General features: G+C 47.2%; 18 protein-coding genes and 1 long non-coding RNA gene across 34 annotated transcripts; 10 read left to right on the top strand and 9 right to left on the bottom strand.

Annotated features, from left to right (window-relative positions):
* Positions 1 to 16,676: 16,676 nt before the first annotated feature.
* LOC111860926 (SAM domain-containing protein SAMSN-1-like) lies at positions 16,677 to 25,055 on the top strand. Of its 2 annotated transcripts, none has more exons than XM_023845106.2 (8): positions 16,677 to 16,850; positions 18,198 to 18,275; positions 18,383 to 18,517; positions 20,224 to 20,341; positions 20,862 to 21,004; positions 21,389 to 21,589; positions 21,809 to 21,959; positions 24,721 to 25,055. In XM_023845106.2, the coding sequence occupies exons 1-8, from the start codon at positions 16,791 to 16,793 to the stop codon at positions 24,876 to 24,878; spliced, it is 1,044 nt and encodes a 347-aa protein (XP_023700874.2). In that variant the 5' UTR covers positions 16,677 to 16,790; the 3' UTR covers positions 24,879 to 25,055. The 2 variants fall into 2 exon arrangements, with proteins under 2 accessions (XP_023700874.2, XP_023700875.2); XM_023845107.2 differs by having other exon boundaries at positions 16,693 to 17,768.
* A 511-nt stretch (positions 25,056 to 25,566) lies between these two features.
* Positions 25,567 to 45,679, bottom strand: LOC111860925 (glycerophosphodiester phosphodiesterase domain-containing protein 5-like). 3 transcript variants are annotated; one of them, XM_023845103.2, is made up of 16 exons: positions 45,086 to 45,679; positions 37,499 to 37,672; positions 33,040 to 33,143; positions 31,634 to 31,727; positions 31,427 to 31,486; positions 31,056 to 31,154; positions 30,868 to 30,961; positions 30,318 to 30,463; positions 30,064 to 30,146; positions 29,789 to 29,939; positions 29,393 to 29,614; positions 29,098 to 29,255; positions 28,798 to 28,945; positions 28,532 to 28,614; positions 26,760 to 26,872; positions 25,567 to 26,308 (listed from the first exon to the last, which is right to left on the bottom strand). In XM_023845103.2, the coding sequence occupies exons 2-16, from the start codon at positions 37,613 to 37,615 to the stop codon at positions 26,217 to 26,219; spliced, it is 1,764 nt and encodes a 587-aa protein (XP_023700871.2). In that variant the 5' UTR covers positions 37,616 to 37,672; positions 45,086 to 45,679; the 3' UTR covers positions 25,567 to 26,216. The 3 variants fall into 3 exon arrangements, with proteins under 3 accessions (XP_023700871.2, XP_023700872.2, XP_023700873.2); XM_023845104.2 differs by lacking the exon at positions 45,086 to 45,679 and adding an exon at positions 37,840 to 39,378; XM_023845105.2 differs by lacking the exon at positions 26,760 to 26,872.
* Positions 45,680 to 49,929: 4,250 nt separating this feature from the next.
* On the top strand, positions 49,930 to 55,789 carry LOC111860773 (serpin H1-like). Its single transcript, XM_023844773.2, has 5 exons — positions 49,930 to 50,133; positions 51,707 to 52,307; positions 52,462 to 52,560; positions 54,236 to 54,468; positions 54,920 to 55,789. Exons 2-5 carry the CDS (start codon positions 51,725 to 51,727, stop codon positions 55,220 to 55,222), a joined length of 1,218 nt encoding a protein of 405 aa, XP_023700541.2. The 5' UTR covers positions 49,930 to 50,133; positions 51,707 to 51,724; the 3' UTR covers positions 55,223 to 55,789.
* Positions 55,790 to 57,900: 2,111 nt separating this feature from the next.
* LOC111860832 (tsukushi-like) lies at positions 57,901 to 62,952 on the top strand. 2 transcript variants are annotated; one of them, XM_023844884.2, is made up of 4 exons: positions 57,907 to 57,956; positions 58,067 to 58,203; positions 59,555 to 59,616; positions 60,764 to 62,952. In XM_023844884.2, the coding sequence occupies exon 4, from the start codon at positions 60,770 to 60,772 to the stop codon at positions 61,808 to 61,810; it is 1,041 nt and encodes a 346-aa protein (XP_023700652.2). In that variant the 5' UTR covers positions 57,907 to 57,956; positions 58,067 to 58,203; positions 59,555 to 59,616; positions 60,764 to 60,769; the 3' UTR covers positions 61,811 to 62,952. The 2 variants fall into 2 exon arrangements, with proteins under 2 accessions (XP_023700650.2, XP_023700652.2); XM_023844882.2 differs by lacking the exon at positions 59,555 to 59,616 and having other exon boundaries at positions 57,901 to 57,956.
* Positions 62,953 to 63,865: 913 nt separating this feature from the next.
* Positions 63,866 to 67,269, bottom strand: LOC140582291 (uncharacterized). The gene is made up of 2 exons (XR_011985222.1): positions 66,761 to 67,269; positions 63,866 to 66,353 (listed from the first exon to the last, which is right to left on the bottom strand). It is a non-coding gene; the product is annotated as an uncharacterized lncRNA (long non-coding RNA).
* On the top strand, positions 65,993 to 73,014 carry acer3 (alkaline ceramidase 3). Its single transcript, XM_023844767.2, has 11 exons — positions 65,993 to 66,291; positions 67,667 to 67,777; positions 68,862 to 68,914; positions 69,356 to 69,408; positions 69,871 to 69,952; positions 70,226 to 70,261; positions 71,195 to 71,253; positions 71,408 to 71,509; positions 71,842 to 71,946; positions 72,096 to 72,141; positions 72,262 to 73,014. Exons 1-11 carry the CDS (start codon positions 66,189 to 66,191, stop codon positions 72,313 to 72,315), a joined length of 804 nt encoding a protein of 267 aa, XP_023700535.1. The 5' UTR covers positions 65,993 to 66,188; the 3' UTR covers positions 72,316 to 73,014.
* Positions 73,015 to 83,025: 10,011 nt separating this feature from the next.
* LOC111860877 (collagenase 3-like) lies at positions 83,026 to 87,430 on the top strand. The gene is made up of 10 exons (XM_023844978.2): positions 83,026 to 83,185; positions 83,305 to 83,549; positions 83,645 to 83,793; positions 83,880 to 84,008; positions 84,105 to 84,266; positions 84,362 to 84,476; positions 84,547 to 84,680; positions 84,777 to 84,936; positions 85,072 to 85,175; positions 86,394 to 87,430. The coding sequence occupies exons 1-10, from the start codon at positions 83,093 to 83,095 to the stop codon at positions 86,498 to 86,500; spliced, it is 1,398 nt and encodes a 465-aa protein (XP_023700746.2). The 5' UTR covers positions 83,026 to 83,092; the 3' UTR covers positions 86,501 to 87,430.
* A 902-nt stretch (positions 87,431 to 88,332) lies between these two features.
* LOC111860878 (collagenase 3-like) lies at positions 88,333 to 92,304 on the bottom strand. Its single transcript, XM_072706316.1, has 10 exons — positions 92,083 to 92,304; positions 91,034 to 91,272; positions 90,581 to 90,729; positions 90,114 to 90,242; positions 89,857 to 90,018; positions 89,633 to 89,762; positions 89,305 to 89,438; positions 89,035 to 89,194; positions 88,750 to 88,853; positions 88,333 to 88,649 (listed from the first exon to the last, which is right to left on the bottom strand). Exons 1-10 carry the CDS (start codon positions 92,185 to 92,187, stop codon positions 88,549 to 88,551), a joined length of 1,413 nt encoding a protein of 470 aa, XP_072562417.1. The 5' UTR covers positions 92,188 to 92,304; the 3' UTR covers positions 88,333 to 88,548.
* mmp30 (matrix metallopeptidase 30) lies at positions 91,194 to 106,785 on the top strand. The gene is made up of 11 exons (XM_023844976.2): positions 91,194 to 91,266; positions 100,639 to 100,867; positions 102,319 to 102,551; positions 103,420 to 103,568; positions 103,660 to 103,785; positions 103,856 to 104,017; positions 104,110 to 104,251; positions 104,408 to 104,538; positions 104,817 to 104,976; positions 105,067 to 105,170; positions 106,496 to 106,785. The coding sequence occupies exons 2-11, from the start codon at positions 100,670 to 100,672 to the stop codon at positions 106,597 to 106,599; spliced, it is 1,509 nt and encodes a 502-aa protein (XP_023700744.2). The 5' UTR covers positions 91,194 to 91,266; positions 100,639 to 100,669; the 3' UTR covers positions 106,600 to 106,785.
* A 2,905-nt stretch (positions 106,786 to 109,690) lies between these two features.
* Positions 109,691 to 114,856, top strand: acat1 (acetyl-CoA acetyltransferase 1). Its single transcript, XM_023844781.2, has 12 exons — positions 109,691 to 109,846; positions 110,061 to 110,108; positions 110,606 to 110,723; positions 110,911 to 111,006; positions 111,250 to 111,350; positions 111,434 to 111,577; positions 111,666 to 111,816; positions 111,907 to 112,002; positions 112,151 to 112,264; positions 112,366 to 112,430; positions 113,148 to 113,305; positions 113,478 to 114,856. Exons 1-12 carry the CDS (start codon positions 109,793 to 109,795, stop codon positions 113,596 to 113,598), a joined length of 1,266 nt encoding a protein of 421 aa, XP_023700549.1. The 5' UTR covers positions 109,691 to 109,792; the 3' UTR covers positions 113,599 to 114,856.
* Positions 114,857 to 115,058: 202 nt separating this feature from the next.
* LOC111860770 (transmembrane protease serine 2-like) lies at positions 115,059 to 124,231 on the top strand. The gene is made up of 14 exons (XM_023844768.2): positions 115,059 to 115,796; positions 116,092 to 116,150; positions 116,785 to 116,947; positions 117,222 to 117,308; positions 117,680 to 117,757; positions 118,413 to 118,542; positions 119,276 to 119,392; positions 120,606 to 120,649; positions 121,235 to 121,403; positions 121,479 to 121,645; positions 121,839 to 121,934; positions 122,148 to 122,290; positions 122,954 to 123,106; positions 123,747 to 124,231. Exons 2-14 carry the CDS (start codon positions 116,136 to 116,138, stop codon positions 123,753 to 123,755), a joined length of 1,371 nt encoding a protein of 456 aa, XP_023700536.2. The 5' UTR covers positions 115,059 to 115,796; positions 116,092 to 116,135; the 3' UTR covers positions 123,756 to 124,231.
* LOC111860771 (protein FAM3B-like) lies at positions 122,285 to 128,808 on the bottom strand. 4 transcript variants are annotated; one of them, XM_072706645.1, is made up of 6 exons: positions 128,282 to 128,808; positions 127,676 to 127,782; positions 125,837 to 125,911; positions 124,993 to 125,119; positions 124,801 to 124,915; positions 124,318 to 124,558 (listed from the first exon to the last, which is right to left on the bottom strand). In XM_072706645.1, the coding sequence occupies exons 3-5, from the start codon at positions 125,863 to 125,865 to the stop codon at positions 124,811 to 124,813; spliced, it is 261 nt and encodes an 86-aa protein (XP_072562746.1). In that variant the 5' UTR covers positions 125,866 to 125,911; positions 127,676 to 127,782; positions 128,282 to 128,808; the 3' UTR covers positions 124,318 to 124,558; positions 124,801 to 124,810. The 4 variants fall into 4 exon arrangements, 1 of the variants encoding a protein (XP_072562746.1); XR_011985244.1 differs by adding an exon at positions 122,285 to 122,477 and having other exon boundaries at positions 122,564 to 125,119; XR_011985245.1 differs by having other exon boundaries at positions 124,318 to 125,119; positions 125,664 to 125,911.
* A 13,912-nt stretch (positions 128,809 to 142,720) lies between these two features.
* LOC111860794 (cell adhesion molecule DSCAM-like) lies at positions 142,721 to 207,164 on the top strand. Of its 2 annotated transcripts, XM_023844805.2 has the most exons (33): positions 142,721 to 143,037; positions 157,332 to 157,652; positions 157,859 to 158,005; positions 184,365 to 184,511; positions 184,595 to 184,873; positions 185,030 to 185,305; positions 185,475 to 185,771; positions 187,025 to 187,300; positions 188,166 to 188,444; positions 188,566 to 188,685; positions 189,523 to 189,702; positions 191,158 to 191,354; positions 191,767 to 191,863; positions 192,026 to 192,154; positions 192,276 to 192,443; positions 192,539 to 192,609; positions 193,046 to 193,286; positions 193,792 to 193,938; positions 195,233 to 195,388; positions 195,836 to 195,969; positions 196,068 to 196,221; positions 196,443 to 196,560; positions 197,812 to 197,975; positions 198,873 to 198,971; positions 200,009 to 200,197; positions 200,729 to 201,019; positions 202,594 to 202,770; positions 202,882 to 202,912; positions 203,029 to 203,144; positions 203,463 to 203,612; positions 203,734 to 203,916; positions 204,094 to 204,396; positions 205,913 to 207,164. In XM_023844805.2, the coding sequence occupies exons 1-33, from the start codon at positions 142,995 to 142,997 to the stop codon at positions 206,227 to 206,229; spliced, it is 5,997 nt and encodes a 1,998-aa protein (XP_023700573.1). In that variant the 5' UTR covers positions 142,721 to 142,994; the 3' UTR covers positions 206,230 to 207,164. The 2 variants fall into 2 exon arrangements, with proteins under 2 accessions (XP_023700573.1, XP_072562750.1); XM_072706649.1 differs by lacking the exons at positions 188,166 to 188,444; positions 188,566 to 188,685; positions 189,523 to 189,702; ... (20 more) ...; positions 204,094 to 204,396; positions 205,913 to 207,164 and having other exon boundaries at positions 185,475 to 185,764; positions 187,025 to 187,176.
* Positions 207,165 to 214,521: 7,357 nt separating this feature from the next.
* Positions 214,522 to 227,512, bottom strand: LOC111860795 (calmodulin regulator protein PCP4). 2 transcript variants are annotated; one of them, XM_023844808.2, is made up of 3 exons: positions 227,339 to 227,512; positions 217,618 to 217,669; positions 214,522 to 215,375 (listed from the first exon to the last, which is right to left on the bottom strand). In XM_023844808.2, the coding sequence occupies exons 1-3, from the start codon at positions 227,345 to 227,347 to the stop codon at positions 215,245 to 215,247; spliced, it is 192 nt and encodes a 63-aa protein (XP_023700576.1). In that variant the 5' UTR covers positions 227,348 to 227,512; the 3' UTR covers positions 214,522 to 215,244. The 2 variants fall into 2 exon arrangements, with proteins under 2 accessions (XP_023700576.1, XP_023700577.1); XM_023844809.2 differs by lacking the exon at positions 227,339 to 227,512 and adding an exon at positions 221,535 to 221,650.
* A 14,815-nt stretch (positions 227,513 to 242,327) lies between these two features.
* igsf5a (immunoglobulin superfamily, member 5a) lies at positions 242,328 to 251,676 on the bottom strand. 3 transcript variants are annotated; one of them, XM_072706696.1, is made up of 10 exons: positions 250,759 to 250,863; positions 250,244 to 250,382; positions 249,870 to 249,964; positions 249,400 to 249,711; positions 246,449 to 246,742; positions 245,163 to 245,291; positions 243,649 to 243,673; positions 243,421 to 243,485; positions 243,134 to 243,198; positions 242,328 to 242,719 (listed from the first exon to the last, which is right to left on the bottom strand). In XM_072706696.1, the coding sequence occupies exons 3-10, from the start codon at positions 249,910 to 249,912 to the stop codon at positions 242,621 to 242,623; spliced, it is 1,032 nt and encodes a 343-aa protein (XP_072562797.1). In that variant the 5' UTR covers positions 249,913 to 249,964; positions 250,244 to 250,382; positions 250,759 to 250,863; the 3' UTR covers positions 242,328 to 242,620. The 3 variants fall into 3 exon arrangements, with proteins under 3 accessions (XP_072562797.1, XP_023700578.2, XP_023700579.2); XM_023844810.2 differs by lacking the exon at positions 250,244 to 250,382 and having other exon boundaries at positions 250,759 to 251,676; XM_023844811.2 differs by having other exon boundaries at positions 249,870 to 250,382.
* Positions 251,677 to 253,783: 2,107 nt separating this feature from the next.
* get1 (guided entry of tail-anchored proteins factor 1) lies at positions 253,784 to 259,394 on the bottom strand. The gene is made up of 5 exons (XM_023845042.2): positions 258,867 to 259,394; positions 256,734 to 256,899; positions 255,033 to 255,100; positions 254,803 to 254,917; positions 253,784 to 254,404 (listed from the first exon to the last, which is right to left on the bottom strand). The coding sequence occupies exons 1-5, from the start codon at positions 258,954 to 258,956 to the stop codon at positions 254,331 to 254,333; spliced, it is 513 nt and encodes a 170-aa protein (XP_023700810.2). The 5' UTR covers positions 258,957 to 259,394; the 3' UTR covers positions 253,784 to 254,330.
* Positions 259,395 to 259,443: 49 nt separating this feature from the next.
* On the top strand, positions 259,444 to 262,977 carry hmgn1b (high mobility group nucleosome binding domain 1b). Of its 2 annotated transcripts, XM_023845044.2 has the most exons (6): positions 259,447 to 259,687; positions 260,995 to 261,021; positions 261,150 to 261,179; positions 261,271 to 261,306; positions 261,524 to 261,631; positions 261,992 to 262,977. In XM_023845044.2, exons 1-6 carry the CDS (start codon positions 259,670 to 259,672, stop codon positions 262,037 to 262,039), a joined length of 267 nt encoding a protein of 88 aa, XP_023700812.1. In that variant the 5' UTR covers positions 259,447 to 259,669; the 3' UTR covers positions 262,040 to 262,977. The 2 variants fall into 2 exon arrangements, with proteins under 2 accessions (XP_023700813.1, XP_023700812.1); XM_023845045.2 differs by lacking the exon at positions 261,271 to 261,306 and having other exon boundaries at positions 259,444 to 259,687.
* Positions 262,978 to 266,836: 3,859 nt separating this feature from the next.
* Positions 266,837 to 269,641, bottom strand: rps25 (ribosomal protein S25). The gene is made up of 5 exons (XM_023844765.2): positions 269,538 to 269,641; positions 268,475 to 268,567; positions 267,745 to 267,928; positions 267,189 to 267,286; positions 266,837 to 266,895 (listed from the first exon to the last, which is right to left on the bottom strand). The coding sequence occupies exons 1-4, from the start codon at positions 269,538 to 269,540 to the stop codon at positions 267,192 to 267,194; spliced, it is 375 nt and encodes a 124-aa protein (XP_023700533.1). The 5' UTR covers positions 269,541 to 269,641; the 3' UTR covers positions 266,837 to 266,895; positions 267,189 to 267,191.
* Positions 269,642 to 269,957: 316 nt separating this feature from the next.
* Positions 269,958 to 278,999, bottom strand: LOC111860764 (glucose-6-phosphate exchanger SLC37A4-like). Of its 4 annotated transcripts, none has more exons than XM_023844764.2 (10): positions 278,981 to 278,999; positions 276,783 to 277,296; positions 275,441 to 275,673; positions 273,956 to 274,199; positions 272,887 to 273,045; positions 272,484 to 272,569; positions 271,803 to 271,910; positions 271,604 to 271,669; positions 271,010 to 271,148; positions 269,958 to 270,851 (listed from the first exon to the last, which is right to left on the bottom strand). In XM_023844764.2, exons 2-10 carry the CDS (start codon positions 276,922 to 276,924, stop codon positions 270,685 to 270,687), a joined length of 1,344 nt encoding a protein of 447 aa, XP_023700532.2. In that variant the 5' UTR covers positions 276,925 to 277,296; positions 278,981 to 278,999; the 3' UTR covers positions 269,958 to 270,684. The 4 variants fall into 4 exon arrangements, with proteins under 4 accessions (XP_023700532.2, XP_023700530.2, XP_023700529.2 ...); XM_023844762.2 differs by lacking the exon at positions 278,981 to 278,999 and adding an exon at positions 278,502 to 278,734; XM_023844761.2 differs by lacking the exon at positions 278,981 to 278,999 and adding an exon at positions 278,566 to 278,734.
* Between the last annotated feature and the right edge of the window lie 610 nt (positions 279,000 to 279,609).

Here is a 279,609-nt window from a genome sequence, read left to right as displayed (position 1 = left end):
TTCCAGTTGTGACTGGTGATGACCAGCCTGAAGACACTTCATCTAATATTCATGCTGGTATGGCTTTAAGACAAAGGAAGGCGAAACACTGCTTCAGCTTGTCGCCAAATTCAAACATGATGCCTAAAATAACGTATGGCTGTACGACCGGGTCCAGTGGCCGTGACTGTCCACCTTGATTAAGTCCTTTGAGACACTCCCGATTACAATACCAATGTGTTTAAAGCTGGGACGATTCTAGGATTTTAATTAAAGTTGGGGGGGGGGGGAGTGTAAGAGAGGCCATAATTCATACGGAGGGGCCAACCTTATTATTAGCCAATGAAATCTTTTGAATTGGTGAGTGACAGGGGAGAGGCACTCCAGGGGCCAATCAGATTTTGGCAGGGATCAGTGTGGCTCCACCCATGCATACACCCCTGGTTAGCCGTTCTGTCTGCCTGTCTTCTGTGATAGTCACATGTGCATTCAAATAACCTGGCTCCCTGAGTGCCTATAGCGCCCCCCTCTGGTTAAATTATCTGTCTCCCATGGTTACATGGCGCCCAGCAGCAGCCATTGAAGGCTGGTGTTCTCCTGGCAAAAATGTCATGTCAGCTTGGCGGGGGCCGTCGGATTTTCACACCCCCGACGCGAAGACAGGTGTGTTTCTGCAGGAAGTAGTGAGCACAGAATGCCGGACACGAGAGCGCCGGGACTGGCCGCCTTTCCGGGCTTTTCCGTCAGACAGCCAGCCGACCTTGCGGCTGGCCCATGTGACACCGCTGCATGCCGGATGCCTGTCAAACCCCCTGACAGGGCACCAGAACCAACACAGCAAGTCCAGACTCACGCCGGGGTTAGACTGGACTATGCTGGCTTTCTCGCACTCAATCCCTGGATAGAATTTGTTTGGGGCTCGATCGATACTTAGAGGCGGTCTGTGTCACTGGCAGCGCAGGCCGTGGGCAGCTGTCACTGCGTTTACTCATCAGATCTCGGCGGCGTGGATTTCAGGCTGAAGCCAAAGGGTTTTCTTGTGGTGCAGAAAGCTTTTTATCAAAAGTTACTGTCTCACAAACTGGCCATCAGCCTGGACTTGCTGTCGTTCCATGATTTGAGACACAAATCTTCACTGAGTAGGAATGACACAGCTGGGACTGACAACATTGGACACGGGACATGGGGCATAGGGACACGGACAGCCCCCCCACTCCGCCTACCCTATCTGCCCCTACCCCAAACACCCACCCAAGAATAACTATATAAATCAACCTCACAATCGGACCATTGGCCCCACGCGCCAGATACTGGGAACATGTGCTGAATTCCCCAGAATTCCCTGGGATGTATTGATAGTTAATTCTGGAAACAGCTGGAGGACACAACCTGGAGCTCTGATCCCAGTTATTATAGACATTCTCCTGCATTTACAGCCCCCCCGTGTGCAAAGTGTCACCACCAGGCAAAGCCCTTTCTGGGGGTTTAATGTCACTGTGGACAGTATCTGTGTGTAATGCCTCAACCCGACCTTAGGGGGCGCCTGGAAAAACTGCCCCAGTGAAGGAGCCCACTTTAATACACCATGTGTGTTTTAAAGAAATGTTTGATAGGTAAACATAGCGATGAGCTGTAGAAGGTGGAGAGGGGGTGCATTCGGGTGGGGTTTGGTTGGAGGGGGTGTAGAGAAGGGGGTTGGGTGCATGAGGGCAGTGTGTGAAGGGTTACAGGAGGCCGTGGTGTGTTTTTTTATTTTGGGTTTCAGAGCAAAGCGAATGACCTTAGTGAATTATTTAGTTTATTGACCTCGACCAGGATTTAACAGGAAGGCTGCTTCCTGCCCTGGGGTCCTCAGGTGACACGGCCAAGGCGGTGCGTCCACCCCCACCCACGTCTGGGGAGGGGGGACGCTGACCAAGCCTTCCTCAACCCGGTCCTCCAGAACCCCCAGACGGGCCATGTTTTTACTCCCTCCCAACTCCCAGCGTACCTGCACTTAGGAATTCGGTGTTCCTGATTGGCTGGGAGCAAAAACGTGGACCGTCATGGGGTCCCCAAGGACGGGGTTGAGAAGCACTGTTGGAGGATCTGGAACTAAGGTCAAAGAGAAGTTGCAGAAATAAGTGGGGGCTTGCTGTTCCTCGATACACTGGCATTGAGCCACAAGCTGACTTTGGGGGGGGGGGGGTTCTAGGTGTGGCAGATAACACGGGTTTAAATCTTTTTATGACCTCGCCATAATGTCATTATGTTAAAGGCATTGATAACAGGCAATTACTTAATGGGGTGGGGGCAGGGGACATGGAAACGGGGGAGCCTCACCCAGCCACCACGCCCCCCCCCCCCCCTGTGAGGTCACGGGGGGGCGGGGGGGTGACGGCGTGCAAGAAGCTAGGTGTGACTCAGCGGACTAACTCAAGTCACTGCTGACGACATTTAGTGACATGAGCTCATTGCCCCACACTGCCTGCGCGTTTTATGGAGCAGAAACAGCATAGGGGTACGGGGGGGGGACTGAGGGAGGCAGGGTTTAACTGGGGGGGGTTGATCTGAGGAAGCTTGTATGACCCGCAGCTGGGAGTGTCCTGAAGCGGCCAGTAAACTGAAGGAGCTGCATCTGGACATGGACCGTCCCAGATGACCCTAGATGACCCCCATCACCCACCAGGCCGTCCCAAAAACCAGCCACCCTATTTGGCACCGCGGGGTGTCCGACACAGTCACATGTCAAAATCCTAAAATGCTCGCGTCCACACAAAGGGCTAACGACCCGATCCCCAGTGCCTTTGCGACTTACGTAACTTTCAATAAACCTTTTATTGAGAGCCGGTTATTTTTAAACATTTACTAACACACATAGAAGGTGAAAGACCTCCTTCCCTGAAAGCTTCTCTGGGCACGGACGGGATATCTTTGGATCCAGTGCCAGCTGACCTTCGTCCCCCAGTCCGGTGCCTGACAGCAGCATCATCGCGGATTCACGCACACGTTGACTCCTGGGACGACTCCGGCTCTGGCAGGGTGTCTGTTTCCTTTGTGGAGGGGCAGTAACTGTACTGGACTGCCTCCTTGAAAGTCTCCTTGCATCTCGTTGGACTTCAGACCAACACAAACACTGCTAAGCCAACCCCTTCGTCGTCTGCCTGCTAGAGCGTACCACGGGCCGCGCTCGACGCTCTGAAGGGACGAGGCTGGCGATGAATCAGGAGCCCAGCTGCTCGGAGCTTCACGGCTTTTCACTCCTGAGGTGATATGACAGGCCGATTAGCCCAAAAAAAAAAATCCCCGGGTTCAAGGGCTCCGCTTTATTCATAACTCCATGGGGCTGATCTCACTCCCAGTTCCGCCGGATCAACGGTCAGCTGGATTTCTTCAGGTCCGCTGGCGCTAAACTCAGCTGAGAGTCCCGTGCTCGGCGGGGCAACGGTCAGGGTCCGGGTGGCTCTGCTGGCGCTGAGTCATGCCTGTCTGCTGTAAATCTCACAGCGTCTTTTATTGGGCTTCAGGAAAGGGGGCAGAGACTCAGCCTATACTGTGCGCTCCGCTGTTATTACCGTGTTAGCATAAACGGCTAAGCGCCAGCGTCGCCCACTTGTTTCTCTCACAGTCCTTCCCGCCTTGTGACTGATGAGCCGCTCGATTGTAGCACATCAGCCCTCGGTAATTACCTACCGGAACCCACCTGCTTAACATTCACTGCGATACATATGCTTGAAGACCCCCCCCCCCACCCCACTCTGAGAAGCTTGCACGGGTCTATAGCGCCCCCACCTTCCCCGGTCTGTGATGTGTACACTGTCGTCGATGCGGTAAATTAGAGCCTAATGATCCAATCAGAGGATCTGATCAGATTCGTACCAATCCCACGGTGAGCCATTTGGCTGTTTGCAAGCCTTGGGCCCCGGGCCTCGGGCCCCGTGTCGTACCCAGTGCGGGGGCCATTACAGACAATGCAGGTCCAGAAAGTATAAATCCAGACCAAGGTTTTGTTTCAACCAACCAGTTGAGTACTCTGTGACTGTGATTCTTTATAGTCAACTGGGTGGTTGAAATAAAACTTTGGTCCCGATTTGTACTCTCTGGACCTGAACCGTCTGTAGTGAATTACTTTTGTGAGTAACTTCCCCAACACTGGTCGTGCCCCCCTCCCCCCTGAAGTGACATGAGAATCTTCACATTTCCTGCCATATGGATATACCGTCCCCTGTTGCCAACTCCTCAGCAAGGAAAGTCGCCATTGGCTGTCCCAAAAGTCGCTATTCACTGTCCCAAAAGTCGCTATTGGCTGTCCCAAAAGTCGCTATTCACTGTCCCAAAAGTCGCTATTGGCTGTCCCAAAAGTCGCTATTGGCTGTCCCAAAAGTCGCTATTCACTGTCCCAAAAGTCGCTATTGGCTGTCCCAAAAGTCGCTATTGGCTGTCCCAAAAGTCGCTATTCACTGTCCCAAAAGTCGCTATTCACTGTCCCAAAAGTCGCTATTGGCTGTCCCAAAAGTCGCTATTCGCTGTCCCAAAAGTCGCTATTCGCTGTCCCAAAAGTCGCTATTCACTGTCCCAAAAGTCGCTATTGGCTGTCCCAAAAGTCGCTATTGGCTGTCCCAAAAGTCGCTATTGGCTGTCCCAAAAGTCGCTATTCACTGTCCCAAAAGTCGCTATTGGCTGTCCCAAAAGTCGCTATTCGCTGTCCCAAAAGTCGCTATTGGCTGTCCCAAAAGTCGCTATTGGCTGTCCCAAAAGTCGCTATTCGCTGTCCCAAAAGTCGCTATTGGCTGTCCCAAAAGTAGCTAGAAGTCGCTAAATGACGTCATCGCCTCATTTGCATAATGTGTAATGTGCATATAATTGTTATGGACGCTGTAGGAGAGAAGAATAATGTCGTGGGAGAGACAAAAAGTGGTTAAAACATTATGTTTTAGAACTACAAATGAACTTTATTTGTTTTTTTTTTTATATATCACAATTCAACTCTCCTCCTTCTTCTGGGCTTGGGACCGACGAGAGTCACCCCAAAGAGACACACTGGCGGAGTTACTTATTTTAGTCGCTAGAGGGGTCTAAAAACTCGCTAAATATAGTGACAAAGTCGCTAAGTTGGCAACACTGATACCACCCTTGTCCAAGCTCCACCTTACTGACCAGCCTCTGGGACCAGCCTCTGGGACCAGCCTCCGGGACCAGCCTCCGGGACCAGCCTCCGGGACCAGCCTCTGTCCACCACCATGGTGCGTGTTTACCAATGACGCGCTTCAGAGTGACATCACAGATTCCCCCATGTTTATATAACATGTATACATACAGTACATAAAAAAAAACGTGTCGGACTACATCAGAAACTCCCGCTATTTCCTAGTAGTACAACGTGACTTGAGAGTATAGATTCTGTTTTTTTTTTCCATAAATTACCCAAATTAGGAGACTTTTTTTTTTTTTAAAGGAGGCAGTGACTGTGAAAACCTGTGAGGCTCCTCACATATATCAAGGCAGCACCTGATCAAGGCACTGATGATGCAGCCATTGGGGGTGATGCCTTAACCACTGCGCCACCTATAGGTCGGCTTCAGCAGGAGGCATGCCCTTACTTTCTTCACCCCTGCAGATTCATGGCTGGGGTTCAGAGGACACAGACAGCGCTCCCCTCCTCAAAAGCCAATCAGACTCTCTGCTTTTTCCACGGATACTCTGAATCACTCTGTCGCATCCCTGTTCTCCCCCATTGGCAGGATTTGCTTATGCCAGGCACAGGGGGGGGCGGGTCACTGCCACCCCCTCCTGCGTGCCTCCACTCCACCATGGCATTACCTGGATGACCCCCCGCCCTGACACTCAGGACGTGCCCCCTCAGCCACCACCGGGAAGTGGAACGTCAGCTGATTTTCAGGAAGGAGGACGAGGCTTATAGGACAGGCAGGGGCATCATTTTCCAACCCGCTTATCCTTCTGGGTCACGGGGGCCTATCCCGGAAGCTATGGGCACGAGGTGGGGAACAACTCCGGAAGGGGGGGGGGGCAGCCCATCGCAAGGCACAATCAGACAGTATTCACTGACATGCACACACCTATGGGCAATTTAGTAACTCCAATTAGCCTCAGCATGTCTTCTGGGGGGAAACCGGAGGACCTGGAGGAAGCCCCACGACGACACGGGGAGAACATGCAAACTCCACACACATGCAAACTACGGCGGAGACTTGAACCCGGGTCCCAGAGGTGTGAGGCAACAGTGCAAACCACCATACCGCCCCCTCTGAGGAAAACATATAAATACAATATAGACACGGAACCCATCTGCTCGCATTAGAAACATTTATTGCCAATTAACCACCGTTCATCGTGATTCCTTTCATCTTTAGATTTCTCCGCTTAGCAAAGTGAGAAACTGTGATTATTTTCGTCACACAGACGCTACTTTGGAAGTCAGTCCGAATTCCTCCTCCGCGCCTCCCTTCCAGCGCGGCCCCTTTGAAATGCTGACCGCACTGACGCCATAATGTGTTTTTCCAGCCAAAGCCCCACCCCCAAAGGGCTGCTACGGACCTCACTGGGCTCTTTATTATGCCAGCCCAACAGGACGGCCGTCCGCGGGAGCCGGTGGGATCTTCCGGAAAACCGGCTGGAGGCCAAAAGCAAGGAGGCTAGTTAGCTAGTCATGACCTGGGCTTCACCTGGTAAAACCCGCCCATGTGAGTCGCTAACCTGTGGCGGATCCTCAAACTCGGACCCTGACCTAACCGCGCGTATTTTATCTGGACGGAATGAGCAGAGAACGCGTATCCCATCATGCACTGCGCAATTAAGAATTGGAAGGAACCCAATGAGGGGGTGGTAAGGATCTCGCTGGCTCCCCTTCCTGGAGGCGGGGCACTTTGGAAGGGATTACATTTTCCCAAAAGCCCCGCCCCCCTCCCCCGCCTACAGGAAGGGGGGCCAGCGAGACCCTTTATCTAATACATGCCAGGAATAATTAGGTTACCCTGAGCAAGGCGTCGCTGGGCTGTAATGAGCTCTGTCCCAGCAGATCCTCATTAGAGTCTGCTGACCTTCAGGAGGAACACGCTCCACTGACATCTCAACTAAGCAGCAGAGCACCTTCCTGCAGGGGGGGTTCACCTCAAGCTGGCCAGCAAGCAGAGCCCCCCCCCCCCCCCCTAATCCAGCCCCCGCATGACCGCTGACCTCCCACTACAGCTTAAGCAAGCAGGCCAGTTTCGTGAGGTGTGTACTTTCTCTCAGAGCGTTCCAGGTGTGTCCGCATTGGCAGGCTGCATGCTCCGCTTGGCCGAATGGGAAATACGGAAGAGGAATGTCAGGATCTTGAACATGGCGGCTCTACCGGGGGCCAATTACTCCCGCTGGGAGAAGCGTGAGGTAGAGGGGTGGATGGGTGACGAATCCCTGATCCCAAACCCTCGGAAGTCAGCTGAGTCTGATCAGACACACAGCATCCCATTCAGGCATCTGGCGAGTTAAACAGCCGACGGAAGAGGGCGACTCGAACCCTGGGCCGAGCAGCTCAGATCCGGAACTGGACCGTTCGCTTTAAAATGGAAGCCTGGATTCAGACCTTCATGCTGCTTTCCATGATCCACACCGGACCAGAGGAACGGGTCCACCGGTGGCCAGATGAACGCCAGCATCTTCCCCGCCTGTTTGGACCTTCGCTGCTGGGGAATCGTAGTTCTCATCCGGAGCCAATGATCCCGGCTTAAAAATTCACCAACGGATGGCCAGGCGGCCCCCACAGAAATCACAGGTGCCAGCTCGTTTTCCCGGGAATTCAATACCTGGCAGGCGGGCTCAACTGGGATATTCCAGTAGTCCTAGAGTAGTAACCGCCCCCCCACCGAAGGTATACAATCAAAGCAGAACCAACATCCCAACATTTAAACATTCCAATTGCTGAACTTCCAGCTGAGAATTTAATGGGTCATGACAGAATCGTTATTTTTTAACACCTGAAAAAACATCATTCGGAGGTTTATCTATTTATCTATTTATGTCGTTATTTAAATATTGTTATTCAGGAGAATAACGAGATTTACAGTTCTTTGCTGTGAAACGAGTGTTAATTCAAACCTGGATAATTAGATATTCTGTGCTTGGGTTTAATTAGTAATTAATTGCTGTTTGTATTCACCTTTATCAACAGTGGTAATGGAATACGGCGCTCTGCGGTGTCGGGAGTGACATCATCCAGGACAGCGGATACACACAGAACCAGATTTCAGGCGGCATAAAATCGACCGCGGGCCAGTGGAACGGCGGCAGCGCAGAGCTCGTCGGGTAAAGCAGCTCGACTCAAGGTGTCCCTGAATCGAGACTGCTCGAGTAAATAATGCTGTTCCGGCAACTTCTAAACACTATGGGGCGACTGACTGCCTGGTGGTTAAGGACGTGCTCAGGACTGGATAATCTTCCGGGGGGGGGGCATCTGTCACGCCCTTGAGGTGGGGGGGGGGGGGGGAGAGTTTACCCAGAGCTGCTCTGCTTGTGCGAAGAAGCAGTATAAACGGTGACTTTAAAGTCACTTTGAAGAAAGTGGCACTTAGGCAGTGCTGTAAAAACACAGCGTAGAGATGAGCCTGTCATTCTGCCTGTGAGACAGAATGACCTTGATGTCAGGGGTGATTCTAAGATTTTTTAAGATGGGGTGCATTAGGGGCCATAATTCATACAGAGGGGCGGACCTTATAATTAGGCAATGAAATGTTTTGAATCGGTGATTGACAAGGGAGGGGCACTCCGGAGACCAATCAGCTTTCTGCTGGGGCCATTGCCCCTGTGGCCCCGCCCCTGTATACGCCCCCAGCTTGACGTGACTGCATTGTACTAAATGCAGTCACGTACCCTAACCAAATGTACCAGTTTCCTATGCCCAATGCTTCTACAAGGTGATCACCTGCAGTGCAAGCATCTCGCAAGTAAAACACAAAATAGACATAGTCAAACTGAAACGGTCTACTCCCACGTTCAGACCCACGTCACCACAGTGATCATTACGGATGATAACCGAGAGCTCCGTAGGTAGAGCCGTTCAATCCGGAGGATGGTCAGGGGGTCAGGCAAAGGTCACCACAGTTAGCCAGGCAGCTTGAAGGTACATCCAGTCCATGGGGCATTCAAAGGTCAGAGGTCAGAGGTCATCCGGAGGCTGATTAAGAGAAAATTAACACACACAGGCCTGATGACTGGTGTGAGGGTGCGTGGGGCATTCGCTTACAGGGCGGCGGTGAGCATTCGCATAGATCTGTCCATGCGATCATTTTCTGCTCATGTGGAAGGTTAGGCAAACAGTGGGAGAGTATTTCTAGGTAATGCGAAGTGCCTCTGTAGCAATTAGAAAGGAGAGCCAGCTTAAACGCCTCCGCAGAAACGCCTCCGCAGAAATATCTCCGCAGAAACTTTTTTTGGGAATCCGCAGCCTAGTCGAACACTAGGAGGAGGACTTCACGACCGGTCGCCATCTTCTCATTCTCCGTCTCGTAAATGGCGCTTTTCTCCTTGAGTGCCCGCAGAAATGTCCTACCAGATCGGGCCCAGGCGATCGCGGGGGATTACGAGGGATTAGGATCCTTTTACATCTGGGTAGGCAGGAAGGTGTACAGCTCACATAAAAAATTCAGCGTTTCCTGGTAAAAAAAAACAAAAAAAAACAGACCATCTCCAGTGTGTTTAAGATCATAAGAGGATGTAGAGGGACGGAAATGTCCACGGGAGGCAGGAGGGGGACCTCGTAGTGCTTTGGGGGTGGAGTCAGGACTCCCTACAGACCGAAGGCACGCGGCTAGGCTAATTAGCGCCTCTAAGTCGCCGGCAGTGTGCGTATTTGCTCTTCGACGGTTCGAAGGTGGACGGATTATTATGTTTAAGGTAACATATTCTCAGACCACATTGAAATATACCACTAAGATGTTACGAGCTTCAGGTTTCCTGCAGATGATGATGAACTTGTCTAGGGGGCGCTGTAATGCACGCAGATCAGGGTCCAATGCTGGTACTGGGCCACACTGTCTGATTTACTGTAAAGATCAGACTCTGTGCTCATTAAGGGGTGAAACACCAGGACTGCAAATGGAAGCTCATCTGTTTGAGAGAATCCACAGAGCTGCAGAGCCTCTCTGCCTCGCTTTCTCCCTGATCCCAAGCCTGGCATCGGCACCCAGCCTCACGGCCCCCTGCCGTCCCAGAAGCAGCCGGGTCCGCAGGTTTTCTTGCGGACCTCTCAGGCAGAGATTGATTTGTTCACCTGGAGCCACTGCGTGGGGTCACATCCGCTCCAAATAATGACTTAATTAACCAAACGGCGCCCTGCACCCCCCGCCCCATGTGGGACTGCTTCCGCACCCCCTCCCCCCACACACACACCTCAAACAAAGCCCCCCCCCCTATTATCTGGAGATCTTTAGGTGTCTAGAGACCACTGAGCATCAAGACTATACACTAATGCTGGCATGGCGACAGGGTCACCGGGAGGGGGCACAGGGGATGAGGGGGGGGGGGGGGGGGCAGAGGAAATGAGGGGAAGCGCCCTGGAACATTAATCGGGCCGAACGCAGCACTCCCTTGTACCTCTGATTACAGGGGTCACGGAGGGTCAACTCCTGTGGGGGGGGGGGGGGGGGGAGTTGAAGACGGAAGCATAACTCAAAGACAAGGCTTCCAATCCTGAGCAGTATGAAGAAGATCAGAGGTCAGAGGTCATCTGAGGTATGCAGGGGAGGGGGGCGGGGCCCAGTTGGGGCAGGTCCATAGATACCATCAAGAGGTGCCCTTTTCACTAGGATGTGACAGGTTTCCTCATGGGGCTCATAGGCTGGGGGGGGGGGGGGGGTTGGGTCACATTATGGGACCCATTGCTAGTGGATTTACGATTCATTGTACTACTTGGCTGCTCAAACTTAGTTGTGAAATGACGGCCTGAACAAGCCCTCCCCCCCACGCCACCTGCCTTGATCCTGAAATAAACCAGGTTTGAGAAACACCTGATCTCATTTGGGCCAAAATACTACATGCAGCAATTCACTTCTGTGACAATTTAATTAGCGCACATGTAGTTTGCCTGACAGTCTGACTCACCGCAGTGTGACTCACCGCCGAGCTTTCCGCGCGTTCAGCCAAAGCTCCTTACAGCTTTAAGATGATCTCAGTGCTCCTGCGTTTTTGAGCAGACCAGCTTTCATGATCTGGTAACACAGAATCCTGTTTTGATCACTTACACTCTCAGAGCCAGCCCCGAGAGGCACAATGGCGACATAAACTAGAAATATGTTTTACAAAGTCTGCTACTGACCTCAGATAACCTCAGATAACACATGTTGCTTTTCTGCGTAGCGATAACAGCTTAGATACTGGGAAATTCTGTTGATGTGTTAGTGTTTATAGTTACCTATGACGCAACGTTGACGCCGCCGCACTGTTTAGGCTGATGGATCTTAAAAAATATGCGTGAGTGTGGCGCCATCTGGTGGAACATCTGGGTAACGTGACCCATGTTTATATAACGGATACTTCGCAACTAGAGAAATACAACTACAAGAAAAAGTACAACTACGAGAACCGTGGTTTCGGTATAGAAAATGACTGTAAACGGCTCTTTCCTGTGTGATTCGGAAGGTGTCAGAAACGCCCACGACCTGTAAATACGAGTCACCATGAGTGGACAATTAAGTTAAATAGATTGCTTCTCACGACAATTTTCGCTGTAATTAATGTTTTGGCGAATGATTAAATCTTTGGTCAAGCTTGCAATTTTTTGTTTCTAAAGTAGACACGCAGATGATGTTTAATTCACATGATACCGCCTAGGGCTTCAGCAAACGTCAGGAGCCCTGCCCTGCCTTCAAAACGAAATGATTAAACTTCCTAAATTTGGCCATTAGATTCCCCCCCAAAAAAACATCGATAATCCGCCCGCTGGTTGGCGGATTATTGACGTCATACCGTGGTTTATTTGTTGATTCTCTCTCGTTTCTCTTTCGGCTCAAAAATAGCTCAGGTGGCCCACTTGGGAGAACACCTCCTACTCATGTCTGCCTACGGACCCTAGATATATAAATCAGCCCCTATCGGCGAGACACCGGTTTGCCGAATACACCAAATCGGTCATAAGTATCGAATATTCCCCCAGAGAGGGCGCCACTTCCTTTATTTCTCGGGATCGCAATCTTTTCTCAGACATGTGAATGAAGGTCAAAACGCTGATCCCTTGGATGTCGCCCAAGCATTTAGATGGGAGTCTGTAGATGGGAGATATTTATCTCAAGCTCTGGACCACTCTCCCGCACCTCTCACCCGTGAAGGACGTTCCGGTTGCCCGGTCTGGTTACCTTCACAGCTGGGACGGGTTTAGCTCCTGTAATGCCCGTGAGCAAGGCACCTCACCCCCATTACTACACATGTAAAAATGGGTCAAACTCTAAGTCACCCTTAACAAAGAGCTAGTTTTGCAAGGTAAAGTACCTCTAAAGGCACCAGTGTGATTTTGAAAACTAATTTGGTTACACACACACACACACACACACACACACACAATGGGGACTCTCCATTCATTTCTATGGGGAAAATTCTAATCCCGACCTGAGGACCTGAACCCCTACCCAGCCCTAACCTTAACCATAAGTAGCCAAACAAAATACGAGACTTTTGGCATTTTTAGTTTTTTGATTGCAGTCGCATATCTTTGTGGGGACCTGAAAAATGGTCCTCACAATGTAATATAAACATAATACAAACAGACACACACATAAAGCAAGGAACAATGAGAGCAAATAGATTTGAAAAAAGGTCTGTTCAAGCTGGGCAGTAATGCCATTGACTGGTTGTTAGCATGTGGACAGTTCTGCCATTTCTGAGCTTGTGAGCAGATCCCAAGACATGGTGATCCGCTGACCAGCTCACAGTGTGGCGGTGTTTCCCAGCTGGGTCTGAGCGAAATGAAGATGTGCACACACACCCCAGTCCACAAGGGGGCAGCATACATGTTCGGTTGGATAAGGTCAACTCACTAGCAGAGCGGTTAGGAGGCTGCAGGTGGCTGAATGGCCGAATCCCAAACCAGACAAATTTAAAACCCAGTGAATCACCACCAAATATGTCGTCTCAAATGCAAGCGAGGAGCAGCATGGTATTTTGGTGCAAGAGGACTCTGTGGATGACTTCTACAAGCCGCGGAGGACCCACGATGGTGCCCAGAACTGCAACCTTCCCAGCATTCCATGTGGCTGTAAGGGTGCTCAAATGAGAAGTCTAAGAAAAAAATCTGAGGAAGTAGGACTATGTAAAAATAAATTAAATTAATTTAAAGTGTAAAACAAAAAGTATCTGATTAACTTTGCTTGTCCTCTCCTGGTAAGCTCCTCTGTTGTGCTGTAATCCCTGCAGGACAGAACGACACGGTTAAACTCACAGATAAACCGCTGCCCCTCACTCAGCCGTGGGCAGCTCCGCTCTGGGTTTTCCTTCCGACTTCTTCCTTATTCCAAAATTACTCCCCCACCGTGCAGTGGAATTAGGTGGCGACCTAACATAAAGATGAAGGTAAACAACCTGGAACAGCATGGTGACAAGACAAGACGTCGGATGCAGACGTGTAAACAAGCAAATCAGCAGTGGTGGAAAAAAAATCACCAAATTCAGGCCAGTTTGTACCATTTGATGACAAAAAAGTGTCACAGAATGTGTTTCTGTACCCGGCTGACATGAATGTTTATGGTTTTTAAGGCATCAATAATGAGTGGGATCAGGTGACCTTTCAGAAAGCGGGGGACAGGCTGCAGCAGCAGGACTCAGAGGGGCCGGAAATGGACCAGACAGCCGAGCGCACAGTCATGTGATCAAGCATTCGGGCTGTCATGGACTGCAGGGGGCGCCGATGAGTCACAATAACAGCGATCACAGGAGCTCTGAGAGAAAGTGTCTGAAAGGAAGTGACCAGACCAAAGAGAGAAACATCTCACGTTAAGATGGGAGCATAATGACTGGGGCCATTAAAAGTCTACTATGTCATTATCGCCCCTGTTACACTGAGGGATGCAGGATTTGAATTTACATGCATGTATGGTTTTCCATCCCCTTGATCATCTATCTTATGAGCTACATGCCCTGGATGACCAGAGAGCTGTGGTGGGAGCTGCAGGAGACGGTGAGGTCACTCTTAGGGGCCCATCGCCCAAGCTCAGGACCAGGACACGCACACCCAAGCAGTTTTGGGGAAGTTACTCACAGAAGTAATCCATTACAGACAAAGGTGGAATGTCCAGGTCCAGAAAGTACAAATCTAGACCAAGGTTTTGTTTCAACCAACCAGCTGAGTATAAAGAGTTGCAGAGTGCTCAACTTGTTGTTTGATAGGCAGGTGATTGGATTGGTCTGAACAGGCATGAGCTTTTGTTCCATTTTAATTCTTGCATCAATTGCTTTGGGCTGTATTACTGAGGACACCTGGGAAATGGAGTTTTTTCCCCCCAGATCCAGTCATGGAATCCGCAAAGGATGCCAATGGCCACTTGATGTCCTGCATCGGTCTGGACAAGATAATAAAATTCTGGGAAAGAGGCACCACCTTAGGCACTAGGGCAGGAGGTATTCAGAGGTGGGGGTGCGGTCAGAACGAACAGGGCGCTTTATGCCACCTGGGACCCCAGTTTTCATATGGGCCGCCAGCACTCGGATATTTGGACTGAGCTCCCAGCACCTTGGATGCACCATTCACACCAGAACTACCAGCAGGCATCCACAGACCTCTTGGCATGCAGAAACAACTCCAGCCCCTGGGCCATCACTGGAAACCTGATGTCTCAGATCCTCTTGGCCAGCCTTAACCCCCTCCCCCCATCATCTCCTCCATCACTAACCTTGACCCGTATGAAGACCTGCTGAGTAAATCCCCATCAGGCTGTGTTCAGCAGGAGGGATAGTGATTAAGGTACTGAACACCACAGTGCATGTTAACTGATTAAATATAAGCCTGTGAAATAACTGTGACTGGCTCCAGATAAGGGGCCAGTCACCATGGTATGTTTGGGTGGGTCGTAGTGGTGGTGGTAGGGGCTTTTGAAACACGGACTTCAAGTGAGAGTCTTTTTGGTTCAAGGCTGATATCTCCCAGCAGTCTGCATCCTTAATAGTTATTTCCTGGTACAAAGGTGCATAACTACACGTTGCAGCCCCGACGTTCAATTAAGTGGGTATCAACATTGGATAAACGTGTGACAGTAGTTTCAAGAATGTTACCGTAGAATGCACGTCTGTCTCGGGAGCGCGCACAATGAAAACAGCGAAGGCAAAGCTGCTTTTTAAATTGGAAAACGATCGTTTCATTTTATGTAAACTCATAATGACGTATGTAACATATCTTACGACATTATATTTTGTTAAAAATACAGATATATGCAATACACCATGGGTGTCGGTAGGTCTTATCACCCCGAGTATTTTAGCTCCGATGCCAATCTTCCCTCAAAATAAATAAATAAATAAAGTTGAGCCTCAAGTTAACTTGACTTAGCTCCTGATCTTTTCGATAGCAAGAAACAGATTACACTTAGCCTGTTTGTCTCTGCATTAAAAACGTGCTTGATGCTGTAGTCAGTACAAACATAAAAAAGAGGATGTGGGGATATATTTAAGTTACTTGCCAGGAATCGAATCCCCTGTTTACACCTTTGAAACTTGGAGAAGTAACTCATGAAACTCTCAGGTACAAATTACGAAAAACACTTGCTGATTGGAGAAACAGAATTGCAAAATTAAGTCGGAATTTGCATCGGTCGGAAACTGTCGCAGCGATTTTTTCTGCCAATGCCGACCTGCGGGTTTTACCCAGGGGACGGCACGAAAAAAAATCCCTTCCTAACATTATCGTCGTCAAGCAGGGTAATAATAACAATAGCAGTGTGCTGAATATAAAAGCATCTTCCTTCCTGTACAAAACCGACGAAAATGCACACAAGATTTAAATTTAGGCATATTAACGGGAGTAACATACGGCCACCCAGGTCCTGATTAACCTTTTATTACCCGGACGACAATCACTGGTTAGTAGGCCTAGTTTGGATAGTTCAGGTACCGAAATTAAAAATCCAGACCAAGATTTTAATTCAACTAACCAGTTGAGCATAAAGAGTCACATACACAGAGGACTCAACTGGTTGGTAGAAACAAAATCTTGGTCTATACTTTTACTATATCCTCGTCTGAATATTGTGACTGTGTGTTTCGAGTAGGATGCGTCTAACCTTTGATTTATTTATTTATTGGTATAATAATCAGGACTTCTGATTATTTTCTCATTTGTTTATTGGATTCTTACATCTGTATATAGGCTATAACGTCTACATCTCCTAGCCTGCCTACCATTAGGTCTACCAACCATCATTATCAAAACCCGCGTTCATTAATTTAACGACATCGGTCTAAATAAAAATGCCCTAAATAAAAAACATACTCTTTAAATGTGAATAAGCGCAAAAAAAAATATTCATCGGGCTGTCTAAAGTTCCGGCGTGACAGATGTGGTTTGACTAAAGCATGATCAACATCGACCGTCCAAGCAACAAGAAGCACATTAAACTCCGATCCCCGTTTGTATGAGTAAGATTATTATACGTAATTACGTGAATGGCGGCGACATGTTATGTGTAGCTGTTTGTCACTCCCCGGCCTCTTCTGAGCTGTAAGATGCAGGATATGAGCAGCTACGCTTTGAGGAAGTCAAACCGCCGACCTGCCCCTGCGTGACAGCTCACCGTCAGTCCCACGTTAATGTCGCGGCGCGATGGCTTTCTAACGATAGACCACCGATCACAATCCGCGCGATGCTTCAGAGGAAACACTCCAATGTTTCGGATAAACCAAAACCCAGCCATAAACCTAAGGTAGGAGATAAACAATAAGTTATGGACTCTGAGTGGATTCTGAGGATGGATAAAGTTGACGAGACCAACAAGGGAAACCTGTTTGTGTAAACAAACAAGTACAAGAGTAATTAGGGTAGAGGAGTAGAGCAAAGTAGCCTATATGACAAAAGATGCCAAGTTCTATGCAACGCACATCCAGAATATCTTAATTTTTATTGCAAGTGTGTGCAGATAAAAATGTGTTGTGCAAAACGTCCGAGTGTTGCTCTCGCTTTTGCGCTCCGGCTCGGGGGGAGCTGTTACCTCTCTGCCCGTCACTGGTGTGGTTTTCACCCCTGCCTTGCGTGGTTTTAAATAGCACAGCATTGTTCTACAGCTGACGTTTATTATGTCTTTCGGTGCGCGGCGATGCGAGCAGGGCTGCCGACGTGGGTCAGCTAGTTTTCAATTCGAGACAAGTCTGCGCACCCATCTACTGTACATGAATGTATAACAGTTTTATTACCCTGTAAATAGTCTGTAGGGTTTGCAAACTGCCCCAATGCTCTTGATGTACTGTAGCTAATTTTAGGTTTGTAATGGAGTGATATAGATTTGCCGTAAGATTTCTTGCAGGAAACCCCGTATGACTGTATTTACGCAGTTTAATACCTGTATTAATACCTATGGGGCTTTCCTTTAGGCGTGCCACACTTCTGCTAAGTGACTCAGAGCAAGCCGCAGACAGGCAGTAAATGGCAGAGACACGCACCGCTGGCCGCAGCTGTTCCCACTACACTTTTCTTTCCTTTTAACCGTTTAATTAAATAATTCTCTCCTTGAAACGTGTCGTCCGCACGGGAGAACATTTGCTCGATTCATTGCGATTGCTCACTGCTTTTGACAAATCTATACCATATGCTATCTTGGGTGAGGGAAATAGACGATCGTATAAAGGTAAACCATCACCGAGAAGAGTTTTTTTTCCCCAAATTAAAAAAAATATGTGTCACATGTACAGTTATGCTGGAAGAACTTGCAGTGAGATGGGTGGCATATTGTAAGTGTCACAAATGAGTTATTTGAGTATCCAAGGTGCAAGGAGGGACTTTTACTCATAACAAAAACAGCTGTATACTGTCACTACCCTCCTTCAGTAAAGCGTTTCGGTAAAAGCCTTCGTATTATTTAATGAATGTGTACACGTACAGTGTCGGATTAGCTAAATTTGTGCCACAGCTACAGCCACAGGCGTTAACTGAAAAGGGGTCACTGATATGTGTTTTGAATAAAGCATGGATCAATGAGAAAATCTCAGCCCATCAGCGTACTTTTGCAAAAAAAAAGCTTTGAGGCAAATGGGTACTAACAGTTTATTTCAAACAGCGGTCGGCAAGTTTCGGCCGATTCGACGCGCTTCGGTTTTCGAGCCCCGCCAGGCTCGAAGAGTTCAGGACCGATCGCGTAAGTCCTTACAGCCCGTTCACCTATTCCTGTGCGTTAAACACATGGACAGTGGCGTCACGTTAGATGGAAAGGTTATATAAAACCTTCTCGAAATCACCACACAGCGCCTGGACGGCCATTCGGTGCCCAAGGGGGAGCAGGACAAGGCAAGTACCCTGGGGAAGAAGATGCGAGCCATCTCCATGACCGTACGCAAGCGGATGGGCAAGAGCTACATCAAAGCTCTCTCGGAGGAAACGGTGAGAGTCAGAGGCGAGAGGACCGCACCTGCAAGCCCCCGACCACAAAAGCGTGTAGGAGGGTGGGGTTGTGCCAGTCAGTTTAGGTAGGCACGTGCATGCATACCCGATATTTTGTTCAAGTGTGAGGTATAACTCAATTATTCAGTCAACCAATCACGTGCTTAAATGGCTGTCAAACTTATAAATCACCGTAATCTGGCCATTAGTGAGCTCCCACCGTCAGATGCCCATCATTCTTGTTTACCAATAACTGACTAAATTAAATTATGGTACTTCATTGATCCCTGTGAAGAAATTCTACTTTCACCTGCCCCACCATGACACACATGTAAGTGAGTACAAACATGGCAGCACAGAGCAGCCACCTGCCGCTGGGCCCCCGGACCTGGGGGCTAAGGGCTGTGAACAAGGGTCCACAGGCAAGTGATTATTCGCCTGAGGCCAGGACCGAATTGGCAGCTTTCTGATCACGAACACTGAGGCTTAGCCAACCGAGCCACATGCTTCCTACCCATCCGTCAGCGGTCACATCACGCCATTCACATCCCAGCAGCAGTAAACAAGCTTAACTGTCTAGCTGATTACAATTTAACTAGCTAAGTAGATGTGCTACTGTAAGGATGAGAAGGCAACTGAATTGTTTCTGTGTTATTGTCCCACAGTTATGTGCTGCATTAGCTTATAACTGTCAAAATATATCATGCAAATGTCTGCTTTGGTAGCTGTGTAATCAGTGTGCTAGTCAGAGGAGCAGTGGCAGGACAGTCAGGGCAGGCAATGGCTTGGGGCCCCATGAGCTGGCAGGGGGCCCCCGAGGGCGGCCGATTACAGGCTACATTTCAACGACCAATCTGCTTTATTTGTCTATTCTGATTTTCATAGTGTAAATAAAGGAATTGTGTTTAATAAATTCTCTTTGTTGATATTATTAGTTTTACCATGTCAGGCGGGGTGCGTTGGAGGGCCCTCAGTGTCCAGCTGTGGACATTATGAATTTAAGCTTATGTCATTTAGCGAACCTTAGCCAGCCAGGTAGATGGGAGACCAACCCAGGCTGTAGTTTTTCAGTATTTGCTACAAAGCCACAAACCCCACAACAACTCAGGCTTTTCCATCTCATGTCACGTGTCATCTAGCTAAATGTATATGCGCATATTTCTATATGCGTAGGTGTATTTTTTATGTCTTGTGCGTGGCTTTGAAGTGGTGTTACATTTGGTCTGCACAACATACCCCTGCACGGAAGGGTGGGGGCTTTGGCGAAATGTGGACCAGACGGTATAATGCTGTAAAGATGCAGGAGCCGAATAGCCCGGAGATTTTTGGCGAGAAAACGAGATTTTGAGAGTTTGCGTGCTCTGAAAAACATTCAACTCATCGTTAGATGGAAATGCTAGATGTTAGAAAATGCATGTTCACGGTTTCCTGGGGTGACGCCATCTGCTCTAGCCGCACCATCATGAGAAGGTGGAGATGGAGAGAAACAGGTGGATTCTGAGACCCGTAAGTACGCTACGCGTTAGGCTTTGCCCAGTTAAAGGGTTTTGCCGAGGGTCAGACCAGTCGCGCAGAGACTAGATTAATGTACAAGGGATTGAGGTTGTGCGATGTATCAGCCTCGGATGTGTGACACAGACGAAATGACTTTATTTCAAAAGTGAGGAGCGTCCACTGTCTTCAGTGACGTATCGCTGTTGCCCCAGGTCGAGGACACGGGACAGGGGCATGAGGGCCAGGCCGAGGGTAATGTCCAGTGCCTGAGGAGGGGCAACAACTCACTGGAGACCCTCTACAGCCTCAGCTGCAACTCGAGCTCCTCCAGTAAGTAACCCACCCAGCCTCCCCGACACACTTCCCCTAATTTAATTTTTTAGTTTTACTTCATTTTTTAGCAGAGGTGGAATTTTCAGGTCCAGGGACTCAAAAATCCAGGCCAAGATTTCATTTCAACCAACCAGTTGAGTATAAAGTCTCATTCACAAAGTACTCAACTGGTTGGTTGAAATGAAATCTTGGCCTGGATTTTTAGTTCCTGGACCTGAACTTTCCGCCTCTGGTTTTTAGCTTCCTGTCAAACACCTTCATGTCACCATGCTTGTATGTTGCTTGTTTATCCCGTTGGATGCATTTGTCCTTAACCTACAGCAGTAGGTCCTTTCCTGCAAATGAAACTGATTTCTGTGGGTTTATGATCATCCTGTCCGTCCCCAAAGAGACTTGCGGCCCTGTATTAATGCCACGGGACCTCTGACATTTTAACTGGGCTGGTTCAACCTTTATTGGGGTCATTAAATCCCAGATCCCAGCAGTGATCCAGACCGTTCGTTTACCTTCTCTTCAGGCGGAGTCGGAAGCAGATCCAAGAACCGGCACAGTCTGTGGCTGGACGTGGAGCTGCCGTACACCGGGCCGTTCTGCGGCCGGGCCCGGGTCCACACGGACTTCGTCCCAAGCCCCTACGACACAGACTCCCTCAGACTCAAGGTTGTCTGCCAACGGCTGATTCGAGCGTTAATATCGTTTAGTCAGATGGATTTGGACATCATAATAGAGCAATTTACATTTTCTCTATTTAGCAGATGCCTGAGTTCAAAGTGGCAAACTAAAAGACAGGCAAATAGCTCATTGCAGCTAGGCTGAGCTTCAAATGAATGCCCAGGTTCGAGTCTAAGCAGTATTGAAGTAGGAGCTACAGAACACATTTTTTAACAAAGCAAGAACCTTGTAAGATGAAATTAGGTTGTAGTAAGAACATTTAGGGAACATGGAGCTATTCAGGTTAAGTCTCCACCAGACAAATTCTAACGGACCTTAAACTTACACTAGCTTAGTGAACGCTTGCCGTCTCTGTCGTCTTCCATCGTCCAGGTGGGTGACGTGATCGACGTCATCAGCAAGACCCCCGTGGGTATTTGGACGGGCATCCTCCATGACAAGGTGGGGACCTTCAAGTTCATCTACGTTGACCTCCTGGAGGAGGTGCGTCGGGAGAAAGTCCGGCCGTACCGGCGGAGAAAGCTGCCCATGCTGGCCACCCTGCAGGAGTTCCTTGAGAAGCTCCACTTGGAGGTGAGGCCTCTCTCACTTGAGAAGATCACACCCCACCATCGACCACTAGGTGGCTGCACCACCCATTTTAACTCATGTCTGACCTACGCCTGAATGGCCGTATTTCCACCCATCTTCCATAACCACCTAACTAGTACTGGATTAGGCTTTCAGTTTGGCTTATCTAGTTAACAGACGCATCACTCCCTATAGTTTGGGATTTTCTTGCTCTCGTTTCAGGAGCACGCCTCCACCCTGCTTCTTAATGGCTACCAGACCGTGGAGGACCTGCGTGAGCTGACGGAGCAGCACCTGTGCGAGCTGAACATGACCGATCCGGAGCAGCGGCGCCTCCTGCTGGCTACTGCGCACAGCCTCTCCGACGCGGAAGGTGAGTTCACCGTCGGCTTCCGTGGCACTGCAAACTAACGATGGCGATATCCCCGACTAAAGTCGACAATAAGTCCTAAAGCACGATGCGAGTTTCACAGCCTGTCATCGTACAGCTGCAAGAATCGTCAGTGTTTGACTTTATTAAACCCCTAAATCCTGTTCCAGCATCCTGTGCCTACTCCGCTTTTGCTATCCAACTTCGGGCACGTTCACACGGCTGTGTATTTTTAGCGCGACCCTTTCGCTGAGGTCTGGGACAGGCATAACGAAACCGGGACACCTGTCCCATCAGGAACCAGGACTGAGACCTGCCTGGTCACTCTGTGGTCACAAGGACCTGATCGCGGTGGCCTCCCTGTCCAGCTGTTCTCAGAGTTAGGATCACATAGCGAGAGAGAGAGAATTAACAGTGACAGGTATGACAGCGATCCACGTTCAGAGGGAGCGGCCCGGTCCTGATTGTGAGAGCCCAGAGGTACCTCCTGGAAGCCTGAAGCGGAATCAGGAAGCCCACGGCTCTTGGTTCTGGGCACCATGGCCCGGATGGTGTGGCATGCATCTCCAGCAGGGCAAACGTGCAAAGGAATTAAAGGGGGCTTATTATGTTTTTCTGGTTTTCCCCCTTCCTTTAGTGTGTTACATAGCTTTATGTGCATATAAACGGTCTTAAAGCCCAAAGTACACACCAAAGACAGCAAGTCTCACCACAGAAACCACTCTTCTCTGATATGCCTGAAATGCCTTGTTGGAAATCCAGCCTTTACTTCCGTAACATGGTGAGGTCACCTTGTAACACAATCCTTATTGGCTACCTACAAGGATCTGTCTGCAGTAAGACAGGTGTGGAACATGTAGGGCAAGCTGACCAATCAGAGCACACCGGGCTCATCAGGAGTGGAGCTTAAAGCTCTAATCGAGCGTTTCATACAGTTATAGACAGAGAGAATAGAGATGTATAGTACAAGAAAAATGTGATTTTGGAACACTGAAGCATGTAAATCTATTCTAGTACACCCCAAAAATAAAATTATGTACAGTGAAGATGAGCATAATTGGGCCCTTTTACAACAGCCCAGTAGAGTGTAAGGAACCTGGGTCTCCATCATGAAGACCAAGAAGATTTAGTGGTTCCAGGGAGCGATGGAGAGATTAACATATGACAGGCGGACCCAAAGACCAAGAGTCTCAGTAAAAGGCTAGGCCGTGTGAAGCACAAGCCACACTTTATAATCACCTTCTAATGAAACACTGCACAGTGTCCAGCTGCTCACAGGGCCGTTCTCAGACCAAACCACTCTCAGGCCCAGCTGCTCTCAGGCCCAGCTGCTCACAGGGCCGTTCTCAGACCAAACCACTCTCGGGCCCTGCCACTCAGACCAAACCACTCTCGGGCCCGGCTCCTCTCACGCTTCTCTCAAACTTGCCGCTCCATGTCCCCGTCGCTCTCAGGCCCCTTCCGGTTGGGTTGAAGCAAAGAACAAAGTACTGTACTTCATCGGTTTCATGAGTTTCCAAACTGTACTTTATCTGTTTAATGTGTTTGACAATTATGAAACACAGATTGTGCACAAATATATGTGTAGGACATTTTTTGCCATCTGTTTAAAATCTACACATTTTATATATTCAATTTTGTTTTTACTGATTAAAGTTTTACGGTTTATGTGTAAAAATTCACAACAAAAACACAAATAGCATTTTTATTGATATCAGCATTTATCGTTACAGTATCTACGATTATTTGTCAAAGACCTGCCTAGATATCACTATATTGACATTCTCAATAGTATAATGTTTTGGGAACATCTATCACATTACCTATTGCGTTACTCATTCTCAATCCATGAAATACATTTACATCTGGAATGAAATAGTACTGAAGCGATATCATTACATGATGATCATTTTATTGTTTTATTTTGTTCCCTTTGGTGCATTCTGGGGTCCTGAGAGTAGTGAGGCTTGACAGTGGTGAATTGTTTTGTGCCAAAATTGGGCCTGAAAGTGGCAACTGCACCCCGACACTATTCAGAAGAATCTGCAACGCCGGCAGGAAGCGATGGTCACAGAGACAGGAAGTCATGCTTTTCAGTAGCGAAGCTACTGTGGCTTGAATGGTATCGGTGTGTCCACAACTACTACCGGTTAACTTTAAAACGCTTCAGAGCCTTTTAATCATCTTTCACTGTTGGCTTTCTTTTGATCTGCTTTGCTTCATGTAAATTTTACAGAAAGTCACAGAGGTCTAGAAGCAGAAACAGACGATCTTTCTGCCATACAGCCAGCGATTCTGTGGCATGAACAGGGACATACATGATCACACATGATCACTGAATTCATTAGAATGAACCAGAATGAGGTTTTCACAGTGAGCGATGCAGTACGATAAAAATGATCGTCTCTGAGAGGTATGCGGGCGCGTGATTCGATCAACTGGACGAAAAATCTATTTCCCTCTCAGCAGCACTTTTCTTTCGCTTTGTTCATTTGGTCTTAGTGATGCCATTTAAAAACTGATAAATATACACTGTATGTATATATGTAGTCGAGTCTGTAGTGTGATTCTGTCACCATGTGAATGTCACCTGATTTTCTGCCGGCCCGTAACCCGCAGCACAGACACCTCTCAGTGTGTAATGCTGCCCTCTGAAGATCCATGACCACTCCTCTGTTTCTGGGCCTGCTCTGTGCCGTGCCTTAGTGCGTGGCACCCCGCTGTTTAAATGGTACCTCCCTCAGCCCTTCTGTTCCTTTGGCAGATGCTGAAGATGAAGGTGCGGGCGACCCGGAGAAAGGGGCCGGCGCCGGTTCTCCCCGTGACTCCGGCTGCTACGTCGCGCCGGGGTGCTCTGAAAAAGCAGCAGACACTACCCCGACGGCACCCCCCTGTCAGAACGCGGTCGTAGTACAGACCTGAATTTCCCCCGTCCCGCCTCAGCACTTGGAATGACCCACTCACTGAGAGTCTGGGCAGTCTCCCAGGCCATAGGGGTGCGGTAAACAAAGACCGTATGACTGACCTGTGGGGTTTCTGGCTGATGAATCAGATCTGACTGATACTTGTTGCAGTAAGAGTTGCGTAGGCGGGGGGGGGGGGGGGGGGGGGGTTTAGGGAGTCCTCTGCACATGTATTCTGTTCTTCCTCTATAACTTGTTTCCTATTGTGACTTTAAATCACTCTACAGTTTGTTGATGCCCCTACTAAAAGAAGTGCTTTAAGAATAGGACATGCTAGTTATGTGCATTTGGGGACGTCTGATCCATCTGTCCGCCCCCCAACTCACCTGGCTCACGCGAAGGTCGCCGTCACAGCACACTGACGCCGTTCCCATAAGCCAACGGACCTCCGGTCCCAACCCACATCTGTGGGATCCGCTGTTGTAGATTCATCTTCCAGAGTTACGTACTTCCTGGATAACTGACACAAGCAGCCTGATAGGGCACAGCCCATCTGCTCTGTTTCACCTGCCTGAAGCAGACTCCCTTTAGGAGGCACTCTGCCGCCATCTGCTGGTGGGACTCTGCATCAGCCTGGACAGGCTCATTCAGAACACACATTACATCATCACAGAGTGGTACTCAGATGGACACCTTAAACCACCGGATTTCATGTCACATTTAATAAAATTTGCAATAAATACAACACCTCTTAAAAACCCAAAAAAGCACGCCGTTATTCAGGAGTTCATGCTGGGAAAATGTGTATAAAAACAGGACAAAAGTCGTTCTCACAATTTTCGCATTGAAATGGGAAGTGTACAGAATAAAGTTTACACAGAATGGCACACGTGTGTGTGTGTGTGTGTGTGTGGGGGGGGGAGTTACCTATTAACACATCACAAACACACACACCCACTGATCCTGCCCATCAGGGGACGACACTGGCTGTACATGGGTACCCAGATCCACATTCTGCATCTGCTGGGTCCATTAACAACAGTGACAGTATATCCAGCATAGACCGGACTCGATTCAAACGGTCAGCTGACAGAGGCCTCATACTCGAAGAGTCTCATGGTTTCGGTCGGGGACCACGGCGGGGAGGGGGGGTGGGTGAGCTACAACAGAGAAAGGGCCAGACCAGTCGTTTCACCACGGAGTCCCAGAAGGAAAACTTAGTCCACAAGCTGAGCGGCGCCGACCCGTTGCACATGGTCCGCACCGCCTGGAAAGGCTCTGCATGCGTCCAAGGGGGACGCTTGAAAAAGTGCGCCTCCCTGTCAGTTCCAGATGCTGCCACTAGGTGACACCACAGTCAACGGGAAACACCTTCGTTTGTGTAGCAGTCGTACCCATTCTCTGTGTACAGGGACAGTCCCTCGGTGGCCCCCATGCCATTGTCGATTTCTGTGGAGACCGGAGTGGCACATGCACACTGTTAGTGATAAAGCATATGAGAAAAGTGATAAAGGACACATATCAAACCACTCCCATGCTTGAGAGGGCCAGAGAGCACAGGTCCTGAATGAGCAGTTCAATCTGATTCTGAACATACACATCAGGACACACCTTCATCCAGAACCATTAGCATGAGTGCATGCAGGACACCAGTACCCAACCATACTCATCCAGCAGGAGGATTATGAAGAGGTGTGGGGGATTGGGGGGGCTGTATCTGGACTCTGGGACAAATGGAGGATAGTACAAGAGTCATAGGACAGGCAGCCAGTGACCATCAATATTCAAACACTCTCAGCAAGGAAGCAAGGGGTATATATGGCTGGAGCAGCTCCCCCTGGTGGTGAGTAAGATGAAGCACAGTGAGAAGCTCCAAGCCCCGCCTGCCCATTTTCTGTACCTGCGAAGATGAGCTTCTCTTTCATGAGGCTGACCTCCCGGCTGGACCTCCGAACCGCCGCACTCAGCATGATTTGCTCAGGGTTATAACGGTGCATGCCGCTCATTCGCCACCTGTGGTAAGATACAGTTGTACCACAAGGGGGCAACAGACTGCACCACCACCCACAGCCCTCACACCAATCTGCTGTTAGAGGGCCAGCAGGGATGGGAACAAGTCAATCCTTGACGAGTCGAGTCAAAACATTCAACAAGTTCAATTCAAGTCTCAAGTCATGTGCCCTCAAGTCCAAGTCGAGTCAAAGTCTTTCCCTCAGTCGAGATACAAGTCAGTGTAGAGTTGTGAGTCAGTGACTCGAGTCCCCATCACTGAGGGCTAGAGCTGCAACCCAGAGAGCAGAATTTTCAGGTTTACTTAGCAGGATCAAGGACATTCTCTTCCACCACCATGCAAGCGTACTGGTAACTGGTCAAGGTGTCACAACCACAAACAAGTCACTAGTTATAAGTTAAGGTTAAGCCTGGAGAGAGGCTGGAAAAAGCTTTTCCTGAACCTGTGGCCACAAGCAGCTCCAAACCTAAGCATAATATTACTCCTACCAATTTACCAAATAATAGCCACTGTGTTGTAAAGGTAGTGACGGCCAAATGAGGCTTCATGAACCATGTGCTGTATTTTCTGTCCCCACTAGATGGCGCTCTCTGTTCAAAAAAGGGCTCAAAGCAAACCGAGATTGCCATCTACTGTCAAAAAATGGTTCATGAAGCTTAATTTCGCCATCACTACGTAAAGGCATAATGGCTTGTACAGAGGCACGAAAATGTGATTCTGTCACTCTAAAGTTTCTTACCAATGCATGAAGCTAAGAGAGCAGGTATACCCTCCCAGATCATCTCTGGACTCTGTCCATGTGCCCTCAACTGCCTGACCATGTCTGGGCACCAGCTACAGGTCAGAGCATCATGCAGCAGACATTTGATTTGATTAAATGTGAGATTTTTCCTTCCAAAAATCCTCTGACGTCTTATATCCCCAGAAATAAATCTGCTCTATCTACTCAGGTCTCTAAAAGCAGAGACAGAAAGTGGATGCTAAAGGGTTAAAGCTTCGGAAGCGTCTGAAGGGCGTTTAAGGGTGTGTGGGCAGCCGGGAGCACAGACTGGAAGGACTGGGATGCTGAGAGAAGGCATTGCGGGACTCTTTACCTGGTTATGTGACAGCTGAGAGCCATGTGTGCCACACAAGAGAGAAAGACCAAGACAGGTTGGGAAATAACAGAGCAGTGAGTATAGATGCTGATACAGCAGACGCCATGAGTGCAGAGCCTGGTGGGGCCCATAAACGCAATTCAGTCCACCCACCTAAAGGGGGTGCTGCCTGCAAGATGTCTTGTAGGGATATACTGGTAAAGCTTCAGGAGGGTGTGATTTTAGTCACTGCAAAGATTCTGCAGGACCAGGTCGGGAGTTCAGAGTTTAATGTACGTATGTGACAGACCAGGCAAGAGCAGAAACACATAGCCGCTGCCAGGCAAACCACCTCCACACAGGGGCGGCCGGATCATGAGAGGAAAACGGTCACAGATGGGATCAGTCCATTACTGGCCCCAAAAGCAATGCATAGACATGGGGGAGCATCACAGGAAGCTGACGGCAAAGGAGTGTTATTCACCATGACGACGATGACATCGCTCAAGAAGGCACAGCCTGACTGCCGGCTCAAAGAGAGCCACACGAGGTTAATAAAGCACACTTCACTGTGGTGTTACTTACCTCTGGAACGTAAACACTGTGATAACGATGGCAAATGAGATGAGATCCGATGTTATCCAGACCAAGCAGTATTTATCAGGGCTCTGAAATAAGAGGGAAAAAAACACCCACTTACACCGTTCCACCACTAGATGTCAATAAAGTTCAGCACCTTACCGATAATAGGTCGCCAATGAACCATAACAAAATGTAAATCAGTAACAGCATAACAGAGAAACAGAGACACTGTAGATATAGACCTGCGTACACACAGAATGGGATCTCACCACGAGCCAGATGGGTGAAGGCACGTTTTTTAGGATGTGGGGGGCGTCGGAAGAGACCGAGGAGACCCCACTGCACCAGAGCGCTGAGTAGAGCCACGGCACGTTGACTGTGAAGAGAGTGACGCTCACGTTGTGCGAGGAAAGCTCCCTAGAACACAAAGGCAAGCAAAACACACAGGTAAGTCTGGAGAGGCCTGCCACGTTTCCTAAGCTCACCAGAAGGGGGCGCCAGTGCGGGCCTCTCTCTGCGAAGCTCTCATTCTCAAACGTCCAAGCGTCTTTGCGGCGGGAAAGCCGTACCGGATCTCGGTTGCAGAAAGCCGATCGTAGCGCAGATAGACGCGGAGGAGGCCTCGTTCGTGCAGAGCATCCACGGGAAGTTTCTCCTCGGAGGTCTGTTGTAGCCCAGATGCCACACGCCGGACCATATCCCGCTCCCAATCAGGGGTCCACAGCACCTGAGGTCCCGTAGCAAAAATCGGGAGAAGACAAGTTTAGCCCTGATGTCTCCTTTTAGGAGGATTAGGGCTGTCAGCAATAAGGCGCCGAATTCTCCTCATTTCAATGGCAAACCGGAAGTCCCCCCCCCCCTTACCTGCTTCTGCAGGACACCAGAGCGCAAGACCGTCTGCAGGGTGTCATTCAGCCAGGTCAGGTGACGCGGGTGCCCTGGGGGCGGACGCTGCAGGCGGAGCAGCACAGAGGTGTTGGACTGCACCACCGAAGCCAGCAGCTCCGCCAGGCTGCACACTGTCTGGTTGGCCGCCCAGCTGATCTCCTGGGGGGTCATAGACCTCACTGTCCAGAAGGGGTCGTCCTGCCAGAGAGAAACATTTTTTTTAATTAAGCATAACCTCATATTTGACAGAAAATCTGTTAAAAATCAGCAGCGAAGGTTTGTGACAGCTACCCAAGGCCAAGGACCAATCAGCACGGCACCCTGGCGTGACATCATAGCCAGCAATTTGCATAAATAAATAACGAGCCATACCCTGACAAACCAGCGGCCCGCATTGAGGGCTGACAGCTCCGCCCATCTAAATGAGGAGGGATCCTCCCACTGGCGCTTGGGGAACACCTTCTGCACGTCCGTGGTCCTCCTCAGCGAGCCGGCCCGCATCAGGAAGGGCACGCCGTCCAGGCTGTCAATCACACCCGGGACATGCCCACGTGAGCAGTCACTAGCGAGATGCGGGGCAGTGACCCTGCCTTTCAGCACAGGGTCCCTGCTCCCCCCACCCCCCAAAAAAAAGATGGCACAGTCACCTGATTGCCACATCTGCCTCCAGCCCGCTGACCTTCTGTTCCAAGGCCTTGCGGAAAGACATGAGCGTGTTCTCAGGTGCCAGCTGCAGGGGGCGACAATGAGCAGGCAGCGGCCATGAGGAGCGGCCACACGAAACAAGCATTCAGGCTCATTTTAGACAGACGGTCAAATGTGAGCGCGAGTCCAGGTAACGGAAGCTGGAACAGGCTGTAGAGGGCACCCTGTTCAACCCCCCCCCAGCCAACCGACTCACCATGGGGGCACCCCGGCGACCAAGCACAGCAGGCCGTGTAGTGAAGTTCCCCCGGCCCTTCAGACAGGGGGAAGAGATGGAGAGTGGGGCCAGGTAGATGGCCAGCAGAACGGCCAGATAGGTGAGTGCCAGCGCCACCTGGCTGTCTGGGAAGGTAGGACATCAGTGTCAGATTAGATATACTGTAGACCCTGCTATCTATATTCATTATTGCAATTTTATTCTTATGTTAATATCATTTATTCTTATTTTTTATATAATTCCATTTTGCTTTTGATTGCATACTTCCGTAGCACACGATCCAGGAAGCAGGTGGATAGGTGTTTCACTATGCGGAAGTACGGTGTACGTTTCTGTATGTGAAAAACAAAACTTGAAACTCCTCAGTCACCTGATCAATGAGGAAATGGCAAGAAAAAAAAAGGTGGGTTTTGACCGAGTCGTCTTATTTGGAAATCCAGAACAGGCACTGAATTATACTTCTGACACCTCCCCCCCCCCACATAGGGAGGCCTGACCTTTAATCAGGGCCCCCCCCCACATGACTCACTCATGCTCTCGGCACGGGCGACCTGTCCCGCCACCACCCAGGCCAGCAGTGTGATGACAGTGAGGGCTCCCAGCTGCAGGACGGGGCCCATGACCTGTAAACAAACTGCCGTGTCAGCGTCAGCCACAACACGCCTGAAGCGTGCAGGGGCCCACATGAAGCTGGGGTGGGGCCGAACCCCCTCTCACCTGCAGGGATATGAGCACAGTCTTCCATTCGTCACCCCAAACGCCGCTGATGTAAACAAACCCAACGACTGTGGTCAGGAACACTGCAGTAAGCATGACCTTCATGGGCAGATGAAAGAGACCCCGCCCACTTCAGACAGAACTCATCATGTCATTTGCATATTACCTCCAGATTGGCCAGTTACAATTGCCTGAGAGATCTGATTGGATGCTCACTGGTCATGTGGTAACTGCATGCTATATTAAAGAATGGCAGCTCATGCTAACAGTGGCACATAACACTAAAGGCGCAGTAGCTTATGGTAACGGAGCAGTGTTTGCTGCCAGCAGCATGTCGACCAAGAGAGGCAGCTCGTTTTAAGGGGGGGTACCTTGTGCAGCCAGTAGAGGTGCAGCTGCTGTCCCACCGGCATGTGACATACTGCCAAAATCTGGGAGGGAGGGAGAAAACGCCCCAGGAAACTTCAGCTTCCACACACATGTCCGTGTGACATAAACGACGCTTGCCAACGCCCAGTGAAAGGAAATTGCAGGGACTGCCGGGCACGCTTGTGTGAATACCGGCGATGACAACTCACCATTAAAAATGTAACATAGGTGAAGCCGGTGGCCGTGGCAGCAACTATGGTGACTGTCCCATCTGTCCACTCCCCCGATCGGTTATACAGCAGCCTGAAAGGCAAGATGGGTGAAACGTGGACTATGGCAGTACCTTACCCACTGTGGTACTGGGAAGGACCCTGAAGCAACCGGGTTTGATGACGGAAATGCTCAAAAGCGGTTAGCGACTGGGCTACCAGATAGAGCCGGATGAATTGAGAAGGCTGTAGAGTGGACTCACAGGCAGGACTACATTTCCCAGCAGACCTCTTTCCACAGGGGTTTGTAGAAAAAGCCCCCCCACCTCATTAGAGACATGCAGGTCTGGCCTACATGATCGAGCAATGCCTGTGTGGTCAGGGGATAACCCTTAGATGAACTCCATCAAGCTCCTACAGGCAATAACAGCCTCTGCAAGTCCAGAAAGTTCAGATTGGCTAAGATGGGCAGGAGGGCTGAAGCGAGGCCCCCTGCTGGTCACTTAAAGCGTGTCACCTGAATTTCATGTGCAAAAATATTCAGTCCCATTATACGCAATTTAGATACGTATCAAGCGCTTACATATATCCATCTTCTATCCACGTAATCGCTTGCAGAGTGCTTACATATAATGAATTAACGTGCAGGGCAATTTACCTCAGAATACATCTGACGCCAAAGCTTAAAGATCCCTGGCTAGAAAGCATGTTAGCTCGTGTGATTTCATTAGCTGCCCTCAGAAGATGTGGGAGGAGAATGGCAAATGCGAGCAGCCGTTACTCAGATCCCATAACGGGACATTTCAGAGCCACAAAGGATCCTGATGGTTGAAGATGTGAATGTTTCCAAGAGGGAGACGAGTAGGGGGTGGGTGGGCGGCGGAACAGTAACCTAGTTAAAAGAGTGGAACTGGTAACTACCTAACAGTACGATCTAATGCAGGAGGTAATGACGCCTTAAATGTCCTGGGGAACACCACAGACGCCCCGAGGTCGTCCCGGAGCAGACGGAAACCCAACCCAGGAGGACTGCCGTCCAAGTGGAGACGGTCGATGGCGAGAGGGGATGAAGATGAGCCTGGAAAGTGGCCAGTGTCTCCCCAACGCCACGAGCCTTCGATCTGGATACTCAGGACACGCTTCAGCCATGAAACACTCCTGACCTCAGCTTACGTTATTATTTTGCTTAACAGATGTCTTTAAATAATGGAATGCTTGTTTTTGTGTCCATGAATATTTAATCACCTGAAGTATTTAATTACTAAGTGTATTTTGAGGAAGTTGCCAGTTCTACATCTAAACCATGTGATGTTTTGGGGCAAGTGCTAAAGGGTTCTACGTATGCCGAGGGTACGAGAACCCAAAAGGGTTTAAGGGTCTAAGGATCTAATCCCACCCAAACTTACCAGTTCAGTTCGCTGTAGTCATTCTGAGTGGCCCACCAGAAGTAGGTCCAGACGAGGAGCAGGAGGAAGATGGCACAGAGAATGAAGAACCAGAGTCGCTCCCACTGTGACAGAAGAAGAGAGAGAGGATCAGGAACCAGGGGAACATCCACTGCGACAGAGAACGGATCAGGAACCAGGGGAACATCCACTGCGACAGAGAACGGATCAGGAACCAGGGGAACATCCACTGCGACAGAGAACGGCTCGAGAACCAGGGAAACACCCACAGACACTGATGAAAACACTGGTGTGCAGCAGATGTGAGAATCCAGCACGCTAGAACTTGTCTGACGTAGGAAAACGGCTCACACCATGAAATGCCCATAAACTGCCTTGTAAAAAGCAAATATGCATGACTTCAGGGAACATGTTCCAATTACCCTTCTCGCAATATAACAAAATTGGCGTCTGAACATTTTCAGCAGAGGATTACTAACGTTGCCCAGAAAGAAATCCTTACCCCAGCCCCCCAGAAAGGGATCCTCACACACATGTACTTCTCAAGCCTCCCTCTCCATGAAAATGGCCTTTCCATTAACCAGAATGTAGTCATTGCATGCGTGTGATTTGACATGGACCATCTGGGATGCAGAATAAGGCGTGCTACTGCCAAGAGGAGCAGAGCGATGATTGGAAAGGCCATGTGACCATGGCAACAGGCCCCGCCCCTCACCCGGCCAGAGAGGGAGATGCCGGCAGGGTCAGGATTGAAGGGACCAGCAAATTGATGCTTCCCATGCATGTGCAGCTAATGAAGCTAATTATGCACAGGAGGGGGTCTCGGATCTGTGTGGATGGTCACCACGCTCCAGGGTGGGGTGGGGGGGTTTGCAGATTTGGGGTGCAGAGCATAGGGAACGTCAACAAATTTGAGAAAGCTTACTTTTCACTTTTCAAGGAGGCAAAAAGCCAACAACACACTTGACCGGTATCATAACTGGGGGGGGGGGGGCTGGTACACAGCTTACAGTGGCTCCACGATCCAATGGTCAGAGGTCAGAATCGCGAGGGCTGCTCTTTCCACAGAGGCGATGGGGGGAACCACAGCCTCACAGAAGGGGGGAGCGACAGAGACGCAGCAGAGGGTGAAAGCAGGAAGCAGGGGTGCAGGGAACGAGTCAGGGCAGCGTTTCCCAACCCGGTCCCCATGGGAACCCCCAGATGGGAACCCCCAGATGGGAACCCCCAGATGGGAACCCCCAGACAGTCCACGTTTTCGCTCCCTCCCAGCACACTTGCGCCAGGTATTCAGTGTTCCTGATTGGCTGGGATTGGTAGGTGTGCAGGAAGCTGGCAGGTGTTCCTGATTGGCTGGGATTGGTAGGTGTGCAGGAAGCTGGCAGGTGTTCCTGATTGGCTGGGATTGGTAGGTGTGCAGGAAGCTGGCAGGTGTTCCTGATTGGTAGGTGTGCAGGAAGCTGGCAGGTGTTCCTGATTGGCTGGGATTGGTAGGTGTGCAGGAAGCTGGCAGGTGTTCCTGATTGGCTGGGATTGGTAGGTGTGCTGGACACTGGCATGACCAGATTCTGAAACCAGGAGTTGCCTTCAGGGAAGGGACGCCGTTTATCTTAACCAGGGAGCTTCAAAGCACCTGTTGCGGGTCCCTAAAACAAATCTTTAGTTTGTTTATTCCACCGTAAATAGGAATTACACAGCAACTTATAAAAAGTGATGCTTTTCCTGCCTTTTGCCAGTATGAGTACAGGGACACTGGAATTAGTCAGTAATCGCATATAGCAAGCGCACAGCTTGGGGTTGGAGTTCAAGGTTAGCCATTTACCCGCCGTCCCTGGAGCATTTCGGGGGGGGGGGTTAAGAGCCATACTCAAGGGCCTAATGAAGATGTGACTATTCAGGAGAGAATGGGATTCGAACCGACAACCTTCCGATCACAGGCACCACCTGCTGAACCACATGCAAAAGTCAAAAAAGCGGCCATTCTTTGGCTGAATCCAGTGCATTACAGGCTGGGAGGCCCCAGGGCAGAGATTCGAGGTTCTGTGCGGGTCTTTAAGGCAGCAGGAATGAAAACCACACTCAGTCCTGAATTATTAATCGAGGATTTGGGGACACTCCTGCGGCGTCTCCGTTTCCGATACGACTCAGCGGGGGAGACGGGGGCCCTGCAGAGGATGGCCGGCTCTCAAGGTCATGGACTGGCAAATGTGCCTCAACACCTTGCGAGGAGCGACCACAGACGATTGGGAGCATGTTAGTGCGTACTCACGCTTGGCCTTGTACCGTGCCCGAGCATGACTGTCCCCCCTCCTCGCTCCCCCGCTGGTCTGCACTCACGTTGCACTTAACGTTCTGAGCCTGAGCACGCTTTTGTGATCAATGTGCGACTTTATGTCTTGAAGTAAACAGGAAGAAAAGCATCGTCGCACAGTACAATGGAGTTCATGATTAATTTCCTTATTTTGTGGTTTATTTGGAGTCGTTTTTGGGGGCGAAGACACAGCACTCCAACAGATTAATCGAGTATGCAATACAGTGATTTTCATTTAATCGTGCTGCACATAGAAGAATATATTTGGGAAAATACTGTCCCTGAGTGTTTTTCTGTTGTTTCTCGATCCTCTAACCAGCCCACATTTCCAGCAAACACTGCATCTCTGCCATAGACCAAAGTGATACATTTGCCACAATGTCTGTTGAAAGTTTGTCACTGCCCAATCTGTACAGCCTACCCCATCCGTTCCTTCCAGGTCCGGTTCATGTACAGTGTACAGTGTTTCAGTCGCAACATTGGTGCCACGTCCATGTTCCGCGGTTGGGCACGGATGCATAGTGTGGCCGGGTCCAACTGAACCGTGCTCGCTTACGGTAATGGATCGATCACGTGTCAGATGAACTAGACTTTGGGGGTGAAAGGTGCTTGGGCATGGTGTGGATCGCCTAATGCGAGTACACCCTAAAAAGCACCGTGATCAAAGGCGTTGCCGTTAAAGGGGCCACCTGCTGACCACGGCCTGCTACTGCAGACAACTGCAAGACGATTAAAAATCAGCAAAACGGCAACAGAGGCTGACACATTAAAGGTAACACCTCAATTTAACCCAGCGATACTTCTGGATCTGCACCCCTACCAGCTATCCTTCTCATGGATGGAGGTGCACAGCTCTTCAAGGTGTACACCCCTTTGAGTACCCAGATGGTCTCTACAGTATTTGAGTACAGAACACGAGTAATGGTTGAGTACTCATTTTAATGATCAGAGACCCACAATCAGAGAAAACTCGTGAAAAAGGGCAGGATTTCACCGCCTACTGAACCTCAGCACCTTGGTGTTCTGGGTGGGTGGGGGGGGGGGCACCTCGTCGCCATGGTGAACTCTCAACATCGTGCTTTATCAGCTGTCCGTGTGTTTAACAAATAGATTTTGAAGTCATTCCTATTTACTTACGTGCAGAGCTCAGGGATAGCAGAGATAATTGTTTTTAAACAACTTGCTGGTAACACAAAAAACACAGTGGACCAATATATGAACTGGTATTTGCCTAAAAAACATTCCTATTATAAAGCAAACTTAAAAAAAAAAAAAAACCCCAGTGACCAGGACTACGAACCAGACAATGTTTTCGCACATGATATATTTAAAGTAACAGCCATCACTTTGACCAGCAGCACGGATTGCCTGTACTCTGAACTAAAACAAGCTTTTCTGTGCTAATTAAGACAAATCACTCCTTAGAGAACCACGTCGACCAGACTTCAATAAGCATGGGGGTGTTTTGCCCCCCCCCCCCATTATGGATGAGTCTATCAATACCAGTTACCAGAAGCAATACAATCTGACCGCAAAATACCACGTTTGCGAGTTGTGATCATGAGTGCACTCTGAACTCATGACCACGGTCAGATATGTAATCCACAAAACTGACTAGATCATGCCCTTCAAGATCTGAGGACCCTGATCACAGATCTAGCTCTTGCTCACAGACAGATTTACCAGGCGGTGGATTAGTGCAGTACAAATAAAGTCAGTGTTCCTCATCCCGGCCCCCAAGGGCCCCGAGGAGGTGTGCTGGGAGTTGGGAGGGAGCAAAAATGTGGACTGTCTGGGGGGGTCCCAGTGCTCTAACGTAACAGTGGGAGCTTCTCCTGAATATTTAGCTTCATGGCAGACATCATATGACTGAGTGGGCGAGTGGAAGATCACAGCACCAGCAGCGGGTCTCAGACAGAACTGCATAAATATTTAAGACAGCAATTAGGAAGCGTTAACGAAGACTCAGCTATGAGCTGGTGTTTGGACTGTGAGAGACCAAGATCCAATCAGCAAGCAAGTTCTGGCCTTTTAAAGCAGCCCTAATTAACCACGACATTCTGCCCCCTAGCAAAAAAAAAACATCCAGTTGCAGCCTTCAGCGATTTCCTTATGGAAGCACGAAATTGCCCACAAGGTGGCGCTCACCTTTGTGCTGTCGTCATGTGACCGCTGGTACCGCTGCCAGCGACACCCGTAGATCCCAGTCAGGCATGACAAGCACAGCTGCCTCTCGTACACCTGCAAGGGTTGGTGTTTGACCATGTCTCCACGGTCCCCAGGCTCTGCGGTGCCACTAGCTTTCCATCGGGGGGGTCGATCCTGGAGCAGACAAAAAAAAAAAAAACAAAGAGGTGTGTCAACAGACTTTCAGCCCTTCAGACATTTATCCTCCACCTCCCACAAGCACTGATCCAGTTACAACAAGTTTGAAGCCGACCCCAGGAAGCACAGGGCGTGGTATGGCTCAGTGGCTTCGGCTGCTGTACCTAAGATCAGAAGGTCACTGGTTCGGATCCCACGGTAAGCTGAGTGACTTCGCTGCCGGGTCTCTGAGCAACCCCTGTAATCCCCAATTGCTGACCCTGCTTCGTGAAACGTACGGCACTTTTATTGAATCTATGTGCTAAATACATAAAGTGTGAAAAAACTAGACAGAAACCGTTCACTAACTGAATCCAGCTGCACTGTAACACACAGAGCAAAAAGCGGAACCTGAATGAAAACCGACAGTAATTACAGTGCGGATTCTTAACCCTGGAGTTATTACAATGATCATATTTCACTGCGATTCCCTTTTAATGACACTGTATTCATTTAATCTGTAGTATAATCGCAACGCTGTACTTTGTCCAATCCGTTTGTCACTCACAATGTCAACACAGATAATATACGCATTTCGATTTATCCCTCAGATCAGTTTTTTTTGCCCCAGTGGTTCAAACTGTACAATTCCTCACCCAGTCAGTACTTCATTCACACCAGTCAGCTGAAGGCTCGACATTTTCCTGCAGGCCCTACACTGCAGACAGCCCCTCCCACAGCAGACAGGAGATGCCCGTGTGCCACACAGAACAGCAGTCATTAATAGGCACGTGTATGACGAACATTAACACGTGATGTGGAAGGAAAATTAGAGGTTAATAGGGCAGGGGGAATTATTGGATTGTCATTCAGTCTTAGGCCAGAGGTAAAAAGATACTGTTGCATTATGGAATTGTTGTTCCATCTTAGGCCATAGGCAAGAAGATGCTGTTGCATTATGGGGCTGCTGTTCTGTCTTAGGTCATAGTCAAGAAGGTGCTGTTGCATTATGGGATTGTTGTTCTCTCTTGGCCTTGGGCACGAAGATGTTGTTATATTTTGGGACTTTTGCTTTGTCCTGGGCTTTAGGCCAGAAGATGATGTTCACCTATGAGAACACTGCATTCCTGGCTGCTAAAACCACTCCTGGATCTCCAACTAACCTGGAGAAGAGCACGTGGCAGCGGGGAATGAAACGAAGGTATGTGAAGCGTGCTACAGGAGAGCCAGGAGACAGGAAGAGACAGAGAGCAGCACCCACGCCCCAACAACGCCCCCAAATGGAATCACGTGCATCAAAATTCCTGGCGCCTTGGCACTAGAAACCATCTTGGCGCGGACACTCTGTTTCTGTTCCCACCATTAAAAACTCACAGTTTTAATTTACAACCTAACAAAGTATCAGGATATAAAACATCAGATGATCCACTCTTACCTTCATTTTGCGGTCTACAGTCGTGTTAAAGCCCACGTATGATTTGGCCAACCCGAAACAGCAGAAGGAGGTTGGCAAAGCACAAGTTTAAAACTATTAATTCGGACCAAAAACAAAGGATTTCATTTCACGAAGTGTCCATCTGCTGACACACAGCAACCCCAGCGAGAATCCCCCCCACCCCCTGCCGAGGGGAGGGGGCCTTATTAGAGCTGACTCAGGCAACGCAATCCTGGACAGTGTCAGAGGGCTTGTTTGCTTAAGAGCACTTGGGATCCGAACCCAGGATGTTCTGGGAATGTCAAAAGCCTTGAGCTTGAACTCAACAGTAATACTCAGAGCTCGTGACAGGCTCGGGGGCCCAGTTATTTCAGATGGGGGGGGGCAGTGGTCACTGGGGGGGGGCTGCCACCCCCACCTCAGATTCAGTTTCAGGCTTGCTAGTCTTTTGCGCCCCCCCATCAACAAAACACTGGTTATTATCTCATCTCCCTCAGCATGTTCTCCTCCAAAGATAATGTTTTCCTTTCAACCCGCCAGCATCTCCTCCTCTTGGTCCAACAGGCCGTGTGAGTCGTGTTCAGCAGATACCCGCATCTGGCACCATATGCGCTCTCTAGTCGTCCCCCCCCGCCCCCCACCCCCCACCCCCGAACAGCTGAACACTTCACTGGAGTGCTTCCTGTTAAGCACCTTACTGAAGGGCCCTACGGCAGCGACCCTCAAACAGGCATTCGGCAGTGATGATTACAGCCCATGAGGGCTCCGATTGGAGGATTCAGAAACCACCTGAGAAGCCCAGCCAATCAGATGCCACCCCCCTGAAAGATTCCCCCAGATCTTTAAACCCTCATGTTCCTACATTTATAAGCCGCCACAGACGCCAGTAACGGGTTGTGTGGGGGGAGGGATTCCGCACTCTGCTACAGAGGACGAGACATTACGAAGCAGGTCCCACCCTAACGAGCTCTTGTGACCATTTTTAATGAACCACTGATGCGCCGCACAGAAACACAATTTTAAGCGGCTCAGCTAATTGTCACTTGGCACACTCCTCATCCTCGGGGGGGGGGAGGGGGGGGCACAGGCACTAATGCAGGTACTAGCGTCATTCAGAAGTATAATTAGGTTGCAGCTCTAATCAACATTTAGTTGGGATTTCACCAATTCTACCTTGAGAAGATGGAGTTCCTAACCTGACCATATTAATCAGGATTTAAGCTACAGGCCAGAATAGGTACCCAAAAGCCATTGCTTCCCAGTCAGGGAGGCAATGGAGGAGCTCTGGGACCAGGCACGGGCTTCCTGAGAGTTCAGCAGTCCGCCATCATCTCCAGATCCATCCCGTGACTCCACCTACGGCAGGTTCGCCGATCACATTTCGGCTAAAAATACCACAGGGAGATCCATCTTTGCGTCGCGCTTATTTTTAGCCCTGCAGACACTGACGGGAAATTAAATACAAAGGAAAGTTGCTGAAAGCGCCCAGATTGGCTCAGTTTTCAGAAACGCCGCTCAGAACGCCATAAAGTCCTTGCCTCCATTAACAGGCAATATCAACAGTATTAAAAATGTTTAAACATCTGGGCTTTGAAGGTAACAGGAAGCGTAAATTAAAGTACTAAACCCCAAGGGCAATAAGGCCGGCAATGTTAATTAGCCCCGACAGAAGGACGTGAGATTAATCCACTGTTTGTTTCATATCCATAACAGCAAGACTGGTTAAGCAGCTCAATCCACTCGTAATCCTTATGGCAACTAGTTACCTGGAATGTTACACGGGACGGACCATGAGCCAAACCTTCGGTAGTACTGCTCACCCAAGAAAAGCCCCCAACACATCCTGTACCCTCATCGGCTGGGAGGACTGGTGGAACTGGGAGCCAGGTTCTCCCACTGGACGCCTACCTCAGCAAACTGGTCTCAAAACCCTTCACAGAAACCACAATCACAGACTGTGGGCTACGTGCCAGCACTTGTACAATCCTGAGGAAGCCAGAGTGACGCGGCTGTCTCTGTGAGAGGTTTGCAAACACTCAGCCATCGAGGGGAGCTCATCATAAACTGTCTCCCGCCCTAGCAACCCCGGTAAGGGTCTTTGCAGCCACCCCCAGCAGCTCTCCGCTTCCACGGAGACGGTTTCCGTGCTGCGACACCGGCTCGCAGATATGCAGCCGGCTGTCCTGATCAGCCATGATTAGTGTATGGCTCTGTGTGGTGGTTTCCATGACGCCGAGGCCCCCATCGTTTCAGGATTAGTGTGGCGATAGATGTGGGGGGGGTGGCCAAGGAGGACCGCTTGCTATTAAGCTAGCAGCACCATCCATCCAAGGTAACCATGGAGGTACCCTGCAAACAAGAGGACAGGGCCCGGGGGGGGGACCCTGCAAACAAGGGGGCGGGGGTCACGTCCTCGATAAGGCCAAATTTTCAAAATGGCTAACAGTAAATCTAAAACATATAAAGGACTAGATTAATCCCTGCTAAACAACAACATGTTCAAGCTATGCATAACTCAAGCAATACGTCATCTGTACAAAGACCTATCCCGCCTTCAGAACAAGTCCTGCCCCAAAAGGAAGATTCCAGAACTGTGGATCATACACAATGTATGGTAATGTATAGCTACTTGCATACCTGCTTTCATCTTGTTCTATGTCTGAGAATAATGACTGACTCAATGTGGCATTAGCAGCGGGCTAAGGTAGTGCTGTAGTTCTCGAGAGCGGTCTTGGATCCGTGGAAACGGATCCTCAAACCACACTGTCGTTTAGCGGAATACGGGACTGCAGCAGCAGCACGCCTAAAAACGCGGTCCATCGCCAGCAAGGAGGCAACGGGAATAATTGCGACCCCATTAGCAGACAGATAGAACAGCAGGGTAATTACGACAGGTTATTTCAGAGGCGGTAGGGACACTCTGAAGACCAGACAGAACAGAATGATCTGAACCAGAACCGCGTATCCGGCGTAACAACCTGAGAACGAGAGAAGCTCTTGATAGGCTATTAAAACCGAGAGATAAACACCTCCGTGGAGATCGGTGCGGACCCAAAATTTATAGAGAAAAACAAACTAATTAGACTGGACATGAAAAATGGAGGTCGCTCCAGTCGATATTCTGGAAGCACACATTTTCACGCAAAACAAAAGATGACATTTCCCCATGACGGTCTCAAGCACCGCTATCTGTAAATGTCAAAAACCAATCAATCCTCGCAGGGCTAAACCCAATGCAGCCGAACAAAGCCAAAGAGTACTTAGGCCTATAGCCTATGCCAATTTGTGCGAAAACTGCGGTGAAATCTGTTTTTTTTTTCTCCCTCAAACAAGCACTGGCTTTAACCCATTTAGCAGATGCACCTAAGAGCCGGTAGTGTTAATTTAGAGAGCGAGAAACATATAATTAATTAAAGGGGCAGAACGCATCTCCGACACCCCGCAACCCCCGCACTCAGCCGTACGGACAGCAGGGGGCGTGCACTGACGCAGATACACGAGAGTCAGCTCAAATCACACCGAAAGCTACCTTGGGGCCACAGGGCCAGAACGGTTCACTTCTACCACACTGTAACAGGGTTGCCAACTTTGGTCAGCTGGCTGGCGTAAGATTTTCAGTTCTAGACAAGTCTGCACACGAATTTACATAAATGTAAGTGTTTTATTGCCTTATAAATAGTTGAAACAGTAGCCTGTAGAGTTTGCAGACTACCCCAACGCCTTTGACGTAGCTAATTTTGGGTTTATAATGGAATAATATAGAGTTGCCGTATTATTTTTTTGAGTGGAAGTATGAAAGCGTGAGTGTCACGCCAGATGGGTGAGAACTGGCAACCCGGCCGTAAATTTCCAGGATTCATTGCACCGGCTAATAAATACCTACCCACACAGAGACCCCCCCCCCCCCCAAAACCCAGAGCCAGGACACACATATGTTCCAGAATTAGCACTCAGGGCTTCAAAACTTTATCTTCTTTTCCGTTTTTGCTTATTGACTCGATTAGTAGTATATTACTGCAAGTCAGGTGAGACCCGTCATATGTCCTGATGGGACACGTAAGAAGGCTGCTCAATTGCGCATCAGCCATATCCTTGTAACGTGCATGTTGGTTATTCAGTTTATATATTGTTGTTCAGTAAAGAAACACGGCTTGGTGCGCTTAATTCCTTAGTTAGATACTATAGAGCGACGACTAAATTATATGACATGACCCAGGCTGGCAGGGAATCCTATGAGGATCTGACGAGAATCATTTTCAAAAACGTCCTTACACTCAATCCAAGAACCGCTTTTGTTACTCAGGCACTTATCTAAAGGATCTATAAAATGTGACTGATCTATGGAAGGCTTCCCCAGAGTCATCTGCCATGGCAATAAAAATGAGCCTTCAATCCAAGTGTTAAAAATTCAGCGATCAATGGCGCTATCTTTTCCCGGGCGAAGCCGCAATCTGCGTGCGGATCCCGGCGCGGTAACCGCACACGCCGAGCTGCGGAACCTTCATCGCCGGCTCGTGTTACGCAGCTTGTATTTCCAGAGATGACACCGAGCAATCAGATTAGGCTCAAGCCCATCGGAGCATCTGCAAAGGAAAGTCTCGCATTTAGACATTTTATTCGGGGGGGCGGGGGTGTAGATGGAGGACCTGGGGGTTGGGATTTCGGAGATTTACAACAGCCTAGTTTTCGGCTTAATCAATATGTTGCAACAAAGAGCCCAGCCGCACCGCGTACGAGCCAGTATCGATTTTAAACGGAGTTTCATGTTCAGCTTTGACTCGCCACATCGACAAGACCCTAACGAACCGCGCCTTATATCCATTAGAAAAGTACATATAGACAGAAAATCGGATAAATGACACCGTAATCTGCTATCATTTTGAGTTTCAACTGAGATTTAATCACCACGTTTTATTTTATTGGACGACATGAATTTGTCATTTATTTTATTTTTTTTGGGGGGGGGGGGATTCCTGTTGTACAACTGCCACATCTGTGAAAAGCAGAGAGAAAAAAACAAGTGGATCCTATGTTTAGGCTGTTCACCTGCAGTATCTATTGCCATGTATAAAACAAGTAAACCGTGATTCTTAAATAGCCTATATACAGCCTTTACTATGACGATCAAGATACGAAATACTTCTGAAAACCGCTCTCTGCCGAACAGTTTTGGACGCGCCTACTGTTTTTGCGATGCCTCATACACCACTAAACTATTATTCATAGGTGAAAGAAACTGAATCACTCTCTGTTATACACGCAGACACAATTCTATATATTTAAGTACAATAAAAGGTCCGATCGAAGCACTTACACGTGGCTAATGACACATTTATGCATGACAGACGGAATTTAAAGGAATGAGTAATCAAGCTTGGTCTCGTCATATGACGTTTAATATGTTTTAACAATTAAGATGTAAATGTGCGTGGAGATGGCGGCACTTAGTTGCAAACGAACTCGCGTTTACTCCACAAGTATACGGCACATTGGGGTTAACAGCATGCATTACACGAACTAGACCAAAAAGCTCAAGAAAGGTCCAACGCTCGCATGGGGAAAACCCAAAAACTTCTTTTAAAATAACTCAGCTTTGTAATTAGTGGAGGTAGGCTACTGTAGTTTTCAGCAGCCACATTCATTTCGCTCAGGATCTTAATACCCCGTCAAATTAATCTTTAGGATTTGAGCGCTTAGTCGTCCAGGAAACAAACCACAAGCTTAAGAGAATTTCTCAGGAACAGGAAGAGTAACGCAAACCATCCGCATTAAGCGACTATTTACCACTAAACACGATTGACCGCAACACCCGAACACCGTGTTTTAACTGGGCGAACTTCAGATAAAGGCAGATTCGCTGTTCCCCACACAGGCGCCGTACACGCCGCTTTAAGCCGGATTACCAGAAACGAGATGCCTACTGGAACTCAGTAAACTCACAAGATTATCATGTTTGCTAAAGACAAAAGCGTTTGTAGAGTCCCGAAAATACTCACCTGCTATTTCAACTCTTTCCCACCGGTACGCTACGCCAACCGGGTTGGAACCAATTCGACCGGAGTGTCTTGGTTTCCCACTGGATATAGATGCCAAAACCTGAGAAATTAATCCCCGCAATAATTAAAAAAAAAAAAAAAACTATCTGGACTGCTGTGTGATTATAGCTGAGCGGGCTCGTATCCACCAGCCTTTTCGCTTCTGATCTTTTTCACAAATTCAGCTGACAGCCCCAGAACCTGCAGTTTAATAACTACGAGGAGCAAGCAGCAATTTAAAGGGCGCTCGATCCGCCCGGGAGCCGGCTGTCCTTATTCCCCGCCCTGCCTGCGCTGCGGGGTGCGCTGCCCGTCAGTCTGAGCGCCGCTCTCAGTCGGAACCGGACCTGTTCGGCTGGAACGGTCTTGTCCGTCCGAATTTAAGAGGATTAATATGAGAGGCGGCTGTAAAGTACCTGGCGTACAAATCAGAACATAAGCATTCGTATTAACGTACTCGATGCGTGTCTTTAAGACCTTTAAATTGGCGCTGGCTACTTTAAATAAATAAAAAGCCGGGTGTCCGCCCAGTTAAGGAGGAAGCTTCAGTATTAATATTTCAGGGTCCTTGTGTGTGGTAAATGAGAGAGCAGCAGCTTTCATTTCCATTAGCCTGAATCTGCAGTTTCTGTTAAGGGCCGTGTGATGGTCTATGTAAAGTCTAAAACTGGTCATATTCCCAAAAAGTGCGTCGACATTGTACTTTCCATTTCTTGTTGCGTACATATTTATGCATGTTCCCTTACATCACGTTTCTTGTACCCTATAATGCCCCAGAAAGAAGGGGCGTTTCGAAAAGGGCGGCTGTGAAATCTGTAAGCTACGTGAAGCGGAAGTTTTAAAAACGCCTTTATTATAACATATGAGGTTTTTACAAAGGCACGAATCATTGCAAGTCCCTAAGGAACCGAAGTGTCTCTAGATTAAAATAAAAACTTCTTACTTTTAGGGGGTGCGCTGCTGTTTGTGGCGTTACCATAGCGACGTATAAAAAGACAGAGCCGCTACTTCAAAAATAATATCTGCTTTAAGATAAACCGTTTATGATCAGATAAAAAAGAGATTTTGTATATTTAAACGAAAAATGTGTCAGTGTGGGCAGGATGCTCTAACGGGCACGCTGTTTTATTCCGTTTTGAGCGAAACGAGTCCGCTGGGATTCACGCAGAAGCCTTGTCACTGCATCTGCACGGTAATCGTTCATGTTCGCCCTCACGCATCCCCCTTGTGTGTTATTAATTACATTAACCTGCTCATTATCGTTGCATTTTCGTCCACTTCGTCAGATCAAGACGCCTGTACGGAAAGGAAATATCCTGGACTTACAGTCAGCAATGACAGCTTTGAAAAGTTATGAGACACGGGCTTAAGAACTGCAAAGACCTGTTTCAGTGGGCTGCCGTCACTGACAGTTAGGGCCAGTAGGTGGCGCAGTGGTCAAAGACAAACCCTTGTAGCCCAACGGTAGCTGGTATTTAAGCCGAATCATTTCGGTAAAATACCCAGCTGTATAAATGGATGGCAGCTGCAGGCTGCGGAATGCAGAAGAGACACCATCTTAAAGCATCACCCAATTAAATAAACAGGAAATGACATCCGCCGCATAAACCTAGTAGGAAACCGATGGTGTCATGTCACTCCAGTGTAAATTAACCGGTCTATTCGCAGCATGACTACCAGAGATACGGTGGGGGCTGGAGCATCATCTGCGTCAGCTTCCATTAAAACTGGAAGGATTTACTGGAGTCCTATTTGTTAATTTGAGTACACCCAGTATAGAACTCTCCATATAAACTTTACTGAAAATAGCCATCATACATATATGACGTGCCCTCGTATATACACAGTAATCGTTTATATTGCTATTAGTATGTGTAAGATGGCACAAAGTCTTTTTATTTTGGCCACCAGAGGGCGATTTAGAGCGCTTCTGTCAAAGCACTTTGTTCACTAAAGGACATTGATTGGTTTGATCATTGGTTTTAATTAATTCACATTATGCTATTGCTGTATTTAGGTATTAGTCACCCTGCGCGGTGAATGTGAATTCCAGGTGGTAGCCACGATGGTCAGACATACAATTCAGTCGATAAAAGGTATAGTTAGCAACACTAAGGAAAAATAGATTTTTAAAAATACATCAATTAAGCTTGGCGGTGACTCACAATAACTCTGCCTCTCTTTCGAAGTCTTGTTTCTCCTGTCGGTAACCAGAGACATTCTTTTCAAGATATTTTCCCTATTAAAACTTTCTGGAACCATTGACATTTCCAGATGGATTAATACTTTAGGCCCTTTGTCATAATCAGGGATGTAAAAATAGATCCATAGATCAGCCAAAGGGAAGGATACCGGGTGTAGTGTGTTCATTAAGGGGGGGCCCGTTGAGCCAGTGTTCATAATGCATTTCAAAGTCTTACATCATGGGAAGCAAGGCCTTCCTTGGAATGCTGGGGGAGGGGGCTCTGTCCCTCTCCTACATCCCCTGACTGTGGGAATTAACAGTCCTTAATTCCATTCTAATAGTCCAGTGAAAAGTCTGCTGCTCCCAGATTGGGCCTAATCCATGATGTGAACTTCAGCATAGCTCACAGACCTAACCAATGACCTGACAAACCTTATCAAGAAGGAAAACACCTGTTCTCCAAAAAAAAAAAAGAAAAAAGTCGATTATTAATGTCTGGGTTAATGTTCCCCAAAAAAGGGTTGATTATTAATGTCTGGGTCAATATGAGAGGCTTTTAAGGTGCAAGGATCTGTCTTCGGGCTGCTTTGGCAGCACGTCAAAAGATTGCCATTGGACGTTAGTCTCAAAATTGGACAAAGCTTCTTGAGCAACTGCAGAGGACACAAGCCCCAGTGTCCGCAGGATAACTATTCCATGTGATTGACATCCTGGGTCCCCTCTGCAGGTGCGTTCATGAAGGCTATTGCCGCATGGTTCCACTCTCTGGAATGGAGCTGCTGTTGTACCTCAGCGCGAAACCCTTCTTCTGCTCTGCTGTGTAGCCTGTGCTAACCATGCCAAATAGCCTGATTGGCTAGCAGAGGCCGGGCTGACCAATCAGAAGACGTCCCCATGGAAACCAGATGTTCTGCGTGGGTGTCCATTCCCGCCCGTGGCTACTGTTCCGTGTAAGGGAGGCAGGATGTGTCTCTACAGGAAATGCTTCCTGTCCCATAACCCCCCCCCCCCCCCCCCCCCCCCCCGACAGCACACTCATGGCCCAGCTCCTCCCAGTTGCCCCGATGACCCACATAACCCACAGGCTTGGGAGACATTATGGAAAAGCATGAATTCACTTTGTTTGCCTACATCTACATTCATCTGCAGCTCCATCGGTCATGTGTGCCACATGTTTTGGATTCCGCAGATTCAATGCGCATTACAGTGTAATGCGACCGCAGCACCCGGTGCATTCCGCCACAGTACAAGCTCCTGCCTCAGTGCCACTTGTGGGGCTGCATATGAGCCTCCTTGTCTCCCGGTTCCGTTTATTTGCTGCTATACGGTTCGCTGACCATGTGGCTGATTTTTCGCCAAAAACACAATCGCCTGACAGCCCCTGTCGAAAGGGGGGTAACTGCTTAAACGTAATGGTTTAACTGGTTATGAAATGCTTCTAAAATGGTGTCCGGTGCTGCCAGGTCTCAAGCCTCATTTTCCAGAAATACAAACATACACTGTACATCTGGACAGTGACATGACATGTGTTTGCACCTGCTTCCACGATTATATTTGAAATGAATTATGTAATGCAAACAAAACAAAACGGCATAAAAAGATAATAAGTATAAACAATAACAATAAGTATAAACTAAAATAACAATAAAAAATAAAGTGACCGCGAAATGGACAATAAAAATTGAGATTAAGGATATGAGTATATAACAGCTGTAAAATGATGTGCATCGAACGCGGGGGATTGTGTCTTACATGGTGTCATATTCCTTTGAGCATCACCTGGTTATTCGATTTCTCTCTACGGATCGAAGACTTGTGCACGTGCGTGTGCACTACTACCTCGTGGAGCAGTGATGTTCAACCCAAGGTGTGGCTATCTCTGGTTCCATACTTAGTGTAACATTTGTCTTTTACTCACTGACATGTACCGAGATTATTTATCATAGGCCTAGTTCATCGACACCTGCGCATAGCAACAAATCTAACCGTGTTTCAGGTTGGCAGTTTATCAGTCTGTAACTCCTTAACAAAGTAGTACCAGGCTGTGAGCAATGTGTGGATGTCAACAGCGTCTCGGGTAATGCAGTAAATATGTTTTAGATTTATCAGATGTGTCTTTAAACTATTTACGACTTTTCGTTACGATTGTGTTCCCTGATGCTGCTGGATTTCCTGATAACATTTTAAAATGGATTTGAAGAAGCACTTGCGCTAATTACACAGCGTGTCATTAGATTATGGAATAGTCTTCCTGTTAGTGTAGTGCAAGATAAAACCCTGGGTTCCTTTAAATCAGAGCTAGATAATATTTTAACAACTCTGAGCTATTGGTTAAGTTCTACCCAAACGAGCTTGATGGGCCGAATGGCCTATTCTCGTTTGTAAATTTCTTATGTTCTTATGATGTATCCAGGATCCTGCCACTTTAACGAGTGTGCGAAAAATTATTTTAAAAGGGAAATGATAGCATTTACTAGTAATAAAGTTTTCCTAACTTTTTGTTCACCAGGTGCAAGGAAAATAAGACAGATCCGCGTCTCCCTTTTGATTACACACTTCCTGCAGTGAGGCGCTGGGGTCTGGTTAGTCCCGCTTGGGAGCTGGGGGCGGGGATTTGGGACGTGGAGGACTACGCAGCCGGACCGGCACTGGCAATTGGATACCGTGGGAGGTCTCAGGTCCCAACGGGGCTTCTCGTTGCTTTAACTCGTTCCCAACTTCTAGAAGTTTCTTTTGTTGGGTATAAAGGACTCGCTGAAAGGTCTGCCAGTCTGCAAGAGGTCCCGAAGGGAAGCCGGAGGAAGCGACGCAGAAGCCGGGGAAGGTAAGAACTTTTAGGGTGTGATATGCGCGCGGCTTGTCCCCCCAATACGGCACCTCTACCTTTCAATGTCATGAAGGGCCAGCTGAAGTGGCGAAAAAACAACATATTTGTTAATAATGCGGGGATTTGATGCTAGGATTAAAAAAACGAAACTGTTAACTGGGCGCAAACCCTGAATATGGTAAGTAGTGGGAGGTGACTGGGGAAATGAAACTGAACTGTTTAACGGTAATATTAAATAACGGTCCCCCTCATTAATTGCATAGTGCCTAATGGTAAGTCTGCGTGTCGCCTTCAGTCTTCAACTTCAAACTAACCTTCGGTATATACAAAACACAAAAAATTCAGAATACCAACTTTTTCCTTCCTGGGGAGTGGCGAATGAATCCTTGTTTGTACCCCATGTCAAAAATTTGTACTGGACTCTGGCAAAATATACGGTTAGTTGGGCAAAAGGATATTTAAAGCTATCTGAACGTTTAAATTAGTCTTTTTTCCATATGATTATTGTAGTACGTGCGTGCTTTTATTTTGAATTACCCTGATCTATCAAGATGGCTGAATGAATGCATGAAATCGGTTATAGTTACACATACATTAATAAATGCTTTCCTCATTCATTCACTTGTAGCTGCATTAGATAAAACTTGAAATGCTCTGTGCACCACCTTCACAAATAGTTTTGGGAATGTAGATTAAAATCTTCTAAGGCTTCCTTTGAATCTCAGGACCAGGAATGCGTATTTTGGCTGGGTGTTTGAGGAGATATTTGTTCGTGATGCTGAGTACCGTAAACATGTTCAAGGCCTGTGTTCTTGTTTAGTCTGGCGGCTGAGCGGCACAGGAGCGCGGCTTGTCCTTACACGCCTTATACCTGCGCAGAATCATGCGGGTCTGCGGAGCCACGGTTGCAGGCGCCTCTCGGGGTTAAATATCACGCCTTTGATATAAACCTGTAACGGGAAGATCGGGTCAATCTTTGACTGCGGTCGTAATATTCGAGGATCGCGACTTGCCAGCTAAAATCAAAACCTTCAACCTCTCCACCTTACAATGAGACCGAAGCCGGATTACGGGCGCCCTTCCTGGCGCTGTTCTGGGGGCGGTGGGCTGTCCTACCTCACCAACTGACGTGGCTGTTACATAAAACGTCCGGGTTTATCTTTCAGGATGCTTTCCCACAGCTGCCAGACCACAGCGCTGCTACATTACATTGCTTTCTATAGACACTCCATACAGTATATCATTGCTAATGTGTGTCTCCTCCCTGCCCAAAATGATTGCATTTATTTGCAGTAGATGTACCAGATTCCCCAGTTCATAACCACACCTACAGTTTAATTATGCATCAGACTAAGCTGCTCACAGCACCTTAATACCTGCCAGGGTGACATAAGGTCAGAACTTAAGATATTTAACAGGAGGTTGTTGGGTCAAGTCCCAGCTAGGGCCACATGATATACTACAGACACTTTCTCTGGTTCAGGGGGGAACTAAATCTGTGAAACTGGTAGCTATATGGAGGTAAGCAGCTCAGACAGAAGATATAATTGTCACACTTGTTTCATTCCAGGTAGCACTTCTTGAGACCATGCTGTTGCTGACCATGGTGACTCTATGCCTCCTGGTCATGGCTGCCTCCAGCGAGGACAAGGCTCTCAGCAGCCACGCTGCCACCATGGCTGACAACAGCGCCAGCCTGGCCTTCAACCTCTACCACACCATGGCCAAGGAGAAGGACCTGGAGAACATCCTTATCTCACCTGTGGTGGTGGCCTCCACCTTGGGTCTGGTAGCTCTGGCTGGCAAGGAGTCCACCCCCTCCCAGGTCAAAGCGGTGCTGGGGGCCGACAAGGTGCTGGATGAGCATCTGCATGCAGGTCTGGCCGAGCTCCTCACCGACGTCAGCAATTCCACAGCCCGCAACGTCACCTGGAAGCTGGGCAGCCGCCTCTACGGTCCCTCCTCCATCAGCTTCGCCGACGGCTTCGTCCAGAGCAGCAAGAAGTTCTACAACGTCGAGCACTCCAAGATTAACTTCCGCGACAAGAAGACCGCCATGAAGTCCATCAACACGTGGATGTCCAAATCCACCGGCGGGAAGCTGCCCGAGGTCATCAAGGACATGGAGAGGACGGACGGAGCCATGATCATCAACGCCATGTTTTTCAAACGTGAGTCTATCTCCTACTACAGCGCCACATGGAATCTGTCATTCCTCAACACAGAGGGCTGCAACGTTAGGCAACTGAAAGACAACACGGTCGACCAGACTATGCCCAGCACCAGCTATTAACTGTCACCTTTAACACTGATCCCTTTGCACAGCCCACTGGCACGAGCAGTTCCACCACAAGATGGTTGACGACCGGACCTTCCTGGTGCATCACTCTTTAACTATTTCCCTTCCCATGATGCACCGCACAGGTGAGTTCCTCATCGACATGGATTCATATTTGCGCTTCCGGGACATCCATAGAGATGGCAAATTTAGAATGCTCATGGCAATTGGAATGCAGAGGAGGTGGGACCAAAACATCTGATTGGCTGGTCCCACTTCTTCTAGTTGCTTGGACTCACCTACAAATTTGATTTGTAATTTCCTTGAACCAGTCATTTTTCCTTCTGCCCTCCAGAATATTTTTGTGTAAGTAAAACTCCCATGAGCAATATAGATCCTTGGGTGAACCTCCCTTGGCAAGGTTGGTAGGTGATTCTCATTATCACCGCAAACAAGGACTCATCTAAAGACCAACACATAATTATGAGTACAGTTGTTAGCAATATATACTAGACTTGTAGTCAAGACCGCATAAACCAAGACCAAGACACTACCAAGACCAGAGGGTATCGAGACCAAGACGAGATCAAGACTAAGACCAAGACAGACCGAGTCAAGACCAAGACCGAGACTGAGACTGGAAAAAAGACTCCCTTAACTTTTGTGTAGTGTTGAGGACTGACATGACGGGTACTGACTGGTCCCAAAGTCATCTGACAAAACAGCTAACACCTCCAACAACTGTCTAAAGCAGGGGTGTCAAACTCCAGTCCTGGGGGGGCGGAGCCCTGTGTAGCTTAGTTCTTTCCCTGTTCCACCCCAAATGATTCAGCTCAAGAGCTATGTGGTAATTAGCACAAGGAGGTGCAAGGACCTGAATCAGGTGTGTTAAATGAGGGAAATTCCAAAAATGTGCAGGTCTCCGGCCCTCCAGAACTGGAGTTTGACATCTGTGGTCTAAAGGATGGGAAAAATATGTAACTGATTTCAATTATACTTAATTTGTAGATGAAATTGTAACATCAAATTGAAGATACACAATTATAGACTTGAAATTGCATCATGTCCCATTGTAGTAGTACTAGCCAAATGACACTGTATGATATCAACGTCCCTGAAATGGATTAGGCCTGTTAAGTCAACACAACGTGATATGCAGATGTTATTTAAAAGTCAATGGTCAGATTTATTTAGTCAAACAACACCATTTTAAGTAAAATACTGTAATCAAACAATATAAAGACGTGCACACGTCACATTAATCAAATGCAAACTACAAATACTATATACCAATACAAACTGCACATCAAATTGTGCATTCATAAGAATAAGGACAAGTGCTTAAAAGATTCTGACATCTTGATGTCTGCAGTGGCATGTGATTACACATTTAACTAACGTTTAACTAGCGCTACACTTATTTTGCGCATATAACGTGTATTTTGATTGGATGAGCGCCAACATCTGAATCACAACAAAATGCATGTATGTCATTGATTGGTTGCATTTGAAGGGCGCGAAAGGCGAAATAATAATAATAATGTTGCATTATCGAACGTTACGTTGTGTGTCATGGATACTTTTCGCTCCAAATCTCCCACCAACTTTGTCGATCTGAGACAACAAGACCAAGACAGCGAGACCAAGACAAGACCGAGGGATCCGAGACCAAGACACGACCAAGACCATAGACCATCGAGACTGACAAGACCAAGACAGCGTAAAAGTGGTCTCGAGACCAAGACCGGTCTCGAGACATCCAACTCTAGTATATACAGATTAGAGCCTATTTACACTATAAATATCCTAATTTCTTGTCAGGTCTCTATCCTTTCTTTGAGGATAAGGACAACAAGCTCTGTGTGCTGAGCATGCCCCTGGCCCACAATATGTCCACCCTAATCATCATCATGCCGTACCACATGGAGCCCTTGGAGAGGCTGGAGAAGCTGCTGACTCGCAAGCAACTGGACGACTGGCTGAGCAAACAGGAGGAGAAGGCAATGGCCGTGTCTCTGCCCAAAGTCAGCCTGGAAGTCGGCCACGACCTACAGGTACGCCTGTCCCCTCTGCCTGCCATCACGTGTCATGAAGGGTTGCTTTCTGGGTGAGTCCAAGGTCAGTACTCAACAAAAATGAATGGGTGTTGAGCCTTACACAAGACACTTGGGTTACTGTTTCTCAACCCAGTCCATGTGGACACCCAGTCCATGTTTTTGCTCCCTCCAGGCTCCCGGCCAATTAAGAACACAGAATACCTGATACAGGTGCATTGGGAGCTGGGAAGGAACAAAAATGTGGGCTGTCTGGGGACCCCGGGGAATTGGGTTGAGAAAAACTGACTTGTCTGCAATGTGACTATCGACCATCTTCTCCGTGTGTGAATCCTACACTTATAGATAAAAGGGGTTTCTCCTAATGTAGTTGACTGTGCAGGAAATGTCCAACACTTTTTGTTGTTGAGAGTCTCAGTTAGGACAATGACTCAGTCCCTGCTTCATCCAGAAATACCTCGGAGAGCTCGGCCTGACAGAAGCTGTGGACAAAGCTAAGGCTGACCTGTCCAATATCTCGGGCAAGAAGGACCTGTATCTGTCCAACGTTCTACATGTCTCCGCCTTGGAGTGGGACACGCCGGGGAACACGTTCAACACCAGCATCTACAGCTCGGAGAGGATGAAGAACCCCAAGCTGTTCTACGCCGATCACCCATTCATCTTCCTCGTGAAGGACAACCGGAGCAAGTCCATCCTCTTCATTGGGAGGATGGTACACCCCAATGGCAAGAAGATGAAAGATGAGCTTTAATTGTGTGTGTGTTTAGACGGAGAGGGATGGAAAAACAGCTGACAATATTTCTGTTACCTCATGAACATTCTGGCACCTGTGTCCATCCATCTTGTAGGAACACTGTTGTTTCTAGAGGTCTGTTCAAACTATACCAAAAGGATTTCTAAGTATTACTGACCCAGAAGTCCATCAGGTCTTCCTCTGACCACTGAATCTGATGCTGTTTAGAGGCAGATTGTCCAACGGACTGCTCGTCTATATTAAGTACAACCTCAGATCTCGATCAGCATCCTCTCAGGGTCCTTGTAGATATGACTGAAGTCTTTAGCAGCAGTTGTTCACCTGGTGTGCCTGTTACAGTCTGTGGTTTATTTTGTGTGGGGTGGTATCAAGCGGAAGACATTCCTGTTTGGGTTATGGTGGCTGCACATGCACCCTTTCCAGTAGCTAGTGATTAGTGATGTAGGACAGGGGAAGACTGGTTTAAAATGGGGAAAAAATAACTGCCTTTTTTCTACACATTCAAGAACCAAGTCTGTGATGATTTGTTTTTTCACCTTTTTCACAATAAAGTGATGAATAATCCCCATGTGTTTCTGGTTTATTGTATCCTGCGCCAATCACTGCAGGGTAATTGGATTTCAAGAAATCCTTAATGAAATGGTAAAAACCATGAATATGACTTCAATGTCGTATAAAATCTTACCAGAATATGACGAAACTATTTTAATGAGTTAATTACGTTCGGCACTTACTTCCAAACCTGTGTATTACTATTTTACACTTAATATGTAGTCTTAGCGCCATCTAATGTTCACTTATTGCAAGATCTCGGACTTAATTCCTAGCACAGGGCTATTTATTATAAAAGTAAATAGAAACAAATGAGGTAAGAACTGCCATTATTTAAAAAATATCCTTCCCATTTCCCCTCTTTAATTCCCTGGCAGGGTCGTTTTTATAGTGAAATTGTACTGTAACACGGTCCAACCTCTTTGTTGGTAAGGGCCAGTGGATCCCAGGGCACTATGGGAAATGTAGTGCTTGTGGATGCCTTCGTGCGGTCGTTAACTTTGTGTGATACCGAAGTATTTATTAGTCGGTTGGTATTTACTGCGACGAAACAATGCAATAAGTGATTTTACAGTTTACCAACAATGGTGATGGAGACACATTGAGATCAATGCGAACTGGCCTGGGCTGTAGTTATACCACACTATCAAAAGCTTCCCGGGGAAAATAACACCTGCAAAAGAGGTTTTGCGGAGGACGCACCTGTTCCTCCACGGTTTCTAAATTCCCGCCTCAGTTTCATCTCAATTGTTTTCATTGGCTTCTTCTCTGAGGACCGGATGTGACATTTTATTCTATTACAAGAATAAAATATAACAAATGAGCAAAGCTCTTCTAAACATTCTTGTGTCTTTTGGCTGTCAAACCCGTAATATAAAATGCATACAATGCATTGTCTAGGAAGTATGTGGAGTGGTAACCTATTTAGGCATATTTGTTTTAAACTGTGTTGTCAAGTCGTTATATCGCAATTGCAGCTTGCTTTCCTCTGGATCAAAAGTGTGGTCATTTTTTCCCCGTGTTTTGCGCCTGTTTGAAGAATTTATGGTTTTAACCTATCAGTGGGAACTATCAGATAAACTGAGTTTCTTCCGTGGTTCTTCATAAAAAAAAAACAGAAGTGCTCACTCCTATCTATACTATGTCTTATCTCCAGCCTGTCTGTATGCCCTCAAATGGAAAGTTTAAAAACAAGACTGGTTTGATAGCTCCGGAGGTGAATATAATAACATTCTTGCATAGGTGCACAGTTTGATGTCCCATCGCACCCTGGACTACTTTTAGCTGACCTAGGCGAGAAGAAGCGGTTAACGCTGTCGGGGACACATGGACCAAGTCTTCGCTGGTGTGCAGCTCATGCAGAATTCGGCACAACACCTGGACCCCTGAAAGCGTGGATTGCAGTGTTTCGCTCCACAAAAGAAAATTAAACAAAGCAGTCTGCTGCTGGCCACACTTAACCAACCTACCTTATTTCTTCTGTGACTATTTAACACTGATAACTAAGTGCTAAAAGTTTGTGCCTAAAAGTGTCAGGTTTATTTATGTTTGCATTTTTACCAGCACAAACGCAACTGTAGAGGTTCCTGTAAGTCTAATGGGGAATGATGAAAACTTAAGACCACTGTGTATAGGAGCATATGTTATGGTCCAGAGAGCAGAAATCCAGACCGAGATTTTGGTTCAACCAACCAGTTGAGTACTCTGTGACTATGACTCTTTATACTCAACTGGTTGGTTGAACTAAAATCTTGGTCTGGATTTCTACTCTGTGGACCTGAAATCTCCACCCCTGGTTATAGTCTCATGGGCGTCCTTAGGTCCGACCACTCTGAGATAAATCCCCGAATATTCTAGCCCCGATGCCAATAATCTTCCTTCCCTCCTCCAAAAAAAGGTCAACTTGATTTAGCCCCTGAACTTTTCAATAGCTAGAAACTCTCCTGGTTATACTCCTAATATGTTTTTTTTTTTCGTTTGTCACCGACTGTAAACCACCGGCCCCAGGAGTCCATGTTTCTACATAGAAGCGCAGGAGTAGCCTACCGTTTATTCTTCGAGTAGGCGTCAAGGAAATTAAATTTCATAAATCCGGAGAGGCTGGGCGGGGTCCTTTAGAAATGCTGGAGGTGGCTTCAGAGAGGAAGGGGGCGATCCGGCAACAGGGGAGCAGCTTTCGGTGAGTTAAGAAAGCCGGCGCCACGCATGTATAGTGCAGTTACAGGTTATCTCAGTTTTGCGAGATTTTTAAAAAAAAAAAAAAGTAAGTAACCCACGTGGCCTGTTAAGATCGCCGCTGATAGTCAGCGCTGGAGAAGCGGATCGCACCAATGCCGAAGTGCTGCACCGCGTTGCCTGCTCAAGGCAAAAGGGACTCAGTGTTTGCGTCAGTCTCCATCTGAAGCACCATCATCCCGCTTTAGCAGGTGAGTGTACAGCCAGCATCCTGTCCGGAGTCCCAGCGCCGTGCATGGATGTTTCGAAGTCATGCGTAAACGCACTTAGCATGCATGCGTGATGAGGTGCAGGCTAACTAAGTTTTGGCGTAAGCGGCATGGTTTGTAATCTACTGCACTAGTTTAGGAAAGTAGTCTCCGTATTGGTCGTTCATTGTGCATGTACAGCGTGTCCCTTGCTCTTATTATACATGTTGGTAATTATCAGTGTTGTTTGGAGCATGCCTGTATCGATATGTAGGGACAGTCCATTCTCGCAGCTTATCGCTTCATTGATGTCGGGACCCTTCTCTGAGAGACCAGACGAGCGTCAAACGGCCAGAGACAAATGTGGAGGTGTGAGCCTCTGGGGCTGAATCGGGAGAGGTGTGGTGAATGAGTGAATGACTTAAAAGAAGTCTGTAGTTAATTGATCTGCATCTATACATAGACAATGTGTCGGAGCACGCCGTGTTTACGCCGGATACGGGGACACGCCCGTATAAACACAAGAAGATTGTAACAGCATAGGATCTCATTTCACTTTGAAGTTGGATCGTCTCATTCCGTTTCTTTTGTCTCGGCTTGCCATGGATTCATTAAATGCTTATAAAAAAGAAAAACATTTTACGCCGCACATGATTTATGCTGTCTTCATCGAATATGCATTTACAGTTCGGGGATAGAAGTCGCCAAACGGGACAAGGGTTGTATAAAGATATTAAAGTTTCGCACTGACAAGGCCTATCATAAACAGCGTTTTATTAAGGGGTCAAGCAAAAGCAGCTTGTTCAATCGGACTGTGTCTGGCAAATTCAGCAAAGTTTAGAAGTTTCGGATTTACTGGAACTTTTTTTGGGAAATAAGCTGGGTTTTTTTGGTTTTTTTTATTTATTTATCCTGTCCGGTATTTCAGGGGCTGCTGCTAAATCATATTTATCGGAGTGGGGGCAATTAGGATGCAATGGTGACTGGTGGGTAGTCTCACGGCTCTGTGAGGGGGGGTGACCCTCACGTGCATCTGTGGAGCCCCTCTATGCCAGTTCAATTAGGATCTATAATATCACCGCAGATTCATGGTTGTCATACGCAGTGCGGGAGAGATCGTTACGTAAACGACCATAAAACGCGGGTAACACGAGCTGTGTAATTACCACACTTTCACCTACTGCTCGTGTAGATTAACTTTATGATCCGGTTTATGCTCAGTCATGCCCGCATGCAGCCTGAACCATTTGTCCCCGAAACGCGGAACATCCCACGGCTTGCGCTCCCTCCCCTCCACTCTTTGTTTGTCTTTTTTTGCGGTATAAATGCTCTGGCTACTTGCTGCTTGGTTCAGACGCCGGGGGAGGCTGTACTGCGAAGAACCGTCCTGCAGGTGGAATAGCGGCGCCCTCCTCTGTAAGTCGCATTCACGGGGTCTGAACCTAACTTTGCTTAGAATGGGTTACTGTGCACTGTGTAATTTATGACCCCTAATGCATTGAAAATACACTTACCGATTGCGAAATAATAAAACGGTCATTTGTTGAATTTTATTGTAGAAGTTACAGCAGTTTGTTATAGTGTAAAATATGGGACTTCGGTTATGTTCTACCTTTCATTTGAATTATTTTGCATGAATTGTGCTGTTTAGATTGTGATACAGGCTCCAGGACTTTGATTTCTTAATTTTAATGACAAATCATATGTTAAAAAAACTTCCCTGCATGCAGTTAACCATGTGTAATTTTAGGAGAGAGATTTAGACTACGCTGTGAATTAAATATGTTGTCAGATATAGTTTTTGCTCTGACCTATGAAATAATTTTTCAAAAGTCCGACTACTGGAATGTTGATTCGAGTGGCTCCATCCGGTGGTGCTGATCTGGGGCACACATGTGCCTGGTGCTCGTTTGTGTATGTTCTTCGCTGCTCTTGGCTCTTAGATGTTTCATGTGGTCTCTGGGTTGTGGATGGTCCAGCAGGTTTCAGAAAACGCTTCCATTAATAGTCGAAGGAAACCTGAGATGCTCAATTGCTTTATATTCCGATAATTAATACCAGCACGCTCTGTGGGTATCAAAGTGCAGGCGTTTCCTCCACCAGAGACGGTCCTCTGGTCTCCTGTGGGGCTGAAATTCATGCCCAGTTAAGCTATTGCCACAGTATCCGCCCCCCCCAAGCAGAATAGCATACTGCCCAGAGTATTTGTCCTTTACTCCACTGACCACCCTGAGCTGGGACAGACCGTGCTACAAATGGTTACTGTTTGTGTCTGTGTCAAACAAGATTTGTGTTGTGAGGCACATCACCCCCAAGTGGTGGGGAGCAGCAGGTCAGAAATTGTGTGGCGATTGTTCTTTGGTAAGATAGTTGATGCAGAATCTCTGCTTGCCACCTTGTCCTTGGGGAACTACACTGACCTCATATAGACGTTATGCAACGTGATTGTGTGACAGCATGCAATTGGTCCCTGTTTTATCAGTCAGCTCATGTGTTGGTTCTTGATAAGCGTGTCGGTGTGATGTAATTTTTGTGTGTGTGTATATTTATTTTCTTTGCCCAGAGTACCATGGCTGCTTTTCCAAGTCTCAACCTTATTCTGTCGCTGCTCCCCCTTGTGGCAGCAGTGAAGAACTGCCACCCCGGGTGTCATTGTGTGGTGGAGAGCTATGGCCTATTCAGCAGCTTCAGCCTGACCAAGGTGGACTGCAGTGGTGTGAAGCTAGGTACTGGCCCTCTTCCTATCCCCCTGGACACGGCTTACCTGGACCTGTCCTCGGGCTCCCTGCGTACCGTCCACGGCTCCATGCTGAGAGGACCTGGCTATACCACCCTGGTGGGTCTGGACCTGAGCCACAATCGCATCTCAGAGGTGGACTATGGGGCCTTCGCCCAGCTGCGGTACCTGGAGAGCCTAGACCTGAGCCACAACGGGCTGGAGGAGCTGGAGGAGGGCTGGCTCACCAGGCTCCCCTTGGCCGACGTGGACCTGAGCCACAACCGCCTTCGGAAGCTGCAGCTCGGCGCCTTGGCCACTGGCGCCCACGGCCGGCCCGTCAACGTGGACATCTCGGACAACCTACTGACCACCGTCACCCGGGATCCGCGGGCTGCCCCTCCCAACCTGCAGACCCTGAGCCTGGCGAGGAACCACCTGACGTCTGTGCCCAGTCTCCATGGCGTCCCGCTCCGATACTTGAACCTGGATGGCAACCCGATCTCCGCCATCTCCCGGGGCTCCTTCAGCGGGCTCACAGACCTGGTCCACCTGTCCCTCGCTGGACTCCCTGCATTGTTCGTCTTGCATCCCCACAGCTTCGAGGACCTCAGAAGCCTGCAGGTCCTTGACCTGTCCAACAACACCAGGCTCGGGTCTCTGGACCCCGAGGTTCTTGTAGACCTGGTCTCTTTGCAGGAGCTCAACCTGTCCAACTCTGGAGTGACCACTTTGCCTGAGGACATCTTGAAGCACTTGCCAAGCCTCAGGAGCTTAATGCTAAGTGGAATTCGGTGCCAGAGGACTCACAGGCTGGGCTCGTTTCACCAGCACATAGGAACCATGAGTGGGGGGGAGATGCTAACCTGTGACAACATGGGTGTGGTTCTGTGAACCACCTTCATCTGGATGTCCTCCCCTTGTGGAGAAAAAAGTGGTCCAGTCCAACCGGAAGCGATAGCAGAATATTTATCGTTGTTCTATTTTTCCTAGACCACGTTACTGATTCTGTGACACACAGTTCCAGGATGATGAACGTTTGAAAAACAAAGTGATTCCATTTTAGGAAACTATCATCACTTAAACACGTGAGACATATTTATGCATTTGTAGAAAATAATTAAAATTTGTAGATGTTTGTATTCATTGTGTAAAAGGCATTTAAAAGTAAAAATAGCATAGCCACACAAGGTCTTTGTTTCACACAGTGCCTCATCTGTTGAACAATGGAAACGGTTATTATAATTTAAAACCGGTTGACAACATGCAATCATTCCACTTGGTTTCACTTAATTTTCATCTAAGAGTTTTAATTTGATCTGCCTACAGGGGGCAGTCTCTATGCTGATTGTAAGATGAGGAAGTACACCAGGATGATCTGTACCTTTTGGCTTTACAGATTCATCTATCCTGCGGACTGGATACCAGTCTTCTGCTTGCGTTCCATGCAATAAGCGCAATGCTGTTGTTTGTTTATCCAGTTGGTAATTCAACATTATTTGAGCTGTAGGTGTAGTCAAGGCCATCAACTTCAAGGACCATCCGTTATCAATTGCAACTTGACACGTACTGCGGCTTCTAGACGTTGCACATTTCCAAATGGATGTAAAGTTGCCAGCAGTCTTTGCCGGCTTGGTAGAAAATGTAGTTTTGAATATGTTCAGATGCTTCGCTTTGTCTAGCTGAGAAGAGGACAGCGTGGGGCGTCAGTCACCCTGCGAGCTCGTCGCATTCTGATCCAAATGCATCAGTCTGTGATAACTGGCACGTCCATATCCGAGAAATTCAAATGAGACTTAACAAGGCTGTGACATCATTTAGATACAGGATGATGTAATGTTTACAGATGTAACTTTGCAAAATGGATTCTAATATCTGTCCCCTAAGCATGAGCAGTAATAAGACATCTCACCGTTTGAACAAAGCAGCGCATCTGTGCATTTTGTATCAAATAATCCAAGAAGTATGTTGTTAACGTTTTAATGATGTGGATATTTAAGGTGACTTTTCTCAATAAAGCAGGTAAAATTCTTTAAGTGCGTCTTTATCATTTCTCCAAGACATCCTTTTGAGCTGAATTCCCCCCACCCCCAACCTTCACAAGATTCTAGGATTTTTTTTTTAGGTTGGGGGCATAAGAGGGACCATCATTCATACAGCTGGGCTGACCTTATTATTAACGAATGGTATGTTTTGAATTGGTGAGTGACAGAGGACTGGGCACTCCAGGGGCCAATAAGCTTTCAACTCCGGCCTGTGGCCCCGCCCCTGGACCTCAGTGCCTGCTGCTCCAATATGTGTATCATGATAACACTGATAATCAAGACGCCATTTAGAGAAGTATGCTTGCTGCCAGTTTATTTCCGCTATATAGTGCTGTGGTGCCCCCCCCCCCCCGTGTACCAAAGGGCAGGCGTGTACCAGAGCCTGTCCCACCAGTAACAGGCATCTCCTGAATGTGAGCATTCAGGTATGACCAGCCTGAGTCAGAGAAGTGGATTTGACTGACTGTACTGGAAAGGGTAGCCAACAATTCCCTTTAAAGGGCTGGACATGGATTTTCGGTTCATGGTCAACCAGCACTTACAGTAAAGCAGTATAGACCAGCAGTTAAGGAAGACTGGGTGGAGTCCGGTGGAGTCCGATGGGCGTGGTGCTGTGGGTGAGAGGAACGTTGCTCTCCTTAGAACCCCTGTCATTGTATATCGCCCCATTCTGGTCATGACAATATTTGATTGATAGTTTGAATTTTACCCATTATACTTCAATCTTGAATAAGTACATTAAAGTTCAATGCTACAGCCCGCCAGGCACCTTAAGTGGTAACCCTTCTCTCTCTGCTCTCAGTTCCTCTCAGAACTTCCCACCCATTAAAAAAAACAGTTTACCTCTGTACTTCAGAGAAGATAAATACATAATACCCCAAGATAATACGTCAAATAACGATGGTTCAAATTCAAAACATTTTATTACAGTTGCTTCTATACCACTCATAATTACTGAACGTCTTCAGTTCATCATCCATTGCACTGCTGGTTTGTCGTACGTCCCGATTCCCCTACCCTGCAACTTAAGCATGAGAATTTTAGGATGTTTCTCTGGAACTATTGAAACTTTAACCATTATTTTTACAGCATTTTTTTTCACGTTCCGTATGGTGTTGGGTTTGTAGTGGCCTCTAGTGACAATTTTGTGGCATTGCACCATGACTTGTATTCTTCCTCAGGACAGCGTCACTAACACGTGTAAAAAAACACGTGTTTTCCAATGACAAATTGTTCAATATTTCATGTTGAATTAGTCAAGGATTGCCATGCCGGAAATACTGGAAAATGGCTATTTTCCCCCTTCACATTAAGGCAAATGTCAATATTAAACACGACAACTAGGTCCTGTATAACGGAGCAGGATTTCTTGCCTAGCTGGATAACTTGTCGGATTTAGCTATTAAAATGACGTAATCTTCGTTCACTTACATAATCCTACAAGTTATCACAGAATGTTGGGTTATATCTCTAGGTGTGTGGAGTTTAAGTCAAGGGAGGTGATGTTACACTTATATAATTCCTTGGTAATACCCCGCCTAGAATACTGTGTGCAGGTTTGGTCACCATACCTCAAGAAGGACATTGCTGCCTTAGAAAAGCTGCAACGAAGAGCTACGAGAATGATTCCTGGTCTTAGAGGAATGTCTTATGAGGAGAGGTTAGCGGAACTGAATCTGTTTAGCCTTGAGCAAAGGAGACTAAGGGAGGATATGATTCAGGTCTATAAGATTCTAACGGGTCTGGATGCTGTTCAGCCAAATGACTATTTCAATATTAGTCTAAATACTAGAACTCGTGGCCATAAGTGGAAATTAGCGGGAGAACATTTTAAAACAAATTTGAGGAAGCACTTCTTTACACAGCGTGTAGTTAGAGTATGGAATAGTCTTCCTGCTAGTGTAGTGGAAGCTAAAACCATGGGTTCCTTTAAATCAGAGCTAGATAAGATTTTAACAACTCTGAGCTATTAGTTAAGTTCTCCCCAAACGAGCTTGATGGGCCGAATGACCTCCTCTCGTTTGTAAATTTCTTATGTTCTTATGTTCTTATCTGGGTTCCCAGCGGTACAATTCATACACAGTGAAACAACTGACAAGGACCTGCTGTTCCTAATCGCAAAGGGAAAAGAAGGACACGCGTAACTATTTTATCGTTAGCTGATAGTATTTTGTTTTCCACGCGATATAAACGCCATCACTCATTTAAGGAGTTACAGTGGGCGTGTTATGTCATTACCCGTGATAATGGGCTCTTTAATGTCTCCAGAGCTCTGCCGTTCATAGAGTTTGCCTTAAGTGTTTTAATGCCTAAAAAGGTTTGTGCCAACCTTGATGTTTTTATCTATACGCCTACATCTCGGAGGACTGTCAGTTGGCAATAAACAATACGGTTCTTTTGGTTTTGGACAGAACAACACAGACGGTAACAAAATGACGACAGCTGCGTTAGTTTGGATTGCTGTCGACATAGAAACTGCTGCAACTACTCGCAAACCTATTCACAAACAGATCACACCTAATCGCGAAAGTATTTTTTAATTACTTACGCAATAAGCCTATTCAGTTCCAGAATCACTTCATCTCTTTGCTTTTCAGAGATTAAGCAGAAAATAAAGTCTATATAAATACACAACCACAAGGAAGTCCGATTAGTGATTTAGTGTTTTTTTATCAACATTTTTTTTCTCAAGGGAAAACGGTAACGTGATCAATTCAGTGCAAAACATACAGACGTAGGCATTAAATAAATAGCCGATATAAATAAAGTAACGAAGGCAGTAAATAAATGGATAATATAAATAAACGAATGCAGTAAATAGATAATATATAAAGAGACGAAGGCAATAAATAGATTAGGTTATATATATATATATATGTGTGTGTGTGTGTGTGTGTGTGTGTGTGTGTGTGTGTAAAGAGACGAAGGCAATAAATAAATAGGTGACATAAACAGACTAAATAAATGTCACATAAATAAAGAGACGAATGCATTAAATAAATAGATAACAAGTGTAAAGCGACAGAGACAGTAAAAAAGGTTGCATATATAATGAGGAAGGCGGTGCGTTTGACAGTAGTAATTACCCGGAGCATGCCGGCGCCCTAAAGGCGGAAGCTTACCTGGGCGCAGGTGATGCCCCCCAGCGCTGCCCTCTGTGCCCGTCGCCATAGTGACGGGATTTACCCCCCTCCCGCAGACACTCGCCCGGCTGCTGACTTTCCATCATGGCTCCCTCCGTAGACAGGCAGGGATACTGGGGCCGCCCGACCTCCACGTTGGACTGGTGCGAAGAGAACTACGCCGTGTCTTTCTACATCGCCGAGTTCTGTGAGTAAAACCGGGGCGGGGGAAATGCAGGAGCGCTCGGTCCTTTGGGGTTTTAATGGTTTCTACACAGAGGGAAAATGCAATGTTACGCCTGGACGGGGCCCTGCCTCCGGATCGCTCCGGCGGAGTGAGGCTTTGGCTCGGCTGCGCCAGCACAGCGCACGGTGCCCGGGCTGTGTTACGATGAGCCGGGGAGGCATGCAAAAGAGGGGCGCGGCATTTGCGGATCAGAGCCGTACGAGCCGTACGGTGCATTAGGGTATGTCGCTCCCTCATCATCATCATCATCAACACTATCGTCATAATTATAAGAATCAACATCATCATCTGTACCTTCCAGGGCTGCTGCAATCGCCAGATTTCAGTACCCCCTCCCCCTTCCCCTCAGATGTGACCTAATCATTCATTGAGGACCAGCACCCGTACATATCACAAATCGATTAACGTTTAATCGAGTGAAAATGCTCACTTTTTCATTTCGGCGCCTGCTGGCCCGACCGCGATTCGTCACCTTCCGATTTTGAAACAAAGTAAACTGCGTCTACGTGAGACCGCCGCTTTGCTGTGACGCCGTGCTTTTAAAGTTACATACTCGGCGCTTTTCCTCGGACCTACATCCCTGGCGCCCGTTAGCGATCGCAAACGCCGGCGCGATCGGTATCTTGAGTCCGGAGAAACCTGCTTCTTTTTCTCGGATCTTTTAAGGTTTTTGCACACGCGATATTATCCCAGCTTATCTCGCTGCATACCTGCCCGCACCCTGAGCCCACACGTCCGCCCGAAAAGGAAGCCGATCTTATGAGTTTAGCTTAACTCTCCCAAGTGCTGTACGGGTTAAAACGACTGCGCGGCTTTTACTTCACCAGATATCCAAAAAACTGCAGGAAGTTTCTCAGGAGTGTAAGCTGGCAACTGTGCAAAAAGACTCCCGCCTCCCAACGCTCTAAACTGGAACTTTAATTATGGAATACAAGGCGATGACTGTCTTCGGGAAATACAGTGCGCCTTGGAAGCTGGCACGAATTTATTGGCTGTAATGTGGCTGTTTTCCCTCGAGGAATCAATAAACACTTTGCTTGAAGCTGTTACGTTAGTGTGGAATATGCTTTCGAACCGAAGTGAGGTTCCGTTGTCTTTGAGAACCACGCCCCCTGCTGGCCTACACTTTAGTAGGTGGTTTAATACAGCTAATGACCCAGTGTAGTGGGCAGTCTTTATGTGTTAGAGCAGTATTTTTCAACCCAGTCCTCTGGGTCCCGCAGAAGGTACACATTTTTGCTCCTTTTTGGGAGCAAAATGTGGACTGTCAGGATGTTTGTGGGAATTGGGTTGAGAAACACTTTGTTAAAGGATCTCCCCACCTTGTGGTCCGTAGGGAACACCATGAGCAACCTCATCATGATCGTACCTCCCCTTTACGGCGCCCTGCAAACCCTGAAGGATGGCTTGGAGACTCGCTACGTCTTCGCCTTCCTGGGCCTCGCAGGTGAGTTTGAGTCTCTCTGAAGCTCGCCTGACGTTCACCTCCACGCTGAGCCGGTTATCAGCCGCCGCGGTGCCATCCTGGTTTATTGTCATTTAGCACTCATATTGTCACTTAACTTCATTCTTAGGGATTTCCTTGTCAGAAGGATCCCAGTAGCTCTTTGAAATGAACAACTAGACTTGGTGTAGTGGCATTGAAAAGAAAATGCTTACACACACAAACACCCACGATAGTGGATTAATATTCATTATAAGAAATTTGAGACATATCTGACAATCACCATAACAACCCCGGTTTAAAGAACTTTGCCCCATGGGTGAACTTGTGTTACATCTGCTTGCTTTTCGTTTGTGAAGAAGTTGATGAGAAAGATTAGATACCGACCGTGTCTACATTACAGCTGATCCGTCTCATACACACAGTGAAAGTGGGTTGTTGGTCACACGGATCAGATATTTATAAGTGACCACTGGTCACTGATTTCCAACTTTGACCTAAATAATCCTGGAGCCTTACCCAACCCGGCTCGGCTGCTGGAATGCGGTACCGGAACGCGGGTTTGTGTCGGGAGTGCGTGGGCTTTGTTGAGTGGGAGCGTCGTGGAGGCCAGCCAGCGCGGACACACCCAGAAGGTGCTCCTGAAAGCGGGAGGAGCTCGACAGGGGCTTGTTAATCTCTCTCAGATGGTGTTCAAAGCTGACGAGGGTTACTGCCGCTGTTCAGCTTGTTGGAGCTTGCATGCGGGAAGAAGGCTTGGCGATGCCAGGCCCAGACTTGGGTTTCCCGCCAAATCGGGTCGCCTGCAGGTGCGTTTGTCATTGGACAGGGGTGTGGCTACCAGTGGCCAATGGCTGGGCAGTGCCCATCCAGTCAGATCATCTGCCCGCACCAGTTTAACCAGTCATTTAGCGATTTAATAGAATTGCTAAAAAGTTAAACTTCTATTATCGCAACCCCCCCCCTCCAATTTGAACCTTAGTGCCCACTGAGATGCCCACCCCAGGTTGGCATCCTGGTAATGCCCCTGCCATTGGCACACGATGAGTGGGAGATAAACACTGTATTGGTCTCTCCTGTCTTGCAGCTGTGGGTATCGGCTCCTGGTGCTTCCACATGACGCTGCAGTACGAGATGCAGGTGAGCTGCTCCTGCATGAAGGACGTCCGTCAAAGAGGCCGTCGGAATTTAAGGGAGGGAAGAACAGTCTAAGCCTCAATTTCAGAAACTATCTGCCATAAGTGGGTTAGGTTTTAAAAATGTGGGGGGGGGGTGTTATGTTTTATTTATTTAGCAGATGCTCTAATCCAAAGAAATGTACCATTGAGAAATCAGGGTCATTCATTCCCTGGAGCCATTAGGGGCCCAGTGGTGACATCACTCTGCTGACCCTGGGATTTGAACCTGCAGCCTTTTTATCACAGGCGCAGGGTCCTAACTCACTGGGGGGGGGGACCACTCTGGCCTCCAGGGGAAGATGTTGCTGCCTCTGCTTTTTCTGGCCGATTTGCCTCCGTGCGATTGGCTGGCTGTGTGCGTGTTCCTTTCTCTGTGTTCCCTCTCGCTCCCTCCGTCCTGCAGTTACTCGACGAGCTGCCGATGATTTACAGCTGCTGCGTCTTCGTCTACTGCCTGTGAGTGTGCACATCTGGCTGCCCACGCACCCGCCGACCTGCAGAGACGCCCCCCCCCCCCCAAAAGGAGGCGGAAAGGCTGACTGTCACAGGCACATTCAGATCTGATCATCCTTGTGTTAGGTCCCTGTGTTACGGCCTGACTAGCAGTTACCCCACTGTGGAACTTAAAAACAACCACTGGCAAATGCTTCCGACTGCGCCCACGGAAACTTACCATAACCTGCCGGAGGTTCCCTATTGCTGAGGTGATTTGACGAGTTAGTTCTGTGAAACGTGTGCGGCGTCAGATGGCATATTACAGCCGTCAGTGGCGAACCGACCATATGTGTTTGAAGTACGACAGGTTTGTTTACATGCTTTGACTGCCATCTAGTGGCGAGACGTTGTCAGCTTTTTCACACTCAACATTGCGTCCAACTACGGTGGCTGTTCCGGGGTAAGATTTTGTCTGTATTGCAGATACGAATGTTTCAAGCAGGAGAACTCTATAAATTACATTCCAATCGTAGTTTTGGCAGGATTCAGCATTGCAGTTACTGTGGTGAGTGTGCCAACTTCAACGCCATTTCAATTGAGTACATTTTATTTTGTATTGTTCTCATAGATATGACTGATATATGTAATATATGTAACTGCCCTTTGACAGCTCCTTTTACCTGAGTGTTTGTGATAATTAACTCTGCTGTTACGTTTGCAGATAACCCCACACACTTAATGCCTTGTGATTTAACGTCTGTCCGATCCTCAGTCCGCAGCCGTGACTGTCCCGTTGTGCGTGTATTAAGGTAACTAACGTGCATCCCTTTCCTCTTAGGTGTACTTGCAGTGGAAAGAGCCGGTGTTTCATCAGGTCAGTGAGCAGCGATCTTGAGGAAACTGAGCCCTTTTGTTTGCTAGGAATCTGACAGAGATTTGGGCAGAGATCCAAGTCCGTTTTTAACACTTGTCTGATACTGAAGGAGGTGGGTCACCCCCCCCCGGTAATATAGTAACACATTCACAAGGGTGAAGATTTGCTGATGATCACTCCCTAGCCTCAATATATATCAGTCTGCTAGCCAGAATGATAAGATCAGAAGTCTCTTACCAATTTCTAAACAGTACTGTACAGTACACTTTGCATGTCAAATTTCTTTGTCATTTCCTGTTAAGACCTTTTTATAATATACAAACCATCTAAATTATGCCCCTGTATGTACAAAGTTACTATTGTACACACTGGGAGCACTATGTTTTGGTTTGGACAAATGCAAAATTAACGGCACTGGAAAGTTTAAAAGTTATTGTGCGAAACACGGGATTTCACGGTCACAGAGATTTCCAAAAAAAATCATATGGGTAATGGGGGGTGGAGGGGGGCTGTGCCCCAGTAGAGCTGTGTCTAGCAACGCACCTGGAACAGTGTCTGCCCCGTCATGACAGTCCCGGCCGTCGAGACGTTGCACCCCAGGGCAGATTGTTTTGAGTGCTGCTGGGTAATTTTAGAGGGTTACGAGCTCCGACAGGTGTGGCCTAGGAGCCGCTGCTTCACACAGGCCTGCGTGGGGGTTTGTTTGCTGATGGACTCTGAGTTTACGCCCTACTTCTATGATGTTAGAAAGCCAGTCGACCTTGGAGGTCTCTTCTCAGGAGGCTTTTCTTCCTCTCCTCCGTTGTCGTCTGGCATTTTCTTCCCCGTTTCCCTGGATTTATGCACCATTCTGAAGCGAGGTGTTTGCGTCTGAGGACAGAGCGTTTGGTAAACGGCTTTGTGTAATGGAGACCTCCCCCCCCCCCTCCCCAGGTCATGTATGGAATACTGGTGGGCTGTTTGGTCCTGCGGTCTGTCTACATAGTCACATGGTAAGTGGCTGAGCGGTATTTCCAGTGCTGATCAGCAGGGGGCGCAGTGGTGCCTCCCGGCCCCAGGAGGGCTATTTTTATTTTATTTTTTTACGTGCAGCTGCTGGATGACAGAGGTGTAAATAAATGCTTGTCCTCATCCCGGCTCTGGCAGGGTGTACCCGTGGCATAGGTCCCTGTGTTACGCCTCACTGGCCATCTTCTTCCTGGGCTTCGTCTTCTGGAACGTGGACAACCTGCTGTGTGACACACTGAGGTAGAGGCCTGAGGTGCTTGTGGGGGTTTTACTTACGTGAGGGCAGAACGAAAAATGATTGGTTGAGAGAGATAACCAATCAGATCGCAGAGGAGGTGGGTCCAAGCAACTAGAGGACCCACTTCTGCAATCTGATTGGTTATCCATCTGAGCTAATCATTTTTCGTAGGGCCGATCGGCCTCAGAGAGACCTTGTAACGGCAGGGTCAAGGTGTCTCCCTGGCAACTCGCAGCTGGTCATTTTCTTTATATGGAGTCTTTGCTAAATCTCGGGGACGGAGTAGTTTATTTTGGTCTCATGCTTGGTTTTCGATCATCTGCCCCTTCTACAGGGCGAGCCGCCAGAACCTGCCCCCATTGATCGGGGCAGTTACCCAGTTCCATGCCTGGTGGCACATCCTGACAGGCCTGGGCTCACACCTGCACATCCTCCTGAGGTAAAACATGACAACGGCAAACCTTCATTGATACCATTGCTCCTCCGCAAATGGTTGACGCGTCATGGTGAAACAAGGGTGTCTGAACGGTCAGAGTTCACCCGAAACGACTCTTCCCCGCCTGACAAAAACCCTCTGCCCTTCCTTAGCCTCCAGACGAGGGCCACATACCTCAGACGAAGACCCCAAGTGAAGGTTGGTATTATCCGGCTGCAGTTCACGATGCAAACAGCAGATGGCAGCATGATCAAAGCCTAGTGGTAGCCTGTTCTCTGTTAATGATAATAATGAGAGACGAGGATGCCCCCTGTCCAGTTCCTGTGCAGCGTGTGGCCCATGGTGCACACCGAGCCCAGGAGGAGAAGCTGAGCCGTCGAGCCGGGACCTGCCAGCGCTAGCTAGCCGCCGCTCGTAGCGACGCCGACAGACAGCTGGACGCCGGGAGGGCGACGCCCACCTGCACGGTCCCCGGGGCCTTGCCGGCACAGAGGAGCTCAGTTAGGCTGGAGCCCAGCGGGGTCTCCTCTTTCGTGGTTCATTAACATTAGATCTGGTTTATTTTCCCCCCGTGGTCTAGCTGTGAACAGTGACACTGGTGCAAATGCACAGGCGCGTACAACCACGTGGGAGATTTTGTAAGATAATATCGGTTCGATTCAATAACAGAAGGAAACTATGTTTACGGATTTTGTATTTTACTTTCATTGTTGCTGAGTAGTGGATTTTAGTCTTCCGATGCAGATGTCTGGACTGATTTTTATTTGGCACCTGCTTGTATTTACTGAAGAAATTTTCTGGGCCAATCTCAGGTATGCTGGCTGTCATTTCATGGTAGTCCTGCCTTCCACACCCCGCACACTATGTGTATGGCGTGATCCTATCAGAACTCTGCCTCAAGAAACAAATTGCACAATGCTGGGATCTGAACCAATTGTACTGGCTGGTCACTGAACTGCGGCCTTAGCTGTAATGAGGCGTGTTTTCAAATGGGACAGCCTATAAGTTAAGCCAACACCCTGTAGCTGGTTTCATGTACGTCACGTCTTTAAATAATATTGTTTACCTTCATTAATCACATGAATTTCTACCTTTGCGCGTGAAATTACCGAGGAATCAACCGGGACTGTTCGCCAGTATGCCTATAACTACTGAAAGTTACAATGTGCAATGCAGACAAGGCGAAAGAATCAACGACACAACATCTGAAGCTAAAATTAGAATGCCAGCCTGATCTGAACAGGAGCAGCATATCCTGTCCTACTGCACTGTCTGAATGATCTTGGTCCACTTTAAAAGTCGATACCCGTTGATACTGGTCATCAGATTTCGGGTTTTGTAAAGACGCGCTCTAATCACGCAAATAATTACACTTAGTCGCTAGTTTCATATTCAGCAACATAACCTAATGTGCTCATATGATTCTAAAAATACATATCGGTTCCGGATTTTCAGTATGAATTGGCCTTGAGTCATAAACCCGCGTAGGCGGACGGGGAAGCCCAGCTCGACAGACGGCTTCCCCCGCGTTCAAGAGCGGTCATGTTTTTTTTTAACGAGTGAGTCACACTTGTAGTAGAAATAACACGGCTTATGTTGTCTAAACAAAACGCAGGTACCTACAGCTGGATTTTCTGCCCCCTAAAAGGGAAATTGCCATTTTGAGTTAATCGGCTGAAATCTGGCCGCTGGTGGTTTAATTTGTCCTGATAACGACACAAATTGTTCTGCTTTGAAGAGGTAAAGTTTTATTCCTGGAAACGCACAAGTCGCACAGAAGCCATATGTACCGTTATACACATGCTGTTTTGTCTGACCACTGTCGGATAAAATTAACACACGATAAATATTAAATTAAGATTAAAATGTGCGAATTTCAAGGGTTTTCACACTCCCCGTGTTGCTACCAATGAAAGATCATCTGGGGTTAGAGGGCTAAGGTTAAGAGCCTTGCTCAAGAGCTCAGCAATAAGAAGGATACTCCAATAGCCTACAGACCATAGGATGTGAACCCACAGCCTTCCGGACGCGTGGAGAGATGCCGATACAGTGCTACACACTGCTCAGTCAGCTGCTATTCAAATGTATACCTTTGTCTAGTTTACAGCACTTTGCTCCGTTTCTACCGGTTACACCTACGATTAATTTTAATCTCAATCGGATTGAAGCATTAAGAGTTGGATAAAACTGCCGGTTTTATTCACCGTGTTTGGGGTTCAAAGCAGCGTTAGCGTTTAATTGGTTTCTAAATATGGAGTAGCCCAATTATGCCTAACGAATTCAACCAATGATAACGAGAACATGTTACCCGCAATTTCATCGAGTCGTCGCATACATGGCTGGTAATTAAGGTCACCTTGAATTTTAAACGGTGCATATTGATAATGCGTGCAAGACTATATATAGCAAGGGGCACTACTTGGAATCCTAGATTGCATGTGTATTTCCGCCGCAGAGAGGCTTAGAACAGTCGTATTAGAACATTCTGACTATTCAATAACCGCCCGGAAATACTGGAAACCAACACTGTTTGCCTTCTTAATTTAACGACTTCCATTCAGATACCTATACGTCCACTCAGCGACGAGGGCTTCGGCTGGTACGTAAATCTATGGAAGTAAATCTGTCATCACAATTTGAATTTTATATGCCACTGAAATTCTAACATTGAATATTTATGCATTGGAAATATGCATGGGAAATTCGATGGTCCGAATTCACATGCAAAAATATATAAATCTAATAATTCGCCACGAATGGGTGGCCGCGGAGAGAATAAACACAGAACTGAGTTAATTAGTGGAGACAGATGTTCGGAGAATGTAATGTAATGAACGAATAAATGCGCAGCATTTGTCACGTGCATACTATTTTCTTTTGGGAACCATAAAATAAAATATAACCTATAACACAAAAGTGCACAGTTTCTTAGAGCCCCCCCCCCCCAAACGTCTCAGGGGAGGCTTTTAAGGGAGCCTGTGTCCGTGATTCGAACCATGTGTACTTCAGTGTTTCTTGACTGGTTTATCCTCGGGACCTGCTGAACTGCCTCTCCACTTGTTCCCCGTTTAAAACCCCCCACCCTATTAGGCATCAGGTATGTAGGCGGCCTTCTGGGAATGTTTGGCTTGACCCCTGCTCCTTGTCTGTCTTCCTCGCTCCTGCTGTTTTTCTGTCTTCACTCCTCCCACAAGTCTATGTGTCTTTTTTTCTTTTTCCAGAGGGTCCTTGTGTGCTTTGGGAATACACCTTTTCCGTTAAAGTACTTAATCATGCAGATGCCTGTTGCACACTTGCCCATAGCAGACTGGGTGTGTGCCCACCAGCTCTTAAGGAAATGACTCAGGGTATTTTTAGCCACAACCTAGTTAAAAGAGACTGTTTTATGGAATTGAGGACTGAGTAACAACTCTATCGGTGTATTTGAGATTCAGGGCACCTTTTTCTTGTGCTAATATTTCCGTTTCCATCTAGAGCAACAGGACGGTGAAGGACTCCAGACACTCAGTAAAGTGACAGGCAATTTAGAGATCCCAGTCATTGCTGCATAGATGCATGCAGTTGAGCACTAGTTCAGTTCTGGGGGCTTAAGTACCTTTTTCAGTAAGTCGAGATCCAAATGTGAGTTTTGGAAGGATGATCACAGAGGTCTATGAGCCCTGCAACACCTGGGCAGACGTTCTACACCAGAAGTGCGCTGTGATTTATCCATTATTAAGATCTTACCGTAAAATCTTCAAACAAACACTGACTGGAAATGTATAGAAATCCCCTTATCCCTCGAGCAGGGGCAATTCTAGGAAATTTTGGGTGGCGTAAGAGGGGCTGTCATTCATACAGAGAGGCCAGCCATATCATTAGCCAATGCTATCTTTTGAATTGGTGAGTGACAGGGGAGGGGCCACTCCACGGGCCAATCAGCTTTTAGCTGAGGCCAATGCCCCAATGGCCCCGCCCCTGTATCCCTTCCTGCATTTGGGGTTCGCGGAGGCTGGTGTCTCAGCTAGCAGCTGTCTGGAGGTATCTTTTATGTGCCGTGCAAGGACTCATAACATCCTGTGGATTTTCTGAGTCTTCATAACTCGGAACGTTAGACCCACAAGATGTAGTGGTCTTCTGGGTAAGCTAGAAACGCGCCAGCTGATGTAATCTGGGTGAATTATAGACACGGTACAGCTGGCAGGTCTTAGTTGCCAAATACCACATGGCATAGACCATTCCTCATGTGTTCAGGGATGTCAATTGCCTAAATGAATTAGCCTGCTCACTGCTCCCCCTAGAGGAGGACACAGCTACTGCGAGATGTAGGACCACAAAGAAGCCAAGGATGCCAAGCAAGGCTGATGTCATGGAATGAGAAAGAGAGGGATGGAGAGACACAATTGCTTTAAAAGAGAAGGATAGACATGATTACTTTAAAAGAGATGGATAGAGAGACACCTATTGCTTTAAAAGAGAAAGATGAAGAGACACTGATTGCTTTAAAAGAGAAGGACGGAGAGACTCTGATTGCATTCAAGGCTCACAAACCTGGCTTCACATTTGATGCCCCCCAGTGCTCTGATATTGTGCAGTCAGAGCCACAGGAAGCAGCCACAGGCAGCAATGTGTCGACCACAGTGATTCTTGGCCCCATTGCGACAGGCTTCTTGTAAAATGGAGGGATATTGAGCAACCATCTAGATTGAACAACGTGTGTCATCACATGTGGCAGGGGGGCTGTCATGAAGCTGCAGGTAAACAGCCTCAGCAGGCCTGATCCATTCACCCCCCCCCCCCCCCCCCCCCCCAACCAGTCATCATCTCAAGTGTCTGCTCTAATTCATCCCAAAGATGTTCTATCGGGTTGAGGTCAGGGCTCTGTGCAGGCCAGTCAAGTTCCTCCACATCAGACTCTCTCATCCATTATGGACCTTGCTTTGTGCACTGGTGTGCAGTCATGTTGGAACAGGAAGGGGCCATCCCCTAACTGTTCCCACAAAGTTGGGAGCATGAAATTGTCCAAAATGGCTTTGAATGCTGCAGCATTAAAAATTCCTCTCACTGGAACTAAGGGTCCAAGCCCAACCCCTGACAAAGAACCCCCCACCATAATCCCCCCTCCTCCAAACTTTACACTTGGCACAATGCAGTCAGGCAAGTACCGTTCTCCTGGCAACCGCCAAACCCAGACTCATCCACCGGACAGAGAAGCATGATTCGTTACTCCAGAGAACACGTATTCACTGCTCTAGAGTCCAGTGGCAGTGTGCTTTACAGCACTGCATCCGACGCTTTGCATTGCACTTGGTGATGTAAGGCTTGGATGCAGCTGCTCGGCCATGGAAACCCATTCCATGAAGTTCTCTACACACTGTTCTTCAGCTAATCTGAAGGCCACACAAAGTTTGGAGGTCTGTAGCTATTGACCCTGCAGACAGTTGGCGACTTCTGCACACTGTGCGCCTCAAATGTACGCCTCATTCACTTAGTGGCCGAGTTGCTGTTGTTCCTAATTGCTTCCACATTGTTGTAATACCACTAACAGTTGACCGTGGAATATTTAGTAGCGAGGAAATTTCATGAATGGCCTTATTACACAGGTGGCATCCTATCACGGTACCATGCTTGAATTCACTGAGCTCCTGAGAGCGACCCATTCTTCACAAATATCTGTAGAAGCAGTTTGCATGTCTAGGTGTTTGATTTTATACACCTGTGGCTGTGGAAGTGATTGGAACACCTGAATTCAATGATTTGGAGGGGTGTCTCGATACTTTTGTCAATATGGTACATCTCCTAATATGTTTTTTAAATGTATCATTATGGTAAATCTTCAGTGCTTGAATAGCTTGTATCTACCATGCCTTCTCAGTAATAAAGATTTACATATGATTGGCTGACTTTTGCCAGAGTCTTGGGGTGGCCCAGTCTTGTAATTGGCTGGCATTTGTCAAGCCTGAGGGGTGGCCCAGCCTTGTGATTGGCTGGCATTTGCCGAACCCTAGGGGTGGCCCAGTCTCACGATTGGCTGGCTTTTGTGCAGCCTTGGGGTGGCCCAGTCTCGTGATTGGCTGGCATTTTTTAATCCCTAGTAGTAGCCCAGTCTCGTGATTGGATGTCCCATGTGTCCTTAGATGCTGAATCAGCATGTTAAAGCAGCCACAACCCTGCAATCCTGCTCTGTGCTCCCTGGGAGGATAAAACCCCGCCCCAAAGCCATCTGTTCAGTCTAATTTCACTCCCCTACAAAAAGGCAGTTGCCCTTTTGTGTTGCCTCAAGATTTGCCATCAGTCCTGTTCCTACCTCAGAAAAGGACGCCATTTATTCCATCCCTGTCTCATGTCACCGTATCTCTTCCCAGGTTCGAACCCCAATGTTCCCTTCCTCATTCCAACCTCGATGAGCCTGTCTATGTCCTGTGTCATTGTCCTTGAGTTTGTCCTTTCTACCTGCTCGTTCTCATTGAAACATCACATTCCTTCACCGAATTGGGGATCTTGGAAATACCAGCATCATATAACGACGGGAGTTTTGCGTAGTTGGAGTTGTCCTTCCTCCCCAGAGACTCGTACCCGTTTCCACACTATTGTGGACACCAATGGGAGGAGCTTCCATTGTATCTTCATACAAGAGATGCTGTGAGTCGCAGTGACGGCGTTTCTGCAGCCCGAGCATCGGAATCTGCTGGGTTTTTACCCACACATCCTGTTTAAATGATTACAAACTTGTGCTTTTGAATCATTTGGATGAGGCTGTAAACTCTGTTCTGTAAACTCTGGTCTGTAAACATAAGCCATCTGAGAATTGCGCAAGCGTGTTGCTGGTCACACAGCACAGCAGCACGTGGTGTGGCATGCTCAAACGGCGGGGGCCACCGTGCCTCTTTCCACACATCAGACACGTTGAAGTGCTGGTGCTCAGCAATTCCTCCTGCCTGTGATTCCCCCCCATCTCTCTTACCTAGTTAAGCTGCCGTAGTTAATTAGACCTGCCGGAGTCTCCTTATCTCCACACTGCACTACAAAATAAACTCACAATTTCATCTATTAGTCACACAGTTCTCTTGATGCACTGTTCAGTTCTCTATCCTGACGGCGGGCAGTTTCCTGTCTGCCCACCCAGCCTGACTACACATCTGCCATCCTCACCTGCCGGCTGCCGGACCGTACCACCCCTCAATCCCGCCGAAGGAAGCAGCTTCCTCACCTTCCTGTCCTGACATCAGCTGGACCTTCCGCATTTACACCTGGACAATGCACAATTTCCCTTCCCTTTTCCATTTTCGGGTTATGGGGGGGCCCGGGTCTTATTACACAAATTTAACTTTATAAATTGTGACTTTGCTATTTTGGACTTACTCTACCTCCCACTGCAGGATGGGCTCCCCCTCTGAGTCTGGTTCCTCCCAAGGATTCTTCCTTCTTGGGAGTTTGGGAGCTTTGGGCTGGGATAATGCAAAAAGCCTTGAGACAATGTAATGTTGTGAAAATGCACTATACAAATAAAATTGAATTGAATTGAATATTTTGAAGAGTCTAAAATATAAGAAAAATTTTTGATATTCAATACTACTCTTGGCCAATGCAATATTTAATATGTCTTACTTCATTTCCTTGAGGCCTTGGTGAATAACAGAGCAAAAACAGAGACATGTGTCCAGATTTTTAACTGTTACTATCTAAAACTGCGCGTAATTCTTTTTAAATTGTTATTTTTCACTGGCCGTGAGTCAGTTTAACGTGTGCTGGCCGAGCCTGTTCGGCATGACAGAGAAACACTGCCGTCTGATGGCATCTCCTATGGGAAGCTGCTGGTTTTTAAGGGTGCTGAGGGATGCTGGGCACGCCTCTGCTCTCAGTGGGGACAAGAGAGGCGGAAACTGTAGTGATGATGGTTTCATCTCAGATTCATATCGGCAAGCTGCCTCTGCCTGTGGGCGCCTCGCGCCCTCAATGCAGAACAAAAGGACTAACTTTTTGTGGAGAAGTATTACTCCAAGATACCTCCGAAGGCCCAGGCTGCATTCACTGATTGAAACTGCAGAACATGAGTCATGTAATTTTGGTGATCTGCTAATGTTGTTTATTCCAGAATCCTGGTACCAGCACCTGTGCCCCACAGAACTCTGGGATAGATTCCTTAGATTCAACCCTGGACAACGAGAAGGATCCAACAGGGATGCTGCGTGATCTTTCGCTTCATCCATCAGGTAAGACGCCAACCCCAACCTCACCCCTGAATTTAACCTTGAACGTGGATGCTCTTTCTTACTCCACCTGTACACCTTGTGACTAAGAGCACGGGGGAATTTACCCAGGGCAATCCCACTCTAAAGGACATTCAACACCCTGGAATTATCTGCACTTGACTATGTCATCAATGGGTTACTCATACAGTGTTGGAATGGTTTGCATAAATGGGCCTGAGATAATTAACCATTAGACCTGCTGGGTGTGGAAATGAAGGAAGGAGCTTGAAGCATTTCAGTACTTTAAGTGGGGAGCGACGTTGGGTGTTGGAAGAGGGTCTACGACGGACGTGGCCTCACGTCTTCTGGCCTAAGAGCCGTGATACCCTGAGTGACTCATTCGGGGGCAGAGTCTCTGCAGCGTGTCATAAACACACTGACAGCATTGTTCAGTCAACACGACCGCACTGCACACGGAGAGTTGGGGTAACTGGCCAGAGATGTTCAGCTAGGTGTTCAGTCACGTGCGTGTGAGACATTCTATAGGTATCTTCAAGTGGGAGCGTAATCCAATGTGACAGCATTCTTCTAAGGAAACATTATAGATAATTAAATCTTCCATACTTGGGAGAAAAAATTCCCACCATCGTAAACAGGATAAGGTGTTAAAGCATGTATGGCTGGTTTGATGGATGAATACAAAGTAAGAATACAAGACTCTGTACATAGACGTTCACAGTTCTGCTTCTCTAACATTCCACCTTCTGGTTTTTCAGATGATTAAATATCATCTTTTCTTAACTTGCTGGCCAGAGGTGACTTCTGGTCACTATTTGTCTGATAGTGCTGGTGCAGATTAATGCTGGACATTCAATTTAACACACTTGTGTGAGATCAAACATTGTAGTTCTTGCTTTACGTTTGCTATATAAAACTAGAATCATTTTGACTGATTGTTTTGCTGCACAGTTTTAACAGCAGTTTGTTGATGGATCAAGCAGTATCCTGCATTAATATTGGGTAAGATTTTTGATTTCACATTCTTTCACAACGTTCCAGTGCAGCATATTTCTTAAATAATTTCTTCAACAAAACTGAGAGATCTGCTGTGTTGGCAAATATGTTGCTTGCCTTTGCTGGACGCGACGTTCTCTGAAACGGTGTGTTTACTTAATCATGATGTGAGTTCGATAACAGCTGAGAACCAAATGCAATGTGAGGAAATTGCGGGTGACCACCAGAACAATTACATATCTGCAGCAAAACACGGCAGCGGCCTGCCTGTGTGGAAACGATATGTCCAAACCCTGCAGTGGTGTGATCCTTCCTCTCATGTCTGAGAACCAAAAACAACAGAAGCTGCATCGTGCTTCGTTCTGGTTCTTCACTTTTCAGGCCTCCTCCATCCAACCTGCTTCCCATCTTCATGTAAATAATAGAAACATCCTGAAAATTTTGCTCCTGGTGCCAAAGGTCCTTGGTAAACTGTTTCAGTTTTAATGAATGATGAATGAATGAAATTAGGCTTGATATGTGATTGAATGCAAAGACAGCGTCACAGAAATTGGTCTAATACTGCTGTTGATTCGCAGAGCAAAATCAAATAACATGCAAGTAATAAGGGCAATAATTTTGGACAGACTTTTTATATCGAAAATGCTGTCATTAATGTACTTTAGGGTGGATTGTGACACATGGTAGAAATGGGAACTTTTTTAAATGCTTAAAAATCCTCACAGCTGCTGTTGCAACAAAAAACACACACACATTCAAGAGGACATGAGTGAACAGGCTTTCTGGTTTTGGAAACAGAAATGGAAGATCATTACAACACAAAAAGATCCCAAGCCCTATATTTTGACTGGATGAGCAAATGATGGTAACAACAGACACATGGTTGTTCTGTCCCACATGAAAACAAAAGCTGCAATAATAGAGGAAGATCCCATCATACTCTGGGTGAATCCTTAATGACGAATCCACGACTCATCACGTTCATAATACTCCGAGCCTGGCAGAAACTTATGGACTCTTCATTAAAACTGTTATTATAACCTAAATTATATTACATAACAGGCAAACCAAGAGACATCACAGAGCAATCGCTGATTACAGTTTGTTTCATACAGAGAATTAATTTTAATCGGAGATGACATTAACTTTTTCCTGCATACCACTTTAACTTATTGTTATTTTTATTCTGTTATTATTTAGATAATCTTTATCAATTAATTGTTCATTTCTAGCCACTGGATTTATTCCACCTTGTTATGCAGCTGTCTTACTTTTTGTTTATATCCACATTTCTTTAGGTATATAAACCCTTGTGTCCAGCCCCCCTGTTTTGCTCTGTCCTGTGTTTCGCACTTTAAGTCCTATGAAAACCCTCCCCCTGTCACTGCCGTTTGTATGTCACACCGCGGTCCTGGGGGATGCGCTATTACGTGCTGCTGTGTACCTGTATTTGGATAGTATGACAATAAAGTCCACTGGACTTGCCTTGTTTTGAATCCAGGGGGACGTTCACAAAGCATGCAGGCAGGGCGCGAGTTTGTGAGCCCAGATTGACTTTGTTAAGTAGCCAGTGTCAGCCGGTTTGGCCAAAAGTTGCAAATCTGCCGGCAGTGGGCAGTAAACTGCAGTTTAAGGGTTTGATATCGCCTCGAAACAGACAAATTTATAATCAAAAGTGAAACTGAACTAGTGAAACAAGAAACATATACACCAAAAGAACATATCTGTGGCCAGCTACTGTGATTTGCCCCGAGTCCCATTGAATAAATAATGCAGCGAATGAGTAAGAGGGAAATAAAATCATGTCAATAACATCTTTCTTCACAGAAGCCCCTTCCGGTGCTTTCGTAAAGTCACTTACAGACAGGTGACTCAACAGGTTGCTCAACGCGACGTGTGTTGTATTTAAGAGGGAACAGAGTCCTAGGGATGGCACAGTGGCGCTCCAGCACCTGCCAGGTAACATGAGGGCCGGCACACTGTACGTCTTCGCCTGTCTGGCAATTGCGGCACGCTCTGCCCCCCTGCCACCGGGGTCCAATGCCAGCTTCGCTGAGGTAAGCCCCCCCATCTCAACCGTTTCTCTACCTCAGTGTTTCCATGGAGGCACATATATATATAATTACCTGAAACGCATTTTCATCTCGCTTCTAACATGCTTTTATTGCTCTTGTAGGATTATCTGGAGAAGTTCTTCGACCTGAAAAACACAAATACGTCCTCCTCAAACAATCGACGCGTGAGTCCATTCAACCTGAAGTTGAGGGAGATGCAGCAGTTCTTCAGGCTCGAGGAGACAGGCGTGCTGGATGAGAAAACGCTAGAGGTGATGAATAAACCGCGTTGTGGGATCCCGGATATGGCCGAGTACTCCACCTTTCCAGGGAATCTAAAGTGGCCCAACAACAATGTGACCTACAGGTGAGTGAGACCCCAGTGTCAGTGTGAGAGGAGCTTTGAGGAGGACCAGGTGTGATCTGAGCTGCTTACACATGAGTTTGTTTCCCATCTTCCAGAATCGAGAACTACACACCTGACTTGCCCAGGTCGGAGGTGGACCAGGTCATAAAGGACGCCCTTGATGTCTGGGCCAAGGTCTCTCCCCTGCGTTTCATACGCATCAACTCCGGTGTGGCCGACATCATGATCTCCTTTGGCCGCAGTGGTATGAATGTCAACAGCTGCCGGCCGCCCCTGTGCATTAACGTCCCAGTGAAAAGGCATTGAGACAATTCGCATTTGTGCCAATAGAGCATGGAGATGCTTACCCGTTCGACGGACCCGATGGCACCCTGGCTCACGCTTTTGCACCTTCCGCGGGCCTTGGGGGCGACACTCATTTCGACGAGGATGAGACTTTTACCTCTCACACTACAGCAGGTGAGCCTTCCTGGTCCCTTGATGGTTGGGAACACGGGAAATTCCGATGAGGTCTCAGGAGGGAAAGTTTCTTCACCGAGACTCATTTTCTTTCAGGGTACAATCTGTTCAATGTGGCAGCCCATGAATTTGGCCACGCCCTTGGGCTGTCTCACTCCACGGACCCTGGGGCTCTTATGTACCCAATATACAGCTACAGAGATCCAAGCACCTTTGTTCTTCCCTTTGATGACATGAAGGGAATACAGTCACTTTACGGTGAGTCATGTAACACGAACCCACAATACATCAGTTGTGTTGAACTGTTCTGGATATAAAGTGCTACAGGCTCACTGATTGTTTCTGGTCACCAGGTGTGAAAAACACAGGAGATCCAGGACCACCTAAAACACCCAATGGTTGTGACCCCAACCTGGTGCTGGATGCTGTCACATCTCTGCGTGGAGAGATGATGTTCTTTAAAGACAAGTATGTATGATTAAGTCTGAGACTGTCTCAGTTGTTAGAACATCTCCTTGAAGAGAAACCTCCTCTTCAGGTACTTCTGGCGTAGTTTGCCCCAGAGCAACCAGCAAGAATTGCACCTCATCTCAAGCTTCTGGCCAGAACTTCCCAACAACATTGATGCCGCCTACGAGAATCCCAGCCTGGACAGGGTGTTCCTCTTCAAAGGTGAACTGCAGGAGAAGCAAAAGGCTTCAGTAACCCGTGCTGATATTACGTGTGCTGTTAAGGAAATCTTATAGTTTTCCTTCTCCTGATTCGCAGATGATAAGGTCTGGGCTCTGTCCGGCTACGACGTTGCTGCAGGCTACCCGAAAAGCCTCAGCCAGATTGGTCTGCAAGCCAGGATTAAGAAAATCACCGCTGCTGTGCACAACACAAAAACCAAAAAGACGCTGATCTTCGTCAATGACCAATACTACAGGTCTGTCCGAAAAACTTATTTATGCTCACCAGCAGAAAGTTCCTGCACTGTGGACAGAACTGGCATCAGCAAGCTTTGATCTCAGGCTTGTATCACCTGTGTTGACCTCAGTTTCCTTTCTTGCTGATCCTGCAGCTACAGTGGTGACCTTAAATCAATGGACAACGGTTACCCCAGACCTGTAGCCAGTGATTTCAAAGGCATGCAAGGGGAAGTCATGGCTGCTTTTCAAGTCAAAGGTGAGTAACAACTAACTACCTACATGTCTAAACAAGATCCTTTGCTGACCAGCAGTATCCAGACAAACCTCTCCCTAACTATCTCTACCAAAAGAACATAATCAAGTATAATCATGTAAATAAACAAACAAATAAATAAATGACTTGGAAGTCTATAGCACAATGCAGGGGCCTGTATCATGAAGCAGGATTTCTGGTTTAGCAAGATAACTTGTCAGATTTGAGGTGGTCTGGGCTAAATATACATGAACGAAGATAACGTTTATTTAAACTGGGGAACCTTAAATCCAACAAGTTATCAGGCTAAGCAAGAAATCCTGCTTTGTGATACATGCCACAGGTAGTACGAGTAAGGTAAAAGATGCATTTTAATCATGACAGATACTCTTGTTATTTAAAGCAAGTGGACCTGCTTGCAGAATTTCCCACCATTCAACGCATCCTGGGGGTGGGTGTTCCACAAAGAAGGATTTCTCAGTTAGCTGGGTTAACTTAAACTAGGAGTCATAATTGTCCAATAGGGATGCTCCTTATCTAAACTCTGATTGAGCGATCAATACTTCTAACTAAGTTAACCCAACTAGCCGAGAAATCCTGTTCTGTGGGACTCCCCCATAGTGACCACAAACCGCCACTCTGCTAAACATCAAATAAACGTGTTCCTCATTTAGGAGATGCCGATACAATACCTTCCGCTAATCAGCTACCTAGCTACGATCGTTTTGATGCTACTTGCTATTTTTTAAACCAGGGATGTCAAACTCCAGTCCTGGAGGGCCAGAGTCCTGCACATTTTTGGGTTTCCCCTCATTTAACACACCTGATTCAACTCCTTGCACCTCGTTGTGCTAATTACCACACAGCTCTTGAGCTGAATCATTTATGGTGGAACAGGGAAAGAACTAAGCTACACAGGGCTCCAGCCCTCCAGGACTGGAGTTGGGCACCCCTGTTTTAAACGTTTGGGGGGAGTGGGGTGTATAGAAACATGAAACCCGCCCCTTGGTGGAGCAATGCATGATGGGAGATTGTTTCGTGTTTTCTGAGTTGGGTGGGTGTAAGGAGTCGGTGACCAGAAGTGTAGATCAAATGTAACATATCTGAATGTTCTTATTACAAATGTGTATGTAATCATTTAGAAAAGCTTTCCAGTAGTCCGCAGTGAGATACCGTGATCCCGCCTGGGAATACAAAGCTATTAACCACTCCCCTTTACAGATTTCATCTACCTGCTGAATGGATCGACCATGTATGAATTCAACGCCCGCGACAAGACATTTAGCCGCAGGCTTAAAGCCAATTTTTTCATGGGCTGTTCGAGATAATTTACCTCCGTGCTGTTTTGTCGCAGAGCAGGAAGTGCAACCTTAATCTTGAACGACCAAGGCTTTCGCTTTATGTTTCACATGTTAAAGTATTATCGGTGTACCCCGAGTAGGATGCTGTGGGACACAGAATACTGCTTTTGATTGTTTAATTTCTAGACGTAGCTATGATGTTCTCAAATGTGTATGTTACTTTCATGATTTAAAAATGGCATTATCTTAATTATTCAACGGCATCTGGCTTATGCACGAACTTGAAACATGGCAGACTGTAATGTGTAAAAGTGTTGGTTTTAATAATTTTTAAAGTTTTTGTATACATGACAGTGGCAGCTGAACTATGTATGCATTTAGGCAGTTATATGTCGGTTACAGAGTCTTTCTGTGTCTGTAATGGCTTAGAGTTGAGGGATAATATTTGTTTTGCATATTTTATGTTTTGCAGTTATATTTTACAGTTCTCACAAATATGTAACTCACTCTGAATTCTTGTTTAGACTGTCTTGCTTCCACAAGCATAGCTATTATTTTCTGTCGTTAATTTCGCTTTTCAGTGACTGAAGCGACTCGACCACCCGGCGTCCCCGCGTCAAGAGTATGTGCTTACGTTTGTGTTTTGCCTGCTCCCATCGCACAACATTTTAGCCCATATATATACTGTAAATGTGGATAATAATAATAATAATAATAATAATAAATAGCAACCATAAATAAATAATAAATAAACAATACATTTATTTCAGACCCAAGTAGCATATGTATTTAGGATTTGCCCCCCCCTCCGCTAGGTACCGGGTCCTTTTAAGATCATTTATTTGAAATGGGCCCATTGTATATTCATATCTTCAGTTTTATCCGACTTAAGTCAGTTTTAGTCCATGTAACACCATAGATTTTTCTTTTGGAGAAATAAAATCAGAACAATATGAACATGCTGCTTGTGTTTTTTAGGTTTGTAAAACTGCAAGCCGCTTCAGAGCGATCATTGTCAGGCTCTGTAGCGCCCGACCCCGCCCTCTGTGCCCCTTCCCCATTTCGCCTTTCCTCCTGCCTGTCTTAGTTCCTACTCTTCCCTTATGCGTTTTCCCTGTTCCCTAGACCACTGCACATTGGACAGTGGGCTGAGCGCGTGGCTCGGTTCGCAAACATGGCGGTTGTGGGTTTGAGGCTGGCACAGTCTCCCGTGTTCTGGATTCCGTTTGTCTTTTGTTCCCCAGTGTTTGTAGTTATGGGATTTGGTGTTTTGTAGGCCTGCTTGTTGTATCAGTCTTGTATTTTCGGTGCTTGATTAGTGTTCTCTAGTTTTACTTTCCTAGTTCTGTGATCGCTCCCTGTTCATTAGTTTCACCTGTTGCTTGTTCCGTTTTGATTGGTCGTTAAGTTAATACTTCTCTCCCGTATCCTCCTTAGCTCAGCCTGGTTTGTGTATTTAAGTTCTTGCCTCAATTAATTTCCCCAGCTGGTCATTGTGTTAGTGTCAGAATGTGCATGTTGATCTATTTGGTTTCCCTAGTTGTGTTAGTTTTTTTTTTGTGTGTGTTTATCTGTGTTTTTCCCCCCCTCTTGTTTTTTATTTTGATCCCTTGTGGTCTGTTTGTTTTGATTTCCCCCGGTGTGTTTTAGTTCTATTTAAATAAATCCCTGTTGTCTCTTGGAGGTGCAGTTGGGATTGTCACCTTCCTTTCCTTGCCTGCACTATATGCCCCATGTCTGTGATATGCATTGTTTTGTGTCTCAAAGGATATATTAAATGATGTACACGGTTTTAGTTCTTGGTAAAGTTATTTTCTTTTTAATTTTTGGAAAATCACGAAAGATCTGTTACTGATAAGATAATTAAATCACTTTATTTCCCCCCCCCCACCACCAAAAAAAAAAAGCAGTGAACAAAAATCATAAATCAAATAATTTAGAGAAATTGTAATAAATATATTGTAAAGGACGCTTCTTGTAATTAAATGGCTTCAGTCCAAATATTTAAAAATGCACTGCAATAAATAATGTTGGTAGAAAAAAAGGAAGGCTGCTTTGAGATGTGGTTCTGAGTCTCAGCAGTTAAGGAAATGCGTTCCGGGAAGCTGGCGGTGCAGTCTTTGGCTCTGGTAGCTGTACTCGTATAAGCGCCGACCACTGGACAGGTACGTGAACCCTGTGAAACGGTATATTATTAGAGAGCGATCTGACGTTTTAAAAAAGCGTTAAACAGTGCCTTTATATGATTGCTTAAGGACTCCCGAAATGGTACCCACCATGGAGTTGGAATGCTGCCGTAACCCTCTCGGTCATGCCTGGGAAAGTATTCTTCACCAGTCTGGGGTAGCCTTTGTCCATTTTGCCCTTACTCTCGTCGTAGCTGCAGAGCAGGGTATAGTTGCACAATCAGCATGTTTATCCGGGAAACGATTGCAGCTGCAAATACTCAAAACTCAACATGGATTTCATTACTGCTTATTGTTCCCAATAGCGATAAAATGTTGCCAAAATCTGATTCGACGCAGTGCGTCTACGGCAGTATCACTGTCTGCTGCACAAACCTGAAATAGTGCTTGTTCACGAAAAACAGCGTCTTTCTGCTTGCTTTGTCATACACAGCGGCAGTTATCTTCTGAAGCCTGGCTGGCAGACCCATACTGGTGAGGTTTTTCGGGTAGCCAGGGACAATATCATAGCCTGACAGAGCCCAGACTTGATTACCTGTGGATTGGGAGAGGGACAGGCTGTAAGGTTTTCTTAGCAGTATAAGTAGACGGTACACTTCACATCAGCACAAGTTGCCATCACCTTTTTCCTATCTTGCTGTTTACCTTTGAAGAGGAACACCCTGTCCAGGCTGGGATTCTCGTAGGCGGCATCGATGTTGTTGGGAACTTCTGGCCAGAAGCTTGCGATGAGGTGCAATTCTTGCTGGTTGCTCTGGGGCACACTACGCCAGAAGAACCTGAGGAGAAGGAGAAGGAGGAAGATAGTTTCCACTACTGCACTACATCCCGGAGATAAAGCTTCATGCACAATATAATATTTAAACAGATAAAAGCACAACTTTCTATACATTTATTAGTACTTGACCTTAAACATCTCCTTGAACATGAACCTTTTATCAGGTACTTGGTCTCAGAATTGAATCGTACGTACTTGTCTTTAAAGAACATCGCCTCTCCACGCAGAGATGCGACGGCATCCAGGACCAGTTTCGGGTCACAAGGATCGGGGGTTTGAGGTGGAGGGACGTCCGTACCTCCCTGGTTCACATCGGGGTTTGTGCCTAGTGATCACAAATGACAAATTAGGTTATGTAGCACTGCACATCCAGCACAGTTCTGCAACTAGTGCATTGTGGGTAAGTTGTACAGACTTACCGTAAATGAACTGTATTCCCTTCACGTCATCATAGGGGAGCGTGAAGGTGCTTGGGTCTCTGTAGCTGTACATTGGGTACATAAGAGCCCCAGGGTCCGTGGAGTGAGACAGCCCAAGGGCGTGGCCAAATTCATGGGCTGCCACCATGAACAGATTGTACCCTGAAAGAAAATGAGTCTCGGTGAAGAAACTTCCCTTGTGAGACCTCATCGGAATTTCCCGTGTTCCTGGCCCTCCAGGGACCAGGAAGGCTCACCCGCTGTAGTGTGAGAAGTAAAAGTCTCATCCTCGTCGAAATGAGTGTCGCCCCCAAAGCTCGAGGAAGGTGAAAAAGCGTGAGCCAGGGTGCCATCGGGTCCGTCGAATGGGTAAGGGTCTCCGTGGTCTAATGGCACAAATGCACGTTGTCTTAATGTGAAACGAAGGAGACTCCAGGCTGTATGTGCGGTTTATGTTTCTTGTGTTCATGCATACTGTCTAAGAGAAACACTAGAGGAGCTTGATTTTCAGACCAAAATGCGAGTCTAAACACTCTTTCCCTTAAAGCTCTTTATCTGTCTCCCTTAAGTGGTTCAGTCTCTGAGGATGTTTTTCTCTTGTAAACATCTAACAGTATTTCGTGTTTTGTTGACAGACCGTGCAAAAGCCCTTGTGAATCAACCTCTGACTTTTCAGCTGGGAGGTTAGTGCATAGGGACGGCTGGCAACTGTTGAAGTTCCTACCTCCGCTTCCAAAGGAGATCATGATGTCGGCCACACCGGAGTCAATGCGTGTGAAACGCAGTGGAGTGACCTTGGCCCAGACGTCGAGAGCATCCTTGATGGCCTGGTCCACCTCAGACACGGACAAATCAGGTGTGTAATTCTTGATTCTGGAAGATGGGAAGCAAAGACAGGTGTGAGCAACTTAAATCATGCCTGGGCAGCCTCAAAGCCCCTCCTTGTCACTTGTGGAACAGATTGCAGAGGAGGTGGGTCCAACCAACTAGGAGGTTGGGCCAAGACATCTGACTGGCTGGTCCTGCCTCCTCCAGTTGCTTAGACATACCTCCTATACAATCTTATTGGTTATCTCTCTGAACCAATCATTTTTCATTCTGCCCCCAGAACATTTTTTGCGTAATTGAATCTCCCATGAGCCCCCTCCTTGCACACTGACACTTGGGTCTCACTCACCTGTAGGTCACATTGTTGTTGGGCCACTTTGGATTCCCTGGAAAGGTGGAGTACTCGGCCATATCCGGGACCCCACAGCGCGGTTTCTTCATCACCTCCAGCGTTTTGTCGTCCAACACTCCTGTCACCTTGAGCCTGAAGAACTGCTGCATCTCCTTCAGCTTCAGGGTGAATGGATTGAAGCGCCAAATTCTATCATCTGGATTGTCCTTTAGCTCGTAGAACATCTTCAGGTAGGTCTGTAAAAGAGCATTAGCAAATGCAGGATAATGAGACCATGCAAGGTTAAGCCGGACTGTAGTTAGCATCCTAGGACTCAGTAGATAATAGCTGGATATTGGAATTATGGTCACATTTGTGGGGAGGGTTAATTGAGGACGTCTCAAATGTAGGCCGTTCAGTACATAACCAGTCACAACTTTTCGCACACACTGAGATTTTCTACACATGCATGTTACTTCTCAAAGAATTTCCCCATTGTGGGATTAATAAAGTCTCTATCTATCTATCTATCCATCTATCCATCTATCCATCTATCCATCCATCCATCCATCCATCCATCCATCCATCCATCTATCCATCCATCCATCTACTAAAAATACACTCAATATTATTTGCTAACAAATGTTCACCAATTCAGTACCTTTATTACCAAAAAAATGTCATATCTTTGATCCGTCAAAGTAACCTCCTCTATCAGTTATAACAGCAGAGAAAATTCGAGGGATTCTTTCTACAGGGGACATTAAATACTGCTCTGTTTCATGGGATGAAACGGTTAACTAATGCATTTATAGTTAAAGAACAGCCCATCACCACAGAACCAGTTAATAGGATGTCAGACATGCACTGTTACATACTCTTTCCATGTTATAATGGAAGCTCGTTTTATTTGACATATTGTTTCATTCATAGCTGTTCACTCAACTTTCCAATGCTTAACAAAAGTTAAAAATCTGCAGTTTATGAAATAAATGGAAAAGTGGTAAAAAACACACACCTGTGGTGTATATAAACTTTTGCCCAGTAACATAACTAGGGAGTCTTACCTTGGCGACGTCCTCGTCCGGGTCCCCGACGTCGTTTCGTGATAGCGGGATGCAGTGAACCGCCAGGGCCAGGCAGAAGAAGATGGTCGCTCCGTAAGGCATCATGTTCAGCTTGAGGCTGCTGCTTCTTGGTGCTGTGTCTGTGAGACCCTCCACTCTTATACTCTATGAGCCTCAAGTTGTTGAGCAACTTTTGCCTGAGTCACTGGGATTCTGCTCACTCATCAGTGAGAGGCGGGCACTTCTCCATAATACTGTATTACATAAATGACCTGGCCTTTCAAGTGTGAATCATGCTATCAGATTATTGTGTGTCCGTTTTGATTAGTGCGCATCACTGGCCAGTTACCTACCTCTTGCCTAGCTACTCGTTTTTAATACTCTCAATATTTGCGTTATCGTTACATTGCAGTAGCTACTCACATTGTGCTGTGTTTATTCATTGTTATTGTACTTCTATTTATTGTCGTGTTGAAACGGCTTAATTTGTGTTTATATTGTGTTCAATTGGTGGCCAAAAGGATATACAGAGTACTATTTTCATTGTTTAGTGTGACTGTTTATTGTGCATATCGCAATAAACTCTGGAACCTTGAAGCGGGTATTGGTTACAGCAAATGGGAAATTCTGAAATGCGGAAGTAGGACTTTAAGAAGAATTTATGAAGGTTTTTTATTATTGATGTACATGTAAATCTTAGGAGACTGAAGCAAGTCTTAAAACACATTATTGTTAAATTAATTAGTCAATGAAATAAAGAAAAGCCAAGTTTAAATGTTTAAATTTGTCCAGCCTCATGCTGGAGATATGATATGGAAGATGTCCCCTCGCTGGCCAGTGCGGTAGGTACACCTTCTTTATGCTACAGCAAAATGTGCGGCTGCAATTGAACACAGACAGGGTCAAAAGGCTTGGTAACTGTGCAGATCATCATAAGAATGTGTGGTCTAATATATGGTGTATAGAGTTGGGTAATTCAAGTCCAGAGAGTAAAAGTCCAGACCAAGATTTTGTTTCAATCAACCAGTTGAGCATAAAGGGTCACAGTCACAGAGCATTCATCTAGTTGGTTGAAACAAAATCCCGGTCTGGACTTTTACTCTCCGGACCTGAATTGCCCAAAATGAGAGTATAACTTATTTTTCCTGTCTGTCGTTTTTTTCTGTAGCAAAAAGACACACAGAATCTCATATCAGCCTCCCTATCAGTTTCAAAAGAGATCTCATCTAGCTCCAAAATAGTACTCAGATTGTCTCTACACCCCAATAGTGTCAATTTGATTCTTTGGTGAAGAAATGAGAGCGGTTGTTATGAATTCAAACTATTGTCATCTCAGCCAAGTTAAAATACCTGTCTGAAATTGGTGCCCATAATACAATGACTTCTGTATGTGTTATTGCAGGTCTGTGCTGCAAAAATAAACATTTGTACTTTTACTGCTTTAAAAATATCAATTACTGATTCTGTTCCTTCAAGTACTATACTATACTATACTATACTATACTGCTGCAACCACATTCAGTAGTAAAGTCTATCTTTTTCTAGTTTGTCCATTTTTGCTTCGTCCTCAAATTCAAGGCCATGTTTGCCCATAGTTGCTGAAGTGTCTGGACCACATGTATCATGCTGTATCATGGACAAGGATGCAAGTCCTGCAAGGTGGCACCAAAGTCAGCACTGTTGCCTCGTACAGCCAGACACCCGGGTTTGAGTCTCTGCCCTGGCTCTATGTACATGAATATCGTGGCTCCTGTATTGCTCATTAATGACACCAAGTCAAGTTTGGTAGGATTTCTTGTTTGTCTCAAATATTACTCATGTTCCCTAGGTCACCTACATCTACTTTATTTCCCCTCGTGAATTTTAGGAGAATCACATCAGACTAAACAGAAACTTAAATGGGAATCTCAATTTTGTCTCGCCAAGCAAGATAAGAACGCACTATAGCTAAAGTTTTCCTCTGGGAAAGTTGATTCCAGTATCTCAGAAAAGGTTTCCCTCTTGGGGTGTTTACGCGCTACAGCAGGGGTGTCAAACTGCAGTCCTGGGGGGCCGGAGCCCTGTGTAGCTTTAGTTCTTTCTCTGTTCCACCACAAATTATTCAGCTCAAGAGCTGCGTGGTAATTAGCACAAGGAGTTGAATCAATGTGTTAAATGAGGGGAAACCCAAAAATGTGCAGGGCTCCAGGCCCCCCCAGGACTGCAGTTTGACACCTCTGCTCTTCAGTGTCTAGAATTAACAGAGCTTGGTGTGATAAACAGAAGATATCCAGTCACTGAATACCAACTGTGTTTGTTTAGGAGAGCATTCTGCGTAACAACCACTTAGCCAGATGTCTTATATTCTAGGAAACGTACAGAGCTTGTTTTGCATGACTGCTGCCATAATAGCGTGCTGAAATCGTTTGGTGCAGGACGCCTACAGATGTGCTGACACACGTGCTGATGACTGTGTGTGTGTGTGGGTGAGTGTGTATGTTACGAGCCCATGACAGCAGCCCACTTTGTTTTAGTGGTCATTTTGGTCATTTCCCACGTTTGCTTAATACCGTATTGGATTTTTATTTAGTATTGGGAAGGAAATGTCTAAAACCTTAGGGAGCCAACACCTTGTTAATGTGGTCCTTTTTGTTGAAAGGGCTGTCGTATAGACCAGCAGGTCTGGAACATCCTGCTGTAGATAGATTTCTAGTTCCTAAGACGGCAGTACAGAGGAATAAGGTGAAGCAGGAGACACTGGGAGCGACCAGAAACCAGCCAGGAGGAAGGCAGAAGCGACTTTCTAAAGCCAGAGATGACCGTTAACTTATCTGACAGTTTCCAGTTTCTCATCAATCGTAGGATGACATCAAGTGACCTTCTAAAAGAAGCATAGAAGAACCACGCTGCAGTTTGCAAAGCAATTATACATATATGATATACAGTATGTATATGTGTGTGTATATGTGTATATATATATATATATATACACTCACCTAAAGGATTATTAGGAACACCATACTAATACAATGTTTGACCCCCTTTCGCCTTCAGAACTGCCTTAATTCTACGTGGCATTGATTCAACAAGGTGCTGAAAGCATTCTTTAGAAATGTTGGCCCATATTGATAGGATAGCATCTTGCAGTTGATGGAGATTGTTATTTCAGTCAAAGTTGCTCTTCTATCAGCTTGAATCAGTCGGCCCATTCTCCTCTGACCTCTAGCATCAACAAGGCATTTTCGCCCACAGGACTGCCGCATACTGGATATTTTTCCCTTTGCACACCATTCTTTGTAAACCCTAGAAATGGTTGTGCCTGAAAATCCCAGTAACTGAACAGATTGTGAAATACTCAGACCGGCCCGTCTGGCACCAACAACCATGCCACGCTCAAAATTGCTTAAATTCTTTCCCATTGTGACATTCAGTTTGGAGTTCAGGAGATTGTCTTGACCAGGACCACACCCCTAAATGCATTGAAGCAACTGCCATGTGATTGGTTGATTAGATAATTGCATTAATGAGCAATTGAATGGGTGTTCCTAATAATCCTTTAGGTGAGTGTATACACTCACCTAAAGGATTATTAGGAACACCTGTTCAATTTCTCATTAATGCAATTATCTAATCAACCAGTCACATGGCAGTTGCTTCAATGCATTTAGGGGTGTGGTCCTGGTCAAGACAATCTCCTGACCTCCAAACTGAATGTCAGAATGGGAAAGAAAGGTGATTAAAGCAATTTTGAGCGTGGCATGGTTGTTGGTGCCAGACGGGCCAGTCTGAGTATTTCACAATCTGCTCAGTTACTGGGATTTTCACGCACAACCATTTCTAGGGTTTACAAAGAATGGTGTGCAAAGGGAAAAACATCCAGTATGCAGCAGTCCTGTGGGCGAAAATGCCTTGTTGATGCTAGAGGTCAGAGGAGAATGGGCCGACTGATTCAAGCTGATAGAAGAGCAACTTTGACTGAAATAACCACTCGTTACAACCGAGGTATGCAGCAAAGCATTTGTGAAGCCACAACACGCACAACCTTGAGGCGGATGGGCTACAACAGCAGAAGACCCCACCGGGTACCACTCATCTCCACTACAAATAGGAAAAAGAGGCTACAATATGCACGAGCTCACCAAAATTGGACAGTTGAAGACTGTAAAATTGTTGCCTGGTCTGATGAGTTTCGATTTCTGTTGAGACATTCAAATGGTAGAGTCAGAATTTGGCGTAAACAGAATGAGAACATGGATCCATCATGCCTTGTTACCACTGTGCAGGCTGGTGGTGGTGGTGTAATGGTGTGGGGGATGTTTTCTTGGCACACTTTAGGCCCCTTAGTGCCAATTGGGCATTGTTTAAATGCCACGGCCTACCTGAGCATTGTTTCTGACCATGTCCATCCCTTTATGACCACCATGTACCCATCCTCTGATGGCTACTTCCAGCAGGATAATGCACCATGTCACAAAGCTCGAATCATTTCAAATTGGTTTCTTGAACATGACAATGAGTTCACTGTACTAAAATGGCCCCCACAGTCACCAGATCTCAACCCAATAGAGCATCTTTGGGATGTGGTGGAACGGGAGCTTCGTGCCCTGGATGTGCATTCTACAAATCTCCATCAACTGCAAGATGCTATCCTATCAATATGGGCCAACATTTCTAAAGAATGCTTTCAGCACCTTGTTGAATCAATGCCACGTAGAATTAAGGCAGTTCTGAAGGCGAAAGGGGGTCAAACACCGTATTAGTATGGTGTTCCTAATAATCCTTTAGGTGAGTGTATATATATAATTCACAGACACACACAACTATAGGCTGAGAAATTAGTTCCTTCAAAATTGTGCTGTGGTCTCTTTTACAACAGGTGTACATACATATATACTTTATTGATCCGAAGGAAATTTAGGCATCCAGTTGCTCAAATACACACAGCAGCACACACAATAACAGACACACTGATAGATCAGCACACATAATAACAGACACACTGATAGATCAGCACACATAATAACAGACACACTGATAGATCAGCACACATAATAACAGACACACTGATAGATCAGCACATATAATAACAGACACACTGATAGATCAGCACACATAATAACAGACACACTGATAGATCAGCACATATAATAACAGACACACTGATAGATCAGCACACATAATAACAGACACACTGATAGATCAGCACATATAACAGACACGCTGATAGATCAGCACACATAATAACAGACACGCTGATAGATCAGCACATATAATAACAGACACGCTGATAGATCAGCACATATAATAAGAGACACACTGATAGATCAGCACATATAATAACAGACACGCTGATAGATCAGCACACATAATAAGAGACACGCTGATAGATCAGCACACATAATAACAGACACACTGATAGATCAGCACACATAATAACAGACACACTGATAGATCAGCACATATAATAAGAGACACACTGATAGATCAGCACACATAATAACAGACACACTGATAGATCAGCACACATAATAACAGACACACTGATAGATCAGCACCCAGGATTGCAGAGGCAGTGAGGCTATGAATACTGAGAAAACGATCGATACCTTGAAAAGTTGTACAGGTCAGTGATTATCAGTGCAAGAATAATAGTTGTTACACTATATAATATACATAATAAAATGTGATTTTACAAAATATAAAATATATAAGGTATATACTATATTAAATATATAATCTATCTTATCTTTCAATAAATATATAGATATAAATATATTTAATATAATACTGTAATAAAATGTAACACATATATTAAATACATAATATAAATGTAAATATATCTGAAATATATGCATAATATGTACTCTGTAAAACACATGTACTCTATAAGGATAATTATTATTAAAAATAAAATAATTTGTTTGGTTCTTATCTCAGGCCATCGTGATTTTGTTTTGTGTATCATTTTTTTTGCCTGTGCCCCTCACAGTCACAGAAGTGTTCTAGACTCGAACCTGTCTCCCTAACACCATGCACTGCAGTTATAGATCGCGTACCTTTCGGCTGAGATCCCTGCTCATGTTTGTGATTCATCGTAATCTGGAACAAGGATGGGAAATGATCCCGAAATTTTGTAAGTTTCCAGTTTGTGAAGCTCTTCAGTGGGGTCTGGGGTTGGTGGTGTTGAACAGAACATGGGAATTTCCTGTGTGCATATCTGTGTATGCGTTTCAGATTCGTCCTAAAAACTTGTTTGGGTTTACTTACAGATCACTACATCTGGAGTCAGTTTGAACCACATGAACATTCCCCATCGATTATTAAAGCTCCAAGCTTCTGAGAAAAAACACACGTCAGTTCACCAGAAATCTCTACTCAGAGATTTGCATACCTCTTCCTCGATGCTGCACACAATCATGAACAGGAAGTCAACACCATATAATTTTTCTGAGATGTGCTAATACACTACATTGACTTTTTTGGTGGGTGAACTGTTTGACCTCGGTCTACTTAAGCTAAAATGTTTTGCATCAGCACGTTTCTAAGGCCTGTATCGTCAAATGATACTATTTTCTTGTTTGCTTTTCCCCTGCTCTGCTTGGACAAGTTAAGTGCTTCTTCGTATATATCAGCCTTACCTGGAAGCCTCTGTCAATCACCCGGATCCGGCTACCCCCCTTTATGCTAGGATAAACGCCAATGAAGGGAAATTCCTAATGATCCTTTCTTTGCTGACGGCCGATTAAATCACCGAGTCACGTATTCCACTTGTTTAGACGTCTCTGGCAGGTGATTGCCATTCAGCAGGAAGTCTGTAACCGTCCCAAGCGGCTTTTACGCACAAATAGTTTGAATTTGAATTTGTATGTGCTGCCCCATCGTCTGGGAACGCCAGGAAGCGGAAGCAGGTCGTCCGATAAGGCATCCCTCGTTCAGAGTGATTTTTGCCTCGAGGTAAAGGGCCACAGAAGACATTGCTGAAAATTAAAAACAAACAATTACAAATTACAAATTAATTACAAATGAATTACAAATTAATTACAAATTACAAATTAATGTGGCGGTAGGCAAGGAAAACAAAGGAAGCAAAAAGGTGAAAACCTGATAGACAAACTCAACACAAAAAAAACATATAAATGTACAAAGATGTGCTTTTTACTGCTAGTGGCTATAGCTGTGTAACAATCTCTTCGCCCTCCCCAGCCCTGCTGAGGTCAGAGAGTGATGCAACACTGCCTATTCAGTCAATCTGCCCACCATTCCCCGGTATCACCAATTCTAATAGTGTCTCCGGAAAATTAATACTTCCGCAATCAGCCACAAAGCATCTCATGTTGTACATGTGCTAACATGACTTTACTTTCAAAGCATAACATCCTGGAAAAAACGATGAGTAGATCCTGATTTGTGGCTGTATGATTCAGTCAAGCCTCTTTGTCTCATCCCAAGCATCTCGAACCGCTGACCTGCCCCCTCACTCTCCAGTGTCCAACGAGGGTCTGTCAGTGATGATGGGCCAGGTTCCATTTTCCACTGACACCTCTGTCCGAGGAGATTCCCAAGAAAAATGACATCATTTAACTCAATAGTCTACCTGGAATGAATATTCAGAAACGTATACACGTTTTGCAAAGTCATGACAAAGGGGGAAAGATTTACTGTAGTATTTATTTGTGTCTCGGAGTGGCAGATCATGCCATTCTGTCCTACAACGGCAGCAACTACCCGGACACTGAAACTAAGAAAACGGTCTTCATAGTTTTTTCACTGTCCACCGGTATATGTACTTGTAGAAAGTATTTTCTTTAAAACCAGGCACAGTTAAAGTAGATTTTTTTTTGCCACAATATAAAACAGAGCATAAGAGACCCGATTTTAGTCATAACTTAGTTTTGATGCAGTTTGTCTTTGTAAGTCAGCATTCATGTCTGCAGTTAAGTCTGAGGTGCTGTTTTGCGTAATTCCTTCCTGCCTCCTGGAATGTTTTCCCACAAATTTAACTGTTGGCCTCCGGGACTGTAGCACAGATCTCAGCACTAAAGGGCGTTTCCACTCGTGTCTAAAGCTACTGTCCTTGTGTGTGAATTTACAGCCTGGCCGTGTTTAACCACTGACAATGCCGGTTTGAAGTTTGCCATGTTGGCTTGAAGTTCGGTCCAGCTGAACTATCTTTGAGTTAGACATGAATGGACTGTTATTGTTACGTACAGCACAATTAAATTCACTTTTATGGAATGGGGAATTAAAAAAAAACAATTAATTCATTAAAACAATGGTCACATGCTAGATTTATACTAAAGGGAAAAATCTAATGATATTTTAGCAACAATCTTGCTATTTTCCCATCTTTCTCACAACAATTAAACACATTACGAAATGTGTAGGAAATGAGTCATGAATTTAATCATGTGATTCAATCATGTAATGTGATTATTCAGCATTTTAATCAATCCTAATGAGTAGAGCTCAGCATGTATGGAAAAGCAGAACAAGCAGAATCTCAGGAGCACCTAGGCTGATTGTAGACCCCCCCACACTCACTGTATTTTATCATCACAATGATCACCCCCTACTTAGGGTCTTGGGCTTGTGTCAACGCATCCCTGGAATGCCTCCCCCCCCAACCACCATGGACAAACACCGCAGGCAGAAGGGCAGTGAAGGAGACCCAAGGAGAATGTTCTTCACGATGATACCTGGAGCAGCTGTCGTCATCATCATCAGCTTGACCTTCACGGCTTGCCAGGCAGCGCCGGCACCAGGAGCAAAGCGGACCCAGTCCCTCAAGGACCAGCAGGCTGCTGAGGTGATCTTGCATTTGCACTTATATCCAAGTGCCTGTTGGCTTTATATTCTGGCACTTTTAGTTATGTTATCTGCAGCTCTTTGCTCCTTCTGTGTATCGATATCAACCCTGTAATTTATTCATGAGTATAATTGGTCACACTTTACTTGAGGGAACATGAATAATGTAGCAGTACATGCTTACTTAATGCATTAATTAACCGGTAACTAAGTGATTGTTACTGTACATACTGATCCCACGCTTGTTCAAATCAAATCAAATCAAATTTATTTAGAAAGCACTTTTTAAACAACAGGAGTTGATCCCAAAGTGCTGAACAAAAAGCAAATAACACAGAATCAACATAAAACTAAAAGAAAATAAAACAAACACATAAAAACAGTCAGTAAAAAATGACAGTATAAAAGAATGTAAAACCTGGAGCGATCACAGCGAGCTAAAAGGCAGTGAGTAAAAATGCGTTTTTAAGACGGGATTTGAAAACAGACAGTGAAGGGGCTATTCTGACACTTAGAGGTAAGGTATTTCACAGTTTAGGGGATAGGACAGAGAAGGCACGATCACCCCTCTGCTTTAGCCTAGACTTCCGGGCACTCAGTAAAGACAGATCAGCTGACCTAAGTGATCTCGGTGGTGTGTAAGGAGTTATGAGTTCGGTGATGTATGAAGGGGCCAGTCCGTTTAAGGCTTTGAAAGTGAACCTTGAAGTTAATTCTGAACTGTATAGGGAGCCAGTGGAGAGAGGCGAGTATTGGAGTGATGTGGGTCCGCTTTTTAGCTCCTGTTAAAAGACGTGCTACAGCATTCTGTACAAGCTGCAGACGGGCAAGGGAGGTCTGATTAATACCTGCATAAAGTGCATTACAATAGTCAAGTCTCGATGAAATAATTGCATGCATTGCTTTTTTTAAATTTTCAAATGACAGAAAAGGCTTAACTTTGGATAAAAGTCAGCTGAAAGAAGCTTGATTTAACTAGAGACCTAATTTGCTTATCCATTTTAAAATCCTTGTCCATTATCACATCCAGATTCCTAGTAGAAGACTTAACAAAAGGTTCCAAGCAATCTAGATTCGTTAAGTGGTTCATTGTCGCCACTTGATTAATCAATCATGACAGCTCATGTATTCCTTTCAGGCACTATATCAGCTAACAGTTAACTAATACATGAACTGTCATGATTAATAATGAATGAACATGGGATCAGTACATAACTAACATTTAGTTACTGGTTAATTAATGTATTAAGTAAGTGTGTACTTAATGTGTTTTATATACTTCATAAACGTGGCCAGGAGGACAGGTGATGCATGAATAAAGCCTTGTCATGGTTAAACTGAATAAAAGTGCAAGTTTACAAGTAAACACTGCCTAATTTGTTATTCGATGCACATGAACGAAAACGGGCCCTGAAGGTGGTGCTGTTGGGCTTCCTTTGTGTTTCTGCATAGGAGTACCTCTCCAGGTTCTACCCAAAAGCAGGCAAGGGCAAGAAAATCCCTGGGAATGATTTTGCTACGAAGCTGAAGTCCATGCAGCAGTTCTTTGGCCTGGAGGTCACCGGCAAGCTGGACTCTAACACACTGGAGGTGATGGGAAAGCCTCGCTGTGGCATTCCCGATGTCAGCCACTACACTCTCCTCGACGGGAAGCCCAAATGGGAGAAGAACCTAGTGACATACAGGTACCTTCCCGAGCATCAGGGCTTTTCGTTAAAGAAAAGCAAGTGGGACCATTCCCCCTCAAAATCCAAGTATTAATGACATCTTGTTGGGGTTCGGATGGAAGTGAGCAGGCTGGAGGTATTCTGACCTCAGCTTGGCTCGTAACGTCCTTTCTGTAGTCATTATTTTTATGGCGCTGATCAAAGTTCAGGTATCCCCCCACTTTACGAACACTCGTTTTACGCCAGTTGGCTTTTACAAAAGACCTACATGACGACCTGTTTTCGCTAACCGAAAGAAATCTGAAGATGATTTTCGCTTTTACAAAAAAAGGAAGCCATGAGTGGGCCAGTTATAGATATATAGTCATGCGCCACATAACGACGTCCCAGTCAATGACGGACGGTAGTCCCACAAAATTATAACATCTTAAAAATTCCTATTGTCTAGTGACGTCATAGCGTTATGCATTATTAGGTTTGTGGTGATGCTGGTGTAAACAAACCTACTGCAAGTAGCTTACTCATGTCATGTAAAAGTATAGTATAAAATTATGTACATAATATACTTGGTAATGATAACTATGATACTGCTTTATGTACCATATCATATCATATGATACATTAGTGTTATTTTAGGTTTTATGTGTTGTTTGGTATGATTTGGTAAGTTATATTTTCAGTCTGGAAATGCTCAAAATTTTCTCCAGTATAAGTTAATGGTAATTATTTCTTCACTTTATGCCATTTTGGCTTATGGTAGGTTTCATAGGAATGTGGGGGATCACCTTTATAATCCAGACCTTTTTGAGGGCCATAACCATGCATCACCACTGACATTAATAAACGTCTTTTATTAGAGTAAAAACAATAATCTTCCCTTGTCCAGAATAACCAAATACACGCCGGACCTGAGCCAAAAGGAGGTGGACTGTATCATTAGTCAAGCCTTTAAGCTCTACAGTGACATCATCCCCTTGGATTTCAAGCAGATCTTCCGCGGCACGGCAGACATCATGATCCAGTTTTCGAGCAAGGGTGAGTCTGGGTGCTACTCCCGGACATGTGTTCTCCCTTGTACCCTGCTCTCCACGCCCGGTTGACTGGTCTGTCTCCTCCCACTTGTCAGATCATGATGACTTTTATCCCTTCGATGGCCCACTGGGTACCCTCGCCCATGCATTTTCCCCAGGAGAAGATACTGGTGGAGACACACATTTCGACGAGGATGAAGAGTGGACTCTGAGTCAGACGGGTACTCCTCACTGACCAAGTTGGTCAAGGTAACAGAAGAACCATCAAACTGATCCATTGTCTGTATCCAGGAATCAATCTCTTCTTGGTTGCTGCCCATGAGTTTGGTCATGCCCTGGGACTGGATCACTCCAAGGACAAAAGTGCTTTGATGTTCCCAACCTATCAGTATGTGGACACCAAAGACTACCAGCTACCTTCGGATGACAGAGCTGGGATCCAGGCTTTGTATGGTGAGTTTTTACTGGTTGAAGATACAAAGGGCAATGCCAGCCCATGAAGGGGAAGCCAATTTACGCTCAAACCCTACCAATGTCTCCTTAAGGTGTTCGGAAGCCACCTGGTAAACCGAATCCTAAACCTGAACCCAAACCCAAACCCAAACCCGAACCGGAGCGATGCCGGCGCGACCTGGTGTTTGATGCCGCCACCAGTATCAGAAATGAGCTGTACTTCTTCAAAGGCGGGTGAGCCAAACCAAACCTTCATCATGGCTTCTTCGGAATCTGAGATTGCTAGCGGTGTTACCTCAGAACTCCGCTGAGTGGCTATGTATCTGTGTACTCTCCGTGTGCCACATTTTCCTGGCCGGCGTGTCTCACCTGTCTTGGCTTGTCCCTTAGCTACTACTGGAAGAAGACCAGCTTGTCCAGTTCAATTCCGATAGCACTTATCAGAAACACCTGGCCTTCAATCAGTTCTGTGGACGCCGCCTACGAAAACACAGACAAAGACGTGGCCTATCTTTTCAAAGGTACGCCAGAGCTTCCTCAAATGCATGGTGTTTGGGGCAAACATGCTTTTGTTCATATTTACCATTGCTACTTTAATTTGAGGTAACACTTCTGTTCCCATTCCTTCAGTTATATACTGACTATATCAGAAGGAATTATAGAAAGCACTTTTCTCAAAGGTACAACAGCTATACCCTCTTTAGGACTGGAACCCTTTATATACAGGGCCCAATCCCTGACACACCATTTACTCATCCGTTTTATAGCTTTTTTGGCCCTTCTTTACTTACGCTCACAGGTGAGCAGTACTGGGCTGTAAAAGGCACCCAGATGCAGCCTGGTTATCCCAAGGCCATTTCCAGGTTGGGCTTCCCATCCCAGGTGACCGCCATAGACTCCGCTGTTTATGTGGCGGCCACCAAAAAGACCCTCTTCTTTGTCAACGACAAGTACTGGAGGTGAGTGGAATGTTTGACCAACGTAGCTGATTAGCTAATCCTTGATGTACAATGGGTCCAAGTGCTGCAAACATTTGCTTTAACCTACAGCTATGACGAGAGGAGGGGTAAGATGGACCATGGGTATCCGAGACCCATCTCTCAAAACTTCCAAGGAATCGGTACAAAGGTGGACGCAGCCTTTCAGAACAACGGTAAGAAAATGTGACCAATGGCATCAGTGTGCGTTGGCATACACACACACAGCTACTAAGCTGCATCTACACAGGCTGGTGCCGTTCAGAGGTTTTTAATTTGTATTGGATTTTTGTGGGGTTTAACAGTACTTAGAAACAAACAGACATATGCAGAGGACCAATCACTGACAATTTCGAACACTTATTACATATTTAAAGAGACAGTGATGTGATTAAGGTAGCATGGTGGCCATGTGGGTAACACTGAGGTTGTCTAGTACCCGGGTCAAGGGTTCAAACCCCACCTCTGCTCTGTGGGCGTGATTTGCACGTGTCCTCCAGCAGATGGACATTCCTTCTAAGATGTACCCCAGCCTTGTACCCTCTTCTGCCTGGGATAAGATCCAGGCTCATTGCCAAACCTAACCTGGATAAGCAAGTAGAAGATGGATGGATAGAATTATTTACTGTAACCCACAATGGAAGAAGCAATTCGTACAAATGTCACTGAACGACATAATAAGATGTAAATCGTGGCCAAGGCTCTCATTTAGACACCGAGGTACCAGGTATAGCTGACCAGATTCCAGCTGTTTGGTAGAATGTGCAGTCCAGATGGTCACGTCACAGATAAGTGAGTGGGGTGGGGCAGAGTGCCCCCCTCAAAAACCATATGCTGCATTTTGGCACAGGACAATCACATATTCTTGGTATCGGACTCGCAGACCTGTCCAAATGCAGTTTTCAGATATTAGATTTCTCGTGCTTGTTCTTCAGTTCACACCTGCCTGGGACAGCTCCAAAGGTAAGAAGGAGTTTGTGCTGCAAGTGTAGCAGGGATCATTTGGTGTGCTGGTTCATGGTCCAAAACACAAACGTGTGAGACAAACTCAGACACACAAAGGCCAATGAGCCGTAGCACCGTCTGATGGAATGTCTAGGACAATCAGGAGGAGAAAAACGTATATTTAAAAAAAAAAAAACTATTTAAAATTATATCGTATCTCCCTTCTGTTTACATTTGCATTTCAAATCCCATAATTCCACCCATCCATCTTCCAACTGTTTATCCTGGACGAGCCAGCGGGGGGCGTGGAGCCCAGCAATAAGGCAGTGGCACACCCTGGACAGGATTTCTGTCCATGACATGGACATACAATACAGGGTGCCAGTCAATGGATGTCAGGAAAGGCAAATGACACTGTGAGAACACAGAACATCCCCACATAGAGCGGAAGAGGGATCTGAACCCACAACCTATAGGAGGTGGAGGAGAGACCACTGATCCATTGTGCTGCCCTATTCCTCTAACTGTTCTCATTCATATTGCTTTTGCCCTGCAGGTTATTTCTACTTTTCTGAAGGGGCCAGACAGATCGAGTACAGGTTGGAGTCTAAGACAACCAACCGTGTCCTTCTCAACTACGGATGGCTGGACTGCTACTGAAAACCACTCCGTCCTGCAAACACCATGCTAACGCTGCATTTACTCACATAGAGTAGCAATTAGAAAACAGTTTATTTAGCTGCTATGTTACTTTAACCTCAATTCATTCTTGCTTTGTGGACAATTCCTGCACACTTCTGTAGTATTTTCAAGAATTTGTGACACTAATAAATATGTCAACGCAAACTGCATATTGTCTTCTATAAAATTCTGATAACTTTAGCACTTCTGTCATATTGTTTTTAATTCTAAACCTTCACTGAAGGAATCTGCAATACTGCGTATGCAGACTGCCCTCAGACTTGCAGAATGTATCCAGCAAGCATAGAAAAATATTCGAAATATTATTTGTATTATTATATTTATCACTACAGCAGCACCACCTAGTGGCCGGCAAGTGGACACTCATGCCGGTCAGAGGTTCGGGGAAAATCGAAAACCGCACTTTGCATATCACTGCAGCAGCACCACCTAGTGGCCGGCAAGTGGACACTCATGCCGGTCAGGCTCGGGGAAAATCGAAAACCGCACTTTGCATATTACGCAAGCAGCAGCATGTGGCCACCCGGACAAATAAATTGACAGAAGCGTAAAAATCCAATATTTTGTGGTGCAAAGGGTAAGTCAACATGGCAGGGTAATTTGTAGAACGTTACCCTTGGACAGACCCCAGCAGTCTAGGTGCAAGAGAGTTATATTTAAGGATAAATCAAAACCCGCACTATAACAATTATCAGTACTGTTATAGAATGTGTTCCTGTTCATTAAATCTATATATGCTACCGCTTGGTAACATAATTAGAAATTACAGTGTTAATTTTCATTGTTATGCTGATGATACACAATTGTATCTATCTGTCAAACCTAGTGACGCATCCCAGCTCTCTTCTTTAGCCGACTGTCTGCTAGACATCCGTTGTTGGATGGCAAGGAATTTCCTCATGTTAAATACTGAAAAAACTGAGGTTCTTTTAATCGGTCCTAAGGAGGCCCGCAATAAGTTTGTAAACCCCAACCCTAGCGGCCTCCCTACTCAATTTAAAACAGTGGTCAGAAATCTTGGTGTCCTGGTAGACTCCGACCTCTGCTTCAGTGCTCACATAAATAGCATTACCAGCACGGCATTTTATCATCTACGGAACATAGCCAAGCTTCGGAAGTTGCTTTTCTTTCAAGATGCAGAAAAACTAATACATGCCTTTATAACTTCTAGATTGGACTACTGCAATGCCCTCCTTTCGGGTTGTCCATCTGGATCCCTACATAAACTTCAGTTAGTACAAAATGCAGCTGCCAGAGTTCTCACAAAAACTAAAAAATTTGATCACATTAGCCCTATCCTGTCCTCCCTGCACTGGCTACCGGTCAAGTTTAGGATTGACTACAAATTATTGCTATTGACCTACAAAACTCTGAATGGCCTTGCACCACAATATCTCAATGATCTTCTGGTCCCTTACAACCCTTCTCGCCTGCTTCGTTCACAAGGAGCAGGATATCTATTAGTTCCTAAAGTAGACAGGGCTACGGCAGGCTGCAGAGCATTCTCCTACAGAGCTCCGCAGCTGTGGAATGGTCTCCCGGCGGATGTGCGGGATTCAGGCACACTCTCGCTTTTCAAGTCTAGATTAAAAACGCACTTGTATAGCTTAGCGTATAGGAAACCTAGTTCTGGTTCCAGCTAGTCGCTCACTCCCAGTCATACTAACAGTATGAGGTGATGAGCTGGGTGGGGATCGGTGTCATTGGCTTTGGATAAACTGATGCGTCAGTGCTGTCACTCTAGCTTTACACTAGAGTGCTGATGTTCAGGGAGTCCCCATGCCTGTGTTCCCGCCTGTCTCTCCCTCTTTCTCATGCTGCTATACTCAGATCTGCCGGAGCCTAGACGAATATTGCACTCGATCATTTTGCTTGCACTGCCTCTGATTTCCTCAACTCTGGCTAATACACAATTTTTCTTACTTCCTCCCTCACCCCTTCTGGGGTGTGCTCCCTGGAGCACAATGTCATTGAAGAATTTATGCCTCTGCTGCCTACAAGACAACTACCTCCACCTCCGGCAACTACCCTCCAACCTGCCTGCCGTTGGCTCAACACGATGCCTCGCCATCCATCCTGCGGCTGTGTGTCTATTAATCCTGCCATCGTGCATCAAGCACCACGTGCCTGCACCGGTCGGCCGCTGCATTGAGACATATATTTCAACCCCTGTATTAGCTTAGTCATTTCATCTTGTTTGTTTGACTCATCTGCCGGCCCCTGGAGGATGGGCTCCCCCTTTGGGTCTGGTTCCTCCCAAGGTTTCTTCCTCTTAGGGAGTTTTTCCTTGCCACCGTTGCCTTTGGCTTACTCAATGGGGGGTCCTTACGAGGCAGAAATGTAAAGCGCATTGAGACAATGTAATGTTGTGATAATGCGCTATATAAATAAAATTGAATTGAATTAAATAATTCACCTTTTCGTAAATATTTCCTTTTCTGATGTCCGTTCATATACTGATATATTGGCTTCTGTGGGATTCATACCGGACGTACCCCAGCCTTGTACTCTGTGCTGCCTGATATAGGCTCCAGGTCCCCCGCGACCCCGAACGGGATAAGCGCAGTTAGATGATGGATGAGTGGCCACAATAATCATTTTCCTCTTCAAACACAGACGATCAGTGGTGTTTGATGTCACCACGGTCAGGTGACGAACTGTGAGGTAACATCTAGGGGCACTGGGGCACCGCTCTTTGCACCCTGCAGTTTCTGTTTGCACATATCTCTCTAGAAGCCATGTTTGTTAGACCGTCACCCCATACTCGCACTATTAGGTAGGTGTGTTCGTGAACCAAACTGCCCAAATATAGGAACGGTCAACTAAATCGTGTATAAATCCACTATCTTTATACAAAACCACTCCACAGAGGAATTGTTTAAAACGCTAAAGCGCACAAATAATATGGAATGACTAGAAATTTAAATAAATGTCATTTCAAAAAAGAAACGCACAGAAACATTTAGTAAATTAACTGCTGGATTTTTTTTTTTTAAAGAACTACACTTCCCAGAGCTTTGCGTCGTAGGCGCCCCGTGATGTCACAGACACACCTCTCGCTCTGATTGGTAACCGGCCTCGCGAGCACGGGACCGCTGAAGGTGAAATAGGTTCGTCTGCGTTTCGGAGTTTATTTTTTAACTCAGGCGGTATGTCGTCGAGTAGCATCTTCGCCATGCGTGCTCACGTTTGCAGACGCTTTTTGGTAAGTTTTAATGCAGAAATTTAATACCGAGACGTTTGGTTTGAGGGTATGTTGGTTGAAGGGTACCATAGGCCCGGAAACATACATGGAGATTGTGCTGCTGTGCCAATATTATTTTAATGCTGCATGCTCACCGTGCGCTTTTATCGTTATTTTGCGTTGCATATGCCTTAGGAAATCTTTTATTTAAACATTACACGCTTTTTCTCTGCAGGCTCAAACGTTCCTGTCAAGGAGCTACGCTTCTCGTCCCACGTTAAATGTGAGTAACTGGCTCGTTTTATTAATAGAAAAACCCGTTTTAAATTTGTCAGGTGTTAAATGTCTAACTGCTTCTCTGTACATTTCGATGCACTTTTGTCGTCCGAAGAAAATATGCACAGACATTTAGTTACAACTTGTTAAATCTAATTATTTTTCTATTTGGTCTCCTTTATTCACGGTTGTTCAATTCCGCTGGGGTTTTGCCCTCTGTGAGTACTTATTTACTGAGTGCTTCTTTTTTGTCCAAAGCCGCAAGCATGCAGCAGCAGAATAATGCTACATTTCATTTATGACTTTTTGGTCGGTGTATCTTGGCCTAAAATAAAAGGAATGGTCCGCTTTAGGGTGAACTTGTAACGTGAGTTGAGCGATGCGATCGCCAGTCCTGGAAGATCTCCAAGCAGCCGCGCTCTGAAACTCCATCATGAGAGCATCCACGTGCTAACTGTGGACCGAGGGGTGACCTGATTGTGCCCGTTGCTCTGTCCCCAACAGGAGGTAGTCATCGTCAGTGCCGTCCGCACCCCGATTGGCTCCTACAAGGGGAGCCTGTCCACAGTCCAGGCCACAAAACTGGGTTCTGTCGCCATCAAAGGGGCCATCGAGCGAGCAGGTACCTGGGGGCTTTCTGCCAATCTCAGGCCATGTTGCCTTTAACCTTTGATAAATTTTATAATGTCAGCAGTTCACTGACACGGCGAAGAGCTCTGTGTCGATTTCCTGTGTGCCAAACATTCCCATTCGCTTAGATAAGCTCTGAAAAGGGAGTGATATGAAGCTGGGATGTGTTCCTGTGGCAGGGATCCCCGTGGAGGAGGTGAAGGAGGTGTACATGGGGAACGTGTTGCAGGCAGGCGAAGGGCAGGCTCCTACCCGGCAAGCTCTCCTTGGCGCAGGTAGGAAGCGATCTACAGTGGTTACTTCTGGCCACCAGGGGGCGTCCCGATCTGGTCATCCTGTCAGATTGGGAAGGATGACAACAAATGACAACTAGGTTAATCTAACTTTGCTTAGGGGCCCCCGAAGGGTTGAGCCAGCCCTGTGTATACCAAAGGTAGTAAAATGACTCCCCCCTTTTTGTGGGTGTGTATTAGGGGGGGGGGTTCTGGCTCACACTGGCATTACTCTTCTTCTTCCAGGACTTCCCATCTCGACTCCGGCCACCACCATCAACAAAGTCTGTGCCTCGGGGATGAAGTCCATCATGCTGGCGGCTCAGGGCCTCATGTGTGGACACCAGGTAGGCCCCGCCCACCGCGTGGCCCGTCGTCATGCTCCACCCACTTCCCGTCCCATGACCACCTCTTCCTGTGTGCGGTGCAGGACGTCATGGTGGCGGGGGGGATGGAGAGCATGTCCAACGTGCCGTACATCATGGCCCGGGAGACGCCCCCCTACGGGGGGGTGAAGATGGAGGACCTCATCGTGAAGGATGGCCTCACCGACGTCTACAACAAGGTTCACATGGTGCGTGAGGGGGTGTTAGGGTGGGGTGGTCCATGATGATGATGATGATGATGATGATGATAATGATGATGATGACCTCCACATCAAGGGCAACTGTGCAGAGAACACTGCAAAGAGCAGCAGCATCTCCCGTGAGGATCAGGACGCCTTCGCCATCAGCTCATACACACGCAGCAAAGCAGCGTGGGAGTCTGGACTGCTGGCCAAGGAGGTGGTGCCGGTCCACATCCCACAGAAGGGTAAACCCCCCCCTCCCTGCCCGCTGAAGCATTCGTGCCACCAGCCGACCCGCTGAGCTTGGCATCACGCTGATGCGCGTCTCTCTTCAGGAAAGCCGGACGTGGTGGTCAAGGAGGACGAGGAGTTCAGGCGCGTCGACTTCAGCAAGGTGCCCAAGCTGAGGGCTGTGTTTCAGAAGGAGAACGGTGAGGATCTCTGGGCATCGCTGTGCCAACCCCTCATCCTCCCCGTACCCTCTCTACAGTGGCCATCTCTGCCCCCAACCCCACTCTTCTCCCCTCGTCCCATGTCTGTGTGATCGACTCCATTTGATTGACGGTGTCCCCTCCTCAGGCACGGTGACCGCGGCCAACGCCAGCACCCTGAATGACGGCGCCGCCGCCCTGGTTCTGATGACCGCCGAGGCGGCCCAAAGGCTGAGCGTCACCCCGCTCGCCCGGATCGTCGGTACGTGGTACTACGCTCCTCTGGCCCTACTGGTCTCATCGCCATAGCAATAGCGGCCTGTCTTCTCCAGCTGTCTTCCTGTCCCGCTTTCTGTCTTGCAGCGTTTGCCGATGCCGCCGTGGCCCCCATCGATTTCCCCATCGCTCCCGCGTACGCTGTGCCTAAGGTGCGTTTTTTTTAAAGGCAGTACCTGATTGAGCACACGTGTTACCACGATGACATGGGTGGGGCCTCTCAGGGCCGTGGCTGTGTCCGAAATGGCATACTTGTTTGCTATGTAGTAGACAAAATATAGTATTCGACATGAGCAGTATGTCTGAATTCCTCAGTACGCGTGAGATAGTAGGCAAATGGTACCCAGATGACAACGTTCTAAAAAATTCCAAAGTGCACGACAGATGCTACACTGTCTCGCAAGACCAGTGGAGATGAAGTAAGCCGAGATGAAGAGTGTCACTTGAATATCTGCGTCATGATGGTGGTGGGAGTGCAGTCTGTACAAATTTTAAGTATAAAACAAAATACAGTTCCATAATTTGGTTGTAATGTTTTTTTTTTCTCCAATAATAGTTTTTGACAGTTAACTTGATGGGCTAAGTTATGTCACTGGTACACATCTGGGTCGGAATGCATGCAAACTGCTCTCATGCATACATACGGTGCATACTACATTATCGGTCCCAGTAGTATGCTTCTGAAGAAATGCAGTATGTACTGTGTAAGTGTGTGATTTTTGATGCACTTCATGCCTTTAGGTTTTTTTCTTTTTTTTTCCCCCCCCTCGATATAAACTTCAAATCAAGTTCCTTTTAATTTTTTTTTTTTTTAAATAATTTTGGCGCAAAGCAGGACATTAAAATATACATTTTTTTCACCCCTCAAGGTTCTGAAGGCTAGTGGAGTGAAGAAGGAAGACATCGCCATGTGGGAGATCAACGAGGCTTTCAGTGTGGTGGTGCTGGCCAACATCAAGATGCTGGACCTCGACCCCAAGAAAGTCAACGTCAATGGGGGGGCAGTTTCCCTCGGTCACCCAATCGGGTAGGGTCACATGGGCTTCTACCCTCCTCCCACACACAGCTTGATCATTGGCTGGAACCGCCAGTTCTACTTTTAGCTTGTATGATAATTTCACTAGGCTCCTCCCACTCTAGATGTCCGTCGGAATACCACCACGTTAATATACTGACAAGCCCCGCCCCTTTCTTTCCAGAATGTCTGGCGCCAGGATCGTCGGTCACATGGTACACAATCTGAAGGGGGGACAGTACGGCCTGGCGGGCATCTGCAACGGTGGTGGCGGTGCTTCTGCCGTCCTGATCCAGAGATTCTAGCAAGTTCTCCGAGGTTCACGGCCCATCAAGTCGACTTGCCCGCCCGTCGTGACTGGAGCGCCTGTTCCACCCTCTTCAGCTCCTTGTTTATAGCAGATCAGCAGCCTTATTTCTGACTGTCCCATTTTGCTCTGTGTTCGAAGTCACTCCGGCCCCCAACTGACTCCAGATCAGATCCTGGTTTTGCGTGAATAAACATGCTGTCGGGGGCATGCTGCTGTTTACTGGTGTGTTGATGTGGGGGCTGGGGGGGGAAGTTGGAGAACCATGGAAGATTCCTGTGTGAGGGGTGAACAGTTATGGGTTGGGAGGGGTTGTAGGTTTGAACAAAGGGCTAGGGGTGGATGAGAACAGGACTCTGATTACTTCACAGATTTATTTGGAATGGACCAACAGGGTTGGCGGTGGGGGGGTGGAATGAAACTAAGCAGACAGTTATGGTGACTTGATGCAACTAAGCAATAGCTATGGTCTGTTTTTATCTGTATAAACCTTGCTGCTCCCCCCCATCAAAAGTAGAAGTGACAGCGAGGGGCGTGAGTGTTGCTTGTGGTCCTGAGACGGGTGAACAGTCAATCAAAATGGATTTTAGGTGTTCGTGATGAGATCCACCCTAGTCATCCATCCTCATGAAGGGCTTCAGGTTTCAGATGTGATAAAGTGGAAATAGGGGTGTCAAGTTTCGAAATGTTTAATGTGGTTTTAAAGTGTGAAACCGCTTAAATACAGTATTGCTTATAAATCCACGTGGAAATATATTTACTGGGAAAACAAAATGTTGATGTGATGTTTTGATAGTATTTTTAAACCAAACTGGGTTTGTTACAGATCGGTATAGGCCAGGGGCCTCCAGTTCTGGTCCAGTGAGGTAATTCGGGGCCCCTTGGTCAGTGTTTTCCGACTTGGTCCGCAGGGACCCCAAGACAGTCCATGTTTTTGCTCCCTCCCAGAAATGTGGACTGTCTGACAGGGGACGTTAGGAAACACTGTCCAAGGCAACTGCTTTATTCTGCGTGTCACTGTCGGCCCTGGGTGTGCCCAAAATTAACCGGAAGTCTGCCCCCTTCCGGGTACTACTAGCAAGTTCACGTTGATCATCCGATGACGCCTTGCCTCTCTGTACATGCTTCTTTAGACCACTAGGGGGTGCGATTGTCGTGTCTATGTAACCGCTCACATTACTCAGGTGCTTCAGATATGATAAAGGGGGCCCATTCAACTGCCGGACATAAAATTAATAAAATCATTAATGAAACTACACCTCCGTGCATTTAATGCTCACGGATCTTTCTTGCAACCTGAAGAGAATATATCTAGTATCCCCAAGTATTATCAGGCCCTAATTACCATGCAAAGTGGGCCAATTAATACTAAATCCAGAAGACACGTGTTTCAGATTATGACCGACGATTTATGAGACGATGTTCGGTACAAATACCGCTAAATTAGCTTCGGCCTCCCGGGTGCGAGACTGTACATCAGTAATTACGGAAAAACTACGGGAAACACACGATGATCTGTTAGAAATAGGCCAAGGTTAATGAACTCTTAGGTCTGAAACCTAAATGCGGACTGACTCAGCCAACGTTAAATTATGAAAAACTAGACATAGCGTGATACGATTTTATAGCAGTTTTAAACTATGCTGTAAGAGTGATTAACATTTACTTTGTACTGTTTAGTCAACGATTAACCGGCAAACGTACATTTAATTATTTTACTGCTGAAAAACCTGAACCGCCTGAATCAATGCTGTCTGATTTTTATACTGTACAAACTTTACGGTGTGATTGGGGGCAGCTAGCTACAGTTTAAATAGGAATACACACATACAATAACATACACATAGGCCTACTAAAATGATTTAATGTTTTTATCCGTATTTTCAATAAACAGCACCAAACCTAAAGATGCTACCTGATATAGCGGTGACTCACACGGTAGTGTAATAGAAGTGGCACTACGGTGTAACCGATCTTTTTATGCAATATTCTGCTTTTCATCGTTATGTTCCTCTTGCATTTTGTGGGAATAGAGCATTTCCGCTGTTTTATTCTCACGGTGCGGTCCGCGTGTAAACCGGTGAGTGGGTCTGCAGAGCAGGTTTGGTCCTGTGCAGTGATACAGCGCCCAGGTCACGGCGACCGGTTATTACCGCAAAGGAGGAAACACGCACATCTCAGGAGGGAAGCGGCCAGGTAGGATCGAGACGCACAGAATAACAGCAGCCATGCACATTCGGACTTCGCTGGACGTTGATTAACTCATGATTTCGGTGGTTTGCAGTTTAATAAACGCGACTGATTTCCGTATAGAGGCAAACTGAAAACTTTGACACTGCGGGAAAGTTTGTGTTCTCCGTGGAGTTAATTACAGCCGGACTAGCGGGAGAAGCGATCGAACCTCGCTTATCGTTTGATCTGAATCGGCTGCATCGGTCCGGCTTTTAAATTTAATGAATTTATAAAAAACGGTTATTTTTCTCATTTTAAGGGAGTGTTTCACACGAAGGAGAACTTCGGCTTCTCCGAGGAATTATGACAACGAATACGGTAAACACTTTTATTTATTTTTTAATGATTTCCACCTTTCTATAATTTCATACATTTAGGCCTATTTTGTAAATAATTGTGAAGTCGACAGTTCTTCAGGTTTAATGATAATCACGCTTATTTAACGGTCACAGTGAGCATAATATTTAAATGTATTCATTAAATCTGATCATAATAAGTGTATATAGAATCTCTGTCTAATTAATAGGCCTATACATGCCTGTAACATCGCATCTGGTTTGAATAAGTCAGTCGTCGATTTTTTTCCCCCTCCATTCCTATAGATATATAGGCCTATTCCTGCTAAATTTTATATATACAGGACATTGGAAAAAAAATTCTGAACACATCACGTGTGTATTTAAATGCTGACGTAATGAAAGCGTAAAGCATTCATTTTTAATTTCCCCAGATTATGGATTAACGTGCAAAACGTAAAACATTTCCCCGGCTTGTTCCGACTATGTACTGGATAAGCGGTTATGGAACACCGATTAAATGAATTAATAAATAGGCGATTACACAATAGTTTCCACCCAAAGTGTCGGTATCAGGTTGAGAAGCTGAATTAGTGAGAGGACTAATTAAAAACGCGCAGGAAAATCACGGACGTCTCTCTCCCCGTGTTTTGCAGAAGGGGAACCCCTATTATATAAACTATGGCTTTCAGGAAGGATCGGGGCCGTCTTCACATAGCCCGGCTGTCCGGACCGGACTGCCCGTCTATGTCCCACAGAATATCAACACACGGAACACCTCCGCACCTTCGTACCCACCGGCCAGCCCTGCCCATCCTGGTAATGACAGAATCGCAGCTTAATTCCTCAGCTTTACTTCTGTCCTCTTCGCTGTGCGAGTTCTCTTGAAAAGTTTGTCATCTGAATTAAGACAATATACAGAGCAATATTCAGCTTAACTCTGCTTTGGGGTCATCTTCCCGTCTTGTATTCCTACAAACGTACTGACATTTTTCTGTTGGTACTTGCATCCGTATAAATCAAACGTAGAAGAGCTATACCCCCGTCTGCCTGGTTGCATTTACTTCTCAGTAAACACGTTTCCTTTCATCAGTCAGGAGGCCGTCCTGCAGTTGGATCACTCTGATTGTCTTCGGGTGCTTACTGCTGGTTGTGGTCGGCATTCTCCTGTGGTTTTTCTGTAAGTTCTTCATTATCTGAAGGTTCTGTACCAGGCTGTGTGATAACACATTGTGATTATATGGCAGATGTACCAGGAATGTAACATGCTGTCCTTTTAGCTGTCAGATTTTTGACAATGCAACCTCTGGGCTGCAAACACAGCTCTTTAACCACTCTGCCCCCTGCTGGTCACTCTGTAGAACACGGTGTTCAATTTTAGCTCTGCCGCTGCGTAGCCTTTTTCCACTGACATGTAAGCACTTGTTCCAGTCCTCCGCTGCGTATTTGAGATTCTGAATTTGTGACTGTGATTCTGTCAGTTCAGGACAAGCTGTCACACCTTTCTGAAGGTCGCTCAGCTGCAACACAAACTCCTGTTTTCCATCCCAGTGTTTTACAGTGTGGAGGGCTGTACTGACCTAGGGGGGTGCCCAGAGGCGTCCCGGCACTGCGCTGAAGCCGGCTGCTGTGAGTGTTCACTCCCTGGATCTCCAGAGAGAACCTGTTTTTTTTCATGTCCGGAAGATTCCGTCACCATAGCAAGTCACAGAGCAGTGGGGGAGTGGGGGGGGCATGAGGACACCGGAGGTGAGGACAGGTGTAGTCTATTCCAGCATGCTACAGGACTGCAGACAACACCTGAGCTGATTGGACCAGTTGGATTCCCCTGCTGGGCTTTCACAGACTGGTTTAATTGGACGTACATTCAGTTCCAGTTTTGTAGCGCCTTTCGCAGCACAGCTTCCACACATTCACTTATTCAGCAAATGATTTTATTCAAAGAAAATTCAGACAGTCTCTGGAGCAGCTGGGGTTTGTGGGTCTTGAGGCCCAACTGTGAAATCGTGGCCTTTGGAACCAGCAACCTTCCGATCAGAGGCACTGAGTCTTAGCCTGCTGAGCAATACGGTCCCCAGACATAGACCGCTAACATTGTTTTATAAGGAGTGGTTGTGGGAGTGGTTTTCACCCTTGGTGGCTTTGCAGTGATCGGGATGGGGGGGGGGGTGGTCTGTTCCTTCGGGCCCCAACGTGACGTGGTCGGGCTCTTGGGCGTCTCTGAGCGGCCGGGTCGCAAGCTGAGACTCTCACACGTTACAACTCTGCCGCCTCTCTTTTCTAGTCCGCCTCTATGGCCAGGATTTCGTCCTTCAGATGTTCTCTCCCAAAAGCAAGTCCTGGAGGTCGGTGTGTGCTGAAGGCTGGACAGACACCCACGGGAGGAGCGCGTGTCGACAGATCGGCTACAAAGAGTGAGTCGTGATCCCTGCAGGCTGGGCTCCTAGTCAGCGCTCATTTGGACTGTGGTGGTCGAGCCCATGTGGCACCCTAGACTGTTACTAATGGTAACACTTTACTTGACAGGATGCAAATAATGTAGTATTCTACTACATACTGCCGATACTTTAGTATTAATTTACCACAAACTAAGTTTTAGTTAATACGGATCTCATGTTCATTCACCATTGACGAATTGCAACACATCTTTTATCCCAAGCAGATATCTGTTACTATATCATCTGTTATTTCTGTAAACCTTTGTAAAGGAACCACCGAAGGAACGAGTCATGAGTAACGCAAGTGAAGTACTGATCTCATGTTTGTTCTTCAGCAACGAATCGTGACATATCTTTTATCTCAAGAAGCGACTATATTTGTTCATGATTTGTACTTCAGTAATAAATGAGCATTTGTGCCCCATCAAAGTAAGTATAAACCTTATACTAATACGAATATCTTAAAAAGCAGGTGTGTTATTTTTTTCTTATTTGGGAGCATAGTATGAATAAAAATAAGAATTTATATACTCAATATACAGACTATGAAGTCTTGTATGAAAACCACCCATGTCGTCCATAGGATCGACCGGCCCTGATATGGTCCCTTGTCTTTCTCCTTTCTCCTCTCCTACTCCTCATCTGTATCCCCCTGTTCTTGTTGGTGGTGTGGGCCCTGGTGGACTGGTTGACCTTCTGTGTTTTTCAGAGACACCTACGTCAGCTCCGGTCAAATGGCGTCGAAGATCGGAGACTCCAGCGGCTACGTGACTTTGAGGCCCGGATCTCAACCCGGAGAGCCTGCTCTGAAGGACCTCGTGGACAGGTGCTCCGTCTCTCCGACTTATCTGCTCATTCTCCTGGTTTAGAAAGGCAGGCTGATTGTTCTTACCTCGATAAAGCAGCTCATCCCTTACTGGGTCCAGTTCCTGAAATATTCTGGTTTCTCAGTCACACTCAACAGACCCACTGTCTGTTACGGAAGTAAACAGGGTTCTCTGATGCAACAAAATGTATATTTTTACCAAAAACACCTCAGCTTTGCCAAGACTACCTGCATGGTCCAGGGGGGCTTGCTGTTTCACCCTAGAACGATCTGCTTACAGAGCGCTGCATTAATTAAAAAAATCCAAATGTATAAATGGACGACTGTCCACCTAGCATTGTTCAGGTGAAGTGTGAAAAGCAGAAATGGTTATTTACACTCGCTGCAAGTCAGCATAGAAACGCATACACACACGGAGAGCACGGCAGGTCCTGCACACCAGCGTTTGTTTGCCATCACGTCTGCTCAAATCCAAGGTGTCGCCCAGTCATTCTCAGACTGTCTTGACTGGGAGGGAAACATTAGGGTCACGGTCCGACAAAGCCCGTTACTGAACCTGGTTAATGATTGACTCGGCTGGGCCGGGATTTCACAGGCTGGTTTCGGAACGTGATAATGATTTCCCGAAACGGAGATGTGTTCTGGGCACTGCTTCCTGCACGCCTCTCATTCCCAGAGTATACGTCTCATTTTCTGTGGCATGAAATCTGATACATTGACTCAGACGCGGTCCCGCCTGACAGATTTTTAACTTGCTAAATCATTTACATGCCACCCAAGTGCTCCATCTGCTTCGGTGGTGCTTTTGTCCTTTCAATGTGCTTCTGGAACATTCAGTATTTCTACGCCGCCGTACCTAATCTGATTTTGTTGATTCTCAGTACCAGGGCTTCCAACTCTCATGCATCTGCGGTGACACTTGTGTTTTCGGATTCACGGTCACGCAAGAAATTTTACGGCAAATCAAAATTATTGCATTATAAACCTAAAATTAGCTACATCAAGAGCGTTGGGGTAGTTTGCAAACCTTTCAGACTATTTACAAGGTAATAGAACTCTTTTACATTCATGTAAATCCCCGTGCAGACTTGTCGGACTGAAAATCTCACTCTAACCAGCTGACCAAAGTTGGCGATCCTGCGATGTTTTATAAATAAATGTTGTCTCACAATTCTGTCCCCTTCATCATGTGACCTGTTGGCCCCCACCTCAGTGCCTCCTGCCCAGCTGATGCTGTCGTCACACTTCGATGCATCGGTAAGCTATTCGTTAAATCTGAGGAAGCCTGGAAGGTGAGTCAGAGTGACTAGTCACATGCAGTGGTCAAAGTACACCAGCATCCATCCGGTCCGTCTGGTTCTGTGGCACCGAGACACTGAAGCCTCTCTGTGTGAGGGTGTCCGGGGGGGGCGGGGGGGGTGTGTGTGTAGTATGTCCCGGCAGGTAAAAGCTAAAAATGAGCCCAGGTTAGATTTAATTATTCAGAATGTTTCATTCTGATGTCAAATGAAGACTCAAATCTCAAGTGATTATATTTAATACTTCTGGAGTTATGGCTGTAGGGGAATCACACCTAACTTTTCATTTCCTCAGCATGATTACGGAATTTCATTGTGAATCTCTTTTTCAAGCTTTATTTTAGTACCTAGTTTAGTGAGGATTTTTTTTGTTTTTCTTGAGATCCTATTTTTGTGAAGAAAAAAAATAAAATAAATTTGAATATCATTTCTGGGCAGAGAAAAAACTTAAGCTGACTCTGAATCTGTGTTCGGCCAGTTTTAACACTTTGCTCCAGTCAATGCACTATCCTGCTGGTACTGATTCTGTGCCTCTGCTCCCCAGACTGCGGCTCACGCAGAGGCCCTACAACTTCCCGCATCATTGGGGGTCAGGCGGCCCGGAGAGGGGCGTGGCCTTGGCAGGTCAGCCTGCACCTGGAGTCTCAGCATACATGTGGTGGCTCAATCATCACGCCACTTTGGCTTGTCACAGCAGCACATTGTATCGATGGGTAAGTCCTGGTAGGGGCTACGTGCTGCGCCCCCCCCCCCCCCACTCCTTCCTAATGTCCGAGACCCAATTTCAGATACAGCAACCCATTGGACTGGACCGTGTATGCCGGCTACCTGAACCAGGACGACATGATGTATAACGGCCAGAAGGTGGCGCTGATCATCTCCCAGAACTACAACAGTATGACGGACGAAAATGACATTGCCCTCATGAAGCTGAGAGAGCCACTCCCAATGTCTGGTAGGGCAGCTGTTCACATCCTATTGGCTGTTAACATAAATAAACAATGAGATTCAAGGATTCTAACCCAAAAGGCTCATGAGATACCAAGTTTTGAAATATTAGGGATGGAGACATGGTTCTGTGTTTTGGGGATGTACTGGTTCTGGGATGGTTTTAGCACATTCTGTAAGCTGCTGCTTCTCTGTTGTAGATGTCATAAGGCCCGTGTGTCTGCCCAATGTGGGGCTCAGCTTCACCGCACCTCGGTCCTGCTGGATTTCAGGGTGGGGGAGTACCGAAAACCAAGGTAAGGACTTTGGCTGTTGGAACCCAAAAGAAACAATAATTCAAGAAAAATTCTCCATCTACTACAAGTGGATTTTAATTATATTACAGTTCTTGCATTTGCAAAAATGTTTTCATTCAATACTTATTGTTTTAGTTGAGTCACTAAATAGCTTGTCTCGATCAGCAAGTCAGACACGAAACCCTTAGGTTCTTCTTGGTCTTACACTTCCAGGACCCTCGTCCAAAGTTCTGATGGAGGCTCAGGTGTCCATAATCGACAGAGAAACCTGCAATAACCCGGCGGTGTACTCCGGGGCGATAACCAAGTCGATGATCTGCGCCGGCATGCTGGAGGGTGGCGTGGACGCGTGCCAGGTAACGGCGAGTCGCGTTGTTGTTAAACATCCAAGTCGGCTGACTTGTAGGGAGATGTGCCTCTCAGAGGGTTAGGACGCTGTGCTTGTCATCGGAAGGTCGCCGGTTCCAATCCCAGGGTCATCAGAGTAATGGGGTAAGTTGGACAAGTAAGCGTAAGCAAGCGCAGCAGTGTTCAGGGAGAGACCTTAACGGGGATGAAGGATGAAGGAAAAATGGAGCAGTCGCCACCTTGCAGGGTAGCTTAAGGCTCAGCGGGTTGGGATGCTGTACCTGTGATCAGCATGTTGTTGGTTCGAATCCCATTGTCGAGTGATGTCATCATGCAGTTCCTGACTAAGATCCCTATCTCCCAGTTGCTCCAGGCACTGTCTGGCCCTGCTTTCTCTAAAAAAATATATGAAGTATGTCCCTTTGGATAAAAGTCAGTGTTTCTACAACCAGTCCTCGGAGACCTCCCAGACAATCTGTGTTTGCTCCCTCATCCCTGAGGGCCAGTTTGAGAAATACTGTGCTAAATAAATAAAATGCAATGCAGAAAAACATCATGGACACTCCTATTGAAAAGGAGTTGACAGTCGTTCAGAAGCTGGCTGAGGGTAAGATGTCCCCTGTCTGGAGCTCAGTACCGGAGAGAGCCATGTCACCATCTGTGTCCCTCAGGGTGACAGCGGGGGTCCCCTGGTGACCGAATATGCCTCCCTGTGGTGGCTGGTGGGAGACACCAGTTGGGGCATAGGCTGTGCCCTCAGGAACAAGCCCGGCGTCTACGGCAACGTGACTTTCTTCCTCAGCTGGATCTACGAGCAGATGCGGGTACGAGGGACCTCTGCTTTCAACAAGTGTCCACAAGCTTAAGCTCGAGAAGCAATTAAAGGTCATTCACATATGTCAGTGTTCCACAGATCGGTCCTTTGGGACCCACAGTCCGGTCCATATTTTTGTTCCCTCCCAGCTGTCTGCTAGACAGGCCACGTTTTTGTTTTCTCCCTTCCAGCTGCCTACCAGGAGCGGAGAAGGAGCAAAAACACGGACTGGCTGTGGGTCCCTGAGGACCGTATTGGGAAACACTGTCATACATCATACCTTTTATTGTGCAATTGCTTACATACTTCTACAGCTTCAAATATGTATCATTTTACACGGCTGGGCATACTTTTGTTGAAGGAATACTATGTTTTGTAAGCCTGATAAGATGTAGAACAGTTAGACCAGTGTTTCTCATTGGGGAGCCTAAGACAGTCCAAGTTTTTGCTCCCCCTCAGCTCCCAGCCAATCAGGAACATCAAATACCAGGTATTGGTCTGTTGGGAGCTGAAAGGGATGCAAAAATGTGGACTGTCTGGGGGTCCCTAAGGACTAGGTGGAGACACACTGAGTTAGACAAACACCTAGCAGTACAGGAGCTTGTTTCTGGCGATGTTGGGACCAAATGCTTTTTCCGCATCTGTTGCAGAATAATTAGTGCGAGCGTGGAGCTGAGGCAAACGGGCCGGGGAAGACGCTTCTGAGTTTCTGAACGATCTTCAGCCTGTTTCTGAGTTCAGTCCTTCATGACGCTTTCTGAGAGTCCGGCAGTGCCTCTGCCAAGCCAACAGCCGCCTTTACCTGCAAGCACTCAGGTGGACAGCAGAGGGCGCCAGTTCAAGCAATGCAAACCCCAACAGGCATAAGTGTATCTATGTGACAGTTTACGAAGATATTTGTTTATTTAAATGGGCACGTGTGAATTTGTCTTTTTGACCATATATCAGGAAAAGGTAAATTGTGGAATTTTATAATTTTTTAATACAAAAATGGTAATTTCTACATGCACAATAATCAGTTTGATATTCTTAACTGTACAATTCTCACATGATTTAGATTAAAATACACTTGCATGCTCATATAGATTAACTTTAAGAAGAGTTGTTTTTTAATAAAAAAAAATGTGATTGCAAATGCATACTGAGCTTCATTTTAATATGAAAACTGATGTATGTGCATGGATGTAAACTTTATAAGGGGGACTATATACCAGCAGGATGTTAAGACGTCATTTTTGCACAGGACATGATTATGTGCCGTAACTTTGGCTGGAACATTGGGGGGGTTGAGGTCTCCACCCATTACAGCAGAAACATGATTATTGGGGGGGTTGTATTGGCTGGTTTCTACAACCCCCCCCATCCCCCCCGTAATTTACGCCCAAGTCTGGATGCGCCCTTCGACCGCCGCCTCATGGGGCCAGCCGTTGTAGGTGCCCGTTTCTTGGGTTATGTGGACCATCTGAAACTCAGAGAATTCACATTTCAGCATGGATGTCAAGATCTCAGCATTTAAGGATGTATGTCTACAAACATTTGTGTGCCTTGTCCCACATCAGAAGACAGCAGAGGAGCGGACAACCAGACTTTTAGGGCTGGTACCTCTGGAGAAAAACCTCTGGAGGTCCAACGAGCCAGCCATCCAGGGCATGCTGACCTTAAACAAGTAAACGAGGCTGTGTGTGTGTGTGTGAGGAATCATACCAGCATCCGACTATGACAGTGGTCTACAGCAGTGGTCTATTCCCAGGCACTTGGGAGGGAGCAGAAATGTGGACCGCCTGAGGGATCCCCAAGGACTGGTTTGAGAAACACTGGTCTACAGAAACACAGGAGAAGGATTGACAGCAGACTGAAGAATCAGGCCACGTAGAATGGAGGTGCGTCCTCACATACCGTCTCCCTCTTCAGATGCTCTGGGACTCCCTTTGTACCCAGGAGGACCCAGCTTGAGCGGAAAGAAATCTGGTCAATGAGGTTACTGCCGAGCTTCTTCATCTCCTCCTTGGCCTCGTGCTTCAGCCTGGTTGACAAGGAGACCAACTGTAACCATAAAGCTAACAGATCGTCAGTAAATAAGTCACATTGGATTCTCTCTCGGCGGGTTCTTAATTTCAGAATTAATCAGGTCGTGACACTATGTCACACAAAAGCTAGCTTAGTTTACTTTTGCCCTTGATAAAGCAAGGAAGAAGCCCTTCATCAAGGAGAAGCAGGGAAGAGCCAGGCTGCAGTTTGCAAAAGATATGTATATTTTACACAGAAACACCCATTAACTGAGAAGTGAGTGAAACTAAAACTTTTGCTTGCTCAATTTTTTACTGAGCTGTACATTTGCAGATATTTTAGGATGAACGCCTTAATTAAAAAATAAAAGATGGAGTCCTTAGTCAGTGATATTTGGGGAGACAATGGCTCACTTGGGGGGCATGGCCTGCAAATCCTGTACCCCCCCACCCCATGACCCAACCCTGGTGCAAAATATGCAGAACTAGGGAAAGATGCTGTAGTAGTTTAGACAAGTACACATGCAAATTAGTTGAAGAAATGCATAAAGATTCACATACGTCTACAGCCCAGTGGGGAACCATTTCTGTAGGGCTTGTCAGCAAAGAACACTATTTCTATGGAGAATCTGGTGAGATCTTCAACCCCACGGAGACTCTACTGGAGGCTTATCTGAAGACCAGCTCTGAAGAATACTGCTTGTTTGAAGGACATGAGCCAGTGTCTGACTCACTTGCTGCTCCCTTCGTCGTCGGTAGCCATCAGTACCAGGGAACCAGGAGGAATCTCCTGCAAGTCTGGGAGTGATCTGCGGGGGTTCATGGTAAACGCTATTAGCGGCCATCTTTCACTTCACCACTAGGAGGCGCGGTTTCTCGGGCACACCATGATACGCACCATTCGATTTTGGTGGTCCTCAAAGAATTTACCACCAAAATACACCACTATAAATAGTAGTAATAACCATCTACATCAATCACATAATTAGAGCAGATTCTAGTAATTATCCTAAATATAACTGTTGTGTAGGTAACAGCTGAAATTCGGGTACTTCACCTTTGTTCTTGAAGAGCATCAGTGATTTCGATTTAAAGGCCTGCAGGGGTTCTGTTTGCCTTTCAGTGTCTCGGCAAGGAGTAGGAACAGTTTCTCCACTCACCTCTATTTTAATTAGACATTTTAATTTAAATACTACATACTGGCCAAGCCTTTTAATTTTTACTTTTTCAAGGACAAAGGCAATGGAAACAGTTCGTGTTCACTATAACGATACCAAAATTATGAAACTGAAAACGTTGAACTTCAATATCACAGACCCACTCTGCTAAACATATATAAACAAACTGTCAGTGTATTGACTGTGACGTATTGCTAATGGTTAATATTTGAGGAAGAGTCGTTAGACCTTATCAAAACCACATTCTGTTTCTCTTCCTGTACTTCCTGTTTGTGTCGTGCTCAGTTCAGGCCGAATAAAACCACAATCGCATGAAAATGTTTACTCTGATCATACAGATCGCAGGGTTGCAATGATGCTTACTGCACAGGTTTACCCAGGCTGAAGTCAGCAAATTCTATCGTCGGTGACCACCCCCCGCCTCCCCAGCTCGGCAAATTTTGCATTTTATCCCCCCCCCCCAACTCAGATAGCACAGGTGCCTCTGACCTTGCTAAATCACCTCTGCTGAGTTGGAAATTTACCAACACTATAATATAGCCCGCCATAACAAGTTGACAGCCTAGTCTGATCCGTGTCCCTCTGGTGTTCCAAATCCTGAATTACAACACATTTATTTTCCCTAAAGATCATATACCATTTAAAAAATCGAAGTCTCTTTAAAATATGGTTTTTGTTTTAAAAATGTATTTAGTTGTATAATGCAGCCGAGGTTCAGTCAGGATTAGTTTCATTCAGACATATCTCACTGTTTTCACTCTCCACATTCAAAACCGCAAGGCTGAATTTATGCATACAGTACATGTCAAAGCTGCGGACTACAAACGCCTTCCTGATGATGCTGTAGAAGGGACGTGGTTAGATTTTAATAAGGAAAGTATATTATTATATACCTGTTGAAATGGATATTTGGCTATTCAAAATATATGACTATTCCCGTGTCATATTGGTACTTGTAGATGAGTAGCCTATTAGAGCTACAGAAAAGGAACAAAAAAATATGAAGCTTTGACAGCGAAATCAAAAGTTCTGAGACTATAGTCGAAATACAGTTTTGAAAAAAAAAAAAGTCGGTAAAAAAAGTTCAACGGTAGAAACCCGCCAGTGACGTATCTGTAGGAGGTGAATAGTATTACATTACGACACCATAAACTTGCCTCAGATTCAGCAGCGACACGAAGGCTCGCGTATGCTAGGAGAAGCTATTCAACATTAAACCTAAACATTAAATTATTATTTTTTTTATTTAATCTCAAAATGTTTTGTACATTTTGACCTCAAATTGTTTTATAGTTTCCCCCCTTTTCTTGGTCATAAACAAGACTGTGAAGACACCGTATTTCTTTTAGAAACATCTAAAATACCTAGCCGATGAGATATCAGAAAGTATCTTACCGTTGACGGCTGCGATGCTCAGTCCTTTCCTATACAGTTAGACTTGGCTGCACCGATTATCCTCGACGATGGTGATCGATGCGCAGCAGCTCAAAGGAACGGAGATCCTTTAAAAGCCAGATTACACCACGACAGAGTCCATAAGCGGTCATTTAATATGCATTAAAGATTACAGAAACGATACGCCTAATTCAGGGAAGTTTCGAATGAGATCCTTCATATGAATAGCATAAACGAAACAACTCGAAATATAAAACGTTTTCCTAATAGGCTATTCCCCAAATTATGAAAACTAATCAGCCATTAAATGGCCCAATGAAACAACCGATAAAACCGACAGTTTAAAAAGTGACAACTGTAATTACCAAGCAAGGCAAGTTGAAGCAAATTCTAATTTGGACAGAAGTGGAACGTTCATGTGCAGAAAATACAAATCCAAACCAAGGTTTTGTTTCAACCAGCCAGCTGAGTACTAGCTGTGACTGTTTATGCTCAACTAGGTGGTAGGAACAAAACTTTGGTCTGGATTTGTACTTTCTGCACCTGATCTTTCTGTCTTTGAATTTGTTGCATATATTTCAAGGTACAAAACCACTAAATACTGACAAGTCGTCGTCAAAGCAAACGTAGGGAGCCACTGACGATACGGAAGGCAAAGTCCCTCTGGGGCAGGAGGACTGGCGATGGCACTTAGGGCTGTTAGTGACGTTTCTGATAAAATGAAATTACACAGGCAGGCGGGATCATCCATACGTGGTGCCAGTCTGCGGTGGCACAGGCGTCCTGTGCCAGGTGTCACCTGTAGCAGGTGCTAAGTTATAGGTCACCAGCTGTGCCACTAAGCTGCGCAAGTACCAGGAGAAGACGCGGGCTAGAGCCAGCGTCACTCCGTCTCTCTATCCTGGAAAAATGACAAGGAAAATCACGTGAAAGCGAGCGCTTCGGCTCTTCGAGAAGAAAACGAATGTATTTCTTAAGTCTGATGCCGCAGGGAAACTTCATTTCTGCCGTGCTTATTCCCCGCTGCGTCTCAGGGCTCATACAACAAACAAACGACTTCCCGGACTGATAATGGTGCTCTGTGTAAATAGGAGACTGATAATGGCAGTCGAATACAGGGTTGGCAGCTTCGGTCAGATGGCCGCCGTGAGATTTTCGGTTCGAGACAAGTCTGCACGCGCATTTGAAATCGAATCAAATAGCTTTTAATGTCACATCACTAGAACGAGTGAACTAGTGAGTGAAGGTCTTGGGTCACGAGTTCCTAAGTGCAGAACATAAATTCCAAATTCTAATTTGGAAAACAACTGTACAACAGTACTGTACATAAAGACTGTACATAAACTGTACAATAGTCTACAAGGATGTCCAGGATCTGACAGGATGTCCAGGATCCCGCTGCAACATCCGTGTATCTGTTCTGGCGATAGGCAAACTATTTAAGTAAGAGTTTTATTAACTTGTAACTAGTCTATTGGGTTTGCAAACTACCCCAACGCCTTTGATGTAGCTCATTTTAAGTTTATGACGGAATAATATGGATCTGACCATATGGGTAAGATTTCTTGCCATTAGATTTCTCATAAAAACAGCAGACCCATGGTTTTGACATGTCACTTTGTCATTTACTTCACCAATGAGTGTCTCTCAGTTGCTGTTTTAACATTGTCATAGTAGTATTACTAGTATTACCCTGGGTGAGTTAGCTGGTTACATGTTCACTAGTTTTGCGCTAAGCATTTGCAGACCCAAGACCTGTTTATATAGCGGTTAATTCTAGGATTGGGGCTGGGAAATCTGATCGTGGATCAGCATAGGATCTTGCTGGGTTTAAAATGCTTACATTTACAACTCTGCCTTGAGACCCTTTCAAAACTTGTCGCGACCCAAATTTGGGTTACGACCCATGGATTGAGAATCGCTGCTTTAAGACTTTTACTCAGGTGGTATTTTGATAGGTGATTATAACGTTTATCCTGGTAAACTTTCCTATACCTACCTACTTTTACTGGAGTATGTTTTTCAGGTACTCTGTCCACCACTGAGTAGAGTATAGTATAGTACTATATAGCACAAGTAGTAATGCCACGTACTGCTTAATAAGGGGCACATATGCCTAATTAATAAGTGGTGTCAATGGCCGCCTGCACAAGCACAGTAATTGAATTATTAAACACATGATTTGAAGTCGGTGACGCCCTATCGATGAAAGAATGTCCTACAAATCACGAAAAGGGCTCGCAAGTATCAGTACCATCAGAGTTACTGGTCCGGGCGATCTGACTCTGTTTTCGGCGCTATCTAATCGCCCGTCCCCGGTCTCTCGACGCTAATTGCCGCTCTGAGACTGTAAGCGCAGCTGCCAATTAGCGGACTCAAGCCCTTCGGCTGCACCGGCGCTTGCTCCCCGGGTTAATGAGCGGTGTAATGAGGGAATGGTGTGGAAAACGGCTGCTCGTACGAGCCCTTTCTCTGTACGGCGCCTCGACGGCGGAGCGGCGCGTGTGCATCAGTGGCTTGGCCAGAAATTTTAAAATGGATGGACTTCTTTGAAAAAAGGTGGGGCACTATTTTCTACTGTCAGATTTCACACAGAATAGTTATTAGCCCCCTTCTACATGCATTTAAATTATTTTATTCATTTACAAAATTTCCAACGTAATAAAATAACTGCATGACTCAGATAGTTCTCAACAATTTATTTTCTTCTCAAAATTAACGTCAATAATTGGTTCAATTATACATTAGACTGTAATGTATGATGATTTGATTTGAGACAGACAGACAGAGACAGACAGACTGGCCGCGTGTGCGCAGTGGAAAGGAATCGGTCGCCTGAACTGATGAACACACTATTGGGAAAGAGGAGGAACTGATACCGGTATAAAATTATTATAGTTGGATTTCTATAGAAAAAGCCCTTAACTGACGAGCTAAGATTATATGTTCACATGTCGGACTAAACTTAAAAATACTGTGAATTAGCCTGCGATGTTTGTTCGACAAACAGGAATATTTTAAAAATTATCTTACCTGTATTATGTTGCCTGTCCAATATGTAATTTTTAAATATCTCATTATGTACGACACACAATACAACTCTTTCGATTGGACGGGCCAGCTGTCAATCTGAGTGGCACTGGTCTACCCAGGCCCTAATTTGGCTTCGCGTGCAAAGGCTGAGCGCCAGTGAGCCGGAGGGTTGCACAGGCGTACTATGTACTGACAGGTACTGGCCGTAGCAGAAGCCATGACGATGTGTTTTATATCCGAAGCCGGGACCTGCTTGCTTGTGTTTTTTTGTATTTTCAAGTGTTAGAAATGGACACGTAAGTGTCTATTTGTGGTTACGTAATGGGAGTTTATGCATATTGCTGTGCAACAAATATGAAACACGCGAGGGTAATGGTGTATAAAGTACTGTCAGATCGAAGTAGAGTGAGTCTCTTTCCGTGACTGTATTATACGGTTTATGGTCAGAGGATGTTCACTACGTATCGTGCTTGGTACTAACTGATACTGCGTGAAATAACAATATGGATCTTTTTATACTATTTTTAAAACCATTGAACCGAGGCCATGGATATGTATTGTATTCAAAAACCCAGTAGATAGATATACTTCATTGCTCCCACGGATAAATTCCTTAAAACACACACACACACGACAATATTAAAGTATAAAGTATATATAAGTATAAAGTAGGTTGTTAATTCACTGTTATGCTCCATATATCTTTCTGTAAACATGTTTAAATAACTGATGAACGGGTGAGAATTAAACACTTGGATCTATTCGAATAATTACATTAGTATTAATTGTTTAGGTCAGTTTTCCACTATGCCGCCTGCCGGCCTTCAGTGGTACTGCAGATCCCGAATGTGTGTATTTGTGAAGCACAGTGCAGCCTTACGGTACAACAGCCGACTGTCAGCAGTGGAAGAACACATAACTACGGAATCTTATATTTCCACATTGTACTACTATGCTCTATCCTTATTCTGAAATTATATATTTGATAAAAGGCTTTTTATTGTAAAAAAAAAAAAAAATCATAAAAAGGATGCATAAATGTGGCATGTTTATGCATGCTGACAGATTTGTAAAGTAATGTTCTTATAGGTGATATAGATGTGCCCCCAGTCACAGGGCTGTATTCTGCAGTGTGTGCTCGCATCCATTTGCGAGTCCCAAAGCATCCAGCTTCTGCAGCCTGCCTGTGTGTTACTTGCAGACCGTGTGTGTTTTGGCCCGGGGCTGAGATTAAAGGTGCTCAGATGCTGCAGCCAATCAGGTCGGGCAGCTTGTTACCAGGCAGTTCTGAGGGTGCGGAGCTGCGCACCGTACGGTTTGGAGGCCGGCTTTCTGGGGAGTTGTGGGATTGTGAGGCCGATTTTTGTGGGTCTCGCTGACTGTCGGGTACCATAGAACCAGCTGCTGGTCCTGTGAGAAGGTTAATATGATTAGTTTGAGATGATGCATCGGGGTTTCCAGGCCGGGCCTGCCAAAGTGCACTAAGCAGCTGCTCGGAACATAGTGGCCACCAGGGGGCACCCCCATCTGATAAGCCTGGGCCAGAAGAGGAGAAATGGTGACTAGGTTACTCAAAATTTGTTTAGGGCCCTGGAAGGGGTTTGGCTGGCCACCGTGATAGAAAAGGAAATATTCAGTTTTCCGGCTGTCAGGACATTAGTGAATTTCCCAGCTCACCCTTCGACCTTACCGAGATCCAGCATCTTCATTGGGGCGGGACACCTTCTCCTTGGAAAGAATAGGACAGACAGCAATACGATACAACAGTGTGATCCAGGACAAACAACAGTGTGTTACAGCAGTGTGATCCAGGACAAACAGCAGTGTGATACAGCAGTGTGATCCAGGACAAACAGCAGTGTGTTACAGCAGTGTGATCCAGGACAAACAGCAGTGTGATACAGCAGTGTGATACAGGACAAACAGCAGTGTGTTACAGCAGTGTGATCCAGGACAAACAGCAGTGTGTTACAGCAGTGTGATCCAGGACAAACAGCAGTGTGATCCAGGACAAACAGCAGTGTGATACAGCCGTGTGACACAGGACAGATGGCAGTGCGATACAGGACAGATGGCAGTGCGATACAGTAGTGTGATACAGCAGTGTGACATAGAACAAACAGCAATGTGATCCAGGACAAACAGCAGTGTGATCCAGGACAAACAGCAGTGTGATCCAGGACAAACGGCAGTGTGATACAGGACGGATGGCAGTGCGATACAGTAGTGTGATACAGCAGTGTGATCCAGGACAAACAGCAGTGTGATCCAGGACAAACAGCAGTGTGATACAGTAGTGTGATCCAGGACAAACAGCAGTGTGACACAGGACAGGCAGCAGTGTGATACAGGACAGACAGCAGTGTGATACAGGACAGACAGCAGTGTGATACAGGACAGAGAGCAACATGATACAGGAAATATGCCAGTATGCTACAGGACAGACAGCAGTGTGATACAGGACAGACAGCTGCGTGATACAGGACAGACAGCTGCGTGATACAGGACAGACAGCAGTGTGATACAGAACAGACAGCAGCGTGATACAGGACAGACAGCAGCGTGATACAGGACAGACAGCAGCGTGATACAGGACAGACAGCAGTGTGATACAGTAGTGTGACATAGGACAGACGGCAGTGTGATACAGCAGCGTGATACAGGATAAATAGCACTGTGATACAGGACAGACAGCAGTGTGATACAGGACAGACAGCAGCGTGATACAGGACAGACAGCAGCGTGATACAGGATAAATAGCACTGTGATACAGGACAGACAGCAGCGTGATACAGGACAGACAGCAGCGTGATACAGGATAAATAGCACTGTGATACAGGACAGACAGCAGTGTGATACAGGACAGACAGCAGCGTGATACAGGACAGACAGCAGCGTGATACAGGACAGACAGCAGTGTGATACAGTAGTGTGACACAGGACAGACGGCAGTGTGATACAGCAGCGTGATACAGGACAGACGGCAGTGTGATACAGGACAGATAGCAGCGTGATACAGGACAGATAGCAGCGTGATACAGGACAGATAGCAGCGTGATACAGGACAGATAGCAGCGTGATATAGGACAGACAGCAGTGTGATCCAGGACAGACAGCAGTGTGATACAGTAGTGTGACACAGGACAGACGGCAGTGTGATACAGCAGCGTGATACAGGACAGATGGCAGTGTGATACAGGACAGATAGCAGTGTGATACAGGACAGACAGCAGTGTCATACAGGACAGACGGCAGTTGCAGTAGAAGACAAGAAAGGAAACATGAAAACTGTGTAAAAAGACAGAGGCTTGCTTGTAATGTTCGCCCCTCTCCGTTACATATTCAAAGAAAGGCTGCTTGGACTTTGAGGTCATCAATTTATTGTACATAGTAACAGTACAGTAATGATAGGAATTCTCCTGTATGCCACTGATCCACATTTGCATGATTGTAATATCACAGATAACCAGGTGAGGGCGCTACTCTCACCAGACTATATTATGCACTTGGCGGAAGCGGCAAATAGCAGTCTTGGCAGTGCAGTCTCTCTCCTGCTCTTTGCATTTGTTTCTTTACAGATGCGGTTTGGGTCGTTTGCTGCATTGTGGATATCGCTGTGGTGGACGTCCCGCCTCCTTAGCGTAACAGTACGGGACAGTTTGCTTCATACTCCCCTTCCTGCCTCCTGTTTTTCCCTGACTTGCTTGATAAGGTCCCGCTAAACACCAGGGAATCGGTCATATATCCCCAGCTGTATGTAAAGAGGTCACGGGGAGAAGATGAATGAAAGGAAGAGAGAATCCCATGGTGCCTCTCAGCCTGGGGTCTGCAGATACCTGGCAGAGGCGGTGGGCGGAGTTTCCAGGAACGAGCGCAGCGATCGTCTTTCTAATCTGTTTAATGGAGGCAAAGATGTGATTTTGGTCTGAAGGTCTCTCCTTGTGAACCGGCCGGCAGCACAGCGTCGCGCGGAGGTTTGTAGGACAATCTCATCTTCTGAGAAGAGTCATATTTTGAAGGAGAGGGTGGAAAAAGTAAAATTGACATTTTTACACTTATGTGCGGGGGGGTATTGTAAAATAGGCCCCGCCCCTTTTACTTAACTCCAAGTAGTCGTGACATTGGAGAGGAAATGTGAGTCACACAGTGGCTCGTTTGGCACCAACCTCCCCTCCCCCCCAACCCCCCCCCCCCCCCCCCCCCCCCCCGCCCACAGATTCAAGTGGCCACCGATGACAGGTGACACATGGAACAGCAGGTGAGGCTGTTACAAGGCCTCGCTGGGGACAAACCTGAGCGGAACTGGACTCCCCCCCGTACATGGTGTGTGGGCGGGGGGTGCTGTCAGCACTACGGGGAACATGCAGAGCCCCCGCCATCTGGAGACCAGGTCTCTGAGGAGTTCCAGCTCGCACGGAGAGAATACTAATCTGAAAAGGTGTTAATCGTGGTAAACGGCGGAAGTCCAGTTCCTCTGCTCCAGTTCCCCGGCCCGGATGTAGCTGGGAATCCTGTCCAGGAACCGGACCTCACTGGACCTTCAGGTCTTTAATTGCCCGCTTCACCTCCTGCTGCCCTCGGTACCTCTTGCTTCTTCATGCACAGCTCTTCATACGAGCGCGAGACGCTACGTACAGTGGCCAGAGATGGAACAGTTGTATCGACAAAACACCCAGATCTAATAGTGATACAGGACAGACGGCAGTGTGATACAGCAGTGTGATACAGCAGTGTGATACAGGACAGACGGCAGTGTGATACAGCAGTGTGATACAGCAGCGTGATACAAGACAAACAGCAGTGTCATACAGGACAGACGGCAGTGTGATACAGCAGCGTGATACAGGACAGACGGCAGTGTGATACGGCAGCGTGATACAGCAGAGTGATACAGGACAGACGGCAGTGTGATACAGCAGCGTGATACAGGACAGACGGCAGTGTGTGACAGCAGCGTGATACAGGACAGACGGCAGTGTGATACAGCAGTGTGATACAGCAGCGTGATACAGGACAGACGGCAGTGTGATACAGCAGCGTGATACAGCAGCGTGATACAGGACAGACGGCAGTGTGACACAGCAGCGTGATACAAGACAAACAGCAGTGTCATACAGGACAGACGGCAGTGTGATACAGCAGCGTGATACAGGACAGACGGCAGTGTGATAAAGCAGTGTGATACAGCAGCGTGATACAGGACAGACGGCAGTGGGATACAGCAGTGTGATACAGGACAGACGGCAGTGTGATACAGCAGCGTGATACAGCAGCGTGATACAGGACAGATGGCAGTGTGACACAGCAGCGTGATACAGGACAGACGGCAGTGTGATACGGCAGCGTGATACAGCAGCGTGATACAGGACAGACGGCAGTGTGATACAGCAGCGTGATACAGGACAGACGGCAGTGTGATACAGCAGTGTGATACAGCAGCGTGATACAGCAGCGTGATACAGCAGTGTGACGGCAGTTGCAATAGAAGACAAGAAAGGAAACGTGAAAACTGTAAAAAATATTAAATATTAAATGTATTAAATATTAAATTATTTAACAATTATTATTAATCACTACCACTTGAAATCTCAACATCTCATCCTCATATTTGTAAGCAGTATTTTTATTATTGTTCACTATTGTATTATTTGCTTTTTTTTTTTCATTGTGCTTGTGCAAATGACCCAAATGACAATAAAGCTTTTTAGCCTTTGATAGTGCATAGTGGGTGGGGCTGTTGTCCTGGAAGGTACCAGCTGCACCTACTCTGCTCCACCTGTAGTGTGGTGGATGTTGTCATGGCGACGGAGGGGATTGACACGGCCAGATTGATGGGGGGCTCGGATGTGGTGGACAGTGGCACACATCTGGTGGGGTGATCGTGGGGAGGGGAGGGGGGGGGGGTTCCACCATGTATTAATTCATCATGATACTCCGATGCAGTTCCTGAGCATGACCACAGGCAACATGTTATCTGTGATAGAGATTATGTTACCACAATTTTAAGTATATAGACTGGTATTCTGCGATCTAATGGCTGATAGGGTTTGAGTTTTTGCATAACGACCTTGAAATGACCTGAAATGACCGGGATCAGCCAGCATCTTGTGACGCACAGATACATCCCACATAATGCAGCAAATGTCATGGAATCACCAGCCATGGCAAATGTTAATAACCCCCCCACCCCATGAGCGTGCTGTTGGGTGGGAGCCCTGGGAGAGTGCAGTGCCCCACTTGGTGCGTATCCTGCATTATACCCTGCACACAGAGGGCTGTAGTCCTGACCCAACAGGATGTGCAGACATCCCCTTTAAGACACCATGGGACCCTTTAAGAGCCCTTCCTGTGCAGTTAGTTACAGGGACAACACCTTTAAGACACCATTTACTCTGGGGTTGGAGCTGGGAATGACGTCACACCTGAGTTAACCATGTTCCAGTAAAGCAAGTAGTCGGACAGCCATTTAGCAATATCAGGGATCTGTTTCAAACAGCAGGATTTCTTGCTCTGCTGGACAACTTGTTGGATTTAATCTACCCCAGTTTAAATGGCCCTTAATCTTTGTTCACTTACATTTAACCCAGACGCTACCTTAAATCTGGCAAATTATGCAGATAAGCAAGAAATCCTGCTTTCTGAAACAGGCCCCAGTTCCAGCCAGGTTCATTGTTTGCCATTCTTAGCAATACTAGTTAACACATTATATGGTACTTTGTGCATAAAAAAACACCATAGCAATGTGTCCACAGATAGCAGTTGGACAGTACTGTGTGCGCGCCAAATTTAATGAGCCACAAATAAGACGAAGTGCTAGTAAACATTATTTAACTTCTGTCAATAAAGAGTGCAGCCATCTTTAATTCAGAGGTTGGGGTTGCAGATTTTCCAGGTTGGAATTCCAACTGAAGGGGGTGTTCCAGTTCAAACTAGTTTGACTAGGAATTTGAAAATTCCAACTTCAGAGTTTAAATGGAACATAGCATAATGGTAACAGGGACATCCCCTTTAAGACACCAGCGGACCCTTTAAGAGGGCTTCCGGTGCAGTTAGTTACAGGGACATCCACTTTAAGACACCAGCGGACCTTTTAAGAGGGCTTCCTGTGCAGTTAGTTACAAGGAAATGTTGCAGTGCATGTGAGTTTTATTTTGTCGAAGCTTAATTAAACTCCATTCAGGTATAAATAATGAAGCTGGAAGAGTGAATGAAAAGTTAATGGGATTCATTGAATCTGTTGAACAAACGCTGGCATGCGGACAGCCTGTAGTCAATGGCAACCACAAAAGCATCGCAAAACGCACAAGGTCACTGCGAAGCGCGGCACGCGTAACTCGCAATGTCGCCGTAACGACGGAGACCGGCACTGGGGTGGAAACGAGAGTGGCCTCTACAGGAGGACTCAGGGAATAGCAGGCTGCCCCTGCATCGTCTGAACTCATGATACTCAGTTTACACGTTCACATAAATGCTGTAAAAAAAAAAACACACGTTAATTGATGACGTATAAACATGCTCTGTTCTCCCGCCGCCTCAGTTCTGCTCAGACTGCAGTTGCCTCTCTCTTCCTCCTATGCACAACCCGCTTCACGAGCCCGCGCCGCGGTGTTTTGGGTGGGCGTGTCCTTGATGCTTGCCAGTCATGTGTCCTCCACCAATCCGATGCTCGTGGATCGAAGCAGGCTTATTTGGAAAATAACTGGATTGGTCTGGACTGGGCGGCCCAAAATCTTTGGCAACGCCCCTGGCTGTTATTAACGGTCGCATCAGTCCAACCAGAAGTTTATTCACTCTAATACTATGACCTGTATTTACTGTTCATTGAAGTCTCATTCCTTTTTGGACTAAAAACGCAGAAACTTGCACTGATTTTAAAATTCAATAGCAAGCATTTGAACACCTGAAGCTGTAAAGTGCACAGATCTGCATGTTTGGGTACAATTTTCAACTTCAAAGTCTGCCGTCTCCACTGTAGCAGAACAAATATCGTAGGTAAAGGGATTTCAGCGCCCCCTGGGGGTAAATGTTGGGGGCGTACAACAAACTGGGGCAGTAGGACAGCAAGTAACTTGATACCTATGAAGTTGGTGTAGCTTTGTGGTTCAGCTGTCTGGACCGTGTGGGCTTCTGGGTAAAAGGTACGGGCACACGAGGCTCTGATAGCTCCTGGTGGTGACAGACAGTCGGGGCAACTTTCCGAGCACACCCCCTTCAGGGGTACTTCGATTTTAATTGCGTTATTATTTCATTTATTAAGATTACTCCCACGTGACTGTGTCTCGTCAATAAATGTAATCGGCCACCTGACATAGAAATAGGACGTATTTCAATAGAAAAATGAACGACGTAGACTACTGAACGTTTCACGATTCTGTATCGGCAACATAAAGTGGCGAAACGCTCTGCGGTTAAGGAAATAATTAAAAAGTATTTATGTTCTATTTAAGAATAAATGCACACTGGCACGCCTGCATTTAATGGAGGGCGTGTCACCAGAGGCGGCTAACAGTAGGTTATTGTCATTGACGTTATGTGAACACAGATATGGATTAATTAAACACGAATACATTTAAAAGTAATGCTAGATGGCACTTAGTTACCCTATGAAATGAGGTGAGAGCGTAAAGTCTGTATATAGTAGGTGGAAGGTTTAGGTGTAAATTATCTTCTATTTAAAAACCATCGGACGGGAGCCAACTTACAATATAGAATTATGTATCTCTTTATTCTGTTCAGTTTTGAGGTGCTCGTCAATTTCTGCTTTAGAGAGTGTTTTTTCAGGCCACGCCAATGGACTAAACGTTCTTTAAGGAATATTTGTTCCGATGCTGAGGCGAATGTAAATAGTCAAAGACACCTTACTGGGGCAGGACGAGTTTAAAACGAGCGCAGATTTTTTTATATATATATATCCGCGTTTAAACGACAGCCATTAAAGTAATATCTTTACATTTTGCATCACGGTTATGTTTAAGGATGTTTGTCACGACGAATTAAATTTTAAGGGTTTTACGATCCCCAGGGCTATGCGTGGGATCGTGATATAGCCTATATTATATTATCTGTTATAGGCCTATATTCCGTTTTTGAAAGTTTTTTTTGTTAAAGACCCAGTACATCAGTTGGAAATTAAAATGTTAATTTTTCTATAAGTGATGTGTGTTTATTTTGAAATAGAAAATAGCTAAATAATTCAGAAAAAACTCAGTCCATTGAGATCCCGGTCGGTTTACGCGAAAAGTACCGGCTTGGAGAACAAAGCTCGCGCGGCCTCCCGGTGGTCCTCTGTCGGCCAGATCTGTGCCCATCATCCCCGCGTAAACTGGGCGTGGACGTCGGCACCGCATCCCCATAGACATCCACCATCCCCAGCAGAGGCAGACTTTTGTTCTTTTTTTACGGTGCGGTTTTGGGTTATGTGCGCTCTTCGCTATAACGGCCGTCCCCCCCCCCCCCCCCCCCCGCCCGTTCCGAGTATCACGGTCTTTCTGGGGCGGTATCAAAACGAGAAAAAAAACGAAAAAATCCCATTCTGCACCGAAATCAAACAGTACTACTGAGCCAAATAATGATTTTTCTTTTGCTACTTACTAATAATTTGTTGTGCACTTTATATTCCTGTGACAAAGAATACATGCGTTCGTTAATGTTATATTTATGAATATTATAGATACATGGTCTTTAATTTAAAGTAGAACAGCTATGAAATTTATCTACGTTTATTATTATAGGCAATAATATTATTCCGTTATTTCTGCAATGTAAACCTGAAATTTGTTGAAAACTATGGAAATATTTCTAATTAATATAGGCTTAGGCTATCGACTATTGCATTACACATACAATACTCGAATAAAATCACTCAGCCCTATACAGAGCGCCTGACTAAAAGGGCTCTTCTGTGATTAGAACAGGGCAGACATTTTCAGTGAATTTCGTATTCTTCCAACACGACCGTTTATTTATGGGATTCTGCTATTTTGATTATTGTTTGATTATTTTGTGAGGAAAAAATTCGTATCTATCTGTCTATCTATCTATCTATCTATCTATCTATCTATCTATCTATCTATCTATCTATTTTATTTATTTCCGGAAGATCGGCCGCAGGCGGTGACAGGTCCTATATTGAGGGGCACCGGCAGGTCGCATGTAGACAAAGCTTCATGGGGGTGGGGGATTGGGGGGGGGGCGCAGTCCATGGGAGGCAGAACAAAGGCGAATTTTAGCCGGACCGCAGCGGACACCGTCAGTATCAGCCATTCCCACCATGTTTTATTGCGATTATTAAGAACTGGACGGGATTGTGAAGAACTGACGAAAAAATAAACAGCACATATATCCCTATTATTTAAAGCATATGGCTGGTTTATATACGCTTGTGTAATAAACAGGAAGAAACAAAAATTGTACAGAACAGGACTCGACACATTAAAGGATTTAATTACAGTGCACTTGCGCTCACACACTTTTGAAACATTTTATTAGAACAATCATCACGCATCCCGGACTCTTGCAAACCCACAATAGTGTCCAAAAGTTTGGTCTTTTCATTCCAATTAACTCAAACAAATAAATTCTTATTACATTATAAATATTAATTATATAATCTATTTAATGACGGATGCGTGTTTTATTTAGTCATTTTACCTATATATGTATGTTTTCCGTTTACCGATGTAATTTATAAACGGTATATATCCTCAATATGTTTTAAAAATGTATAGCCTATACTAATTAGATATTTTAGGCCTACATTATATATATGCGAATAGTGGTAAAAATTCACTTCTAAACGTACTGAGTTTGCAGTGCTGTTGTCATTTATAATGTTGACATATCATTTTGATTAAATACTTAATACTGACGCCTAAGGTTATTATTTTCTTCCTTTGCGTAAGAGAATTGCACGCATTTTTAAATTACTGTTTTTTTCTTCTTTTTTTTAACACGAAACGTTATTATCCCTCTTTTCCCTATAGCTATCTGTGGAAAACAGGTAAGCATGTACAAGTAATCCGGCGTTTTTGAATCGAGGCAAGGGCTAGCCGGTAAAATCCGCACGGTACACGGTTTTAGGTAATAAATGTCTGACATTCATATTCTTGATTACAGAGCGTTTTTCATGACAGCCCCGAACACCTCGCACGTAGACTATGAACGGCACGTGCTGGTCCATCCCCGCTCGTCGTCACTGTCAGTTTCCCTCTCGGTCAAACTGGCAGGCGAAGGGAAGGCGGACAGCATATCCATTTAGATACCCTTCATGCTGAATTTTATCAAGGTCAATTAATGACCACGGGCCATAACTTTGATGGGCCACGACACGCACACAGGGAAAACGAGCTGAACTCAGGGAATTCCTAAGTGGTCCTCCCTTTTTTGTTTAATTACGCAGGTTTTTCGGCGCACAACTTACCTTTCAAAACCGGTACATGTGCCTCTATCCAGGTAACCACGTGACAGCTGTCTATGCAGCTGATAATTGGGGGGGGTGGAGGGGACGTCGGTGCTGATTGCTATTTCACTTCAGGGCGAGCCACTCGTGCCCGACCAGGACGCCGGCTATCCGCGCTGCCCCCCTTTTCCCCGGCGTCTCGCGCCTCTCCACGGGCGTGACGCCCCTGCACCTTTAAGGCAGCGCAGGAGAAAAAGCAGCCGCAGAGAAGAAGAGGTCCTTTCGTGATGCTGTGAGGGGAGGAGAGCGCTAGCGCAGGGACCAGCGGGCGAAGATGCGTCTGCTTGTTGCTTTCTGGAAGGAGAGAGGTGGCCATGAGGATCTAAATCAGGGGCACAACAATTTTAGCCGCTATTCCACATTATCCGGACAGGACAATTATTTTTTTTTACTTTTCCCTTTTTTCATGAAACAGAACTGACCGTTAACAACTGTTTTTTTAAAACCAAAACAGATTTTTTTTCACTATTTTTGATCATTTAAAACAGGTATTTATTATTATTATTATTATTATTATTATCATTATTATTATTATTTTCTCCAAAGACAGTACCACCTGTGCATATCTCAGTGAATGTCCAACCACTCAACGTCGCACCTGGGATCTGAATCCGGCAGGCGAGAATCCAATGCGGCTGTAAGCGGCAGCGCATCGCCCTGACCGAAGCGCAAAGGCAAGAGTAACAAGGCACGGATGCTCAGGGAGAAAATGTAAAGCGGTTTACTCCATCGCCAGCGACAGCGAAGAAAGAATAAGGAAGAGCGAAGGAGAAAGTGCGCAGTCCGAAGAAATAAGACGCGTAGTTTGCGGACTGAACGGAGCGGGGAATGAGGATATTGGCGATCACCTTTTTCCAGTGCATCCTGAATGGTAAGTTAAGCTCCCCGGATCGTTAAAGATGACACGCCAAAGACGGAAAACGGGCGAGGCGACAAATAAATGCCAAAGTTGCAGCGGTGGCCTGGAACACGGCGTTTTATAGGACTGAGAGTAACAGCGCTCGGTCACTGATGCTGCGTAGCAGGTAGGAGCCGCGGAGCTAAACTAGTTAAGCCAAGCCGGCACAGCCGAGGGGTCAATTAATAGCAAATATCTATACTTTTTCAATAAATTACAAAACTCATTAGCTAATCTTATATATCAAACACCTTTTCACTATTTTTAAATTTCCATATGAGAAAACATAGCCTACACTGTTACACTGTTTACTACTTGATAATATAATTACAGATGTAAGTGATACCTTTTCCATACGCCATTTTACACAATAATTTATTTGAAATATGCCAGTTCAAAACCTTACATTTAATTGTTATATTTATATGCCTTTCAATTTCGTCGCGAGGATCTCTGAGCAAAGGTTGTTAACGCACATTAATTTAATTATATCTGTATTTTTTTTAACTCACAAGCTCAAACACATTTTGAAGGGATTTTCTCGGGAAACGTGTATTATAGTCACTATTCAGTCGCGTAAGAACAAAAACGTGAGGGCAGATTAATTTTTCTCTCCAAATCACACGTATTACGGGGTTGATTCTGAGTCTTTGCGCTGGGCGATCACGCGCCAATTATAAGCTCTATTGGTCAACACAAATTTTCATGAAAATAGAATAAAATAACTCGATGAATTGTTTTGCTATTCAAATAAATGTACAATAATTTAACACCAAATTTAGATAATAAAAATTACTTAATCTCTGTATATGTAGCAAAAAACAACAAAATATTAAAATCCATACTATACTCAGAATATATCTACGAAAGAGAAGTCGGCCAGTAAACGTAAAATGATATTTTAAAATTGTTAAGACAGAAGGGTCTTATTTCCTTATTTAATGTAACACACTGGCCGCCCCGCGAAACTGCGGCCGTGTTTGCCTGGTAAAGATGGAGCTGCGCGTGCAGAAAGCCTCTTATCAGCCGGCTGCAGGCGCGGCGTGGGAAGCCGCTTTACATTTCCCTTTGTCTGCATGACACAAAGTCGATCAGCCTCTTTCTGCCAACCAGCCGGCCTTGGTGAAAATTCATGTGCCATTATAGGTGTGAAATGGCATGGAGGTCTGTGCAGGGGAAAGGGGAACTGCCATGCGTGGGACTGAGAGGGGAGCAGGGGGACGGCAGGGGGGCAGCGAGAGCCAGAGGAAATGGTGTCATTCGGAGGCTCTCCTGCAAGGCAGGTGGGAAATGTTGTAAAAATTGGAAGTTTAAACCAGGGGGTTGTGGTGGTGTTGTTGGGCAGGGCGGAGTGGGGGTGGGCAATGCACCAGCGAAAGACGTGGGAAATGTGTCCACGAGAAAAAAACGACGGGGGCCAGCGGTCAGGGCGGCGCAGAGAGGCGGTGAAGGACGGCCATTGGTATGTTCGCCGACCAAGGCTGCGTCACATCCAATCAGGAGAGAGGCATGGGGCACCGCCCAGCAAATGACAGCTGCCTGTTCTCCAGCCTGCGTGTCCTCTCCTCCAATCGGAGCCTCCGAGATCCACGTCCACAAGATCATCCTCAGCTAATTCCGAAAACACAAATCTGCTCTGCCCTGCAGCCGAGATCTTTAGAAGGATGGACGTTTTGACACTTAACACGGCCTAGATGTGCAGGGTGTGACTCAGAGGACGGAGCCTATTGGTGCTGAGGTCCGGAGGCGTGAGATGGGCCGCCGAGGGCTTAGGGAACGAGGCTGAGACTTTAGCCCCTCCCCACGAGTGCCAGGAAGCTGTCGGTTTAGCAGTTAAATTAAACACACTCTCGTTAATCGGTCTCTGGGGAACGCCAGGTAGCCATTCTGGCTGGGGACGCACTAGGCCGTTGACCTGGAAATGCCACCTGGATTTGGCAGTGTCACTTGTAGATAATTGGATAAACATTTAATCGGCCTGCTTAAATTTAAAAATATCACTGTCATGTTATGTTTCAGGACCCTATGTGTTCTGTCTTCACCCTGTGAATATAACCCTGCCATTTCCTTAATACCACACTCCAGTTTTGGTTACGTTTTTCATATAATCACTGTATTAATATTGTCCTTGCGCCAAACATCGTTACTCATCTTGTAATCAATAAACAATAAGCATGAATAACATCTTCAGTGCTATGATTTTGACTATTTGGCCGTCAGAATTGAGGAATACGGGTAAATATTCAGGACGTGTTGGTCACTGTGGTGTTTCCGTGGGATCCATCACAAAGAGATCGTTTATTTCTTTAATGTTGGTTCCTTGGACAGAGAAATGACTGATTAGCACGGAGGAATATTTGGGGTTGAAACGGGTCATTAGTCAGGATGATTTATTGCTCTGTCCTGCCTCTGACTTTAATTGTCATGCAATTTTATATATTCCTCCCAGACTCCCAACTTTGCTTTTTTAATATAAAGCTTGAGAGGTAAGGATGGAGTAACAGACGAGGGCATCGGAGGTGCAGGGACAGCAAAACGAGGGCCGCCGTACTTCTGGTAGTTTACGTACGCGATGCCTGAGATTTCAGCACAGAAGTAATTACAGAATGCGTTAATCACAGGGGAGATAGACTGGAAAATGTTGTTTTGCCCATGATGTCCGGGGGGTAAATCTGATACAAGCTCAATTGGACTCTAATAAGCTCTGCAAATATACAGCTTGGCTCATTAATCTACAGTCTGTATGATAGGGGGACTGGGCAGGCTTACGGGGGGGGGGGGGGTTCTGCTTAGCGATGGACGCAGCAGCTGAGTTTGGCCGGTGGGATACAGGCGCATGCTTCAAGTGGCTCGTCACTGCCGCGCAAGAAAGTCGAACCGTGATGGAGCGTCATGTTCAATCACCTTCGCTGCACGGCTCTGTGTCTGGCGGTTCGTCTTTTATAAGCCCTGGCTGAACAAGACTCGCTGCGATTTTTGGCAAGTTGCAAGGATCCGTCACGTTCCTGCAGCTAGCTAGGACTCACTGCGTGGTGGCAGATTGCTAAGACTCGCAGTGCAATTGTAGAGTGTAAAGACTGAGTTGTGGTAAATTGCCAAGACTCGCTGCGTTGTGGCAGACTGCCAAGACTCGCTGCGTTGTGGCAGATTGCCAAGACTCACTGTGTTATGGCGGATTGCCAAGACTCATTGTTGTGGCACATTGCCAAGACTCACTGCGTTGTGGCAGATTACCAGGACTCACTGCATTGTGGCAGATTGTGAAGACTCAGTGAGTTGTAGTAGATTGCTTCTGCTTGCTGTGTTGTTGTCGACTGATAAAACTCATTGAATTGTTGCAGATTAAGACTCACACAGTTATAGCAGATTGCTAAGACTCATTGAGTGACATGAGTGAGTCTGAAACTGTGGTCTGGCCAAAGTGTAACCCAAGGACATGAAGTCAGACTAACTGATGTCTCTGAGGAACCCACAGAATGCATGTGTGTGTAGTGTTTGAATGTGTGTTTGTGTATTTGGTTACATACATGCATGTGCTTCACTTTTTGACCCTGACTTTAGTATTTTGCAGTTTTATAATGTCTATATACTGCGTGTAAAGATGTTCGGGATGTTTGGCTCATTAGCAGCAAAGCGCAGAGCTGTCTGACAACTTTAAACAAACGTAAAACGTAATTACAGATTAGAGCGGCCCTGTAGTGAAGGGGTGCGTTCAGCTGCGCCTGGACCGGGCGCTAATGGCATAGCCGCAAGGATGTTAGCGGTGTCAGCCGGCTCCATCCGGAAATACGCACACAGGCGAAGGTGTTTAACCAAGCGTGGACAGAAAGCGAGAGGGGAGAGAGGGAGTTGGAGGGGGAGAGAGGAAGAGGGGGGTGGAGGGGGAGAGAGGGGGGTGGAGGCTGTGTGACAGTTTTCTGAATATCTGCTGGCAATTTTTAAGTGGAAAAAATGCTGAGACAGATGCAGGTGCATGAGTATGAGGATTCATGTCTGTCTGTTTCTCTGTCTGTCAGTCAGTCTGTCTGTCAGTCAGTCTGTCTGTCAGTCAGTCTGTCTGTCTCTCAGTCTGTCTGTCAGTAAGTCTGTCTGTCTCTCAGTCTGTCTGTCTGTCAGTCAATCTGTCACTTTATCTGTCTCTGTCTCCTGTCTGTCTGTCTGTCTGTCTGTCAGGTAATCGGGCTTTTCAATCTGAAAATCACTGAGTGACAGTGATGCTGCAGGAGCAGACCAGCGGGGGGACAGCCAGGAACTCTCCGTGTGAGATTCATGCTTAGTGCCGTTTGTGCTTTTCCTGGTAATGATGAGTGAGAATAAGCTGTTTTGGTGACTTGTGCAAAGAAGCGGGAAGAAGGAGAATGTGCTTTTGCTTCGGCTGAAGCCCGGAGGTCCATTCCGCGGCAGGAAGGTTTAAGACGGGGAAAGCGGGATTCATTTAGGCGAACTGACAGGCCTGTGATTGCCGTGAAGAATGCCCCAGCCTCGGCTGTTTATAAAAAACATAAAGACGCCTGGAAATCTACCCATCATGCTCGTGGGGGAATGACACTCTTGCAGACGGAGGACGATGAGCCAGGCTCGCTCGGCATGTTGGGAAGGTTACATGAAGGCTAGGAGGGGCTTGTGGGATTCTCAGATGTTGCTGCAGTGTGTGTGTGTGTGTGTGTGTGGGGGGGGGGGGGGTTGGGGGCAGGGGCAGTGCAGATGTATAGTAGCTGAAGCCGTGTGTGAAACCACCAAGGGAAACAGCAGCTCTGGGACCCTGGAGCCCAGCAAACTGCTCATGCTCCTTCCCAGGGGCAAGCAGGGCTTGTTGGAAATGCGAGATTGATCCGTGCGGTCGAACCGAACGTGCGTCTCCATAAATGGCGGGATTGGAATTCCAGAGGCTGCCCCCGCCACAGCTTCCCTGAGGGTGCGCGGGACATTTGTAAGACGCCTCCCACTGGACCTGGGCGGAGTCTCGGCGTGGGGTGGGCGTGGCCTCGGGACACGCAGCGTCGCTTTTAAGGCGAGACTAATTTTTGATGAGGAAAGTTTGGGCTAGTCTGCCTGATTTAGGCGGGGGGGGGGGGCGGGGGGGGGGAGGGTCCCCCATGGGGGCGGGAGCTCAGCTGCACCCGTTACGGACCTGCGGTTAAATTACGTTTTATTCCTGTGAATCACATTTCAAGCCGTCGCCATTTTTTATGCTGTCATTTTTCACAGCATGTCCTCTTCGTCTACATTAGAAAAAAAAAAAAAATTGCCCCTGGACTGTCTTAAAATGCATTATTTGTACACTGAGCCCCCTCCCCTGCCGACCCCCGCCTGCCCGTTGCCATGGCGGCGGCGCAGAGCCCCGTGCGATGTTCTGGTGCCGTCCTTGGGTTAATCGCTGGGCTGCGCCAGCCCTTAATCTTGCCCCGTGGATTCATATTCTGACTAAAAAAATTGGAAGCATATTGTCTTTATTTGGATTTGCTTTTTTATGGATAATGTGCTGTTGTTTTCAGACAAGAAGCTGCAGGCCTTAGATCTCCAGACGAGCTGGTCGCTTTATCAGTATGTCGCAGTATCCCATCCATCGTTCCCTTCATAAGAACGCAACGGCAAGACCTGGCATCGCAGGACAGAGACGAGAAAGAAAGCAGACAGAAGTGACCGCCCTAGCAGTCATCCCCAGCCACTGCATTTTACACGCGGTTCGTTTTAATCTACAGCTTTCATCATTTAATGCCAAACGGGCTTGCAAATAAAATATAAGATTAAGAGAGAAGGAGGGAGAGATGCTAAGGCAAATATGTGGAATTAATAAAACCCACAGATTAATATTTCAAAGTCTTTAGCATGCCTGTGATTACAAGGACCGGTAGCTTGGGGGAATGGCTGGGGTCTCGGTTCAAGGCCGGTACCTCGGGATTACAGTTAGTGTCTTAGATGAAGACCAGTAGCTTGGGGTTAGGGTCTCGGTTGAAGGCAGGTAGCTCCAGAGTGTGGTTGGGGTCTGTTAGGGTTCAGGTTAGTCTGGTATCTCTTGCTCCGCTGTGCTACCAGCTCATCCCCAGCAGTGTTTATGCAAATCGCTGTTTGATCAGATGATTACATTATAATTTGATTAATCCCGAGCACTAAACGTCCTGAATACATTTAAGTTTGTAGTGCTGCCCAGCTGACAGAGAGATGGGCCCCCCCCCCCCCCGCCCCCCCCCCCATCCCCAAACCCCCACCCCCCTGGGGTGCTGCGATTGAGAAACATAAAGCGGGCTGCCGTGCCCTTAAGTGGAAAATAAACGGAGTGTAACGAGCCCATTTAAATACGGGCGGCGTGCGGGAGGCAGATGCGGCCGATGTCAGCGCAGAAGATTAGCGACTGAGGCTAATAAGACGGACAGAGCTGACTGGCAAGTTCTCAAGGCGGAAGGGGAGCCGAGTCAGCAGTCCGGGAATGTCGGACCTGGATCGGGATCTATACAGAAAATTCAATATCGTTGCTTCACTCATGTCAGCTCTGTCAGGCTCCAAAGCCTTTCTCTGATAAAAATGGCCGATAAACAACATGACAAAAAAAGTGAAATAAGACATTTCGTTTATATAGTGCAGGTTATTCTGTCCCAGCCTGACATACATACTTGCTGTTATATGAAGTGGGACACAGAAACACACAGAGACACATTGGCACGCATGGACACACACGGACGCACAAAGACATGCAGATACATACAGAGACACACGTGGACATGCAGAACCATGCAGGGACATGCAGAGACATGCAGATACACGCCTGGATATACAGAGGCGTGCACGGACACGTCGAGAGACACAGACACACGCATGAACATGGAGAGACATACATGACCCGTATGGACATGCATAAACATGCACGGGACACACAGAGACATGCAGGGACATGCAGAGACACACAGACATGCGGAAACATGCACGGGACACACAGAGACATGCAGAAACACACAGACATGCGGAAACATGCACGGACACATGGTGGCCCATCTCCCCCCCCCCCCCCCCCCCACCGGAGCCGTAAGCATGTAACGCAAATGAAGAGTCAGCAGAGTGATTCTCTGCAGGTCAGCAGCAGCTGTGTGGGAGATGGAGGTCCACACTCCAAAGGCACCAGCACATCCAAGGAGAGCAGCAACATACCTGACCAGCAGGGGGCGTAATGGAGTCCACTCTGACTGGGGGCACTGCAGTTCAGTAGTATTACAATCCAGGGATGCAGTAAATTTTTTGACCTGAGATGTCACTTTGGCAGAATGAATAAGGCAGTCACTCTCCAGGCTAACAGACCCCGCCATCTCCTCCTGTCTCTGGGTCTTCAGTCCACACTCTTGTCATACTTCTGTCCCCCATGGGAAGGTCGCTGTGAAGTACCCTAAGTCTCAGACCTCATCCAAACTTGGCGCGGAAGCTTAGGGTAACCTTTTCAGCTCTGATGCTCCTTAATTAACCAGTCAGTGTGTGTCAAGTGATCTCTCTTTGGTAACCGAAGCTGGTACGCAGCCAGGAGGAAAATCACCCTGTGGTTGAAGTTTCTTTTGATCTGACTAATGGCCCCGTTCTTCCACAGCGAGCTCAGGTTCCGGGGACACCATTACCCGTCCCTCAGCGTACACGACCTGCTCAACGTCAATGAGCGTCGCAGGAACCTGATCTGTCAGCACCGAGTATTTGCAGATTTAACGCTGGGTTCTTTTCTTGAGGGGCTGATGGCAAACGTGAGGCTGACGGAAGCCGGAGTGCCAGAGCAGGTTGGGAAATGCGGCTGTGAGGCGTGACACCTGCAAACGAACACGACACACCCAGTCAGCTCTCTGGTTATGCTCCATTTATGTGGAAGTGAAAGGCCATGCGCTTGCGAGGCCATTAGCTGACGCTGATTTTGCATTGTCCTGTTTAAGTGGAGTGGTTCTCCCTGTTCCTCAGTCTCATAACCGCTTAGCTCTGCACTTGGCAGGGGTGATTTTAGTTTTTTTTAAGTGGGCAGGGCATAAGAAGGGCCATAATTCATACAGAGAGGCCTGACTTATTGTTAGCCAATGATATGTTTTTAATCGGTGAGTGACAGGGGAGGGGGAACTCCAGGGGCCAATCAGTTTTCAGCTGGGGCCAGTGTTCTTGAAGCCCCGCCCCCACATACTCCCTTCCTCAGCGTTTATCCTTTAATTCTGGATGCAATTTGCTAAGGCCCTAGATGCAGGCTGACTGCTGCTCCAATGGCCGTCTGCCTGGGCCAGAGAAGCTACATCCGTTGAGTGTCATGCTATGCATAGGTTTTCTGTGCCTAATTCATAAGCCTGCCACTCTGTCTGGGGTCCAATCCCTTCAGCTGTCGGTTTGGATCATACGCACCACTGGAGTTGGGCAGGATGGGCCAAGACCTCATGTTCTGCACAGGAGAGGGAGCAACATGCAGCACCCACAGCCCGTCCTGCCTCATATGACCTGCAGGATGCTCCAGCATTTGCCGAGGTCATGTGATCCCAGTTAGGCTCCCCCTGAAACCTGTGGGAAGTGTGAAAATGAAAACACGCCCCCCTCCCTACACACACACACACAGACACACACACACAAAGCTCAGAACCTCCCCCCCCATATAAGCCAATGGAGTGATCAAAATGATCCGGCATCAGTCTGCCAGTGGGGCGGCGCCATCCCCCCCCCTCCCCCCACACAGTCCCTGTCCTCCGTCATGGCAAATATTCATGAGAGCAAATTGGAGAGCTGCTGTAGGACAAGTGCCGTTGCCGTGGCTGCGGGGCAGGAGCAGGGAAACTCGTTTCCCCCTGGGGGCAATGTGGAGTGCTCCTTTAATTACCCCTGGGGCTGCGGTGGGGCATGTAGAAGAGCTGTGGCGAGAACCGAGGGCTCCTACGCACCAAGCCGTGGAGAAACAGGTTGTAGGAGGGGCAGATACGGTAGGGGTAGGTACAGAAAGGGCAAATACAGGTGGGGCGGAAATACACGGAAATATTTTTGCCCAACAAATACAGAATTTTTTCCCCCCTTCCCTTTCTCCTGATGTGAAAGGCACTATACAAAAATAAACTGAATTGTATTAATCTGCCCATGTTCATTCAGAGAACAAGTCGGTCCTTTGCAGTGATAGGACATTGAGAGAGCAGCAGAGATCAGCACACCACGGCAGTAACGTCATATGAGAATCCGCCCAGGAAAGTGGTTTATTTCATGGCAGAAAGCATAGCTCACATGGTTCACGGCAGAACGTGTAGAATATGTACAATCAGCCCGAAAGCCGAAACGACTCCAGGACATTAAACGTGTGTGCTAATTGATAAATGCGCGCGCCGCAGTTGTCCGCTTCCGTACGGCCACCGTCGATCGATCGCCGTAAATGTCACCCCTGACGGCCACTCCTGAGCTATCTATGCTCGACTGAGCTTGCCTTAATCCCCGCGGGGTGCGGACAGCGCGTTCCAGCCTTGTGTATCGTTAGCCGCCAGTCGCCACCTCTGCTTTTTCTTGGTTTTAATAGCAGAGTACATTTACTTTTAAAAATAAGTGAGTTATGGTTTTAGATATGATTTTAAGGTAATGACAATATTTTTTTTTAGTATTGCAGTATAATGTAGCTTGAACTATTATAAACTCGATCGGAGTCTGTCAGCTGAGGGTGATGAATACATAACGTTTAATGTAACTCCAAGTGATCATTATACACCAGCATGGCTGCACATTAAGTGTGCCCTTTACGGGCGTGTTATAAGTTCTGCCTGATTCAGGGAATCAGCAGACATGCAGTTGACAGGTGTTCAAAAATTTAAACATTAGTGTAAAACACAGAGAGTATACGTGCCAACTCCAGACATGGCAGATGGGGCTAGGATTTGAAGTCGTAAGGAAGTGGGTGTGGGATGCGCCACTGAACCACCAGGCTGCCCCTGAACTGGCATTTTAGTCGTAAAAATCGCGATATTTACCTTTACACTTAATGTAGCTTGTGTTATTTTTAATTGTACAGAAAAACATCGGGATAGATTACAGTCAAAAGCCTTCAGTCAAAAACCTAATGTAGTGTCATTAATTAGATGGCTGGATGGGGACAGGGATGAACACATGTGTTTGGCTTCATTAAAGGTAAGATTTTACGTAAGCTGACATCTGAGAAAAGGTCCCAGGACACAAAGCTGCCCATGTGTCAAAAAACAGTCCCGGGAAGAGAGTGGGGGGTTTTTGGCTAGAGGGGAGGGGCAGTTTGACAGAGGAGAGGAGCCGTTGATGGACAGGAAGGGGTGTTTGACAGAGAGGGCTTGTTTTCCATGGCTAAACCAGTTCTAAATCATTTTGATAAGAGTCAGTTAACCTAGGGGGTCGCTATGTGGCTGATCGCCATGGGTTACAGTAACCGGGTTATCAGTCGGGCTGGTGCTGATGTGGGCCGAGGTGATGGAGAGATGGAAGCTGGACCTTCCCTCCCCGATTCCCCTGGGAATCCTCAGTTTCAGCCAGCTCTACACCCAGCCTCACGTGGACGAACCGTCCGATGGGCGGTAGCAAACCGGCTGACGTGGTCTCCTGGCATCAGGGTTTCCAGCTGCCTCTTTGGGGGCGGGGTCTATGGTAGCCCCTCCCCCAAGGGGGGGGGGTTATCTTGGAGAGCCCCCGGCTCGGTCCTCTGCATGCTTGTGATAAAGACGCCCCTCGTAGTGCCGTAATACACCGATTGTGGCAGCTCATTAAACCGCTCCGCTGTCGTCGGCTTGATTTGCCATGCTGCTGTCCTTAATTCCTCCCGACCGCCGTCTAACCAGCTGTATGGAGCCCCCCCCCCACCCCCCTCCCCACCCCCCGCGGGATGCCAGGCCTAATCTGTACTTGATGGATGTTTTTTTTTTTCCTTTGAAGAAAATCAAATCTGCAGTTCTGGCAGCCTGTTCGGGACGCCCCCCCAGTACACACACGCGTGTGCAGATACACACGCACACACAGCAGGGGGAGAGGGCTGTGGAGTCTTTAGCTGTTTAAAACGGGGGTGTTCACAGGGTGACACGAGGGGACCTCGTCTCGGCGGCACAGAGTCACTGGGCCTCCTGTCAGCCGAGAGCAAAGTGCCTGCTTAATAATGGATGCCAGCAGTACATTATTCATCAGTATCGTTTATGTTCCCGTTTACGGAGCGGTAAGGGGAAAAATTACCCCAATTAGGGCTGGAAGGTGGCACAGCGGGCATCCCTCAGGGAGGCAGGGGGCGCTAGAGAGCCCACATGAACCCCACCTCTTCTCGGGGCAGCAGCAGGGCAGGGGGGCAGCTTTATTCACAGGTAAAGTAAGCTGGAAGGAAGTGGCACCAGCAGCAGAATTTTCCAGAAGCCCTTCCTGTGACCAACCTCAGCTAGGCATATCCCATCATATAACTCGCCGTAATTCACCGCGAAGCACCGCGACCCCGCCTAGAATATTGTGTGCAGGTTTGGTCACCAGACCTATAGATGGACATTGCTGCCTTCGAAATGGTTCAACGTAGGGCTACAAGAATGATTCCTGGTCTTAGAGGAATGTCTTATGAGGAGAGGTTACCTGAGCTGAATCTGTTCAGCCTCGAGCAAAGGAGACTAAGGGGGGACATGATCCAGGTCTATAAGATTCTAATAGGTCTGGATGCTGTTCAGCCAAATGGCTATTTCAATATTAGTCTAAATACTAGAACTCGTGGCCATAAGTGGAAATTAGCGGGAGAACATTTTAAACTGAATCTGAGAAAACACTTCTTTACACAGCGTGTAGTTAGAGTATGGAATAGTCTTCCTGCTAGTGTAGTGGAAGCTAAAACCATGGGTTCCTTTAAATCAGAGCTAGATAAGATTTTAACAACTCTGAGCTATTAGTTAAGTTCTCCCCAAACAAGCTTAAAGGGCTGAATGGCCTCCTCTCGTTTGTAAATTTCCTATGTTCTCATGTTCTGTGTCGGGTGCACCTGGCTTTGTTTACAGTGCAGAGAGTCCGTTCCTCTGGCCAAGACCACCATGCGTCACAGCTCTATTGTCTCATGGCAACAGAGGCTCCCTAAAAGCATCTTTAAATATTGAAGGAGAAGCACGTGGAGATGTGTGGTTTCTTCTCCCATCTCCCTGTCTCCAGGCGATCCTCTTTCACGGGGTTTGAGGGCCGAGAGCCTCTCTTTTGCTTCTTGTAGATGCGAGGTCTCTGCCTGAAAGCACCGGTCCGGCGTCTGGTCCAACAGCAACGACCCCCTAAACCGCAATAGATGAGTAATGTTGTGAGAGATGTTACTGTTGACAGAGTGTCGTTACAGGGAGACACACACGAGTCTGCCTTTGTTTAACGGTCCTGCTTTTGTTTAATTATATCTGGGGTGTAATTAACACTTAGTCCCTGTCCGGACTTGTTCGCCTGGCCTAATTATTCGAGTCGGTAGTTAATGATCTGTACTATTTGCAGCAGCAGTGTTACCGGAATGCGTCTCCGCGTATTATCATCGCGAGAAGGCTGGAAATGTGCAGAGCATGCGGGCGCATTTGAGGACACCTCAGTGTTCCCTAATTCCTCGCTGTGACCCGGCAGCCGCATGAAGGCAGTCCTGTGAGCATCTGAGTGACAGAGGCTCTGAGGGATGGCCTCATGAGGAGGAGCTAATGGCCTCTTTAGGAGGAGCTAATGACCTCTTTGGGAGGAGCTAATGGCCTCATGAGGAGGAGCTAATGGCCTCTTTAGGAGGAGCTAATGACCTCTTTGGGAGGAGCTAATGGCCTCATGAGGAGGAGCTAATGGCCTCTTTAGGAGGAGCTAATGGCCTCTTTGGGAGGAGCTAATGGCCTCTTTAGGAGGAGCTAATGACCTCTTTGGGAGGAGCTAATGGCCTCATGAGGAGGAGCTAATGGCCTCTTTAGGAGGAGCTAATGACCTCTTTGGGAGGAGCTAATGGCCTCTTTGGGAGGAGCTAATAGCCTCTCTGGGAGGAGCCTGTGGCCTTGCCAGGGGGAGCCAATTGTCTTGCAAGGGGTTGCCCTTGGTGAGAGGAGTCAGTGACAATGCTGGGAGTAGCCAATGACATCGCCGGGTGGAGTCAATTATTTTGTGGGAGGGCACAGTGCCCTTGCTGGGAGGAGCCAATGGCATGGCTTGGTGGAGTGGACTCTCAGTGCCCTGATTGGTTGGTTGAAAATACAAGGCTTCTTAGGCAGAGAGCACTAAGGTCTTGGCTGCCCATCTTCCCGGCTCGGTCCCAAAGCGCCTCGCGCATTTTAGCGCCTCGTCAATAAGTAACGAGGTTCCTGGTCAACACAGATCCCAGCCTCTGTTCACTTCATTGGCTGTGACACGCACATTCAACGCACGAGGAGGGGGGGGTGTGCGCACAGATCCAGCGGGTTTATTGTGTTTTATATAACCCCGTGGTCAGGTGACTTTAACTACGTGGCTTTTTTCATTGTTTATACAAAATGACGTACATTTTGAGAAAGTGGGGTAGCCAATGCTTAGAGATTCTGGGGCTTTTTGGCCCCCAGCGGTAAAATCGCTTTGCCGAATCAGGGAAGCGAGCCGTCGATCTTCTGATCACAGACGCGGCAGCCTAACCTCCTACTTAATCCTCAGAATGTTGCCGTTTAACACAAAACAAGAAGGGGCTTCATCATGACCTAGAAGGTCATTCAGATGACAGGAGGCCTTGTTGATCTCCGGAAGGACACACTCGTCATCGTTCACCGTCACGGCCCTCGGTGCCAAGCGCAGACGCCCCCTCACGCGTCTCGGGGTTCGGTGTCATGAGCCAGGGCAGAGTGTGATCCCCAGAGTTACCGGGCAAACAGCCCCTTGTAAGCAGTTCCTATGTCAAACACATTATAATTTTTTTTCTGTGCTTATAAAACACAACAGAGGACTGGAGGTGAGTAAAGATCAGGAAATGAAAGATGGCAAATAAATCCGGGTGAATGAGATGGTGAAAAGATCGCGGTCTGAACACATCCTCTCAAGGGGGAACCTCTCACCAATTTATAGATGTAATTTTTGCCGACTTAATTTATTCCTGACGTTTTAACTGCAGAGACATTAAAACAGAAAAACAGGTGGAGGGGACGATTACCTCACGGCGCTCCACTCATCTCCTGGTGAATTATAATGGTCGCTTGTCTCTAAATGCACATTTTAAGAAATCATCCTCTTCCATTGTCATTTCATGGTGCTCCTGGCAGAAGCCTATAGTTATGGGAGTCCAGCACTCATAAAACTTCGGGTTTACCCACAAGGCATTGCACGCCGGACCTTTGTCCTTCTCCCTCCCACAGTCCTCAGTGAAGACCTGAGCTCCAGCCTGTACTTCGTCAATGCATCTCTGCAAGAGGTGGTGTTCGCCAGCACCGCGGGGACGCTGGTGTCGTGCCCCGCTGCCGGCGTGCCGCCCACCGCCCTGCGCTGGCACCTGGCCTCAACCAGCGAGGAGATCTACGACGTGCCGGGCATCCGCATCGTGCACCCCAACGGCTCCCTGCAGATCTTCCCCTTCCCCCCGTCCAGCTTCAGCACGCTGATCCACGACAACACCTACTACTGCACGGCCGAGAACCCTTCCGGAAAGATCCGCAGCCAGGATGTACACATCAAGGCGGGTGAGTGGAAAGCGTGGTCCTTGAACATGGTGCGAGGGGCATAAATGATTGACTCTGTAGTTTTTGGGGTCAAATCCCACAGGCTGAAAGTTGGCCGTTTGAGTCCCCGCTGAAACTCTCTGCACACATAGATGTGACCATTGTCTCGCTGGCGCCCTCTATGTTCAGAAAGTGGCTCAGTATCCCCCTCCCATCTCGCACCCCAGTCTTACGGGAGCCCTACACAGTGCGCGTGGAGGACCAGAGAACCATGAGAGGCAACATCGCTGTCTTCAAGTGCATTATCCCCTCTTCCGTTGAGGCCTACGTCGCTGTGGTCTCATGGGAGAAGGACACCGTCTCTCTCACCTCAGGTAGGACCTCGCCCCGCCCTCTCAAAAGCCAGTCACGACGCCCGGTAACGGTAACATCATTCCGGGTGGGTCCGGAACTCCCAGCCAGAGACGTTTCCGGGAGACATGAACGGACTGCAGATGTCCCTAAGCGCCTCCCACACCGGTCGCTTAATGGACCGAGTGCCGTCAGCTGGCTGTCACACTGAGCCTCACTGAGGGGGGGCGGGGGGAGGGGGGGGCGATCACACTATCCCAGACGTCCTCCAGTGCAGGTTCGGACGAAGCGTTTGGAGGTTTCGGCGCATCACCAACCTGCGCGTGGGTATCAGGGTTGTTAATGCGCCGTCGCATTTGTCCTTTGCTGCCAGGCGTCCTGCTCCGTCTCGCTGTCTCGGCACGGTGCCCTTATGTCCTATGAGTCACCTGCCCCCCCGCAGGGCATCTCCAGGAGTCTGTCCTCCATCTGTGCTCAGACACAGGAAGGTCACCCCCCTGCCGTGTGCAGTCAGACAGCTCCGAGTGCCGGCCCGAGGTCCATCTGGCTTTGCCCCCTGGTTTCGCCCCCGGCGGGGGCAGCCTGCCTCACGCTCCAGCCTCGAGGCAGGTATCCGACTTCCTCCTCCTTTTCGACCCACTGATCTCCGGCCTGCATCACGCCTTCGCCGGACGCTGTGCCTCTCAGTTCCTACTGTAGTTATAAGATTCGACCCCCATTTTCTAATTTCGGAGCATCTTTCACGCAGAAATGGAAATCCACAGATAACAGAAAGGCATTGGTGGGATCCACTGTAGCAAACGTCCCAGGCTGTCTTTCTCCTCCAGAAATCCGTACGATTTCCTGTCAACAAGGTGCAAAGCCACGAGGCAGGGTTGAGCTGCTGTGGAGAGGGTTGGTGTTACACACATGTCCTGATCTGTTCTCGTTGGTTTATCTTGATGCTTTTTTGGCATATCAGTCTATGTGGTGACCGATTCACTTTGCCATGCTGACGGTAGCTTAACATCTCACAGCTGTGGACCCCATCTCTGGATCTACAGCGGTGTTCAGTACGTCATCCTCGATAAGACATGTTGCTTAGCTACCGGGGTTCACAGGAATTGCCCCCCCCGCCCCCCCCCATCCCCCTTCGCTGGCTATATCAGGGCTCCCCCAGGCCTGGGCTAGAAACATCCCCTCTCAATGCAGTAAATCACAGGCGAGGGGACGGGGGGGTGCTTGCTGTCGTGACACTCCATGCATTATTGATTATCACAGAGTGCGTTTTTAAGCCTTGCTTCTCGATCCCTGGCACCGTGTGAGGTCTGAACCAGGGCATGGGCAATCAGATGCTTACGCCCATCTTGTGAGAGATATAGGCCCTCAAGATGGGGGTGCGTTCCGGGGTCAGGCTCAGAAACCTGCGGGGGGTTCCTCTTGGGAATGGGCGCAGAGGTCAGGTGTGTCATTTAGGTGGGGGAGGGGGTTAGCCAGTGTGAGATCAGGGCCTGTGAACGCATCCCATCACTCAGGTCAGAAAGTAAAGTCAAAGCGGTCGTATCCATGACAACAATGTGGCCGAAGGAAGCGTGAGTCTCTAAATTGAGGATTTAGTAAGTTTCTTAGAAGAAATTAAGATGAAGGAAATATCCATGTTATCGTTTTTAATTTAAAGTCCGAAGCGTCATGTTTGGTTCTGTTTGGTATATTGCTGCTCGAATCCCTGGAGAGACGGTGTCCAACGGGGGGGGGGGCGGGGGGGGGGGGGGGTTCCACTGTGTTTGATCTCCGTTTCGAAAGTCAAAGGACTGAAACATGTCTCTCAGAATGCAAACCCCGTGAAGACAGAGACAGACCCACTAAATCCATCTCAATTTATCCACGCCGAATCAAAAGCTCAGTATAATTACACAATGGCACCTGTCATAATTAAGTAACGCGGATCACGAGCGAGGTTAATTACCATATGAATTACTCCTTAGATGAGGCTGTGGAGCAGGTACAGTATTTGAAGTTGGGTTCCCGAAAGGCTGAATACGCAGCGCTGGTGCTGGCCGCTAACGTTTTAGCTAGCATGCTATTAACCTGTCACGCTGCGTTAAATTTATCCGTGCTTTCCAACGCACGTGGCTAGGCGCCCCTCCGCTTCCTTCCTTTATGCCCGGCTCTGTCTTCCTGGTGTTTATCTGTCTTTATTTCCCGTCATTTTACAGAGTTAATCGTGTTCTCTCTGTCCGCTACTCTGTGTACTGCTGGAATTGGCTGCTCGCAAGCGATTTAATCTTACAGGATGTCCTTAAATATTATTTGCTTTTCCTGTGTGATTTCCTGCCCTGATGCCGACACGGACGTCTCCCCCTGACTCACGGTTTGTTCGTCTGCGTGCCGGCAGACGCACTGGGCCTGGTTTTGGCACCACACGTCTGCCGTTGGTGAAATATGAGCGACTGGGAGAGAGGCTGTGGTATGGATGTACGCTGGTAAAGGACTTGCCTGCAGACCCCCCCCCCCCCCCCTCAGGTTGGGTCGGAGGGTCTTCTGCAGTCCCAAGCCTCCAGGCTAAGCGCTGTCGTATTGCGATGGGGGGGGGGGGGGGGTACTGCAGGGGCTGAGTGAAGCTGTTGCATTCCAGGCACGATGCTCCATCAGCCCCCCCGGCCATCAAGGCCCCCTCCCCCCCATTCCCCCACCCCAGAGGCCCCCAGCCTCATGCACCTCCACAGTGACACTGGATGCATTTCGATGCGAGGGGGGGAGAACTGGGGTTTGGCACGTTTCCCTCTGTAATCCTCAAATGAAATGTCGACGTAGACAAACCGGTTTAAGCTGCCCATCCCTGACACGTTATTATGGTGGCGTCCATCTCGCGCGTGTCACTAGACTGGGCTGTGTGCCTGTGCAGGGATAAAATCCATGGGGAACCTGCACTGACATCAGGGTTAACATTCATGGGGAACCTACACTGATATCAGGGATCAAATCCACGAGGAACCTGCGCTGATTTCTGGGATCAAATCCACGAGGAACCTGCACTGATTTCTGGGATCAAATCCATGGGAACCTGCACTGATTTCAGGGTTAACATTCATGGGGAACCTGCACTGATATCAGGGATAACATTCATGGGGAACCTGCGCTGATTTCAGGGATCAAATCCATGAGGAACCTGCACTGATTTTAGGGATCAAATCCATGGGAACCTGCACTGATTTTAGGGATAAAATCCATAGGGAACCTGCAGTGATATCAGGGATAACATTCATGGGGATCCTGCAGTGATATCAGGGATAGCATTTATGGGGAACCTGCACTGATGTCAGTGGTGAAATCCGCAGTAACGTTCTCAGTCACTCTGCGGGCTATTTGGCAGAAGGTCACCGATCTCCTGCACCAACCCCCATTAATTACCAGTGTCTGCTGGCTTGCGGCCGCAGGGTTACAGGCAGCTTTTATATCTCCGCGGTTTCCATGGCGCTCACCCATTTAGTACCGCGCCGGTTCCCTCTGAGGATCTGTACCTGCAGCCCTGAGCACAGCAGCCTGACTTCCTGTTTGTCTGGCACGCGATTTAATTTGCAAATGAGGAGGCTACTGTTTCATTACCCACTAAATGGTCAGATTGCCGTCCTGCTCCCACTGGTACAGTGTTTGTGGAATATCAGACGGAACGACTAATTTGCCAGTGTAAGCGATACGTCTTTATTTCCAGACAATGCGCTGGAAAAGGCCATCACTGGAATTATAGATCACACGACTTGTGTTTCATTCAGTTTTTGAGACAATGAATGAATGATTTTATATATATATATATATATATATATATATATATTGAGCAGCTTGGTTTATTTTCATTTGATTAGCATTAACTCATTACTGTCCAGTTTATTCAATTCAGTTCACTTGCTCACAATGACAGTCGCTCCAGCTAACCCTGTAACGGGATCTGGAAAGTTCCGCTTCCCCATCAGAGCTGCGCTGCGCTCGTGCTCAAAATGGTGGGAGGGTGGGCTCCTCCCAAACTAGAGAAATTAACAAAATGTCTTCCTATATTTGATGAATAAAAATGTCTTACTTAAACCTAAACCCCCCCCCAGTGCATCCTGACCTCCACCTTGCTCAGCCACAGGCCACACCTACAGATAAACCGTGGACCCCCCATGTGTGTGGAATTGAAAGCGTAAACTCCCTTGCGTAGATCTCACTGCGGCAAAGCCAGTTTTTTTTCCCCCCCTACGATGCACCAGGAGCCAGGGCGTGTAGGAGACCTCGCTCCTGCTTCTTCAGGATGGAGCCTCTCGTTCCCCCTCCACCCAGCAGCACTGAGCTTAGCAGCGGGTAAAAAAGAAAAAAAGAAAAAAAAACTTGGGCGAAGAAAAATCAATAGCCGAGTGCATTAATCATGCGAGCAGCTGACAGGGGGAATTATGGGAGCTCGGGCTGCAGTTGTGGGAACGGCTTGAGAACACCGCGAAGCGGCGGTGAAGGTGTGGTGATGCAGGCCACTGAGGAGAATCTCCGGCGAATGGGTTCACAGCGAGAGGTAGGATCCGCTGTCAACGTCATCGCGCACCGTGAAGGAGCCGACAGGCTGAGGATCATGTGTGTGAAGGTGCTACGGATGGCTGTGCGGCCGTGATGATGGGGAGTAGCAGGGCATCTTGGAAAAAAATCATATCAATAATCCCGCTCTACCAAATGAGTTAGCAGTGTGTAGCAATTACACACTGCCACTGTTCTGTTGCAGTAGCGAAAAAGCATAAGTGTTTACTGATGGGGAAGTGTGTTACGTATCCGTTATCGGGGGAGGGGGCTCTCTGGCATGTTGCAGCCCGGCGCATCCTCTTGGGGGCGCAAACTGGCTGGTGAATCACGGAGGCCCCGGGAATCAGGCCAGGTCATGCTTGGCAGTGCTCCCGTAACGAGGACAGACGTCACAGTGTGACATTCCCGGTCTGCCCCTGCGAGAAACTTTCTGCTTTTCGTTCCCGTCCGGCCGCCAAGGGGACCGGATTCGGCCAAAGTGACAGGCATGTACCCGCGTTCGTACGGCTGCGTGTTTCACTTTAGCGGTTTTATCTTGAGCAGCCCTCCACGTTTCTACAGCAGCGATCCTGCTTTCAGGCTTTCCTTAAATATTAATTTGTCATACTTCGCTAATTAGATAGATAGATATATATGTGTATTGTTCAAGCACTTCGTGTACTTTAGCATTTTATATAAATACCTGGCATATGCTTTAGCACCATTCAGGGGATTAGACAGGCTGTTCACTCAGCACACAGCCTCTGTCCTGTATCTGCTATTCTCAGTGCTCCCCAAGAATGTAGTCATGCTATTGGCTCCTCTGGATTCTGAGCTACGTGCCGACAGCCAATCAGTAAGCCCGCTTCCGGGGGCAGAGGCGGGGCTATCTGGCACTTGCCTCGGCACGTTCTGCCTTGAGAAGGGCTGGATAGAAACGGAGCAGGAAAGTGTAATGTCATGGGAAGAGCGGGGTGACCTAGGTGAGCCCCAACTCTTCCCCTGCAAAGGCCTCACGAGGATGGATCACACGTTTGCAGCGCTACAGTGTGGAATTTATGAAATGCCAGCAATTGCTCACCGCTTGCTTACCGTAACACCTGCTGTGAAATATGACAGTCAGTTTTATAGCGGCGCTAATTTTCCCGCTGTTTTCGCTCACGGTCTTCACACCCCATTCACGCTCCCGCTTCTGCGTTTTTTTTCCAGGTTCTTTCCCCTTGACCTTGAAGGTTTATTCTCAAGGTCATTGTATAGATGAATGAGGCTGGTACAGTATATGGGTAATTGCCTGTAGATGTGTTTCTGAACAACTTTGCGGTTTTGGCGAAGAGAAGGTGCGTGGGCAGTTGCATTAGGGGGTGGTTCTGTCCCAAAAACATCAGTCAAACATTAATTCCTTTGAAGGATAATAGTGATGTTTGTGTTGCTGTATTTTGTATGATATTATGTCAACTTCATCAGTTTCTTTTACCCCCTCACAGTCCGGGGTGTGTCCCACCTCCCCCGCATTTGGAAATAGGTGGAGCTCTTGGTTTGTGTCATTTTAACCGGATCATTCACTCTGATTCTGCACAGTGAGGAAACCTGACCTTTCACTGCTGGCTCTGCGGCTGGTGAAGCCCTGCCCAGGAATCTATATGGCCAATCAGAGCTGGCCCTGTGGCTGCTGAAGGCCCGGGCAGAATCCCACACAGCCAATCAGAGCTGGCCCTGTGGCTGCTGAAGGCCCGGGCAGAATCCCACACAGCCAATCAGAGAGGGCCCTACGGCTGCCCATTCTTATTGGTGGTGTGCGGCCCTCATCCCTCCTTTGGTGGGGGAAGATAGAGAGAGAGGGAGAGGGATTATGACAAAGAGGGGGGGATATGGGAGGCTGGGGGGTGGGAGAGAATGATGGGATGAGGGGGGGTCCTCTTTGGGGGGGGGGCCTCTTTGATGGACTTGTGTATAAGGCATGTTTTTGGGGAGAGCCCTGCCTCCTGATCCTCTGGGACCACTCCTCAAGGCAAAGGCATTGCCGTGGTTACAGTTCCCACGACGGCATCGTCATCAGCAGCACACTAATCTCTGCAAGCAGTTACGGCTACTCTCCCCGAACAGGGGGGGGTTAATGCACTCCCCGGACCAGAGATCCGTCTTTACGGCCGCTCCGAGATGAGAGGCGGAGAGGAAGGGGAACTCCACATTGATTTTTTTCTGTGCCTTTCAACTCAACTCGGTTTCCACGGCAACAAAAAGTAATGTTCACATGCCTCTCAGGGCAAGAGTAATTGTTATCTTTTTTTTTTTTCTTTCCTCAAAGGGGAATTGCACGTGTAAATGGGTCACCCACAGATCAGGTAATAAACATCCTGTACAGCTGCTTCCCACTCCAGATGCTCGGCGTGTGTTCGGACGAGAGCCAGTCTGCTGGTTCCGTACCAGCCATTCTGACTGTGCTTCACTGGAGCCCGGGTTCGCCCTTTTTGGGGTCCAGGCCGTGAAAAAATCTTTGGATCAGTGTGGAGGTGCGGGAACATGAGCCAGCTGCCTCTGTGGTGACCCACAATTGTGGCATTTTCACCAAGGAACTCTGCCTCGTATCCGAGGGCCAGGAACAATGGCGCCTTCTGACCTTGATGCTTCTAGAAACTTCTGAAAGGCAGCACACTGCTGTTTGGTGTCACTAATATGAGGATTACTGCTGTGATCTCTAGACATTATTGTATTAATACCCTAAAACAGAATTTCTCAACCCTGTCTTCAGGGACCATCAAGCAGTCCATCCCAGCCCCCAACACATCTGTACCAGTTATTCGGCGTTCTTGTTTGGCTGGGAGCTGAGAGAGAACAGAAACATGGACTGTCTTGGGGGGGGGGGGGGGTTCCCTGAGGACCGGATCGGGAAACACTGCCCTAAAACATACGCTCCCACTGACACACAGGGTGTTTTTTCACACATTTGTGTAGCTGGTGTTTTATGGAATTCCACGTCGATGTCACATGACTATTTGGGACTTTGGTCACTGATTTAGCATCTCACCTGAGACTTCCATCCATTCCCTGCAATCAGTTATCCTATTCGATGTCATTGGGGGTCCAGAGCCTATGGATGCATAGGAGGGAAGAACCCAGGATGGGGCACCAGCCCATCGCAGGGCACACTCACGTTTGGTAACTCCAATTCACCGCAACATGTTTTTGGAGTGTGGGGGGAACACCGAGTATCTGGAGGAAGCCCCAGGGCAACATGGGGAGGACATGCAAACTCCACACACATGCAAACTACGGCGGAGACTCGAACCCGGGTCCCAAAAGTGTGAGGCGGCAGTTTTAAACACCCCTGTGCTTCGTCTAGGGTGGTCAGGTCAAGGTCAGATGCTGAAGGTGTCAGTACCCCCCCCCCCCCCCCAGCTGCATTCATGTTGCGATTCATTTACCTCAGAGTTTGTTCACTTAAATTTATCCCAGACTGCTTTAAATCTACCTTAAAAGTTATCCGGCTAAGCAAGAAATCCTGCTTTCTGAAACAGGCCCCGGTTCTAGCCTGGTTAATTGTTAGCCATTGTCAGCAATTCAGTTGAGCGCAACACATTACGCTGTATTTTGAGACACGTCCACAGATAGCGCTAGGGCAGCACTGTGCGTACGACTGTGTTTTAATGAGCCCCAATCAAGACACAAGTGCTAAAAGACCATACATCACTACACCTTCCACTTATGTTTCTGCAGGATGCAGATCTTTAATTCTGAGGTCGTGGGTGTAGAGGTTCCGCCGACTTTACAAGGCAGAATTCCAGTTGAAATTTCTGACTAGGAACTCAGAAATTCTGACTTCCCAGTTGAATGGAGGGTGTTTGTCAAGGTGCAGACTGGAGTCTGTGGGGGGGTATCAGCTGTCGCCGTGAGCTTCATGCGGGTACAACCCCCCCCATAATCCAGGGTAATCCACAGACAGAATTTCCAGAGACTGCAGGTTTTTTGGCCCTAGACGGTTTCCCTTTGATTACCTGCTTTTTCACAGAATTCTGATACAATAATAACAGAAAAAAAACAAAAATAAAAGGAATGAAGCCAGTCTAGAAAATGGATGGATGGATGGATGAATGATCTGTCACTTTTGGCTGTTGTTTTTGCTGCTAAACTTCATATCTAAACGTTTGAAGAAGCAACATATATTTTCTCTTAGATGTTATGGATTTAGATAAGTCCCGCCCAGTTAAGAATCAGTCTAAAATTAAGTCTTTCGTTGATTTCTTTAATGAAGTATTTTGATCAGATGAGTTTAAAATGATTGTGGGACAATAAACGCAGTCATAAATGAGGATGAACATCAGAACCAGCTGCATACGGGCTGGGTCACAGAGCCCAGAGAGCACAGCCTAAATATCAGAGCCGGCCGCAGACGGACCGGGTCACAGAGCCCAGAGAGCACAGCCTAAATATCAGAGCCGGCCGCAGACGGACCGGGTCACAGAGCCCAGAGAGCACAGCCTAAATATCAGAGCCGGCCGCAGACGGACCGGGTCAAAGAGCCCAGAGAGCACAGCCTCAATATCAGAGCCGGCCCCCAGACGGACCGGGTCACGGAGCCCATGGAGCACAGCCTAAATATCAGAGCCGGCCGCAGACGGACCGGGTCACGGAGCCCAGAGAGCACAGCCTAAATATCAGAGCCGGCCGCAGACGGACCGGGTCACGGAGCCCAGAGAGCACAGCCTAAATATCAGAGCCGGCCGCAGACGGACCGGGTCACAGCACTCTGACAGCATAGAACCAGAGGTGTTTACAGAGATGTGTCTCGCTGCAGCGTATGTCTGCTGTCCTGCTCCTGTGATGAAGACCCATCTTGGCAGTTGGGTCGTCTCCCCAAAGCTCTGCTTATGCTCCATGTTGTCCTGACCCAGAGTGAGTCTTTTTCTGGAGATAGAAATGCTCAAATGACTCACGGCCTCCTTTGGTCTCCTGGGGAGAAACCAACGAGGGCGGCTCTATCTTCCGGTCCTGGCCTGCTTCTGTCTGCTCTGCAGCGGGGACATTAATTGTCCCATCCCCAAAAAACGTTCCTGGAATTACGGAGTGTGACAGACATGGGGGCTTGGGAGTCCCGGCGTTTCAGAGTGCGCTCAAAGGCAACAGCAGGAGGAAAAGACAAGGGAAAGGAGCATAAATGTGTCCTCCAGCAAATCGGTGTGCCGGAGTCAACGTGGTGTCCTCTATGCGTGGAATGTTCCAGAAACACCTGCCCTATTTTCACATGGGTGTGGAGCTATCTGGGTTTCAGGTTTTAAGCGAAAGATGTAGAAGCATCCAGCATCCAGAGAATGCAGTGTGCAGCGACTTATAAAGTGATGAGACGCATTTACAGTTTCGGTTGTTAATTCCTGTGCTTCACAGACAGTTTGTTCATTTGATTCACCAACAGTTCATTAAATCCTCCTGGATCACAGCCAGTTTGCTAATTCCTCATTGCTCACAGACAGTTTGTTAATTACTCATTGCTCACAGACAGTTTGCTAATTCCTCATAGCTCATGGACAGTTTGGTAATTCCCCGTGGCTCACAGACAGTTTGCTAATTCCCCGTGGCTCACAGACAGTTTGCTAATTCCGTGTGGCTCACAGACAGTTTGATAATTCCCAGTGGCATACAGTTTGATAATTCCCAGTCGCTCACTTTTTCTTAATTCCATGTGGCTGACAGACAGTTTGCTAATTCCCTGTGACTCACAGACAGTTTGATAATTCCCCGTGGCTCACAGACAGTTTGCTAATTCCTCGTGGCACGCAAACAATTTGTTACTACTCATGGCTCACAGATAGTCTGCTAATTCCCTGTGGTTCACAGACACTCTGTTAATTCCCTGTAGTTCACAGATGGTAGGTTAATTTCTGATGAATGTAACTCCTCCATCAACATGCAGGGCTGCCAGCTCTCACGCATCTGGCACGACACTCACACTTCCGGATTCTCACGCCCACACAAGAAATCTTACGGCAAATCTATATTATTCCATTAAAAACCTAATATTAGCTACATCCATAGCTTTGGGGTACTTAGCTAACCCTACAGCCGATTTACAAGGTAATAAAACTCTTAAATACATATAAACTCATTCCATGTCCCCGAACATGGAATTATGGAGCCACCAGGACTGGAGTGGGGGGAGGACACTCTAGGTAAGCCAGAGACCCCTCATTTGATAGTACCAGGCCGCATTATTAAACATTTTCGGTGCTTTTTCACAGTGCCCTTATCTTCATATGTCAGCACACACCAACCCAGTAACTGACTGGATGGACCCCCTGTCACACAGTAACTTTCAAGAGCTGGAAAACCTGCCTGCCAGTATGACGCCATCACCAGCCAGCGATCAGACTGCAGGTGCTGAGATGCCCCCCACTTCACAGGCCTCGAATCACGTTCCCGACGAAGCGCGACTGAGTCGATCCATCGACCTGGCAGCCGGCGCGGTCGCCGGGCAGCTTGGCGCGAAGGAATGAGCTCCACGTGCGTCTGTGTCAGAGCCCGGTCGCCGCGTTCCGCCGCCGTGGCGATTCTCCTACGAGCGTGCCTTTCTACTGCCAGTCTGGAATTACATCCGGCACCATTCTGTGTCCTGGAGGCCCATCCAGGAGCGATCACAGCAGGATAGGGATCTGTGCCTATGTCCAGAAGGTTGTGGGTTTGAGCACATGTGACAGACAGGAATTAATGTGGCCTGCAGCTCTGAGCTGAATACGGCCCTCTGGCATCTGTGGTTACTTAAGCAACAGCAAATGCACCGAGTTCAGTCCAACCTCACCTCAGGACAGTAACATTCACATGCTAAAATGTCCTGGAGAAAATTTGCCTGAAGTTGTCCCTAACTGTTTTTCTCTGGAAAAAAAGATGCTTCATCAAATTAAATAAATGAAGGTAAGTTTAGGGTTCAGCTTAGACTCTTATAGAAAAAAAGTATACAAAAGGCTGTAATTGGCGGTTAGTGAGGTGTGTCCTCAAATGTAACAGAGGGTCAAGGCCGGTCCCCATTGCACCTGTCACCTCTGGGTCTGGCACTGGGGGGGGGGGGCTCTCCTGCAGGCGCACGTCAATGGCCTTGGGCTGTCGAGTGCTTTTTGCTCTCTGTTGTGGGTCCTGCTGTGAGTTTCATAAAGCCACATTGTAAAAACATGTGTTTGTTCACCTGCCGCCCTGACTCACTTGGGGGGGGGGGGGGGGTAGGGGGCAGACGACGACTTCAGAGGCCCCCATATGAACTCCTGCACCTCACTGTGTCTCCCAGCTCCGTCATGTCTGATTGGTCCTGGCTGGCCGCGTAACCTGATATCGGCGTCGGCCGTTGCGTGCGGCTGTTCCTTTCATGCAGTGTTCCGACAGTTTGCCCGGCCAGGTTCCTTTCCCCTCACCCCCTTTCCCTCATGGTGACGTTGCTCTACTGTAAATAGCCGGTGGGCCTGTTACCATGGGCGACAGCGCTCTCTGCGAGCTGAATGGACCGTATTCAGCGCTTTGTATATCAGCTCAGTCCATTCAGTCAAACAGCTACAGTACGTCATCCGTATATATCTCATAAGCCCTGCCGGCTAACTCTGTGCCCCTTAAGGTCCAGTGTGCTCTTGGGGGATTTGATCCCCCGCTTTGACCCCACACTGTCTGGGCTTAATCAGCTGGGGGGCATTAATTAACGCTCTCAAAAAAGGTGTCACCTTGTGTCCATGTTAACTATCAAGCACCAGCCTTTGTCTTGTTCATTGTTTTCTTCTGTTCTGTGGATCAATGCAAGTCCTTCTATGTCAGATCTGGGCTGAGGATTTGGGCTCTAATCTCTCAGTGTGGCACAATCCCAGCCCCCTCCTGCTGAATACACCATTCGTCACCTGGAATGAGTGCCCTGTGTCACAGGACCTGATAACAAGACTTTGGTATGATCTCGGTCGTCTCTAGTTCTCTCTCCTTATGGCTCATTATTTGTTCTCATTCTGATTCAAAGCTCAGATCTTCAGTTCCTGCTGCTGCAGGTCTTCTGACTGCCTGAGAAAGCAGGACATGTTTGACAGGATCAAACGTTACGGAACATAACCTAGAATTGGTCGTCTTGGGACCCTAAGGTTGCTGAAGGCAAATTTTCAGGAATGCTCGTTAATAATTCCATTGGAGAATGGTGCACAGTACTCATAAAGGACTGGTGCTCAGGGTGACTTGACAGAAGTATTCATAAATACTCACAAAGGGCTGGTGCTTAGGGTGAATTGACAGATGTATTTATAAATCAGTACTCACCTAGGACTGCTGCTGAGGGTGACTTAGATGTATTTATAAATGAGTACTAACGTAGGACTGGTGCTCAGGGTGACTTAGACATATTTATAAATGAGTACTCACATGGGACTGGTGTTCAAGGCTACTTGACAGGTGTATTTATAACTGAGTACTCACAAGGGGTTGGTGCTCAGGATAACTTGAGAGAGGTATTTATAAATGAGTACTCACATGAGACTGATGCTCAGGCTGGTTTTACAAAGGTATTTATAAATTCTGGCTAAATGGAAGTGACGGTTACAGGTCTCCCTACATGAGCGAATACTGTGGTGCCTCAGGGCATGAGCAGATGGGAGTGTCAAGTGAACCCCCGCCCCGTCCCCCCCCCCAACAATTCCCCATTTACCAACCAGTCTGTTAATGTGTCACCTGTCCTACCGGCGGGATTCGTAACACCATATGTCACGCTGACATGAGAGTCTCACGTGTGATGCTGATGACAGCCTTTCCTCAGTGGGGGCGCAAGTGTAGCGTACCCCCCCCCCCATCTTGCCCTCATGGCGTGGTAAATTGGCTCTCTGCCCACGGCGGCGGTGTGCCAGCTGGTCGTTATCCCCGGTGTCAGCCGTGATGCTTGGCTCCTCTGCTGGTGCCCATGACGCACTGGGGAACCCCCCCATGAGTGGCCGGAAGGGGGGGGGCGCCCACACATCACCTGTTCCTCTGATGGTATTTTTGAAGCTCATTCCCATATCTCCTGCAATGGGCTCTGAGATTACCCACAATGCTTTCATTCACAAATACCTTCAGATGATTTTGACATATTGCCGACTAATGAATTCAGGATAACTCACGTCCTCTCATTGGTACGTGTGTATGATGTCCTCTCATTGGTACGTGTGTATGATGTCCTCTCATTGGTACGTGTGTATGATGTCCTCTCATTGGTACGTGTGTATGATGTCCTCTCATTGGTACGTGTGTATGATGTCCTCTCATTGGTACGTGTGTATGATGTCCTCTCATTGGTGTCTCCTCTGTGTGTATGATGTCCTCTCATTGGTGTCTCCTCTGTGTGTATGATGTCCTCTCATTGGTGTCTCCTCTGTGTGTATGATGTCCTCTCATTGGTGTCTCCTCTGTGTGTATGATGTCCTCTCATTGGTGTCTCCTCTGTGTGTATGATGTCCTCTCATTGCCGTGTCCTCTGTGTGTATGATGTCCTCTCATTGGTGTGTCCTCCGTGTGTATGATGTCCTCTCATTGCCGTGTCCTCCGTGTGTATGATGTCCTGTCATTGGTGTCTCCTCTGTGTGTACGATGTCCCCTCATTGGTGTCTCCTCTGTGTGTACGATGTCCTCTCATTGGTGTCTCCTCTGTGTGTATGATGTCCTCTCATTGGTATTTCCTCCGTGTGTATGATGTCCTCTCATTGGTGTCTCCTCCGTGTGTATGATGTCCTGTCATTGGTGTGTCCTCCGTGTGTATGATGTCCTCTCATTGCCGTGTCCTCCGTGTGTATGATGTCCCGTCATTGGTGTGTCCTCTGTGTGTATGATGTCCCGTCATTGGTGTGTCCTCTGTGTGTACGATGTCCCCTCATTGGTGTGTCCTCCGTGTGTATGATGTCCTGTCATTGGTGTGTCCTCTGTGTGTATGATGTCCTGTCATTGGTGTGTCCTCCGTGTGTACGATGTCCTCTCATTGGTATTTCCTCCGTGTGTACGATGTCCTCTCATTGGTGTCTCCTCCGTGTGTACGATGTCCTCTCATTGGTGTGTCCTCCGTGTGTACGATGTCCCCTCATTGGTGTGTCCTCCGTGTGTACGATGTCCCCTCATTGGTGTGTCCTCCGTGTGTACGATGTCCCCTCATTGCCGTGTCCTCCGTGTGTATGATGTCCTCTCATTGCCGTGTCCTCCGTGTGTATGATGTCCTCTCATTGCCGTGTCCTCCGTGTGTATGATGTCCTCTCATTGCCGTGTCCTCCGTGTGTATGATGTCCCGTCATTGCCGTGTCCTCCGTGTGTATGATGTCCAGTCATTGCCGTGTCCTCCGTGTGTATGATGTCCTCTCATTGCCGTGTCCTCCGTGTGTATGATGTCCTCTCATTGCCGTGTCCTCCGTGTGTATGATGTCCCATCATTGCCGTGTCCTCCGTGTGTATGATGTCCAGTCATTGCCGTGTCCTCCGTGTGTATGATGTCCCGTCATTGCCGTGTCCTCCGTGTGTATGATGTCCAGTCATTGCCGTGTCCTCCGTGTGTACGATGTCCTCTCATTGGTGTGTCCTCCGTGTGTACGATGTCCTCTCATTGGTGTGTCCTCTGTGTGTATGATGTCCTCTCATTGCCGTGTCCTCTGTGTGTATGATGTCCTCTCATTGCCGTGTCTCCGTGTGTATGATGTCCCGTCATTGCCGTGTCCTCTGTGTGTATGATGTCCCGTCATTGCCGTGTCCTCTGTGTGTATGATGTCCTCTCATTGCCTTGTCCTCTGTGTGTATGATGTCCTCTCATTGCCGTGTCCTCTGTGTGTATGATGTCCTCTCATTGCCGTGTCCTCTATGTCCTATTTTCCTCAGTCTCCCTCTCTGCTCAGAGCTTCCAGGACTCAGATGTAATTTACATGGGAATAAGGTGTTTAAACAGACAAATAGGTCAGACATGCTGGCCAACCCCCCCTTCTACCCCCCACCCCCCGTCCTCTGGGAGTCGTTAGCTTTGAAAAGGGCAGCTTCTCACATGTTTTGTGTACAGGCAGAAAGATAGACAGCTCGCCACCTTTTCTTCACCTTTTCTTGACTGTGTCTTCCTAGATTCATGCATGTTTTGCATGTCAATATAAGCATGTGCTCACTTGGTCTTTTTCTGGGTCTTTTGTTAGTTAGACATTTGTCAACTACTGATAGATTTGAGGTTTTTATTTTTCACAGGAAATCAGTGCAACCTTGAATGATGGAGGACTGAATAGGTAAATCTAATGCAGAGGCGATGACAACTTGGTATAAGGTCATCCTTACAGCAGGGGGCAGCATCTTGCTTTTGGTCACTTATTTCGGAATAGAAAAAACAATTAAAAGCAATTTAGGGAAATAAAAGGTACTTCAAGCAAAATAGTGCTTTTACTCTTTTAAAGGCTACATTTAGTAAATGTTGATTGTCACACCCTGCGGGGCGGGGAGTGTGCAATGGCAGAAAACTGACTCTCTGCCCCTCCTGCACTATAAGAGTCCACTTGTAAACCAGACTTTGCGAATTATTGTTGTCAGATCCGTATTGAGCAGTTCTCTTACTCGGTGTCTAGCCTGTGTTGTCTCAACTCTGCTTGTCACTGCCCTGCCTGTTCCTGCTTTGCCCGCCCTGATCCTGCCTGTTCCTGCCCTGATCCTGCCTGTTCCTGCTCTGCTTGCCCTGTTCCTGCCCTGCCCGTCCTGAATCTGCCTGTTCCTGCTCTGCCTGCCCTGTTCCTGCCCACTCTAATCCTGCTTGTTCTTGCCCTGCCTGTCCTGATCCTGCCTGTGCCTGCCTCGTCTGCTCATTCTGTCTGGTGTTCCTGTTCCCGGTCCGATTTTCCTCGGCTGCGGATCATTCCTGACCTTCTCCCTCGACTATGTTTCTGCCCTTGCAATTTGGATCTGGTTGTTTAGGCTCCCAAATAAAGCCATCAGTCTCCTGGACTGAGGTCCCCTGTCATCTCTGGTCTTCCGCCGTAACATATATTTGTGTGGTTTTCTTTGGAAATCGAGCTCAGTGCAATTAAGAAAAAGGTAATCCAGTACTTAGACGAGCATATTTGAAGGATTTTTAACAACAGCCTTTTTTTGACGAAAGGTCCCTTAATACATAAGGTTTGATACAGTCAAGCAGAGTTTTTTTGTATATTGCTTTATTTGAATTTCAGAAAGGCACTTAATAAATACCTTTTTAAAAACATTTATTCATGTTGATTGGGGGAGGGGGGGGGGTCGATCGTAAAATCATGCCACAGTGATTTCAGTTAAACGATGGATACCTAACCTCCAGCTTGCAGCTGTAAGCGCTGCACTTTTTTTTTAAATCCGTCATCATCTGTCACCTTACTAGCCCCTCTGGGCTCAGTGCCTTTAGGGTACTCCCTGAGCAGTACCACTGCCTGTGTTTCAGAGACAGGCTGATTCTGAAGGGTGGGGGACTGACAGCGGCCAGGACAGCAGGGCGGCGCTGTCAGCAGGGGCCCCGACAGCTGGCGGGCGCTGCACTCAGTCCCTGTGCCTCTTCAAAGCTCGGCTGTTTGTCGTTCCTGTTCCTCCTGTCAGGAGAGACGCTCCCCGTCTCCTGTAGCCTGCCCTGATCCATCTTTTATCCCCCAGTGAAGAACATGTCGCCCCCCCCCCCCTTGTTTCCCCAGTCATGGTGTCACTCTGCTGGTTGCCATAGTAACCATCTCACCTCCCCTCTCCAGTCAGGCCTAATGAGAAGGTTGTGCCTGTGGGAGGGCAGTGGACACACACACACACACACACACATACACATACAAACATAGACCCACACACAGCCACATGTGATCCCCGTAATTGCTGACCAAACACAAAGTTTTGGTAACAGATGAAATTTGATGAAATTGGGAACCTGATCGCGACCACAAATGTGTATCCCTAATGCCGCTGAGTCCATTCACTGTATCCCTAATGCCACTGCGTCCATTCACTGGATCACTAATGTCACTGCGTCCATTCACTGTATCCCTAATGCCACTGCATCCATTCACTGTATCCCTAATGCCACTGCATCCATTCACTGGATCCCTAATGCTACAGCATTTGTTCACATATTCTTTCTTTCATTCAGTCTAATACGGGTTCATTCATGGAATAGGAGCTTTTAGCACATAAGTGACTGTGTTGCTATATGAACAAGGGTAGAGGGAGGAAAGGAAAGTGAGGGAGTGAGAGAGTGATAGCACAGGTCTGTGTGACATTTCCGCCTTTACAAACAGCCAGATTCTCAGAAAGAGACCCCCACCCGCCCCCCTCCCCCCACTCAGGGACCCCGCCTCCCTCTAGACCACATCCCCTGACGCAGTCAGCCCTTTGAAAACGCACAGGGCTGATTGTCTGTACGGGATAAGGCCCCTTAACTGAGTTTTTAATGCCGCTGTTTTCAAGTTGCTAATTTAATGTCTCTGTATGGCATTTTCCTGGAGATTTTAAATTTGTGTATAAACATCGCAGTTGCGTAGTAACGTCATGCAGAGCAAAGAGAGTGTGCTCGGGGACACAACTTTGGGGGTGGGGGGGGGGGGATGGTGATACCATGGGAATAAAAAGAGTCACCATCGTGAGAGTCCAACGTAATAATCATGGAATCAAGTCGTCAAAGTAAAATAATAACTACCATCAATGTCATAATACAAAGACGGTCATTCTGCACTCAGGTTCTGTGAATGCACCACTCCAACTGGGTTTATCTCTGACTTGCAGAGTTAGGAAGAGATTTAGCAGACAGGAGGAACGGTCTAATAAACCATAAAAGCCTGATTATACAGAAGATGATAGAAAGGAAGTATTCCTAAGCAGGGGCCGGCAGATCTCAGCAGACGTCCTCGTTGGCATCATTAGAGGGGCTGCTGTGTTGATGAGCAGACTTCCCCGTTAGCGTCATTAGCACAGCCGCCAGGTTGGTGAGCAGACTTCCCCGTTAGCATCGTTAACAGGGCTGCCGTGCCAATGAGCAGACTTCCCCTTTAGCATCATTAGCACAGCCGCCGTGTTGGTGAGCAGACTTCCCCATTAGCGTTGTTAGCATAGCTACCAGGTTGGTGAGCAGAATTCCCCATAAGAGTTGTTAGCATTGTTAGCACAGCTGCCAGCTTGGTGAGCAGACTTTGGCGTTAGTGTCGTTAACAGGGCCGCCGTGTTACTAAGCAAACCTCCCTGTTAGCAACATTAGCACAGCTGCCAGCTTGGTGAGCTGACTTCCACGTTAGCATTATTAGCAGGGCTGCCGTGTTGGTGAGCAGACTTACCTGTTCGCATTATTAGCATGGCCGGCGTTTTACTTAGCAGACTTCCCCGTTCCCGTCATTAGCATAGTTAGGTTGGTGAGCAGACTTCCCTGTTTGCGTCGTTAGCAGGGCCCCTGTGTTACTGAGTAGACTTCCACGTTAGCATTGTTAGCAGAGCTGCCATGTTGGTGAGCCGACTTACCTGTTAGTGTCGTTAGCACAGCCACCAGGTTGGTGAGCAGACTTCCCTGTTTGCGTCGTTAGCAGGGCCGCCGTTTTACTGAGCAGACTTCCCCGTTCCCGTCATTAGCACAGCCGCCATGTTGGTGAGCAGACAGCAGACTTACCTGTTCGCATTATTAGCAGGGCCGCCGTTTTACTTAGCAGACTTCCCCGTTCCCGTCATTAGCATAGTCGCCAGGTTGGTGAACAGACTTCCCTGTTAGTGTCATTAGCACAGCCGCCAGTTTGGTGAGCAGACTTCCCTGTTTGCGTCGTTAGCAGGGCCGCCGTTTTACTGAGCAGACTTCCACGTTAGCGTTGTTAGCAGAGCTGCCATGTTGGTGAGCAGACTTACCTGTTAGTGTCATTAGCACAGCTGCCAGGTTGGTGAGCAGACTTCCCTGTTTGCGTCGTTAGCAGGGCCCCTGTGTTACTGAGTAGACTTCCACGTTAACGTTGTTAGCAGAGCTGCCATGTTGGTGAGCCGACTTACCTGTTAGTGTCATTAGCACAGCCGCCAGGTTGGTGAGCAGACTTCTCTGTTTATGTCGTTACCAGGACCCCTGTGTTACTGAGCAGACTTCCACGTTAGCGTTGTTAGCAGGGCTGCCATGTTGGTGAGCCGACTTACCTGTTAGTGTCGTTAGCACAGCCGCCAGGTTGGTGTGCAGACTTCCCTGTTAGCATTGCTAGCAGGACTAACGTGTTGATGAGCACACTTCCCCGTTAGCATCGTTAGCAGAGCCGACGTGTTGATGGGCAGATTTCCGTTAACATTGTTAGCAGGGCCAAGCTCGGCTTGCGATAGTCACTTGGGACTTGGGAAGTTCAGTGTCAGCGTTCACCGCGTGCAGCCGCTCTCCGCACTCTTTCAGGAAAAATGCTTGCACAAGATTGGATATGATCACATGACTGGGCTGAATCCTCCGCAGCAGCTTTTCTGCAGTAAATACGAGTGTGTAGCGCAATCTCCACAGCAACGCCTATTCATATTCTTCAGGCGAAGTCGGGCCAGTGGTTTGTGACCCTCCCCCCCCCCACTATGGAAATACAAGGAGGTGCGATAAAAAGTCACGGATTCGAGATGTAGGCCGTTTGGGGTTTGCGGTCTGGCAAATCTTCAGCTTTCTGCTGAAGAGGAAACATTTTCAGACCTCAAAGACAGACACTACGAGGTTATAAGATAAGCACAGCACTATCCTGCAGCGGCCCTGGGGGGGTTCTCAGCCCCTCCCACACGCCATGGCTACTGTCCAGTCTTGTTTGAGAGCCCGTGTGCCAATGAGCTCAACGCTGATCTGCTGTTTCACCACAACTGTGTACAGTTTCTATACATCTTATTAATTGTTCTTATTTCTAAATGAATAATAGCAGTAACATTGTACTATGACTGAAATGATATAAAGAAATATCTTACAATCTATACCACATAACTCCAGGAGGTGGCAGAATGGTTAAGGAATCCAGAAACGTCTAGCAGGGAATTTTCAGCAAGGGGGCCGATGTGCCTAAGCAGGGTCCCTCAGACAAACACCCAGCTGTGTGGATCTGTATAGAAACACGAGCTCAGTGTTGGTATAGCACTGAATAATAAAGTAAGAGCAGTAAACTGTGGTGGCAGCTCCCCCCCCCCCCCCTCCCGCCAACATGACCCCCCAACCCCTGCTCCTCCCTGTCTCTCTGCCCCCCACCTCACTCACTTCTCATGGAAGATAAGATGAAGGGCTGCTAATTCCTCTGACAGCCCTGCCTTGTGGAGGGCGGGGCACCGAGATGGAGGCAGAGAAATGTAGAAAGAGGTGGAGAGAGGGAGCTGCACATTCGCTCCCCGTGTCCGAGGCAGTCGCCTCATGTGGCCCAGCTCTTGGTTGCTGGCCTGCTTCAGCCGTCATGGAAAGATGTCGGGGGGGGGGGCTCCTGTGGGTCAGCCTGCTGCCTACCCTCCTGGTGCCTTTAATTCAGGTCTGCTTACAGTCTTATGGGGCAGCTTTGACTTCTGCTATCGTTCCTGATATCTACACCGTGTCTGCTGGGCTTTGAGGCCCTGCGCGTCCCAGCCTCTGGCCTCTTCCATGTTATAGCCCCGCCTTCTCCTCTTGGCACATCTGTGGGGTTTCCTGGCCCTGAGTGCAGGGGGAATGGGGGCGGCTGTAGTCGTGTCCCTTCCGTTGGCCTCCGCGGCTGCTGACGACGACGCCGATGCAGTTTCACCATGCCTGGTGAGCAGGGGAACCCCGTGTAGGATGTGAATGAGCCGGCAGCCCCCCCTCCCAGCCAGGCTGCCCCAACACCCCCACCCCCACCCCAGGCCGTCCAGCCAGCAGCTGTATTTAAATTGCCGCCTGTCTGATTTTCAGCATGAGCGGTTTTAAGGCCGCGGGCTGCTCTGTCATCCTCGCCGACACCATCGTAATCTTTATCTGAGTAATCTTCTTGGACCATTCATCCGGTGGGAGCCATTAATCGGCAGAGTTGGCAGTAACGGGCACGTGCGTCTCCATGAGTATATGTGCATCTGAGTGCGTGTGCCTTTGTGTGTCTGGAACTTCATAAATTTAAGCCAAATAAATGATCTAATTTTAAATAATGCAGTGTTAGTGTAATGAAATTGGCTGCGTTTTTATGCCGGTGCCCATTAGGAATGATGTGTGTTTTTAATTAATTCTCTTTCAGTAATTACGGGGTGGGCGTGGCCCAGGACGAAGCCTTTCTGGTAAACCAGGGGTGAAACCAGTGTGGTCTTGCGTGCCATAGGAAGAACTGGGCCTTAATTATAACATGACCAGTTAAAATCTGCACAAGAATGCTGGATATCACTAGCGGCATCTTAACTCCCCTTGGGTTGAGACAGTGGGAGGTATGACTGAGTCATGCTGATTTCGCCCTCCGGTGGTTGAGCTGTAGAAGTGCAAGCTGAGTGACAAGGATGTGAGACGATCTGTGTGTCTCCCTGTTTCGGGTGAAAGAAGCTTGTCAACAATGTCAGTTAGAGGACTAGAGCAACATAACCAACCTATTTATATTGATGACTGATTTGACAGCAGCATGCTGGTCATACTGAACTGTCAGATCAAGAGTGTTCTGCTGTTTGAACTCTAAGGTCAGCAGTGAAAGGAAACTGAACACGGAGCCAAATGCGTAATTAAGCAGGTGAGTCAGTGCAAACATGTGAATGTTTGTGAATGCGTTAGGGGTTTGGTGGGCATGTTGCTGTGACAACAACAGGAACTGTCAACAACTCCGGCTAATGGGGATGAATGGGTCTTATTACCGGTGGTACGGACTGCCCGGTCCACTTCAAATGAAGATGCAGAACCAGCTCCAAACGTACCGGGTCTGAGTGATTCCTGAGAGTGGCTGAACACGAGCTGATTGGTGCGTCTGTACGTCTGGGTGGGGCTGGGTGGCGCCACATCCACATCAGTGGGTGGGGGCATCTCAAGGTGTGTATGCATACAGAGCTGCTGGACCTTTTAACCAAATCTGAACAAACGTATAACATGTATAAATTGAGAGCCCTTGCAACATTGTAGCTTTTTGTGAATGATATCTGCTACAGAAATAAAGTGTGATTTATACGCAGAGGTACAAAGTATAGTGTGTATTTCTCCATGTGCGCGGGGTAATGTTCTCCCTCGAGATCCATCGAGGTATGATCAGAGAACTCAAGGAGCCGGCTGGTCTGCGCATCGTTGGGCTCGTCTGTTGTACCTCGTTTTTGTTTGCTCCTCCATCAGTTTCCCGTGAGCTCTCACACACGCCCTCTTGTTAAATCTGCAGCTAACGAACCATGCCACGCGGCTTAACGAGATGGCGGGAGGGGAACGCGGCCCCTACTACGCCACCGCAGCCAGTGCTCCTGCTCTCATAATGACGGTAATAAGGTGTTTGAGGAAGCGTGTCATCGAGTGGCCCCTGCTGAATCATCGCCGTGGACAACAGGCCAGGAACGCAGTGACTTACAGTGACTAACGGGGTTTAGCTACACTCAGAGGAGGGAAGCCACATTAACAAGCCGATCAGTGCAGTGCGGACACCTGCCGGACTCCCAACTCCCTCACCACATCGTCTCGGTTACAAACATCACTGTGTCTGTAGAATTCCATGAGACCTCTACAGCGCCCCTGTGTGGCCAGTGTCTGAGCTGTGGCAATGCGACAACAAATCCCCTAGGAGTCCCTCAAAACAATGCAGCACAGCGTTCTCAATACAGGAATCAGGAGTAGGTCACTGCAGTGAATTGTGGGACGGCCTCCTCAAGGTCACATTGAGGTCAATGCAGGGTATGAATACATCGTGGTAACTGCTGTTAAGATTTTGAGGCAGTGTTAAGGTTAATCATGCAGCTGAGCATTTACCTGGAGTAGCTCAAGGTACATGGCTAGTATAAGGGTTCAACAGCTGCTTCCCACCGCACATGTGGCTCCCAGTCTACAGGGAACAGGCCTTACCCACAATGCATCTGGCTCTTTGTGTAGGTAGGGGGTGCAGTGATCAGGAACAGAAGCGAGCGCTGAAGCTTCTGGTTGTACTGGTCCCGTTGCTGTATCTTTGAGGAGGATGGTTGAGCTGGATCCCTTCAAGTCACAAATCACACATGGTCTTCAGCGTTTTGGTCAAGCGCTTCGTATCTTTATGTATCATTATGCACGTGTTCAGATGTGCATTGAGGGGGAGTAACGAAATCCCTGGCGTTACTCCGTCAGCGTCCCAATGTGCTGTGCACTGCGTCACACGGAGTCGCCACCGGAGGAGGCGTTGGGGCCGAGCGTCCTTTATCCGGCTCTCCGCCCCCCCTTGATGTTAGTTAGGAGAAAGGGTCAAATGAGTGATGGTTAGAGCAAGGGTCAGGTCACGGGGGGGGGGGCCGCGGGAAGCAGTAATGCACTAATACTAAGTGAGTGTTTTGGGATGAGCATGCACTCCCATGCAGAACAGCCTGAGCCTTTTAATGAAAGTGGGTGTATATAGGGGGAGGAAAACACATGATATGGTTGGCCCCTCTATATAAATTATGGCCCCTCTTTTGCCCTTCACCTTCAAAAGTCCTAGAATCGCCCCTGGGTGGGGGTCACTCCCCGTTAGGTGAGTTAGTGGGGACGTTGGAGCCATGCGGCAGCGGAGAGGGGTGGAAGGGGATTGTGCCTTCAGCCTTTTTCCCAGAAAGTGCCGGAGATGACTTGGCATTTTCGAAGGCGGCGGCGATGACACAGATGGACGGCGGCAGGGGGGACGCACGTCCTTCTCTGTCAATTAGGGGCTCGTTGGCTCAGGATTCATAGGAAGCATCCTGTCACCTGGAGGCATCAGGAGGTCGAGAGCGATAGCTGGCGGTTCGCTGTCAGAACATCAATTGAAAATAGCTTCTCCGTTTCAGGCTTGCAATCAGGGGCGAATCTAGGACTGTTTAAGATTGAGGGCATAACGGGGGTCATCATTCATAAAGAGGAGCTTTATCATTAGCGAATGATATGTTTTGAATGACAAAGGAGAGGTCACTCTGGGGGCCAATCAGCTTTCAGCTGGGGCCAGTGCTCCTGTGGCCTGTATAAGCTCCTAAAGGTGATTTCCCAGAGTGCACCGGGACTTGGGTCTCCTCTCTGTTACACAGACATGCAGACAGATCACCCTCCCCTTCTGTCTGTGCTTACCTATCACAATGTGCTCCATTTACACCACAGGCAATAAGCCTTTCAGGGAGTCAGACCTTCACCCCATGCCTTTAACTAGGTCATCCTTTACAGGAATACACTCCTCTCTCACCTCCATCCCTCTGTTTTCCTTTTCCTCTCTTCAGTCACTCAGGGCACCTCTTGGAAGAGGGGCGTGCTATATTCTATTTTTGCAGGCTGGACCACAAGCTCAACCCCCCCCCCCCCTCTCCCAACACACAGAAAATTCTGGGACACATTCCGAAGGCAACTCAGTGATATATTCTCAGTTTTAGTTCTGTCAGTTTATTTTTGTAGTTTTATACAATAAATAAATGTAATTATTCAATCCATACTTTAAACTATGTTCTCATGTTATATTTAAGTATCCTTTGGGGATTAGAAAAGAAAGCAATTGAGATCATATTACTTGTACATGGTATATAGAGAGCAAAGAGTTTGCGTAATGTGGTAAAAACAGAGCTTACTAAATTATGAAGAGTATCTATGTGTTACTTTTGTTCAGAAAGCTTTGTGATGCCTTGTAAATGGCCCCGTTAAATGTCTTTGCTGGCTTGGCCTCTGACTATACTACTGACCACTGGGTCGGTCCACTGTCTTGTCTGTGGTCATACCTGCAAGATGCTTCTCAAAGAGACGCAGGCCAGATGCGTCAGAGACATCCTGAATTCTGCTCTCCCCCCTTGTTCTCTAGCACTGTGGACCCCCTTGTTGTGTTACATTTTGCAGCCATACCTTAAAAATTAAACAGAAATGACCAATTATTCCCCCGGGGTTCAGCAACCTGTCTCTGGAGCATCACACAGACCAAATGGAATCACACTGGAGTGGAAAATGCCTCCCTGCGCAGCATCACAGGGCCATGTCTTAGAGGATGGTAATTCTCTCTGTTATGGAAAAGCAAGGTGTCATCAGGTTCCGGCTTTGCCCTACAAGCTCACCTACACGCTCTTTTGGGTAGAGCCATGTATACTAAGACTTAATTCCTGATAGAGTCTGCCAGTCTGAGGATTTACTGCATTTAAGTATATAGGTGATTATGTTAAGTATCTTCACATTCAACTTGAAGTGAGCGTATGTTGGGGTTTCTGGTAAACAGACTCGACATTCTGCGAGGCTGTGAAAGAGCATCTGGTCGATTTTCCGTGATCTTCATACCTGTGCAGTTATGGGGTGTGTTTGAATTTCCCTCCGAGACAAGAAACACCCAGCTCTCTGTAGGTCCTCTTCAAAGAGGAGCACTATCAATAATGTATTTCAGCTGATTCAAAAATTATTTTTATTGATTCACTGCCGCCACCACCCCCCATCTTTGCGGGTGATCACAGAGGTACTCTGAAAAAAATTGCAGTAATGTAGAAATTGATTTTCAGATGTTGAATTATTTAGAGGTGTATGATAACAAGTCTGGTTGTGGCGCGTGACCTACATAAGGAAGAACAAAATCCTGGCTTTATTTACACTGAAAGACAAACAGAGCATCCTGCCAAAACTTGCTGTCCATATGATAAACCGAGAATAGGTGCTAACGCTCATCAGCTCTCATTTACCTTCAGTCTTGAATACTTCCTGGTCTTTGTTTCATGCAGGAAATAAGTATCCTGCTGTTTGCTTACCTTGTCTCTTAGATCCTGGAGACCAGATAAGTCCGGGAGATCTGTTTTGGCTTTGCATTGTGCTACTTATTTGAAACCAGTCAACTTCGTTCAGATGATTACGTTGATCCTTCTGCTCCTTCGTTTTCTTAATTGCAGGATCTAGATTTCTCATCACCTCCACTGGGGCCTTGTACATTTTAGACGTGCAGAATGAGGATGGCTTGTATAACTACCGCTGCGTCACACGCCATCGCTACACAGGCGAGACCCGGCAGAGCAACAGCGCGCGTCTTTTTGTGTCAGGTGAGGTTTCGCCTTCCCTCGAGCGTCGATCCGCCCACCTGTCTGGTCATGACGATCCTTTTCTTCTGTCTCTGTCCCCAAAGATCCAACGAACTCTGAACCGATGATCCTGGACGGCTTTGAGCAACGTGAGGTGATGGCCTCCCATAGGGTGGAGCTTCCCTGCAAGGCGCTAGGTCACCCTGCACCCAAGTACCGCTGGCTGAAAGACGGCAGGCCACTGGAACCGGACAGCCGCTTCCGGCAAGGCGTGACAGGCCTCCTGTTTGAGAGCGCTCAGCCCGGTGATGCTGGTAGCTACGTGTGTGAGGTCTGGAACAGCTACGGCAATGCTGAGGTCGCTGGCCGGTTGTTGGTCACACGTAAGTCAATTAGCTGACTCTCCATCTTGCCACATGCATATTAGAACAGTTTGTTACAGGGTCAACCATTTAGACAGAGCCCCTGAAGCATATGGCATCTCCAGGTGTTTTTGTAGAGCACTACCTTGAGTGGCTGATCGGTTGTGTCCTCCACAGAGCCGTTGAAGGCAGTTGTGAGTCCACGCAAAGTGAAGGGCAGTGTGGGCAGCCAGGTGTCACTGTCCTGCACGGTGAGCGGCTCCGAAGACTATGAGATCTCCTGGTACCGTAACGGCGAGGTGGTCCACCCAGGCAGCGGCGTGCGCATCACTGGCGACAACCGTGAGACCCTGGTGGTGGAGGCAATGAGCAAGAGCGACGGGGGCGCCTACCAGTGTTTTGCCAGGAAATCCAAGATGTCCGCCCAGGACTTTGTGCAGGTGGTTCTAGAAGGTGGGGGGCCTTGTGTCTAGGATCTACTGGGTGCGAGTCCGACTTAGGTCGGGGAATGTTCTAGAGTGAGGTCTGTGCCTGTGGATCAGACTGAGATATCTGCCAGGAGCTCCAACCTCACCACACTGTCTCTGATGACCCCCTTGCACCCCCCCCCCCCCCCACACAGATGGCACCCCGAAGATCCTCTCTTCCTTCAGTGAGAAGGTTGTGAGCCCCAGCGAGTCTGTATCCCTGGTGTGCCTCGTGAAGGGAACCCCACTGCCCACTGTCACCTGGACCCTAGATGACGAGCCCGTGGCGCGGGATGGCGGCCGCCGCGTGGGCCAGACCGTCACCACCGAGGGTCACGTGCTGAGCTATCTGAACATCTCTCAGGCCCAAGTGCGCGACGGCGGCGTCTACCGCTGTACCTGCAACAACTCGGCCGGAGTGGTCACCTACCAGGCTCGAATAAACGTAAGAGGTGCTTGTCAGATCAGCTCCTCCAAGACGCATGCTGCATCATCCCTGCTGGCCAGCACTCAGGGACCCCCCCCCACCCCCTGTGCATCCCCCCTCCATTGTTCTGCATTTGTCCCACTTGGTGGATGTGCCTCCCATGCCTAGCTTGACATCCCACTCTTGTGACATCACCTCACATCCCCTCATTCCCCAGATAGCAGATGTCTACGATGCCACAACTCCACCAGTAAATACACAGAGCGTTTAGTCTTGTGGGTGCTGTGTTTGTTTCCATTTTCCTCCACTATGTGGCGCTCATTCAGCGTAGATAATCAATATGCTGCATTATATAGTCTACAACCTTAGAACTCCTCTTGGGACTTGAACCCATGATGTGTCTCCTTAATGACCACGCCACCTACTGTTAGTACTAGATAGTACTCGTTAGTGCTAGTGCTAATCACAACAGACCAGTTGATCTGATCTGAGGATGCTCCTAAGTGAAGTACACCAGTCTGTCGTTCCCCTTTAACAGTCTGCAGTCTAGTTTTGTGGGTTGGTGCCAAATCCTTCAGCTGGTTCTACTTACTCACAGCCGTACATCATTCTTTATCATTATTTGCGTCTGCCAGAAGACACTGTGTTACGTTCCATATTTGCATTGCGATCAGTACACAGACATATGTCTCTGTGTGTCTGTGCCTGTGTGTATTTGTCTATTCCCTCGCGCGTTTTCCCGATTCGAACCCAAGCCGCATCCCTGCTTCTCTCTGCCCCTGCCCCCTATCATCTTCCCCCTGACACCTGTCTCCTTCCAAGTGGCTTGACCTTGCTGTAGATACCGTAGTCGAGGTTACCGTGAGGGAGGCGTTATCTCACGCCGGACAGGTTATCGCTCATGTAAGAGGCGATTTCCGTCACGTGTGTGATTTTTATCATATCCCATTTATGTTTATTTTTTTACTGCTTGGGATGCTGAGTAATTTATCACATGGCTAAGCTGGAATCTCCTCTGGCTTGTGTCTCGTCTGAATGCGACCAGGTTCCTGTTTTGCTGTCTGGGTCGTTTTAATATGGCAACACCGAGGAAGTCGTCTCTACTCTTGCTCATGTGTTTATTATTTGTTCTTTGTTTTCAGAATCAGGGTCCAATGAAAAGCCTTTTGATAAATGTGGCCACACCCTCCGCATGCCCATGATTCTTGGTTCTTATTCCACGTTGTCCTCCAAAGTTTCTTAAAAAAGAGTGCCTGTTCTCCTGTGCCCCTTCTGAAGGCCCAGCCAGCATCCGTCCAATGAAGAACCTCACAGCCATAGCTGGGCGGGACACCTACATTCACTGCCGTGTCATTGGCTACCCGTACTACTCCATCAAGTGGTACAAGAACTCCAACCTGCTGCCCTTCAACCACCGGCAGCGGGCCTTCGAGAACAATGGCACACTGAAGCTGTCCGACGTGCAGAAGGATACCGATGAGGGGGAGTACACCTGCAATGTGTTGGTCCAGCCCCAACTGTCCACCAGCCAAAGTGTGCATGTCAAGGTCAAAGGTAAGGCTCCGCCCCCTAGGTATGCCAAGGTTAGAGGCAAAACTCTATAACTAAGAATGTCAAGGTCAAAGGTAACATTTTACCACTCAGAATGCCAAGGTGAAAGGTAATGTTCTACCACTGGGAATGTCAAAAGTAAGGACCTGTCCCTGATTATGCCAAAGTCCAAGGTCATACACCAACCCTGGGAGTATCAAGGTCAAAATTTGGCCCCTATTCCTCCTGTACTTTAAGGTCAAAGATCCCTGCTCTTGGATTTGTTAAGCTCAAAGGTAAGAACCCAAACCTGATCATACTAAGATCAAAGATAATACCCCACCCCTAAGGTGTATGAAATCAAAGACAAGGCCCCAACCCTGAGAATGTCAAGCTGAAATACTAAGGTCTTTCACTCTGGGCCCTATCTGGGGGACGACAAAGGTATAGTTAGATGGTGGAAAGGCAGCATCAGGAGTGTGCATGTTTGAGTCTCAAAGGGGCGTGGTCTTCTCAACCTTTCTCATGCCATTGGCCTACTTTTTTTTACTTTCATTGGAGGAAGGTCTTTAGGAAAGGGGAAAGGAGGACATCTCTGGATCCTTTGTCCTCTTACACCGCCTACATTCTTGTAGATCTGCCTAGTAACACTGACATAGTTTAGTAGTAACATTTATATTGTAATTCTGTCCCAGCTTCATTAAGAACTGAATTGGGTGTTGAAAGGGTTGTTATTCAAGGTGAACTATTTCTTGAAAAGCTTTTTTAACAGCATTGTCATGTTCTTGTTTCTTTTCACTGTTGGTTATATAAATGTTTTAAATGCTAGTGCAGCCTGAAGAAAGGTCAGGCCAGACGTTTATGTCTTTGTTCTTTCATTTCCTCCAAGTGCCGCCCTTCATCCAGCCCTTCGAGTTCCCACGCTTCTCCATTGGCCAGCGGGTCTTCATCCCCTGCGTGGTGGTGTCCGGCGACCTGCCCATCTTCATCACCTGGCAGAAAGACGGCCGCCCCATCCCGGCCAGTCTGGGCGTCACCATCGACAACATCGATTTCACCAGCTCGTTGCGCATCTCTAACCTCTCGCTCGTGCACAACGGCAACTACACCTGCATCGCCCGCAACGAGGCAGCAGCGGTGGAGCACCAGAGCCAGCTTATTGTCAGGGGTGAGGGGGGGGGGGGGGGGGTGCCAGCTGCGGGGCTGCCCATTTGGGCTGGAGCTGGTGAGACATGGCTGTCACTTGCAGTAGCTGGCGTCGCTGACTGCCATTTTCCTTTCCTGTGCAGTTCCCCCTAGGTTCGTCGTGCAGCCCCGCGACCAAGACGGCATTTACGGCAAGGCTGTGACGCTGAACTGCTCGGCGGAGGGCTACCCCGTGCCCACCATCGTGTGGAAGCACTCCAAAGGTGAGTCTCTGCAAGCATCTGTACAGTGCGAGCCACCCGCAGCTCCTCGAGTGTCCCAGTGCTGTTCGCTATAGCAATGGGTTGCTTATCTGTTCAACACGGTGGTCTGCCTCCTGCTGCCCGGTATGCACTACCTGCTACCCACTATTCACTACCTGCTACCCACTATTCACTACCTGCTACCCACTATTCACTACCTGCTACCCACTATTCACTACCTGCTACTTGCTATAGGCTACCTACTACATGCCACTCACTACCTGCTATCTGCTACCCGCTACTTACTACCCGCTATTCGCTATACACTACCTGCTACTTCTTACTCACTATGCATATGCTACTCGCTACATGCTACCTGGCTATGCACTACCTGCTACTCACTACTTACTACCCACTACTTGCTCACAAACAAATACGTAAATGTGAGAAATCACTGTATAACACCATGGAACTGAAAAAACACATATAAACTTTACAATATATTACTATTCTGATAATGTCTTTATTTTTAATTTGCCTATCAGTGTAAGTTGCAGTCCAGCTTGTTAGTACCAGTGGGCCATTGTATAACCTCATAAAGTTTAACTTACCATATATCCTTATTATATTCAAGCATTTTATCCAAAGACATTGTATTAAAGTAACAATCTGTTCTTGTGTCAAATATTGGAGGGATTTTCAACAGCATTGGGAAAAATATCAAACAAGAGTCAAGTCCCAATCAAAAAGTCATAATGGTTGGTACTGATCTGAGCCTGTCCCGGTGTTTTGTAAAGAACCGGTCCTGGGTTCCATCTTCACTTGATTGGCTTGTACCCCCCACCCACACCCCTCCAGGTGCGGGCGTGCCCCAGTTCCTGCCCATCGCCATGAACTCCGGCTTCCGGATCCAGCTGCTGGCTAATGGCTCGTTGCTCATCAAGCATGTCTTGGAAGAGGACAGCGGCTACTACCTGTGCAAGGTCAGCAACGACGTGGGAGCCGACGTCAGCAAGTCCATGTACCTCAACGTCAAAAGTAAGGAGTGGCCAGCGGGGTTGGGGGGCGCAAATGACTCATCACTCACATTCAGGTGCGATGCATTGATTGGTTCAGCATGAGGGGGTGGGGCTCGTGTAGTGCTATGTTCTGAGCCAATCATCAGACAGGCCTGAGAGTGAGGCCTAACTGGTTACAGTGCCAGGGTCTGACACAGGCTCACACTGTGTGTGTGTTCAGAGCTTTCATGCCCCATTTCCCCGTACCCCCATAACTCAGCATGTGTATGTTACTGTGAATGCTCAAGCTATTCTCAGGTATATATGTGTCTACGTCACGCTTATTGCATGGGACTGTGAAGCATGAATTTAACCTTTCTCTTCCGTTGCACACAGTCTAGAAAGTCTGCTTCCTTTATTTGGACAGTATGTATCTGACGGGCACTTTCTGTGTGGACAGTACCTGGCACTTCCTCTATTCCTTACTGGCATTTCCTGTATTCCTTCCTGGAACTTCCTCTATTCCTTTCTGCCATTTCCTGTATTCCTTCCTGGCGCTTCCTCTTTTCCTTCCTGGCATTTCCTGTATTCCTTCCTGGCGCTTCCTCTATTCCTTTCTGCCATTTCCTGTATTCCTTCCTGGAACTTCCTCTATTCCTTTCTGCCATTTCCTGTATTCCTTCCTGGCGCTTCCTCTTTTCCTTCCTGGCATTTCCTGTATTCCTTCCTGGAACTTCCTCTATTCCTTTCTGCCATTTCCTGTATACCTTCCTGGAACTTCCTCTTTTCCTTTCTGGCATTTCCTGTATTCCTTCCTGGCGCTTCCTCTTTTCCTTTCTGCCATTTCCTGTATTCCTTTCTGGCACTTCCTCTTTTCCTTTCTGGCATTTCCTGTATTCCTTCCTGGCGCTTCCTCTTTTCCTTTCTGGCACTTCCTGAACAGTTTGTTTCTATCAGGAATTTCTAATGTAGATAGTTTGTTCTTGCCTGATAGGCTCAGCGGGCTAAGCGTCTGTACCTGTGACTGGAAGGTCACCGGTTTGGCCTCGGCACATCTGTGGACCCTTGAGCAAGGCCCTTAACCCCCAGCTCCCTGGGTGCTGCAATGGGTGGCTGCCTTTCACAGCCAGCTTGCTCTCACCTAAAGTTGCAAGTTGGGGGAGACATAAAGAGAATTTTCAGGGATCAACAAAGTATCTATTGTTATTATACTTTCTGTGTGGACTGTTTGTTTTTGTCTGGCGTTTCTTGTATTCCTTCTTGCATATCTTGAATACCTTCCTGAAACTTCCTTTGTGGACAGTTTGTTCCTGCTGGGCACTTCCTGTGTGGACAGTTTGTTCTTGCCTGGCATTTTCTGTATCCCTTCCTGCACTTCCTGTTTTTCTTTCTGACACTTCCTGTGTGGACACTTTATACCTGCTGAGCACTTCCTGTATGAACAGTTTGTTCCTCTCTGGCACTGTGTCTCATCATAGTAACCCTCCCCCTCCAGTCCCAGCCATGATCACATCGTACCCCAACACAACGCTGGCAACGCAGGGCCAAAAGAAGGAGATGAGCTGCACAGCTCACGGTGAGAAGCCCATCATGGTCCGCTGGGAGAAGGAGGACCGCATCATCAACCCAGAGACCAGCCGCTACGTGATCTCTGTCAAGGAGACAGCCGACGAAGTCATTTCCACCCTGCAGGTACTGCTGTCTTTCATAGGAGGGAGCCCTCCACCCTGCTCGAGCCAGGTCCCAGTGTTTTCTGTTCCATATTCCCGCCATGATCGATCTATCTAAGATGTATAAATGTGTCCGAGGTGCAGAAGGATACCGATGAGGGGGAGTATACCTGCAATGTGCTGGTCCTGCAGTCTGCTGGAGGGCTGCCCGACTGGGCTCTGGAGAGTCCCAGTCCTGAGCTCTTCAGTTAGCCAAGTGGACAGGGCATCTTGAGTAATGCTTGTTGAAAGCTGGGTCTGCTTCTGCTTGTGGGCTTGGCTGTCCGATGTTGGCTCCCCTTGCTGTCTATGGCCAATAAACATGGTAAAATGAGGTTCAGTTATACTTATTTTCTCCAGTATGACCCCAGCCCTCATGTGTCTCTCCGCTCCAGATTTTACCTACAGTCAGGGAAGACTCTGGGTTTTTTTCCTGCCATGCGATCAACACGTATGGTGAAGACAGAGGCATCATTCAGCTGACGGTCCAAGGTAACGGGATGCTCTGGGATGCATTTCTGATAACTGCAAGACTAAAAGACCAGGCCTTGCAGTATATGGGGTTAGGGTGTTACGGTCAAAGTGTCCCAGAGGGGATAATAATCATGGGTGCATGTTTAATATCAAACAATCTTCCAACCTCTTCCACCCCAGAACCCCCTGACCCTCCCGAGGTGGAGATCCGGGAGGTGCGGGATCGTATCATTGCCCTCCGTTGGACTATGGGCTTTGACGGCAACAGCCCAATCACTGGCTATGACATTGAGTGCAAGAACAAGTCAGGTATGGTTGCTAGGGAGACTGGAAAGTTTTTAAGCCAATGAGTGAGGCTTACTGCTTTTCAGCTTCACCTCCTCCACTGCACTTCACCCTTGTATGATCCTTAACCATACTCTACCTAAAGCCACCTGGGAAACTGCCCAGAAGACCAAGGACGTCTCCCCGCAGCTGAACCAGGCCACCATCATCGATCTCCATCCATCGTCCACCTACAACATCCGCATGTTCGCCAAGAACCACATTGGCAAAAGCGAGGCCAGCAATGAGCTCACTGTCACCACTGATGAAGCAGGTAACATCTCATGTGGCCATGAGTCTTGGTCTTTTAAGGCAGAACTGATCTGCTGCTTCCTTGACTGACTAATGTTGGACTTATCTCCTCCTTAGCCCCCGATGGCTCTCCTCAGGATGTCCAGCTTGAGGCCGTCACATCCCAGAGCATCAGAGTCACCTGGAAGGTATGGTGAGGCCTCTTGACCTGCGTGCTCAACTCATGAATTGATTCAGGTGTAGTAAGTCTCATGCCAGATCAGTATGGGGTGGTCTCATGGCAGGTCAGGATGGGGTGGTCTCATGGCAGATCAGTATGGGGTGGTCTCATGGCAGATCAGTATGGGGTGGTCTCATGGCAGGTCAGGATGGGGTGGTCTCATGGCAGGTCAGGATGGGGTGGTCTCATGCCAGGTCAGGATGGGGTATTCGCGTGCCAGGTCAGGTTGGTGACTTCCCCATGCCATGCTGACCTGGCTACACTGGTCATGCAGTTTCTTTGTCCTGTTGACATCACCTCTCCCTAGATTCTGTCAGTAAGGGGTGATTCCAATGGCATCAGTTGACATTCTTTAAGTGGGGAGAGGCTCTGGGTCTATTACCATAGTGTCTGAATCCTTCCAGGCACCCAAGAAGCACCTGCAGAACGGCGTGATCCGTGGCTACCAGGTGGGCTATCGCGAGCACAGCATGGCTGGCAGCCATCAGTTCAACGTGGTCACCACAGAGACGACGGGAGACGGCGAGACACTTCTGCTGGATGGTCTAAGGAAGTTCACCCGCTATGGAGTGGTGGTGCAGGCCGGCAACAGTGCAGGCATGGGACCGTCATCCCAAGAGGTGGTGGTCACCACGCTGGAGGATGGTGAGTAACAGCACCCTCTAGTGACAGTAGGACAGAACTGCAAAGAATACTGAAGCATCTGTGTTTAAACTGGACTGAGTTTGACAGCCCAAATCTTAACCAGTATACTCGCCCTAAACCCGTGAGGTTCTACACAAGCAAATGATATTTTTAGTTTAATTCTTTGCTGTTAATAACTTTGCTTCCTTGCTTCGAATATTTACTACATTGATTAAGAGGACTGATTGGCTCATAACAACATTATCAAATCTTTTCAGTAAAATAATGAATGCAGAAAGCAAGTTTGACAAGACTAATAAATATTAAAATTTAATTTTCCGCCCAGTTGTGAAACTGTGATACAAAATCCTGTGAATTTCATGCAGCCAGTTCTTAGGTTTCACATTTAACTCCATAGTCCCATTGATCTCCGTTACCATTTTTAGTACGGGAAAGGTACACGAGCTCCACCTAGTGGACACCTTGCAAATTGCACTTTGTTACAGTTTTCTATTTCCCTCCTTAGTGCCCAGTCGGCCGCCTGAAAACGTCCAGGCCACCGCCACATCAGCTGAGAGCATCTCGCTGTCCTGGCAGACGCCTGGCAAGGATGCCCTCAATGGCGTCCTCCAAGGTTTCCGCGTCATCTACTGGGCCAACTTGCCTGACGGAGGTACAGCCCCCGGTCTCTGTCAGCCAATGGCTATAGAACCATTTACCCATCCTCTTCAATCCTATCAGTATTGAACATCATAGTGATGGCGACGGAGATTATTTTAATTATTGTTATTAGGGAGATCGTGTAGAGAGTCAGGTGACTGATTAGTTCTGTCTGTCCCTCGTTCCGGGTTCATCCTAGGAATTTTTAAAGTGGGGGGGGGGCATAATTCATAATATGAATATCTTTAGCAAATGAGGTTTAAAATTGGTGAGTGACAGGGGAGGGAGCTTCCAGGAGCCAATCAGCTTTCAAGTGGGAGCCAATCAGCTCTTAGCTGGGGCCAGTGTCCCTGTACCCCTGTCCTAGTTCTCAGTTCGTGTCCACGACATCCCTACTCATGTTTCTGTTTATTTTCTCCTCTATTAAAGTCCTCTTCTGTGTCTGTATTTACTGCTGTGTGGCGTTGAGCACTAATAAGCCAGCATTCCCCATTTCCCCAGTTCTTTTTCCCCCCCCCCACTATGGGGGACTCTCACAGTAGAGCTAGTATAACATGGCTGTTTGGCAGCCGGCCTTGTCTAGAGGGTCTCATGATCCCTACGGAAACATTGTTGACATTCTCCGCAAAGCTAGTTAGCATTCATAACCCACAGCAGGAAAGCATAGTCTTAACCGTTGACCTTAGTCAGTTAACCACACTGCTCTCTGCTGGGTGGGAGCCAGATTAAAACAGAGTGGAGATACAGATCATTACCCCCAGTATCTGTGTGAGCATGGATTCAGGATTATCTTCACGTCTGTTTCTGTAGCATAACCCCCGGGTCCATAGAGGTTCATAGAGGCTGGTCTCTGTTGGGCTTATCCACAGGGTCACTGTTATTACTTTTGACATGCCGTGACCTTTGACCCCCAAATCTGTCACACCGATTTCACAGATGCTCCTGTTCGCTGTCACAGTCTGACAGGCTGACCCACTAATGAAATATTCAAAGACCATTTTAAACAGGCAAGGTTCTGTGGCTAGTGTGTCCAAACAGAGGAATGACAGCTGTTATCTATCCGTGCCACATCGTCCCGCTTCTGTTTCGCTGTGGTGGATATGACATGGGCAGCCTGCTTATATTCCAATCTGCCACAAGGTGGCAATGTAGAGCTCATTCAAGACAGCTTATTCCACGCATAAGGATGGTCCCGCAGCACCACGCGCATGATACCAATGAAATCACAGAGCATGCCTTGTGCTTCTGTTATATTTCATATAACAGAAAATTATACTAACCTTTGACCTTTTGCCGGTACCCTCCAGAGCTTGGCGAAATCTGGAACGTGACCACAATGCAGCCGTCGCTAGAGCTGGACGGCCTGGAGAAGTACACCAACTACAGTGTGCAGGTGCTGGCTTTCACGCGAGCCGGCGACGGCGCTCGCAGCCAGCAGATCTTCATCCGCACCAGAGAAGATGGTACGGGGGCGGGCACCGTGGGGCGGGGAATGGAGCTCAGATAGGTGGCATCTCTGACAACAAGATCGGTTCCCTAAGTCTGTCTTTAAGTCAAATTCGTAGGTAAGTCGGAACAGTGATGACAAACTCCATATTAATTATGCAGTAATAAATAAACTACATACAGTACTGAACTGTACCTTGAGCCAACGAGCTGCGGAAGCTGCACGATGTTTTCACCAGCCTCACAAAGTAGTGCGTGTGTTCATTACAAACCATTGTATTTAACTTGTATTCCGATTTTTAATATAATAGGCTTTATGGCAGTAAGTACGAGTTGTTCCGTACGTCAGGCATTCTTAACCCGGGGACTGCCTGCACGTCAACATTATCTATGTACCACACGTATGAAATTATTGTCAGTCCCTTTTTCGTTGCCCCCCACCTCACTTCCTGTCTTGTCTCCAGTCCCTGGGCCACCAGGGGGGGTAAAAGCCGCGGCCGCCGGCAGCACCGTAGTGTTCGTCTCCTGGCTGCCGCCTCTGAAGCTGAATGGGGTCATCGGGAAGTACACCGTATTCTGCTCCAACCCTTACCCTAAGGTACAGGACAAGAGGGGCCACATCGCCTGGCTTCCGTCTCTTGCTGACGTGTCTCGTGCCCGTCCTCATGGCCCCCGCGCCGCTCCCGCGTTCCGCAGGTCATGAGTGAGTTTGAGGCTTCACCGGATGTCTTCTTCTACCGCATCCCAAACTTGGTCCAGAACCGACAGTACAGTATCTGGGTGGTGGCGGCAACAGAGGCAGGTCGGGGCAATGCCAGCACCATCATCACAGTGGAGCCGCTACCCAAAGGTACGCAGCCAACGGTTCCACCCACAGATGAACCTTCAGCCGCACCCAGTTCTATTAAGACACACAGACCAAAATTCACAGTTAATCACGTTTAGTCAAAGAGGGAGACTATTGTCAAATTCTGTGCATTTTGGTGGTATATTTCACACACATTAGTGAACTTTTAAAAGACAAATAGGAAGTTAAAAGGTCACATGACATGAACTGTTCTCATTCCCCAGCTCCTGCCAGGATCTTGACGTTCAGTGGCACTGTCACAACACCCTGGATGAGGGACATAATCTTACCGTGCAGGGCGGTCGGGGACCCATCCCCCACCGTCAAATGGGTGAAGGACAGGTAACCCAGATTCGACAGGAAATAACAGCAAAGGCAAACAGGAAAAGCTATTCATTAATTGGAAACAGGAAAAGGCGAAGGAAAGGAAACAGGTGATAGATGTACAGTAAAGGGAACAAGAGAAGCAACAGAAGAGGCAAACAGGATGAAAATATAGACTGACAGGGAATGGGAAAAGTGAAAAACAAGGAAGAGGAAGGCACAGAGGAAAGAGAGGAAGGAGACATGGAACAGGAAAGGCACACGGGAAAGACAGGAACAATACAGGAAACAGGAAGGCCACATAGGAAAGACAGGAACAATACAGGAAACAGGAAAGGCACACAGGAAAGACAGGAAGAAAACAGGAAAGGCACACAGGAAAGACAGGAAGAAAACAGGAAAGATACACAGGAAAGACAGGAAGAAGACAGGAAACAGGAAAGACACACAGGAAAGACAGGAAGAAGACAGGAAACAGGAAGGCCACATAGGAAAGACAGGAACAATACAGGAAACAGGAAAGGCACATGGGAAAGACAGGAACTATACAGGAAACAGGAAAGGCACACAGGAAAGACAGGAGGAAGACAGGAAAGACACACAGGAAAGACAGGAAGAAGACAGGAAACAGGAAAGGCACACAGGAAAGACAGGAAGAAGACAGGAAACAGGAAAGATACACAGGAAAGATTGGAAACAGGAAAGACACACAGGAAAGACAGGAAGAAGACAGGAAACAGGAAAGACACACAGGAAAGACAGGAAGAAGACAGGAAACAGGAAAGACACACAGGAAAGACAGGAAGAAGACAGGAAACAGGAAAGACACACAGGAAAGACAGGAAACAGGAAAGACACACAGGAAAGACAGGAAGAAGACAGGAAACAGGAAAGGCACACGGGAAAAAGTTGTCAAGTAACAGCAAACTGTACAGGAAAAATAGACACGAGAAAGCTGCAGAGTAACAGGAAATGGGAGAGGAACCAGGACAAAGCTGTAGTATAAAATGAAGCAGATAAAAATATTAGAAACGGGAAGTGAAAATAGGAGAAAGCAGTTGAGTAACAAGAACAAGGAAGGAAGACAAACAGGAAAGAGCTGTAAATTACGAGCAGCCAACCAGATGATAGATCTGCACCAAACGGAAGTCAGCAGCCCTTGGTCTTCTAGGCATAACATCTGTCTATTCAACTAGAGTTCAGCATTAAAACCACATGTAAGCACCACGATTGCACATGGTCATGAGAATATAACCTGCCCTCTTTCAGCAATGGCAATCCTGCCCCAGTGGTCACTGACGGAAGGCGCAGTATCCATAGCAACAGTAGCTTTGTCATCCGGATGGTGAAAGCAGAGGATTCTGGGTACTACACCTGCATGGCTAGCAACAGCTGGGGATCGGATGAGATTGTGCTTAACCTGCAGGTTCAAGGTAAACAAGACAAAACTGTGTGATGGTGAACTGACCCAACATACAGTGCTCAGTCTCGGGACGGTTCCACAATTCAGTGAAAAAAAAAAAAAAACAGATTTATTGCTAAGATTATAGCAAAAATCAGTAGACATACATATGAATATATATATCACAATTGAAACAATCAGTAGTTGTTAGTAAAACATTTATTTCAAGTAGTAATAAATTGAAACTCAAATTATAGTTCTAAAGGAGCTGTTCAGTGTTAACAAGTTCATTGACAAGCAGTCTCACTGCGTGCTTTTTAATTAGTAACACCTTTGCAATAACATAATGCACCAAGCATTTGTGTTTAGTGTCCCTTTGGGAGCCAGTGACTACAATGGCAATTAATAGTAAAATGGCAAGAACAGAACTGAATGTGTCAGTCAACAAAATTGACATTTAATAAAAAGAAAATGTCTGTAGGGAAGATATATGCAGATATGTTAAACATTGCATGCCTATGGGCCAGAGCGTCTGTGTTCCCACCCCAGTGTACTCCCGTATAGTGGACAGGATTTGCAACATTTTTACAGAATTAAACAAGCTTCCCAAGACTTCCTGGGAGCACTGTATAACCCAAAACCCTGTTTATGTACTCCAAATTCTGTCTGCCTTGAGATAAGGGACCACCCAAAATCACCTTGAATAAAGAGGAACGATGAGCTGAAATGATGTCAGCAGGCAATTTTAAGCATCCTGAACATGTGTTTCTGCTTGGTTCTGGAGTTGTTCTTTCCATTAATTACCGAAGAAGATCTTGATTCTTCTCTTCTGTTGCCCTCTAGCTTGGCATGTGCCTCCTGAATGCCCCTCAGGATATGTTGTCAACCAAGCACAGACACACCAAAAAATAACGACGTTTTCTCCTAGTGCCTCCAGACCAGCCTCGTCTCACGGTAACCAAGACGACCACCACGTCCATCACTCTCTCCTGGATCCCTGGAGACAATGGGGGCAGCTCCATCAGGGGTGAGTCAGGTCATCTTTTATGTACGGTGAGTCGGCAAATGTGGAATGGCTGGTGATTCTGATGCTGGAGAGAAGCCCAATGAGGGGCTGGCACTGTCTGATACTGGCTATAATGATTGGTTCTCGATAAGCAACTCACCAGCGGTACTCAGGGAGAGTGTCCACACGGTAGACTGTTTCCCTCCATACGACCAGGGAACAAGGAAGTTTGCAGCAGTAGTAATGGTGTTATGTGTGAGGACCAGGAGCAATTCTAAGATTTTTTTAAGGTTGGGGGGGCATAAGAGGAGCCAAAATTCAGAGAGATGCCTACCATATCATTAGCCAATGATATGTTTTGAATCTTATGAGTGACAGTGAAAGGGGTACTTCGTGGACCAATCAGCTTTCAGCTGGGGCCAGAGCCTCTGTGCGCCCACCCCTGTGTACTCCTGTATAGTGGACAGCAGCAAGACTTAAGGATCCTACATCCTATCAGTCACACATTTAACCAGTTCCAGATGTCATTGTTACCCTAGTGAGCCTTTAGTGTGACATTTAACTTCTTAACATTTTTTCTGGACTTGCTGAACAAATGAACCCCACCCACGACTTGCTTATCATCTTGCCTGTATTGGTCGTTAAAGTCCCATTCAGAAAGTCTTAAGGTGTTTCTCAATACCAAGAATGCAAAGACTGTACTTACGGTCTTGGCAAGAGCGGTCTTGGTAACTCGCCTCCCAAGAATGAACTTGGGGTGCAATGAATCATGGGATTGTTGTCACTTGGCGAGGATGCAACCGATGTATCTTTGATATTTGGAGCGGGGCAAGACCAGCATCCATGGACTTTTACCATCTTCTGTACTTCTGTATTTGAGTATTGGACCTGGTCGTCGACAATGGAAGATGACGTAAAATGGGTACGCGAGAACACAAGTAGGGTCACGTACACATCGACAAACAGTCATAGAGATGTTGGTGCAGGAGGACATTGACACAGATACCACTTGGTGGGTGAAGGTCAGGGACCCTGACTACTGTCCCCGCTCCATACAGGGTATGTCCTGCAGTACTCAGAGGACAACAGCGAGCAGTGGGGCAACTTCTCCATCAGCCCCAGCGAGCGGTTCTACCGGCTGGAAAACCTCAAGTGCGGCTCGTGGTACAAATTCACACTTACTGCCCACAATGGGGTGGGACCCGGCCGCATCAGCGAGATCATTGAGGCCAAGACACATGGCAAAGGTACCATCCTCTCCTTTGCTTTCTTTTACATCGTTTTTTATTCCATGTTAGTGATGGTCAAATGAAGTTTCAAATTTGCTGTATTTTTCGACACTAGTAGATGGTGCTATAAGTTTGTTTTGGGGCATCCTTTGAGCCCTTTGTTGAACAGAGAGCGCCATCTAGTGGGGTCAGAAAATACAGCACATGGTTCATGAAGCTTCATTTGGCCGTCGCTACCACAGGGCAGCCATGCTCAATGTTTATGTTCTGCGGCTGCTGATGCATGTTCCTCTATCGTGTGTGCAGTTGAGCTCAGCCTCCTTTCCATGCAACCAATTAGCAGACTCTGTATACAAAACATAGCTCTGATTGGAGAAGGAATATGACTCTCACTGCTAGCAGTCAATAACCAGACAGGCTATGAAAGCCGATTACAGAGCAGCTGAACCAACTCTGTGATTTTGCAGAATGTAAGAGTTTGATTTCTCAGGTCTAGAACCGCTGTCTCCGATACTTTTCGAAACTGATCTGTTCGTTACTCCTGCCCAGAGCCGCAATATTCCAAGGAGCAGGAGCTGTTTGCCAGCATCAACTCCACCCGTGTCAAGCTGAACCTGATTGGCTGGAGCAATGGTGGCTGCCCCATCACCTCCTTTGTCCTGGAGTACCGCTCGGTGGACAGCGCCATCTGGACGACTGCTCAGCGTGCATCTCTGACCAAGAGCTACACCCTGTACGACCTGCAAGAGGCCACTTGGTATGAGCTGAGAATGAAGGTGTCCAACAGTGCCGGTTTCGCAGAGAAGACCGCCATGTTCGCCACTCTCAGCTATGAAGGCAGTGAGTCTTCCTCCTTCTTCCTTTCCAGCTCATGCTGTCCGTCCTTCCCTCTGACATTCTACCCTCATGTCAAGTCTTAAACTATGTCTCCGCGAAGAGAGTCACACCGTCTGTCGTCATGTAGAGTCACACACTCTGTCTTCATTTAGAGTGTCAGACGCTATGTCCATATGTAGAGTCACGGATTCTGTCCTCATGTAGAGTCACTTCGTCCACATCTACAGAGTCACACACTGTATCTTCACGTAGAGAGTCTCACACACTGTCCTCATGTAGAGAATCACACACTTCGTCCACATCTACAGAGTCACACACTCTACAGTATCTTCACGTAGAGAGTCTCACACACTGTCCTCATGTAGAGAATCACACACTTCGTCCACATCTACAGAGTCACACACTCTACAGTATCTTCACGTAGAGAGTCTCACACACTGTCCTCATGTAGAGAATCACACACTTCGTCCACATCTACAGAGTCACACACTCTACAGTATCTTCACGTAGAGAGTCTCACACACTGTCCTCATGTAGAGAATCACACACTTCGTCCACATCTACAGAGTCACACATCTTCACATAGAGAGTCTCACACACTGTCCTTATGTATAGAATCATGCAATCTGTCTTCATGTAGAGATTCTTGCACTTTGCCGTCTTATATAGAGCCACACAGTCTTCAGCAGTATCTCCAAGGAAATATGTGCTTTGCTTAACTCTCCCAGCAGGGAATCATCCGTCAAGCGACAGGCATTTATCGCAGCAGTATAAAGAGAAAGGCAGGGGTTTATTTGCTCATCACGCCTTCCTATCAGTGCCGTGCTCTGGTCTGGAATGAAGAGAGCTTCCTCACCTAGTCTTTAAGCGGCCCTTAAGGCTCTGGGTCCGCTGATGAACGAGACCGTCACACGTCACTGAATCTCTTGCTGACTTTGCTAACTTTCGCCGCTCCCTTGCAGTTCTTAGCGATGCTCCCGTGTCGCAGGGGTATTGATCGCCGACTTGTGGATTAAATCATTTGCTGACTTACTGGACGCGGGGGAGTTGCTCAGTGATTTCCTGTCAGACGCCCTAAACCCTCCCGAAAGCCCAACTGCCCATTGGACGGGCCATGCTATATTTGTTGTCTTCTCTGTGCATAAAAACCAAGCCCCAACACTGGGGGGGGGGGGGTTTCAGGCAGCTGGGTCTGAGTGCCAGATTCAAAAAAAGGTTAAGTGCCGACTTCTCCGTGGAGCAGAGGCTCATGGGAATGCAAATGTGAAGGAGTTGATATATCTCAGGACGGTCAAGAGTATGAGGTTTTTATTGCCTTATATTTCAAAGCTAAACACTTCTGAACACGAGAGTCGAGAGATGCCAGCCACGAGTGGGAGACTTTATCTCCGCAAAGGTTATGAGAAACCAGAAGATCACAGATCGTAGCGATAAACTTCGGCCTGAGATGTCAACGGCTAATTCCCAGGAGGAGCTACGTATGATGCCTCGAGGGAAACGCCCTCGATGACCCAGCTTAAGCGCCTCCCCGTATCAAAGGGCTGATGTGTTTGACACCAGTCCTCCATTCCCATCAGGTACCATTCCACCCCTGGCGAAGACCGTGGTGGAGAGCAAGGGCAGCGTATCTGCCAATGAGGGCCTGAAGATGATGGTGACCATCCCCAGCATCTTGGCGGGCTTGGTACTGCTCGTCATCCTGCTGATGGTGCTCAGGAGGAGAAGGAGGGAGCAACGGCTCAAGAGACTGAGAGGTAAGACGCCCCCCCCCCCCCTTCCCCACACACAAACACACAGACGTGGAAATGGCAAGTGAATCTATAGATAAGCAAAATGCTAACTAAGGGAAAAACATTTGCCCACAGATGCGAAAAGCTTGGCAGAGATGCTTATGAGGTAAGTGTGAGCTTGGGTCCCATCTCCGATACTAAATGGTGAAAATATGGTTCAAATCTTACTGTAAACGGCCTCATTCACACATTCAGGCACCGGTCTTGCGGTTCGTTTTTCAGTAAAAACACCAGGCCGTCAGACACCATGAACAAGCAGCAGCAGACCCTCAGGATGCACATCGACATCCCCCGCGCTCAGCTCCTCATAGAGGAGCGGGACACCATGGAGACCACAGGTAGGTGGCGCTCTCGATCCACGGCACACGACGTTGCACGTGCTCCGGGTGCTTCAGACATTGTGCTTTTGCAGCACACGAGGCTTCTGGAGAAACCCACACACACCAGATTCCAACCACCTCATCACGTTCAGCTTCCTTAACCAACACACCACCTAGTGGCCAGACTGAAATGAGACTATAAATATTCACTAAATGTTCATTCTACATAAATGCAGGACTGTGAGGATTATCCCAGCATCTCTCTCCCTCCTTCTCTTCCTCTCCCCTTATCTCTCTCCCTCCCTCTCGATCCTTTGCTCCCTCTCTCCCCCTCAGATGACCGGTCCACAGTGTTGCTTACAGACACTGACTTTGGGGAGACCTCCAAACCCAAGTCCACCACGGTGACCCACACAGTCCACTACCAGTCCATCTCCCAGGCCACGGGCCCCCTAGTGGATGTGTCCGACGCACGACCCGGAACCAGTAAGTCCAGAACGCTGCCACACTTTCCCATAATCCTTTGCCCACTTATTAGATGCTCCTATGTGACTTCAGGACTGACTGATCGCCTCCTCTCTCTTGCTCCCCCCCCCCACCCCCACAGACCCCACAGCTCGTCGTACCGCCAAAGCCGGCCCCGCAGCCCGGAGCCGTTATGCCAGCCAGTGGACGCTAAGCCGCCCCCCCCGGCCCTCCTCATCCCACACTCTGAGCAGCGGCTGGAGGCTGCCCACACCCCGCGACAAAGAGAGCGATAGCTACAGTGCTAGCCCCTCACAGGATACAGGTACGGCAGCCTGCAGAGGACATAATTCTTTCGAGACTTCTATGGGCAAGTGAATTGGGGCTGTCTGTAGCGATGCCTGATTATGTGTACTGCAGGCACTGCAAACTTTAAGGTTTAAAAGAGAAAGGGCTTGTTTGAGCGGCTATAAAAGAGCCGCCCTTGTGTCCGAACACGCAGACCGCGCACGCAGCAGCATGGTTTCCACGGAGAGCGCCTCGTCCACCTACGAGGAGCTGGCGCGGGCCTACGAGCACGCCCGTCTGGAGGAGCAGCTCAGGCAGGGCAAGCTCACTGTCACCGAGTGCTTCGTGTCGGACACGTCGTCCGAGCAGCTCGCCGTCGGGGTGCACGAGTACACCGACAGCCTGGCTTCCAGCACGCCTTCCGAGTCCGGCATCTGTCGCTTCACTGCCTCGCCGCCGCGGCCACAGGACGTCGTGCGCGTCGCAAATGTGGCCGTCCCTAAGGCGCACCGGCCTGGTAGGAACCGGGTCAGCTCTGTGTGTTTGTGTGTGCTTATTTCTATGTCTGTATCTGTCTGTGATTATCCCTGTACCTGTCTGTGTCTGTCTGCGATTATCCCTGTACCTGTCTGTATCTGTCTGTGATTATCCCTGTACCTGTCTGTGTCTGTCTGCGATTATCCCTGTACCTGTCTGTGTCTGTCTGTGATTATCCCTGTACCTGAGTGTATCTGTCTGTGATTATCCCTGTACCTGTCTGTATCTGTCTGTGATTATCCCTGTACCTGTCTGTATCTGTCTGTGATTATCCCTGTACCTCTCTGTGTCTGTCTGTGATTATCCCTGTACCTGAGTGTATCTGTCTGCGATTTTCCCTGTACCTGTCCGTGTCTGTCTGCGATTATCCCTGTACCTCCCTGTGTCTGTCTGTGATTATCCCTGTACCTGTCTGTATCTGTCTGTGATTATCCCTGTACATGTCTGTGTCTGTCTGTGATTATCCCTGTACCTTTCTGTGTCTGTCTGTGATTATCCCTGTACCTGTCTGTCTGTGATTATCCCTGTACCTCCCTGTGTCTGTCTGTGATTATCCCTGTACCTCTCTGTGTCTGTCTGTGATTATCCCTGTACCTCTCTGTGTCTGTCTGTGATTATCCCTGTACCTCCCTGTGTCTGTCTGTGATTATCCCTGTACCTGTCTGTGTCTGTCTGTGATTATCCCTGTACCTGAGTGTATCTGTCTGCGATTTTCCCTGTACCTGTCCGTGTCTGTCTGCGATTATCCCTGTACCTGTCTGTATCTGTCTGTGATTATCTCTGTACATGTCTGTGTCTGTCTGGGATTATCCCTGTACCTTTCTGTGTCTGTCTGTGATTATCCCTGTACCTCTCTGTGTCTGTCTGTGATTATCCCTGTACCTCCCTGTGTCTGTCTGTGATTATCCCTGTACCTCTCTGTGTCTGTCTGTGATTATCCCTGTACCTGTCTGTGTCTGTCTGATTATCCCTGTACCTGTCTGTCTGTGATTATCCCTGTACCTCCCTGTGTCTGTCTGTGATTATCCCTGTACCTCTCTGTGTCTGTCTGTGATTATCCCTGTACCTCTCTGTGTCTGTCTGTGATTATCCCTGTACCTCCCTGTGTCTGTCTGTGATTATCCCTGTACCTGTCTGTGTCTGTCTGTGATTATCCCTGTACCTCCCTGTGTCTGTCTGTGATTATCCCTGTACCTGTCTGTGATTATCCCTGTACCTGTCTGTGTCTGTCTGTGATTATCCCTGTACCTGTCTGTCTGTGATTATCCCTGTACCTCTCTGTGTCTGTCTGTGATTATCCCTGTACCTGTCTGTGTCTGTCTGTGATTATCCCTGTACCTCCCTGTGTCTGTCTGTGATTATCCCTGTACCTGTCTGTGTCTGTCTGTGATTATCCCTGTACCTGTCTGTGTCTGTCTGTGATTATTTCTGTACCTGTCTGTGTCTGTCTGTGATTATCCTCCTTGCCTTGACTGCTGGATCGGCCTGCCTTCCAGGTGGTGAACCGGTGCACCTGCCACCCTACCTCCGCATGGACTTCCTGCTGAGCCGGCCGGCTGCCCCGGCGTCAGGCGCCCAGGCCTGCTTGGAGCCCCTGAAAACACGGCCACTAAAACGCCCCGCCCCCCGGCAGCCCGCCCCCGCCGAGGCACCTGCCTGGCCCCCCGGCTCAGCCGCCACGCTGCCGCAGAGGGAAACTCGCGAACTGGGCCAAACTGCCAAGATCAGCACCTCCCAGGAGTCTTTGCTGGACTCTCGGGGTCACCTGAAGCCAGGCAGTAACCCCTACACCAAGTCCTACACGCTGGTATAGCACAGCGCGCAGGCCCACACACACACACACACACACACACACACACACACAGACACACAGCGCACGTGTACACCACGCTCCACAACGGACTCATTTATTCTCTTTTAAAAGAAAGTACTTCTTTTTTCTTACTATTATTTTTTTTTACACTAACATTCATACTTAAGACTATCTACTGCCAGTATAATTTAGCAACAATATGAGCATGGAGAGGAAGATGATGATGATGGTGGTGGATATTATTATTTAAAAAAGAAAAAAACAATCTTTACCACACAGTCTGCCATTTTTTATTATCTGTGCATTCCTTCCTTTATATTTATTTGTATATTTTATTAGGCTACACAGTTATTTAATGATTGGTCAGTCGTCAGATTTATCTGAGAAGGGAGAAAAACCCTTGCAGATGTCCCTGACCATCCATATGTCTCAGATGACCTTTTCAAATGAAATTTTAATGAATGCATGAGAACGAAGAAACAGGCTATGATGATGAAGATGTTTATAAACATATGATGATGATGATGATGATGATGTTGATGAAGATACGATGATGATAAAAGTATGATGGTGATGAGGATGATGAAGATGGTGGTGATTGTGATAAGGATGAGGGTGATGAGCATGTTGAGGATGATGGTGGTGATGAAGATGGTGATTATGAAGATGATAATATCTGCTGTTAATGATAATGAGGTTGTGCTGGTGATAATGAGGATGACGATTATGTTGGTGATAGTAATTGTGATGATGAAGATGACCAATATAATAATAATTATAATATTAATGGCTGGAAGTCCAGCTGAAATGTTTTGTCAGAATATGAAATGTTACCATGTGAAGATTTATTGTATCTATAAAAGCTAAAATTTAATTTGTGGATATTACAGGGAGATGGATTTGGCTAATAAAATCTTTAGTCATGTTTGCACAAATCGATTCCCCATCAGTTTTACCCCGCAGGTTGCTCTGTTTACATGGATTGAGCAGGCCTGTTCCACCACTCTCCAGGCTGCATAGTCTGTCAGCTCACCTGGTGTTTCAGCAATCAATAATGTCCTCATTTAAATACATCCCATAAACCCTACTGGCTGCTGCCCCAGAGGACCCCACCTGCCGTTGGGGATCAGCCCACACCATTTAGTCTGCCTGCCCTACATGATCACCCCCCCGCATGCCGTTTGAATGGTTTTTCCCCAATCAAGTGTCTAACAGAGCTGTTCTATCTGCACGTTAAGGCTGACATCCTGCACTACATACATCCTGCCTGCAGGTGGCAGTGTGTCAATGTATCACGCTGTCAAGATGAGTACAGAAATAGTACAAAACCCCTCATCTTTAAAAAGGATCATGGTCATTATGAACGTCACAAAGCATGGTTAATATTTTATGCTTGTGACATGCTTTTAAAAATGCTATCCAGGAGGAACCAAACCAAACAAAGGAGTGAAAGCCGTATGTCGTCAGGCCAGTGTGTAGGTAATGACAGAGGGAATGGCCTGAGGTGTACAGGTACGAGTCACATGACCAGGAACCAAGGTTTCCCCCAGCATGCATTGCAGCTGCATTTATTGAATCCTGCGCAGGTTCTGCTGTCCAGTCTCCACCTACTGGGTCTGTTCTCCATTTTAAGGACCTTAAGACAGCATCCTCCCAAACTGCAGGCAGTTTGTTTTTGAGGGGGCAGGTGAGCTGTGAACAGACACACCTAAGGTACCTGTTTTGAGTGGATTTTGTGCCTCTCCTTCCTGGAAACTCTATGCCCGCAGTCAGACTCGCGGCTGGATGCGACACCTCCACATTTACAACACTGCGAGGGCGCAGACGTCAGCTGCGAGGCCGATACGTCTCACACCTTCGTACAGGAGGGGGGTTAGAAATCTAATTAACGACGTCACTGCACTGATATTCCTCAGGGTGTCACAATGCACCGTTGCCTTTCTCTGCAGGTTGTATCTTTTTATGTTCAGGTATGGTCATGTCTCTACCGATATTGCGGGAAAACCGTATGTGTTTTGGCGGTGGGGGGTTTGGTCCCTACCAGTGCTGACACCGAATCTGCACCCTTGTTCTAGGCGTTGGATTTTCAGCGAGTAGGAGGACAGGAGTAGGGTGTCCAGGCCGTGATCCCAGTGTGTACAGGGTGGACGAAGAACGGATGCCGGTCCATAAGATCCCGGGAATCGCTGGGTCAATCGTGATGCTGAATAAAAGGCTGAAACGGGAGAGCTAAGCAAGTGGGAAGAGGAGAGGTGGAGTAAACCTGGAGTAGACATTGTGGATGTAACAGCACGGAGGAAACAGGAAGCAAGCAGAGTAGCGTTAAGAGGAGGGAGTGGACGACATAAACGGCAGGAAGTAAACAAATTACGCCAATGATGTAGCATGAACAGTAAACAGATGATATGGAGGTTGTAGGATCTTGGCATCCTCTGTTGATTTGACAAGTACAACCATAAACATGAGGCGTCAATAATAATCCATGCAGATACACACACCCGCCTAAGCACCCTGCGTGGACCAGTGTGAACCAGAGGGCCGCTGATTCCTCACAGCGCTCACGCTCTGACCTTTTATCCTGCCATGGTCCAGTTCCCAAATCCGGGAAGGTTATCCTGCCATCTGAGGCAGAATGAAAGTCTGGCTGGGGGAGGGAAGGTTTCTCTCCCATACCTGTGACATCCTGCAGGCCTTCGGAGTGAGCTCTCTGCACGGGGTGTGATTGGTTGCCATGTGCGCCAGTCAGGTGTTTTCGTGCCACGTTCGGTTGCGATCGCTCACACTTTCACAAAGATGTTTGACGAGAAGAACACAAGATTGTGCGTAATGTTCACAGTCTTTTTCTGCTGTGGACTTATACATACATACCATGCCGGCTTATGAGCCACATTCCTATTGGCTTAACCAGAAGCAAAACAAGTAAAGTAACCAATGGGAAGTCAGCCATTGTCAGCAATTGATAATGGGTGTCTGTACTGTAACAGTTCTGCTTTAGTACTGAGTGAATTTAACCTTAAAAATTGACAATCGAGGTGGGTCTGGTAGTCAGACGTGTGCCCTGCTATCTGGAGCATATGCTGCTGTGTGACCGTTTAGTTTAGGACAAAAACGAACCATGTGACCATGTGTATTGAGGTCAGCAGTGTGAACGTCTCCCGCTGGAGATCCATCAAACCCGGCGTCATTGTCCTCCAGCAGTGTCACGACCAAGCGTGAAGCCACTTTGTCATTTTCACCCCACAAGGACATCAAAAGTCATGCGGTTAGAAAGCAAAAATAAACAGCATTAGGGACTGGCACCCTCTGACATCATCAACCTGAGACGGCCATGTCATGGTTTCAGCATCACAGTCCATGCAATCCTTGAATGTTCGGGAATTATGCTGCCTTCAAGTGCTAGTTGGAAAGTCCTACTTCCCACATGCAAAGTCGTAAGTAGGAGTCATATTCAAATGCTTGGTTGGCGAAAAAAATAAATGGAAGATGCATTTTTTTTCTTATCTGTTATCTGTACGGACCATCCACAACTGAACGTGAAGGCAGCACTAAACTGAATGTAGTTCACACACGGGCATGAGAATGTGCCTGTGATAGGCCCTGAGTGAACTAATTAAGGTTTGTGCCTTGGCTTGTGATTGGTTGATTAATTAATCAATTAGGAGCATGGGAAACAGCTGGGTGCTGAACTCACTGAGGCCCATAAAAGGAGAAAATCCAGGAGCGTGGAGGTTAATAGGAATTGTTGGTGCTATTTTGGGTGGAAACGTCTAGGTCCTGGGTGGAATATAGAAGCTCCCTTGTTGAATATGTCTTTGTAGCTGAAGAGCAGGCTTTGAGGTTTCCTTTAATCACCAACTTAAGTGATGATCTTGTGACAGAGACTGGCCAGGAAACAGATGTTAATTTTGCTACTTTGCTGCTGATTATCAGAATATATAACGCATGTGAATATCTGTGAAGGGTGGAGTCAAATAGGCTGATCTGCAGATATGCCAGTTACTAGCTTTTAGATGCCTGAGTAAAACGAAGTTGATCATTTAATATCAAACTACTAGTATAGTACATGGGTATTAACCTATAATGTACTGGCGAGCAGGCTCTGAATCTCTGGAGCGTTTCAATGTGTTTTGAGCAGGTGCACAACACTCTCTGCTTCCGCCCATCGTAGTCCAGGGTACGAGTGAGTTGATGATCCTTTACAAATCAACCAGCCTTTAGGTCTCTTATTACATCCAAATGTTGCCCTTTTTTTTCCCCCCCAATGGGAACGCAACACACACAACCCTCAGTGCTGCTGGAACCCAAACTGCAGTGTGCCTGAGTGCTGTGGCTTTGCCCAGCAGAGGCTGATGTGCTGGTCTAACTGGTCATATCAAAGTAAAGGACAGGAGTTTTTTTTTTTTTTTTTTTTTTTAATTTTTAAATTTTTTTCCTCCCCTGCTTGTGAATAAGCCCACATCGGCATCACAGCAATCAAAGCATGTCTGTAGTGGGCTGGCATTTATATGACGAATCAATCAGCTTTAAAATGACAGAATCTTTGACTTCCCAATCAGCTTTCCTGTGGCAATCCTTTGTTTGACCAGTCAGCTTTAATATGAGAGGGGCCACCTCACCAGTCACCTTTAATGAGACGTAATTCGTTCATGTAAGGAACTGACCGGATGCCGCTAAGGCCACAGTGTGCTGGATGTGAAATAATCTGCTCTGTGCTCGCAGGCTCCCTGCTGCCTGAGAGTGGATTAGCGTAGCTGTAAATCGTGAGATTATCAAACCGCTTACGCTCGTCATCACGCGTGATCCTCCTGCGTACGTGAAGAGACCTCGATGCTCTGTGTTTGAATCCATTGATCACTGCTTATGTTAGCGGTTGGAAAGCCAGCCGCGGGTCCGGGAATGCCAGCCAGACCGATAACTGACCACTAGCTGACCGCTAATTGACCACTAATCACGTTAAAAGCCCAGGCTGCGCCAAACAAGACAAATGTGTTGTTCGTGTCCTACAGCGGTTTCGGGCACCTTGTGTTCTGACGCTAACGGACCGCGGATCTCCTGGGCATTGCTCCCAGCTAACTAACTGACCCTTTTCACATGGTGGGTTAGGCCCACTCCTTGTTTCCATGGTACCGGGGGGGCGGGGCTATATGCTGTCACTACAGGCCACACAGTTACCCTAGCCCACATTTAGCTATTGCTCTGTTTCAGTAACCCACTTTTGTTTTATTTTCTCATTGTTATTTTTTTTTCCTCAATAAGAGGAGAACAATTAAATCCTGCCAGTGGGACTGGGAGATTGGAGATACTCATTAAAATGGTAGCCTGGATGATACGACCAAAGAAATAATCAACAGAATCATCTATAATTATCTTATTAGAGTAATGATGAGCAATAATTCAACCTTTTCCCATGAAAAGACTTGATCTACTTCTATAATTAGCAGTGAGATGACACCCCTAGCTGCTGTCCTGTGACCTCCTCTGTTTTTTTCAAGCAGATTTGTCTTCCAGACACTGACAGACTCAGTGTGTTTTTATCATTGTTCTTGCATAACTAGTTTTCCTGAAGGAGTAGGAATTTGATCTGAGGAATGCCCGGGTCCTTTACACTGATCTGCGGAACGCTGGGTCCTTTACACTGATCTGCGGAACGCCAGGTCTTTCACACTGATCTGGGGAACTCTGCGTCCTTCACACTGATCTGCGGAACCCCGGGTCCTTCACACTGATCTGCGGAACCCCGGGTCCTTCACACTGATCTGCGGAACACCAGGTCTTTCACACTGATCTGAGGAACGCCGGGTCCTTCACATTGATTTGAGGAACGCCAGGTCTTTCACACTGATCTGAGGAACGCCGGGTCCTTCACACTGATCTGAGGAACGCCGGGTTCTTTACACTGATCTGCGGAACGCCGGGTCCTTCACACTGATCAGCGGAACCCCGGGTCCTTCACACTGATCTGCGGAATGCCCGGTCCTTCACACTGATCTGAGGAACACCGGGTCTTTCACACTGATCTGTGGAACGCTGGGTCCTTCACACTGATCTGTGGAACAGTGGTTCCTTCACCCTGTGTAGCTGCTGTCTAACCTAAGAGTCCCCTGCTCTTTTCCCATCTGCAGTAACGGGCTCTGTGATGTTGTTTAAAGCGTCTCCCAGAAGCAGCTCAGTGAGAAGCGATCCAAGACTCAGAGAGCTGCTGGCTGCTAGCTAAAATGACCGCGATGGACGTGGGAAAACAAAGCGGCCGGTGAATGATAGCATCTTCATGGGAAATGAGGCTGGAAAGATGTGGGCCAGTAACAGGAAGAAAGCTGAGAGCGATGGGGTGGGATTCCTGCAGCTCCCCCGGCCATCGAGTTAGTGCCGTTTCCCCATTTTTTCTCACCATCCCTCAGCACTGTGGGTCTCCATGCTCAGCATAATGACCAGATTTGCCTCCAGGCCTGTGGGTCATGTGCCCCTAAGGACCCCAAGCTACCCCACAGAAGCCTGACTTAACTTTACTCTTCTTTTTTGGGCAGCATCCCAGCTTTTTTTGCTGCAGACCCCAGTGGATGTGACAAAGTGAAAGTGCCTTTCAAAGGGGCCGCTGCCTCCTCCTCTCTAACATTCACGTTACGCGACTCTGATGGAAATCTTCAGTCTGGTCACCGTCGTCCTCGGCCCCCTCATGGCCACGATCAGCTCTAATTAAACCCTGGGCAAGAACATTTCGTCCCACGGGGTGGCTGCGATCTGTCTTTACAGAGCCGCCTCCAATTTCAGGACTTCTCGGTTACCTAAATGCACGCTGTCTTTCGTTAACACCATTCTGTTCACACCACTGCCGTCAAATTCAACTGCCCAGTTCACCAAAAACAAGAGAAAACGAATGAATAATCATGTTCATTTCAAAATAGCAGCGATGAGTGAGCGGTTTACAGCCCGAGGAGTGAGAATGAGGGATCAGGCCGGGCCGCTTAAATCCGGTAGATTACCAAGCCATCGAGCCAATGACAAGTATAGATCAAACTGGCTCAGATCAAACACTGAACTCCCGACGCCAGAAAAGATGCCAGCCTCAGCTTGTTTAACACCCAACTTGCCCAGATGGGACCCAGTCGTACTGAATTTCTCCTGCTACTTAAAGAGTTTGAATGAAAATGGCTCCGCTGGTTCGATCATGGCCGGTATTTTAATTTCCAATTGCTTATTTGACGAGGTCCTCCACACCTAAAATTAAAAAAAATACCATCACGCAGCCGGCCTCCTGCAGCGGTGTGGAGTCTTCGGTTCAGCTGAGTGTTTTTAAAGAGAGTTATTAAGGGCGAGAAGCCAGAACATTCCGGCAGTAAATAACAGTAATGAGCAAAGGCTTTTCTTAGCATGACTGGGTGGTCCAGCTGCATTCAGCAAACATGCCACTCACGCTTCTAGCGATGCCCCATGTATCGGCCTGGTCGTTCCCTCCCGCTATGCCTGTCACCATGACGACAGTGATCTTGCTGCCATGTCTACTGACCGAGCCTTCCATGGTATTCAAGATCCCGTGTGTCGACGTCGTCATGCTCCATACATCTATAGGATGAAACTGACAAAACATTGTATCTATACCCATGCATTTTAAATACTGGACTCTACATTTAAAATACAGCTCTGGAAAAAAAATAAGGGACCACTCTATATTTGTAAAAAAAAATAATAATTTTTTAAATCTTTGTTTAATTCTGGCTCTGCAGGCTGAAGGCTACACTCTTTCCAGGCTCAAAGTTTGTAAGACAGCAGTAGAGAAGAACAAAGTGAAGCAGGAGACACTGGGATTGACCAAAAACCAGTCAGGATGAGGGCACAAGTAGCTTTCTAATGTCAGAGATGGCCGTCAACTTATCCGACATTGCCTCATAAATCGGAGGATGACCTCAAGTGACCTTCAAAATGAATGGGAAACATTAAGTGGTGTGAAGTGCACTGTTAGGATAGTTCATAACAGGCAAGGAAGAAGCCCTTCATCAATCAGCAGCAGACAAGAGTCAGGCTGGAGTTTGCAAAAAAATGTATATTTTACACAAGCGCATACCCCTAAATCGTGAAATGAGTGAAACTTGCTGTAGTCTCTCTGTTTTCCAGAGCTGTATATTTTTATCTTGATTCTTGTTCATGTATTTGAAACATATTTTCTTCAGATCATTTCCATACAGTATTGAAATACGTGGGGTTTGGAAAATACAAGAACATATTTGGGGAATTTATGCGAAGCGTGTAATTTGCCACTCGAGGGTAACTAGACTTAATAAAGAAGCGTCACACAGATTCTACATGGAAGATCAAACAGGAAGAACATTTATTTAACAATGAGGATGTTTCAACAGAGCGCAGAAATGTACTGGGAATTCAATTTCAACTCAGTCTGTCATAAATAGTTTAAATATATGCAATAGAAATGTTTACACGATAATGTTGGGTACACAATGTCATAGTTCGCGCCCAAAACGCCGTACGCCTAGCGCTCTGCAAACAGTTACAATCCACAAAACCACACACATTATACTTATGATTTATAGTCTGATTTTGTGACATCCTTTATTGCCGTAGGTGTTAAGCTCATTCATCCACTGTTAAACCCCATTGTACACTTCCTGGCACATTTTCATCTAAAAAAAAAGAATGATTCTTTCCCTCTGTTCTTCCTCCCTCGAATTTGATATCGTTTTAAGATGTTCAAAATTAAAAATGCGCCCCCTATAGGGGAGGCCGCAGTGCCACAGTACACCACGCTGAATGTTGAACATGTTACAGTAGCAAACTGCTAAACAAAAAGGCTCATTCAGAGCCTCACAAAATATCCATACAGCAGTCAAACGATACATTATATGCATTTAACATCACAAACATCAGTGATACACAGGGTATTGCTCAGTTTTCCAGCCCCGACCCACCCGCCCCTTAAGTCCGTATTGTGTGGTTCTTCAACATGCAAAATGGAGCTCCCACAGCGCCATCTAGCTGTGGGAGGTCAAACCTCCTGGCCACCCTCTAGGACTTGGGTTCCTGCTTCTTCTTCTGGAACTTTCTGAACTGCGACTGGATGGCGACGGCGGCCTTCTCAGTCTCCGGGGCGTCCATGTCGATGTCAAAGTCCTCTGGGACATCTTTCTTGGAGTCATCTACATAAACGGAGCATTTATAAATGCAAACATATTTAATTTACATTTAGTCAAAACTAATAGAAATTATTCAGAAAAGGATACAAAGTTAAGGGATTATGGGTAATGCTAATTTAAGGGTCTTAGAAACACGCTAACTGGTCTGCTGTAAATTTTAGGTACACAGTTGCAAAGCAAGTATTGATACTATATTTAAAGAGCCACAATGATTCAGCTCCCGTCCAAAAAAAACACCATAAATGACTATCACACCCTCCCTGCTGCTTTCCTGCCACCGCCGGCCCCCAGACGGCCGCCCGTTTATGTCCCAGGTCTCCGTTCCCGGCCTGGTGTTCGTTCTCTGAAGCCCATAAATGGGCATCTTTAACGTTTCATAGGCGCGAGGCGTCCAGCCTCTGGACTCGGTCCAGGATCCCGCCGCTCCTGCCTCAGGCAGTGACATGTCCTTGCTCAGCAAACAACACGTTAACGAAAACACCAGCCTGGGGACCGTTCAAAATGCAGGTGTTTGCACGGGGATTAAGTAATTAACTGTGAATGTAATTGTGCCAATTCCCAGCGATGTTCCCCTTGACGGCTGTATTCCTGGTTCTGAATTAAATGCACCAGCTTGCTGCCCTGGCGGCCCCTGGTGCTCGGCACCTGGGGCCCCTCGAAGTTTAGTTCAGGAACCTTGGGCCCCTCGAAGTTTAGTTCAGGAACCTTGGGCCCCTCGAAGCTCAGTTCAGGAACCTTGGGCCCCTCGAAGCTCAGTTCAGGAACCTTGGGCCCCTCGAAGCTCAGTTCAGGAACCTTGGGCCCCTCGAAGCTCAGTTCAGGAACCTTGGAGGCGTTACACAAACGGAAAGTGTAACTCCCCAGTGCATATTCTGGCTGTCTGATCAGACCGTTCTCTCGCCTTCTCGTTCGCTCCTTCCCTCCTTATTTTACCAAGTTCTGTCTAACTGCACCAGTGTCACGTGACCCACAATCGCACGCACATCCAACCCGTCCGTCATCCATACGTCTCTCAGCTACCTGACAAACTTCACCATATGCAAACGGCCAATAAACGCGAAGCTTTAGTCCGTCAGTATCCCTCATGCATTTATTGTTGGGGATTAGCGTCCCGCTGATTAAAGCATGCTGAAATTCGCGTCCCTGTCCCCCGTTTTACGATGCAGTGCTGGGAAAAGCGCAGCCTCCCTCTCCATCTTTTATTTATGCGGCACATCAATATTTCAGCTTGTTTCCACTTTCCAGAAAAGAGCTGCTTTTTCATGCGTGGGGGTTTTTTGGCTGCCCCCTCCCCCCCCACATTGCTGTCAAGCCTCAGCATTACTATGCACAGGTGGCGCCCCCTGGTGAAGCTGGTGCCACGAGCTCAGCGCCGCTGGGAGAGCTGGGGTCTCGTGTTTGGCACAGACTGTCCTGGCGAAGGGTGGCAGAAGCTGGGCTGGGAGACGAGTTGAAAACAGAAGGTCAGACCCCCCCGTGAAACATCTCTCTGAAAGCTTCAAGAATAAGCGGGAGGCAACATAAAACCCATTCTGTGACGCACGCCATTACGCGCCATGCCTAATGAGTGTGTCGGCATCGGTAAGAGTCGCCTTTGGGATTTCAGATAGAATCAGAGATGGTGGGGGGGATTTCCGGTGTGTGTGTGCCCCCCCCCCCCCCCCTCACTGCAGCAGTCCTGTGACAGTGTCTGCAAACCCGTGCCGGAGAATAAGCGGATTTCTCACTCGCTACCAGAATAACTCCTGCAACCTGAGTGCTAATGGAGACTAAACAGATGCAGATCTGGTGTGGTGATGTCATCATTATGCGCCACGACACGCCCGCCCTGTTCCTCCTAACTGAGGGGAAGCAGATTAAGGTGCCATGGATTCAGCTCAGGTTTATCCGGACTGTCATTCGTTTAACCGAATCAAACCCCGATGGGCAGGAAGACCATCCTGCTTACGGTAAAAACAAACGATCTGACCTTTATCCTTAATGCTCTTCTGGGCAAGCAGCGGTACACGCTGCTATTCTTCTAGAACATTCTGTCCCCGTATTTATGGACCATACAGAGAGCAGCCACTTTTTGTCCCGTTTGCGAGGAATATATTATTGAGGCTATTTGAAAAGTGGTTCCTCTTGTCACAACATCTCCAGCAGACACTGTGACCTTCTGACCCGAGACATGCCATCATCCCAGGAAGACCCTCTCTGTAGGCCCAACATTCTGTGAGGCCCCACGGTGACCTGCTTTTCTTACCTTGTCCTCCAGATGATTTGGTGTTTCCAGTTGTGGCTCCAGATCCTTGTCTCTGCAAAGCAAACAAAAACTTTCAAACCATAAATAAAACATTAAAAGCCAAAACCAGAGCCTATGAAGATGAAGACATCAAGCCAGCGAGGTCAGTGTGCCTGTCCCTGAGGCTAACCCCGGATGGCAGCTAGGGGGCGCCGGTTGGAGAACAAAACCAGCCTGGCTGAACAACCACCTACTCTCTGTTAGTTTCACCTGGCCGTTTTACCCGCCCCAGGTCCTGCTTAATGAAGTGGGCCTCTAATGAACTTCCAGAGAGTGTGCTTTGATGCTAACCCTGAATGGCTCGTTAGGGGACCAGAGTGTGGAAAACCGACGCATTTAACGATTCAGCTGCTCCAAGGACTGGCTGACCCTGCTAAATAAAATGAAATGACTAGATATATTCTGCCCGCCTGGTATCTGTGCTACAAAGCTGCCCTTTCCGAGTCCCTGCCTATAGCCTCATCCCGCACTTCCTTTGTTTGGCCAGCAGGTGGAGTAGTGGTTAAAGCATCTGATTCTGCTTAACTGAGCAGGTCCCCCTCCCGTGCTGGGCTACGTGGGTGTCGCTAGGCCGCAGAGGCGTAACAAGGACTCCCTAAATGGCGGCCCGCAGACATCAAGCCGTGATGTGTTTATCCATGAGTCATGCAGCCCGAGATAAACAGTCTGCCAGGTATAGCAAGTCTATCTCTTAGCGATGGACTCCGGGTGGGGGGCGGGATGGCAGCCGGCCTGACGGGGCGGAGCCTTCCCCCGGGGGCCTGCAGGTTTATAGTCCCGCCTTCTCCAAACTGCGGCCCAGTGTGCTGCACGTGTGAGACTCGGTGAGTAATGCAGGGTGAACATAGTCAGGCGCTGCTCATGCGACGACTCCGGCGACCATTACTCCGGCGACCATTACTCCGGCGACCATTACTCCGGCGACCATTACTCCGGCGACCATTACTCCGGCATGTCCTATACTTGCTGGAGCAGGAACTCGTCCCAGCGCCACACTCAGGTCGGACTGAGGGAGGCGGGGCTTTTTTTTTTGTCTTTTTATCGCTTCTCCTGAGCCCTGCCATTCCGCCGACCCCCCCCCCCCCCCCACACACACACACACACACACACATTTACCCCAAGGAAGACCCAAGGCTGACGCTAATTCTCCTGATGCACTCTGCCCCCTAGGGGAGGCCATGAGGATGGCGACCCGTCAGCCGGTCTCCCACCCCCGGGGATCATGTTGGCCGTGCCCCATCACCCCCACCCCCCCCCCCCCCCACAAGCTGCACACGGGGGAAAGCGGCCTCTTTCACATGACCAAAAGTCAAGAACGACGAAACAAGCCAAAGAGGCAGAAATAATGGCGCTGGCATTGGGTGCCTCTTCAGCCGGGAGCGCGGGGGGGTGGTCGGGGGGGGGGGTTGACGGCAGAGCGGCTTCACTAAATAAATAAGTCATTTGGCGCAGCCATTTTGGGAGCTATTTCGGGCCCTCTGGCAGCAGACCACCCCCCCCCCCCCGAGGCCCCCCGCTCTGCACTCAGTCGTCTATTAAGAATTTAAAGGAGAAGATGTCGATGTAGGACAGACGGCGGCTCCAGCGGAGAGGGGAAGAACGGCTCCCATCCATTGTCTGGGGGCTGGCGCCACTTTGATCACACCAGTAAGGGCCCGGTCCACACCCCCCCCCGAGTCACCTAATCATGTTAGGGCCATCGGCAGCACTGGGCTATATTTTAGTGGTCCGAGTTATATATGACCTCTGACACTTTTAATTATGCATTACTGAGGGTTATCCTGTGTTGACGGTCTGATTAAAATGCACTCAGAATAAGCCATGTAAATCATTAGCCTGGCCCTCCCAGTGCTCGCGTTTGATCTGCTCTCCTCTTAGCTTCTCACAGTCCCAGTGTGGCGCTCAGCTCTCACTCCCATGCTAACCAACGCCACTTTGGACAAAAGTGTGTGCAAGATAAAGAAATGTAAATGATCCCGTATTGCATATTTTGATGCATAATGCCATAGAGCTCAGTGTCCTTTTCTATGTGCAATCATGACTCTGCTATTCTTCTTTCAAAGGGTAGCTCGACATTTTCTGCCGGGCTGAAGCACCTTCGGCTAGCAGGTAAACTTACCGCTAATGATATAGTGACATTCTGCAATTCTAAACAGAGAAATAAGTGGGTCATTTATCACCCTCATAGTGTTTGTGCCACATCTTTCACGTGCCCCGTTCTGGTATAGCGCCAAATCTACCACTAACCACGAACCACGGGAAACAGTTTAATACATTTCTCTGTTTAATCCTCCCTTTATGAGATAGCAAGTCATTCTGCATTAACATTCATAAGAAATCCTCCTGTCAAATTAAAATTAGCAGAGTTTCAAAGCCTTTAGAACCATCCAGGAACGTTTTCGTTTACCTCTTTTAATCCCGTTCGACTGTATATTAATCACAGCAGTGATGCTGGATTTACTGCACTGCAGTGTTAATCTAAAAAAAATAAGACGGCATGCACGATTCTTATTTTCACTAGGCGAGCATCCTGAGGCCCGCGGGGAAAGGGGGGGCGTCTCAATGTGCGAATCTGGCTGCGTCGTGTCCGAGCGCGCAGCCTCCCGCGTTGCCGTCACGCGCTGACAGCTGCTTTAGCGCCCGCGCTCCCGCCACATGGCGCTAAAATGCACCCGCTTGTCAAAATTCTACTTCAAACGAGAAACTGGAGTATCTTGTTTTCACGCCTGGCTTAACGGATCACGAGGGCATACGGTTCTGCGTCTACGTCGGATCAAACTGCTCAGCTGCTCCCCGGGAAGAGCTGACAGTTTTTAGGATCTGTTTACAGGATTATCTCCGTCACTTTAATTCTGCCAATTCCATTTAACCCTCCCGTACAGAATTAACGTCATAATCACCTTTACCATAATAAAATTGGTGGATTGATGGAGAGATTTAAACTGGACCTATCAGAGCCTATCTGTGTGCAATTTTCATGTTAAAATGGGAACGCGGGGAATGGCGTGGCTGAAAACCGCCAGCCTAAGATCCTACACGTGTGAAAACCGCGATTAGTTACTCCATGCTTCCGCGGAATGAAGAATGTGCAATTCAAGAATACAGAACTGCAAGAACATTTTACAATGCGAAGCGCTACGATGTGAATACTAGAATGTTGAGTTATATAGCAGAATTTAGAATTCTACAAACGTTTTCCATTTCTTTTATGTCTGAAGATCACGTTTCAGATGGTTTAATATGGAAGAATAGGGCACTGCCTTGACAGTTCTCTAACATCGCAACTGCAAATACATATTGGATGAGAGAACTTAACAAATCAACAGCCCGGTTTGGAGATGCAGAAAATTGGGTGCTACTGCGGCAGCGGGGCTGCGTGTAAATGTCTCAGTATCTGAGACCCTGGTGTTCTTCAGCATCCACGATGGTTGACAGCAGCAGGGTTTCAGCGATGATATGAACCTGTGGCAGATGACTCCTTCATCAGACACTACCACGGTTTCTGCTGTCCTACTCACACACACTGGCAAGTCCATCTTCACCCTCCACCCAAGTGTAAATTCTTTTTTCTTTCTTTATAAAGGAGCCTTTTCCCAGCACAACAGATACATACAGCCAGCCAAGAACAGAAATGCTCCCTGAAATAATCAGATAGCTAGCCGCCATCTACTGCCCCCTATCTATGCAGCTGGGAACAGCCCCATTAAATTTCCTCTGTCGCGCCATATTCCTGTCACTCAAATTACGCTGAATATTACGACCGTGGCCGAGGGTAATATGGCAGCTGGTGATCAGTGAGATTAAACCCTAAGCACTTATTGTAATAAGTATTAATTGAAGTTGATTGATAATTGAGAAAGTAAAAGAGAGTGCAAAACCTGCATTCCAGCTGAAAAAGGAACTTCATGAAGTCTTTCTTGGTGCAGTAACACTGTACCCAGGGACAGCGAGTAGCCTGGTCTTGAGTTATTTTCCCAACCCTTAGTACCCTTTTAAATGGCTACGCAACAATTTAGAGCTGTTAGAACCTGCTGACCAATCACATCACAGTTCTAAAGCAGCCAATGACTGCTCTCGTTCTATAAGCCTTTTCTGTTAGTGCTATCAATTGTAAGGGGATTAGAGAGTGATATGGGAAATTCATTGCTGTGTGTGTGTATTAGGTTTATATTACATTGTGGGGACCAAATGTCCCCCACTATATAATAAAAACCAGTTACTTTGACATTCTGGCCCCACAAAGGGACCAGATAAAATAAGTCAAAAAACTAAAAATACCAAAAGTCTCGATTTTGGTATGATTACTTCTAGTTAAGGTTAGGGCTGGGTAGGGGTTTAGGGTCATCATATTTAGGATTAGGGTTATGTCCACAGAAATTAATGGAAAGTCCCCACAATGACAGGAATATATGAACTGTGCGTGTGTAAGTATGTTTGTTACAACCTGGAGACTTTAAAAATGTCAACCTTCTGTAGTAGCAGGAACTACTGGCAGGAGCTGTTGTGTTTATCGAACCTTTTAAAAGGTTATGGTAACATTTTCATCCTAAAATATCAACAGAGCCATTCCTTCCTGAACTATACTTCATCTTAGTGGCGTGCATTAACAGAAAACCCTTTGAATGAAGTGCTTTTGTGCTGCAGACGCATTAGACAGTTAATGGCCTGAGTCAGTGTGACAATGTGTGTGGTCTGCATCCGCTGCTGGATGGCGCTACTGTCCCCTTTTGGGGTGTGAGGGGACTGGGGCCCCTTTAGAGACCCGATTACTCTATCGGGGCCCCTCACAGACCGCCAGGGTGCCGCTGAGGCTGGCCAATGAGGGAGCGGAGCTTTCTGCTGTCAAACGATGTCTGTCCGTCGCCATGGAAGCGACCGTTGTTATGGGATGGGAAGCAGGGAGATTAAAGTGAATTACGGTCCCCAGAACGTAGCGACGGCAGGAGGCAGTGAGAAATACTTCAGATTGCTGGCAAAGGAAGGAGAAGATTCATCAGGCAGCAAGTAACACCCATCAGTCTGTCAGCCAATATACTGTAATATACTGTATACCTAATGCGACTTTGCAGGTAGGTGTACGTGTGCAGTGTCCGTCTAAGGATCCTGTGTTTGCACTCTGGCATTTATGCACAATCACGGTGGGGAATTTTGAATTCCAAATTCAGCACGACCATTACGTCATTCTTTATTGATATATTCAGAAAATAATGGCAAATAATTGTAAACACACATATGCATATGCACCATATTAAATATTGTGCTGTAATCTCTACAGCCCCCAAATGCTTGTGAAACAAATACGTGAAATCCCAACAGGATTCTTAAAATCCACAGGGTCGAAAATCACAGCGTTATACAATGATTGCTTGTGTGGTCCAGGCCACGATCCATATCTAATCCACCAGCAATGACTGGGCTCACCATTCAGCACCGGAAGGGTATGTGTTCACACCCAATCGCGGGAGTGGCTGTTGTTCCTTTGAGAGCATTTCTAAGTCGCTTCTAAAGCACCCAGCAGCAAACTGCGGTCTAATTAATAAACACAGGCACGGATTTTACCAGGAAACGTAATTAAATAAATTTAACTTGGCATTTAATTGGAAAACCGTCAGGACACATCATGCGGATTAGTATTTCGGAATACCCCTCCTCCAGTCGAGCAAATAACTCTGAAGCACGGAAGACGTGTTACCAGCAAAGCATCACTCTGATCCCTCCCTGTCCAGCAGCCACGGGACCAAACGTTGGTGTGTCCAATCAGGGCTGCTGCTATACATTTTTGGCCCCATGAAAGCATATCAAATTGGGCCCCCTACCCAGGCCAATCCAATTATGTTCCAAATTTTTGAGGGCCCCTGTCACGCAGAGGCCCTTGGAATCATCTTGACTTTCCTCTGCTTTTTGGTGCCCCTGCGTGAGACATAACCACTGCATTCTGGGCCATAGTGGTATCACTCTTTTGATCCTTTGAACAGATGATCTGGAGAGTCTTTGGAATTTGACATAGACTCTGAGAACCGTAAACTGTACAGCAGAGGCGGAGATTTCAGGTCCAGGGAGTACAAATCCAGACCAAGATTTTGTTTCAACCAACCAGTTGAGTATAAAGAGTCAGAGGAGTCCTCAACTGGTTGGTTGAAACAAAATCTTGGTCTGGAATTGTACTCTCTGGACCTGACATCTCCGCCTCAGCTGTACAGGGCATATAGTGAATAATAAATTGAAATACATATCTGCCAGGACTCTGGAGAGTAATACAGCATGTGCCTGCATGTCCACCAGTCACATGATTCAGGTCACATGTACCCAGTCACATGACACGAGTCTGTTTTCACAAAAAATACCTTGCTACTCTCTGAGGGATGAGCCTCTGCATGTTCCTCTGGGGAGCGCAGCTGCTGGTGACATAATGCTTAAGGTTTCACCCAGGTAAATTTCCTTGTATTTCTGAATCGTTGTTGTTCAATTCGGCGAAGCCATGCGTAAATGTTTTGGCAGAATATCCTGATTAGACTAGGCCATGTCTGTATGACTCTGTGCACCAATAAAAATAATAAAAATTATCTTTAAAAAAAGTATCGGGGGGGGGGGGGCAGTTCAGTAATTGGTTATGCAAGCAGAACCGGTAGCCCATGCCTGTAGCACGAATCACAACTCACTGTAAGACCACAATCACTTTCTAAACTCTAACCCGTAAATCCCACCTCACGAAGGACCGTGTGCCCATAAGGGCCCTAAATTTACCCCCTGCTGTAATTCCTGTTGTCTCAACTGACAGCTGTGTAATGACACAGAAGCCTGTGCAGATATGTGGACGACAGAGGAGTCATGGGTCACCGGCCAAATCCGCAAAGCCTCCAGTCCTCACGGCCAATCGGATTGCTCCTCCTCAGCGTCTCTGCCTCACCACGTCACTGCTACTCCAGGTCTGCAGCACTTTCAAATCCCAACCTCCTGCAAAGCTAATAGCCCAGCCACAGCCTGATTATGCTGTAAGAAACACGGTAAAGTGTCCTGCCATACAGCCCTGAATGATATATGTATATATTTGGTTAATGTTCGCAGATGTGCAGACTGTACTCAAGTCCCCAGCACATCTGTATGTGGTTCACATCTGCACACATCTGGGCTCTGTGTCTCTACACATATCGAGAACAGCCCAGAAAACTGAAAAAAGTTCCAGATATAAAAACAAAACTAGAACGAGGACTTCTAAATTTGGACCCTATGTTTCCATTTTAATATGAAAATTGCACACAGATCGACTCAATTAATAACATTTTTCACTTGGTTAAGGTTTTTTTTTTTCAGCAACCTGTTATTTCCATCTGATAGGACATCTGTTGTCATGACGACGCCACAGCATCACGGTGACATGTGGTGGGAGGGGCGTGCCAGCGGCGGGCGCCAGCATCAGCGGCGCGTGAAAGCTAAGCGGAGCCAACGGCGGGCGCCACCCGCCACGCGCTCCACTCGCTGCGGCCGCGAGCCCACGGCGACGAGCATCGCGGCCAGGACACCTGAAGAACACGTGCAATGGGATAGGGGCTGCATTAGCAACGTGCTGCATCAGTGTGTAATAGCTAGAAAACCAGCCCTGCCTCCCGTTACACACTCATATTAAATCCACAATCGCCGCCCTGTGCATCCTTTGACTGTACCTGGACCAACATAACTCAGGTCAAGTGGTTGTTGGAGATAGACGGATGATCAGTATTTTATTAGCAGATCAAGTGCATAACAGCTGAGCAGCAGACTGTAAAAGATCAGCCCATCGCTCCTTATCCCAAGAGCGGCAGATGGAGTAACGGTCAAAAGCTGGTCCAAATGCTTGTTCAACTCTGACGTCCATAAGCAGGATCCTTCCCAGTTAAAATTAATAGGTCACCCACACAACCATGTTTAACCTCGTAGAAGATTGTCTATTTACCTTAAGCTGTCTTCAAAAAGGGATTTCTGGCTGTCTTCCGCGAACACCATATCTTACTGTTAAATTACTATTAAAAAATGATCCCGTCAGGCCGGGTGCTTTGGACCGTCCCCACACTGTGCCGGGGGCAGTTCGGCGCGCAGACTCATTGTGCTGCATCCGAACCGCTGCTCGGCTCGGCTCACAGGCTTTTCCCTACATCGACATCCGGCTTAGTTTACTTTCCACCTTCTGCGAGGGACATGAACTTTCCATGAGTCAGCCGCAGCCGCTGAATAATCCACGACCTGTTGTTAATTTTTATCACTTTTGCAAACACTTCGGTATTCACAATAGTTTTTTTCCCTGTGTGTCCTTGATCCCCACTGGCCCAAACGCGCTAATTTACTCCACATTAAGATTTGTGCAGCCGAGGGATCAATCTGGGCTACGGTGCCGATGCGTCACGGTCCATATACCTTTTAGTAATATTGTTTATACCCTATGTCCCCTCTCTTCAGCTATATGTTGTGGATGGACACTGTCCAGATGGTGCCGCACCTATCCGTGAGCAGCCCCTCTCATAGTGAACTTACGTGGTTGGGACAAACCCAGCCGGCCGCCATGTAGGATATCCCGGGAAATCACCACAAAGCGCGTATTTACACACAGGGGAACGATTGCGGGGACCGCGGTTCACACCCCGCTTCTCATTAATCCACCAAAGCGTTTCGGCTTTTAAAAGATGGCGTTTTCCCATCGCCTGTTAGTAGAAGCCATGTTCTAAAAGTATAAACCATCCCGTAAATTACACAGCCTATTACCCACAATGCGCTAATCTCAGTTTTGTACTAGGGAATCATTTAAAGTGATCTTTCCATTGCACAATGAAAACAAACCATCCTGAGCAAAAAAAAAAAAACTCACAAAATATTTCAATTTGTCACAACGTTCAGTACGTGAACTTTTAATAAATATTATAAATACAGCAGTGGGAATTGTTGTACGCCTGACCCGTCTTTGAACCTAATTTAATAAAGTTGAGGGACTGCTCCAGAAAATCTAGGATTTTTTTCTCCACAGAATGATATCTATTAATATCTAACTGGAGTCATTTCAAATTAACGGGGTCGGATCATCTGAGCCCAGAGATCAAGCGGCAAGTTCACCATGAGAGCTGCCCTACGGCCGTTTTCCGCCGCCAGGTAACAACTCGGGCATTTTAATTATTCTGCTGCGCTATGGAATCAAACGGGACAAATCCAGGCGGGTGTTGGTTTTTTTTTTAATAAACCCGGGTATCAATTCTTAAAGTCATATTCTGTTTTTCAAAAAGTGGACAATTTTCCGCATAAATCCGCCAACGTCCCTTCCATCTGCGGACGGTGTCTCACGGTGCGACACCTTACACACGGAGGATTTGTGCCCGATTAGCAGAATGTGAGGACGGGACAGCGAGCCGAGGGGCTCCGGCGCAGCGCATGAATTGCTGCAGTACAGTATGTCATGCATCTGCATCCGCAAGAAAGTGATACCTGTCACTACACCCGACAGCCAGACCGAAAAACAAACTTCTCCACTAACATTCACCAACTTACACCACGGCAGATTAAAAATGAACACATACTGAAAATCCCAAGGCTCAAATTCATAAAGGAACCAGAAGCGCATGGGGACCGCTAACATTTCTCGGTTTATGGTGAACCACCACTAGCACTTAACTAGTATTGCATGGTGTTTCCCGGCCCTTTAAGGTATAAATCAAACGCTTACCTCGCTCATGCTTTTAAAGGGGTTTTTGCACGGGTGCGGCACAACACGACACGGTAGGATCTGAGGATTTCACAGCTCGTTGGTTGCCCACCGCCGGTTTGCAGTCCACACTTTGCGATCTGGCCAAGCAAACGGCTTTATAGAGTTCGGGGAGCAACTCCTCAATGTCATCACATTCCCACTAAACCAATGGGAAAGGCAATCGGCGAGGCTCCCTCGCAAGTTACCACCCAAAGCCTGTGCGAGAGGGCGAGAGTCGCTTTCAGTTCAAGTCGTGTGAAAAGCACGGCATAGGAGCACAAATGCATCATTAACGATGCAGTATGAGAGTGTTCGCGGGGATCTGTAATCTGATTTAAGTGCAGTATTTACTTTCCCACATTTCTCCACGTTTTTTTTTTTTTTTAAATGTTTCTTCGGGTGGGGTTTCCTGTCCCGACCGAGGATATCTGTGTGTAGGGGCTCTGCGGTATATACACGGTACTCTGCGGTACACTCAGGCTGGGGTCCCGGGTCGCATATTCCCTTTTACGCCGCTTTTGTGGACAAACTCCGCTGTCCCACTACGTGTGCTGCATGAAAGTCTAATGTTACGTAAACATTCTCGTATGATGCGGAGAAATCGTGATGGGAATACAGGTGTACTAATATGGTCTAATTATTAGCAATAATAAAACGCGCAGACCTATCCTCTATCTGCAAAAAAAAACAAAACAAAATACGTATTCCAAATTTCAACTTTTTAAATTTTTGATGTTTTTTTCTAACTAAGATTAAAACGACAAGACAATCCCATCCTTAATACAAACACCCGACCGGCTCAGCATCAGCTGTTGGGCATATGCAGGAGGGCGCACAGAAGCGGGCGTAACCGCGACGTTGGCTGGGGACTCGCACCGCATGGTCCGCCGGGGACCTGGCGGGATTGATTTCAGCCTGGATTGATAGTTCCGGCCGCGGTAACCCGGTGTATTCCACAGTCACCGCCACGAGGCAAGGGGACGACACGTGGAGTTTCATCGAATAAAGTGATCAATAAGCATTACTTGATTACTTAAGGCAGTTCACCATGTTGGACTTTACATAAATACGTTTTTACAAGAGTGATGCTCTCCTAATATTAATTATTGATCTAACATTTGCCATGCAGAAAACAGGGCGATTGCTCATAAAAAAAAGCATCAGAGAGCGATTTCTGCTATTGTTCTATTTCACGCCCTGGGCAGGGACTTGCGTGCGATGCTTAGTTTCATTGAACAGTGTACACAACATGACAATAACCATATTCTATTCTACCGGATTGCCATATAAATGTTCAGAAGACGTGAGAGTTATTACAGAACTGGAAAGATGTGTCAGTGTCTTCCAATAGGCTGAAGCTTCAAGAATGTGTTTACCAGTGAGAGTACATCCTCATCTAGGAGCAATGGTGAGCTGAAGGTGGAAGAATCACTGTTCACAAGCTTACCAGGCCTTATTTAGACTGTGCTACACCGTCAGACATACGTTTCACCAGAATCAGTCACAGTCAAACCAAGGTATCTCTCCTCCAACCATATACAGTATAGGCCGTACACACGGGTGGGTGTGTTGTCTCTGGGGCCCCACTAAAATACTTTGAGGCCCCCTGTAGTGTAATGACTGTTTCTGGCCAACAGGGGGCCTCCAAACCTCAGTTGCCCCATGCAAATGCGTGGTTGGAAAGGCAGCGAACAGTGCCACTGGCTATTGATGGTGATTAAGATTCACACCACTGAGAGCCTGGCATCAGCAACAGAAGCATCTAGTGCTTTCATATTAGAGGCAAATTTACTGACTCTCTCGGAGGTCCAAAATTCATACCGCATATCCTGTTGCCATGCAACCAACCCTGTCCCTTGGAAGGTCTTTTGCCCCATGACATGGGTGCGGTCAACGGGGAAGGAGGTGTTTCCCGGTGATTCGAGGAGCATGAGGCGGAGTTCGTCGCAAACAGCCGTCCCAGAGAAGAGTGCAGAGTAATGTCAGGCATTCTCGGAGTGGAGGTGGTTATCCCTCCGTCACACTGTGAGAGTTCGCGGGTTTCTCTGTGAAACAACCAAACAACACAGAAGTAATTAGCGCCCCGGGGGATTCTGGGTAATTTCTTGGTCAAGAGTAAAGCGGGGGGGACCCCAGCTGGGAATGGACATGTCTTCGGGGTATGAGTCTGCGTCCATAAGCAGCTTACAACCTCCTCTGATGGCTTCCTGCCTCAGGATTGGTCGTGAGAGTCGAGCGCACGTCTGCGTGACTCTGCTCCGGCTGCCGTTTACATATGATGGCTCGGGCCGCGTATCCAGGCGCCCAGAACGAGCCCGTGAGGAATGCGAGGTGAGACCCAGCGGATAAACAATGGAGACCTCTGCAGAGGTCCTCTGCTTTTGCTCAAACTTGGGGGGGGGGGGCGGTTGGGCGATCTAACGCGACCCATTCTATTTGATTAATATAGATTGTATTTGGCTCCAGGGGACTTTGATTGTGGATTTCCAACATGGACTTGATTGTGAGTTTAGCAAACTGAAAGTATCTGCCAGATATCCTGTCATGGTCCGCTAACAGCTGGCCTACAGGACCTAAAGTGTGTATGTTCTCTGAGTCTTAATTGCTCATGTCCTTGACTGAGGGTGAAAAGCTGAAAAGGCAAAATAATTAGGTTCCATCCATCCATCCATCCATCCATCCATCCATCTATCCTTAGACCACTTCTCCTGGTCTAAGGATCTTTTGATATAGTACATTACAGCATTTCTCGAGAGCAGTTCGGGGCGAAAGCGTAAACGTCAAACCGTTGCAGCTGTGAGACCTCCGCAGAATGCCTGAAGCAGGACCCGCGCCCTAACGAGCTCAGCCCAGTGTTTACGTCGCCCGGCACTAATTAAGCACCACGCACGCCGTCTTCGGCTTCTTGGAGTCTCCGTGTCTCCGTCTGCTTCCGCCAAGTTCGTTCAGAACCTCGGCCCCATTCTCCAGACCTCTGCCCCCCCCTAACCCAAAGCTCCCTGGGTCATGTGACTCCAGGGTCGCCACCATCCCCCATCACATGACCACCGATGGTCCATTTCTGAGTCCGGGCCTCAGCTCTCTAACGCTGTTAAATATTTATACCCTGTAAATATACGCTGGGCTCCTTTGGCAGGAATCACATTTGCTAACATATATCCACTCAGTCATTCTAGCCTGGATCCTATCTTCATGCAATGCTGGTACTGCTGCTGCCCACAGATCCGGCCTTTATTGCCATTTGCACTATTATTGCCCATTATTTATCATTATTTATTACTCTGATATTTATTATTCACTCATTCATACTATTTATGTGCAGCTCTGCTGCTTCCATCATCGTTTAAATTCTAAACATTCCAACATAGTTTACATTTGAATTGTGTGTCAGTGCAGTTGGGTTCTTTTTTTCCCCGCACTTGTTCTGTCCATCTTTGTACTTCACGTATATATTTAGCATCGTAGTCGTGAGAAACATTGTGCTGTGTTACTGTATATGGTTGGTATGACAATAAAGCCCCACTTTGACTTGAGTTGATTTATGCTTCTGCGCCGTGTGAGAAATCTGCGCTGTGCCTTTAAGTGAGGCCGGCTCCTTAGAGTGCCGGAGTCATTCTGGATTGACAAACCTGCGTCGTTCGATGAGATATTTACTACCCAAACCCCCGGATCTGCTTCGCCATAATAAATGCGCTCTGGTTCTGATCTAAACTGACCCGCTGGACCCGAGGCCTCACTCTGATTAATTAATGCTAACGATAAAGTAATCATTGGGGTCAGTCCATCCGTCTTCTTTAGGGGCCTCAGTGCTTAGATCACGCCAGCCTCCACTCACCACTGTTTGAGCGTGAAGAGATTTAGTGTCGCTAAGCTGCCCTCGCACGGCAGCGGCGAGACCCTGGGACGTGCTCGCCGTCTCCCCGTGCCAATGGGCCGCCGGTACTGCTACCGCGGCTAACGGGTTCTGCCGCGTGGCGGACGGGGCGGCGATAATTAAATCGAAGTCCCAGTCACCCAAAGTGCTGACTGAGGGCAGAAATGCCCCATTTTCATTTCGCTGCTTCTGGTCAGTCCTGTCACACTCGTATGTTGGTGATCGATGCCAGCTGCACTAGGAGAGGTCCGCCTGGTGTGCAGAATGCCAACCCACCTCGGCTACATCTAATCTCACTGTGGGCACCATGGTGGGAATCAGGGCAGGCCTTCAACTGGTCCGCTGACATCTTCATCGTTACCTTCTTCCTATAGCCAAACTCCTTCAAATCCTGGTCACCAGCGTCCCACGGTAATGCTGTGTTTTGGGGGTGTAAATAATGACTAGCAGCGCTCTGCAGTTCTCAGGAAGCCTTGTTGCATCACCATCTCCATAGCAACGGGGTTAATGGCAAATTCATGGGCAATTAAGAACTGCTCTTTAAAATAAACTTTACAGATTGCAGAATGACAAGGGCAACAATACGTCAATAAATGTTGATAAATCCTTCTTTTCATGGATGCCATGCCCAAATCATAACAGAAATATCTCCTGGTGAGGTCAGAAACTCTTTTCTCGTGCGAGTGTGTAGTTTGATTTCTTGTGGTATGCAGATATAGTACAGCTATGAACAACATCCACATAAATAAACAGCCTGTTTTGGATGGAATTCCCCTAGCTGTTAGCAGATTGGACATAAATTTGCTGCACAGGCAATATTGTAAACAGATAGTGATAGAGCGGTAATTAATCTAAATCAAGCTCTGCGGTCCCTTCTCAGGATGCAGTCACAGTGAAACCACAAGCATTAGTTCATACTTTGACAATGGAACCTGCCAAGACATCAGTGGGGGTTCCAGAGAAAGATCTTGGTCCTTGATTAGAGAAAAATCCTACCGACCGATTGAGGCACTATCCATATTTATAACCAACGCCCCGCATGAACTCCTGTGTGACTGAGTGAGTGGGCTATTGAGCCGTCAGCCATATTTGTTTGGGGGGTGAGTGGGGGGGGGGGGGGGGGGGCGTAATTGCTGACTGAGTCGTCAGCAATTCCCCGTACGACACCCGTCTGAATTCTTTGTGCTTTCGCTAAACTCACAAATCGATACGGGTGCCCCCTCAGGGGCTGGACCGCGAGCCCACTGGAGAACGGGATCCTGCGGGTTTGCCGCCCCAAGCCGTGCATGGCCATTGGGCGTCTCCGTGTCCGCCCTGTCGCAATTCGGCCCGCTCCCAGAACCTCCCCACGATGCCCTCCGATTCGCTCAGCAGTCCTGAGGGACCTGAGCCAAAGTTACGTCCAGGCTGGGAAAAACACTTATCGAGCAAAATAAGAATTAAAAAAAAAGAAAAAAGAGCCCAGTAATCAAAGCTAGCCATGCGAATAATTACAAGGAGTAATTGCAGGGAAAACATAAAGGAAATGAAAAGCTTTTAAGGAAACTGCCTACTCAGGACACCGGGCGTCTGGTCCAGGGCGGGGCGGGGCTGGAGACGGGCCCGTGCTGAGAGGTGGGGGGGTTAGAGGTCAAAGAAGGGGGCGGGGAGTAGCTTTCAGATCCATATTGTGCGGCCCGACTCGTTTATGGTGACTGCCACCTTATGGCGTTTTTTAGTATTAACAAAAATATGCACCTGTTTCTGCCGCACAAGTTCACGGTCACATACGTGTGTGTAAGCTGAATCAGTGTTTACTTTAATGTTACGTATGACATATTTGCTGTTTTGTGTATGACGTGCATGCTGCTGTCGTGTAATGGACCCGGATCGATGGCTTTCTTGGTGCTTAGATTAATTGATCTGGGTGAAAAGTGTGAAAGAATGGATGTTTTTTTTAAGCCGTGAACCTGCAAAACAAACGAATGCATATGAATTAAACAGAAAATAACTGAATATAAATGAATCTGAGGCTGGGGAGCAATTTACTAGACTGTCTATTTGATGTTCAGTGCTTTACCACATCACTGACCTTGGAGACAGTTCATCCGTCATCCTGCCCGATATGGTATCCGTCATCCTGCCCGATATGGTATCCGTCATCCTGCCCGATATGGTATCCGTCATCCTGCCCGATATGGTATCCGTCATCCTGCCCGATATGGTATCCGTCATCCTGCCCGATATGGTATCCGTCAACCTGCCCGATATGGTATCCGTCATCCTGCCCGATATGGTATCCGTCAACCTGCCCGATATGGTATCCGTCATCCTGCCCGATATGGTATCCGTCATCCTTGCCCGATATGGTATCCGTCATCCTGCCCGATATGATACCTGTCATGATTCCCGTCATGATACCTGTGATGATGCCCGATATGATGCCCGTCTTGGTGCCCGTCGTGGTACCGCTCATGGTTGCGGTTCCCATCATGATACCCAGTCTTGGCTAGATCAAGCCAGCGGTGATGAGCTGCTGAACGACCATCATTGATGCAGCTTCCAGAAGCCAGCCGGCCAGGCCGAAACGGGCCAAATTCATATTTCATTAGAATTTATTTACATTGGTATTATGATTTAACAAACACATGGATAAACGAACATTTTAAGGTGTAATATGAATGATTTAGATCACAAGTGGCCAGTAAACTGCTAAATGTCAGTCTTCCTTGGAACACCCTGCATCATTTGACACAGCTCAGTGGGCAACACTGAGTAGCTTGCCCGCATGTCTCTCAGAAGATATGTTTATGTGTTTGTCTTGGATGTGATCTGTGATTCTGGCATGACTTTCAGCAGATGGGAAGCTTCTCCCTCATCGGGGGGCTGAAGGCAGCGCTGTATGGGCTCAGGGGTGGGAACGAGGCCAAGGAACCAGATTCTCTGATCTGAGCTGCTTGGCGACCGGGATGAAGGCCTTAACCCGGCCCCCGGTGGGCAACTCGACATCCAGCTAAGACTGATTAATGTTAACATGATGATGGCTGCAATATGAAACTTAGGCAGAGAAGGCCTAACAGATGGTTCCGGCCACGAGAGTCAGCAGGGATCATGCTGTTGTACCTTTAAGTGAACACATTTACAACAGGGACAGACACTGATTCTAGGATTTTCTTTTAAAGCTTTTGACGTGGATTTTCTTTTGACGTGGGAGGAGGCATTCCTGGAGCCAATCGGCTTTCACCTAGGCCCATGTGGCCCCGCCCCAGTATATGCTTCTGATATTATACTGTGAAAATGGGGGAAAACACAAGCTGTGTGGGGCTTCTGAGACATTGGGGGGGGGGTGTTTTACTGAGCCTGAATTCACGCAGGTCGCTTGTCTCCATGAGCAACGCTGATCCCAGGTCAGCAGTATGTCAAGGACACGTTTAACCTCCATGTCGAGCCGCGCTGACCAACACGGGTGAGTCAGTGGGCCGCACCCATGTAGCGCCCCCATGTAACCCCCTCAGGGCCGGCCCACCCCTTTCGGGGCCCTAAGCGAAATCTGATTAACGTCGTCGTCATCTGTCACTTTCCTTCCCATTCTGACAGGCAGCTCAGTGGGGGCGCCCCCTGGTGGCCGCTGGGCCTTAAGCAGCCGCTCAGCTTGCTTATGCCTTGGGCCGGACACCACCAGCTCTGGTTGGGTATATTCAGCAGTTCAGTCCTACATGGATGCAGCCCGTCCAGACGGCAATAAGCACCGTCTTGGATGTATTAATAGGAGAAGTTGTGGGCGAGCAAGAGGGGCGGTATCTCACCATCAGCAACCGGGGGATCAGCGAAGCTGGGGGTGGGGGGGGTGGCTGATTCATTACGGCCCCCTCCTGCTCCCCTCAGCCAATTACATTAGCGGGCCCTGCTCGCTTCCCAGCGCCATTTATGGGATTGAATCGCTTAGGCAGGCAGAGCCGCCGGACGGACCCTAAAAGCAGAGGGATCTCGACGCTGCCCTGCCCCAACCCTCCATGAATAACCTGTATCAGGCTCCAGTGATTATCTCCCCGCTCTGATAAGCTGCGAAAATTGCAAACGGTGAGAGGAAAAAAAAATGACGGCCGTGCAGGGGGGCCGGGTGCCAGAACAGCGCCCTCTACAGTGAGTGATGGAAATGCAGATTTTATCAGCATCTTCCTGAAAGGGTATTCAGTGTGAAGGGGACACAGGGTCGGCCCAACCCTTTTCGGGGGCCCACAAGTTAAATGTGATTAATCTAGTTGTCATCTTCCTTTCCATTCTGAGAGGCTGATCAGATGGGGGCGCCCCCTGGTGGTCGCTCAGCCCTAAGCAGCCGTTCAGTCCGCTCACGCCTTGGGCATATCGATCCTGCAAGATCGATGACGTGGCCCACCGGCTAATTTGACATGGTGCGATTTAGCGAATCCTTCAGCGCAGTGCAGTTTAAAAGTGTGCTGTCCGTAATGTGCCGTTCGGCTGAATGTAGCCGGCCTGTACTTGAGCCGGTGATTCTCCCAGTCGCGACGGGGGCCTGCTCAGCAGAAGCATTCAGCCTGAATGTGTTGGCAGGGTCAGTCCACCGGATTCACTGCTTCCATCTGCTACGATCCACAGCTGCGTCGTGCATCAAGCTGACATTCATCCAGATGTGGAAAAATGGAGGGATCACACGCAGCTGCAGTTCCCCTAGGAGACTGACTTAGAACATACAGTAACTCTTAGCTAAGTGTGGCTTTTCCCTCCATTGGAAGGCCTCCTGGACGTAAACTGGACTTCCCACCTGACCCGGTCAAAAAGAAGAGCACCTATGCAAGAATGCTATTCATAGACTTCGGGTCAGCATTCAGCAGCTCGTGGGAGTTTTACTTACGCAAAAATGTTTTGAGGGCAGAATGAAAAATGATTGGTTCAGAGAGAGAACCAATTAGATTGTAGAGGAGGCAGGACAAAGACATCCAATTGGTTGGACCCTGGGTTCTATATTCCTTTAAATTAACTCAAATTGACCAATCTGGATGACTTGATATACCATACATTATAGCACACGGCATAATAAGACAATTAGCCTGAATATTTTTGATAAAGAATAAAAAACAGATTTTGACCATGTTTAAGGTGGATAAATTCATGGACTGTGAGGTCTTAGCAAATCCTGCCATGGGACACCAACATAACACCAATTTAAAGGCTTGTTCTAATCAGTTCTGGCGCCTGAAGGGGCTATGCGTCGTACGTGGGGGGCACAATTTAACTAACCAAGAGTAATACTAGTAAAACTGTTAAGACGATGTTAAAACAGTAACTGAAAGAGACTTGTTGGTGAAGCAAATGACTGTTTTAATTTTAAACAGGCTAAGAAACCAGTGCTGACTGGAATTACATCTGTGTATCCAGAGTAAAATATTGTCTAATGTACATTTTACCACATTCACTTAGATTTGCTTTCAATGCTCCACCAGTCGTAGTCGGTCAGAATACTGAGCCTCCGCACTCCTCCAAGTTTACGTTAGAAGTCAAGAATTTTGCCTTTTTCATTTGCTGTTCAATATTAAGCTACTTTTAATATCAACATGGAATGAATTAATCTCAAATCAGCTTTTATCTACTTTTACAATTCATGCAATATTTACGTAGGCCCAGGGACGTCATTAGGCCTGTTTTAGGGGGGCCTTCAGCTCTAACCCCCCCCAAATAAATGTGCATTTATCGGCTTAAATCATGAATATTTTGCCATCACCCCCCTCCCCGCAGTGAAAACTTACCCGTCCTATCCATTCATCTCTAACCCTAACCCTAACCCGTCCTATCCATTCATCTCTAACCCTAACCCTAACCCGTCCTATCCATTCATCTCTAACCCTAACCCTAACCCTAACCCGTCCTATCCATTCATCTCTAACCCTAACCCTAACCCTAACCCGTCCTATCCATTCATCTCTAACTATGTCCCTGCATAGGCCTATTTATTTACTTTTGGGAACTGATCCCATCTTAATATTACATGATCAGTCTTTTCTATTGTACATAGACTTTGTATATTGACTAATAACTATAAAACTTAATGAGACAGACACATTCAGTAAAGTGTGGTTTAAGCAATGGACTTTGGGGCTTTTCAGATTATGTATTTCTATACAGCTTCATTAATACTGGCACTGCGTACATTCACCAGCAGCTATTGAACGTGTAGTATACGTGCCAACAGTCAAATATTCATTAATATTCGCCCGTAAAATAATATGGAAATCCAATGGGTGCGTAAAAGTCACTATAAACTCAAATTGCTCAGCCAATATCTCATCGCAGCAGAAATGGCCTCTTTTCTTAGATATTAACAAGATTTAGCACACATAGCGAAAGGGCTTGAAATGCAAAAATGATCGGTGTGCATCTCTGCCTGTGGACATCAAAGGTCTGTGATTAAAAACTGCCTGGCTTGCGTGTTCAAAGATATTCCAGCTGGAAGCCTGAATATCAAAAATACAGCCAACTTTACCACAACAACAGGATTCTCATGGACAAGCCGTTTTGAGAGTTTGGGAAAGCTCGTTATATCAGGTTTGGGATCACAACGTCTGTGCCCGCAAAATTATGAGGACCCTTCTATCCTCCATTGCGGATATCTTCCTCGAGCACTGCATCTGCAAGTCCTCCACCACCCTTTACACCCTCTCTCTGTCCCTCCCCAATCTGGCAGAATGGTACAGGAGCCTGGGGGAGTTTTACTTACACAAAAAATGTTCTGAGGGCAGAATGAAAAATGATTGGTTCAGAGAGATAACCAATCAGATTGTAGAGGAGGTGCGTCCAGTCAACAAGAGGAGGCAGGACCAACCAATCAGATGTCTTAGCCTCCTCCAACCAATCAGACCTCTGCAATTTGATTGGTGATCTCTCTGAACCAATCATTTTTGGTCCAACCCTCAGAAAATGTTTGAAGTTAAACTCCCACGAGCGGTACAGGAGCATCTGAGCATCTTCCTCAAAGCTGTTAGATCTCTAAACTCTTTACAAACCTATAAACCCCATTATAAACCTGGCTAACCATCAGCACTGGCCACTTTATCCAGTGGACATTGCCCACACTGCACTATTCCCTACATCTGTGTCATATCTGTCATATTGTTCCATTTATTATTTCTTTTTATATTTGTTTCCCACAGTAACATCTGTTATATGGGCACTCCTAGCCCCCCTGTGTGTTAGTACACATATATTCTGTATTATTTTTATTTATTACCTATTATTGCCCTTTCCTCCCCCTCCCTCATTTGTTACACTTGTGTTATTTACAGTCTCTGCACTTTATGTATATATACTCCAGGGCAACGTTATTTCGTGCCGTTGTATACTGTGGAACGCATTTATATGGTGTAACAATAAAGATCCAGTTGACTTGACTTGACTTGAATGTAAGTCAATTCAGCCTCTGAATCTGTAATCGCAGCCGGCGATGGTACCAAGAACCATAAAACTAATTATGATATGAACCAGGGTGATTTTTATTTCAGCTGCCTTTAAATCTCGGCCTGTTGCGTTATTCGATGAGCTCAGCATGCTTATGAACGAGGATGAGTAGCCAGCCGGCTATCCAGAGTCCGGGATGTTCCAGGGGGGATCGTTGCTGTACTCAGGAGCCAGAGTTGTATTGGTCTCTAATTTCTAGCTCTACAAGGACATCTAAGCTCCTAACGCTGCCTCAGCTTCCGTTTCATTCAATAACAGCCTCCGCCAGAAAATGAACCGCACTTTCAGGGCCCGTATTCATTCGGTACCGCAAAAATTTTCTTTCGATTGAGCCGTCCGTCCGCACGGAGAAAAACTTCACCCCTGTCCGGCAACCAATCATTCCGTGAAATTTCGCTTTTGCTAAATAAAATACCTGCATTCACTTTAAACACATTGTTGTAGGCCTATATGATATTATTTATAGCCAAGCATTTATAAAGACTTGTTAATCTAGGTCGAAATGATTCAAAACATATACTTCACCACTTCTAGAATTGTAAAAAAAATTTGGTTGGACAAAAAAAGCATGCAAATGACATGTTGTGCAACGAACAAGATATAAAGTGCACCACTTCTAACAATATATTATAAAAAGTAATAGTGCTATCAGTTTGTGCCATCGGCCTATGCTATCAGCCTTGGCTACAATTCCGCACTATCATGCTAGGCAATCGGCCTCCGCTGTCAGCCCATGCTATTAGCCTATGCTATTATCCTCCGTTATGAGGCTAGGCTATCAGGCTACATCACCATGTTTTGGTATCAGCTTATGCTATCGGCCTCAATCTATCAGCCTCGGCTGTCAACCCGTGCTATCAGGCTATGCTATCAGCCAATGCTAATAGCCTATGCTATTATCCTCAGCTATGCGGCTAGGCTATCAGGCTACGCTTTGAGCATAAGCTATCAGGCTACGCCACCATGCTCGGCTAGCAGCCCATGCTATCTGACCAAGCTCTCTGCGTGACCCGAGGAAACGTGGAAGAAAGAATGGCGACCACATGAAACCCACATTTTAGAACCCAGCGTGCTACCATTTACAATATAACACTGTAAAGACAAATCGCGGGTGATCCCTCATGTGATCGTGTCTTCTGTTTGTTTGTGGGTTGCTTAATGCGGTGTTTAGGAATCATTTTTATTGGGGGGGGGGGGCGTCATGTGCTGCAGCATGCCAATTTAATTATCCCGAACGCTGCCTCAGCTAACCAGCGTGCATCGTCCTGGGAAGGACGGACGGGCGCAGCACGGAGCCAGAGCGCGGGAAGATACCGCCACACGGAAGAGAGGAAGGAGAATCAAGACCAGGCCAACTCCCCGCGAATCGAGGCAATTAAGCTGCCGTGATCAGCCACACAGCCAGGGGGAGGGCGCACCCCTGAGCGCGAGCCGGGGGTCAGCGTGGGTTCATGTCAGGGCGCCCAGACCGCGTGCTGCTGCAGCTGGGGGGTGTTGCAGTTACACGGTCCTTCATGAATCTTATGGAAAAAGAAATGTGTGGTTGTCAGTCATTCAAGTGGCGTTAAAAACACATCCTCTCCCTGGGTTACGATGGGGTTACATCCCAACACAGCCATCATAAGGGGAAAATGCATTTTAATACAACGAACATCATAGCCTAGCCTACACAGCCTACCTTAAACATGCTTAGAAAACATCAATTAGCCTACAGTCGGGCAAAATCATTAACAAATAGCCAATTTTATCATAAAGTGTTGAATACCTCATGTAATTTATTGAATGATGTGCTGAAAGAGAAAAACATTTACCGACCGTAAAGTAACACAGACCATCGTAACCCGGGGAGCGTCTGTATATTAGAATTCACTTTGTTGGCCTAGAATTTGTGTTGGCATTATTTCTGTAGTCATACACAGACAATACAGAACAAAAATGTAAATACATTAATAAAGTAGATGTAAAAACATGAGTGATCAGGACACGGTGCAAATCAGGACACGGTGTACTCAGTAAATTGGTGTTTGCACACATTTGCAAAATGTGCACAAGTGTGCGACTCGATGTGCAAGTTTAAATACCTGCACCAAATATGCACAAGTGTGCGACTCGATGTGCAAGTTTAAATACCTGCACCAAATATGCACAAGTGTGCGACTCGATGTGCAAGTTTAAATACCTGCACCAAATATGCACAAGTGTGCGACTCGATGTGCAAGTTTAAATACCTGCACCAAATATGCACAAGTGTGCGACTCGATGTGCAAGTTTAAATACCTGCACCAAATATGCACAAGTGTGCGACTCGATGTGCAAGTTTAAATACCTGCACCACATATGACATCATTTCAATCAATATTATAATTTAGTGACGAATTCGTCCTGTCGAGGGAATTAATCATTTTTACCATGGATGGATATTCCTGCTGTTCTTGTGCTGCCACTGTTCATTAGAACGGTTCACTTTCCGGCTGTGATTGGGTCATTAGCAGCCCCCGGGGTCACTCAGACATTTACCCAGCATGCCTTTCTCTGCGGTCTGACCTCTGCTCAGGGCTCCTGCCACCGCCTCCCCCCAGCCGTCCCAGTTTGATGCCAAAGGAAGGGAACTGCACATTCCCCAATAAATCCTATTACAGAACTAAAAATAAAATCAGTCCAGGGCCCCAAAGAGGCCTTCAGCACAAAACCTCTGACTCCATTTACTTTCAGCATTTCTGATGATTTTTTTCCCTGCTCTCTGTTATAATTTTGTATTTCAGCAAAACTGAAAAATGCCATTTGGGGCCTAAGGTTCTTCAAACGTGGAAAGTTGCAGAGCCTGCAGCAAAAAAAGGCCCAGAAGCGCCCCCAACCCCATCCCCCCCACCCGCCAGATCAGCGAGGACGCAGGGACGGCGTGGGCCCTTTAAGAGACTGACGTCTCTCTCCACAGAGCTGATCAGATGTTATCTGGCCTCGGATACACTTTCGTGGGGGACGTTCTCCGCATCCAGGGCAATCACAGCAGATCCGGGGCCTGGAGGGCCGGGAACCAGAGAGAAGAACCTCCACACAAAACTTGGTGTGCTGGAGGCTTGCTGTGGGCCAGCACCAGAGGGGCCCCGCTCAGAAAGTCACTTTGGGCACAGCTCCGCCACCAGATGTTTCAAATAATAAATAAATAGCTAGCAAGTACCATTAACAGATCATAGCTAGCCAGTTAGGGGAACATGCCGCTTCAGCATCCACTAAATAAAGAATGTTTATTTTATATGTAGTGTAGTGACTGTTTATGGCCAGCAGGGCCATAACTTGTGGTGGGGGTCTGATCCTGGGACAGCATCCCACAAACACGGGCATATGGATGGACTGTTTCTCCCTTGCCGCTTTTACTCCTGCACTCGTGTGGTTGTAAATGATCCTGCTTCACTGTCATCTTCACTAATTTGCTTATGAAAGCGACATATTGAGCGTCTCCCGCGTGGGAGCGAGGAAGACGCTGCGTGAAAAGGACAGGACACCGGAAACAGGGCCTCTGCGCTATTACAGAAGGCAGCGTGTGAGCCGGACGGCTCGTGCCGCGCTCGTGCACGAAAGCGCCGTGGCTCACGGTCATGAAGGTGCAAAGGTAAAAATGACAAAAATAGAAACCACAGAGCCGAATAGTGAAATATCATTATAATTAAAGGATTGTCAGAAAAAATGTCAACAATAAAAAAACAACAAAAGCAATTAGAGATTTAATAAAATAGGGTTTTTAAAAATATAAAAATAAAGTACTTGTTAAGGTGTTCTCCCTGCGGACAGTTCCTGGGAATTCTGTCTTCCGAGCCGCACCGAATGTTCATGATGAGATCCTTCACCCTGCTGATGTCACTCATACATCAAGAGGGCACTTCATCTCCAGTAAGATGCCCCTTCCAGGTGGGGGCGCCCTCGCGCCGGTGGGCCGGCGCTCACACGATGGTGGCGTACCGAGCTTTCTTCATGCCGCTGTGCTGTGCGTACAGGTTGCCGGGGCTGTCAGCGTCATGGGGACGGACAGCATTTGGAATCTGCAGGGGTGAGGGTGGAGGGGGTCAGGGTCAAAGGTCATGGCAGGAGGACAGCGCTGGCGATGCTGCAAGCCTGTGCTCCCCCTGCTGGTCATGGATGGAACTCGGGAAACGTCTATTTTTAAGAGAGTGGGCCGATAAAGACAATAAAGGTTTGTCAAGCTAAACCTTTAGCTAGGTGTTAAAATATATGTATTATAAACTGGCTCCCATGTGATTTCATCTCTAAATATCCTGGTGTTACACTGAGATTATGCTTTAGAAACTTCCAGCACACGCGTGCATCTGGAGGACAGGAAGTGAACACCTGCTCGTCCTCCAGCACACAGCTCAAGGCCTTGTGTAACGTCTCATCAAGGCGGAAGCGTTTGTGTCGGTTCGGAGGGTGACTGGGCCAGGTCGAGCTCATCTTACCGGGAGACCGTTGATGGAAGCAGACTGGGACGCGACACTGTCATTTAGCTGGCCATTGGCGGCACCTTAAGAGAGCGTGGGAGAGGGCGATGCCCGTTATCAATTATCCTTTTCGAGAATATCATCCATGTGTGGTCACAGCGCTGATTTTCCAAGATGGCTGACAGGCTTCACCGCGTCATGTGACTTTTACAGCTAGAAGATTCATTAGCATGGATGGTGCACAAACCGCAGCATTTTCAGCCTTTTATACATTTTATTTTTCAGCCTATATGGCTGAGACTCACCCGCGCGGCTGTCGGCGGAGTAGCCCAGGTTGTCTGCACCCTGCCCTCTGTCCCTCTGTGCCTTCCTGGGGTCAACAAAGGTCAAAATACAAAACCAGCTCAATATCTCTATCAGGTCTTGATCTGCTGAAATAATTTGAATTAGTGCTCCGAACCCAAACGTTCCCTAAGTGATACACACCAATACACCCCCAGCTTTGTATGTGCGGTTTTATCCGAAACTCTTACCTCATCTCGTCTTCGTATCTGGAATCTATAATAGAAGGAGACAAAGGCTGAATGAACACATTTTATCTGCAGTTGAACCAGGGCGAGTCAGTGAGAGGTGGTGAACCAACCCAAACCCTAATCAGGACACCCCCACAGTGCAGGGTGGGGTATACGGCACCCTCACAAGCGTTCAGCGTGTTCAACACGCACCTGGTGTCCAACAGCAGAAGAGAAAAGTCCTGCACTGTCTCATCAGCTTTCATTTCCATACTCTGACTTGAACATGCAAACAGACGCTCCTCACTTAACGGCCGAGTTTCATTCCTACGACTAGATCATACTGCACTGGTAGTAGGTTTGCGTCAACCATCTTCAGATATTGTTTCAATGTCATCTTTGCACCATTTATAACATTTTTAGCATATTTATAAATGTTTCCAGCAGGTAATCATTTTTATTTATTTTCGTCAACATCGTGTACTATGTGGCAGACGATAAAATATCTATAAAAATCTATACACGAAATATGTACTCTTGGAGATTGTGAAGGCTAGTGTAGTGAATAGTGAGCGACTGCGGGAACGAGACTAAGACTGAGAGAGGGTGATGAGAGACGAGAAGCTTGGCGCTGAGACGCCCCGCATACAATACCGACTGGCCGGGGAGTTGGTCATAGGTCCAGGTAGGTCGTTAAGTGAGGAGTGTCTGTTATAACACATGATCCGATCGCTCAGAAAGAGATCAGCTGGATGTGTTTGAACCCGCGCAGCTCTTGTGTTCTTAGTCTGTCCTGGTCCGCGAACGGTGGTTCCCCGCTTGTCATCAGTGGCAAAGCGGTGGAACAAATCAGCAATGGAAAGAAAAACTGCAGGCAGTTGTAAAGCGACGTTAAGCCTGGGAACCTACAGAGACTGTATGAGTTTCCTTGTTATCGAATTCACCCAGGCTGTTCTGGGAAGCGACCGTGAACCTCTCTTCTTCCGGGGAGGCTCTTTTTTCGAGAACTTCAGGGGACATCATCCAAGCTACCGCTGTGGGGGGAGCGGGCGACCCCTTATTGGCCGGCTGCTAAACAGGGAATATTGCTAATCTCCCACGTAGCGAAGGCTAATCATTATAATGGTAGACTAGGGTTGTGTTAGGTTGTGGTAAAATACTATATAAAAAACTAAATACTCGTCTTCACAAACATTGTCTGTAATAGACTTGCATTACACATCACTGTATTGCCCTCATCACTGAGTTTTTGGGTCAGAGCTGTGTTTTCACTCACTGGTGTCCGAGGATGTTACAGTCATCTCATTTACATGAGCTGAGTAAGCATTGGCTCGAACCCGATCCGGCCCCCAGCTGTCACGATAATGCCCACCGCTGGCTGCACCCCATGCCATGGCTGCTGCTGACTCATTGACATATGCAAACTCATCATTGAGCACCCCTAGAGGGCGACAGTGAGCAAGACCTCCAGAGCCAGTTAGGGCTCTACTGTCTTGGCCTGTTGCTCCTGGAGGATGGAGCAGCAAGATACATACGTGTGGAATTTTTCCTTTGGCAGTAGCAGCAGACAACGATGATGATGATGATGGCCAGCAGCAAGACGGCGCCCACGGTGACGGTGACGGCAATGACCACGGTCAGGTTTATGTATTGCGGTTGGGCCTCTGGGAGAGGGGGGCGAAGAAGGGGAGCAGGAGGAAAGCAAGACGAGAGGTGAAACGTGTCACAACACACCCAAAAGTACGCCCAGAGACCATGGTGACAGTATTCACGTGTCTCCATGGGAACCAAAGGTGTGCTTGAAGTTATGCATCCAAGGACAGATAGTTGGATATAGTGGATGAAGATTTGGACTGGAAGGTCAGTCAGTAGCCGGGTTCACAGGGTCCTCAGAGCTGAACTTGCCGTTATGAGGTCCATCCCTCAGTGTCATACAAATGCTGTCCCCCCCCAGCTCTGGGAACCCAAACACTGCAGATTTCTCTTCCAAATCTGTGCTAACTGACTCATTCACTTGGTCATCCTGACTTTCAGGCCTCGGGCAGCTGAATCGCTGCTATCGCTGCTGTTATAATAATAATCATTATAATAATAACTATCATTAATAACCAATGGGCCACTTCAGAGGGTCCAGAGTCCCGGGTTTGAGTTGGAGGACAGGTTAACAAACACAGAGGCCATTCAGTCCCCGGCTGGGGGGGCCGTGAACCCATCTGAAGGGTCAGCTTCACATTTGTTGGGTGGAACGTTGATTTTCAACCATTTTTTACCTTTCGATGACCCGCCCTGGGGAGCCGGGGGTGTGTGTGTTAGGGAGGTCTGTACTGTGAACCGAAACACCCCACCGCGCAGAGAGATCAGATCGCATGGCGCGTGACGTCAGGTGACAGGATGCTGTAATCTCTAGCAATCTCATTGGTATCAAATTCAGCCCCATCTCTGAGTTGGCCCGGGGTGATATGGAGCAGGTGGGGACTAAAGTGCTACTTTAAGTAGCATTTTGCCAACCCCCAGTAACTTATCACTCTCACAATTTAACACTTGCAGTGTCACTGCTCAGTCATTTAACATCAGGGTTGATCAGAGGATTTTTAAAGTGACGGGAATGAGAGTGGGCCACGATTCATACAGGGGCCCAACCTTATTAACCAATGATATGTTTTGAATCGGTGAGTGACTGGACAGGGGGCACTCCGGAGGCCAATCAGCTTTCAGCTGTGGGCAGTGACCCTGAGGCCCCGCCCCTGTATACACCCCTGAAGCCCTGCCAGTGTCACCCCTTTAACTGTTGCTCTGCAGCCCCTCAGGCGGAGTCTCTCACCGACAGTGAGGAAGGCACTGCTCGTCAGAGGAGTGGTCAGGGCGGGCACTGCAGCCAGGCACGTCACGATGATGCTGTTGCTGGCGACGATGCCCAGCGTGCTGGTGGAATCAAAGAGGTCCTGTCCGACCGGCAGGATACTGATGTTGTAGCTGTCCGCACTGGCTAAGCTGCCCCCTTCAGTCCAGGATATAATGGGTGCAGGGTACCATCCCAGGGCACTGCACTGGAAGTAGGCCAGCTCTCCATGTGTAGCGGTCTTGTTTATGTCAGTGATGTGAACTGTCCCACTTACTGGAGGGAAATACAGGAAAGCTATTAAGTCAGTACCTATGGTTCTTAGCCTAGTAAAGATACAGAATACATCACATGTTACATCCGACACTGTTATCTTGCCACATAAATGGAGTCAGTTTAAAAGTGAGTGAGCACACACTGTGAATTTAACATCATTTAAAAGACTGAAACAGTGCTACTGTAACCAACTCTTTCTATTGGCCAGAAGTAGCAACGACATTGCAGAGGGGATTATATTCCCCGATTTGACAAAACACATCGGTCATGAGGTCCGTACCACTGAGTCATTCCTAAAAATCGCCAGGGACGATCTTGGATGTCCCAGACCTGTCCTGCTCACCGACGATCCCAAATCCTGATCTTACCATGCCGGCCACGATGACGCATCTCAGTCACTGTCCCTGATGTATTTGATATTATGGGATGCTTGTCCTGTTTTTTTTTATGCTTTTAATGGCCGGCAGGAGTGCCGCTAGAGATTTGGGGCCCGTGAACCATAAATCTAAGACATTATCGCTCACCCTGCGGCGTGCCAACAATAACGGGGGTAATGCAGGAGGAGAAGGGAGAGGAGGAGGAGGTGCGGACGGCACTCCTGGTGCTGGTCCAGACCGCGGTGTGAGGGTAAAATATTGCAGCGAGTATTAGAGCACTGCATCAGCACCTACCCCCCCACCCCCCCACGCTACAGTATATCACTGCATGTAGATGGAGCATCAGGCAGGTCAGCAGATCCCCAAAGAAAGTGCAGGGGGGAGACCTTATTATCACTGGCCTGGGGGGAGGTGGCCTCCCCCCTCTCTATCACCCACTCTCTCTATCCCCCCTCTCTTTCTCTCTCCCCTCCCTCTCTCTCTCTCGCTCCATAATCTCTCTCCCTCTCCCTTCCACTCACCCACTCTCTCTCTTCCTCTCCCCTTCTCTCTCACCCCATCTCTCCATCTCTTCCCGTCTCTCTATCACCCTCTCTTCCTCTCTCTCCCCCATCTCTCTCCCCTCCCTCCCACTCTCTCTCTCTCCCTCTCCCCTTCTCTCTCACCCCATCTCTCTCTCCATCTCTCTCCATTCCCTCTCTCTCCCTCGCTCTCTCTCTCCCCCCTCTGGGCTCTGACCTAATACCCTATAGGGCTGTCAGACACACTGCATTTCAGCTAGACAGCCTCAGGCACTCTGGCGTTGACCCATCACTCTCTTTTTGCCTCCTGTTAACAAGCCTGTGTCCATGTCCAGACTGCAAACAGATGCAGCAAAGTCACCCTAAATCTAGATCTCCAACCTTTGGAGAGGGTCTCCACAAGACTCCCTGCTCATAGACAAATCCATGTTCATGCATTTCTGTTTGCCATGGAACGGCATGGAGGGAACACAGCTGGATCTGACGCCCCTGCTCTTAGCGTCGCGAACTGGAGGTGAAGATGAGGAGAAGGTTGAAAAGCATACCATCAGCTGATCACAGAGAGCTGAAGAGCAAAGCATTATTTCTGCACCTCAGTCTCCTGAACACTGGGGGGCGCTGAATAGGTACCAGCAAGTAGCTGAATACAAGCCCTCACATTCAACCCAAGCCAACCCGACATGCCTCTGTTCATCCTGATGATTAGGACTGATCGTTTTGTTACTTATGTGAAATAAAAGCCATTTACTGGTAGGACAGTTACAGAGCAACAATGTGCTTATTTGACCATTTATGATTATGCTACATTATTCCCATGCAGAAAAAGACAAGAGTCTCCCAGCGGCTGCAGACCCAGCCTGGATATGGTGGTAGTTGTCATTTCCACTATCAGTGTCAGAGAATAAACAACCTGCATTGTTTGAAAAGTACCTCAAACGCGCACAGCTGTCGTTCCCTGGGGTGCAGCCAGCCCCAGCTCACCAGGCACTTCAAAGTGACAGTTTTGCTCTAAGGGATCTTTTTAGCTGCATGTTAAACAATGTATATTCATATCATTTCACCAGTTGCTGAAATGCCCATGAATTACACTGTAACACTCGCTATTCTCCCTCTCTTTAAAACCTGAAACGACAATGTCCCCCCTCCCCCCGCGGAATGCACCCACAGCAAACACACCCCTCCCTTGTTCTGATCGATAAAGGAGTTCTTTGAGGTTTACGTCACTGTTTGCCAAAGTAATAGAAACCACAACACGAACCGTCAGACTCTTTGGCCCCGCCCCCTGAACTTTAACCTTTCATAATCACTTCCTGTCCACCTTCCCCACATACAGGAAACTGTGAGGATCCAGGAGCTTTTTATGAAAGGGACCCGAGAATAAGAAGCACGTGACCTTTCTCATGGTGTGCCCTGCGTCTGCTCCTAGATGTTCCAACCAAGCACTTGGTTAATTAGCCACAGCTGAATAATAAATTAATATATTGTACCTTGTCCAAAATGTCATGCATTTTGAGAAAGCAGGGTGAGCCAGTCCCTGGAGCAATTGGGTGTTACAGGTCTTGCTTAGGACCCCAAAAGTGAAATCATTCTGCTGACCCTGGGTTTTGAACCAGTAACCTTCTGATGACAGGAGCAGCATCCTAACCCATTGAACCACATACCATTCCCACAAGTGTAAAATTAAAAAAATAGATGTAAAATAAAAATTCCTGGTGCTCTGAGGGGTCTCTGGGTTTGTCGGCATAGGGTCGCGACCCACCTTGTACGGACAGCTGGGCATTTACTTTCTGGATGTTCTGCACATCACAGGTAACCTCTCCCATGTCGGTGCGCTTCACACCCAGGATATTGATCTCCCAGATCGAAAGCGTGTCGGTGCTGTAGTTGAGTGCGGTGAAGCGCGGGTCGTTGGACAGGATTCCATGGTCCTTGCTCACAGTCAACACCACATTGCCGTTCAGCAGCCAGCTCATTACCACCCACTTCTGGTCCACGCTGCAGTTGAAGGTAGCGTTGGACCCTCTGAGGACTGTGGCCATCTGGGGATCCAGCTGCACCTCGGCCAGTGCCCCTGGGAAAAGAAACACGGCTCACTGCGGCCCGTCCGACCAATCATCCATCCATCCATCCATCCATCCATCCAACATCTTCTCCCAGGTAGCCTGCAGTCCCCTGTACAGGAGGCTAGTCTTAAAAGCAATAGAAGCTTCTTTAAAAAAAGACACGCACCTGCTGCGCACAATATCAGAAGGATGCGGAGGGGGGGCCCCATCTCGTTGTCACGGAGACCCCAGCGGCAGCATCCAAAGCCAGGGGTCGGGCTTCTGTACAGAGCGAGGGGAGGGTCTGGGTGAGGGCTCATTTGGGAGAGAGAGTGCAAACCTGCCCCCCATGTAACACCCTGTAATGCTGACGGTTCCTCGCCCAGGTTGACCCCCGCATAGGAAAATCACGAAACCCTTCTTCTGTCTGCCTGTGTGTGAAGGCCTCCTTCGCCGAAATTTAACACCCATCTTTAACAGCCTCCCCTGAACACCTGAGCTCTCCGTGTGTCCCCACAACATGTCCGCCTGGCGGGGTTCGAGGCATGCGGCTCCACTTACCTGAGCGATCGGCAGGCGTAGGAGCAGCGGCAGGCAGATTCTGCTTGTTATAACACCTTTCCGGAGCGACTGAAGCCAATCGGCACTTGGAGTGAGATTATATCACGCGAGCGGGCGTCCCCAATTCCGAAACGGACGCCTGGCGGAGAGTGTGAATCCTTATATCGCTTTCAAAGACTGAACTTCCCAGAAACTCAAAGTACATCAATGATGAAATCTATTTTTACAGGCCGTCTTCCTGTATCTGCGGTACAATGGGACGTGTGTTTCTTCAGCAAGCACGAAAGGCTTGGAACGTGTGTTAGTTTTGTTTTCATGCGAGAATGTTTGAAGGACCTTTCCTTCCTCTCACCGGTCTGGTGGCCGGATGAATGCCTCACTTTCACCGCACTGTTATCTGACCAGATAACGAGTTTTTGGGGTCGGCTGGCTCAGAACCTTTACCCCTCAGAACCTGACATCCGCACAGAAATTCCCACATTCAGAGCAAAATCGTGAACCTTCCCAGTACTTACCTGGGGATGATTTTGGGTATGAAACGCAGTCCTGACAGCTGCCCTGTGATACCCCCGTCGCAGCTACTGCCCATGTCAATATGGGACCAAAGTCCAGCCTTTCCTGGCTTCGTACCGATGAAGCGCATGCTCCATATCTTAAACACCGCTGAGATAACGCCCCACCTACCTCACAGTACCGTATCTGCTGGCCAGAGGAGCCTGTTGTCGTGTCATTTTGGGGTGGAGCCTCCCAAGAACCAGCCTCCACGCCCACTTGTCCTCTCCAGGTTCCGAGAGCCCCCGGCCGCCTGCTTATTTAGAGGGCCACGTCGCATTTTCCGGGCACCGATCCTATCGGCCGTGCTGCATTCCTGTCAGCCTCCCAGAGGCCGAACACGAGGCCGTCCAGCGGCATCCTGTGGCTTAGAACATGCCAGCTTCCAAACTGCCATTGTGTCCTGAAATACACGCGCACAATGCAACACAAATGGAGCACAATGGATGCTCCTCGAGGATGCATTCCGGCCTGGTGCTGAAATGCGATGAAATGTTGATGGGACGCTGTGTTGGAATGACTCATTGGGGTGCGAGTCCACCAAGTTACTTTACTTAAATCTGATTTCATTGTAGGGGAAAAGATCTGTGACAAAGTATGATGTGATTAAGTAATAAGTGTGATAAGTACAGGCTAAATGTACAGGCTAAATGTACAGGCTAAATGTAAAAATCTGCTCACATCACACTTACTCAATAATTAACAGTTATGGGGCTAAAAACACAAGTATAAAAGTATAAATTGTACATTTATAAACAGAAGTAATTGATAATATCATCCATCCATCTTCCAACTGCATATCCTGGCTATTTCCTGGAGCTTCTCCCAGGGTAGGACACACACACACACACACACACATATACACAGACAGACACTCTCTCTCTCACACACACACACACACACACACACATATACACAGACAGACACTCTCTCTCACACACACACAAACATATACACAGACAGACACTCTGTCTCTCTCACACACACACATATACACAGACAGACACTCTCTCTCTCACACACACACACACATATACACAGACAGACACTCTGTCTCTCTCACACACACACATATACACAGACAGACACTCTCTCTCTCTCACACACACACACACATATACACAGACAGACACTCTGTCTCTCACACACACACACATATACACAGACAGACACTCTCTCTCTCTCACACACACACATATACACAGACAGACACTCTCTCTCTCACACACACACATATACACAGACAGACACTCTCTCTCTCACACACACACACACACATATACACAGACAGACACTCTGTCTCTCTCACACACACACATATACACAGACAGACACTCTCTCTCTCACACACACAAACATATACACAGACAGACACTCTCTCTCTCTCTCACACACACATATACACAGACAGACACTCTGTCTCTCTCACACACACACACACATATACACAGACAGACACTCTGTCTCTCTCTCACACACACATATACACAGACAGACACTCTGTCTCTCTCACACACACACACACATATACACAGACAGACACTCTCTCACACACACCACACACACGTACATACACAGACATACATACTCACACATACATAGACACACAGACAGACACACTAATACATTACAGGTGATTTAGCGACACTGATTAGCCTAACTGTAAGTTGTTGGACTGGGAAGGAATCACATTATCCACAGAAGATCCGTGTTACACAGGGAGAACATGCAAACTCCACAAGCACCAGCGTCAGCAGGTCCACAGGAGTTGAAAAGGTAGCCTCTCCACTATTTATGAGATTAAATTATGAAACAAGTGACTTTGAAATAACCCATTACTAAAATGACTAAAAACACATTCTCTTCTTTGGAAAAATTCACCATGGTAATATCGCACGATGTATCATCTTTTTACCTCCACAGACTGCGTATATGTGTGTTTGTGTGTGTGTGAGAGAGAGTGTGTGTCTGTCTGTGGAGGCCATTGAGCCGACCGCACGAACACACAAAAGTAGGATGTTCAGTGAAAAACACCCACAGGGTAGATACCTGATTTCAGTCAGGAGTTACCACACAGCTCAAAAGGAGGAGACCAGCTATCTCCAGCCAAATAAAGAAACTCAATGTTATGCATGCGGTTTATCCGTAACCCACCACACACATATAAAACGTTATCCCAGTCAGGCACTGGACTGATTAATTTGTTAAATATAAACTGGGCATGTAGTGCTAGCTGAACGTTTGCATGCATGAAAGGATATAGCGCCATCTGGTGGCCATAAGGAGGTGTTGCTAGAAGTTTTTTTATTTAAGGTTAAAGGGCTTGCAATTCTCTCCTACTGATAATTAAAAGCTAGTTGGTCACAGTGTTCGGTTGCGAGACAAAACAAACCCGACACCACACCCTGAAAATTGCCTTGTAATCATTGTAGCTACCTAGGAGGCAACTATTAACCCCTTCCTGGGAAGACGGTAGGACATGAAATAAATGGGTCCAAAAATGGTGCTCCCTCAAAACCTGCCTTATACCACAAATTAGTCATTCTTTGGATTTTGACAAAAATGACAGGATAGAGCAAAAATTTTCAGGGGTCTCCCTGAAAATTTCATAACACGATGTAATATGAATAGTCCAGCAAAATTGAAACTACCCAATCACGTCCATCCCATGTGACCAGTCCACCAACAAGGACCAATGAAATGTGCATCTAAGCCCCGCCCACAAACATTTTTAGAGGCGTGGCTCTGTGCAGCCTGGGTCTCACACCAAGATAATCTTCACCAGTCACACACATGATGTGCAGACTGCACGCATTTTTAACGATAACCGGCGTCTAATGACGCAGGCGCCGTGTTGCAGACGTGCGGAGTGATAGCAGAGAAACCTGTAACTCCCAGTGTGTACGGACCGAGCTGAATGATGCAGGTTGTGATAAATCTGCCCACCCCCGAAGGCGGGCAGTTTTCAACAGGAAACACACACCCAAGTCGTTTTTGCATTGTATCCATTTATATTTCACAGGAAAAAAAAAAACAAAAAAAAAAAGAAAACGGAAATGCTAAAAATAAGAGACACACTCCTGGGAATGTTCCACACGAACACCACAGAGACGCAGTATAAAAACAGAATGGACACCACATAGATGCGTCACAGACAACGGCAGGAGAGACCAGGCTGCACCAGCCCTCTGCCAAACATAACCGTGACAGTGAACGAGGAACGGAACCCCTGCAAGGGTGAATTTCGCCGAGCTTATTTAGAAATCAACTTTCCAGGAAACGTAATAATTTAACAAACAGATGATGTGACCACATGCCAGGCTGTTCAGGACAAACACAAGAGTAAAACAGGAAGAGCAGTGACCTTGACGGCAACCACACACACACACACACACACACACACACACACACACACACACACACACACACACACACGTGCAGCAGGTTGAAAGTGAGAGCAAGAAAGTAGTCTTGGACATGTGGAGATGTTCTGCTGGGACCAGGGCTTCGGAGAACGTGCCGGGGTCCCCTCTGCTCAGCCCGCGGCCTGGAGAAGAAGCGCCACCACCTTGTTGCACACCACCAGCCAGCACGTGATCCCAACTCCACCTGGAACAGATGCACGGTCCAGACCCGATAACCATCAGAGCAACAGGAAACACGCGGCCGGGTTTAGGACGCGCCCCTGTATCCGCAAGGCGCCCTGTTCAAGTCCCAGTGGACTGTGAAGAGTGATCCAAACTATCTGGGTCTACATTTCTAGCTGTACTACTAGGCAAGTATAAATAAATATATAACTTAAATATATATTTAAGTTATATATAGTTATAAATATATAACTTAAAAATTCCAGCCGCAGGTATTACCTCTAACGTCATAAAAGCACATAACCAAAAATATTTTCATACTTAATGTGATTCAAACCTACAACCTTCCGTTTAAAGCACCATGTTAGCAAGCTGAAAGTCCCGCTTACATGTCCTGCCCTTTATCACCCACACACTGACCCGGCACCCCAGAGGGGAATGCGACCAGACGCTCAAGAGGGACGATCCACTGGCTGGGGAGGACCGTCACTGGGCTGGCGTAGTACTTCCAGATCAAAGAGATCATCAGCAAGGCCTGCAGAGAGAGGGCCAATCACAGAAAAGAAAGAGCGCATTGAAATTATACATGCAGAAACTCCACCACTACACAAAGCCCCCTGCAGGAAACCCGCGGTAATAACGCTGCTCACCTGGAGTACATGGTACACTATGTTCACGACCCACTTCACCTTGGCCTGGTAGGCAGCTCTCGACTTCACTGCAAAAACGAAGCCGAGGTTTAGAATAAACGAGGGCAGATATATCGCATAAATCACCACATTTCAGCTTCAATGAGCAGGAAAATCGTACGTTTAGACTTCTAGCTCAGCGCACAGTATGAACTTTAAGAGCTATAAAATACAACATTTAGCTGAAGGAGCAGCCAAAGGTCTTTTACGTGATGAGGAAACATGGGACCAACCACTGGGCCATCGAAAACAACCAAACAGGTCGTTAAACACCAGCTGTGAGCTTGTACTTAAGTGTGACAGTAACATGGATCTAACCCCCCCACCTCAAACGAGCTTTACTCGGGCGACAGGAAATTCCCCATTCCAAGGTCACCTTCCCTCTCATCCGGCTCCTGGTCCTTAAAGGGCTTACATGATCTTTTCATTCAAATATCTACTACTAACATGTCCTCTCTGAGAACCTGTGAGGGACATCCATAATCACAGTGCATGGGAGGGGTTGCTCGTTCTCCAGACAAGGAGCAGCATGATCTTCCGGCCGTGATCTACAAGGTCATACCATCATAGGGAGTAGGGGTGGGCCAATCCACATTTTTCCAGTTCTGAACTGATTCCGATACACATCTGCCGATACAGCTTCTGATACAAGAGCTCTTTTTGCTTTTTATATAAGAAAAAAAACACAATACACACACACATTATATATTAGTAATATTTTTAGACTAGTGAACACAGATGAAAAACTGTATGCCAAAAAATCTTTAATTAGGCTAATAGAAACATACATAACGTAGGCTACCGTTCAACCTGGTTTGTACATCGTTTTAAGCGTGAGGCATTTACAGTTCAGTTCGAATATCTTGCGAGAGAGTACACACAAGTGGCCAATGCTCAAAATGCCCCCCGTTTTTCTTCCACTGGCAACTGCATCACTTACACGTTGCATCAGCCCCACCTGTATCACAAGCGATAGCACAAAACAGCCCAAGCTAGTGACCCCCAAATCATTCACTGTTTTTTTTCATATAACTCACGTTGCCTCGCACAGTTGCGCATGCTTTGTTTAGTGGGATTTTCCGCTAAATGCTACTTCCACCTCTCAAAACTTTGGTTTTACAAAGATTGCAAATCGCCGAGCTGCTAGCACTTAAAAGCGTAAAATATTCCCAGGTCGTCAGCTTCTTATCTGATGTTCTTATGCTCCCCCTACTGCGAAGGGTATGCACATGATGTCACAGCAGGTTGAAGTCCCTGAACTCACACCAACTGAGTGGCAAAAAGACTGAGGTAGCGTTCAGCTTGAATGCCGCAAAACACACATCTAAAATGGGAAAGCGCTGTCGTGCGACTGATTGTACAAATAGATTTAACACGAAATAGGAGCTCTTTTTAGAGACAGCCAAAAACTAAAGTAAGTATTGGATGCATATGGCCGATACTCAATCCGTCAAATAGGTCTGGATTGGCACCGATACCGATGCAAATATCAGATCTGTGCATCTCTAGTTGGGAGAGAAGTTGTTCATCTGCTGACCACGCTGATTGTTTTAGACTGTCGATGGATCCATTGGCTTCTAACTTCCCATCCCTGCTTCGAGATGCGAGGGGTGCATGTGTATTTATCGTCTTGGCATGTGTTTTGCGTGTGCTCACCCTTACCAAGGGACTTGAGCTTGTCGGTCATCTTGTTGATCTTGCGCTCCAGCCTCGCGTATCTGGCGAACTCATCCATCATGCTGATGGAGGACAACTCCTTCTTCATGTCCTGGATCTCCTTCCGCATCTCCAGCTCGTGCTCCGCATCCTTGTGAAAGACCTTAGACAGCTTCCGAGGAGAAGGATTAAATGGGAATCAGCCCTCAGGACAAACCTTTCAGTACATTCAAAGACAGGTTCCTTCAAGTACTTTCTAATGATAGTTTTAGAGTGTCTAATGTAGGGTTGCAAAGTTCTGGGAATTTTCAAAGTTGGAAACTTTCCATGAGAATTAATGGGAATATATGGAAATTTGATAGGTTAGCCTATAACAGGGAACTTAAATGTAGATGGGGAAAAAAAACATTTTGACGGTACTAACAGTGATATCATTGTATAAGCAAGTGCTAGTGAATAATTGTGTGTAAAAACTCCCCAAAATAAGCTAGAGGCTTGCACGCCCAATATTTCCAAAATTCCCCAGCTTAACTTCCCAAGGAAAGTTTCCGCCACTTTGAAACCCTAGTCTAATGGGAAATTTGCAATATTTAAGAGAGCTTTGTATGCCAGCATCACAATGAAGCAGGTTGACTGTATTCCTGTATCCGTGTAGAGGTCTGAGAAATGTGTATGTAATTATGAACATGAAAGTGGATTTTACAGGGGGTCACATGATGACATAGTTTTGACAAATTGGTGCACTGAATTCAGGGACACTGACTGATGGTTTGGAGAATGGAACACTCGGACTGGTGGTGGATATGGCACGGCAAGACAGAGCAGGGACAGAGAGACAGTTTCTACCAAGACACCGGATAGGTAAATCCAGCAGACAGATTTTAGTAGACTTTGGGGTTTCAATGCATGGCAAATGTTAGTGCAAATTGGAAGTAAGTAGAATTACGATTTTAATTAGGTTGTATGCAATTTGAGCCCTGCAAAAGTACTGCAGTAATTTCTTTCTTCTCTTTTTAAAGGAGTCAGGCACCCTTTGGGTGGTGTGGAGTGGAGACAGGGAAGGTCTGGTATCTAAGCCCTGGGGAAGGCATGGGTGGTGTAGCCATTGAGGTAGGGGCATTAACCCCCTCCTTTATGTCCGCTTCTCGTATTCAGACACGACCTAATGCCGTATCCATGACTGAGTGTTTACCTTAAGATTACTTTCTAATGTTCTTTAAACTGTGTCACATTCATATGTGCATGGACTGGGATGTAATATAACGTGTGCAATGCCATAAACATATAACTGTAATAAACATATGGTCAAACCAAGGCTGTAACTATAATACTGGAGGACATATATTCAGATGTGCTCGCAATGCCGCCCCCCAAAAAAATAAATAAATAAAATAAATAAATATGTATTATAATTACGGCCTTGGTCCCTTCCAATGTTGACTCCATGGCTGCGTCCTTGGGTAAAACATTAAGCTGTCCGAAGGAATAATGCACCCAGGATCGGTGTATTGGGATTATAGCTTTTAAATCGTGTTTTATTCATCGTAATAAAATTATTCCTCTCCTATGCTAGGGTGTCGCGCTTCTTTCTGATGTAGCGTCCTGATAGCTCGTCAAAAATTAAGGACCTGTCTAGAAATGAAATGATTTAATTGAATGAATCCTTTTGGTCCATGTATCACTGTTGTGGTTTCAGTTTAGCACGGCCTAAGGTTTCGTCCATAACCAGAACAATTACGGAGGGGGAAAAGGCCATTCTGCATGTACAGAATGTGGGGAGACTGAAATATCTATGTGCAAGCAGCGTAATGAACATGTTTTTGTATTTTAATACGGACTGCGGCCAGAAATGTGTGCGTATCAAGCCGGGTAAACACATGAGAGGCGCCCAATAATGACAGCGAGGAACCCGACCGTAGTATCACATTAAAAACAGCCTAATTGGGAGCGCAAGCGCGCGTCATTTGCTGCATCTCCAAAACGAAAAGGTTAAGGTGTGATAAGTGAAATGCAGCTAATTTAACCTGGTAACGTGTGTCCGGGATCTACTGAGAGAATAAATTCATGAACAGAACATGACTGCTACGGCGCTCCCTTAAGGCCGTGTGAGACGGTCGCTTCCCGAGCCGTAATACTTACGGAAGAGGAGATGCTGGGCAGCAGCGTTTTCACCAGGTTACACAAAAGCACGGAGCCCAGCACCAAAAACCAGGCACAGCCCTCCGCCATCTTCGCTCCCTCTAGCGCCGGCGCCCCCTAGCGGGACGTGCGCGTGCGGCAGCACGCTCCCCCACCGCCTCGCGTCTGGCGCGCGGGGATCTCGGCGCTGCTGACTCGGATACACCGCTGCGTGTCTTTCACAAAACAAATGCGTGTGTGGTGTGTTGATCTTGTGTTAAATGCGAGTCACCCACAGATCATTCAGGCGAGAGGGATTGGTCTGACGTGTAGACCACGAATCTGAGGAAAAGGGAAAAAATAAAATCGAAGATCACTGTAAAAAAAAATGGAAGCATACGTAGGTGATGTCAACACCACTATTCTGGCCAAGACTCTGCAAATAAAATAACAGTGGCGTGCTAAATATACGTGCTGCATTAGCTAGCATACCCGCACAGGTATGTTGCTATGATTTAAAAATGTCTCGGCGAATCCCAAGTCCAATGAGAAGAGGAGCGAGGGGCGGAGTGTAGGTTCCCCGTCAGGTTGCTGCTATAATGAATAGAATAGAGAAGGGGGAGAGAGAGAATCCAATCCGGTTTGAGCTAGTTTTTGTTTCGGTGAAACATTATAGTCTGGTTAGACTCTGGTAGAAGGTACAGCTTTACACTTTAAGTTAACGTTGTACTGTATTTCCCCCCCACATATCCACAGAGGGAATATTTCCCGCAGTATTTTACTTGTAAAAAAAAAAAAAAAATAGAAGAGCGAGAGAGTGAAACATGCCGAAAAGAAACAAAGTAAGTGAAATGCCGTTAATTGATGTTTACATTTTATGTAATTAACATTGCAACAAGTATTTAAAATGCATTTGGTACGTAATCACCGAAAACGCATCCGTTGCATTGCGATAAACCGAGATGCAGCTGTGTTGCACTTTTCTGTTTGGGCAGAGGGTTAGATGTCTCTCGTCTGTTTTGATTTGGGAAGTGGCGCGTTCTCTCCGTCTGATCTCCCTGCCTTCGTTTTTAGGGGATAGCTTTCTACTTCTAGTAATAATTTATGCTGCTGCGCATACTAACAAAATAAAACTTTCTTCGTTTGCATTTTCTTGTGGTCGTTATTTTGACGACGATGAGTATCGGTAGCTTGTGTGTTTGGGTAACGATCTATGGGTTTTGCAAAAAAAAAAAAAAAAACTTTGCACGCAAATGCAAAAATAACAACAATAATAAAACATTTTTCGTTTGCGTGTGGCTGGTATATAATAACCTGTTAAATATTGACACGTATAAAATGTGTGTGCTCGCATAGAGGGGCAGCGAACATGTACTGCACGATTCCCTTGGTGTCTTGGAAAAGGGCATAAAGTCTTGGTGTGTCATGGCTACCCTTACGCGAGAAGAACATTCGCTCGCTTCCTACTGTCGCCACCCCTCCCTCCCCTTTCCGCACGTTCACCTCATTACACTCAAAATCGTGTTGTGTGATATTGCAAAAACAAAGGGATTGTCTCGAGGGTACGCTTCTGTAACAGAAAAATGGAGGAGCGCTCCGCTGCAGGTCGCTTTTATCTTCCTGCTCCCAGCCGAGCCGCCGCGTTATGCAATGGCGCGTCCCCGACGCCCGACATCACAGCGCCGCGCAGGATTCCAGCACGTTCTGCAGCGGCTCGGGCGAACGCGGACGATCGCGCGGTTCCACATTCGAACGAGTGGCGGGAAGGCGCGCGCCGCTCTCTACGCAGCCGGCCAGACCCCCCCGCTTATTAACCGCGAGCTGACGCTGGGGGCGGAGCAGAAGTGCAGGAGGGGTGGGGCCGGCCTTGGGGGCAGGGCTACATGTCCCCTCCCCCCACGCGCTCTTCAGCGCCGCGTGAGCTGGAACCGCTGTACAGCGTTAATTACACTTAATGTATGAGCAAATATGGCGAGTACATCTTTGGTTGTAACAGCCAGGCCGCCTGTACTTTTCCTGTGAACTTTTATTCAGTTGCATAACAGTATAAATAGCCGATTTTGCCCCCTTGTCTATTAGACTAGATTACTATTTATTTATTTTGCATTTTTTTAATCTGTGTTAATTTTCCAACATCTCCTCTCTGCAGGCAAACAATGACACTGAAGCTAAGGAGGTATGTCAAACAGCTTTCTTCAGATGTCAGAGGTTAAGCCATTATTCAGTTTTACCATAACTTAAGAGGGAACTGTACTGTCCAGCCTTCTGTGGAAATACTAAGTGCTGTTTTCTTTCTTTTTCCAGCCTAAAAGGAGATCTGAGAGGTTGATCAATGTAAGTTCATGTCAGGTTAATGCTGCCTGTGTTTACTCACAATCTATACCCACAATTATCATGTATCACATTTGTTTAATCAATATTTCAGAAACCTGCAACCCCAAAATCAGAGCCAAAGCCAAAGGTAAATTAAATAAGTTGCATTAGTTTTTAATTAACATCTTTTGAATCTGGAATGTAAATAATCCTGGGAAGGAGACAGATGTGTTAGGGAGACCTTACAGTCTGTGGGGGGGGGGGGGGTCTGGCCATTTAAACTGAATTAATAGGAGGTGACAATTATTTCTGAAGTTTCTTCCTGGGTTAATTCGCTGAGCTGTGAGGTGTCTGGCTCTCTATAGAAGGCGCCTGCAAAGCCGAAGAAGACGAAGGATGCTGAGAAAGCCAAACCAGAAGAAAAGAAGGAAGAGACTCCTGCAGAGAACGGAGAGGCCAAAACGGACGAGGGGGTGAGGAGGGGCGGGGTAGGGCACAGAGACACAGACTAGGGTGGCGGGTACTCTGGTCAAAGCTGGAGAAATTTAGGTATTTGTTTTAAGTATTCGCCGTCAGCAGAGGGCATATTGGTTAAAGGCCCAAGTAGCTTTCCTGCTGTGCAAAATTGTGCAGATTTTTTTTTCTCTGCAGAGTATTCAGTTTTGCAAATGGATTGCAGAAATGGTAAAAAAAAAAATGTAAATATGCTAATCACCAGATTTAGGGAGGGATGTCTCCTGAAGGCATTAACAGTCTGGTGGTTGTTTTTGAGTTACTGCTGATTTTTGTAAATGTGCATTTAAGAATGTAATTGTATTTGTTCAAATTCCTAGGCACCAGCCACAGAGAACGCTGAAAAACAGAAAGAGGGGGATAAATAATCCATCTCACCTGTCACCAGAGATCCCTGTACCTCTTCTCTTGTACAATTCAGGGGAATATTTTTACTTACTATTTTGTAAAATGCAGGTTTTTTAGTAGTTTGATTGTAGAAACACATTTTTTAAGAAAACAAAGGAAATTACATTTTGGTCGGGATTTCCGCAACATCCCACGTTTTTAAACCTTCGGAAAAAGATATTAGCCATTGTAAATGTCAGTGAGTTTTATTTCTCGGGTAAAGGGGAGAGCGGGTTGGGTTAGGGTGCTAAAAGGGGTCAGTGTTGAGCGAGCGAGCCTTCTGTTTTAAAGGTATCTATTGTACAGCAGGAGGCTTACTTTCAAATACTTACATTCCATAGGCTTTATGTGTCAGGGTGGGGTGGAGCGGCTCAGTTAACGCGTAGTTTAATTGTTTATAACTGTTAAATTCTAGAATGTTTGTTTGTAAGCTGTGTTCTATAAATGTTAACGCTCGTGTGGTTTTTCTTACGGCAGTACTGCTTAATAAGTATCCCCTGTAGTTCCTGAGTTGACCCCCTTTCTGGTCAGTATGTTGCGTGTGTTCGTTACATCTTATGTTTTTGTGATAGCGTTGCAATAAATTGTACGGCTGCTGTGGGGAAAAGAGGAAAAACGACGCGTTTCGTCAACATTTCTGACCACCTTGCGTGATGGTGCTTGGTGAGGACGGCTAAAGGAATATCTGTGTTCTTAGCAAAGCTAATAACATGCGTATCAGTGTTAAACATACTGGTGATAAATGTTCATTTTATAAGGACACTGGGATGTAACAACTATGTTCATTGAGCAAACCAGCAGTAGCAATATCCACATGTGGGTTTTAGGTTATAAAAAGAAAATCAAAGTGTACAGATTTTTTTTTCTCTGTTTATAGCTGTATCTGTAATGATTGGTATAAATAAACCAATAAATGACAGGTGATATTTTCGTGTTTTACTTAAATACTCAAAGAGCTTATTCATTACTGCATAACCGGTTGAAAGATGGATGGATTGGACTGAAACCCAAATTTTGGTACATTATGTCGGGGAATTGGTAGCACCGTCTTGACCATCAGAGGACTCCGGTTGCAATAAACTTTATATTCAGCATTGCTAGGAAGTACTTCTTGTAAAAAGGGTATCAATATTGGCGCATAGGCAGCAAAATCAACACGAAAGGCTGAAATAATGCCGTATTCCAGGATGATTACAGGTTAGCTTGGGACCTGCACATCATTTACAAGTAAATTCATGTTGTCTCTTAATGTATTCCTCTCTAAAATCAAAACAAATTTGCATGTATTAAATAATCATGGACTTTGCAAAATTGTGCTTTTGAGGAAAGGTTTTTCTATGCATATGTCGCGTCTTTCACTTGTTCTCGCGCCAATAAGCCAGGCGGTGTATTTCCGTGAAGCGTATAGTGGACTTTGCAATGAAAGATCCAAAACGAAGACGAAAACTCCTATTGAACTTGATCACACCTACTGAAAAGGAAGTAAAATTAATATCGGTAATGCTATTGTATCACATCCTTGAACATGCCACGAGGATCCAGAGAGAAGATGAGCCCTTCTGGGGGAATGTCTTAAGTCAAAGTCAACGTTTTATTTGTTATATTCAGTAAAATGTGCAATATAAAAAATGCATAAACATTTTTTATATTGCACAATAAACATCAAACAATAATTACCCATAGTGTGCAATTGGCCGTAAAGTGAAAGGCAGTGCAAAGAGTCTAAGAATAAATATTAATATATGTAAATTAATTCTATGTGTTGGCTAATTGTCTGTCGGTCAATTCCATCTATACCTATAGTCAAAGGGACATATTCGTTCCTATTGCTTACATAAGTGACATTTGTCAGTGTGAATGCGGACTCCTTGAGTGGACCCTTCGTTTGTATCACGGCGTCTGAACAATTCGATTGAAATAACATTTTAGCGATTTAGATGTTTTGTGTATATTTCTATATTCTCATATTTATTTCATAAAACCCCAAGCGTATCCCCTTCAGCGGGAGTTTGTCATTGAAAAAAACCTCTATGCCTGAAGAATAATAATAAAATAATAATAAAACCGAAGTCAACGGGGGAAAATGGCAGGACAATGTTAACGGTGTCAAAAACACCATCAATTTAGCTGATCGATTTACTAAAAACGAAGGAACCCAAAGATTACTATTAGCTTAAATATACAATATCACTACATAGCTAAACGGCACACATTTCTCGACGAGGATCTAGTATTAATATTTATCAGTATCTGCCTACTTTTCCACTGTTGTCTTCCCGCTAATAAAGTAACTATATTCGTTAATTATGAAACATATTATTTCAGCCTGGCCCTTTTATTCGATGGAAACATAGACGTGAACAACAGGCTTCGATTTAATAGCCTTTCTTTTCGGGGGAAAAGAGGCAGAATTTTATATCTGGGCTAGATTCGCAAGGCTGGGGGAATCGTGTTAGCGAGGACGGTCACATCCGCCTAGGGCTCGACATTTGCACCTCAAAAACCTTTACGTTTTTAATCAACCTTTGTAAAATGCATATTACATAGGCTACATGTATTTGCACCGCTGTATTCATATCCCGTATGCTGCTGGCTTACAGTGATGCTCTCTGTCAATGCGAACATTTTGATCATAGATATGGGATTATGCTGTTAATTGCAATCGCTGCTGATAGCCGCTTCTTGGCGGAATCAGTCCACGGTCCCATTTTTATTCTGAAACACCTTAAATACCCGGTGAAATAATAAAAAAAGATGCGTGCTACCTGATTTGTGTATTAGGTCTAATCGAAATTTGTATTTCGTTATTGTCATGCAAATTAACGCACTCTGCTTTTCCGAGGTGAATATCAGTATAATAATTTCCTTTAAAATATCTCCTATTTTTGGGACGAATGACATCGAAACCGGAAACAAACGGAAGAGTGAGTTGTGAAATCTGCGTGTAGCGATTGCTTTCCACTTTTCTTCCATACGCGGCTGAAGGTGACTTAATTTGTAAGCATAGTATTATATAGGCTATATCATTACCGCTATTCACAAATGGAGTCTCAATGCATATCGGTCAAACCACAAATTAAGAACCCGTAAGGGCACATTTTGGCGTCTCATTACCAAACACATTGGTGATCGCCGCTCTAATAAGCGATCTTCTTATATCCACTTAGCTCTAGTCCTCGCAGTTTCTAATGGTGAATATCAAAGAGTAGGCACTCTCCGGGTCTCCGAAACTTTCACAGAATGGTGGACTTCTTTAATGGCCCCCAAAATCCATTTTAGGATTTACATGCGCACCGCACTTCTAGAGCAGCATCTCAGTGCATTAGGCAGCGTCTCCTTGGGATGTGAGCTCGCAGGCTTCTCCTGATGAGCACGGCTCCTCTAAAACATACAAAGTACTTGGCCTGGCAACTTCCCAATAACGGTGTTGTATAATCCCATTAAGGGTTTACCACTCCAGCCGTCAGGATGCGCTCAGCGGTTATTCCATCCATACTATCGCTGTACACCGGGCGGTCCGTGGCGTTTGCGATGGTCTAAATAGTCCAAATGTAATATTTTCTACTTAAAAACCTTTACACTACCCCCATTTTGATTACATTACACTTCCAGCAAGACAACGGCATCCATACTAGTAGGTCTGATAAGACAGGCCAATTAAAATATATATCCATTTATATTCCACCGTGACTGGACGGTTATGATATAAAGTGTATTTTTGGGCGTTTTATCCGCTGACAGGCTGTCACTCTCATTTTATGGGCTTTCCTGGGACATGATCAGCGTTAGTGGTTTGGGCACCCCTGATGTGGCTCTGAATCTGATCCTGAGTCAGTGCAGACATTTCCGTCCCGTTCATGGGCTCGGAGCCGTGTTCCCCTAACCTTCCAAAATGCGTTGCTTCGGCACAGTAAAGTCGGTGCCTTTCTGGATTGGCACAAATCAGTGATGGACTGGTGTCCCGTTTATAAGCAGAGTCGTGCTCACTGGGAATACTGGCAAAAATGATAAGCTGGGGAAATAAGCAAAAAGGGATACCGCTTGCGGTGACCATTACTTGGCCAGCTAAAGACAAAAGTTGTGACCGTTTTGCTTTGGAAAAGGTGTTTTCATCTGGGTTCTTCTTCGTTTTTAGCTCTTGGAATTGGGGTGCAGTTTTCCACACTAGGTGGCGCCACATGCACATTTCTCCCATGATTTAAAGTTAGCCTACATGCTAAACAGCTTCACCACTCTGAATGCGCTTTTACTTCTCAAGACAGTCAACCTTTATCAAATCATCAGGAAGGTGGGATTGGGGACTGGAGGAAGATTTTAACCAGAAAAAAAGTAATTTGCAGTGTTGCCCATTTCCAAAGTGTACAGAAGATGAACCCCATCCGGGGCTCTGTGTGTGGGTGTGTCCACGATGCACAGGAACGGTATGATCTCTTGCAAGAGTGCCTGCACAGGAGCGGTGCAGTCTTGCAAGCTGTCGGAGGGCATGCACAAGAGCGGTGTATCCTTGCACACTTTCAGAGCGCATGCACAGGGGTTGTGCGGTCTGCACAGGAGAGGTATAGTTTTGCACGCTGTCAGAGAGCATGCACAGAAGTGTGGTCCTGCATGCGGTCAGATACCATGCATGGTCTTGCACACTGTTTGTCGGTAAAAATTCTTATAGCACTAAAGGGGTTTTGGGGAAGTTTTCACACATCAGCGACAAAATGGTAAAGTGAATCTGAACTTACATGATCTGTCATGTTGTGGAAAAACCAACAAAAATGACAAAGCACTACTTGTATTTATAGCTTTTACTTAACATTGTACAAAGCCAGGTCTTCTGCTGAATGAGAACCTGAAAGACAAACAAGTTTCCTTTTCAAAGCATGTCAGGGTAGTTCATCTGCAGGGAAGTCCAACAGAAGCAAACTGACACACAGGAACACTTAGGTCAACCGAGAGAATGTGTCAGAACTTCAGGGATCTGAGATGCCACAAAAACAACTCACTCTTCTCCAAATACTAATGATGGACTGGCTAAATACAAAGACAAATTCTTAATGGCCAGCAAATGGGAGAAGACTAGCTTCACCAGTGTCACATACTACAGAAATTCAGAGGCCTTTTCCAGAGCATTCCGCCACCCACCTCCTAGGCCTCCTTCTCAGGAGGAGCCTCCTCGCCCCCTTTGGTGTTCCGTGTATAGATGATCTGTGCTTTGTGTTTTGACACCAGCTTGATCAGGCCTGGGCAGAGAGAAGAGAGCATTTTACAGCACACCATCCTGAATAATACAGCCATGAACAAGTTCTGTTCCCTAAATCTGTCTTTAAGGGCGCTTTTCCACTGCACCAGGTACTGTAATTTTGGTACTTCAAGAAAGTACCAAATAGCTTTTTTTTTTGTTTCTTCGTTTATCATTATTTTCTGATTTTGCAGGTGTTGTTTTCAAGGCGGCGTTTGTAATGTGTTTCAGAGGCAGGCTATTTGCATAACCAAAGGAAGCGTTTCAAGTCCCGCCCCAAAAGTACCAAAGAAGTACCCCAGTTGGTTTGGCACTTTCGGTACTGGTACTCGAACCAGAAGTCAATAGAAAAGCGAAAGTGCTGGAGGAGGTCACACACACACACACACACACACACACACACACACACACACACACACACACACACACACACACACACACACACACACACACACACACCTTTGCTAAGCAGCTCCTGGAGTGCAGCTCTGGCCAGGGAGCCACGAATTTTCAGCCTCTCCGAGACCACGGCTGGCGTGATCAGCTTGTAGTTGGGCACCTCCTTGTACAGCTTGTCGTAGGTGGCCTTGTCAAAGAGCACCAGGTTGTTCAGCTTGTCCCTCACCTTCCCTTTGGACCACTTCTGCTCACAGATACAGAGTACAGTCATTTCACCATGTGCTCAGCAGGTATCAGACCCCACCATGGTGGGACACCGTGTACCCCGGTACGCAGAATGATATAGGCAAGTTGCTTTGGTTTAAAAGTATGACACGGAACTAAATACATAAAACTGTGAGAGGCACGTACAGCCCTAGTGTACTGGGAACAAGAGCCTTTGCACTGACTAGATGCTACTGCAGCTTCAGTCTACATCAGGGGTGGGGAACCTGATCCATGGAGGGCCGGTTTTTGGGATGGCCTTTCAGTCAGCCAATAACAGTGTGTCTCCAGGACTGGAGAGGCCTCCATGGAACAGGTTCCCCACCCCTGATCTACATAGAGACCAGACATAAGTATGACTAATACATATGCAAGAAAAACAAACAACTTCCGGCTCAAAACACATGGCCTGCTGCCGATTCCTGCAGGACAGCCTGCTAATAGCCAAGCCCACCATCTCTCTCTCTCTCTCACACAGACACAGACACACACACACACACACACACACACACACACACAGCTTTACCTTTTTCTTTGCTTTGCCACCAGACTTGTTGACTGGGTCCTTGTCCTTTTTGGCCTTGCCTGGATCCTTCTTTTTCTTGTCATCCTTGGGAGGCTGTGCAAAAGAAAGAAAAATGACACCCACTCAGGTCGTATTCAACTCAGAAGCACTTTCTTTGCCGTAAAAATGATCCGCAGATGCAGAAATGCTAAGACCAGTGTGCAAAATACGGGGGGGGGGGGTCCGACACCCCTGATTAACCCATGAGACCCCCTGAAAGCCTCAAAAGAGAAAATTTAGATCGGTATTGCGCAACAATAGGGAGATGGGGACCCCAAATATTGACGGGTATTTCGCACACTGGCTAAGACCAATTGTCAAACCTAACCACCTGACTACACCTCACACCAACCAAATTAATGATGCTAAAAATACCGAACCGATCGTGGCTATAGATCAGGGATGGCCAATCTTATCCAGGAAGAGCCGCTGTTTATGCAGGTTCTCGCAGCAACTGCCTAATTAGATTACTAATTAGAGGACCGATTGGATGAAGAGTCCGCACGCCTGGGTGTCAGAATAGCTGACCCAAATCTCATCCCAAAAGCCTGCATACACACTGGCCCTTTGCGGGTAAGACTGCCCACCCCTGCTGTAGTCAATTACCCAGTCAGGTACATAAACCGCGACGGCACCCACTTGACACTGCTCACTGGTATATTTGTCAGCTTACGTGGGCACAAAGTATATTTTCGTTAAGATTTTAGGGCGGTTCAAGCAGAATTTTGACTACGGTATTTTAGATTTTGTTGTCACCTATTTAACCAGAAGAAGGCATCTAAAGGGATAAGGATTTAGCTAGCTTGCTAATTCTCAATGTGGAGAGAGTGGGGATTGTATAAGAGTTAGCAAATTAGCATCACAAGCGCAGCGTTGACCTGAAATGCTAACCGCTGTCGAATGACACTAGTATTTTGACAATTACGGTACTACATTGTTACGAGTACCACATCCCGGTACATAGTTTTACCACTTTCATTAGAAAACACAACTTGTTTTAGTTTATCGGTGCAGGCCTCCTCACCATGTTGCTGCACCGGCTGAACCTGTAAAGAGAGGAAGTTTAGCCCCTGCATAGTCCTTTAGAAAACCCGTAATGCTACCACACCCGGAAATACCGCTGGCTGCTTTCTGGGAAACGTAGTTTTTACACAGGTTACCAGGTAACCTGAGTTTTGTTCCAGCATGAAGAACGCATTTACAACGTAAGACGTATCTGCGGCATTGCCTAAGCGCCGCATGAAGGTGATAAACATATATATTAGGATATTCAGTGCACCATCATTTGACTTTTGCAAGTAAACTGATCGTTTTTGAACACGTTATTTGCGTCTAAAGAAATGTAGCGTCTTGGAGCTTACCATGAACTATTTATACTACAGAACGGTAAAATAGTTTCTGGATCGATATGTAGGTTTCACATCAGACGACCAGTCAAACGGCATTTGTTCTTATTCGTCTTTAATTAAAATGCTTAAATTATTAAATTAAAATTGAATAAGATTCACCTTTTACTGAATCTCCCCAATTCCTACTGAGGCCAATAAACTTTTAAAACGGCAGATGACACCGCTTAAATTATGTGAATTACCAAGGATGCGGTTGTTGTCTGTGATCGTTACAAGATTCATCCCCCTGTGGGGTCACTGCAGTAATGATCCGCTACGGGTATTTAATATTATACATTAAACCTTGTGCAGTGTTCTTCAAACCTATTAATGCTGTGTACTTGAACAGGTGAGAATGTAGTGGTCCACTCAGATAGACAATATATAAAATTATAAATCCACTAAGACTGGTTAACCACCATTCTATAGGCCTACTATGAATTTAAGAAGAAGCATCTTCTATAATGTCATGTGTAGAAGTGTTTGAGCTGGATTTGAATTTCTGAGACCTGAGTTTATAAGTCGCCTTCAGGACCTTTTTAAAAGTTCTCATCTTACTGTGGTGTAGACACAAATCTTCATGAGAAAGTTGAGGTTTCCTATCACGCAAATGTGCATGTTACAACAAAATAATATATAAAACTTTTATACTGTGGGTACTGCTGCGTTTTCAGCGGCTTGATTGGCCAAGACGTCTGTCATGCTGACCAATAAGAGAGCAAACTGGGTGGTGCCCCCAGATGGTTGTCCCCATTGGCTGTGGAGGACTGAGGGGTGTGGCCCTCAGTTAGCCTTAGCATGCACATGTCCCATCTTGGTGCGGATGTTGCGCAGTAGGAAGAATCCAGCTGTAGTCGCGATGCAGACGAGCTCGGCGACCCAGAAGGCCGTGTCCCAACTGTGGTGCTTGGCAATGGTGCTGAACGGGAGCCCCGCGAGGAAAGCCCCAACTGTCCAATAAAAAGAAAACACCTTCCAGTATTAGTTCCATCAGAACGTAGAAAACTAAGCGAATATAGACCCACTTTGTCAATGGTTAGCATGGGATTTGCAAGGAGCTTCAGGAAGTCAAATGCAAAACCGCTGGTACAAGATGGCCGAACCTCACCGTTGGCAGTCAGAGCCACGATGGCATGGGAAGTCCCACAGTAGTTGGAAGGGGCGTTCTCACTGGCTATCACACCGAAGAGGGCGATGGGGCCGCAGGAACAGAAGCCGAACGCGGCCCCCAGGACAAGTATCCAGATCTGCAGAGTCAGAGGCAGACAGTGTGCCTTCCTGAGGAGCTCCCCAAAGAGTCAAAAATCTTTTATGGTCAACTTTAGATGTGTGACGTTTGGTGAAATGTCGTTATTGTTGGTCACATTGCAAGTAGAGGTAATAAATAGAATAGAGATACTGAGATATATGAACATGACTATTTAAGACATGGACATTAAGACCTAGACACAGTAACACAACCTAGTCACATTAACACACAGACCACCTGGCTGGCGGGGAAAGATTGTGCAAATCTGGTATGTAAATGTACTGTCTTACTATGTCTATTTATATTCTGTTTATTACTGTTTGGTGTGTTCTGATGAGTATAATAACATTAAGACCAAAATCTTTGTAGCTGTGTTAAGCACAGCTTTAGCAATATCAATATCGGCGGTCCAGGCTTTTGGACGTGAGCTTAGAAGGGAGGAGACTTGGGAACCTCTTGCTCTGATAAACCCGTCAGGATTGAGAGAGGGTGCAGAACCATCAACCAGGCGGGAGCTTCCTAAGTGACACAGAAGAGTGACACCAGGTGGGTCCAATGAGCAGGCGGAGAAGGCGGAGAGCTATAGAAAAGGCTAACAGGCAAAAAACATCCTTATAAAGGATGAAGCTCTATGTGAAGAGCGTCGTCTTACTTTAATAGGCGTGACGGTGACTCTGAACAGGTACATGGAAACAAACATCCCAGCCATCATGGAGATGAGAAGGTTGTGACGGGGGCTGCCGTGGGTGCGTAGGCCTTGCTGGATGGTGCGCAGCATGTGGGGAGAGGCGGTCACATGATGAACGGCACACGGCATGCAGGAAGTGGCGGTCACATGATCAGAGAGCGGAAGACATAAAGGCTGGCGGTATCAGGGGGCACCAACTACGCTACCCACCTGCTTCTAGTAACATGACGCTCACTTGCTACTTGTCTAGAAGGTATTCATGTCTGGGGTGGCCGGGGAGCCATGTGGGCGGGACACCCCTAGGATATTTATCCTCCTCCATTCTCCTCTTCTCTGCCACCGTCGTAACACTGTAACCTTCACAAAGTCTATTTGAATTCCCTGATAAATGTAATCAGGGCTGCCCTCCCCTTTTTGGGGCCCTAAGCGAAATCTGATTAATCTTGTCATCTGTCATGTTCCTGCTCATACTACCATGCGGGGGGGGGGGGGGGGGGGCGGGGACGCCCCCTGATGGCGGCTGGACCCTAAGCAGCTGCTTAGTTTGCTTATGCCTTGGGCCGGTCCTGAATGTAATATGAGGTGATCAGAGGGTTCTGTTCCGTGTCGCTATGAGCGCTAACGCAAAAGAAACATCCCACAAACCTTAGCGACGGCCTTGTCCGTCAGGTACCCTGCTGCCACGCTGCCCACCAGGCCTCCAACCTCTAGGGAACTCATGAAGGAGCTACCTGGGACACAAACACACTCAAATCAGTGCTGTCAGCCATTACTGCCAGGGGTTAGGCTTTGGTTTCCAGAAGGTTCTATTTTAGTTGTAAGGAACGTCTCCCCAAATGTGTCCATGTCGTAGGAATATTACAATCACGTTCTTTGTTGGTCAGCTTTGTACCCAACAACAGCTGAACGATGCTACAATGTTTTACTTGAGCGCTCTGACACACTCTGTCAGAGAATGTTCTCCAAAGCTCTTGGAGTGGGCATCTGCTGCTGGCTGGGGATCGGACTTTGCCCATGTGAGAAGCCCAGGGTCCCGCCGTCGGCCTACCGATGAGAGCTGACTGGCCCTTCTCCTGGATGAGATAGAGCTGCCCCCAGTCTGAACAGGCCGTTTTCACTCCGAACACCATCAGAAAGCCCATGGATAGGACCCACAGGTAGGGGGAAAGCAGGAACTCCCCAAGGGTGCTCTCGTCACTCTGGGCTCCTGAGGGGAGAGAGACAGGGTTACAGGCCCCCGCAGGCTGCCCCCCCCTCCCCGGATAGGGTCCAGGGATATTCTGGTCAGTCCCACCGGATGTGCGAAAAATACCGCCAATCAGAGATCGTTTATTTTTATAAAAGCAGCTATTTCTATCCACACTCAAGCCAAATGCCAGTGAAAAGGATCAAACGACTGGCTGTAGCAGCTGCTCAGTGTCTGTCCGTCAGCCACAGGCTGGAGGGGAAGCCGGCGAACAGTAACTTCACTTCACTTTAGTGAACATTTCAAATACAAGTAAAGGCTTTGTGCTCATAGCTCTTCACCAGAAGGCTATAGGTCCAAGATCCAGGGGGGGGGGGGGGGGGGTTGCTGTTTTACCTTTGTGTGCCTTAATGGTAAAATAGTGCAATAATCCATCCACTATAACTTCTTATTAGGGTGGTATACAGGGGCGGGACCACAGGGGCACTGTCCCCAGCTGAAAGCTGATTGGCCCCCAGAGTGCTCCTTCCCCTGTCACTCACCGATGCAAAACATATCATTGGCTAATGACAAGGTTGGCCCCTCTATATGAATTATGGATCCTCTTATGCTACCCACCCTAAAAAAAAAGCCTAGTATAGGGATGCAGGAAGGGCCGAGCGCCTATCCCAGGATGCACTGGGCGCACGCCAGGGGAATCCCCCGAATGGGAGGTTATTACACGGCACACACAGTGGGCAATTTGGATACTTAAGGTTGTCTAGCTGTGTGCCTGGCATAACACAGGGAATGCATGCAAGCTCTGTACAAGGCGGGGACTTAACCCTTATCATTAACCTTAGAGAACCCGAGGGAAGGACAGTACACAGAATCCGAGCTCTTGTGGCCAATCAGGGTGTAAGTAGCACCGCCCACGGACCGGCCCTCTCACCCTTCTTGCCCTTCTTGGTCCCGGGTTCGATGCTGGGCAGCCCCACGCTGCTGGGCTCGTTCTTGATGAACAGCAGGCAGAGGAAGGCGGTGGCCATGCAGACGAGGCCTGAGGCGCAGAGGATGGAGCGCCAGCTGTAGCTGTGCGCCATCACCGTGGTGACCACCGGGCCCAATCCGCCGGCCAGGTTCATGCTGCAGATCAGCAAGGCCCACCAGGTGCCAAACTGCGATGGCTCGTACCACTGAGGAGGCAGCGGGGGGAGGCAGAAGCGCAGGGCCAGCCCAACATTACCATACAACTTGCTTACTTACTTTACAATCAGTGCAACCAGCAATAATAGGGGTTAATAGGTTCATTATGGTTTGCGATGCAGTTATAACCATGCTTTTGTAATTACCACTCCTTAACCAGTTAAGTGCCCCCCCCCCCCCCTCTGCTGTCAGCTGACTCACTCAGATGAGCTGGACTGTGTACAGGGGCCACGCAAGCTCACCCAAAACCAGCAGCAGATTGGGGTTAAGATCACTCCATCCCAGGAGTGCGCGGGAATAATCGCACCTCACCTGTTTACGGCAAAGCCCAAAACCACACTGCCCCCTGCTGGTGATGATTATGCTAGGTGGAGGAAGACACACTGGGGGGGGGGTACATGTTCCCATTTGTTCAGGGGGTGGGGCTTCAGGGGGCACTGACTGCGGTGACGTGGGGGGTGGGGGTTTTCCCACTCCTTTCTGTCAGGCTGCCGATGGGGAAGTGACAGGTGCAGCTTCTCTTAATGCCAAAGGGGAGAATGTGTGCAAACCCCCCCGCCCCCACACACACAAACACCCAAAGGTCGGAGGGGAGCGTTCTGATTTTAATATCCACAAACCCAGCCTGTGTGTGTGTGTGTGTGTGTGTGTGGTGGGGGGGGGGGGATATGTATATATTGTATATATAGCAAGTGTCCCAGCAATGTGATAGAACTATATTTTATAACATTTTATAAAAACCTGTAAATGCAATAAAAAAACTCCAAGAGCCAGAAATCTTGTATTTCATTTAGTTATTTATGGTTAAGGTTAGGGCTGGGTAGGGGTTAAGGTTATCATTGTGGGGAATAGGGTTTTGCCTATAGAACGGTGGACGGTCCCCACAAAGATATGAGTACAGGTCTGTGTGTGTGTGTGTGTGTGAGAGAGAGAGAGAGATCATCCAGTGCCAGCATGTGTACTGTATCTCGTGTTTCTGCTCTCCTCTGCTATGGTACATGCGTTCTCATCCCTACTGGTAAAGAAACACCGGAAACAGCGGAATGTTCTCACACGCAGTGGGACCCTTGAGTTGCACTCTGCTTTAGCAATAATATCTAGAGGTATAAATGTGGAAGATATTACTTTCAGAGCCAGGCAACTTTCTTTAGCACAAGTGCATCACCAAAGAACCTCTGAAGAAGTTCACTTACCCCGGCCAGTTAACAATGACCCCCCCACCCAGCCTCACCTTGCGCAGAACCTTCCCGCACGGGGGCCACCCGAGACCCTGGCCCAGGCCGTTCAGGAACCACAGGAACGCGAAGAGTCCCACCGAGGATGACCAAGAGAAGAGTATGTTGACGACGCCCACGGAGAAGAGGCCGATGGAGAAGAGCCAGCGGGCACTCATGTGGTCCGAGAGCACGCCGCTGATGAACTTGCTGATGGCGTAGGCCAGCGTCTGGCTGCTGGTGATCAGGCCTGGAGACGCAAGCGGGAAGACTGGCTCTGAGTGGCCGTGGCTTCACGGAAACCAAACGTCCACCTAAGCTCAGATGATCAGGCATTAAAGAAGAATAGCAACCTGGTGGAGGAATTTAAGCAACACATCCAAAGTTCCTGTCCTTCCTTTCGAGTGATGGATGGACAAACGGCCAAATTCCTTCATCTGCTTCTGACATTTTTAGATGTTTTTCCTTCTTATCTAACTCTTTTAGAGTTAAGTGAGTTGAACGTGTCCTATGGATCTAGAAACACCACCCTACTGTACCATCCTGCTGTGTTTGTACTGACATTTCTGTCTGAAAATGTGGACTTCCTGTTCTGACACAATATCCGCCACCTATAAAGCTTCCATGACCTCTTACCCTGTACTGGTTTACCGAGAGCCTGGAACCTATCCCAGGATGCACCAGGCTCAAGGCAGGGGATGCCCTTGATGTGAAGTGACAGTCTTATAACTTCATAAAACCTTCCCAGCTTTTAAGATTCAAATTGCTATCTTCCCTGTCAGCGGACTGTGCCACAATTCCAATCTAATCCAGAGGAATTACTCATAGGGTAGAGAGGCCTCTTGAAAGCTTTATGCCCACCATCAGAAACCTAAGTCAAAATTGTCAATTAAGCGAGGTCTCCCCAAGGTCTATATAAAATGTTTTCTTTGAGAGAAAACCTTTCATTTTCCACCTGAAATGCCAGTCAATTTTCCATTCTCTGAAATCCTAAGAGACATACTGTGAAAAAAAAAAAAACCACGTTAAGTGACACTTTACTGATCCCTGTGAGGAAGTTTCTCTTTTTGCCTTCCCCATCTTGCTCTCCATGACGCACATGCAGGTGAGACTAAGCTCGGCAGCGAAGGGCAGCCACCTACAGCAGTGCAAATGGAGCTGGGGGGTTAAGGGCCTTGCTCACGGGCCCACAGACATGTTGCTATTCTGCTAAGGCCGGGCTTGAACTGGCAACCTTCTGACCACAGGCACGGAGGAAGAAGTTTAAATCGATAAACCAGCAACAGCCATTGGGTCCATGAGGCTGTCACACGCCAGACTTCTGCATTTAGGTTCCTCCTCCCACCATCAGGCTCTTACCGAGATCATCCTTGTCCAGTTTGATCTCTTGCATCACAGACGGCATCACGAAAGCAAAGGTCTTCCTGCTGAAGTAGTACAAGGCGTAGCCCACAAACATGGCCAGGAAGATGGTAATGCGGTAGTATGTGTAGCTTGCCATGATTCCTGTTAGGGGAACAGATCTGAAAAGTGGAGAGTAAGTATGGAGGAACAGCTCAGGTCTTCAGAGAGTCTCCCTGGTGTTGAGACGGCAAAGCACTGTGCTGGGATCTCTGTGACTGCGTGGGGGGGGGGGGGGCAATTAGTGGTCAGCTCTGCCCTTCCATGGGTCGCTGTGCCTGATTAAACTTTCAGCTGCTGGTGTGGGCAATTCCAACAGCTGGGGGCTTCCTGTTGTATGCTGACTGATTTTCTTAGATCTCGTGATGAAGGTGTGTTGACTTTTTTTTCGGCTTCTCAGAGAGTCTCAGTAATCAATGTTTATGCACTCTTCCGGATGTCTGCTGTAGCCAGATGGATGTCTGTTCGGGACCTGAAAGACAAAGGCATATTGAATCTGGTTCAGACCCTTCTTCACCCAATATGGATAGGCATGGTTTCTCAACTGGTGTGTTGCGACCAAATCAACACACACAGTAGACTACTCCCACAATATTGGTAGAGACGTTCTTACTGTCCTTACCCAAATCTAAACCCTTGGTTCTGACCCAAAAATGGACTGTGAAACCATTTTCATTGAGAAAAGGAGTGTGTGGTTAAAGAAAAAATATATTTTTAAAAAAATTCTGTCAGATTTATTTTTTAACACTGCTTGAAAGCATTATGTTAATTTAACTGTACTGTGTTATTTTTACCATAACTGCACTTAATGGAGAACCACTCCATTAAGAAGACGGTGTATACGACGGATCCATGGCAACGTGTGCTGCGTCATAAAGCCTCGAGTTGCGTAATACATCTGTAGATGCATTGGGATCACGGATGTGCCACGGAATGCCAGCTAAGCATTTCGGACATGGAGCGAAACGATCCAGTCTCCCGAAATAGGACACAGACATGCTGGAAAGGATACGACTGGTTTTGAGCACGGATGCACCAAAATGAAATTAAAGTATAATATTTAGCCCTGCTCCCTTATTTGACATTTAACAACAAAAACGCGAGTAGTCATTTACATTATCAGTGGGTGATAACCTATTCCAAAACATGTTTTACTTTAAAAAACGTATAAGTAAGCCATGTGTAAAATAATTGGTGGAAGTCTAACACGTTTTATTGTCACATTTGGAGGAGCGGGGGGCTTGTCTTAATATATATTTTTTCTGACTTTTCACGATATCATTCATATTATTGTATAATTATTGCCAAATCACCAAAGGGAGGCATCTTGAGTACAAGTTGACATGCTTTTTGTATCTACTTATAATTTTGTAAATAATTTTATAAACCATTAATCATGCAATACAAATTTGTGACAACCAGTACATTCTGGATTAACTTTTTGCTGAATTGTTTATGGATTAAGAGCGGACATTACTTCTGTCAAAAATGTACACCATGCAGTTATACATACACCAGCTATATGTAAAAACGTCATTGAAACGGCTTTAGCTGTGCACACCACTTGGGAATTGCATTTAACCAAAATTAAGTTATTTCGTCAGGTTATGTTTGCTGGAAAACGCTGTGAAATCTCATGCTGCTCGGCCGTTGCGTTTAAAGGTCAGCGAGACTCACCAAATATCCTCTAATCACAAGTGAAGTAAATTAGCCGTAGTTTTAAAACGCAGGATTTACTCACGGCCCAGCCGTCCGCTTCTCTCTCAGTGATCGCCGTGATTCCTGTTAAGTAATAACTATCTTGCAGCACAGCTGTAATGCAACAGGCTCCTTGTCAGCACTATGACTAGAGATATAGGCTAACACCCAGTGCCGAACAACCGCTAACACCATGTCACACAGCGCATTGCCAAGAGATCTTCCCAAATATACTCATTGTGTGCTTGGCTTTTTTGTATGATTTCAGTTACTTAACATTTTGAACGACTGAGTCACATAATATGCAATTCTTCATTTTAAACGTGTACTGTATCAAAACGCACCTCTAACGCATTTATGAAGGAAAACGTATGAGCGTCTCATTCCAGAGGCGGTTTATTAATTCTTAGTGTAGTTAAGAGTCAGCAATGTGCTTGAACTACATGTGTTCGAAGTACCTTGAGAGAAAAATACGAGCTAGGGGATCACCCGTTTTACCGATCATTCATTAAAGTGATCACCCGGCCGTTACACCGAACACCTGCTATACTGATCCCCTGCTATACTGTGCACGCGCGCTATACCGAACACCTGCTATACTGATCAGCCGTTATACTGAAGAGCTTTCGGTTTTATTGTGGGATCGGTTCTTCATCCGAAAGCGCTTAAAAATAAAGCACGAAGGGTAGCACTGAGGATCAATGGGTCGTTTCAGTCTCAGATGGCAGGATGTAAAATAATTTTTAGTAACTTCACTGTCATATCTTTTTTTCTTTTTTTACTTCAAAGCCACTACCCCTCACCACAACGATCGTATGCCACATCGAATCCGCAAACTAGGGGGCGCGAGGGAATAACACGGTCCGTTAAGCTACACCTACGACTTCCTATTATTGTAACTGGGTTACTGTAAACCCTCACAAATCACAGAAAACCGCTAATAAAACATGATAAGCAATAACATAGTGCGCATGGCATGCAATTAACGTCTCTGTGACCAAAATATGTATAGGTCTATACAACAGGGCCGTAGCCAGAAACAAATTTCGTCGATTTAGCCATCCTGGTCCCTTTGGTAAGGCGAGAG

Source organism: Paramormyrops kingsleyae, chromosome 24 (assembly GCF_048594095.1).
Source record: "Paramormyrops kingsleyae isolate MSU_618 chromosome 24, PKINGS_0.4, whole genome shotgun sequence".
NCBI classification, from domain to species: domain Eukaryota; kingdom Metazoa; phylum Chordata; class Actinopteri; order Osteoglossiformes; family Mormyridae; genus Paramormyrops; species Paramormyrops kingsleyae.
The sequence above is the reverse complement of the archived record's forward strand: the minus strand, read 5'-3'. Positions and strand labels throughout refer to the sequence as shown.

Excerpts from the sequence above, each read along its gene's own strand:
- LOC111860770 (XM_023844768.2), top strand. Across the intron at positions 119,393-120,605 it reads CTGAAGGACCTCGTGGACAG|TGCCTCCTGCCCAGCTGATG; the intron begins GTGCTCCGTCTC and ends CCCCCACCTCAG. Across the intron at positions 120,650-121,234 it reads CGTCACACTTCGATGCATCG|ACTGCGGCTCACGCAGAGGC; the intron begins GTAAGCTATTCG and ends TCTGCTCCCCAG.
- LOC111860794 (XM_023844805.2), top strand. The coding sequence starts at position 142,995 with ATGAGGATATTGGCGATCACCTTTTTCCAGTGCATCCTGAATG. Across the intron at positions 185,306-185,474 it reads TGTGCAGGTGGTTCTAGAAG|ATGGCACCCCGAAGATCCTC; the intron begins GTGGGGGGCCTT and ends CCCCCCACACAG. Across the intron at positions 203,917-204,093 it reads TAGCCCCTCACAGGATACAG|ACCGCGCACGCAGCAGCATG; the intron begins GTACGGCAGCCT and ends CCGAACACGCAG.
- LOC111860773 (XM_023844773.2), top strand. The coding sequence starts at position 51,725 with ATGCTGTTGCTGACCATGGTGACTCTATGCCTCCTGGTCATGGCTGCC. Across the intron at positions 52,561-54,235 it reads TCCCATGATGCACCGCACAG|GTCTCTATCCTTTCTTTGAG; the intron begins GTGAGTTCCTCA and ends ATTTCTTGTCAG. Across the intron at positions 54,469-54,919 it reads AAGTCGGCCACGACCTACAG|AAATACCTCGGAGAGCTCGG; the intron begins GTACGCCTGTCC and ends TGCTTCATCCAG.
- LOC111860771 (XM_072706645.1), bottom strand. The coding sequence starts at position 125,865 with ATGGCTACCGACGACGAAGGGAGCAGCAA. Across the intron at positions 125,120-125,836 it reads GACGACGAAGGGAGCAGCAA|GCTGAAGCACGAGGCCAAGG; the intron begins GTGAGTCAGACA and ends CTTGTCAACCAG. Across the intron at positions 124,916-124,992 it reads AGCATCTGAAGAGGGAGACG|ACCAGTGTTTCTCAAACCAG; the intron begins GTATGTGAGGAC and ends GTGTTTCTGTAG.
- rps25 (XM_023844765.2), bottom strand. Across the intron at positions 267,929-268,474 it reads GTGGCAAAGCAAAGAAAAAG|AAGTGGTCCAAAGGGAAGGT; the intron begins GTAAAGCTGTGT and ends ATCTGTGAGCAG. Across the intron at positions 267,287-267,744 it reads CCAGGAGCTGCTTAGCAAAG|GCCTGATCAAGCTGGTGTCA; the intron begins GTGTGTGTGTGT and ends CTCTCTGCCCAG.
- hmgn1b (XM_023845044.2), top strand. Across the intron at positions 261,022-261,149 it reads ATGACACTGAAGCTAAGGAG|CCTAAAAGGAGATCTGAGAG; the intron begins GTATGTCAAACA and ends TTCTTTTTCCAG. Across the intron at positions 261,180-261,270 it reads GATCTGAGAGGTTGATCAAT|AAACCTGCAACCCCAAAATC; the intron begins GTAAGTTCATGT and ends TCAATATTTCAG.
- igsf5a (XM_023844810.2), bottom strand. The coding sequence starts at position 250,886 with ATGCGCTTCATCGGTACGAAGCCAGGAAAGGCTGGACTTTGGTCCCAT. Across the intron at positions 249,965-250,758 it reads ATACCCAAAATCATCCCCAG|AAGCCCGACCCCTGGCTTTG; the intron begins GTAAGTACTGGG and ends CGCTCTGTACAG. Across the intron at positions 245,292-246,448 it reads CAGTGCCTTCCTCACTGTCG|AGGCCCAACCGCAATACATA; the intron begins GTGAGAGACTCC and ends CCCCTCTCCCAG.
- LOC111860878 (XM_072706316.1), bottom strand. The coding sequence starts at position 92,187 with ATGATGCCTTACGGAGCGACCATCTTCTTCTGCCTGGCCCTGGCGGTT. Across the intron at positions 89,763-89,856 it reads GGGAATACAGTTCATTTACG|GCACAAACCCCGATGTGAAC; the intron begins GTAAGTCTGTAC and ends TGTGATCACTAG. Across the intron at positions 89,439-89,632 it reads GCGATGTTCTTTAAAGACAA|GTTCTTCTGGCGTAGTGTGC; the intron begins GTACGTACGATT and ends CCTTCTCCTCAG.
- LOC111860925 (XM_023845103.2), bottom strand. The coding sequence starts at position 37,615 with ATGGTCAAACACCAACCCTTGCAGGTGTACGAGAGGCAGCTGTGCTTG. Across the intron at positions 33,144-37,498 it reads CACATGACGACAGCACAAAG|TGGGAGCGACTCTGGTTCTT; the intron begins GTGAGCGCCACC and ends CTTCTGTCACAG. Across the intron at positions 29,940-30,063 it reads GAGGCAGATGTGGCAATCAG|CCTGGACGGCGTGCCCTTCC; the intron begins GTGACTGTGCCA and ends TGTGATTGACAG.
- LOC111860764 (XM_023844764.2), bottom strand. The coding sequence starts at position 276,924 with ATGGCAAGCTACACATACTACCGCATTACCATCTTCCTGGCCATGTTT. Across the intron at positions 275,674-276,782 it reads ACTGGACAAGGATGATCTCG|GCCTGATCACCAGCAGCCAG; the intron begins GTAAGAGCCTGA and ends TTGCGTCTCCAG. Across the intron at positions 270,852-271,009 it reads CGTGGCTCTGACTGCCAACG|TTGGGGCTTTCCTCGCGGGG; the intron begins GTGAGGTTCGGC and ends TTTATTGGACAG.
- LOC111860832 (XM_023844882.2), top strand. The coding sequence starts at position 60,770 with ATGGCTGCTTTTCCAAGTCTCAACCTTATTCTGTCGCTGCTCCCCCTT.
- get1 (XM_023845042.2), bottom strand. The coding sequence starts at position 258,956 with ATGGCGGAGGGCTGTGCCTGGTTTTTGGTGCTGGGCTCCGTGCTTTTG. Across the intron at positions 255,101-256,733 it reads CGACAAGCTCAAGTCCCTTG|TGAAGTCGAGAGCTGCCTAC; the intron begins GTAAGGGTGAGC and ends TCGTTTTTGCAG. Across the intron at positions 254,405-254,802 it reads ATTCCCCTCTGGGGTGCCGG|GTGGAGTTGGGATCACGTGC; the intron begins GTCAGTGTGTGG and ends CATCTGTTCCAG.
- LOC111860795 (XM_023844808.2), bottom strand. Across the intron at positions 215,376-217,617 it reads CAAATCATCTGGAGGACAAG|ATGACTCCAAGAAAGATGTC; the intron begins GTAAGAAAAGCA and ends CCGTTTATGTAG.
- acer3 (XM_023844767.2), top strand. The coding sequence starts at position 66,189 with ATGGCTCCCTCCGTAGACAGGCAGGGATACTGGGGCCGCCCGACCTCC. Across the intron at positions 67,778-68,861 it reads CGCCTTCCTGGGCCTCGCAG|CTGTGGGTATCGGCTCCTGG; the intron begins GTGAGTTTGAGT and ends CCTGTCTTGCAG. Across the intron at positions 69,409-69,870 it reads TGCGTCTTCGTCTACTGCCT|ATACGAATGTTTCAAGCAGG; the intron begins GTGAGTGTGCAC and ends TCTGTATTGCAG.
- LOC111860877 (XM_023844978.2), top strand. The coding sequence starts at position 83,093 with ATGAGGGCCGGCACACTGTACGTCTTCGCCTGTCTGGCAATTGCGGCA. Across the intron at positions 84,009-84,104 it reads TACCTCTCACACTACAGCAG|GGTACAATCTGTTCAATGTG; the intron begins GTGAGCCTTCCT and ends ATTTTCTTTCAG. Across the intron at positions 84,681-84,776 it reads CAGGGTGTTCCTCTTCAAAG|ATGATAAGGTCTGGGCTCTG; the intron begins GTGAACTGCAGG and ends CCTGATTCGCAG.
- acat1 (XM_023844781.2), top strand. The coding sequence starts at position 109,793 with ATGTCGTCGAGTAGCATCTTCGCCATGCGTGCTCACGTTTGCAGACGC. Across the intron at positions 110,109-110,605 it reads CTTCTCGTCCCACGTTAAAT|GAGGTAGTCATCGTCAGTGC; the intron begins GTGAGTAACTGG and ends TGTCCCCAACAG. Across the intron at positions 112,265-112,365 it reads CCCGCTCGCCCGGATCGTCG|CGTTTGCCGATGCCGCCGTG; the intron begins GTACGTGGTACT and ends TCTGTCTTGCAG.
- LOC111860926 (XM_023845106.2), top strand. The coding sequence starts at position 16,791 with ATGCTTCAGAGGAAACACTCCAATGTTTCGGATAAACCAAAACCCAGC. Across the intron at positions 21,590-21,808 it reads TTGAGAAGCTCCACTTGGAG|GAGCACGCCTCCACCCTGCT; the intron begins GTGAGGCCTCTC and ends CTCTCGTTTCAG. Across the intron at positions 21,960-24,720 it reads CAGCCTCTCCGACGCGGAAG|ATGCTGAAGATGAAGGTGCG; the intron begins GTGAGTTCACCG and ends TTCCTTTGGCAG.
- mmp30 (XM_023844976.2), top strand. The coding sequence starts at position 100,670 with ATGCCTCCCCCCCCAACCACCATGGACAAACACCGCAGGCAGAAGGGC. Across the intron at positions 102,552-103,419 it reads AAGAACCTAGTGACATACAG|AATAACCAAATACACGCCGG; the intron begins GTACCTTCCCGA and ends TCCCTTGTCCAG. Across the intron at positions 105,171-106,495 it reads CGCAGCCTTTCAGAACAACG|GTTATTTCTACTTTTCTGAA; the intron begins GTAAGAAAATGT and ends TTTGCCCTGCAG.